At 39.2% G+C, this 288358-nt stretch overlaps 1 protein-coding gene across 1 annotated transcript; it reads left to right on the forward strand.

Annotated features, from left to right (window-relative positions):
- Nucleotides 1–170313: 170313 nt before the first annotated feature.
- Nucleotides 170314–176290, forward strand: LOC145049425 (uncharacterized). The gene is made up of 3 exons (XM_078997839.1): nucleotides 170314–170973; nucleotides 171060–171265; nucleotides 176287–176290. Exons 1-3 carry the CDS (start codon nucleotides 170314–170316, stop codon nucleotides 176288–176290), a joined length of 870 nt encoding a protein of 289 aa, XP_078853965.1.
- The last annotated feature ends 112068 nt before the right edge of the window (nucleotides 176291–288358 follow it).

Below are 288358 nucleotides of genomic sequence, written 5' to 3' on the forward strand. Positions count from 1 at the left end.
GAGTCCATTGGCCGAATATTTAACTATCATACAATTGACAGTTTTAGTACCTTAAGTTTAATTAATGTCTTTTAGCCACAAAATCAATTCTTAGTTAATTATTGACTAATATTAATTAAACAATATGATTTCTCATTTAATATATTATTCTCATAATATATTAATAAATCATAATTAATGCTCTCTCTCCATAATTCATCCTATCAAGTTACTTTGGTGAAGGCAACCCAAAAGGACCATGCACCATCGGGTCAAGCACATACCAAAATAGTTATGGACTTAGACACTAATCCAATAGTCTCCCACTTGGATAAGTCTAATAACTATTATGTGTATGACTTCAGATCCTGATCCGCAATCATAGCTTTCAAAAGTCGTTGTCAACTCTGATCTTATCAGATACGCGTCCGTTAGATAAGGGATCATATATTCTTCCATGCTAGATATCGTATAGATGGAGACATGGATTTAAATCATTCTCTCTGTCTATGTGTTGTTTCTCGATTTCCAATTTACGACGACTGACAACAGACTACAATTGAACACATCAAATTAGTCCCGGCTTGGCCAAGCGCTTAGGGTGTCATCACTAAATCATCTAGGGGCGCACAAATATCGCTTTTATCCCACTTTGGATAAAAACGGATAAACTTTGATTCAATTCTTTCTTGAACTCACTCACCGAATCACACACAACAATATTTTTTATAACACCAACTTACTGGTGTGTTTACATATTATCAATGTGTAACCGACTCGCAAGATACGACTCACACATCTCGGCTTCAAGAATATAAGATATTATCATCTCACCAATCACTCGTGATAAAATCCATGAAGTGATCCAAGTGAGCATGGGTTTAATCCAATACTCTAATCTTATAGCAGCACTCATGAACTGTAACGCCTGTGTTTCCGGGCTTACCATTTTTAGCAATGTAATGGTCTAGGTTAACCTTTGTAACCCGTTTTGAAATAATAAGATTGTATTATTTGAGTATTATGTGTTTTGTGCTTAATTGTTTAATTATGTGGTTTGATCAATTAAGAATAAAAATAAGCGTCAAAATTGAAGTGTAAAATAAACTTAATATCTTTGATTTATGTTGTAGTAATTGAAACGAGGTTTCCGAATATATATAGAACGCCCAAATCTGACTTCGTATGAGGAAGTTATGATTTATCGAAGTTTCGGCTTAGCAGTGTGCAGCCTGTTTTACTCGATTTGAGATCGAGTGGTTTTTAGCCGAAGCAATCTAAATGAGAATCGAAGATCTCATTGTTGGTATCGAAGCGATAAAAAGTTAGGCGAGAACGGACGTCAAACGAAGAAGTTATGAATTTATAACGAAAGTTTCTGTCCCGGCCTATTAAAAATAATTAATAAAAATAAATTCAAAATTAGCCGACGGAGTCTAAACGAAAGTCGTAGAGCGTGGTCTCACCTTTCCGTGGATATAAAGAACGTCGAAAACGGAGTTCGTATGAAGAAGTTATGAATTTCCGAAGTTTATTAATCATTTTGTATTTATATTTAAATCAAAATTCGGAAGCATTATCCGAAGACGAGTCACCGGTCTGATCTGAGGTACGCCCCGTGTACTCGAGTACGCCCCGCGTACTCCGGAAGTGTCGACACTTCGGATGACGCATGCAGTGACGATTCGGAGCCCTGTACGCCCCGCCTACAGGCGTACGCCCCGCGTTCGTGCGAGGGTCCAGCAGTATAAAAGGGGATCCGAAGGCAGCCAAAATTCTTGTTCATTTCTTCTCTTCTCTCTAGTCTTTTGCATCGTTTTGCGTGCCGATTCCATCCCGAAGCCCCTGTATTGTTCCCAAGCCCCGAGGCAAGTCCCGAGATCCCGAAGATCCTGAGAAGTGCGGTTCCCGAGCCGAAGCTCTGCCCGCGAGAAGTTCGATTTTCGAGGAGATCTTCCAGATCTGCTGAGGATTACTACTTCTATAAGCCGTAGTGCTGTCGGATCATCTTCTGATCAAGTGAGTGTGTAGTTATTTTCTTCCAAATACAATAATATGAAGTATTTTAAATAAAATACGTGCTATGTGTATATATTTGGTTGTGTTATGTGTGAATGTGTATTCACTCTCTTCTATCTTATAGATCTGATTATTTCTCTATGAGATATGTGTTATGTGTGTGTGTGCCTCATCTGTTATGTGATATATGTGTTGACTAAAGCATGCTATACAGGTTTTTAAACTATGTATACAAATGTATATATGTTGGGTAGAACATGGGTAGATAGTTGGTGTGTAATAAACAGATGAGAGGCCTCGTTGTTGTTTGATTTAGTCATCTAGCGGAGTTTAGATGATGACCACTGGCTATTATAGACAGTCTTGTGGAAACATTAGCAGGTTCGCCACCTGTAGGTGTTAGTGAACTTGGGTGTTCATTCGCTGTATTCCATCCCCCTCATGGTTGCCTTATTTGACTTATATTGCTGAGGTACCCCTAAAGCATGTGTTGTCGCCCCGATGAAATATTCTTAGACTAGGTCCCTTATGTTAGTTGTTTTAGGGACATTAAAGTGAGAATAACGGGAATGGGTAATTGGGTTATTGTTGGTTGGTGAAAATTAAATATGATATTTATTGTGGGTTAAAAACCCTATATGCTCACCAGGCTCCCAAGCCTGACCCACTCAGTTTTTAAATTGTATTACAGGAAGTGGCGGAAGGGCATGAGATGGATGAACCATCAAGTTGTTTTGTTTACAAGTCTGCATATGTTTATATTTGTTATATGACTTGTAATGTATTCGTTTATGCTTATTGGTCTGTATCGGAACATGACACCCCGAGTTTTGATTATAATGAAAATACATTTCTTTTATGAAATGCTTTGGTAAACATTGTTTTATCATGCTTTGTTTTTGGGAACAAATTCCGCAACTCTTTCAAATCAAAAGGATTTACTCTGAAAATATTTAAAAGCATAAATGAAAATCGGTCTTTTCTGGCCGAGATTTTGGGGATGTCACATGAACCCTGAAGCAAACTTTTGCTATCTCTAAAACACTTTAGACAATCTACACTCAAATTCATGACAGTCTTCTTTCATTCCTACTTCCAAAGAATGAGCGAATGTGGAGAGTTTGAATAATCTTATTATTCGGGAAGTCAAAACATGCAAAGTGAAACACAATAATAATACTAATCCCATATAGCCCCAAACTTTGAGTATAAATAAAACATTTTATTTAATCACCATATTGATTGTTCATTATTTGTTGTTTCGCGTAATCAACTTCTTACTTGAATTATTACAACAATTGTCCCATGCTCTTAGCATGCACGCCATGTTTACCTATGATCCTTACTTTGTGAAATAGATCAAATAAACACATTTCTAATCATACTCATTTCACAACTCCCAATCCTTATCATAAGTATATGAATATCAAATTCTTGTCACTTATAGAATATGCTAGATTCTAACATTTTATGCAATGATCCTTTCGTAAAGTCATAGCTCAAAATCATCAAGACTTGGCCAATCTCTATCAGAAAAAATTCTATATATATGATGTCTCTCACTCAAAGTACATTCCTTTGAACATCCTTCTTGCATAAATGTTTCTAATCTTGACATTGATTCTCGATATCCAACTCCCAATATGGAAACATTTCCATATTTTCCATATGACAACTCATTCTTAATAGAATATTATCTATTCATAATAATGTCGATATGGTCCATCCAATACCATACTTCCAACTACTCACAAGCAACCAATCTTCAACGAACTTTGGATCGTCATTTGATAGTTGTTTAATTATTTTAGTCAAAACCGATTCTAGTCCTTTTTCCCTCTTAATGCGCTAGACATTTGGAAAATTTTAGAATGGTCAAATATTATAGCATTTGCAATCGATCGTATACCCGAAGAGTATGGGACACAATGCATAATGTCTTACATAAAGATGTGATACTTGATCAGTCTTCTGCCATAATATTTTATGTGTCACGTTCTCACAATTCGAACTATGAAGAAGGATGCCATAATCATAATCGAAATTTGAGAACACACTATGTATCTTTGACTAAATTTAATCCACAATCTAAGCCTTTAGATTTGAAATGAAGCATAATATTATTTCCCTTAATTATAGCAAAGCAACTTTTCAACCCTTACGACTTTGCAAAGTATAACTTTTGTTTTCTATAATTAATATTGCCAACTTACAATACTAAATAATAATCATGCTCCCACTAACATGATGATTATATCCATTCCAGCATAAGATTTATGCTCCCACTAGCTTTGACACGTATTTAAGAACCAACTAAACTTCTAGGAATCAATACTTATTGATTTCCAAAGTTCATTGTTTCTAATACGATATGCTTTGATAAGCCTTTATCTAACCTTCTTAAAATCACACACCTTTCCTTATACAGCTCACATGTGTGTTTAGAACTTATTTTACTAAGTCCTAAATGTTCATACTAATTGCCAAATCTTACAATTCGAACTATGAAAATGGTATGTCGTAATCATAATCGAATTTAAGAATACAATTTACATAGTTGCTATCTCCTTAAAATCTCACTTAGTGAAAGCATTTCCTCACAATCATTTTCATGAAGGAGAGAAACCTTAAGACACATTGACTTTATGGTGTATGTGTTCCTATCTATGTGAATTTTCCGTTACCATAATAGAAATATAATGTTTGTGGCAAATTCAAACTCTTATGGACAGAACTTGTTTATTCTTAATTTCTTGCCATCAAGGGTCCCACCATTGCTTCCAAGTTATCTAGCAGCTCACCTATGCCAGTCAATGTACTTTCGTTGAACAAGGTGTTTGCCTTATGCATTCTAATGAGAACTTGTAGAACTCATATGTATAATCACTCAATAGGATTGGCACACAAAATAGAATTTTGTCAACACAGTAGGTTACAAACCTCAAGTCGTGTGCTAGTGTTTAATAGGTTTACTCTTGATTAGTTCTTGAATCTTTTCAAGATCTTCAGACTCCCACTGACCTCTTGACATATTAGATTCTCTTTTCAAGAAACATTTATTGATAAACAAATATCCAAGAGTTAGTGTGGGTCTATATCAAGACAAAACATTACACACATTTGGTCTTACTTGATCCTTGTCTTTTACAAGACATCACAACTTACCAATTTCAAACGTGCAAGATAAAGAAAAACAATTTTCTACTTCAAATTTGATGACTGTGTGTCACTCAATTCAAAATCTTGGAATACGATTGTAAGACTTGATTTTGGAATAAAGTGTGACTCATCCTTTTGATTTAACCATTTCAACAATTTCCGATTCCTCTTCTTAGCTATACTAGTGCACTAAGATGTCTGTAGAGGATCAATTGTTATATGTTTCTTACTGATTAAAACGATCACAAAATCCGATACAAAAGTACTCTCCCTTCTTCTTAGATTTGAGAAACTTTTTATCTTTCTGCCTAATTGGGTCTTCATATTCGTTCTACCATTCATTGAACCTTTTCAATGATTCAGAATTCCACTTAATCTTGTAAGCATAACCATTTTTACTAGACTTTTAGTAAATTATGACAAATAGTCTTATTGTTATTTGTGATGGACTTGACTAGTGCACAACATTGTGAACCCATTCTCCTAGTCCTTCACTTGACTCTTTGTCAAGGAATTATTCTTAAATTCTCCAAGTACCAAGATTTCCATACATCACATGATTCAAATCATATGATTCCATGTTTCTGTCCAATTGAAACTTGGATGATGGGAATCTTTCCTTACTTAGAAAATTTTGACACTACCATAAATAACATAACTAAGAATCCCATCTATTTATAGAAATACACAAACATCAATTTTTCACAACGATTTTATTGCAAGGATATACATAAATAAGATAAATCAAAATTTATTTTATTCATAAAAGCAAAGGAAAACATGTCCATACAATGCAAAATCAACTGAAAAACTATGTAATCAAATATTCCTAACAACTCTATCATAACTTCCTAAGCTCAAAATCTGATCTTCGAATCCATGCGATCGTGATTCATTTCTTCGTGATCAGACTCATCTTGCTCTTCCATCAAGCTTCCTCTCTTTTCTCTGATTCTGCAAAACATTCAAATGTAATCTTATCACATTATGTATTAAGAATAAATGAATATGAACTTAATGGAGTTAGATAGTGGAGTTTACCTGAAGTAGAGCCATACGTCTTGACTCTCCCATCTCTTAGATCTCTTAGGTAGACTAGGCAGCTTCGTCTCCAATGCCCCTTCTCTTGGCAATAAAAGCAAATTGACTCTTTAGGAACAGCACACGGAACTACTTTAGACTTTTCCTTTCTCTTATGATCAAAATTTTCTACCATGGCATGCCTTTCATTGCCATTGCCTATATCCATAGAGGTCTGGAAGGCAGATCTACCGATCACCTTTTCTTTTCCAGTGCGCCAAATCATTGCTGATTCAGCAACAATAAGCATATAGGTGAAACCGATGAGGATCACGTCGTGATTCATCATATAGTACTCTCTTACGAACTCACTATATGAGTCAGGAAGCGACTAAAGAACGGAGTCAACAGCCAGCTCCTCATAGACAACGGATTCCAACATTCTTAACCTATCAATGTGTGACTTCATCTCTAGGACGTGTGCACACACTGACTTTCCTTCTTCATGTTTACTTAGGGAGAACAATAAGAGGAGGTGGAGGAACTGAAGCATGATCTCGTGTTCCTCTATAGAATCGTGGAATATCATCTTCATGTGAAAAGCTTGTTCCACGGGATTTGGGAAGACCATAGTTGTCATACTTTGACATCTACAACAGGGTGTGAATAACCATGCAAACTTACATGCTGCCCCCAATGTCACAGTCACCTATTCGATATGCCGGTTAGCCACACACGCTCCACCGAACTATGACAAACATTGAGTCACCCTTTGCTACCTTTGCTTAGAGCCATTTAGTGTGCCGGTTAAACACATGCGCTCCATTAACGTCTTCGCAAGGGCACAAAGTGTAATTTCATGGAATTGCATCAATTCACTTTTGCCTAAAGTAACTAAGATTGGTAATTTTGTTTAAAACATTTAGTTACTTTATACTTCATTATACTTTTAATGGAAAGGGTTTGCCCTATCCTACTCGTTCGGCTAACGACCCTCCACCAATCAAGGAAGCGGTGGGTGAAAGTGGACACCCATTAAACCTCCATTTATAGGCCATAACCTTATTCCCCTCTTATAGACTGGCTTCGTGAATGAGGCCTACTAACGGTAAGACTAGCAGTTTAAGTTATACATATATAATATTAGACTTTTAATGTTATATATAGTATAAGGGTGTATTTTACACTTTTAAAATACTAGGTGGTCTAACTTAATAAATTAAACTTTTAACTTAATTACATGTAAACCATATCACTATGGATTTATTAACTTTCTTTTAATTATACACTTAATTAATTTAATAAAACCATAGGGTGCAATTTGAACTTTTTCAAAACTTAAGGTTTTAGAATTCAACATTTTAAAATTAAACTTTTAATTTAAATTCAAATTCCGAAACTTGAGGGCAAGTTTTGAAACATTTCAAATCATTAGGTTTTAGAATTTAAATATTTCAAAATTAAACTTTTTAATCAATAATTTAAATTCCAAAACTTGAGGGCAAGTTTTGAAACTTTTCAAAACAAAAAGGATCAAATATCAAATAATTTAAATTAAACAATTAATTTAATGATTATCTAAATTTGACCTAGTCAATATTGCTTGCAAGGCAATTTACCAATTTAATTCAAATAATCAATTATTATCATATAAGGAAATTATCATTCAATCAAATGGTAATTATCTTTTGTTTGGTCAATGATATACTCAAATATATGACAAAATTTGAATATTAATGACCCAAAGCAATTAAGACAAGTATCCTCAAGCAAAACAACAAGAAATCCCGAAATCTGCTTTAAGTGACGCTCGAACTCGCCGAGTTCCACTATGAACTCGCCGAGTCCACTATGGAACTCACCGAGTTCATCAGTCAGGGGCACAAAAAAACGATTTTCAAAGCTTGAACAAATAAACAAGGCATCAATACAACAGAAACCAATCAAGGCTCTGATACCACTGATGGGTTTTAGCAATAAGAACATCCTATGTACTCATGCAAACCCTAATGCTTGGATATAGGTTTCTCTATTGTACATGCATTCATCCAAGACTTTAAGCCCAAGATCTAACATATGATAATCAATATTAACATATGAATTAGGGTTTAGATCATACCTTGATTGTTATGCAACAATAACAATCTCAAATCCTCCTTGTAATGGCTTTAGAAAGCTTAGAGTCACAAGTGTCACTCCTCTAATGGCTCACAAACACCAAGAGCAAGAGGATGAAGAATGAGAAGAGAGGAGACACCTAAAAACGTGTAGAAACCCTAAGGAGACTCTTAGGCACGTTTTTGGTGCCCTAGCGATCCTTAAATAGTGAGGCTATTAGGGTTATCTAACAAGGAAACCCTAATTTGACCGCTTAGGCCCTAAGCAACCCATGGACTCCCTCCTTAGAGGCCTAGGACGATTTCTAATGGGTTTCCCCATAGAATTTGTCCACCCCTCTATTATGGAGTCCATTAGCCCAATATTTAACTATCATACAATTGGCAGTTCTAGTCCCTTAAGTTTAATTAATGTCTTTTAGCCACAAAATCAATTCTTAATTAATTATTGACTAATATTAATTAAACAATATGATTTCTCCTTTAATATATTATTCTCATAATATATTAATAAATCATAATTAATCCTCTCTCTCCATAATTCATCCTATCAAGTTACTTTAGTGAAGGCAACCCAAAAGGACCATGCACCATCGGGTCAATTACATACAAAAATAGTTATGTACATAGACACTAATCCAACAGTTACGAGGACAAAGAGTATATCCTCGATAAGGAGCTGAAGGAGGTGAACATCAACACTGCTACTCCCGAAGAGATCACGGCCTTTGAGGCCCTAGAGCGTGATGCTACGAAAGTCCATTGCATCATGCTGGCGACCATGACTGCTGAACTTCAAAAGTCCTATGAGGACTATTATCCCTACGAGATGCATCAAGACTAGGTGGACCGGTACCACCAAAGTGCGAGGCAAGAAAGGTATGAGATCATCACCTCGAAGATCACTGCAAAAATGGGTAATGTAGAGTCTCTTACCGCTCTTCTGCAAAAGATGCAGAGATATGTCGATCGCCTGCTAAAGTTAAATGTTAACTTCGATGAAGAGCTGACAATTGACATTATCCTTCACTCCTTACGTCCCTGCTACAACCAGTTCTGCAAGACCCATCACATGAATAAGGAAGATGTCACCTTGAGCAAGCTTCAAGGATTTCTTAGGACTGCTGAGAGCAATCTCAAGAACAAGTCTGTTGCATCAACTCCCACTCCAACCGCTGCTCCTGTTTTGGCCATTGAGCAAGGGAGGGGCAAGAAGAGGAAGGCTCCTTCAAAGAGCCACCACAAGGGAAAATTCCCAGATGGTACTTCTTCTAGTGGAACCAAAGTTGGTTCTGCTAAGCCCAACTCTAACCCAAAGGAGGCAGATTGCCACCAATGCCACAAAATAGGGCATTGGAAGAGAAGTTGCTCGGAATATATGCAAGCCATCAAGGATGGGAAGATCAAGCCATCTTTCGTAGGTATTTACACAGTTAAGTCTAATGATTCATCACATGCTATTTCTTGGGTTCTTGATACAGGATGTGGTTTTCACATATGTTCTAATTTGTAGGGACTAAGAAGAGATAGGGATGTGGAGCATGGAAGCATAAATCTAATCATGGGGAACAAAAGATCATCGCCTGTCACCAAGATTGGAGTGTATTCTCTATCGCTTAGTAATATATTAAGTTTGATTTAAATAATTGTTGCTATTCGCCAGATATGGCAAGATAAATCATTTCATTTCATGGTTTGTTTAGACAAGGATTTAGATATTCGTTTGATAATGAGAAAGGTTCTATATATGCTTATGTAAATGGTGTTTTATATTTTGAAGAACTGCCTTGTAATGGAATTTATGAAACTGTTATGGTTGTAGATAACCTAGGAAATGATGTATTGTGTGTGGATTCTTCCAATAGTATCGATAAAGCATGCTTGTGGCATTGTTATCTTGGACATGTTAACAAGAAACGCATAGCCCAACTCCAAAAGGATGGAGTGATGGAGTCATTCGACCTTAGGGACGATGACGTGTGCAAGCTTTGTTTACTTGGAAAGATGACCAAGTCACCCTTCACTGGCACTTGTGAAAGGGGTGAGGGTCTATTGGATCTAATACACACCAATGTGTGTGGGCCCTTTAGCCGCCACAAGGGATGCAAATTGCTTCTATGTGACTTTCACCGATCAAACACTAGTTAGAAACCTTAGAAAAGTTCAAAGAGTTTAAACAAGAAGTGGAGAATCAATTGGGCAGGAAAATCAAGATGCTTCAATCCAATCGAGAAGGAAAGTACCTGAGTCTTGAATTCTACGACTACCTTAAGGAATGCGGAATAGTTTCGCAATTGACGCCACCTAGGACACCGTAATTGATCGGTGTGGCTGAGAGGCGTAATCAAACCTTATTCGACATGGTTTGTTCCATGATGAGTTGTGCTGCACTACCTATCTCATTATGGGGGTATGACTTAGAGACTACCGCCCATATCCTTAACTTAGTCCCTATGAAGAAGGTTGCCAAAACACCTCACGAGATGTGGACAGGGAAAGCTCCCTCGTTGGCACATATCATGGTTTGGGGTTGCGAGGTTTTCATAAGACGAGAGACTCACGACAAGCTCGAACCTCATAGTGAGTGATATATTTTCATCGGCTACCCGTAGAAATCCTTTGGATATCTCTTTTATAGACCGTGTGAAAATGTTGTCTTCGTTGCGAGGAGAGGGGTTTTCCGAGAGCGAGAACTCATAAGCCAAGGAGACAGTGGGAGGCAAATCGATCTTGAAGAGATTCAATAGCCGAACGATGAAGGAACCTCTAACGATGTCGCTCAACCCGAGGAGGAAACTCCGGTTGAACCGATTGACGAGTCCTTACCTCTTAGACATTCAGAAAGAGTTAGGGTTCAACCCCAATTTTATGGTTTTCATATTCCTATGGAAGGGGATACGTTCATTAGCGATAGTACACTAGTGAATTTGCACGAACCTAACAACTATAAGGAAGCCATGGCAGGCCTGGAGTCTGCAAAATAGAAACAGGCAATGGACAACGAGATTCAGTCCATGTATGACAAACAAGTTTGGAATTTGGTTGACCATGTGCCCGGACGTGAGACAGTCGGGTGCAAGTGGATCTTTAAGAAGAAGACCTACGTGGATGGGAATGTGCACACATATAAGGCGCGATTGGTTGCGAAGGGTTTCACTCAAACTCCCGGAGTTGACTATGATGAAACTTTCTCACCAGTTGCTAAGATAAAGTATATTAGGGTGATGTTGGCCATTGCTGCATTTCATGATTATGAAATATGGCAAATGGATGTCAAAACCGCTTTCCTTAATAGGAAGTTAGCTGAGGATGTTTACATGGCTCAGCCAGAGGGTTTTATCAATGCGAAGCATCCCAATAGAGTGTGTAAGCTTGAGAAGTCTATTTATGGACTTAAGCAAGCGTCTCGCAAATGGAATCTTTGCTTTGATATGAAAGTCATAGAGTTTGGTTTTATACGAAGCGAGAATGAATCATGTGTGTATGTCAAATGCAGTGGGAGTATAGTTAGCTTCCTCATATTGTATGTCGATGACATACTACTCATTGGAAACGACATCCCGATAATGCAGAAAGTTAAGTCATGGCTCGGGAAGTGCTTCGCTATGAAGGACCTCGGAGAGGCTTCCTATATTTTGGGAATAAGGATAGTGAGAGACCAAAGTAAGAGACTAATAGGACTTAGTTAGAATACTTACTTGGACAAAGTACTAAAATGTTTTAGTATGGAGAACTCAAAGAAAGGAGAGTTTACAATCCAAAGTATTTCCAAGTTGAGTAAGACTCAATGCCCGAGTACGGAAGTCGAGATGGCAAAAATGATCCGAGTACCATACGCTTCCACAGTTGGCTCGATTATGTATGCTTTGACTTGTACTCGCCCTGATGTGGCCTTCGCTTTAAGCATGGTCAGTAGATATCAAGGGAACCCTGGCAGAGCACATTGTACCACAATCAAGAACATTCTTAAGTACCTTTGGAGGACCAAGAAATGGTTTCCAGTCCTCGGTGGGAGTGATGACGAAAAGGTGAGAGGGTATAGTGACGCCGGCTTTTAGACCGACAGAGACAACTACCGTTCGCAGTCGGGCTGGGTCGTTACCATTAACAGAGGAGCAGTGACTTGGAAAAGGTCCAAGCAAGAAACCGTAGCTGACTCAACATGAGAATCAGAGTACATTGCAGCGAGCAAAGCATCAAAGGAGGCGATATGGTTGAAGAACTTTGTTGGAGAACTTGGAGTTGTGCCTACCATAAAGGAGCCCATGGAAATTTTCTGTGATAATGAAGGAGCAGTTGCCTTGACCAAGGAACCGAGGGATCATGGTATATCTCGACATATCGACACAAAATATCACTTTCTTCGACATCAGGTAGAAGAAGGACTCCTCGTAGTAAAGAGGGTATCGTCAGAGGATAACCCAACAGATCCACTTAAGAAGGGACTGAGTAAGGTTAAGCACTTGCAACACGCTAGGATCATTGGGCTGAAGGACGATACTAATTTAGATTAGATAGTTTAGAAACGTGTAATAGATAAATGTAATTGACATTTGATGATTAAATAAAAGAGTATTATTTATAAGTAAACTTACTGTCTTATGTTAATTGTCTAACTATTCTTTCACTTTGCATGTTTTGACTTCCTGAATAATTGAGTTATTTAGAATAATCGAATTATTCGAACGGCCCAAAGTCGTATGTTGGAAGTAGATATGAATGAAGACTGTCATGAATATGTGTGTAGATTTTCTAAAAGGTATTAGACATAGCAAAGGTTTGCTACAACGTTCATGAGTGCTTATGAACAAGTTTTGAGCATTGGAATAAACCAACACTTACTGGAATCACTTCATGGAATTTATCACGAGTGAGCGCAAGATGATAATATCATATGGTCTTAAAACCTAGATATATGGTTTATTGTTTGCTGATTGATTGTGCATTGATAATGCAGAAACGCATCAGTAACTTGATATCATAAAACACATTATTGTGTATGATTTGATTAGTGAAGAGTAAATGCATATAAGTCAAATTTTATATGTTCCTTTTATTCTAATAGGGTAAAAGCGATATCTGGACCCCTTAATGATTTGATTTGACTTATGTGTCGGGACTGGTGATGACTGAATTGATGTGTTCAATTAAGTTCTATGTCAAATGAATCTGAGATCGAGAAACACAGTGTTGGACAATAAGTATGACTACGTTCCATGTGATTGTCCGCACGATATCTAGAACAGAAGACTATACGATCCCTTATCTACAAGACAAGTTACTGATAATATCAGAGTTCGACAGTGTCTTTGAGAGCTATGATTGCTAATTGGAATATGCTTATATTATAGTTACTAGACTTATCCAAGTGGGAGACTGTTTGACTAGTGTCTAAGCCTGTAACTATATTTGGTAAGTACTTGACCCGGTTGTGCATGGTCCTTTTAGGTTGCCTTCACCATAGCAACTTGACAGGGTAATTAATGGAAAGAGAGAAGTCATTATGGTTTATTAATATATTATAAGAATAATATATTAAAATAGAAATCATGTTCTTCGATTAATATTGGTTATAAATTAATTAGGAATTAATTTGGTGACTAAAAGAGATTAATTAACTAAAGGGGCATAAACTGTCAAATGTGTGATAGTTGAGTTTTGGGCTGGGAAACCTTATGGATCAAAGGGGGAACGAAATTATGATGGGGATCCATCAAAACTTCATCCAAGGCCCCATTCCAAAAGGTTCCATGGGCTGCTTGGCGATTAAGTTGTCCATTAGGGTTTTGACAGAAACCCTAGCAGCCTACAGTATAAATAGGACCCTTGTGCTATGAAAATCGGCTACACTTGATCTCAAGAGAAACCCTAAGGCCAATTTTAGCATTCCCCCTTCTCTCTCATAATTTCCTTCTTGCTAGTTGGTGTTTGTAAGCCATTAGAGGAGTTACACTTATGACTCTAAGCTCCAAGATAAGAAGAATAAAGAAGCAATCAAGCAATAAACAAGGGTAATCATCTAGATCTGATTTGTTATGTTATATTTTGAATTCATGCTATTAGATCTAGGGTTTGCAAGTCTTGCATTCATTGCATGTACAATAGAGAAGCCTAGATCCAAGCATTAGGGTTTGCATGAACATATAGGATGTTTATTTGTGTAAATCCCATCAAAAACATGATATTTTGACTATTTAAAACTTAAAAAAAAAGTAGATTGGTAGATAATTATATGAAATTTAAAAAAAAAATGATTTGATGTTTTTCTAACCTTAATTTCAAAGTTTTGTTTGATGATCGATGTTGAATGATGATAAGAAGTGGATCTGTTGTTAATTATCGATGGTTTCGACCTAATTATGTTGGGAGTATAATTAATCGTAGATGTTGAATATATGTTTGTATTCAAGCAAAATTGAAGGTTGTATTGAAAGAACCAAAAACTAATTTTTGTTGTTTACTGTTGAATAGTGTTGATAAACATGTTATTGACAAAGATCGATGATTAATTAACACTAGATGATGTTGATCGAGGATTTAATTGAAAAAGTTTGGATGATCGTTGAAGGTTGGAGAAGAAATTTGGATGATGAACGATCGACTAGTAATGAATTTGAAATGTTATCTAATTATCCACACTTATTTATCTGTGATTGAAGCTCAATATATCATATATATATATATATATATATATATATATATATATATATATATATATATATATATATATATATATATATATATATGAGTTTTACGTAGAAAGTTCCAGTATTTTGGGAAATTTCTTGATAAAGTCCTAAATCATTTTTTGAATGGAAATATCCCAATTATTTAACATTTTTCGCAAATTAATGAAAAAGTTTTTTTATTTAGACAAATAAAAAAAAGTCTAATGTTTTACATGCGTAGTTGGGAAAGCCCTAACATTTTTTTTGGTTGGCTTTAGCCATAATTTTTATACAGAGTTATCACTCTAGTTCACTAAACCAATTGCATGCTTAACTCTGTTACCTTTCTTGCCAAATTGGTCTTACAATTGGGTTTAAAGTCTAAATTTTGTCCCTGTAGTTTGCAAAAACTTACACTACATGTCTAAAAAAATTTCAACTTTCACCACAAGTCCATGTAGTTTAGGATTGATTTAGAGATCTTTAGCTGATAATAACATTCTCCGGCGAGGCTTTTACGGGGATAGGAGGTTGAAATTGAGGGCATGAGTGTCACACCTGAAAACCGAGAACGGCGGAAACGTTCTGGGGTGGAGGATGTCATGTAAAGTATCACAACAATGCAAAGTAGAAAACAAGCAACAACATTATCCATTGCATTAATAGTATAACTTTAATTACAAGTGTGTTCTTTCATAGTATAAAACAACATAATGAATAATCAAAATAAAAGAGGAGTCTTGACTGCTCCGTCTTCACAAAACCTGGTCGTTGTACCTGTCTATTTGTGACCTGAGAATACAAGTTATTTTGAAAGCGAATATCAGCAATAAAGCTGGTGAATTCATAAGTATTTATGTGTCTTTGATGTGTAAAAATGTAAGGAAAGACTTGTAAAATGTTTGAAGAAGAGTTTTTATAAGTGTGAAAGTGTTTGTAAGTAATTGTAAATGTTTGAAAACCCTAGAAAATCTCCTATTTCCTACTAGTATAAAAAGTATTCTTCTACCAAGACCCGACTGTTTTGAAAGAAGCCTTCTACCAAGACTTGAATATTTTGAAAGCAGTCTTTTACCAAGTCCCGACTGTTTTGAAAGCATGAACCTCTACTTAAGTGAAGGTTTTTCCTTGTACAACTATTATTATTCAAATCTAATCTACCTCTTCGATTATGTAAATGTGACACAGAGTAAAGGTAATAAGGAAAATAATATAATAACTGGAATTGTATCTTTTCGTATTTGCCGTATGTAAAGTGTAAGTACTGTAGTATTTGTAATAAGTGACTACTATTGTACTAATTTCCTTAAAATGAGTATTAACGTATAATGTGATGGCTAGATCCCATACTAAAAGCTCTCCATGTCAAAAGATTCTGGGAACCAAACGCGACCCCTACAATGATTGCAAGTCGTGAACATCCACATTATGATTATATGATCGTGTATAACCAATATAACAATCACCTTTTTTTTAGAACAATGCGTTAGTGATTCATTGGTATAGTTAGATCTTGTACTTGTTCCATTCTATAACACCTTAGTATGTATGTTCTGTTATCGTGTATTGTATCTCTTCATATCTTATGTAATGTACTTGTTCCATGCTATAACACCAGCTCCTGTACTTGTTCCATGCTATAACACCAGATCCTGTACGCGGGGCGTACTCTTGCTTTCCAGAAACAGGGGACGTGACCCAGTACGCGACACGTACTGGGATTACGCCCAGCGTACATCCCAATTTCTTACTTTCTCGTTCTAAGGTCTTAAATGGTTAAGACATAATCCCATATTCCAGATCTGGCCATTTTAATACTTCTTAACCCATAAAGTTGAAACCTTTAAGCCTTTGCATGGCTATAAAGGTTCCCCACACCTTCTAACCCTTTTCTTTCTCCTCCAAAAGTCAAGATCTCATGCATGGCTCATCATTCACATCCAAGATTGCATTTTTATGAACATACTGTCGGATTAATGTCTAAGTCCATAACTATAATTGGTAAGACTTGACCCGACCCGGCACGGTCCATTTGGGTTGCATACCATCATGCACTTGGATAGACTATAATGAGAGAAATAAGACACTTATGGTTATTAATATATTATAAGTTCTAGTATATTAATAATAAGAATCATAAGATTATTTAATTATTATTGATCAAGAATTAATCTAGGATTAATTAAGTGATCAAAAGAAGACTAATTAAATATATGGGTTGATTGTGTAAATCATCCATACTTGTATAGTGGGCTAATGCTCCATGGATAATCAAGTTGGGCTAAAACCCATAGGATGGTCCATGGATGCTCCATGGTGTATTTGTACCCATGGATCATGGAAATGAAAGGCCATGTCAATTAGGGTTTACATGGTGTAACCCTAACTATATAAGCATCTTATTCTTGACCAAAATCGGTCACTAGTGTGAGAGAGTAAGAAAGGGCTAGCCGATTTTCATGAAGTGTAGAATTCTCTCAAGTCATTCCATTTGTATTTGGTGTTGTGTGAACCATTTGAGGTGTCACACTTGGGGCACTAGGCACTCAAGCTTCATGAAGACTTTCTACATCAAAGAGGTATGTATTCTATCTTGTTATAGTCATTGTTTTGTATGCTAGATTAGGGTAATACCTTGGATGTTCTTATTTGAATGTATAATAGAGAAAACATAGATCCAAGGTATTTAGGGTTGCATGTACACTTAGGAGTGTTAGAATGCTCAAAACCCAACAGTGGTATCAAAGACTAGGCTTGTTTTCTTGTTATACTTGCAAAACTGCATAAAAAATCGAATTTCTTGCTGTCTGATCATCAGACTCGGCGAGTCCATCAGGAGACTCGGCGAGTCCATGCCTAAAAAGTGATGAATTCGATCCAACTTGCCGAGTTGGTTCATGCACTTGACGAGTTGGACCCCCAGACAGCATAAACTCGACTTTTTTGGCTGGAATTGGACTAGGAACATTACCTAAAGATGTTTTGGACTTATAAACTTGTTTTTGATGTGGTAATGTTCATGCTAATCCAATTTTAAAGATAATTGTCAATAGATACATGTTTTGTATTAGTTTAAAGTGTTACTCTAATTACATGAAAAAGTTTGATTTGAATTATCTTGTTCTTATGAGTTGCTTAGATTAATACAAAAGTTGAGTGAAATAGTTGTTTTCAATCCAAATTAATCTAAGAGTTGATTCTAAAATGTGTTTTTGTAACTTGTCCTCAAGTTATATGAAAAGTCTCATTTAAGTTTCATAAAACTCATAAAAGTTGGCAAGGGTTACAAAAGATGAAGAGTCTTGTCCTTAAGTTATAGAGGTTCAAGAGTCACTTCATTAATAAATAAATAACTAAAGTGTAACCTTAATTAATTTCATAAGTTATAAAATAAAGAAAAGTTAATTCTTTTCTTAGTTTAAAGTCTTCCATAACTTGTCCTCAAGTTATGGAACTTGAAGAGTTTTTGGATTAAAACTACTTTAAACACATAAGTTATGGAATTAATTAGTTTTGAATAGTTTCAAAACTTGCCCTCAAGTTTTGGAATTTGTAAAGTTTTCTCTTATGAATACTTTAATTCCAAGTTAGCCCTTAGAATTTTAAAAGTTAAAATTCAACCCTTATACTTTATAATATTATAAGTTAATAATATATATATATATATATATATATATATATATATATATAAGAGTAAAGTCAGTCTTACCGCTAGTACGCCTCATTCACGAAGCCGGTCTATAAGGTGGGTATAAGGTTGTTGCCTATAAAATGGCAACTTAATGGGTGTCCACTCTCACCCACCGCTTGCTTGACCGGTGGACGGTCGTTAGCCGAACGGGTTTGACAGGACTATAATTCTCCCTTCATTAAAAGTATTAATGATAAATACTAAGTAACTAAACTCTTAATAATACCCAATCTTAGTTACTTAGGAAAAATGTGAATAAGGTGCTAATCCATGAAATTACACTTTTCACTTTGTTTAAGTCGGTTAGTGGAGCGTGTGTGGTTAACCGGCACACTAACACGTATTTAACAAGGTAGGCAAAGGGTAACTTAATGTTTATCATAGTATCGATGGAGCGTGTGTGCTTAACCGACACATCGATTAAGGGGTAAACACTTAAGGGTACCAAGTAATTTGCATGGTTACTTCACACCTTGTTTTGTGATCCTTGGCATCCCAGTCACAAAACCTGAAGGGCACACTCGAGATTGAAACATGCCTTTGAACAGTTCAATGAATCTCAAAGATCTAGGAGTTTCAAAACAAATTAAAACCTAACAATACATTTCGTTTATCTTGGTGGAAATTGGTGAATCGTCATTCACCTACCTTCAAATATTTTATAGCTTGGATTACGGCATACCTCTTCTAAGTTATAAAATAGTTTGTTGGGTCCTAGCCTTAATATTTCATATTGGGTGTCTTATTAAGGACTTTAAATCAACTATCTTGAATATCTCCCAACAGATGTCTGGTTTAGACACCTATGATCTTCCCAAATCTCTTGAAACAAGCTTTCCTAAATGAAGATGATGTTCCTTGGAAATCATACTTCTTTCACCTCCTCTAATTATTCTCCCTAACCCACAAGTTCTTGAAAAGTTTAAGGTCACTCAAGCCCTATTGGCAAGGCAAGGTCAAGGTGTGATCACATCTTGGAGATGTAGTCACATATTGACAAGCCGGGAGAGTTGGGTATCAAAGTCTTGAGAAAGTTGGTGGTTCAATCACTTTCTAAGTCACATAGTAAGTTCCTTTGGGACACCTATGAAACAGACTATGACAAGAACCTTAATGATATTATCTATTTGTTAAGATCAACTTCCTTAAAACTTGATGGACATTGACAATAGTGACACAGGAAATTCAGAAAAATATTCTCTTCCCAATGGAAAGGGATCGGCCATAGTCAACTCGGTTGACCAAATGGTAAAGAGAAAAAGCTAAGTCTGTGATAGTCTCGTGTACCATTATCAAAGGGTCCATATGTTTATATTGCCAAAGGAAGGGGCATTGGTTGCGAAGCTGCCAAATTTACCTAAGGATGTTAAAGTCAATAAGTTTGACTCTACTTCAGGTAAAATCCACTATCTAACTCTGTTAAGTTTCTATTCTGAGATTCCTGATACATGATGTGACTGGGTCACATGGTGATGTTTTAAGAATCAAAGAAAAGTGGAGAAACTTAAAGAAAGAATATGCTGAATCTGATCGCATGAATGGATTTCTATCGCGTAGTTTGAAGATCGGATTCTTGAGCTACTTCTTAGGAGTTATGAGATATTGCTTAGGAATAGATAACAACAAGTTTTCATATGGATTGTAAGGATAAGTTTTTCCGCAAAGTTTTAAAATAAAAAGAAAACTTTAGATTTTATTTATTTTAAAATATCCTTACAATGGAATTTGGGAAAAATTGTTGCTTATAAGATTCCATTAATAGCAAGAGTGGAAATATGAAATTGATTCTTTCATTTGTGGTAATGTCTAAATTTACCAAATAAGGAAAGACTCTCATCACCCAAGTTTCAACTAGACCGGAACTTGGAATCATGCAAGTTGTATAGCATGATGAATGAGAACTTTCAAGTAATGGAAAAATTAAGACTAATTACTTGGTCACATGGATGTGTGAGTCAAGTAAAGGACTAAGGGATCGAGTACACATTCTTGTGCACTGATTAAGTCCACCACAAAAGATTGATAAGACTATTCGTCATAGTTTACTAAAGCTCAGTAAATATGATTATACTTACAAGCTTAAGTGTAACTCTAAGACATTGGAAAAGGTTCCAATGTATGGCAGAGCGAATAAGAAGAATCAAATAAGGCAGAAGGATAAAAGTTTCTCAAATCTGAAAAGATGGGAGAGTACTTTAGTATCAGTTTTGTGATCATCTTAATGATTAAGAAACCATAGCACAATTAGTTCTCTAAGGAAGTCTTAGTGCATTCTTATGACTAAGAAGAGGGATCTTGAATTGTTGAAATGGTTAAATCAAGAAGATGAGTCATACTTCATTCCAATACAAGTCTTAGAGTCATACTCCAAGATTGTAACTTGAGTGACATGTCTTAAAGAAGGTTTAAAACACTTATCAAATGTAAGAGTAAAAGTTTTCTACTCTTGTACATTTGAAATTGGTAAGTTGTGATGTTTTGGATAAAACAAAGACCAACTAAGGCTAATGTTGTGAAGTGTTTTTCTTGATTAGAATCCGCACTGTCTCTTGGATGTTTGACAAGGGAGTCTTATAGGTCAAGAGGACAGTGGGAGTCTTAAATGTCTTGAAAGTCTCAAGAACTAATCAAGAATAAAACCTGAAGTTCTTCACTAGCACACGACTTGAGGTTTACAATCTATCGTGTCGACATATTCTGTGCCCATTCCAGTAAGTTGGCTATGCATATGAGTTCTTAGAGTTCTCAATTTGTTGCACAACAACTTGGAAGCAATGGTAGGCCCTTGAGCTGCCAGGTGGCAAGAAATTAAGATTGAGTTCAGTCCATATGAGTTTGGGTTTGTCATTATCCTTGTCTTGTGACTATGATTTTGACCATTCACATGGATAAGAACACATACACCAGTAAATCTAAGTGTCATAAGGTTTCTCTCCGATTCATGAAAATGATGGTGAGGAAACACTTTCACTAAGTAGATTTAATCTAGATAGCAATTGTGATATTTGCATTCTCAAAGTCGTTAGTGGAGCATGTGTGGTTTACCGGCACACTAACCTGGACTTGTGAGAAATGGCAAAAAGATCTAACCATTATGATTACGGCATACCTCTTCATAATTGTTTAGACACACAAGTGTGCTATCTAAGGGAAGGTGTATGACTTTGATAAAGTCTTATCAAAACAATCTAGTATCAGAAATCTGAACTTTGGTAAGAAAGTCAATGGAGTATTGATTTCTAGAAGTCCAGCTGATTTCTGGGTACATGTCAAAGCTAGTGGGAGCATAAGTGTTATGCTAATAATCATCATGTTAGTGGGAGCATGATAATTATGATAAGTATTGCAAGTTAGCAATGTTAATTATACAAAACAAAAGTTTCAATTGGGAAAAGGTTGTTTTGTTATAATTAAGGGAGAGGAAATTATTCTTCATCTCAAATCTATAAGCTTAGATCGTGAGGTTTTAATCATTCAGTCAAGGATATATATGAATTTCATGTTGGAATGGCTCAACATAAGGAAATTCTGTATACGGGTCCATTATTTGCGTTCTAAAATTCGATTATGATTACGGCATCCCTTTTCATAATCTGAATTATGAGAACTTGGAAAATAGAAATGGAAATGTTATAGCAAAAGACTGGTTTAGTCTTTATGTGAGACATCATGAATCGTGTCCCATATGCTTCGGATATAGGATCGATTACATGTGCTATATTCATCCTTTCTAAAATTTTCCAAATGCCTGGGGCATTAAGAAGGGAAAAGGTTTAGAACTGGATATGACTAAAAGGATTAAACAATTGTCGAGAACAATCTAAGGTTTACCAAAGATTGGTTGCTCAAGGATAGTTGGAAGTGTAGTGATAATTCTGGAAGGACCATATTGACATAGTCTGTAAGGAGGCAACTCTTGGTCAGAAGTGATAGTCAAAAATGGAAGTTTCAAAGTTAGAATTTTCAATCTGTGTAAGATTAAGCAAACTTAATGCAGAAGGATGTTTCCAAGGAACTGATCTCCTTTGGAATGCTCTGTAATGTTTGTTGTCAAGTCTTTATGACTTTGTGCGTAATCATTACAAGAGGATCAATGCATATAAGTTTAGAATCTAACAGATTTCAGTAAATGGCATGAATTTGGAATTCTTGCATTTGCGGTAAGGATTTGGGAGTGTGAAAAAAGAATCATTGAAGTTATGTTCAATTGATCTAGTTCACAAAGTAAAGATCATAGACAAATATAGTATGCATACTTGGTGTATGGCATGACTAGTGTTCAAGAAAACATAGTGTACATGCTTGGAGCATAGGACAACTATTGTTTTAAATTCAAGAATAAAGTTGATAGCTGAAACAATATACAATGAATAATGTGTAATCATATGGTGATAAATAAAAGGTGTTTTATTTATGTTCAAAGAGTTGATACCATATTGGATTCAATTATTATTGTGTTTCACTTCGCATGTTTTGACTTCCCGAATAAACTAGGTTATTCTTCCAGAATGACTAAGTTATTCAAATCATCCACAGTCGGTCATATATTGGAAGTAGATATGAATTAAGACTGTCATGGGTTGGCTTGTAGAGGTCTAAGGTGTTGGACAAAGGGCTACAACACTCATGAATGCTCATAAGTTCTGAGTATTGGATTCAACCCGCGCTCATTGGAATCACTTCATGGATTTTATCAAGAGTGATCATGAGACGATAATATCTTATATTCTTCAAACCTAGAGATATGAGTTGTTACTATGAGTTGATAGTACATTGATTGCACGAAAACGCATTTGGTAACTCGGTGCTATAAAACGTGCCTTTGTGTATGATTCAACAAGTAGTAGAACAAGCCATATGAGTCGAAGTTTATCCATTCCTTTTACCTTCAAGATAAAAGCGATATCTGTGGGCCCCTCGATGATTTGATGATGACAAATGGAAGTGCTCGGCCGGGCCAGGACTGTTTTGATTTGTTCAATTAGTCAGTCGTCATAAATCGGAAATCGGGAAACAACAAATGGACAGAGAGAATGATTATAATCCATGTCTCAGTCCATATGATATCTAGAATGGAGGAATATATGATCCTTATCTAATGGACAAGTCATTGACAAAGGTCAGAGTTCATCTACAAGGTCATTGTTTGATAGAAGCTTTTGAGAGCTACGATTGCCAGTTGGTTCCTGAAGTCATACGCAATAATAGTTTTAGACTTATCCAAGTGGGAGACTGTTGGATTAATGTCTAAGTCCATAACTATAATTGGTAAGACTTGACCCGACCCGGCATGGTCCATTTGGGTTGCATACCATCATGCACTTGGATAGACTATAATGAGAGAAATAAGACACTTCTAGTTATTAATATATTATAAGTTCTAGTATATTAATAATAAGAATAATAAGATTATTTAATTAGTATTGATCAAGAATTAATCTAGGATTAATTAAGTGATCAAAAGAAGACTAATTAAATATATGGGTTGATTGTGTAAATCATCCATACTTGTATAGTGGGCTAATGCTCCATGGATAATCAAGTTGGGCTAAAACCCATAGGATGGTCCATGGATGCTCCATGGTGTATTTGTACCCATGGATCATGGAAATGAAAGGCCATATCAATTAGGGTTTACATGGTGTAACCCTAACTATATAAGCATCTTATTCTTGACCAAAATCGGTCACTAGTCTGAGAGAGTAAGAAAGGGCTAGCCGATTTTCATGAAGTGTAGAATTCTCTCAAGTCATTCCATTTGTATTTGGTGTTGTGTGAACCATTTGAGGTGTCACACTTGGGGCACTAGGCACTCAAGCTTCATGAAGACTTTCTACATCAAATAGGTATGTATTCTATCTTGCTATAGTCATTGTTTTGTATGCTAGATTAGGGTAATACCTTGGATGTTCTTATTTGCATGTATAATAGAGAAATCATAGATCCAAGGAATTTAGGGTTGCATGTACACTTAGGAGTGTTAGAATGCTCAAAACCCAACACATACAACTCATATAGTTCTGGAATAGGATAGATCTAGGCTAATGGATACTACTTGCTCATAAAGTCTCCATCTTGGGACCAAAAACCCTAGAAATTGGTCCAAGGAGTACACCATATAAACTACAAGGCAAGATTTGAACTTTTTACGTCAGGAAGAAGCTCCAACCTTTGTAGTCCTTAGATCCACACTTGTCCACCAATTTCTAGCCTCCACAATGGTCTCCTCTTCTCTCTCACCACCTTAAAAAGGCTCTTTGAAGCTTAGAACACTCACACCCAAGCTAAAAACAAAGGAAATGATCTCTTGGGGTTTCTTTCTGAAAGATGGTGGCTGAGGGACAAGACCATCTCATTCCTTTTATAGCTCTCAAGTCATATTAGGGTTTTGAGTCTGGGCCGGTTACACCCGGCGTAACCCTAGGTACGCCCAGCATACCCGGATGGAACCACATACAGAATAAGTGTGCGAGTACGCGCAGCATACTCCTTGTACGCCCAACGTACTCACAAGCTTAACACTTAATCACAAAGGGCCCAAAATGACAAATTGGAAAATATGAAGGGTTAAATAGTTGAACCTAAATTTCGGGCTGTTACAATTCTCCCCCACTAGAACCAGACTTCGTCCCCAAAGTCTTATACCGAAAAAAACTTCGGATTTTGTTCCCGCATCTCCGACTCGGACTCCAACGTCAACTAGGACCCCTTCCGATGCTGCCACTGAACCTGCACCAATGGCACCTCCTTTTTCCTCATAACCTTGATCTTCCGATCCCGAATCGCGATTGGTCTCTCTGCATAATTCAGGCCCGTATCCACCTGAATATCCTCCAGAGGTACTACCGACGACTCGTCGGCTACGCATTTCCTCAAATGAGACACGTGGAACGTATCATGAATTTGGCTCAACTCTGCAGGTAGCTCCAGACGATATGCTACTCTGCCTACTCTCGCAATCACTCTAAACGGCCCAATAAACCGGGGCCCCAGCTTGCCCCTCTTCCTGAATTGGATCACTCCTTTCCAAGGAGATACCTTTAGGAGTACGAAATCACCAACCTGAAACTCGAGCTCAGATCGTCGCCTATCCGCATAACTCTTCTGGAGACTCTGAGCGATCAACAACCTCTGCCGGACCTGCTGTATTTGCTCTATCGTCTGAAGTACAATCTCCATACTACCCATCACGCGTTGCCCTACTTCTCCCCACCATATGGGGGTCCGACACCTCCTGCCATACAACAGCTCGAAAGGTGGCATACCAATGCTCGTGTGATGGCTGCTGTTGTAGGAGAACTCAGCCAAGGGCAAATACATGTCCCAACTCGCTCCGAAATCTAGTACACATGCCCGAAGCATATCCTCGAGCGTCTGAATCGTCCGCTCACTATGCCCGTCCATCTGTGGGTGGTATGCGGTACTGAAGTGCAGCCTCGTACCCAACTCCTCGTGAAACTTCTTCCAAAATCTGGAAGTAAATCACACATCTCGGTCTGAAACTATCGAGATCAGAACTCCATGCCGCGATACCTACTCCCTCACTTACAACTCTGCTAGCCTCTCAGCAGAAGAGCTCTCACTGATAGCAAGGAAGTAGGCGCTCTTCGTCAACCTGTCCACAATCATCCAAATTGCATCGACACCTCTCGCGGTCCTTGGCAATTTAGTGATGAAATCCATGGAAATTTGTTCCCACTTGCACTCGGGAATCTCTAATGGCTGTAGCTTACCATGTGGGCACTGATGTTTGGCCTTAACCCTGCGACAGGTCAAGCATCTCTCTACAAATCATGCGACATCCCTCTTCATATAGGGCCACCAATATTCCTTTATCAGGTCCAAATACATCTTAGTGGCCCCGGGATGGATCGACAATTTCGATCGATGAGCCTCTTCGATCAAAATGGTGCGCGTTCCGCTCACGGACGGTACCCATATCCGACCCTAAAAAGTCATAAGCCCCCGGCTATCGGTAATGAATTTTGATACCAGCCCAACAACTCGCTCCTTCTTCTGGCTTTCTAACCTCACCGCCTCAGTCTGGGCCCCACGGATAGCATCCCACACCGGGGTCATCACTATCAGTCTCAAACATACATCCCGCAATGGGGCGCTCTCCACCCTTTGGCTCAGAGCATCGGCTACAACATTAGCCTTGCCCGGGTGGTACAGGATATCACAATCAAAATCCTTGACCACGTCCAACCACCTCCTCTCGCGCATATTCAGGTTGGGCTGATCCATCAAATACTTCAAGCTCTTGTGGTCCGTGTAAATCGTACACCGAACCCCATACAGATAATGTCACCGGATCTTGAGAGCGAACACTACCGCTCCCAATTCCAAGTCATGAGTAGGATATCTTGACTCATGAGGCTTAAGCTTCCTTGACGCATACGCTATCACATGCCCCCTCTACATAAGCACCGCTCCCAATCCAGATATCGATGCATCATAATATACCACAAAATCCTCCATCCCTTCCGGAAGGGCTAATACTGGGGCCTCTCATAACTTCTGGCGAAGGGTCTCAAATGAGGTCTGCTGCTCCGGTCCCCATGAAAATGCAACACCCTTCCGGGTCATCTTGGTGAGTGGCATCGCGATCTTGGAGAAATCCTTAATAAATCTCCAATAATAGCCGGCCAATCCCAAAAAGCTCCTGAGCTTGGTGGATCATCTCGGCACCTCCCACCTCATGACTGCCTCAATCTTGGCCAGATCGACCAATATCCCATTCTGGTTGACGAGATGTCCCAAGAACTAAACCTCTCGTAACCAGAACTCACAATTGGAGAATTAGGCATACAGCCTCTCCGATCTCAGAACTCCAAGGAGTTCCCTCAAATGCTCTTCATGCTGCTCTCTGAACCTCGAATAAACCAAAATATCGTCAATGAATACGATCACCGACCGGTCCAGCATCGGGCTGCACACCCTGTTCATGAGATCCATGAACGCAGCTGGTGCATTGGTGAGCCCAAAAGGCATCACCACAAACTCGTAATGCCCATAACGAGTTCTGAATGATTTCTTCTAGATATCTTCATCCCGAACCCTCATCTGATAATAACCCGACCTCAAGTCTATCTTGGAGAACCAAGATGCCCCCTATAACTGATCAAACAGATCATCGATCAGCAACGGATACCGGTTCTTGACCGTCAACTTGTTCAACTCCCGGTAATCAATAAACATCCGGTGTGAACCATCCTTCTTCTTGACAAAAAGGATCGGCGCTCCCCAAGGTGTGCTACTTGGTCGAATAAACCCCATCCCCAACAGCTCCTGAAGCTGCGAAGATAACTCCTGCATCTCTAGCGGCGCGAGGTGATAAGGTGCCTTGGCGATAGGTGCTACTCCCAGAACCAAATCGATACAGAATTCCACTTGCCTGTCCGGAGGCACGCCCGGTAGTTCCTCGTGAAAAACATCCGGAAACTCGCACACTATCGGAATGTCCTCAATCGAACTTGGCTTTCCCGCGGCCATGTGCGTGTCCAACACATAGGCCACAAACCCACTGCAGTCCTGCTGTAGACTCTGCCTCGCCCTGGCAGCTGAACAAAACGCTGACCCGCATCGGGTCCCCTCGCCATACACCGTAAGCACTCCCACACTAGGGTCTCGGATCGTCACCAACTGACGCTCGCAGTCTATAACAGCAAAAAAATCGGCTCAACCAATCCATGCCCACTATCACATACACGTCCCCCATCGCAATCGGGATCAGATCTATCGGGAACTCCACCCCAAAGATCTCAAGGATACATCCTCGAATCACTTCCGTAGCATACACTGCTCGCTCATCAGCTGTAGAAACTCGCAGAGGTCGACTCAATGCCTCTCGACGGATACTAATGTGCTGACTAAATGCCAAGGAAACAAAGGACCGACTCGCACCTGAATCAAATAATACTAAAGCAGGTACAAAACTCACAAGAAAAGTACCTACACATATCATCATATAAGCACAATATCATAAACAAAAGATCAAATACAGGATACATACCAGCCACAACATCGGGCGTCGTGCGGACCTCCTCCGCAGTCAACTAAAAAGCTCTCCCACGAGCCTTCGGAGCCCCGATCTTCGCCGGTCGAGCCTCAGTAACCCTAACAGCCGACACAGATTCCTGCGCTGATCCATGGTGTAGCTGAGGGCATTCGGCCTTCCGATGACCGGTCTGGTTGCAATGGAAGCAGACCATAAATCCCTTAGGGCAATCCCTGGCGATATACCCCTCCTTGCCATATTTGTAGCAAGCATCCCATCGACATGCCCCCTCACGACCCTTGCCGCACTTCCCGAAAGTGCGGCCCTTCTGGCCTCTAGTCCTCGAATCAGCGGACTTGGTCCGCTTGGCTGCCGGCTGAGACTGAGCCGGCCGCCGATCCATCCTCTAAGACTCGGCCTCCTCCCTGGCCCGAGTCTCCAACTCAATCTCCCTCTTCTTGGCATTTTCCTGGAGGTCAGCAAATGTCTGGTACGTCGAGTTCGAAACGAACTCCCGAATGTCCCTCCTCAGAATACCCAGATACTGGCTCATCCGAGCCTGCTCAGTAGCCACCTGCTCAGGGCAGAACATCGCCCTCTCATGAAACTTCTAGGTGACCATAGTAACCAAATCATTACCCTGCTTGAGGGTCAAGAATTCCTGAACCAGTCATTCCCTCTCCACCGGGGGAACATACTTGTCTCTGAAAACGGTGGTGAACCTCTCCCAGGTCACCACTGAAATCTCTACAAGAGTGAAGTTCCTTGTCACGAACTTCCACCAATCCTTCGCTCCTAAGCGAAGTTGGTTCAAAGCGAACCGTACCCTCAGATGCTCCGAACATAAACACGTAAAGAAGCATCCCTCAATGTCAGCAATCCATCTCATCGCAACGATTGGATCGTGCATCCCATCAAACTCGGGTGGCTTCGTTTTGCTGAACTCCCTGAACAACAACGAGTCACCTACCTGAGGCCTTGCAGCAGCCACAGCTGCTGTAGCTGCTGCGGCTGCGGCCTCAGTCACCGCGGCGTACCGCTCATCAAAAGTCTCCAACAGTGTGGCCTTGATAGACCCAAACATCTCTGGAATCTCGACCCTGATCGCCGCAGCCACCTCATCGTGGATCATCTGACGAAGCACCTCGTCACTCACCCCGCCCGTCTCAGGCCTATGGCATGTCCCAACCATGATGCCTCTGAAATACAACAAAACTATCAGAGATTCGATCGAGCATACTCATACTCGTTAACGCAACCCTACTCATCCACCGTTGTCCAAAAGATTCTTACTTGGGGTGTCCACTGATCTGGTGTCTTCAGTAGTACGGGCCAAATACTACTGACCACCCCGCATCAAAATTCACTCCAAGTCCTCCTCCTTGGATCCTGGATTACGAGTACTCTACTCTCATGAGCTCCTGACTGCTATCTACTCGCTCTCAAAGCATCTCGGCAGCAGAAATCTCCTAGGCTAAGGCGTCGCAAATCAGGCCACTCTAGTCCTAATATGTATACCTAGCCTACTCTAGCATGCATAGTGTAACATAACACATCCAATAACATATAACGTAAGGTTACTTTTGGGGATTCACCATTCGGGCGCTGGCTGATCGTACACACGACTCTGCGCTGTTTGTCTCGAAACACTTTTTACTTTTTCTTTTTTTTTCAAAAATTTTACTTCCTTATCAAAAATTTTCCTCAAATCCTCAGTTTTAGTTCAGATAGGCCCGAAGACGCATCCGAATCCCTCAAACCAAGGCTTTGATACCAATTTGTAACAACGTAAATTTCAAAACAAAAATTTCATTTTTGTCACAACCGTTTTCACATAAAATGTATTAAAAATTATCCGGTAATAGTAAACAAACACATCGTATCCCAAGATCACAAAAATCAAATCCTTTCTCTAGTGTGTATGAGTCACACCGGCGCCTTTCCACGGTCCTCGCTAGTACCTGAAACACATAACACAACAACTGTAAGCATAAATGCTTAGTGAGTTCCCCAAAATACCACTTACACACATACGCCTTTCCAGGCCATACTCCATACGACCTTCCGGTCCATGTGTCTCAGGGGACTTCCGTCCAAACTCGGTAAACCTTCCGGCCTTACCCGTGTCGACCTTCCGGTCCATATCATAATGCCTTCTGGCCCATATCATAATGCCTTCCGGCCCATATCATACATAGCACACATATCACATACATAACGCATACCGAACATGCAACACATATCATATAAAACATGCATCTCATAACATACAAGACCTTCCGGTCACACATAGGTACCTTACCAGTTACAGTATATTGAGAAGACTCACCTCGTATGATGTCTAGAATCTCACGTGCTCGATATCTCTGAATCTCGAAACAACGACCTAGCCCCGCCTAATCACAACAAATAATTATTCAAATTATTATCGGCTTCCAAGGCTATGCTACATCCTTTTCCACTATCCCACAGAAGGGTAAAAGACCATTTCACCCCTCCCTGGCTCAGAAGTCCACATGTTGACCAAAACCCTAAAAGTCAACAAAAGTCAACAGCAAGCAGTACGCGGGGCATACTCTTGCTTTCTAGAAACGGAGGACGCGACCCAGTATGCGGCGCGTATTGGGATTACGCCCAGCGTACATCCCAGATTCTTACTTTCTCGTTCTAAGGACTTAAACGGTTAAGACATAATCCCATATTTCAAATCTGGCCATTTTAATACTTCTTATCCCATAAAGTCGAAACCTTTAAGCCTTTGCATGGCTATAAAGGTTCCCCACACCTTCTAACCCTTTCCTTTCTCCTCCAAAAGTCTAGATCTCACGCATGGCTCAACATTCACATCCAAGATTGCATTTTTATGAACATACAACTCATATAGTTCTGGAAGACGATAGATCTAGGCTAATGGAGACTACTTGCTCATAAAGTCTCCATCTTGGGACCAAAAACCCTAGAAATTGGTCCAAGGAGTACACCATATAAACTACAAGGCAAGATCTGAACTTTTTACCTCAGGAAGAAGCTATAACCTTTGTAGTCCATAGATCCACACTTGTCCACCAACTTCTAGCCTCCATAATGGTCTCCTCTTCTCTCTCACCACCTTAAAAAGGCTCCTTGAAGCTTAGAACACTCACACCCAAGCTAAAAACGAAGGAAATGATCTCTTAGGGTTTCTTTCTAAAAGATGGTGGCTGAGGGACAAGACCATCTCATTCCTTTTATAGCTCTCAAGTCATATTAGGGTTTTGAGTCTGGGCCGGTTACGCCCGGCATCACCCTAGGTACGCCCAGCGTACCTGGATGGAACCGCGTACAGAATAAGCGCGCGAGTACGCGCAGCGTACTCCTTGTACGCCAACGTACTCACAAGCTTAACACTCAATCACAAAGGGCCCAAAATGACAACTTGGGAAAGATGAAGGGTTAAATAGTTGAACCTGAATTCCTGGCTGTTACAGAACTTTTATGTCCATATATATACATAATATATAACTATATTTAGACGACATTCGAACGAATAATCGATACCATAAGGCCACGTCCCAACGAGGAAAAGGAAATAAAGTGAGCTAGTCGTCCTAAGTCCTTTAAACATTACTTCTATAACTATACATATATAGGCATGCATTTGACAATATAAAAGTATAAAAGATGTTTGGTAAAAACAGTTAAAAAGTTTAATAACTAAGAAATAATGACTTGATGTCAGTTCGTAAAACGATTTGAAAGCAGTTTGTTTGATAAACACAGTTTTAAGTATAAGTAAACCTTTATTTGAAACACAATTGTAATAAAGTTTGAAAGGAAACATAAAGTATGTAAGACAGTTTGATAAGAAGTTTTAAACCTGTAAAAACATTTGGGAAAGCCATTAGAGGTAATATGTTTGGTAAAACAGCTAAAGTGTAGGAAATCCATTTCTATGCTAGTTATTAATCACATGTGATTGATGTACTAACTAGCATGATTCAACTTGTATTCCCCCCCCCCCCCCCCCATAAAAGCATTTATAAACATTTAGAAACATTTAAAGGTTAATTAAGGGGTATGAACTCACCAGCAGTGAGTGGATCAGATGGAAGTATGTGAGTTTATGGTCCATAGACCATACTTATTGGAGTTTACAGCCCAGGGGAGTTTACTCCTGGCCGTAAACTCTCTAATGGTTACGTGTTCCAAGGGTTAAACAAGAGGCTATGTTAGTTTAAGGTGCAAGAATGACCCTAACTTGTGTTTACGGCCTGGGGACCACTTCCCCCCTTGAGTTTACGGCCGTAAACTCATGGTAAGAAGTACCATTTCGTTGCTTGAAGTCCCTAGTTCAATGTTGGTTGGTTCTATGCTAAGTTCTAGTCAATTGGAAGGAGGAAAGGGCACGTATGTGAAGCTGGCTATATCCTAGGGTAAGGATTTTGAGAAATAGGAGTAAAAGACTAATTGGACTTAGTCAAAGCACCTATGTGGACAAAGTGATGAAAAGGTTCAACAAGAACAACTACAAGAAAGGAGAGTTACCCATCCAGAGTTACGCCAGATTGAGTAAGACACAAAGCCCTAGTAATGAGGTTGAGGTAGCAGAAATGAGTTGAATACCTTATGGTTCAGCTGTAGGATCGATCGTGTATGCTATGACGTGTACTCGACCTAATGTAGCCTTTGCTTTGAGCATGGTTAGTAGGTATCAGGGGAACCCTGACAAGGCACACTGGACTGCGCTAAAGAATATCCTCAAGTACCTACGGAGGACTTAGGACAGGTTGCGTACTCTCGGTGGGAGTGATGACTTGAGAGTTGTAGGGTACAGTGATGCTAGCTTCCAAACTGACAGGGATAATTTCCGCTCTTAGTCGGGCTGGGTCTTTACCCTAAACGGAGGGGCAATTACTTGGAAAAGTTCCAAGCGGGAGACAGTGGCTGATTCCACTTGTGAATCAGAGTATATAACAGCAAGCGAGGCAGCAAAGGAGGCTATATGGCTAAAGAACTTCATCAGAGACCTTGGAGTTCTACCAGCTATAAAGGAGCCAATGGAGATTTTCTGTGTCAGCAATAGTGTGGTTGCCTTAGCCAAGGAACAAAGAGATTATGGGAGATCCAGACACATTGACATAAAATATCACTTCATCAGACATCGAATAGAAGAAGGAATCCTCGTGGCAACGAGGGTATCATCGGATGAGAACCCAACAGATCCCCGCATGAAGGGGATGACTCGGGCTAAGCATTTCCAACATGCTCGGAGCATAAGGCTGAAGGATGTTATTAGTTTTAGTAGTTAGATAATCTTGGAATTTTTAAAATGTAATTGACATTTGGTGATAAATAAAAGCTTTTATTTATGAGAAAAGTGTTGTTATCACTTGTCAATCGTTTACTGGTATTTCTTTTTGCATGGTTTGACTTCCAGAATAATTATGTTATGGTTTATATCATCTTATTCAAACTCTCCACAGTCGGTCATATGTTGGAAGTAGATATTAATCAAGGCTGTCATGGGTTGGCTTGTAGAGGTCCAAGATGTTAGACGAAGCGGGGCCATAACACTAATGAGTGCTCATAAGTTATGAGTATTGGATTCAACCCACGCTTACTTGCATCACTTCATGGAATTTATCTCGAGTGATCGTGAGATGGTAATATCAGATATGTCTTCAAACCTAGAGATATGATATGATGCCTATGAGTTGGTTATGCATTGATTGCACGAAAACGCATTGGTAACTCGATGTTATAAAATGTACATTTATGTGTAATTCAACAAGTAGTAGAGCAAACATATGAGTCGAAGTTCATAGGTTCCTTCTAGGATTAGAAGCGATATCCGGGCCCCTCGATGATTTTGTTTTGACCTATGTATCGGACCCGGTCATAACTAAATTGATGTGTTCAGTTAACTTCTATGTCAAACAAATCAGAAATCGAGAAAACAAATGTTGGACAATAAGCAAGACCATGTTCCATGTAAGTCATAACTAGGAAATTCGATGCCTTGTAAACATGGAACAATGATAACAAATGTGAACCAGCAATGTGAAAGCATTTAAGATGCTTATTCAATAACAACAAACTTCAATCAAAAACTTCATACAAGCACTGCAAATAGTCAACAAAGAATTTGAAACCCTAGAAATCCCGGTTTAAGTCTATTCTGGACTAGGATTTCCTTATTGGACCCAATGGGCCAATAAGCTTCCAATTTGACTATCTTGGGCATAGAACTCTTAAATGGGCTCTAATCGGACACACTTCTATTTATTTTAATATTTTGGGCCATATTGGGCCTAGAATGAAATAAAATACTTTAATGGACCTCATTGGGCCATAACTAACTTAATTAGCGCTAATGAGCCATAAAAAAAATCATTTCTTGAATTTTTTGGGCCAAGAATCATCTAATTAAGCCATAATATGGATTAAACACCAAAGTCCCAAAAATTTCCTTCTCTTTCTCTAATTCTCAGCCCAACCTCAAAGCATGAAGAAAGGAGAGTTGACTTTTGTTGGGTCTCCATGCATGCAACTCATACTTCCAAGAAAACATATCATCAAGGTCTCTCTCTTCCCCTCCCTTCTTCTCTCTGCCGAACACAACACACACACACTCACAAAATTTATCTTTATTCTCTCAAACTCTCACTACAACATCCTTACACTCTCCCTCAAAAATTTCGAGAATCACAAGGGCTACAAGGAAATCTCTTCTTAATATCACAAATCTAAGGTAAGTTGATGTTTGATCCATGTATTAATTCACTTCTTTTCATCAAAAATCATCTCTTAATCCATTCAAATTCATGATCTTGCATCTTAGAACCCACTAAGTTCGAGATCCATCCAAGAAACTTGCTAGTGTCGAAAATAGCACCAAACTTCTCCCAATCTTCTTCAAAACCGAAACCACAACTCAAGGTGATCTTCATACCCCTTTCTTTTCGGTTTTCATGAGTTTTATGGGGGAGAATACAAGAAAATGTGTAGATCTATGTGTATGTGTATGCTATGTGTGATTTTAAGCATGTATGTGTGTGATTTCATGTGTTTTTGTGATGAATATGTTAACAAAAAGGGTGTAAACCCGAGATCTATGACATGAGAAAGGAAACTAACATTATCTAAGCTATTTTACACCAAACAAGTCAAGAATGATAGCTTATAAGGTTATGATGAACATATTCTAACATAAAACACATTTTAGGGCTTAAATTGTCAAAAATACAAAACTTGGGTTACAAATCGACAACTCACGGTTTCTTGAGGGTCAAAAGTGTCAGAACAGTTTCTACAATCATTTTTTTGAAAAAATAGAATTTTCAAGGGACTTAAAATGTAAATTTTTAGCTTAATGGGCTAATTTTGGGCTTTTCGGCCCAATAAGCCTCAAAATGCAAAAAATGATAAATTTAAGGGGCTGAAATGAAACTTTCTGTAAAACAGGGGGTAATTAGCATAACAAAATATTTTAAGGGTGTAATTAGCATAACAAAATATTTTAAGGGTAAAAAATGCTTTCCACTGTCAAAAAGGACCAAAAATGCAAAGTTTTTAGATTTTGAGCCAAAACTGTAAAATTTGAGAAAAATGGGGTTCTAACCGAGAAACACCATTCTGGAAGGGCTGAAGCAGCCAACAAAATAAATTTTGGTTAGAACTGTCTTTTCAACAAGTTTATGATACAAAAGTGCCAAGAAAATGTTTTAAGGAACTAAAAATGAAATTCTTTTATATAAAAGGACCAAACGTGTTATTTTTATAAAAGAATGGTAGTGAAAAGGTCAAATTCCACTTTTAAACAAATTAATTCATTAATACAAAATACAAGATCCATGACTACCAACGAAACGGAAAACAAATATACTTTCAACAACAAATATTGTTACAAACGAAGTGATTCGGTCTTGAATCAATACAAAACAGCAAACGCTAAACCAAACCACCTAAATAAATACGTGATAACTACGATGAGCCAATTTACAAACTCTGGACTTGGAAGTTTCAAATCATGCTTGTTGGGCCTTTCTAGCCCATTAACATGATCTTTGGGGCCAAAGGGATTATGCTTATGTGCTATTGGGCCTCCTATGACCCGATTTCATGTAAAAGGACTTCAATAGCTCTAATGAGCTATTGGGCCCTAGTGGCCCTTTAGTGTTGCTAGTGAGGTCAAGAAATCAAATGCGCATTGGGCCAACGTGCCTTTCGCATCCCCGACAACCTAAAATAACTCACGGAAATAACGGGACTTCGTACTCCCCCTTTTCCTCGTTTGATAGGCTTACGAGTAATCAAGATAAACCGATTCAGGATGTTAATCAAGAGTTATCATGGTTGTGGACTAAGTGAGTAGTAACGGGTGACGCCTTTATGGATCGTTCGAAATCTATACTTATAAAGTAGTCATTTTCTAATCCCTGGTTATAACAACTCACAAACCCAAATTAATCCAACACCACCCGAGTAATCAAAATCATTCGTCGTGACGGTATAACAATTGAGAAATCACTGTATTTTATGTATTGGGAAAACATTAGGGTTTCCTAGGAAGTTCAACATCTTCACTTGCGCGATTAATACTAAAGTTCAACATTTATACATGTTTTGAAAATCAACAAGCGCATATTTACGGATCTTCACACTTTTATTTTATAAACAATGATCTTTTCAGAAAATATCGGATTTTCTGGGTTTTACAAACTACGCCAAATCATTTTATCACAACATTGCTTATGAACTCACCAACATTTCATATGTTGACGTTTTTCAAATTAACTTGTATTCTCAGGTAATAGGTAAACCGAAGAATAAGTACCAAGTAATGTCTGGGTGTTTTGCTTATGATGCCTATCAGATAATCTATGTTATGAATTTGAAATGTTCAAAACAATGTACTGGGTGTAAACAATATTAGTTGTATTATTTTAATGCATGGTGACGATTTATGTTAAGATTCATGTATATTCATTGTGATGGTATTCAGTTTAAGTCACAAGAGCCCTCGGCCGTTCCGCCGTCTAGTTCGGGGGTGTGACAGGTTGGTATCAGAGCTCTGTTTTTAGTGAACTAGTGTATCTGACCACACATTGATATGAAACTATAAACCAAATAGAGGAACTAACACAACTCTAAACAAAACAAGTAAAATACAACGATAAAACATCTTTGCTTGTGTGAATTAGGAAAAAGAACATAATACTGAACCAAACAAGATAATGCTAGCATCTCGGTTAAGCTAGGACTGTTCATAGTCGTATCAAGGAGTGGATGTAGCCTGATCAACTACAATTCTTCCAAGGCACAACTATCACATGTCCCGAGGAAATCGTGATGGCTAGGGAGCCTAAAAACATACCCCCTTTATCACCAAGAAGAGAACATTAGCTCAATCTATACAATAATTGTAGCGTCTTAGGAATAATGTTAGCATATTTACTCACTCTCGTAGACAGCATGGCTGGTTTCCACCACCCCGGAGATCCTTATTTCCCAAACCAGGGGAATAACGGATGGTTAGACGAAGAACCTAAAGAAGAGCCCGAGGAAGATCCCGAGGAGGAATCCGACGGGGAACCTAAAGCAGATGTTGAGGGCGGACCTACTAAGCCAGTAGAGGAACAGGAAGAGGAGGAAACCCAACGATAACGAAGAGGGTGCTTCGGACGCGGAGTCTGAAGTCATGAACCCCCCTTATCCGATTAGAGTGCCTACTTACCGGGTGGGCCCCACTGGTCCTACACCCCCCCTGGGGTATCGATCTTTGGAGGTGGAGCAAACAGCAGGGACAGCGACCCCCGTTCGGCATGTCACGCGAGTTCTTTGACCTGAGGGATGGAGCACCGGCCGATTGTGCCCTTCCAGTCATGGTGAGACGATTACGGAACACAGGCGACCTAACTCAGAGTACCACCGATCAGGTACGCCAGATGTGGACTAGGGTTGAGCGTGCAAAGTAGGACACATGAGACGTCCTCTGAGAGTTCCACAAGAGGCAGGTAAGGTGGGAGTCCCGACTCCAGGATGCAGAACGACAGGTGGCTCGTCTTCAGGGAGCATCCACTTCCTCAGCACCACCCCTGGCACATCCCACCGCGACTAGGGTTAGCCGTATCATTCCTTAGTACTACGATCCATGCTATGTACCATCGACTCTATGTTTAATTGATTACACTACTCATAGAACCGTTATGCTACCGAACTTGTACCGCTTATGTATGCTCTATCGAGCAAATTTTCATGTATCAAAGTTCGGATAATATTAATGAAAGAAGATCGAGAGATTCATCTGGGGACTAACCTCCCCGATCCAAGGAAACATGATAGCTGCAAATCCCGAAACTCAACAGTGCCAAGAGATTGGCCAAGAAGCTGTATGACCACAACAACAAGAAGGGTGAGAAGCCAGTGGAGGCTGAAGGTAAGAAGTAAAATGACAACAAAAAGGGAAAGAACAACAAAAGGAAGGGACGTCAAGGCTCCGAATCATCCAAGAAGCAGCAAACAGTGGCAGTTAATGTTGCAACCACTCAATTTCCACCCACATCACATGCTCCAGCCTTAGCTGCTCCAAGTGCTCCTAGGCCTTATTCCGGTAATCTTCCTAAGTACAACAAGTGCGGTCTCCATCACAATGGAGAATGCAGAGAGATGCAGTGCACCAGTTGCAATCGGAAGGGGCACACGGAGAAGTATTGCAGGACCTACCCTCCTCAGAACCAACAACAAGGAAACAACAACAATACTAACCACAACAACAACAACACCGACAATGGCGGCAACAATGCAGGACCAAGCCACACCTGCTATGGACGTGGAAGGACTAGGCATTTCCGTCGAAACTACCCCAACAACAACAATTCTGGGAATGGAGGGACAGGAAGGGTGCTGACCATGGGCCAGGGAGAAGCGGTTCAGGATCCCGCTGTCCTCATCGGTATGTTCCTCCTAAAACACACTTATGCATGCATCCTATTTGATACCGGAGCAGTACGAAGTTTTATGAGCAATAAGTTTAAGCATTTGTTAAAACAACAACCCTAGAAGGTCAATGAAACCTTTACGGTTGTAACAGCCCGGAATTCCAGGTATTGCTATATTTATGATTTTGGATGTTTTAAGAGGGGACTCGGCGAGTTGGAGCTCAGACTCGCCGAGTAGGATCGCGGATCTGGTCGCGGGTTCACGATTGGACTCGGCGAGTCCGGATATGGACTCGGCGAGTCCGCGCTGTTTAGCGAAACCCTAACCGTCCAGGTTTGGGACATATATAAGGGGCCTTATGGCCGTCATTGTTCACCCTAGTCCTTTGAGAGAAACCCTAATTCGATTGTAAGCATCTGGAGCAAGGTAGAAGACCATTATTGATCTTGGAAGTGTTATTTTGCAAGGAGGAGGAGGCTTGGTTAAGGGAACAACAGGAGAAGCCATATTCTGAGGGTTGGGGACACAGAGCAACGTTATTCAGGTAATATTTTCGAGTTGTTCCCTTCTATGTTGATGTGTATATGGATTTAGGGTTTATTGAACCCTTTTGTGGCTAGATTGAGTGTTTCCTTAGTCCCCCAAGCGATTGGAACCCTATATTGGGATCTTTGGAAGTCCAGAATGTCCCATGCCTGAGCTTTTCGGGAATCAATGGAGGTTTTGGATTGGAATCCTTATGCCTTAGGTCAAAACGTAAATCATGAGTCATGGGGTGTATTATGAGCACCGAAATGAGGACCTTACGTGATGAACCAGTCTAGGAAGGCCAGACCTATGAATTGCCGGAGTAGATCTGACCTTAGAAAGCAGTTTGAGCGGTTGCATGGCATCGACACGCCGAGTCCGATGAACAGACTCGACAAGTAGCTTGAAGATTGCCTTAGAGTGGTCATGTCCGGGTTATGGGTTGGATCGGTGAGTCAGGGCGAGTTAGAAAGGGTTAACAGGTGGTCTGAGTCGAACTGGGACTCGCCGAGTTGTTCTTCAGACTCGGCGAGTTGAGTCGGGGTGGTCCCGTGATTCTTCCAGGAGGAACTCGTCGAGTCAGGGGGGATACTCGACGTGTAGAAAGGGAATCTTAGAGAATTGGTGAGAACGTTTAGACTTGCCGAGTCGCCCTAGCGCTCGCCGAGTCCGGTCAAAGTTGACCGTTGACCGTTGACCATTGACCAGAGTGGACCTGTGTTGACTTCTTAGGGATAGTCAACATTAGAGATATAAAGTGTTAACTAGGGACATATGATGTTATAGGAGGATTAGAGCTCGGAGAATTGGGCACGAGGGATTCCCAGGATTGTGAGATATCGAGACACGCGAGGTGAGTCTTCTCACTATACTTTACCTTGAGTAGGTAACCAGAGTTATATGATAGAGTATTTGTATGCTATGTATGTTATGTGTTGCACTGCATTCTTCTATGTGATTTATGCTATGCTTGTTTACAGAGTTAGAACCTGAGGGTTCACAGAGTATGGGTGCATGGACCCACAGAGTTATAGCCTCGAGTGGCTAATATGTGTTATATGGTATTTTGGGGAACTCACTAAGCTTTATGCTTACAGTGTTGGTGTTATTTGTTTCAGGTACTAGTGAGGATCGCGGGAAGGCGCCGGCCTGATCAGTGCACACACGCGGGATTTTTATATTATGTGATCTTGGGGTTTTCTATGTTATGAAATGAATTACAAACAATGATGTTTTTATGAATATTAAATGAATTTTGCCTTTATAAAATGCGAAAAATTGTTTTTAAATTCTTGGTGTTACAATTTGGTATCAGAGCCTTGGTTTGAGGGATTCGAGTACACCTTCGGGCGTATTTGAACTCAAACTGAGGATTTGAGATGTAATTTTCAAAAGATTAAAAGATTTTTGAAAAGACGCAGAGCAAGAGATGTGTGTACGATCAGCCCGCGCCGGAATGGTGATTTCCCAAAATACCCTTACATTATGTGATGTTAATATTGATATGATGTATCTGCATGCTAGAGTAGGCTAGGCATTGCTAGTAGAACTAGATTGGCCTGATTTGTGATGCCTTAGCCTAGGGAGAGGTGAGCTGCTATGAGATGCTTGAGAGTGAGTAGGTAGCAGCGAGGGACTTATGAGAAATCTATTAGAGAGTGGTCTACGCATGATAGAGTACTTGAGACCTGGAATCCGAAGAGGAGGACTTGGAGTGTATTATGGTGCGGTGCGGACAGTAGTATTGGGCCCGTACTACTGGAAGCACCGGAGCGGGGTGCAGCCCAAGTAAGAATCTTAGGAATGCCAAGAATCAAGGAGGAAAGAGTTGACGAGTGTGAGCGTGTTCGTGGGGATTCTAAATTTATTGTATGTCGTATTTCAGCGGTAGATCATGGTGAGGACACGTTTCACGTCCGAGAGCAGTGGTACCAGTGAGGAGGATATACGCCGGATCATCCAGGAGGAGGTAGCTGCAGCCATCAGGGCAGAGATTCCGGAGATGTTTGGGTCCATAAAGACCACACTAATTGAGACGTTCAACGAGCGTTATGCCGCTCTTACTGAGGTTGCTGCTGCAGCGGCTACCACAGTGGTGACTGCTGCAAGGCCGCAGGGTGGGGATGCGTTACTATTCCGGGAATTCAGCAACACAAAACCACCAGAGTTCGATGGGATCCAGGATCCGGTGGCAGCGATGAGGTGGATATCTGATATTGAGGGGTGCTTCTTCACTTGCTCGTCTCCTGAGCATTTGAAAGTCCGATTCGCGCTGAACCAGCTTCGCTTGGGAGAGGTTCACCACCATGTTTCGAGATGAGTATGTTCCCCAGGTGGAGAGGGAGCGTTTAGCACAGGAGTTTCTGACCCTCAAGCAGGGTACTGAGTCTGTTACAGCAATCACGAGGATGTTCCATGAGAGGGCGATGTTCTGCCCTGAGCACGTGCCCACTGAGCAGGCACGTATGAGCCGCTACTTGAGCATCTTGAGGCGGGATATTCGGGAGTTCGCTGCGAACTCCTCGTACCGGACATTTGCCGAGCTTCAGGCAAATGCCCGGAAGCGGGAGATCGAGCTTGAGACTCAGGCCAGGGAGGAGGCGGAGTCTCAGGGGAGGGATCGGCGACCGACACAGTCGCAGCCGGCCGCCAAGCGGGCCAAGCCTGTTGATCCCAGACCAGGGAGCCAGAAGGGCCACACTTGCGGAAAGTGCGGCAAGGGGCATGACGGAGTTTGCCGAGCGGGGTCTTGCTACAAATGTGGCAAGGAGGGGCACATGGCCAAGGACTGCCCCAAGGGGTTTGCAGTGTGCTTTCACTGCAACCAGACTGGACACCGGAAAGCTGAGTGTCCGCAGCTGCGCGGAGCACCTCAGGGATCTGCTCCTGCCGTCGTCAGAGCTACAGAGAGTCGGCCTATGAAGACCGAGGCACCGAGAGCTCGAGGGAGAGCCTTCCAGCTGACTGCGGAGGAAGTCCGCGCTGCGCCCGATGTGGTGGCTGGTACGTTTCCTTTCATGTATTTATATTAATGTTGAAATATTATGCTTATATTAGGTTATGCGTAGGTACCTTCCTTGTGAATTCTGTGCCTGCTTTAGTGTTATTTGACTCGGGTGCGAGTCGGTCTTTTTTATCTTTGGCCTTTAGTCAGCATATTAGTGTTAGTCGTGAGGCATTGAGTCGGCCTCTGAGAGTTTCCATAGCTGATGATAGAGTGATTTGTGCCACAGGGGTCTTCCGGGGATGTGTGTTAGAGATTTTCGGGGTTGAGTTTCCGATTGACCTGATTCCTATCGCGATGGGTGATGTCTGTGTCATTGTGGGCATGGACTGGTTGAGCCGATTCAGCGCAGTCATCGACTGCGAGCGTCAGCTGGTGACTATATGAGACCCTAGTGGGGGAGTTCTTTCGGTGTACGGCGAGGGTACGCGTTCGGGATCAGCCTTTTGTTCGGCTGCCAGAGCGAGGCAGTGTCTACAGCAGGGCTGTAAGGGTTTTGTGGCGTATGTGATGGATACGCGAGCGACTTCCGAGAGACCGAGTTCAGTTGAGGAGGTACCGGTGGTGCGTGAGTTTCCAGATGTCTTTCCCGAGGAGCTGCCGGGAGTACCTCCTGTGAGGCAAGTGGAGTTTGGTATTGATTTGATTCCAGGAGCCGCGCCTATCGCTAAGGTGCCTTATCGTCTTGCACCTCCAGAGATGCAAGAGTTATGTTCGCAACTTCAGGAGTTGCTGGGGAAGGGATTCATTCGGCCGAGCAACTCGCCGTGGGGAGCGCCTATTCTGTTCGTCAAGAAGAAAGATGGTTCACACCGGATGTGCATTGATTACCGGGAGTTGAACAAGTTGACGGTCAAGAACCGTTACCCATTACCGAGGATCGACGATTTATTTGATCAGTTGCAGGGAGCATCTTGGTTTTCCAAGATCGACTTGAGGTCGGGATATCATCAAGTGAAAGTGCGGGATGAGGACGTACAGAAGACAGCATTCAGGACGCGATATGGGCATTATGAGTTTGTGGTGATGCCTTTTGGGCTCACCAACGCCCCGACTGTATTCATGGATCTCATGAACAGGCTATGTAGGCCGATGTTGGATCGGTCAGTGATTGTATTTATCGATGATATTTTGGTGTATTCGAGATCTAGAGAGCAGCATGAGGAACATTTGAGGGAGGTCCTTGGGGTTTTGAGATCGGAGAAGCTTTATGCAAAGTTCTCCAAGTGTGACTTCTGGTTGCGGGAGGTCCAATTCCTAGGACATGTTGTTAATCAGGAAGGGATATTGGTCGATCCGGCCAAGGTTGAGGCGGTGATGAGTTGGGAGGTGCCGAAGTCACCCTCTGAGATCAGGAGTTTCCTTGGATTGGCAGGGTATTATCGGAGATTTATTAAGGACTTCTCCAGAATTGCAGTGCCACTCACTAGATTGACCCGAAAGGGGGTTGCATTCTCATGGGGACCCGAGCAGCAGACCTCTTTTGAGACACTTCGCCAGAGATTGTGCGAAGCCCCGGTGTTAGCTCTCCCGGAAGGGATGGAGGATTTTGTAGTTTTTTGTGATGCATCCATTTCGGGGTTGGGTGCAGTTCTGATGCAAAGAGGGCATGTAATAGCATATGCATCGAGGCAGCTGAAGCCTCACGAGACGAGATATCCCACGCATGATCTAGAGCTGGGGGCGGTAGTGTTCGCCCTCAAGATTTGGCATCATTACTTGTATGGGGTTCGTTGCACGATATACACGGACCATAAGAGTTTGAAGTACTTGATGGACCAGCCCAACCTAAACATGCGTCAGAGGAGGTGGTTGGATGTGGTCAAGGATTATGATTGCGAGATCCTGTACCACCCGGGCAAAGCTAATGTGGTAGCAGATGCGTTCAGCCGTAAGGGGGAGAGCACGCCACTACGAAATGTATGTTTGAGGTTGACCGTGATAGCTCCAGTACTGGATGCCATTCGCGAGGCACAGTCTGAGGCTATGCAACCGGAGATGCAGAAGAGGGAGCGGGTCGTTGGTTTGGTTTCAGAGTTCGTTACTGATGTTCGAGGGTTGATGACCTTTCAGGGTCGGATTTGGGTACCGTTTGTGGGCGGTACGCGTACTACTTTGATGGAGGAGGCACATCGATCGAAATTCTCGATCCATCCCGGGGCTACACAGATGTATTTGGATTTGAGGAGAGAATATTGGTGGCCCTGCATGAAGAGGGACGTTGCGTGGTTTGTCGAGAGGTGCTTGACCTGCCGTAGGGTTAAGGCCGAGCACCAGAGACCGCATGGAAAGTTGTAGCCGTTGGAGGTTCCCGAGTGGAAGTGGGAACAGATCACTATGGATTTCATCACCAAATTGACGAGGACTGCCAGAGGAGTTGATGCAATTTGGGTGATTGTAGACAGATTGACGAAGAGCGCTCACTTCCTTGCCATTAGTGAGAGTTCTTCAGCAGAGAAATTGGCGGAGGTGTATGTGAGAGAAGTAGTATCTCGGCATGGGGTGCCGATCTCGATTGTTTCAGATCATGATGTGCGTTTCACTTCCAGGTTCTGGAAGAAATTTCATGAGGAGTTGGGTAGTAGATTGCATTTTAGTACCGCATATCATCCCCAGACAGACGGTCAGAGTGAGCGGACGATTCAGACGCTCGAGGACATGCTTCGGGCATGTGTGTTGGATTTTGGGGGTAGCTGGGATGCGTATTTTCCCTTGGCGGAGTTTTCCTACAACAACAGCCATCATTCGAGCATCGGTATGCCGCCCTTTGAGCTGTTGTATGGTAGGAGGTGTCGGACCCCCATTTGTTGGGGAGAGGTGGGACAGAGAGTGATGGGTAGTACAGAGATCGTGCTTCAGACGATAGAGCAGATTCAGCAGGTTAGACAGAGGTTATTGACCGCCCAGAGCCGACAGAAAAGTTATGCAGACAGACGCCGGTCCGAGCTTGAGTTTCAGGTCGGCGACTTCGTACTCCTGAAGGTCTCTCCTTGGAAAGGAGTGATTCGATTCAGGAAGAGGGGAAAGTTGGGACCCCGGTATATTGGGCCTTTCCATGTGATTGCGAGGGTAGGCCGGGTGGCATACCGTTTGGAGTTGCCAACGGAATTGAGACAGATCCACGACACTTTTCATGTGTCGCAATTGAGAAAGTGTATAGCCGATGAGTCGGCAGTGGTTCCATTAGAGGACATTCAGGTGGATGCGAGCCTGAATTATGCCGAGAGACCAGTGGCCATCAGAGATCGGAAGATCAAGGTTCTGAGGAATAAGGAGATACCTCTGGTGTTAGTTCAGTGGCAGCACCGGAAGGGATCGGAAATGACCTGGGAGCCGGAGCGTGAGATGCGGGAGCAGCATCCGGAGCTATTTTCAGAGTGAGACTTCGAGGGCGAAGTCTATTCCTAGTGGGGGAGAGTTGTAACAGCCCGGAATTCCAGGTATTGCTATATTTATGATTTTGGGTGTTTTAAGAGGGGACTCGGCGAGTTGGAGCTCAGACTCGCCGAGTAGGATCGCGGGTTCGCGACTGGACTCGGCGAGTCCGGATATGGACTCGGCGAGTCCGCGCTGTTTAGCGAAACCCTAACCGTCCACGTTTGGGACATATATAAGGGGCCTTATGGACGTCATTGTTCACCCTAGTCCTTTGAGAGAAACCCTAATTCGATTGTAAGCATCTGGAGCAAGGTAGAAGACCATTATTGATCTTGGAAGTGTTATTTTGCAAGGAGGAGGAGGCTTGGTTAAGGGAACAACAGGAGAAGCCATATTCTGAGGGTTGGGATCAGGTAATATTTTCGAGTTGTTCCCTTCTATGTTGATGTGTATATGGATTTAGGGTTTATTGAACCCTTTGTGGCTAGATTGAGTGTTTCCTTAGTCCCCCAAGCGATTGGAACCCTATATTGGGATCCTTGGAAGTCCAGAATGTCCCATGCCTGAGCTTTTCGGGAATCAATGGAGGTTTTGGATTGGAATCCTTATGCCTTAGGTCAAAACGTAAATCATGAGTCATGGGGTGTATTATAAGCACCGAAATGAGGACCTTACGTGATGAACCAGTCTAGGAAGGCCAGACCTATGAATTGCCGGAGCAGATCTGACCTTAGAAAGCAGTTTGAGCGGTTGCATGGCATGGACTCGCCGAGTCCGATGAACAGACTCATCGAGTAGCTTGAAGATTGCCTTAGAGTGGTCCTGTCCGGGTTATGGGTTCGATCGGTGAGTCAGGGCGAGTTAGAAAGGGTTAACAGTTGGTCTGAGTCGAACTGGGACTCGCCGAGTTGTTCTTCAGACTCGGCGAGTTGAGTCGGGGTGGCCCCGCGATTCTTCCAGGAGGAACTCGTCGAGTCAGGGGGGATACTCGACGTGTAGAAAGGGAATCTTAGAGAATTGGTGAGAACGTTTAGACTCGTCGAGTCGCCCTAGCGCTCGCCGAGTCCGGTCAAAGTTGACCCTTGACCGTTGACCGTTGACCAGAGTGGACCTGTGTTGACTTCTTAGGGATAGTCAACATTAGAGATATAAAGTGTTAACTAGGGACATATGATGTTATAGGAGGATTAGAGCTCGGAGAATCGGGCACGAGGGATTCCCAGTATTGTGAGATATCGAGACACGCGAGGTGAGTCTTCTCACTATACTTTACCTTGAGTAGGTAACCAGAGTTATATGATAGAGTATTTGTATGCTATGTATGTTATGTGTTGCACTGCATTCTTCTATGTGATTTATGCTATGCTTGTTTACAGAGTTAGAACCTGAGGGTTCACAGAGTATGGGTGCACGGACCCACAGAGTTATAGCCTCGAGTGGCTAATATGTGTTATATGGTATTTTGGGGAACTCACTAAGCTTTATGCTTACAGTGTTGGTGTTATTTGTTTCAGGTACTAGTGAGGATCGGTGGAAGGCGCCGGCCTGATCAGTGCACACATGCGGGATTTTTATATTATGTGATCTTGGGGTTTTCTATGTTATGAAATGAATTACAAACAATGATGTTTTTATGAATATTAAATGAATTTTTCCTTTATAAAATGCGAAAAATTGTTTTTAAATTCTTGGTGTTACAACGGTGGAAATGGCCAATGGGAAAACAGTATCCACTAGGGAAATCTATATCGGATGTACCTTAGCCCTAAATCAACACGTCTTTCGAATAAACTTAATGTCTGTTTCCATTAGGAGTTTTGATGTGATTATTGGCATGGATTGGTTAAGCCCCCACCATGATGAAATTATGTGTCATGAGAAGGTCGTTCGCCTTCACCTTCAAAATCATGAAACCCTAATTATTTACGAAGACAAACCCAGCACGGATCTTCGTCTCATCTCGTGCGTCCAGGCACAGAAGTATCTGCGAAAGAAAGATTTGACATTCCTTGCGCACATAGTGGATAAATCCAAGGAAGAGGTTAACGTTCAAGACATTCCTGTAGCATGTGAATTACCAGACATCTTTCCTGAAGATCTTCCTGGGATACCCCCAGAAAGACAAATTGAATTTCGTATTGATCTTGTGCCAGGAGCTACTCCCATCGCTAAATCGCCTTACTGATTGGCTCCTGCTGAGATGCAGGAATTGTCCAGCCAACTCAGTGAACTCCTAGACAAGGGATTCATTCGACCCAACTTCTTGCCATTTGGAGCTCCAGTTCTCTTTGTCAAGAAGAAGGACAGATCTTTTAGGATGTGCATCGGTTACAGAGAACTAAATAAGCTTACTGTCAAAAATCGCTATCCACTCCCACGAATCGACGATCTATTTGACCAACTCCAAGGAGCTAGTTACTTCTTTAAGATAGATCTGCGGTCTGGGTACCATCAACTCAAGATCCGGGAAGAGGATATTCCCAAAACCGCTTTCCGAACTCGTTAGGACATTATGAATTTGTCGTAATGCCCTTCGGTCTAACGAATGCCCCTGCCACATTCATGGACCTAATGAATCGAATCTGCCGACCATTCCTCGACAACTTTGTTATTGTTTTCATTGACGACATTCTAGTTTATTCTCGAAGAAAAGAAGAGGATGGCCAACATCGCCGACAAATCCTGGAAACCCTGCAAACTGAGAAGCTATACGCAAAACTCTCCAAGGGTGAGTTTTGGCTCCGTAGCATGAACTTTTTGGGTCATGTTGTTAGTCAGGAAGGAATACATGTGGATCCTTCTAAGGTCAAAGCCATCGAACGATGGGCAGTCCCAACAACGCCCACAGAAATTCGCCAATTCTTAGGTCTGGCAGGTTACTACAGGAGGTTCATTCAAAACTTCTCTAAGACCACCAAGCCACTTACCTCGCTTACACAAAAGGGTGTATCATTCGAATGGACGGACAAGCAAGAAGCCGCATTCCGAACTCTGAAGCAAGCACCCTGCAGTGCCCCGGTACTATCAATACCAGAGGGAACGGATGATTTCATAGTCTACTGTGACGCGTCAAATCAGGGTTTAGGTTGCGTTCTCATGCAGCGTGGAAAGGTGATAGCTTACGCGTCCCGACAACTAAAGACACACAAAGTGAACTATACAACCCATGATCTGCAATTGGGAACAGTGGTCTTCGCCCTGAATATTTGGAGGCACTACCTTTATGGTACGAAGTGCACCATCTTCACGAACCACAAGAGTCTCAAGCACATCTTGAATCAAAAAGAGTTTAATATGAGGAAACGAAAATGGGTTGAACTATTAAACAATTATGAGTGTGAAATCAAGTACCACCCCGGCAAGGCTAACGTAGTAGCTGATGCCTTAAGTCAGAAAGAGTACTCTAATCGTCGTGTGAAAACTCTCACAATAACCATCCAATCTCACCTAACCAATCAGATCAGGGCAGCACAATCAGATGCTATGAAGGCAGAAAACAAAACAAGCGAAGCGTTATGCGGAATGGAGAAGAATCTCGAGGTGAAAGAGGGCGGAGTATATTATTTCATGAACCGTATTTGGGTCCCTAAACTTGGAGGATTTAAGGAGGTAGTCATGAATGAAGCTCACAAGACGCAATACTCCATCCATCCGGGTTCGGACAAAATGTACTTGGATATTAAACAACATAATTGGTGGCCTAACATGAAGGCAGAGATTGCCACCTATGTTAGAAAATGCCTTACTTGTGCCAAAGTAAAGGTAGAATACTTGAAGCCCTCGGGGTTATTACAGCAATCAGTAATTCCTGAGTGGAAAAGGGAAGGGATTACCATGGATTTTGTGACCAAGTTACCCAAGTCGTCAGATGGATTTGACACTATATGGGTAATAGTCGACAGACTGACGAAATCCGCTCATTTCCTGCCAATAAAAGAATCCTACAAGATGGAGAGATTGGCAAGAATATACATTCAAGAAATCGTGACACTTCACGGAGTGTCAGTGTCTATCGTCTCAGATAGAGATAATAGATTCACTTCACCTTTTTGGCAGTCACTTCAGAAAGTACTGGTAACCCATCTCGACATGAGCACTGGTTATCAGCCACAAACGGATGGTCAAAGCGAACGAACCATTCAGACGCTTGAAGACATGCTTCACGCATGTGTGATAGACTCTGGGAAGTCTTGGGATACCCACTTACCCTTAGTTGAATTCTCATACAATAACAGTTACCATTCGAGCATCAAAGTTACTCCTTTCGAGGCACTTTATGGACGTAAGTGTAGATCACCGTTGTGTTGGGCTGAGGTAGGCGACACCCAGCTAGCGAGAGAACTGACATCAGACTAGATGTTAATGGGACCAAAGATAATACGTGAAACCACGGAAAAGATAGCTCAAATCAGAGCTCGACTACAAGCATCACGCGACCGACAGAAGTGCTACGGTGATAAACGGCGAAAGCCCTTGGAGTTTCAGATCGGGGATCGAGTGTTGTTAAAAGTATCTCCATGGAAAGGAGTTATTCGTTTTGGAAAGCGGGTAAAATTGAATCCACAATACATTGGACCTTTCAAGATTCTTGCTCGAATTGGTCTAGTAGTGCACAGACTGCAGCTACCCGCTGAGCTCAGCAGCGTACACCTCGTGTTCCATGTTTCCAACCTAAAGAAGTGCTTATCCGATTAAACTCTCGTCATTCCCCTTGATGAAATTGAAATCAACGAGAATCTCCTGTTCATGGAGGAACCATTCGAAATCATGGACAAGGAGGTGAAGTATACCAAGCAAAGTCGCATTCTGATTGTGAAGGTGCCACACCCCGCTAAAACGGAAACGCAAGATATGACAGCGATAAAGGTTTCATTGCAAAAGATAAAGATACATCACCATAGCAATATTTAAAAGTTTACAACCCATGGCTTAAGCAAAACAAAGTACAAGTTTTCCCAAAATGACATTGTTCAAAATATAACTTCATAAAATAACTTCCACACGATGCAGCATGCTCTATGATGATGAATCTTTATATCGACTTACTAATTATTTCCTGAAAAAGCATATAAAACGATCCTCAACTATGAAAATAGTTGGTGGGTTCACAAGTTTATAAAATCAAGATTTGGTATAAGACTTTTCATAAATACAAGTACATTGATTTAATGAGAAACAAAGTTTATTACTATAATGAGAAATAAAGTTCATTACTATAATGAGAAACAATGTTGATTGCTATAATTGATAAATGAGTTTATTGCCATAATAAATAACAAGTTTGTATGTGTATGATCAAACATTGAGTTCTCAACCAAACCTATGACTGAAGCCCTATCAAGATCTATGCTTATCGTTCCATAGATGAATATGGTATCATGCACTCTAACAATAGGGCGAGTGAGGAGTTGTCAATTCATAATAGCGCTATCCATAATGACCATTGGCTCAAAGAGTTAATGGTTAGAGATAAGGGAAGGGCCTTAATACGATAAGTTCTCAAGTTCTGTGTTGCATAGACATATATAGAGAGATATAGCAATAAAATAGCAATCATGTTTGACACAAATCAATTTAAATACAACGAACAAATAATAGTTTTTCGAGACATGCTTTTCCACCCCAAAACATAAAAACTGAAAATAGGTGAGTGCGTGAATACTCACAATGTTTCGAGTAGGTACAAGTGGTGCCTCGGAATACACCAACGTCTTACTACTGGGATCCTACGACATCAAACACACACACTAGTGAGTTTCCATGTCGAAATCCAATGCTAGTATACTAAACTCTACATATTGTGAAATAACAAATTGATGTTCTATAAGTTATTTGATTAAGACAATTTTGGATATTAATTTTCCAGATTTAGTAATATAAATTGAGGGTATTTCAACACATTTAAAGGTGTTTTAAATTCCTAAAAATGTAAAATATTATCAAACAGTCTCCAAAAATTTTCAAACCTTGTATTTTCATTCTAAATACAGTAGAGGTCTTCTAGAAAATTTCCCTTGAATTTTTTATATGGTTAACTATTTTTCCAAATATTTAAGCCTTCATAACAACATAAATTCATGAAAAACAGCATCCAAAGGATAAAAATTCTCAAACTTTTTATATTACTGTTATTAAATATTATTAAGCTAGGAAAAATGTAAAAATGTATTTCCAAACTGTTTAACCCAATTTCATGATTTTTGAGCATTTATTCTAATGAAAATTGAAATAAATAGAAAAAAGTTTTCAAAATTACCCAAACCTTTTATTTAACTGTTTTTGTGCATATAGAAGCTGGGAAAAATATAAAAGATATTTTTCAGTGGGTATTTCTATTTTTCTTTGTTTTATCCCCTTAAATAATCATTAATTGAAGAATAAATAATTAACAGTTAAAGTAAATTACCAAAAAAATTTGTAACATCATTTACAGTGTAAATAACCTGGTAAAAATACTAAAGGTGGTTTTCATATTGTATAATGCGGTTTTGGGTATGTAAGTTTATTTAAGTGTATTTAACCTTAGAAAATAGGAGAAAAATAGTATACAGAAAATAAAAATCATCAAAATTTTGATGTAGTCTCCTACTGTACAATAAGATGTTCTGGTAAATTTTCATGAATATTTGATGATCAGAACTATTTTTTTATATTTTTAGGCCATTATAATTACAAAAATTGGGGAAAAATATAAAGGCATGATGAAAAATTTTGAGACTATTTTTCTGAGTCTCCCACCTCAAGTAAGAGCTAAGAAAAAGAAAATCAAAAGTCATATTAAACAGCAACATAAATCGATGAAACTTAATGAGAGGTCATTATTCACCATAGGGGTCATCCACAAATTTATTCAGGATTTATACACATCTGAAAGTGTTTTATGTGATTTATGCCCTTGTTTTCTTGTAACAATTTTAATAAATCAAGGATGTGATAAAAACTCTTGGGGTTTTCCAGATATTCATATTATCTTAATGTGAATCTGGAAAAATTTTATTTCGAACAGAAATTGAATTTTAGATTTTTTTATAAATAAAATCATTCACATGCACTATTAACAATGTACTTTGATCAACAAGCTCTTTAGCTTGGTGTTCATCACGTGCATCACGGTTTGAAGACCATGCATGGACATATGTTGTTCATAGTGATGTTTTTAAAGGAAATACTTGAATGCATAAGGTGTATGAACCTTTAAAACTTGTAAAAACCTGAACTTTAGTGTTTGACATAGGTTTTGGTCCTTGGATTTCACCATTAAACAACATGAATGTTGTTCTTGGGTGAAACCTTACCACCATCATCATCAAACTCGAAATTCATGAACATGTTCATGAATGTTCATAAAGAATGGTGTAGAAGGATGAGAAGTACAAGAAAACTCTTTAGAACAAGAAAGAAAAGTAAGGGAAGATGAAGGATTTTCGTGAATACCTTGAAAAATAATCTTAGAAGATGAAGATTTGAGTGTGGAGAGGTGTTCTTGGCTGATGATTTTCGTGGGTTTGCAGAGAGGAAGAGAGAGTTTGAGAGTTGTAAGGGTGGAGTGTGAGAGAGAGTATGTAGAGAGAAGTTGAAGTGTAGGAAATGAGTTTAATGATTGAAGTTTTGGGAAGAGAGAGCATGGGGGAAAGTGGGTGCCGGATTTTTGAGTGTACTAAAGGCCCTCTCTCTCCTAATTAAAACTAAATACATTTCCCTCTTTAATTTTTATAAAACCCTAATTTTTATAAAAGTGCTTCTTTAAGTAATTCTTGATTTATTTAAAAATCTTTGTTTTTAACTAATAAATTATGATTAATGTTTGATAATTTAAATTTTTATTTCTTTGATTATATCTCGTAATTTGATTATTAAAATTTGAAATTAGGAAGTTTATAGCAAATTTTATAGAGTTTTTAAGTTTTAAAGTTTATAAACTTGGATTTTTGGGCTCTTTAGAGTTTTTGGAACATTGTTTGATATTCACCATAATATTGGAAAGAAATTAGAATATTTTAATTTATTTTTAGGGCTTTATACCCTTTTTAAACTGTAACAAAGTTTGAAGTTTTATTCTAATTATGGTATTGGCATTTCCTATTTTAGTTAAACAACTTACTAGAATCGTAAGAGTCAAGTATATTAGTCCTAGATTTTAGTTGGATCCTAGTTCATGCAAGATTTTGACCTAATTTATACTAATAGGCCATGGGTTGTTGTGCATGTATGGTTTTTATAAAAACATGCATGTGTCTGAGAATGACCTGAATTGACAATTGTCACAGACGATACGGTGGAGCGCGAAGCGTGGGCCAGAATTCACATGGGAATGCGAAGACTAGATGAAGCAGAAGTACCCTCACCTATTCTCGCATTCTGAAATCTAGCTTTAAAAAGAATTTCGGGACAAAATTCCCTCTAACGGGGGGATGATGTCACAACTAGGAAATTCGATGCCTTGTAAACATGGAACAATGATAACAAATGTGAACCAACAATGTGAAAGCATGTAAGATGCTTATTCAATAACAACAAACTTCAATCAAAAACTTCATACTAGCACTACAAATAGTCAACGAAGAATTGGAAACCCTAGAAATCCCGGTTTAAGTCCATTCTGGACTAGGATTTCCTTATTAAACCCAATGGGCCAATAAGCTTCCAATTTAACTATCTTGGGCATAGAACTCTTAAATGGGCTCTAATTGGACCCACTTCTAATTATTTTAATATTTTGGGCCATATTAGGCCTAGAATGAAATAAAATAGTTTAATGGACCTCATTGGGCCATAACTAACTTAATTAGCCCTATGGAGCCATAAAAAAATCATTTCTTGAATTTTTTTTGGGCCAAGAATCATCTAATTAAGCCATAATATGGATTAAACACCAAAGGCCCAAAAATTTCCGTCTCTTTCTATAATTCTCAACCCAACCTCAAAGCATGAAGAAAGGAGAGTTGACTTTTGTGCCACCTCATTTTTATTTGTTGGGTCTCCATGCATGCAACTCATACTTCCAAGAAAACATATCATCAAGGTCTCTATCTTCCCCTCCCTTCTTCTCTCGTCCGAACACAACACACACACACTCACAACATTTATCTTTATTCTCTCAAACTCTCACTACAACATCCTTACACTCTCCCTCAAAACTTTCGAGAATCACAAGGGCTACAAGGAAATCTCTTCTTAATATCACAAATGTAAGGTAAGTTGATGTTTGATCCATGTATTAATTCACTTCTTTTCATCAAAAATCATCTCTTAATCCATTCAAATTCATGATCTTGCATCTTAGAACCCACTAAGTTCGAGATCCATCCAAGAAACTTGCTAGGGCCAAAAGTAGCACCAAACTTCTCCCAATCTTCTTCAAAACCGAAACCACAACTCAAGGTGAGCTTCATACCCCTTTCTTTTCGGTTTTCATGAGTTTTATGGGGGAGAATACCAGAAAATGTGTAGATCTATGTGTATGTGTATGCTATGTGTGATTTTATGCATGTATGTGTGTGATTTCATGTGTTTTTGTAATGAATATGTTAACAAAAGGGGTGTACACCCGAGATCTATGACATGAGAAAGGAAACAAACATAATCTAATCTATTTTACACCAAATAAGTCAAGAATGATAGCTTATAAGGTTATGATGAACATATTCTAACATAAAACCCATTTTAGGGCTTAAATTCTCAAAAATACAAAACTTGGGTTACAAATCGACAAGTCACAGTTTCTTTAGGGTCAAAAGGGTCAAAACAGTTTCTATAATCATTTTTCTGAAAAATAGAATTTTCAAGGGACTTAAAATGTAAATTTTTAGCTTAATGGGCTAATTTTGGGCTTTTCGGCCCAATAAGCCTCAAAATGCGAAAAATGATAAATTTAAGGGGCTGAAATGGAACTTTCTATAAAACAGGGGTAATTAGCATAACAAAATATTTTAAGGGTAAAAAATGCTTTTCACTGCCAAAAAGGACCAAAAATGCAAAGTTTTTTGATTTTGGGCCAAAACTGTAAAAGTTGAGAAAAATGGGGTTCTAACCGAGAAACACCATTCTGGAAGGGCTGAAGCTGCCCAAAAATAAATTTTGGGTTATAACTGTCTTTTCAACAAGTTTATGATACAAAAATGTCAAGAAAATGTTTTAAGGAACTGAAAATGAAATTCTTTTATATAAAAGGACCAAAAGTGTTATTTTTATAAAGGAAGGGTAGTGAAAAGGTCAAATTCCACTTTTAAACAAATTAATTCTTTGATACAAAATACAAGATCCACGACTACCAACGAAACGGAAAACAAATACACTTTCAACAATAAATATCGTTACAAACGAAGTGATTCGGTCTCGAATCAATATAAAACAACAAGCGCTAAACCAAACCACCTAAATAAATACGCGATAACTACGATGAGCCAATTTACAAACTTTGGGCACAGAAGTTTCAAATCATGCTTGTTGGGCCTTGCTAGCCCCTTAACATGATATTTGCGCCCAAAGGGAATATGCTTATGTGCTATTTGGACTTCAATGGCTCTAATGTGCTATTGGGCCCTAGTGGCCCGTTAGTGTTGCTAGTGAGGTCAAGAAATCAAATTAAAGTTGGGCCAACGTGCCTTTCGCATCCCCGACAGCCTAAAATAACTCACGGAAATAATAGGACTTCGTACTCCCCCTTTTCCTCGTTTGTTAGGCGTACGAGTAATCAAGATAAACAGATTCAAGACGTTAATCAAGAGTAATCATGGTTGTGGATTAAGTGAGTAGTAACGGGCATCGCCTTTAAGGATCGTTCAAAATCTTTACTCATAAACTAGTCATTTTCTAATGCGTGGTTATAACAACTCACAAACCCAAATTAATCCAACGCCACCCGAGTAATCAAAATCATTCGTCGTGACGGTATAACAATTGAGAAATCACTATATTTTATGTATTGGGAAAACATCGGGTTTTCCTAGGAAGTTCAACATCTTCACTTGCGCGATTAATACTAAAGTTCAACATTTATACATGTTTTGAAAATCAACAAGCATATATTTACAGATCTTCACGCTTTTATTTTATAAACAATGATCTTTTCAGAAAATAGCGGATTTTCTGGGTTTTACAAACTACACCAAATCATTTTATCACAACATTCCTTATGAACTCACCAACATTTCATATGTTGACGTTTTTCAGATTAACTTGTATTCTCAGGTTACAGGTAAACCGAAGAATAAGTACCATGTAATGTCTAGGTGTTTTGCTTATGATATCTATCAGATAATCTATGTTATGAATTTGAAATGTTCAAAACAATGTACTTGATGTAAACAATATTAGTTGTATTATTTTAATTCATGGTGACGATTTATGTTAATATTCATGTATACTCATTGTGATGGTATTCAATTTAAGTCACAAGAGCCCTCAGACGTTCCGCCGTCTGGTTCGGGGGTGTGACAATGTATTTGTCCGACTGATATCTAGAATAGAGAATTATATGATCACTTATCTAAAATGGCACTTCATAGTTCAATAGAGTTTAAAGAGCTATGATTGTTGATCGGTTCCTGAGGTCATACGTGCAACTATAGTTATTAGACTTATCCAAGTGGGAAACTGTTGGATATAGTGTCTAAGTCCATAACTATATTTGGTATTTACTTGACCCGACCCGACATGGTCCATTTGGGTTGCACTTCACCCGAACAATTTATGGATAATCTTTTGAGAATAGTATGAGTTATGATTTATTAACATATTATAAGTTCTAATATATTAATATAAAATCATATTATTTAATTAGTATTGATCTATAATTAATCTAGAATTAATTTAGAGATCAAAAGTATTACTAATTAAATATGGGCTCTTGTATTTATATAGTGTGGGCTAATGCTTATTTGGAATGGGCTAGGATTGCATGGAAAGTCCATGGATACTCCATGGAGCTTTAACCCAAGGTTCTCATGGAAATGAAAAGAAATGGGTATCAGGGTTTACATGGATGTAACCCTAATCCACCACACTATATAAAGGAGGCTTTGGTTCCTGAAATCACACTAGTTGTTGTGAGTAAAGTAACAGGGTCAATTTTAAGGAAGGTGATTACTATTCTCTTAAAGTTCCAAGTTTGTGGTGATTTGTGATTTCCATTTGAGGCATCCACACTATTGGTGCTAGGCTCTAAAACTCCAAGAAATTAACTACAACTACAAGGTAAGTAATTCTACTAGCTTTATTTGATTCAAGTTCCCCATGCCATGCTAGATAGGATAAGAACCTTGGAAAATTAATTATTTGCATGTATCTTAGTCAAACATAGATCCAAGGTTTCTTGGGTTGCATGTCCACCATATGAGTGTTAGAATGCTCAAAACCCATCACCGACTGTTTTGAAAGCATAAACCTCTACGTAAGTGAAGGTTTTTCCACGTACAACTATTATTATTCAAATCTAATCTACCTCATCGATTATGTGAATGTGACACAGAGTAAAGGTAATAAGGAAAATAATATAATAACTGGAATTGTATCTTTTTGTATTTGTCGTATGTAAAGTGTAAGTACTGTAGTATTTGTAATAAGTGACTACTATTGTACTAATTGCCTTAAAATGAGTATTAAGGTATAATGTGATGGCTTGATCCCATACTAAATGCTCTCCCTATCAAAAGATTCTAGGAACCAAACGCGACCCCTGCAATGATTGCAAGTCGTGATCATCCACATTATGATTATATGATCATGTATACCCAGCATAACTATCACCTTTTGTTTAGAACAATGCGTTAGTGATTCATTGGTATAGTTAGACCCTGTACTTGTTCCATGCTATTACACCTTATTATGTATGTTCTGTTATCGTGTATTGTATCTCTTCATATCGTATGTAATGTATTAGTATTCTTGTAATTGTACTTCTGTAATTGTATCTCATCATACAGTAAGTATTCTATTAGTATAGACTCATGAATGAACTGACTCTAGTGTGATTCCTTGTACTTGGAATAGTAAGTAGTATCTCCTAACTATGCCTATTATAGCTACTAGTAATGTACATGTATAACCGAAGTATGGCTTTGCTACCCAAAGGTACTGAACTAACTGATGGAACTTTTATGTCTATCTATGTATACATAATATATAACTAATATTTAGACGACATTCGGACGAATAACTGATACCCTAAGGACACATCCCATCGAGGAAAAGGAAATAAAGTGAGCTAGCCGTCCTAAGTCCTTTAAACATTACTTCTATAACTATACATATATAGGCATGCATTTGACAATATAAAAGTATAAAAGATGTTTCGTAAATACCTTTAAAAAGTTTAATAACTAAGAAATGATGACTTGATGTCAGTTTGTAAAATGATTTGAAAGCAATTTGTTTGATAAGCATAGTTTTAAGTATAAGGAAGCCTTTATTTGAAACACTATTGTAATAAAGTTTGAGAGGAAACATACAGTATGTAAGACAGTTTGATAAGAAGTTTTAAACATATAAAAACATTTGAGAAAGCCATTTGAAGTAATCTGTTTGGTAAAATAGCTAAAGTGTAGTAAATCCATTTGTATGCTAGTTATTAATCACATGTGATTGATGTACTAAATAGCATGATTCAACTTGTATTCCCCCCTATAAAAGCATTTATAAACATTTAGAAACATTTAAAGGTTAATTAAGGGGTATGAAATCACCTGCAGTGAGTGGATCGGATGGAAGTGTCGGACAAGTGTTCGGTGTCAAGTGAAGACTTAACCACTCACAATGATCCTAATAACATATAAAGAAATATGTATATATATATATATATATATATATATATATATATATATATATATACAATTAGTGATTATAACACTAATTAGACAAGTATAAACATTCTAAGGCATGGAAAACACTTTGGTCAAAGTGTTAGGAGGCTATTGGGTTGCACAAAAGAGTATAAGGCTTCGTATGTGAGTTTATGGTCCATAGACCATAGTTATTGGAGTTTATGGCCCAGGGGAATTTAATTCTAGTCATAAAGTCTCTAATGGGTCTCCATTTGAGGCTTAAAGGCAAGTTGTCTTAAGTGGTTAAGTGTTCCAATGCTTAAACGAGAGGCTAGGTGAGTTTAAGGTCCAAGAATTACCCTAACTTGTGTTTACGGCATGGGGACCACTTCCCCATGAGTTTACGGCTATAAAATAATGGTATGAAGTACCATTTCGTTGCTTGAAGTCCCTAGTTCAATGGTGGTTGGTTCTATGCTAATTTCTAGTCAAAATGAAGGAGGAAAGGGCATCATTGCACCCTTGTATGGAGTTTACGTCCTTGGGAGATCCTTGGCCATAAACTCTCATTCAACCCTCTATTCTTGATGAATCTAAGCTCTAAACATGTTAAACCTAGTATACAACGAGTTAGAACAAGAGTACTTACGATCTAGGAGATTGAATGGTTGGTTTTGGCCAAGAACACCAGCGTGTGTTCTTGGTGAAACTTGAAGATCTACACAAATGGAATGATTTCACGGATGAAATCATGTAAGATCACTAGTTTATGTAAGATATCAACTAGTTAGGACAAGGAACTTACGAGATTTGAAGAGCTGGGACGAAGGTCGGGATGATACTTGAGAGGATTTCAGCCAAGGGAAGTAAAGGAATGAACTAATGACCACCTTTTCATCATATAAGATGGAGTTTGCAGCACACATGGAGTTTACGGCCGTAAACTCCCATGTGGTGGCCGTGAACTCCTTGTAAAGGTGTTTAAGGTCGTTCCCTTGAGCTATAACTTCAGCAAATAAACCCCGACACTTATACCTTAAGTGTACAAGGCTCAGAATGCTCAAGTAAACTCCTAATTGTGCTAAAATATAACATCAATGAGTTTGACTTTTAATGAAGTGTTAGAATGAATAGGATGGAAAATTTCAGGTTGTCACAATGAGTACGTTCGTGATCGGGTGAGGAGTAGAAAGGTGATAGCGCTTTGGGGAATGGAGGGATAGTGGACGTTGTAACAACCGTTTTGTGATGAGGGTGGGTTCATAGCAGTGAGACTCTCAAAAGGATCTAGATATGGTGAGGTTGGTTGGGTTCTGGTCGCAAGGGTGGGTCAAACACAATGAAGAACTCAGTTTGTGTCTTACTAGTGGTTTAGAGGGTCAATTTTGAAGTTGAAGGTGGTTCTGGCGACGTGAGATGAAAAAGTTAATCATATTGACCAATTTTGGAGGCTAATTCTTCATCCTTTGGTGTGATCTTGCAAGAAGGAGTCAGGAAATCCAAGCTAGATCGATTGTGGAGCTTGGATTTGTGTTTTTCACGCTGAGATTAACGTTTTGAGGTACAAGTTCCTTCCCATTTCGTGTATTTGATACATTCCTTGACCAATTTTGCAAGAAAGATAACAGAGTTGTAACATCCGGATTCCCAGGTATCTTATTTTAACAATATATATATCTTGAGTTTCAGGGAGGGACTCGGCGAGTAGGCGCTCAGACTCGCCGAGCAGGATCGCGAATTCTGTCCGGATTAATGACCAGACTCGACGAGTCGATGAGTGGACTCAGCAAGTCCCTGCTGTTATGTGAAACCCTAAACCTCCGGGCCTGAGCCCTATTTAAAGGCCCTTATGGCCATCATTAGCGGCCATTACTCCCCTTTGAAAACCCTAGAGAGAAAAGAGAGCTTAGAGAGCATTATGGAGGCTAATTCTTCATCCTTTGGTGTGATCTTGCAAGAAGGAGTCAGGAAATCCAAGCTAGATCGACTATGGAGCTTGGATTTGTGTTGTTCACGCTGAGATTAACATTTTGAGGTACAAGTTCCTTCCCATTTCGTGTATTTGATACATTCCTTGAATCTAGGGTTTCCTTTGTGCCATTTTGAGTGGTATTGTGAAGCATTTGACGTCCCTTTCGGGTATAGATGATAGATCTGGACCTTGAGAGGTCCAAAAGGTCCCAAGCTTCCAACTTTATGAGGTTCCATGTGAGCCTTGAGAGTTGAACCCCATTTTAAAGGTTATTTCTCCATTTTTTGGACTTATAAGCATTGCATCAACATACAGTTTGAACCTTTACGTGACTTTCAAGTGTTAGGAGGTTAGATCTACTGGTTGGTGAAGCAGATCTGACCCCAAAGGATCATTTGAGTTTTTCATGGGAAGAACTCGCCGAGACCATAAGGGACTCGACGAGTTGAGTCGGGTTTCCCTGTGATTCGCGACCTGTGATGAGCTATTGAGTGTAGGGCTGACTCAACGATTCGAGTGAGGACCTGTCACACCCCCGAACCAGACGGCGGAAACGTCCGAGGGCTATTGTGACTTAATTGAATACCATCACAACGATTATACATGAATCATGACATCATTCATCACCATGCATTGAAATATTATAACCGATAGTGTTTACATTCAGTACATTGTTTTAAAACATTACAATTCCAAAACATAAACTGTTCGATATTAATTAAACAAAACATCATGATATCACTGGATACATTTTCTTCGATTTACCTGTTACCTGAGAATACAAGTATTTTGGAAAAACGTCAACATATGAAATGTTGGTGAGTTCATAAGTAATGTTTGAAAAGTAATGATTTGTATTATTTTAAAAACCACCAGAAAATCCGATATTTTCTGAAAAGAGTATTGTATATAAGAAAAAGTGTGAAGATCCATAAGTATGCTTGTTGATTTCTGTAATTGTGAATAATTGTAAGACTGTGTATGCATCACATAGGTGAAAGTGTTGAATTCCCTAGGAAAACCCAATGTTTTCCTAATACATCAAATTACGTATCTTATTTATTGTTATACCGATACGGCGTTTGTTTTCGATAATTCCAGGTGACATTGGATTAATTATGGGTTGTGAGTCGTTATAATCACGCATTAATGAAAAGGACTACTTTATAACTACCAATTACAAACGATCATTTTGGCGTCGTCCGTAAGACTCACTTAATCCAACTACCCTGACTTCTCATAGCCCCACAACTGAGGAGAAAAGAGGGTACGAAGCCCTCGTTATTTCCATAAGTTGTTCAAGGCTATCGTGAATGCGAAAGGCACTAAGCCCGACTCGCATTTGACTTCTCGACTTTGCTAGCAGTACCAATGGACCCTTGGGGCCCAACAGCCCACTATACAAGTATGGATGATTTACATAATCAACCCATATATTTAATTAGTCTTCTTTTGATCACTTAATTAATCCTATATTAATTCTTGATCAATACTAATTAAATAATCTTATTATTCTTATTATTAATATACTAGAACTTATAATATATTAATAACAATAAGTGTTTTATTTCTCTCATTATAGTTTATCCAAGTGCATGATGCCATGCAACCCAAATGGACCATGCCGGGTCGGGTCAAGTCTTACCAATTATAGTTATGGACTTAGACATTAATCCAACAATTACCGTCTCACGATCACTCGAGATAAATTCCATGAAGTGATGCAAGTGAGCGTGGGTTGAATCCAATACTCAGCCCTTATGAGTACTCATGAATGTTGTAGCAACCATTGCATTGTCTAAAGCACCTTAGACGAATCATACAAGCCAAATTCATGACAGTCTTGATTCATATCTACTTCCAACATATGACTTACTGTGGATGGTTTGAATAATATGATATATACCATAACATAATTATTCTGGAAGTCAAAACATGCAAAGTGAAACATAAGAATAATACTAATCTTATATGGGCCCAACACTTTGAGTGTAAATAAAACACCTTTTATTTAAGCACCATATTGATTACTCATTATTTATGTTTCGATTAATCAACTTTATGCTTGAATTAAAACATTAGTTGTCCCATGCTCCAAGCATGTACACTATGGTTTTCCAAACAACAATTATGCCATACTCCAAGTATGCATACCATGTTTACATATGGTCCTCTCTTTGTGAAATAGTTCAATTGACAATATTCCAATGATGCTCATTTCACAATTCCAATCCCTGTTGTAAATGCAAGAATACCAAACTCTTGCCATTTACTTTAATCTGTTAGATTCTAAACTTATATGCAATGATCCCCTTGTAATGACTATGCACAGAAGTCACAAAGACTTGGCAACAAACATTACAAAGCATTCCAATGGAAAACAATTCCATGGAAATGAATTCTCAAATTCAAAGTACATCCCTTTGAACATCATTCTTAGCATTAAGTTCTTTAATCTTACATAGATTCAAAGAATAACTTCCACTTATGGAGAGAATTCCATATTACCATTTTGACCATCACTTCTGAACAAGAGTTGCCTCTTTTCAAAATATGTCAATATGATCCTTACTCTATACTTCTAATTGTCCATGAGTAACCAATCTTTGGTAAAGCTCAAATTGTCCTCGACAATTGCTTAATCATTTTAGTCATATCCAGTTTTAATCCCATTTCCCTTCTTAATGCCCTAAGCATTAGGACAATTTAGAATGGATGAATATTATATTACATGCAATCGATCCTATATCTGAAGCATATGGGACACGATTCATGCTATAAAATTCTTATTTGCCATGTTCTCACAATTTGAACTATGAAGTGGTATGCCGTAATCATAATTGAATTTTGAGAATGCAACATATATAGAAATTCCTTATGCTGAACAATTCCAACATAACATTCATATATATCCTTGACTAAAGTTGATACAACTCAATCTAAGCTGGTAGAATTAGAACGAAGTATAAAATCCTCTCCCTTAATTATAGCAAACAACTTTTCAAAGCAAAATGAAACTTTTTTTTTCTATAATTAACATTGCTAACTTGCAATATTTAACATAATCATCATGCTCCCACTAGCATAATGATTACCAGCATAACACTTTATGCTCCCACTGGCTTTGACATGTACTTATAAATCAGTTGGACTTCTAGAAATTAATACTTTATTGAATTTCTTACCAAAGTTCATATTTCTGATACTAGATTGCTTTGATAAGACTTTATCAAAAACATACACCTTTCCTTAGATAGCTCATATGTTTGTCTAGACCTTTTGCAATTCTCACTAGTTAGTGTGCCGGTTAACCACACACGCTCCACTAACTATATAAGAATGCAAATATCACAACCGCTATCTACTTAAAATCTTCTTAGTGGAAGCGTTTCCTCACCATCATTTTCATGAATCGAAGAGAAACCTTATGACATTTAGATTTTATGGTGTATGTGTTCTTTTCCATGTGAATTTTGTCAAAACCATAATCACAGGACTAGGTTAGTGACACTTCCAAATTCATATGGACTGAACGTGTGCAATCTTAATTTCTTGCCACCTGGCAACACAAGGGCCTACCATTTCTTCCTGGTTGTTTTGCAAACAATCGAGAACTCTCAGAACTCCAATGCAAAGCCAACCTTAACTGGGATGAGCACAGAATATGTCAACACGATAGGTTACAAACCTCAAGTCATGGGCTAGTGATCAACAAAACTCTTGATTAGTTCTTGAACCCATCTTAAGATCTTTTTAAGACTCCCACTGACCTCTTGACATATATGATTCTCTTTGTCAAGAACCATTCCTTGACAAACACAAATATTCAATAGTTAGTGCATATTCTTATCAAGTTAAACACTTCACATAATTAGACTTAGTTGGTCTTTGTTATATCCAAAACATCACAACTAACCAACCTCAAATGTACAAGAGTAGGACACATCTTACTCCACATTTGATAAGTGTTATAAACTTTCTAAAGATTATGTCACTCAATGGCTCAATCTTGGAGTATGACTCTAAGATTTGATTTTGATGTATGATTTATCTTTTGATTTAACCATTTCAACAACACATGATTCCTCTCCTTAGCCAAACAAATAAACTAAGGTGTCCTTAGAGGATCAATTGTGATATGGTTTCATAATCACTAAGATAATCATAAAACAAAATACACAAGTACTCTCCCATCTCTTCAGATTGGAGAAACTTTTATCTTTTTGCCTTATTTGATTCTTCTTATTCATTCTGCCATACATTGAAACTTTTCCAATGTTTCAGAATTACACTTAAACTCGTAAGCATAACCATATTTACTAAACTTTAGTAAATCATAATGAATAATCTTATCAACCTTTGTGGTGGACCTGACCAACACACAACCAAGTGTACCCAATCTCTCAGTCCTTCGCTTGACTCACATGCGAATGTGAACAAGGAATTAGTCTTAATTTACCAAAGATGAAAATTCTCATTCATCAAACAATACAACTTTCATGATTCCAAGTTTCTATCCAACTGAAACTTGGGTGATGAGAATCTTTCCTTATTTGGTATATTATGACACTACCACTAATGAAAGAATCAAATCCATTTACCCATATTGCTTATCAATGGAAACATATAAGCAACAACCTTTTTCACAAATGCCATTGTAAGGATACTTCAAATAAATAAAATCAAAACCATTTTTCTTTTATTTTAAAACTTTGCGGAAAACATATCCTTACAACCCATATGAAAAACTTGTTGTTATCTATTCTTAAACAATATGTTTCAACTCTAAAGTAACAGCTCAAAATTTTGATCACCGAACCATGCGATCAAAATCCCTCTTCGCGATCAGAATCAGCATACACTTCCTTTAAGTTTCTTCACTTTTCTTTTGATTCTTAAAACATCAACATGTGACCCAGTCACATCATGCAATAAGAATCTCAGAATAGACACTTAATAGAGTTAGATGATGGATTTTACCTGAAGTAGAGTCAAACATTTGACTTTACTATCCTTATGGACTATTAGGTAAATTAGGCAGCTTGACAACTAATGCCCTTCCTTTGGCAACATAAACATATGGACTCTTTGGAAACGGTACACAGGACTATACTTAGCCTTTCTCTTTACCATTTGGTCAACCGAGTTGACTATGGCCAATCCCTTTCAATTGGGAAGAGAAAGGTTTTTTGGACTTCCAATGTTACCATTGTCAATGTCCATGGAAGTTTGGGAAGTTGATCTTCCAATAAAATTTTGCTTTACCAATGCTCCTAATCATTGCTGATTCAGCATCATCAAGCAAATAGGTAAGATCATTAAGTTTCATGTCGTGATCTGTCATCAGGGAGTGACCAAGCCAACAGCCAGCTACCTTGAGACTTCGACACCTGACTCTCCCGGCTTGTCAATATGTGACATAATCTCCAAGACCTAAGCACATATAGAATTTGTTTGCCAATAGGGATTGAGTGACTTAGAACTTATCAGGTCTTGAAACTTGTGGGATAGGGAGATTTATTGGAGTAGGTGAAGGAAGTGAAGCATGATTTCCAGTCCCACTAATGCACAACAAAGGGATTGATCTTTCTCCTTGGTTGCCATTTGGGATATCATCTTCATTAGGAAGCTTCTTCCTAAAGATCTGGGAAGACCATAACTATCTAAACTAGACATCTATAATGGGAGAAATTCAAGTTAGTTGATTTAAAGTACTTAATATAACACCCAATATGAAATATTAAGGCTTTGACCCAATAACCTATTTATAACTGGAAGAGGGATGCCGTAATCCAAATTATAAAATAGTTAAAGGTAGGTAAATGACTATTTACCAATTTCCACCATGAAAAACGAAATATAATTAAGTTTTGTTGAGTTGAAGACTCGTTTGATTGCGTCATTGGGCTCGGTTGTTAGTCCATTACTTATGTACTCCGGTTTTGGGCCTGTCCATCCGTGAGTTTGCTAGGTTTATTATATAAAGATATGCTTGCATGCATATTAGGTTAATAATGAAGAAGCAACGATTACGATAGCATTGCAGATTTATTTTATTGTTCTTGCAAACCTCCAACCCTCTATAGTTGATGTTCTTGATCGAGCTCTTCTGAGGGTTTTGTTTATAATCATTCGACTCGTTTGATTCATCGTTGAGTTGTTCTTTATTTTGCATTCGTTCTTACTGTTTAAATATTTACTCACCTGTTTAAGATCTAATCGATCTTCAAGATTGAGTTTTAATCTCATCAATTGGTATCAGAGCAGGAGGCTGTGTAATCGATACACTTCTTTTCTGTGAAAAGGTTTCAATTAGGGTTTTTCCGCAATTACTGATATTTATTGAGCCGTCATCTCATTATTGACGTATCTTGATATTTATTATTTTGCCCTAATCTGAGTTATTACAAGTCTGATCTTTGAACAGGTTTTTCGATCGTAATGGACGAGTCGCAATCGAATCCCATCAATATTTCCAACATCATCGGTTCAACCACGAAGATTCCCATCCTATATACCCATGATTATGAAGTCTGGGCGCATCACTTCGAAGACTACGTTATAGGATCTGAGGATAATGGATACCTCATATGGGAAGCAATCATTAATGGACCTTTTTCTCACTCTGCAACGTCGAGGATTATTAAAACTCAAAAGGAGTATAATGATCTGCTGAAGGATGTTAAAGATATTGCGCAAGATGAAAAGGACAAATTCCAGTGCAATATCAAGGCGTTACGATTGATCAGATTCGCCCTTCAGTCCGACACCTTCAGGTTGGTAAGCTCATGCACGACGGCAAATGAAGTTTGGGATAGACTTCGTGAACTGTACTCTACAGACGAGGATCTTGAACACTCTATCCAAACCTTGCTCTTATCTGAGTTTGGAGAATTCAGGCAAGGAGCCGAAGAAACTGTGACCCAGACGTTCGATCGCTTCAATCTTCTTCTCAGCAAGATGATCAAACATGACATCGAAAGGAAGCTTATCGAGCAGAAGGTTACGTTTCTAAATGGTCTAAGGTTAGAGTGGAGAGCAGTGGTGTCCACGGTTAAAGCCCATGAAAACTTTAAATCTTATTCTTTGGGGAAACTGGTGGGTATTCTCAAATCCCAGGAGAAGATTGTGCTGCAGGAGAAGAACGTTGTTTGAAGCCTAGGTTCGCTGGCCTTCCTTTCAAAACGTAAAGCTGTGATGGAAGAAGAAGATTTCAACTTGGAGGAGTATGACCTCACGTCTGAGGATTATGCTATGATGGTATCTAACCCCAAGAGGTTCTTTAAGAAAAGATTCCCCAGCAACAAAAATCGAAACTGGCAGGGGAGTTATAGTTCAGAAAAGGTTAATAATGAACCGAAGGTTGAAGAGCCCAAGAAGGAACCGAAGGCAGATGGTGATTCTGGAGTGAACTGTTACTACTGTGGTGGGAAAACCACTATGCCAAGGATTGTGTCCTCAAAAAGATGGCTGAAAAAGATGAGGAAAAGGATGAGGAAGCATTGCTACAGAAAAAGCTTGATGAGATGAGGAAGAAGAAATCTACCGCTAACCCTTCCATGAATGCTCTAATTGTGCAGGGTTCGGTTGCTGATGACGAGTTCGGTGGAGTGGAAGTTTGGTCAACCGACTTCGAAGACGATGAAGTGAGGAAGCCTTCGCATGGAAAGGCTTGTGTGGCTAAAGAGGAGAGCAGTGGAGGCAGGTGATTGATGGTGTCCGAAGTATCTCAGATGAGGGGATACAACACTAATGGTGGAAGCAATGAACCGAAGGAGCAGCAGGATATGTGCTTTACGGCCAAACCGCTCAACGTGCAGTTCAACGAACTCGATGAATTGATCAAGAAGGTACAATCGGTTTTTGTTTCATTTAAAGTACCACAAAGCTCCTATGAAAAAGAACTAAAAAGTGTTAATTCACGAATCTCACATCTAGATAGTAGTTTAACTCAAACTCGAGTCACCAATTCTAACTTAACTGATCAATTAAGCAGGGTGTCTTCGAAGAGTGAGGAGCGGCGCATGTGGATCGAGTTGAAGGAGTCTGAATTAGTTAAAATAAAAGAGGAAAACATTTATTTACAGAGAGACAATTTAAAGTTGTTAAAACAGCATAATGTTTTTTGTTTGAGTGCAAAATGTCTTTACACTAATATTACTCAGCTTCACTTGGATTGTGAGATAGGACAAAAGATCCATCGCATGATTTTGCCCTTCCTTGAGTTTAAGGAGGATGAAATCGATGCTGAAGCTTATAATTGTGAGAGTATGATATCATCTGATGTCGTCAATCCGACCTATATGTATGGACTAGAAAAAATTGAATCTTTCACTAAATCCAAGGACCACAAGGACATGCTCAAAAACCTTTTGGATGAAAATGATAGACTTAAACTGAGAACCGAAACCATACAAAAATTTGACTCTTTAAATGCCAACTTGAGCTCAGAAAATAAAATTGATGTTGAAAATGCATCTGAGCTTAATGAGGATGACAACATGAGTGAAATTTCTATAGAGGACACGGTTGACTGCTCATAATTTGTAAAAAGCGAACCTGAAAACCACAAGAATCTAATTTCTGAAAATTCAGTGGAGTTCGCTCGATTGTCCCAGCAAAAGTCCCCGATCTTAGCAGAAAAAGCAGTTGTATATCAAAAGGTCAGGACCACTCCAAATCAAGTATACAAGGTCACAGGAGTAACCGAACATCAGACTACTGAACTCACAGCTATCATAAACGAAGATAATGCTGATGGCTGCGATGAGTTCTTTTGGTCAGCTCCAATCGATAATGCAGATGAAACTAAAGGCTTGTCAGAAAGGACTTCATGGATCAGTAAAGGTAGATACATACCAGAACCCTTGAACAAGCCAGACAATTTCGATGTGCCAAGTACCAGTGGTACGAAAGACATTCCTCAAGAGAATGGAAGCTCAGCCAAAGAAGAAGTTCCCTCTAGTTCGTCAGTTCAAAGTGAAACTCCCACAGTCCAAAGTGAACCGGCCAAGGAGAAACCGAAAATGAAAGCCAATATCCATCATCAACCGAAGCAGATGAGGAATAAGAAACGTGAAAGGAACCAGAGATACAGGAAGAATCTCTCTGAAAGGAAACAATTCTGGCAATCCCAGAATGCATACTTCTCACATCAAGACAAGAATCTGAAGGTTGAGAATGATCCTGTCAAAAAGCATGAGAGCCACAACAACCAAAAGCCAAGGTTCGGTTCGGAAAAGAATACCAACCGAAAGCAAAGGTTCGGTTCTGAGGATGACTCCAACCTAAAGCCAAGGTTCGGCTCACAGAACGACTTCAACCGAAAGCAAAGATTCGGTTCTGTTATCAATGGAAATCAAAACTCTAAGGTAAGTCCCACCAGTGATCAAAAGCAAAAGAGTCACCTAGAGTCTCCAGCCAAGAAGTCATCTCAATCTAAGCCCACTCCTTCTCATTCATCTAACTCTTCTAATTCTTTCAATTCATCTCTATCTTGCTCTAAAGCTCATTCTGTTAGTTCTCAAAAATCTCATTCGTCAGCTGAACAAAAGAGCAAACAGAAGGTTTCTGCATCCAAACCAGAGTCTAAACCGAACGCACCTAATCCTAATAAAATAAAAGTCTTTACCATTAAAAAGAAAGATGAAACAACACTCATAAAACGAACATATCTTGTTGACATCTCTCTTACTATTCCTGTTCCTGTGAAAGGCTCACGTGGACCCAAAAAACTTTGGGTTCCTAAATCTGCTTAATTTATGCAGGTTATAAGTGACGAGCAGTTTGATGAAGAATGGTACATCGATAGTGGCTGCTCACGTCACATGACAGGGAGGAAAGAGGAGCTCAGGGAATACAGGTCTCTTGCAAATGGTGGCAACGTTAAGTTTGGAAACAACTCTTTCGGCACCATAAAGGGATACGGAATGATAACTAATGGTGATTTTACTATAAGGAAGGTGGCATATGTGGAAGGACTGCAACACAACCTCATCAGTGTATCTCAGCTTGTTGGAGGTACAGGTCTCAAAGTCTCATTCGACGATGAAGGTTCTGAGATTATTGAGAAGAAGACGAAGAAAGTAATTCTCAAATCTGAACGTAAGGGTGAAATTTTTCCTCTAAACCTCAAACCCATCAAAGGAAACCCAGCTATATGCTTGTTATCAAAAGCGCAATCTGACGAAAGCTGGTTGTGGCACCGAAGACTCTCTCATCTCAACTTTAAAGATATCAACAAACTTGTCACTGGAGGTCATGTTCGAGGCCTTCCATTGCTCCAGTTCGACAGAGATCATTTGTGTGCTGCATGCGAAATGGGGAAACAAAGTCGTCAGAGTCATCCATCCATAATTAACACTAAAGTTGTTGAACCACTCGAATTACTTCATATTGATTTATGTGGTACATCATCTATCGAAAGCATCGGTGGTAGCAAGTATATTCTTGTTATTGTTGATGACTTTTCACGATTTACATGGGTGTTCTTTCTAAAGCTCAAATCTGAAGCGACTCAAAAGCTGAAAGTGTTCATCAAACAGATTGAAGTACAGCTCAAGAAGGTCGTTCGCAACATCAGGAGCGACAATGGTCTGGAATTCAAGAACAGGGAATTTGAAGAATTTCTAGCAGAAAAGGGAATAAGTCACAACTTCTCAGCTGCCCACAAAAACTTCGAAGTTTTTCAAATGGACGTCAAGTGTGAATTTCTCAATGGAGAACTAGAAGAAACAGTGTACGTGGAGCAACCTCCTGGGTTCGTGAACGAAAAGTATCCAAATCATTGATACATTTTGGATAAAGCTATGTATGGACTCAAACAAGCTCCGAGAGCCTGGTATGAAATGCTAACTAAATTCTTAAAGATGTCTAAATTCAAACAAGGTTCGGTTGACCCAACCTTCTTTCGCAAAAAGGAAGGTAACCACCTTATGATAGTTCAAATTTATGTCGATGACATCATCTTTGGCTCAACGAATCCCAGCCTAACAGCTGAATTCAGAAAGCTGATGGAGACTAAATTTGAAATGAGCTCAATGGGTCCTATTAACATTTTCCTTGGTTTAAATATTAGACAGGGACCCGAAGGCATCTTTATCAATCAGGAAGCTTACACGAAGACTCTCCTAGCAAAGTTTGGTATGATGGGAGACTCCAAAGTCAAAGTCCCAATGGCATTCGACACCAAGCTAACTCCATCTCTAGACAAACTAGCTGTTGATATCACGCTCTATCGTCAAATGATAGGCTCACGAATGTATCTTACTGCTAGCACGCCTGACATCATGTTTTCTGTGTGTTACTGTGCTAGATTTCAGGCAAACCCACGCGAACCTCACGTGCTTGCAGTCAAGAACATTCTACGCTATCTCAAGCGAACTGCCTCCTTAGGTCTATGGTATCCATCCAACTCAGGCTTCTTCGTTCAAGCCTACTCAGATGCAGACCTTGGAGGATGTGGACTCGACAGAAAAAGCACTACTGGCGGCTGTCAATTCCTTGACGGGAAGTTGGTTAGCTGGCAATCCAAGAAACAAACGTGCGTGTCGTTGTCTACTGCCGAAGCGGAATACATAGCCGCTGCATCCTGCACCTCTCAAGTGATTTGGATCCAGAGTCAACTTCGAGACTATGGACTCAATATGAAGAAGATCCCACTATATTGTGACTCTGAAAGTACAATTAGGATCTGTCATAACCTAGTGCAACACTCTAAAACCAAACACATAGCACTGAGGTATCACTTCATCAAAGATCATGTGGAAGATGGAAACGTCGAAGTACACTTTGTAAGAACCACTGATCAACTGGCTGACGTCTTTACCAAAGCTCTTCCTGAAGCATCATTCAACAAAATATTGCAAGGGCTAGGTATGATGGAATCGGAGTCAGTACCTAAAACTACCTCTCAACCTCAAACGTAAGAAGCGAAATTGACCGAACGTTCAGCTTTGGTTGAATAATCTGACTCGCTCATCCCCACAAAGGTAGTTTTGTTGGTTGTATATTTCATGTACAAAGTTGTTTATCATATTGTTAAAAGTATTTTCTGATTGCTTGTCTAAATTCCTTGGTTTTCTAAAATTTTCCAAAACCGAAACCTACCGAAGGTTCGGGTTCGGTTTTTCAAAATTTTCTTGAACCGAAACCAACCGAACGCTCAGGTTCGGTTTTCCAAAATTTTCTTGAACCGAAACCAACCAAACGCTCGGGTTCGGTTTTCCAAAATTTTCTTGAACCGAAACCAACCGAACGCTCGGGTTCTGTTTTCCAAAATTTTCTTGAACCGAAACCAACCGAACGCTCGGGTTCGGTTTTTCAAAATTTTCTTCAACCGAAACCAGCCGAACGTTCGAGTTCGGTTTTTCAAATTTTTCCAAAGTTTTTTTTTACTCTTTCCAAGTCTTATTTTTTTCTCTTATTTATTTTTTTAATTTTTTTATTTTTATATATATCAAAAACACCAACAATTTTTTTTCGTCTCTTTTAATTTTGTTTGTGTGCTCGTTCGTTTATGGAGATATAATTGTTGGATTACTTAAGTGTCCCTAGAAGCATGCTGCTGTATGTGTCCTAAGCTTCATAAGATTTTGAATAATAGCCTTAATGACTTGGTATAAACAAACCTTGTCTTCCCAATTAGGCTATCCTATTTATTCTGATCGTGAGCTACCTCACTATCTTCTTACATGAGATAAGAGTAGTTCTGCTTGGTCCTTATTTTCGCAGCAGAGGTTCTTTAATTTCTTACACCATCTCCATTACATTTCTTCATTACATTCGTTTCATCACCGTAACCCTTGAGACTCTCTGAAATTACCACTGAGGTTTATGGTTATACAACAACTGTGTTTATGATCTCAGTTTCGTGCCACTACGAGCTGAGTGAAACCCAATATTCAACACCAAATCTGAATTGACGGTGAACAATAAATTTTCTCAAGTTTTCACCAATGAATTGACGGATGTATCCTACTGAAATCTCAAATTTTTATTTTTGTGGGATTCCTATGAAATTGTTAAACACCATAACATTTCTTCCCTTGGGATCCAGTTTTTATTTTTTTTTGTTGAGATTTTAAATTTTTTTCCCCAAGCTATTTAAAATTAATTCCAACCTACTTGTTCAACAGACTACACCGGTCTCACAAGTACTTTGTTCACTTTCTTTCTTATTTCAAGATTAGAATTGTTGACTCAAAGCGCAAGCCACCCTTAAGTAGCCTTATTAAAAGAAACCTTTCAACATTTATTAACAAATGTTTGATCGTCATTCAACGGGAAACCACATTAACACTTTGAGGTCTCTCTTGATCTCGAAGGAAGACATTCGTGCCCGAGATCATTTGTTTCGTGTCATTATTGACATCACAATCATTCCTAAAAAGAGTTGCTTTATTTCTTTTCTTTTTACACTCTTTGCACGAAAATCTTTGATTTTCCAATATCCCGTTACTAATAATTACAGGCTGTATTATTGCTTTGGTGGTTAATTTTCAAGCTGTGGTCAAAAATCATCCACATGGGTGTTTAATTAAAAAATGCCATTTACAAGATAAGACAAAAAGTTGCTGACTCAGGCGGGAGTTAAAAGGATTGAATTTCAAACGACGGTAAAAAGGGAACGCGTGTGAATTTGGAACGTCCACCCTTTTACTGACATAATGGACGTGTGTGCGAATTTCAAGCGACATCTTTATGGCACTTAAAGGTGCATGAGGATTTGAACCAGTTTATTCGGAAACGGCGCTTGTTGGGCGGCGTGATCCTCGGAATCTGACACTCTCTCTCCTACGTGATCATCGCATGCCTTAACTGTCACGCATAGCAGATTTGAAACAATTTTTCTCTCTCCTTTCCCCCACTATTAAAGGCAGTCTCTACTCTCATTTACCTCTTTACTGCATCCGGAATTTCCAAGAGAGCAAAAACTCCCAACAGCTTCACTGTTCATCTTCTCTTCTACCCTCAACAATGGCAGAATCATCCTCCGTCCATGCAACCTCCCACATCCTTCCCATCCGTCCCCAACAATGCTTGGTGATCGACCTCACTCCTTCGTTGTATGATTCTTATATGACGCCGATCATCGAGTGCTTGAAGTACTCTCAGATCGCTCCTGCACTCACTAGGGTTGAGTCTGTGCCCATGGAGATTCTTTCGCAGGTATATGCGACTGCTCATTACGACAAAGCAGTCGAGCGTGTATTCTTCGAGGTTGCTGATCACAAGACCTCCATTTTTCGCCAACGATTTGGTACACTGCTAGGGTTGGCTGCTGATCCCTCACGAGTACATCCGGAGTTGATTCCGATTGGGCATCTCTACAACATGTTTTACAACATGGGGTACAGGGAGGCGCTCCCCTCCGTCGCAAAGTTTAAAAAGTACTACTTGCCGCCACAATGGAACGGTCTGTTTACAGTCCTCTTCAAGGGCTTATCTGAACGGAGCTCAGGATCTGATGGTTCAAGTCGACTGTCCCTGTCGATTATGTATGCAGTTTACAACGGGGTCAATCTATACTTTGGGTTCGTCATCTGGCAACAGCTCATCCAGAGCCTTTCTTCCTCTTCACGACACTCTGAGGTGTCGTACGCCCGGTTCTGGACAATTATCACAAAGTGGGCGATGGACAAATTCGACATTCCCACTGCTGCAGGTGCATCGATGTCTTCGATCGGTACTTTTCATACCACGAAGATCATCGTCTCTGATGCATCCAAGTTCTCATTCATTGGCTCTATTCCGGAGACAATGTACGGCGATGTTCCGTCCGACAGCAAGATCATCCGGACAATAAAGGAATTCAAGGCGTCTGGTCCTAGGGTTCTAACACAGGAAATGCTCAAGTCAATCCATGACGCTGACAAACCTGTCAACAGGGGCAAAAAGGCGGAAAAAGGGAAGCAAGTGACCAAGGCTCCTAAAGGTCCTTCTCCCAGGAAGAGGAAACAAACCAAACCGGCACAGTCCCCGCAACCGAAGAGAAGGAAGACTCAACCGAAGCGAAAGCTTATCATCGCTTCCTCTTCGAGTGATTCATAAAATGAGAGTTCGGGTTCGGATGGCTCTCAAAGAGATGACACCCCTCCCAGAGGCAACACCCCACCCCGATCACCTACCCCAGACATGGAAATTCATGTCTCACCAGTTCCTTCACCTCCTCCAACCATCCCTACTTCCATTCCCACCATAAACCCCTCCACCACCCTACCAAAAACCTCTTTCCCTATACCACCACCCATTTTCACAGATACCACTACCACAACTGCAAAGGTTACAACCAACGTATCTGATACGGGGGTTCATACCAGTGCAACCGAAACACCACCCGTAACCGAACCACCTCAAACCGAAACCCAACATACAACCGAACCTACCCATACTCAACCACCACCCGAAACACCACCCACAAACACTCAACCTGAACCTACTCACACCACAACACCCCCAGCTTCACCACCCCCACCATCTCCAGATCATGCCTCTGATGGAGATAACCCATTTCTTGGCGGTGACAACATGACCTTCGATTCGGTCTACTTTAGTCCGTTTCAGGTTCTAAGTGACGATGAGGACGATGCTCCAGTGACAAAGAAGCATCTAAAGGAGCTAAACGAGAAGGTTGACTTACTTCTTGCGTCATCCACCAACTCTCAGTCCTCTCTCTCTGAAGCCGCTCTTCAGAAGATTGTTGACGCCTCCTCCAGGGCTCAGCATGATTCTGTTGCTTCAGCCACAACCGCTATAGACGCCTCCACAAAAGCCTGTGAGGCTGCGACCGCAAAAGTCGATAAACTATTCTCAGACGCCTCTTCCCTGTTGAAGTCCTTACAGGAGAGCCCTGATGCCACCAAGACAACTTTGGAACCAATCGTTCAGCAATTGGCCAACTTCGTCTCAATGGAGTTACAGTCATTCGCTACATTACGCCAATCTATCAGCGATGACAACTCGGCCCTTCGTGCCTCCATTGACGAGAGCCTCGCTAAGCTTCAAGAGGATCTCGCAGCTGAAAATTCGTTAATGGACGTTTTAGCGAGCAAAACCACCGCCCTTAAGGTCAAGAGCACTCAGATTTCAAACTATCAGCAACAACTTGAAGCTCTTGGATCCGAACGGGAGGTTATAAAAACTTGTGTTTCGGATGTACACGCTGCCCTATCTAACATCCTGGAAGCACACGATCCCATTCTCAATCACTCGGTGCGGCGAACCCTTGCTGAGAAACTTACTCCCGCCATGGACCTTCTTAGCAAAATCGAAGGCTTACCTAGTTTCGTGTCCACTCCGAAACAAGGGGGAGAAGGGAAGTCCGGATCGAAACCACCTCCTTCCTCAACAGCTGCTCACACAACCGAACCCCCTCCGACTGGTCAAGCTTCGGGTTCGGGTGTGAAGAATAAAGGGAAGAAAATAGCTGAGGAAGAAGATGAAGATGAAGACGACAAGGAAACCATTGCTGACTTGCTTAAACGCAAAAACAGTCGCAAAGTGGAAGACGACAATATTCGTATGGTGCAAGAGGCTCAAGAAGCCGAACACAATCAGAAGGAAGCCCATGATCTCCTCGAGAGCAGGAAGACTCTTTTCCCTGCCTGGACTCGGGAGAGAATGATCAAGGAGGCCATAGACACTCCTAGCATCCTATGGCTTGAACCGGTGATACCGTTCGACTGCAATAACTCTGTTGATTCGCAGTTCGATATGCCGTTGACTCGAAAGGCATTTATCTTCCACGCCTTCTCCAATATTTATGAAGTCCCTCATCCGAACGCTGAGGTCGATAGGGAGCTTATCGAGTTCTATCTGAAAGCTGCTCAACCACAATATCAGACATGGAGCGCTCAGAAGATCGTGAACGTTCGGGTCTTAAAGCCTTATACCGAAGGGAGATTCATCAACGTTCGGTTCAGGGTGATAAGAGGGTCTGCTATAACCGAACATCTTATATCTTTGGCAGACTTACCGAACTTAAACCCTCATGATTGGATTGTTTTGCACAACATCCTTTTGACGAACGAAGCAGAATATGGTCCTATTATAGACCATCTCAAGAGGATGATTGTTTGTTACATCATGGAGGTTGCCCTTATGGATCAGGAGATTGCCACAGTCTTCAAGAAGAAACCGAAGATAGCTCCTGTGGGATCGGCCAGTGATCTCAATCAAATGAAGATGGGCAAGATCGATCCGAGACGTAATTCAGTCATGTTCACTAGAGTAGAAGGACAGAAATGTCTCTTTGCTTTAGCGGATAAACATCTTTACACCAATACTTTCCTTGAGCATGTTTTGTCTATCATCCGAAGGTGTAAGGAGAATGCAGCAGACGATGTCAAGTACTTCAACGACATGATCCAATGGTACATCAGATTCAGGCAAACGATACTTGCTCTAATATCTCGTCTGTTTGAGACCGTGAAGAAGAAGGTACCTGGTGCTGCTGCTGGCCCTAGTAAAAAGTGAAGATCTCGCTCCAATTGACGCAAAGGGGGAGATTGTTGAGTTGAAAACTCGTTTGATTGCATCATTGGGCTCGGCTGTTAGTCCATTAGTTATGTACTCCGGTTTTGGGCCTGTCCATCCGTGAGTTTGCTAGGTTTATTATATAAAGATATGCTTGCATGCATATTAGGTTAATAATCAAGAAGCAACGATTACAATAGCATTGCAGATTTATTTTATTGTTCTTGCAAACCTCCAACCCTCTACAGTTGATGTTCTTGATCGAGCTCTTCTAAGGGTTTTGTTTATAATCATTCGACTCATTTGATTCATCGTTGAGTTGTTCTTTATTTTGCATTCTTTCTTACTGTTTAAATATTTATTCACCTGTTTAAGATCTAATCGATCTTCAAGATTGAATTTTAATCTCATCAAGTTTTAATTGGATTTGAAACTCCTAGATCTTTTGAGATACATTGAACTTTCAATGGCATGTTTGAATCTCGATTGTGCCCTCTCAAGTTTGTGACTGGGATGCCGAGGATCACAAACAAGGTGTGAATAACCATACAAATTGACTTGGTACCCTCAACAATATTACCTAATCGATGTGCCGGTTAACCACACATTCTCCATCGATCTATAATAAAGTCGAGCTACCCTTTGCCACTCTTACTAATCCATGTTAGTGTGTCGGTTAACCATACACGCTCCACTAACAACTTGGTAAGGTACAAAGTGTAATTTTATGGGCTAACACTAATTTCACATTTTCCTAAAGTAACTAAGATTGGGAATTTATAATGTATAGCTACTTTATAATTCATTATACTTTTAATGAGTATTTAAAGTCGTATCCTACCCGTTCGGCTAACGACCCTCCACCGATCAAGGAAGCGGTGGGTGAGAGTGGACACCCATTAAGTCACCATTTTATAGGCAACAACCTTATACCCCCTTATAGATCGGCTTCGTGAGTGAGGCCTACTAACGGTAAGAACGACATATTCTTATACATATCTATATAATAAAATTATAATAATAGTATAAGGGTTGATTTTTAAAATTTTTAAAAATCTAAGGTTTAATTTGGAATTAAAGTATTAGAGTGTAAGACTTTTCAAATTCCAAAACTTGAGGGCAAGAATTGAAACTATTCCAACTCTCTTCAATTTTGTAACTTATGAGTTTTAATGGTTCATAAAAATGAAGACTCTTCATTTTATGAAACCTCTTTAGTTCTTTAAACACAAATTAAAGAAGTGACCTTTGGTTATCCATAACTTGAGGACAAGTTATGGACACCATCAATGCAACACACATGGTGGTTACACATAATTCCTATGATCTTCTAAAAACTCATAAGAACACAAATTCATGACAAGCAATTTAAAGAAATCATATAAACATATATAATACTTTGAAATTGTTAAAAGTCATGTAAAATGGATTAACATAATCCTTATCATTTTGAAAAACAGATTTTACAAGTCCAAAACAGATTGGGATAATGATTCTAATCCATTTCCAGCAACAAAAGCTCGAAAAGACTGCCCAACACGCACCTACTCGTCGAGTGCATGATCCTACTCAACGAGTAGGATGAATTTGCTCATGGACTCGGCGACTCCTCCCCATCGAATCGGTGAGTACAGTCGTCAGAATGCAGAATTTTCGATTTTCAAGCAGTTTTGCATCAAGTATACAGAAAACAATCCTAGGCTTTGATACCACTGATGGGTTTTGAGCATTCTAACACTTCCTAAGTGTACATGCAACCCTAATAACCTTGAATCTATGTTTTCTCTATATACATGGAAATTTCTTTTTCAAGGTTATTTCCTAACTAGCATGGCAAGGGGAATATATGAAACATAAAAACTAGTAGAAATACATACCTTGTTGTTGCTTGGATTCCTTCAAGACTTTGTGAGCCTAGCACCCCAAATGTTGTGCCTCAAATGCTTCACACAACACCACAAAACTTGGAATAACTAGAGAGAATACTTCTAAACTTCAAAATCGGCTATGCCCTGACAAGAATACTCTAGTGCCCGATTTTCCTAGCCATGGGGTCCCTTTTATAGTGGTGTCACAATTAGGGTTTCATCATGAAGACTCATAATTGTCATAACTCTTCCATTCTCATGACCCAGGGTTTGTAACTCCAATGCACTATCCATGGAGCTCCAAATAGTTATATCCATAACCCAAAAACCATGGATCATTTAATCCACTTTAAAAGTTTAGATGATTGTCATAATCAACCCCATATATTTAATTAGTTTCAACTTGATCACCAAATTAATACTAGATTAATACTTGATCAATACTAATTAAATAACACTATTATTAATATATTAGAACTTATAATATATTAATAATCATCAGTGTCATATTCTCTCATTTAGTCTATCCAAGTATTGCAATGCCATGCAACCCAAATGGACCATGCCAGGTCGCGTCAAGTACATACCAAATAAAGTTATGGACTTAGACACTATATCCAACAGTTGAGTGTATGTGGTTTCTGTGAGGTTGTGATCCTACCGACTAGGTGCATGGTACGAACTTAGGTACTTCTACAAACTAGCACACAATCATGGATACATAACACATAGTAGATTATAACGTCATAGATAAAACACATAAAAGTTTAATAATATTATCCGCATTTGATACATGAAAATTTTGCTTGTAAGAGCATACATGAGTGGTAGTAGTTCGACAGCATAACGACTCTATGAGTAGTGTATTCACTTAAACATAGAGTCGAGGTACATAGCATAGATCCTAACGACCTAGTAAGATAAGTCTATCCCTAACCGCGATGAGTTGTGCTCGGCGGTGGTGCTGAGGAAGTGGATGCTCCCTAAAGACGAGCCACCTGTCGTTCTACGTCCTGGAGTCGAGACTCCCACCTCACCTGCCTCAGATAGAACTCTCGAAGAAAGTCATGTGTCTCCTGCTCTGCACGCTCGAACCTAGTCCATAACTGGCGTACCTGGTCGACGGTGCTCTGGGCGAGGTCGCCGGTGTTCCGTAGCCGTCTCACCATGACTGGAAGGGCTCGATCAGCCGGCCCTCCGTCCCTCAGGTCAAAGAACTCGCGTGACATGCCGAACGGGGGTCGCTGTCTCTGCTGTCTGTTCCATCTCCAAAGATCAATACCCCAGGGAGGTGTAGGACCAGTGGGGCCTACCCTGTAAGCGGGCACCCTAATCGGGTAAGGGGGGTTGATGACTTCAGACTCCGCATCTGAATCACCCCCTTCGTCGTCGTCGAGTTCCTCTTCAAAGCTTCCTTCATCTTCCTCCTCCTCCTATTCTTCTTCTGGTTCGGCAGGCTCGCCCTCGACTCCTGCCTCCGGTTCCCCGTCAAATTCCTCTTCGGGGTCTTCCTCAGGCTCTTCCTCAGGCTCCTCGTCTAGCGATCCGTTATTTCCCTGGTTAGGGAAGTAAGGATCTCCGGGGTGATGGAAACCAGCCATACTGTCTGCGAGAGTGTATAAATATGCTACATTATTCCTAGGACACTACAACTATTGTTCAGACTAAACGGATGTTCTCTTTTTGGTGCTAAAGGGGTATATTTTTAGGTTCCCTAGCTATCACGATCTCATCAGAACGTGTGATAGTTATACCTTGGAGGGAATGTAGTTGATCAGGCTACATCCACTCCTTGATACGACTAAGAACAGTCCTGGATTAAACGGGATACTAGCATTATCTTGTTTGGTTCGGCGTTATGTTCTTGTTCCTAATGCAAGCAAGGGTATTTTATTGTTATGTTTTACTTGTTTTGTTTAGAGTTTTGTTAGTCCCTCTTTTGGTTTATAGTTTCATATCAATGTGTGGTTAGATATGCTAGTTCACTATAAATAGAGCTTTGATACCAACATGTCACACCCCCGAACCAGACGGCGGAAACGTCTGAGGGCTATTGTGACTTAATTGAATACCATCACAGTGATTATGCATGAATCATAACATCATTCATCACCATGCATTGAAATTAGGTTAATTATGGCCCAAAATGGTTCATATAATTAATTTATTTCATTCAAGGCCCAATATGGCCCAAAATATTGAAATAAATGAAAGTGGGTCCAATTAGAGCCCATTTAAGAGTTCTAAGCCCAAGATAGTCAAATTGGAAGCTTATTGGTCCATTGGGCCCAATAAGGAAGTCCTCGTCCAAAATGGACCTAAACAAAAACTTCTAGGGTTTCCAATTGCTTGTTGACTATTTGTGGTGCTTGTATGAAGTGTTTGATTGAAATTTTGTTGTCATAGAGTAAGTATCATGCATGCTTTCATGTCTTTGATTCATAATTTTACTTAAGTGTTGTAGTTACAAGGCACAAAAATTTCTAGTTGTGACAGAACCGGGGGCGAAGAGGACATGTATGGACTCGCCAGGTCGCACGAGTGCACTCGACGAGTCTGGCCAAAGTTTGACCGTTGACTTTTGTTGACTTTTAGGGTTTGGTCAACAATTGGACTTGTGTAACATTTGAAGGGTAAAATGGTTTTCTAGCCTTCTGAGGGGTCATGGAAGAGACTATTATAGCCTGGAGAGCCGTTATTGATTTGAGATAATTGTTTATGTGTTTAGGACGAGGCTAGATCAGTTTCTACGTGTGCGAGATTATCCCAGATAGCCGAGGTGAGTCTTCTCACTATACTCTACCTGGAAGGGTACCTATGTGTGACCCGAAGGTCATATATGTGCTATATGTGCTGATATGTGATATGTATGTGTTATGTATGCTATGTATGATAAGGAACGGAAGGTCAAGATGATATGGACCGGAAGGTCAAGAGGACTTGGACCAGAAGGTCAGGAGGTTACGGACCGGAAGGTCGATACGGGTAGGACTGGAAGGTCTACCAGGATTTGGGACGGAAGTCCCCTGAGACACTTGGACTGAAAGATCCCACAGAGTCATGGTCTGGAAAGGAATATGTGTTGTATGTGGTATTTTGGGGAACTCACTAAGCATTTATGCTTACAGTTATTGTGTTGGGTGTTTTAGGTACTAGCGATGACTGTGGGAAGACACCGACATGATCCGTACACATTGAGAGGATTTATGTATTTGATATCTTTTGAGATTCTGGGATTCGTTTGTTATGATGACATCGGATATAGTTGTTGGATATTGTTTTGGTGATTGAAATTACGATTTAAAAATGAAAAATTGTTTTGAAAATTTACGTCGTTACAAGTTGGTATCAGAGCCTTGTTTTGAGGGATTCGGGTGCATCTTTGGTTGTATCTGAACTCAAGATGAGGATTTCAGAAAGTTTTTCATAAAATAAACAATTTTTCCAAAAGCATAAAAGATTTTGAGAAAAACAGAAAGGAGCACTATGTACGATCAGCCAACGCCCGAACGGTGATGTACCAAAATAGCCTTACATTATGTGTTATGAGATATGTTATGATATGATATGAATGCTAGAGTAGGCTAGGTATTCATATTAGAACTAGAGTGGCCTAATTTGTGATGCCTTAGCTTAGGAAGATTTCTGTTGCTATTAGATGCTTGAGAGTGAGTAGGTTGCAGTAAGGAGCTTATGACAGGTCTACAGAAGGGTAGCCTATACTAGCGAGATGTAGAGTAATTGTGATTTGGGATCCAAGGAGGAGGACTTGGGGTGAATGCTGATGCGGTGTGGACTGTAGTATAAGGGACAGTACTACTGAAGAAACCGTATCAGTACGAAGTCCAAGTAAGAATCCTTAGGGACTAGGGAACAAGTAGGGTTGTGTTATCGAGTGCGAGTATGCTCGAGCGGATCTCTGATGTTTTTATGTTGTATTTCAGAGAGACATCATGGTTGGGACACGCCACACACCTGAGAGTAGTGGAGTTAAGGATGAGGAGATCCGTAGGTTGATTCAAGAGGAGGTGGTTGCGGTCATCCGAGCTGATATACCAGAGATGTTCGGGTCAATCAAGACCATGTTGATCGAGTGTTTTGATGAACGGTAAGCGGCAATGACTGAGGCTGCGGCTGCTATAGCTATTGCAGCGCTGGCTGCTGCCACGCCTCAGGGAGGTGACTCGTTGTTGTTTCGGGAGTTCAGCAACACGAAGCCACCATAGTTTGATGGGACGCAGGACCCGATCGTTGCGATGAGATGGATTTCTGAGATCGAGCGATGCTTCTACATGTGTTCATGTCCGGAGCATCTGAGGGTATGGTTCGCACTGAACTAGCTTCGCTTGGGAGCGAAGGACTGGTGGAAGTTTGTGACGGCGAGCTTCACTCTTGCAGAGATTTCAGAGGTGACCTGGGAGAAGTTCGCTACCATGTTCAGAGACGAGTATGTTCACCCAGTGGACAGGGAATGGTTGGCTTAGGAGTTCTTGACCCTCAAGAAGGGTACGGATTCTATTACTGTGGTTACCAGGAAGTTTCATGAGAGGGCGATGTTCTGCCCTGAGCAGGTGTCTACTGAGAAGGCACGCATGAGCCGGTATTTGGGCATTCTAAGGAGGGATATTTGGGATTTCATATCGAACTTGACTTACCAGACATTTATAGAGCTCCAGGCAAATGCCCGGAAGAGGGAGATTGAGTAGGAGACTCAGGCTAGGGAGGAGGCCGAGTCTCGGGGGATGGATCGGCGCCCGGCACAGTCTCAGCCGACAGCCAAGCGGACAAAGCACGCCAATTCGAGATCCGGAGGCCAAAAGGGCTGCACTTGCGGAAAGTGATGGGTTTTGAGCATTCTAACACTTCCTAAGTGTACATGCAACCCTAATAACCTTGGATCTATGTTTGTCTAATTATAGTGTTGACACATCTAGGGTTACACGATGTAAACCCTAATGTGTCATGACTCTTGATTTCCATGACCCATGGGTTTATAACTCCCATGGAGCATCCTATGGGTTTAACCCAACTTGATAATCCATGGATCCTCTAGCCCACTATACAAGTTATGGATGATTTACATAATCAACCCATATATTTAATTAGTTATCTTTTGATCACTTATTTAATTCTAAATTAATTCTTCATCAAACTAATTAAATAATATTATTAATATATTAGAACTTATATTAATAATTCCCAAGTGTTATTTCTCTCATTTAGTCTATCCAATTGCATGGTGCCATGCAACCCAAATGGACCATGCCGGGTCGGGTCAAGTACATACCATAAATAGTTATGGACTTAGATACCTTATCTAACAGAAAGTAGTCACACCCCAAAACATGAAACGGCAGAGACATTCTGGGGCGGAGGACGTCATGTACAGTATCACAACAATGAATAGTAGTAAACAAGCAACAACATCATCCATTTCATTAATAATATAATTTTAATACAAGTGTTCTGATATGACTAATAGGCACTAAAGTATATATCAAAATGAAAGGTGAGTCTTGAACGAGCTCGATCTTCTCTAAACCTTGCATCGGTACCAGTCTACCGTTGACCTGAGGATACAACTTATTTTGAAAGAGAGTATCAGCTTTAAAGCTGGTGAGATCATAAGTATTTTAGTGTCTTAATTTGTAAGAATGTATTTGTACACATGAAATGTAAGTAATTGTACGTATATGAAATGTAAGTATTTGTACGTATGTAAAATGTATGTATTTGTACATATGTGAAATGTAAGTATTTGTACGTACGTGAAATGTAGGTAGGAAAACGTTTTGAACATCCTTGAAAGCCCTATGCTTCCTACTGAGAGTAGCCTTCTACCAAGGCATCTATTATCTGTGTGTGTCTCCTGTAAGAGCGTGTATTTTCCCAAATCCGACTATCATTAACCAAAAATACAGCTTCAACATTATCGTGCATCGTGTGAATGTTCACGAAGTGAATGTAATGGGAAAATGAAATAGCACTATGGTGCAGTATCAAATAACTACGACCGTACTAACTACTTTAAATCTATTGTAATTTAAAGTAACATGTGATCGACCTGTATCCTGCTACCGACTCTAGTAAAACGACGATGTAAGACGCCGTAAGAAATGACATTTGGCACCTGTAGACTTGCAAGTCCCACTGTAGCGAGCAGCAAGGTGTAGGATAGTCAATCCAGTATAGATCTATACGCAAACTCATACGCTCCCCGATTAAGGAGATTCGGGATACAAAAACGGTCATGGCAGGAAGTGCCATGACCCGCTTAATGGTTCGCATAACTGCATGAAAGTACATGTAACGAATGTGCTAATTGTGAAGTGTACTCTTTCTCTGTCTAGCCTGTATGTACCGTAATGTTCCGCGTGTGCTAGCTGTAATGTGTGTTCTCTCCCTATCTAGCATGTATAGTAGTGTACTGTAATGTTCTACGTGTGCTAGCTGTAATGTGTTCTCTCTCCCTATCTAGCATGTATAGACTCATGAATGAACTGACTCGTGGTATGATTACGCATTCTAGTAATAGTATTAGTATCCTCCTAACTACCCATACGGTAGCTTACTAGTAATGTAACTGGTACGTATGAACATGCAAGTATACCCTTGCTACCCAAGGGTATTGCACTGACTGGAAGAACTTTTATGACTATATATGTACACATGATATATAACTAATATTTAAACGACCTTCAGACGGATACACGATACCTTAGTAGACCACATCCCAACGGGGAAAAGGAAATAAAGCGGGCTAACCTTCCTAAGTCCTTTAAACATTACTTATACAACTATACATTTATAGGCATGAAATTGACAATTTAAAAGCATAAAAGAAGTTTTGTAAAACCATTGAAAAGTTTAGTATCTAAGAAAGTATGACTTGATGTCAAATTGTAAAACGATTTGAAAGCAATTTGTTTGATAAGAACAGTGTAAAGTGTAAGGAAAACATTTGTTTTGAATCATAAATGTAACAGGGTTTGAAAGGATACATTCAGTATGAAAGACAGTTTAACAAAGAGTTTTAAATGAGTAAAATGTTATGGAAAACCATTTGAAGTAAATTGTTTGGTAAAACAACTAAATGAGTAGTAAATCCTTTTGTATGCTACTTATTGATCACATGTGATTAATATAATAACTAGCATGATTCAACTTGTATCCCCCCACATAAAAGCATTTAAAAACATTTAAATCATTGATTAAGGAGTATGAACTCACCTGCAGTGAGCGGATCGGAAGGAAGTGTTGGACAAGTGCTTGGTGTCAAGTGAGCACTTAGACACACATAATGATCCTAATTACATATGAAGGCATATTTATATAAACAATTAGTGATTATAACACTAATTAAACATGTATGAACATCCTATTGCAAGGAAAACACTTTGGTCAAGTGCTAGGAGTCTATCGGGTTGCAACAAAGGAGTGCAAAAGCCTCATACGGGAGTTTATGGTCCAATGACCATCTTTATTGCAGTTTACGGCCCAGGGGAGTTTACTCCTGTCCGTAAACTCTCCATTGGTCACCAAAAGGGGCTTAAAACTCTAAGGGCTTAATTGGTTAAGTGCTCCAAAGCTTTTAACTAGAGTTTGGGTGGGTTTAAGGTCCTAAAATGACCTTGTCTGATGTTCACGGCCGTGGGACCACTCCCCCATGAGTTTACGGCCGTAAACTCATGGTAAGGAGTACCATTTCGTGAAATGAAGTCCTTAACTCAAAGGTGTAAGGTTCTATGCTAATATCCAAGGCTCACTAAAGTGTTAGGGTGTCATTTTCACCCTTAAAAGGGGTTTACGGCCCAAGAACATGTCTTGGCCGTAAACTCATTGAATCCCATGATTTCTTATCTTTTCTAAGATCTAAACATGATATACTTAGTGTACAATGAGTTGGATCAAAGTTACTTACAATCTATGAGCTTGAATGGTCGTTTCTGGCCAAGAACACTAGTGTATGTTCTTGGTGGATCTTCAAAATCTACAAAATGGAATGATTTCACGGATGAAATCATGTAAGATTACTAGATCATCTAAGATATCAACTAGTTAGGGCAAGAAACTTATGAGTTTTGAAGATCGGGGACGAAGATCGGGATGGTACTTGAGAGGATTTGGGCCAAGGAAATGAAAGAAATGGACAAATGCCTTTCATCTTCACCATATAAGTTGAGTTTACGGCTCACATGTAGTTTACGGCCGTAAACTCCCATGTGGTGGCCGTGAACTCATGGTTAATGTGCTTAAGGCTCGGTCTTTGTGCTATAAATTCAACAGATAAACCCCGACACTTCTTCCTTAAGTGTACAAGGCTCAGGACTCTCAAATGGACTCTAAATTGTGCTGAATGATAGCAGGAATGAGTTTGACTTTCTCTTGACTTGGTATGTTGTACAAAATGGAAATCTCGGGTTGTCACATCAGCCCAATGTTAGAGGGAATTTCATCCCGAAATTAAAATTTTAAGTAAGGAAGTAGGCATGAATAATAGAGCAAGTAGATGGGGAAACTTCCTAGTCGATTGGTTCTCGTGTTCATAAGTGAAATTGGGTCCTCGGTTGGTATCCCAACGAACATTCACTAATGGGCGACGGCGTTGCTTCGTCGGCTTGACCACTCGGTCGAGGGTCCTGTCGGAAAGGTACGTTTTCAAGTTCGAGACGTGAGGGGTAAAATGTACGTTACTAAGTTCATTGTGTAGGTTGGGTTTGTGAGTTATAGGACCGATTCTGGCAATAATCTCAGAGGTCCTAGCTATTATGGATTTGGCTTACCACGTTTTCCGAAGCGTATCAAGCCTTCCTAGAGTGAGATTTCCAAAGGGATTTGGCCTCTCAGTTGAAATTCCAAGGTTTTCTTCATCTTGCTTGTCTTCCCAGTCAAGGGCCACTCCCTTTTGAGTCAAAGTCATAAGAGGTTCGTAATCCGTGAGGAGTTGTGAATGAACTCCTAACAGTAGGTCAGCGAGACCTGAAATTCTCGGTGTTGACAAATTCTCAGCTGTTTTTATTTTTGGCAGGGTCCTCAAGAATTCCCACATTACTTGTAATGTGTCTTAGGAATTCAACTCTTCAAATTTAAAAACTCGCATTTTAGAGAACTTCGCGTAAAGCTTCTCTGATCGTAATGTTTCTCGGGGTTTGTTGTAGATGCTCTTTATGATTTCATTCTTACTATGAGAGTAGATAACAAGTCATTTAAAAAGACAATGACAAACTGATCCAAGTAAGAATGGCGTACCCTATTCATTAAGTTCATGAATACTACGGGTGTATTGGTCCTATCCGAGAGGTATCACTACGGACTCGTAGTGTCCACATCGAGTTCGGAAGGTACTCTTCGAGACATCCTTCCCTAACACTCGAAACTGTTGATATTCGGATCTCAGTCCATTTCTGAAAGGTAAATCGTTCCTTGCATTTGCTTAGCCCATACATTCATGCGAGCCAGAGATAATCATTTCTAATTGAAATATTGACGAGACCCCGATAGCCGAGGTACATATGATGCAATCCGTCTACTTCTGGAAGAATAACACCGGAGATCTCTAGGGTGAGAAGTCTGGTCTTCCAATTCTATTACTGAGTAATTCGCTAAGTTGTCTGGAATGTTCTTGTATCTCCGTAGGTGTTTAGACTGTAGGCGATCTGTTTACAGAAGTCGTACTGGGTTCTAAGTTTGTTCACATGACGATGTGATTACTCGTAGACTTGGGCAGTCTTCGTCCTGAAATTCATATTAGGATTCATACATGGCTCAGCGATCACAATCTCGTGTATACGAGTCGTATATAATTAAGATTGAAAAGGTAGTCGAATAATTGATTCTACTTTTAGCTCACATCCCATCGAGGAAAAAGAAGTTAAAGTGGAATCATCAATTCTAAACATGTAGAACCTTGATTATATATCACCCCTTTGTATACATTTTTCATCGACAGATCAACCATATGGATCTTTGGATTGAACTTGACGTACTGTACGAGTGGTACTTCAGGATTTCTTCGGAAGAAAAAGAACTATGAAGTACTCCATGCATGAGTACTTCAGTGTTCTGATATGACGGCTTCGCTGGAAAGGCGATTTCAAAGAAAGAGATGTACGTATGAAGCTGGTATTGTGCGGATCAAATTGAATCTAGTTTTATGGTAATGTCCAAATCATATGGGAACTAAAGACATAAGATTTTGAACATAAGGCGTTACAGACAAAACACAACCGTGCAACCATCAACAGAGTTACAGTACTTTAGACTTACTACAAGACTATTGCTGCGAATAAGGTATATTACAAAAGACAAGTATACGCAGCACGAGCATCCCTTTACTGATAGGATCTCGCAAAAGATAAGACTCTAGTTGCACTAGTTTTGGATGGTTTTATAAGTCTATTACAATGAACGCCTTAGATATCTAACGAGGGTTCGACATAGTTTCTCCTGCAGCTGTGATCCTGAGAATCTTCCCATTGGTGACATATCTGGACAACACCAACATTGGTGGTGGAAGTGATTTGTCGAACTAGAGTAACGTGGACACGAGTGTTCTACTTGTTCATCCCCTTTGAAACTTTCCTTTCATAGGGTCTTGTTTTAACACCACCATCGTAAGCCTGGCTGACTCAGATGTCAGGGACTTGAGTGATGGGTCGTGCCAGTGCTCCACAGCTACAAGCATGGTTCCCTATTTTTAGGCAATTGCAACATTGAATCTCATGGCAAGCCCCATGATGATGGAAACTACACTTATCACACTTCGGAAGTTTTCCCTCGTATGGTCTGCTTCGTACGGGGATGGCAGGGGTTTCCATTTGTTGTTGTTGCATGGCCAGCTTTTGGGATTTCTTGCGTTCTTTCTGGTCTTGGCGCTTTCGTTTCTTGTTCCCTGCTTTTCGGCTTTGCGATCCTGTGAGTGTTACCGTTTGATGACTTCCTGGATTGATACTATGATCGGGATTTTCAACCCCTTTGTTAGCATTGATTGCGCTGATAGTGGTTTGATGTGCAAGGATAGCTGTCATGGCAGCCATCACGACAATTGTAACTGCGGTTTGAAAAGTAGTGGCATTCATAGGAAAAGCAGGGGTTTCATTGTTCGGATCGTTGTTTCCGGATAATGACATGATTTTGTATTACGAAATATTAGGATTCTGTGAGCGATCCTGGTTGACCCTAGCTATACCTGTAACAACCCAAAATTTCGTATCATTACTTGTAAACTCTTTTCGTAATTCAATTCGATCAACCAATCGTCATTTCCAAATTTGTTTTCGATTTAATCATTTAATTAAGTCATTAATTCGTATTCATCTAAAATGACTTAATGGGTGCCCTAATGCATTTAGAAATCATTCTAACACCCCATTCTAGTGATCAGAACGTTTCTAGAATCAACCATATCGGGTTACGGCAACATGGCCGGGTGCGACACGAAGCCTCGTCTAATGCCGGTATCGGGTAGAATTTCACCGTGTCCAATTCCCGAACACTATTTAAAGTGTTCTAAGCTTTCCTTTGAAGCTTTTGCTTCATCTCACTATTCTCTCTCTAACCTCTCTCCTCATCCTAGATTAAGGTCCAAAATCAAAGATTTAAGGCTCCAAATCATAAAGGTAACCTTCCTAGCTTGTTATTCAACCTATTTAGCCTTGAAATCTGTGTTTAAATTATGATTTAGGACCTGGAACATGTGTTTACGGCTAAAGAAGCATGCTTGGGCCGTAAACACATAAAAATGGGGTTTTTGAGCAATTTAACCCTTCCAAATCATTGTTGGGACTTAAATACGATCTTGAGGCTTGCAAACCTGGACTTGAAACACCTTAATCATGGATTTTGAGGGGTAAACATGAGTTTACGGCCAAGGCATGTGTTTGGGCCGTAAACCCCTCAAACATGGGGACTAAACTCACTTTTACATATTAGAATGCCTTGTAACTTAACCAATAGCCTTGTGGTAAATCCTAGAACCATTTAAAAATAGTTTGGGGGTCTTAAACATAGAAAAACACAACATATAAGTGTTTACAGCCATAGCATATACTCATGGGCTGTAAACTCCTAATTAGGTGTTAATTGATGCCATAAAGTGATACCAAGCCTTGGAAAATTAACTACAATCACATGTGATTGTTCTAAGTACCACAAAATGAATATATTTGAGCATAGGTGAGTTTACGGCCGTAAACTCCACATTTACAGCCGTGAACTCCCTTAAATATGGTATAAGTCCATTTAATTCATTCCAAGGCATTTGAAAAATCCATTCTATCATTCCCCATGTCCATTCAAGCCATTTAGCACTCAAAATCACCCAAACATGAGTTCACGGCCGTGAACTCATGTATATAGAGGTATATGGCCGCAAACTCCATTAGGGAGTTTACTCTTGCGGAGTAAAGTCAAATCCCAAGTCCCTCGTACCATTACACGTCCGTAGATGTCACCCGGGTCACTCCAAACACTCATTTTGAGGGGTTTTACCTCATTGGAGTGTAATGTTCCATCTAATTAGTGATTGTAAATCTAATTAGATATATTTGGACATTATTCCATTTTACATAGGAACCTCGCGTGTAATCAAGCCCCGAACCAACGTTTAGTGTCCGAAACTGTCGCATTTCCTCGTCTGGTGAGTTCATACCCCTACCCTTTTTCACTATTTTTCACTGTTTTCAGGGGGGGGGGGGGACACAAGCAAAGTACAAGGGATTACTTGTACTCAAAACTTGTTTTCATGTGTGTGTTTCACATTTTATATGCTTTTAACATGGATTGATAAAACTGATAACCGTTTGAACATGCAGATCACGTAAACATATATTTGTGAAATGGGTTTATAAATTGTTATGTTTTATATATTTTACAAATGGTTTCCACATTTTTTCAGTTAAAAGCATGACATTAAAACTTTTGAAACATAAAAATTGTACACTGTATATCCTCGGTAACACTCCACAGAGATACACGAGTGGAGGATTATCCTATTATTACTAGTAAATTTGTTAGTCCTGTATGATTGGAGACACGTCCTCGGTGAACACTCCACAGAGATACGCGAGTGGAGGACTGCACCTGTAACCAGAATCTCTGGGATTAGAGAGCGTGACTTGAGTGTATAGATCTATACGAGGCTGACTACCCTACACCTGGCTGCTAGCTACAGCCGAACCGAAATGGTTCAAGGGTGACGAAAGTCATAAGGTGATGTGGACTACTTATTGCCACATCTAGTATATTGTATGGTTATGGAACTCGCAATTAGGATAACAGAGATTTACTTAGCAGTAATAATGAATAACTTAAAAACATTTCACAAGATAACCAGGTTTCAGTACACATTTTTCACATTGGTAACCAATAGTCAGGAAAGTATGGGATTTTCCTGGGTAACATTATACATAATTAGAAAAGAGTAACAAACCGGGTAACTTTACAACTCAGAAGGGTAAACATGTTTTTTCAGAATACATCTTTTACATTTGATAACCAAAAATTCAAGAAAGTATGGGACTTTCCTGGGAATACATTTGTACTTACCCAAAACAGATAACCTAACTATACATTTCCACAAGAATGTACATGTTTTCAGTGTACAACTTTACTTTTCATGTTGAGAAACAATAACCAACCTTTTTAAGAAAATATGGGATTTTCTTGGTGTATGTAGCATTTTCAGAAGAACAGAAAGGAACCTCGAAAATTTTCACAAAACAAAACCGCTTATGAACTCACCAGCGTTATGCTGATTTTCAACCGCTTGTGTTCTCAGGTCAGCGTTAGAACTGGTACCCGAAGATCATTTTGTTCCAGGTTAGAGTGCGTAGAAGACCAGTTCGTTTTGTTATTATATACTATGTATCACAACTGTATAACTTTACTTTTGAAACAAATGTAAAACTTTTCTATATGTAATGTAATGGTTGTTCTACTTTACTTACTATGTGCATTGGATTTGATACTCAACGTGGAGTCAACCCCGAAAATGTTTCCGCCTTCGGTTTTCGGGGTGTGACAGATTGGTATCAGAGCACTTGTTTATAGTGAATAAAGTATACCAAACCTTACATGGTATAAAACTATAAACATAAAAGGGCCTAAGTGCGCTGAATTAAAAGTATCTTCAAACTATAAGTATTTTCAAAAGTATATAAGTATACCGCACCGTCGAGATCCGTAACTACAAATAGAACAAAACATAAGCAAATGAGTGTTGTGTACTGCGGTTAAACCTGGGCAGTTATGTAGTCGTGTCTAGGATCAATATAGTCTGGCCAACTATATTCATTCGAGACACGGCTAACATGTGCTTGGGAGTGACTGTGATATGCGGCATGCCTAAAACTTACCCTAATACCACAAACATCAAGCCAGTGTCGTAGCGAATCATGAAATACTATGGGAGTTTTTCTCGAACCAATCCTTTGTAGAAATCCTCGTTCACGTATAGATCCTCGATCATTCTGTTAGCAATAGTTTAGCTGCTTCGATAACTCTTTCCTGCTTTATCGCTTATTGGAGTATATATTTGTCGTATCTCTCGATTTGATTTAGATGACTTATCATCCTCTCTTTCTTGATCTTATTAGATCAAGATGCCTCCTAGAAAGAGACCCAGCTCAAAGACCAACAACCCTCCGCCACCACCTCCTCCTGAATTTGACCCCGTGATATTTCAGGCAGCTGTTACCGCCGCGGTGGCAGCTGCTATGTCTCAATTGAACACCGGTGTATCCGGTGGTTCGGGAGGTGGTACTCAAACTCAAGATCAAGAGAGGAATCAGGGACACCGAAAGGAGGGTTCCTATAAGGATTTCATGAATGCAAAACCAACGTCCTTCGATGGCACTGGAGGTGTCATTACCTTATCCCGATGGTTCAAGAAAATCAAATCCATCTTTGAAATCTGTGCTTGTGCGGAATCTGATAAGGTCAAGTTCGCAGCTTGTACCTTCATTGATAAAGCTTTGACTTGGTGGAATGGCCGAGTCAAATCTCTGACCCTACCAGTAGCTAACGCCATAGGCTGGGAAGCCATGAAAGAACTCTTGATAGCCGAATACTGTCCCCGTGGTGAAATGCAGAAACTAGAACACGAGCTCTGGAACCTGAAGATGAAGGGTTCCGATATTGCAGCATACACGTCTCGATTCGATGATCTCGCACTTCTTTGCCCAGGATTGGTCACTCCTGAATGTAAAAAGATAGAAAAGTTCATATGGGGGCTGACCCAGCTATCAAAGGGAAATGTTTTAGCTGCACGTCCTGATACCTATGATAGTGCCAAGAGTTTAGCCCAAACCCTAATTGATCATAGTGATGATGTCGAGGAAACCACCAACGCTTCTGAGTCGACTAAAAGGAGTGGTGAGAAGAGAAAGTTCTGGAAGAAGAAGAAGGGTCAATCTTCCCAAGGATCCTCCAAGAGACAGCAAACTGTAGCAGTCCATGCTGCTTCTGTTGTGGTCCACAACCCCAACTCCTACCAGCAAGTATGCTGGTAATCTTCCTCTATGTGACAAGTGCAAGTACCACCACAACCCTGGCCCTTGTCGAGAACTATCCTACACCAATTGTGGTAAGAAGGGGCACACGGTTCGATTCTACAAATCTCCGGCCCAATCAGCCTATCAATCATCAGGAGCGGGAGTTGGTCAAGCATGCTATAACTGTGGAGAGGTTGGGCACTTTAAAAGAAACTGCCCCAAGAAGTCAACAGCCGATAACACCGGAAGAGTCCTAGCCATAGGACAGGAGGAAGCGGTTGTAACGCCGCAAATCCGGGCTAGTCATTTAGAGGCAATAGGGGTCGAAAACGACTTCTTGAAAAAAGACTACTTAGAATAAATAATCTTAACCAAGTTGTAGAATATGTCTCAAGGTTTCAGTACATATAAAGAACGCCGAAATCCGAGTTATAACGAAGAAGTTATGACCCATCGAAGTTTTGCGACGGAACAGGCACGGCACCGGAAAGCGTAAATAGTGAATTTACGATAGAGAGAGATTTAGCCTTAGCAATCTAAACGAAAGTCGTAGAATTGGATAAACTAAGAACATCAATAAAAAGAATGCCCAAATCTGACTTCGTATGAAGAAGTTATGATTTTTCGAAGTTTCGGACTAGTAGTGTACAACCCGAAATTCGAATATTAGATACAGTGGTTTTTAGCCGACATGACCTGAACGAGAATCGAAGATCTCGTTAAGAGTAGCGTAACGAGAAAAAGATTGGCTAAAACGGACGTCGGATGAAGAAGTTATGAGGATTTAACGGACCAATCCTGTCCCTGCCTGTTAATAATATAAAATTTAATATCAAGCCAAAATTAGCCGACGGAGTCTAAATGAAAGTTGTAGAGTACGTTCCCATCTTCGCGTGGATATAAAGAACATCGAAAACGGAGCTCATATGCGAAAGTTATGATTTTTAGAAGTCGAGAAGGAAATTTGCGAAACTAAGATGACGTGGCAACATCCGGTCCCTCGATCGCAGATCAGACCTCGCTTCGGATCATGCCACGAAGCCTTCGCATTACGCCCCGCGTACGAGGTTCGTTATGCCCCGCGTACCTTCGGTCATATCCGGGTCCTGTCCGAGTGCGAGCCAGCTGGATCATGCGTGTCTGCCTTATCCGAAGTTACGCCCCGCGTAGCCAAGGATTACGCCCAGCGTAGTCCGAGGCCTCGCAGGGTATAAAAAGGGGCGAGGGCCTTCGCATTTTTCACACAATTTTCCTTCTCTCTCTAGATTTCTTTCTCTCTCTAGGGTTTCTAACCCCAACCTAAGCCTTAGCTAAACCCCCTAGCTCCCTAGGGAAGCCCCGAGGCTCCCGGAGTCCTGAGAAAAAGAGCCTTTCGGTTTCGAAACGCTGCTCCAATTAAGTTCCGGTTTTCGATAAAATTCGCTGTAAGTGTGCTACGCTTACGTAATTTTTAATATAGTTTTCAAATAATTATAGGAATGTTATTAGGTCCTTAAAATAATTATTTGGGGTATTATTATGAGTTATATTGAGTGTTATTAAGACTTAATAATAGTCAGACTAATTAATTTGTCACGGTTATCGTTAGACTAAACCCTAGTGGTATTGGTACTAGGTTTTATCGAAGGAAAAATCGTTTTGAGAGTATCGAAGCGCTGTGCGAGTGCTGAGTCATCACCTTTCAGGTGAGTGCATAGTCCCTTTCATCTTACAGATAGATATGAAGTATTTTATATAAACTACGTGCTATGTGTGCATATTATCTAAATACTTGCTGTCTATGCTAGATGAACGTTTTATACATGTTTTAAAGGATTTAAATTGTATACGTATTTTATATATACGAATATGTTGGGTATGATGATGGGTAGATGAATGATGAGAGATAGAAGATGATGTGAGGATACATTGGCAGCTATAGACTTAGTGCCTATGGGACGAACACCGGTAGCTATGGACTTAGTACCTGTTAGGAATTGGTAGCTATGGACTTAGTACCTATTAGTTAGGCGCTGGTAGCTATGGATTTAGTACCTGTTAGGAATTGGTAGCTATGGACTTAGTACCTAATAGATGAACGCTCGTAGCTATGGATTTAGTACCCGATGGATAGACTATAGCAGCTATGGAATTAGTGCTTTACGAACGAACATCGGCAGCTATGGATTTAGTGCCAGTCCTATAACCCTGGAAGTAACAGCCTTAGGAATAAACAAATGCATGATAGATGACTCTTAGGTTAAATCCTTAAGAGTAAAGAAGATAATGGGAATGGGTAATTGGGTGGATTGTTTGATTGTTTAACATAATATTTATATTATTGTGGGTTGAAAACCCTATGTACTCACCAGGTTTCCCAACCTAACCCACTCAGTTTATTTATATCACAGGTGTTGATACGATGTGACATTACACTGAGAGATTTAAAGAGATGTAGATCATTAGTGTAAATAATTGTAAGTTCTGTTTATGCTTATGTTTCGGTATTAACGATGACATCCCAGACGTTATAAAATGAAATAAATACGTTTCTTCGAAAATGTTTTAATAAATTAATTACGATGTTTTTCTGGGAACAAATTCCGCGGCATTTTTATAAAATGAAGTACTTTGATTTTTATAAAGCATAAACAAAAATCGGTCTTTTCTGGCCGTGATTTTGGGGATGTCACAGTTGGTATCAGAGCATTAGAATGCTAAGCGATGATTGTGAGGTGTGAGCACTAGCCTATTTTAGGAATGATGCATAAATTGCTTTTATGTGCTAAATGCTTTGTGCATGATATGTTGTTAATTGTTCGGATCTATGGTCTGTTGCCGACCGGATCTGGAAACCTTATGTGTTTAGGATTCTAAACGTACGACTACGATATTAGAACTAGCATGTAAACGTTTCAGAGTGATAAGGACAATTTAAACGTCTATCCTAAATAAAGATCTAAATTCACCTTATACGGTGTATAGATCAAGATGGTAAGGACCCGTAGCGAAAACGTAAACGCAAATGGAGATAGGAACCAGCCCCTAGTGGTTCAGCAAATACCTGTTGTTAAAGAAGTTGCACCTGAGCCAGTCACCATGGCTGGAGTTCAAGCCATGATTCAGGCTATGCTAGCTGAACAAAGGGAAGAAATGAGACAGATGCCCCACGAAAATAGAGACAAACCTACCATACGTGTCGAACTGACGGAGCCAGTTCCCGAGAAATCTGAGGAAGGGAACTACAATCGCCAAGAGAGTCAAGTAGGGACTCAAGGTGAGCAAAAGGGATGGCCCAAAAGGAGAAACAGCAAGGATGGGCGGATGTACAAGAATTTCTTGGGTGCGAAACCACCAAGTCTCTCAGGAAGCCCGAAGACGGTTGAGATCATGGATTGGATCTCTGAGATGGAGATGGTGTTTGAGAGTTGCAGCTGTAATGAGAAACAGAAGACTGTCTTCGCAGTAAGACAGCTGAAAACTGGAGTCTTGAGCTGGTGGAAGCTATTGGCAGATTCGATGCCACGAAGAGAAGCCTTAAGGATGTCGTGGGAAGAGTTTTTGGAACAGTTGAAAATCTAGTACTGCTCGGAGATAGATCTGATAGACCTAAACAACGACTTTCAGATGCTGAAGAAAGGGAAGATGAGTGTTGATGAGTATGCCACCGCATTCACCGAGAGGATGAAGCTATTCCCCTACTTGGTGCCTACTGAACTCTCCAAGATTGATAGGATTGATAACAGACTGCCCACTGACTTTGGCCCAATGGTCAAAATGGCAACTACCTTGAAAGCAGCTGTTATGGCAGCTAAGAACGTAGAGTCCCAGATAAGAGAAAAGGGTCTAGAAAAAGATAAGGCAGGAGAGAAGTGGAAGTTTGAATGATCTTCGAGGTCAAACAAGGAAAGCAAATTCTCAAAGCTTGGAGGAGGAGATGGAGATGAAGCGAGATGGTGTGATAAATGCAAGAAGAAGCATGGTGGGAAGTGCAACGAGGAAGTGACTTGTTACAAGTGTGGGAGGACTGGTCACTATTCCAAGGACTGCACACATGATGATAAAGTATGCTACGGATGTGGAGACAAGGGGCACATGTCTAGAGACTGCCCAAGGAAAAATAAAGCAGCAAGACCAGAAACGCCACCAAGGCCAAGGGCATTTCACATGATCCTTGACGAAGCAGAGAACCATGCAAGGAATCAAGAATGAGGACTTCTTACCCGAAGATCAGATTATGATGTAGCCATAGTTTCGTATGATGTAGCCTAGTAGAGGCATAGTCTAGGGTGAACTTGAACACCTATGTAATCGTTTCAAGAATTAATATAAAACCTTCGTTTTGTTATCTGATGTGTTGAATGATTGTGTGATTTGCTGCATGGTGACTTGGGAAACTGCGAGACAATACTTGGGACGAGTATGAGTAGGTGTGAATGGTAGTAGAAGCCTATACTACCGGAAGCACAGGACTCACACTTGGATCAGGGAAAGTCACAAGGGTACCAAGAAGCTAGTAATTGATTTCGTTTTATTCAAGTATGTCGTTACCATTTTTTCGGTAATGACTAAGAAGATTGTTGATATTCTGACCCTAGTGGTCATATCACATTGAGTCCGACTACGATGAGTAGGTTACGCAGTTCAGAGAACCAAGTTTGATGTAGCGTCCAACTTAAACCAAACGATTGAAATCAAAGCGATTAATAGAAATATCGCGCTAGTTGTTAAAGAAGTTAGTATATAGAAATGCCTAATGTTAAAGTGTGATTATATCACATTAGAACATGAAGGAAGGCATAGTCTGTTTTAGAATTGAACTCTAAGAGACCTAAGTCTAAGTGTTGCAACATACGATGATAGGTTATTAGAATATGCCACGTCGATCCATCGTAGTAATAGAAGAACTCATCTCAAGTTCGTATCCAGTAAGGATCGAGATTGTGACTTGAAGGTCATAATTGGGAGTCTAGCCTGAGGTAGAGAGCAGGTGCACGATCGAGTACTCTTACAGTCAATGAGTTTAAGAGATAGACTTGAAGGAATGTAGAAGTTATAATTATTACCTAGGATGAAGAGATGACGTATGGAGACATTATACAACCCTATTTCGTTGATGATTCCGGGACGTAATCATCCTAAGGGGGAGATAATTGTAACGCCCGCAAATCCGGGCTAGTCAATTAGAGGCAATAGGGGTCGAAAATGACTTCTTGAAAAAAGACTATTTAGAATAAACAATCTTAAACAAGTTGTAGAATATGTCTCAAGGTTTCCGTACATATAAAGAACGCCAAAATCCGAGTTATAACGAAGAAGTTATGACCCGTCGAAGTTTCGCGACGGAACCGGTACGGCACCGGAAAGCGTAATAGTGAATTTACGATAGAGCGAGATTTAGCCTTAGCAATCTAAACGAAAGTCGTAGAATAGGCTAAACTAAGAACATCGATAAAAAGAACGCCCAAATCTGACTTTGTATGAAGAAGTTATGATTTTTCGAAGTTTTGGACTAGTAGTGTACAGCCCGAAATTCGAATATTAGATCGAGCGATTTTTAGCCGACATGACCTGAACGAGAATCGATGATCTCATTAAGAGTAGCGTAACGAGAAAAAGATGGGCTAAAATGGACGTCGAATGAAGAAGTTATGAGGATTTAACGGACAATTCCTATCCCGGCCTGTTAATAATATAAAATTTAAAATTGAGCCAAAACTAGCCGATGGAGTCTAAACGAAAGTTGGGGAGTACGTTCCCATCTTCGCGTGGATATAAAGAACGTCGAAAACAGAGCTCGTATGCGAATGTTATGCTTTTTAGAAGCCAAGAAGGAAATTTACGAAACTGAGATGATGTGGCAACATCCGAACCCTCCATCGCTGATCAGACCTCGCTTCGGATCATGCCACGAAGCCTTCGCATTACGCCCCGCTGTAACACTCGTGTTTCTAGCCTAGGCATTTATATTGAGTTGAAAGTCTAGGTTAACCTTTGTAACTCGATTTGAAGAAATGAAAAGGAATTTTGTGAATATTATGTGAATTATGTGTCTTATGCTTAATTATTAGGGCTTAATTAATTAAGAATAAAAATAAGCATCAAAATTAAAGTGTGAGATAATCCCAATATCTTTACATAATGTTTTAGTGGTCGAAACAAGGATTTCGGGGGTATAAAGAATACCAAAATCCGAGTTATAACGAAGAAGTTATGACATGTCGAAGTTTCGCGACAAAACCGGCACGGTGCTGAATGTCGTAAAAAGTGAGTTTTTGATAAACTAGTTTTTAGCCTTAGTAATCTAAAGGAAAGTAGTAGTATTCGTTAAACCGAGAAGTTCGATAAAAAGAACGCCCAAATCCGACTTCGTATGAGGAAGTTATGATTTTTCGAAGTTTCATCGTAGCAGTAGACAACTAAAAACTCGAATTTTAGATCGAGCGATTTTTAGCCGACAAAACCTAAACGAGAATTGAAGGTCTCGTCATTAGGAGCACAACGGTAAAAAGTCTGACGAAAACGGACGTCGGATGAAGAAGTTATGAATTTTTAACAGATTTCTTGTCCCGGTCTGTTAAAAATAATAATATAAAATTTAAATTCAAAATTAGCCGACGAAGTCTAAACGGAAGTTGTAGATCGTAATTTTAGCTACACGTGCATATAAAGAACGTCAAAAACGGAGCTCGTATGCGAAAGTTATGAATTTTAGAAGTTTTGGCACGAAAACCGAGAAATTTCGCATAGTCACAATTGCCACGTCACCCTCGCTTAGAATGTGACACGTGTCCTGCTGAGTCACCAGGCTGCTGAGTCATCAGGCTGCTGAGTCACCGAAGCTGCTGAGTCATGCAAAGCCACGTGTCCTCTTCTGATTCGACCGAGGAGGAGGCCCAATCCGGAGCAGCCAGCTCCCCAGCCGAAGCTTCGCCCTGCTGCCGCGTGTGTCCGAGCCTCGCAGGTGCACCAGTAAGCCGCGGTCCATTTAGAAGCCACCAGCGAGCCCTCGCAGGTGCGAGCCATGTGCGAGCCTTCTCATCCGTTGGATCAGAAGCTTCTCAGCCGTCCGATCAGAAGCTTCCCCCTATAAATAGAAGGCTACGATCCTTCTCGGATATTTTTAAGAAATTGTCATTTTTAGCCCCTTTCTCCATATTTCTTTCATCTTAACATCCCACAAAGCCCCGGTATCAATTGTAAAGCCCGGAATACCCCATGAAGTGCCCGAGAAGCCCGGAAAATTTATCTTTTCGGTTTCGAAGCCCGACTTTTGTAGAGCCCGGTTTCTCAATAAAACTCTCGGTTTTATTAGAAACGATTGTTTTATGAAATGAATTGCTGCCCGATTTTCACAAAAATACATGAGTGTGTAGTTACTTTCAATTTACACATAGATATGAAGTATTTACCTTGAAATACGTGTTATGTGTAAATATGCTAATTGTTTATTCGAGGTGACTGTTGAATTGATGTTTTATACAAGTTTAAATTGTATATGCTTTTTATCTACAAAATATGTTGGGTAGAACATGGGTAGATGAAATAGTTGATGTGTGTTAAAATGGTGAGAGGCCTCGATGTTGTTGTTGTTGTTGTTGTAGTCATCTAGCGAAGTATAGATGACGACCGCGGACTTTCTAAATAGTCCAAGTGGAACACTAGCAGGTTCGCAACTTGTAGGTGTTGATGAATTAAATGTTCATTGGTGTACTTCATCCCCCTCATGGTTGCCTTAAGGACATGTATGGATGAGGAAACCCCTTAGCAGTAGTGTCCATCCCGATGATAATCCTTAGGCTAGGTCCTTTGTGATAGGTGTTTAGGGACGTAAAGTGAGGACAACGGGAATGGGTAAGCAGGGTTATTGTAGATTGGTGAACTTAATAAGTATATTATTATTGTGGGTTGAAAACCCTATATGCTCACCAGGCTCCCAAGCCTGACCCACTCAGTTTTATGATTACAGGTAGTGGACCCCGAGCATAGTCGGAGGATGACGAGAGATTTTTGGATTATAGGTCAGTAGTTGTAAATAACTGTTGAAAGGCTTATAATGTCTTGTTTATGCTTTTGATTTGTATCGGAACATGACATCCCGAGGTTTTGATATATATATATATATATATATATATATATATATATATATATATATATATATATATATGGAAAATATATACCTTCTTAATGAAGGATTTTGATAAACTTTTATCATATGTTGTTTGGGGACCAATTCCGCAATATCTTATACAAAGATTTCTCTAATTTTATTTTAAAAAGCATAAATTAAATCTATCTTTTCTGGCCGAGAAATATGGAGATGTCACACCCGCGTATGAGGTTCGGTACACCCCGCGTACCTTCGGTCTTATCCGGGTCCTGTCCGAGTGCGAGCCAGCTGGATCATGCGTGCCTTCCTTATCCGAAGTTACGCCCCACATAGCCAAGGATTACGCCCAGCGTAGTCCGAGGCCTCGCAGGGTATAAAAAGGGGCGAGGGCCTTCGCATTTTTCACACAATTTTCCTTCTCTCTCTAGATTTCTTTCTCTCTCTAGGGTTTCTAACCCCCTAAGCCCTAGTTAAACCCCTTAGCTCCTGAGGGAAGCCCCGAGGCTCTCGGAGTCCCGAGAAAAAGAGCCTTTCAGTTTCGAAACGCTACTCCAATTAAGTTCCAGTTTTCGAGAAAATTCGCTGTAAGTGTGCTACGCTTACGCGATTTTTAATATAGCTTTCAAATAATTATAGGAATGTTATTAGGTCCTTCAAATAATTGTTTGGGCTATTATTATGAGTTATATTGAGTGTTATTAACACTTAATAATAGTCAGACTAGTTAATTTGTCGTGGTTATCGTTAGACTAAACCTTAGTGGTATTGGTACTAGGTTTTATCGAAGGAAAAATCGTTTTGAGAGTATCGAAGCGTTGTCCGAGTGCTGAGTCATCACCTTTCAGGTGAGTGCATAGTCCCTTTCATCTGACACATAGATATTAAGTATTTTATATAAACTACGTGCTATGTGTGCATATTATCTGAATACTTGTTGTCTATGCTGGATGAACATTTTATACATGTTTTAAAGGATTTAAACTGTATACGTATTTTATATATATGAATATGTTGGGTATGATGATGGGTAGATGAATGATGAGAGATAGAAGATGATGTGAGTATAAATTGGCAGCTATAGACTTAGTGCCTATAGGACGAACACTGGTAGCTATGGACTTAGTACCTGTTAGATGCTGGTAGCTATGGATTTAGTACCTGTTAAGAATTGGTAGCTATGGACTTAGTACCTATTAGTTAGACGCTGGTAGCTATGGATTTAGTACCTGTTAGGAATTGGTAGCTATGGACTTAGTACCTATTAGATGAATGCTGGTAGCTATGGATTTAGTACCCGATGGATAGACTATAGCAGCTATGGAATTAGTGCTTTACGAACGAACATTGGCAGCTATGGATTTAGTGCCAGACCTATAACCCTGGAAGTAAGGGACTTAGGAATAAACAAATGCAGGATAGATGACTCTTAGGGTAAATCCTTAAGAGTAAAGAAGATAATGGGGATGGGTAATTGGGTGGATTGTTTGATTGTTTAACATAGTATTTATATTATTGTGGGTTGAAAACCTTATGTACTCACCAGGTTTCCCAACCTGACCCACTCAGTTTATTTATATCATAGGTGTTGATACGAAGTGACATTACACTGAGAGATTTAAAGAGATGTAGATCACTAGTGTAAATAATTGTAAGTTCTGTTTATGCTTATGTTTCGGTATTATCGATGACATCCCAAACGTTTTAAAATGAAATAAATATGTTTCTTCGAAAATGTTTTAATAACGTAATTACCATGTTTTTCTGGGAACAAATTCTGCAACATTTTTATAAAATGAATTATTCTGATTTTTATAAAGCATAAACAAAAATCGGTCTTTTCTGGCCGTGATTTTGGGGATGTCACAGCGGTCGCCGGTCCCACTGTAGTCTTGGGTACGTTCCTTCTCGACAACTCATATGCTATTATTCTTTTCGATTCGGGTGCTGAAAGAAGCTTTGTTAGTCATTCATTCAAACATAACCTAAAACACAATCCCCAACCTTTAACTAAAATGTTTATCGTCGAGATGGCTAACGGTGAGAAAGAAAGCGCTTACGAGATATTCGTAGGTTGTATCCTTACCGTGAATGACCATTCATTTCCTATCGATCTCATACCGGTTTCCATAAAGAGCTTTGATGTCATCATTGGCATGGATTGGTTGAGTCCCAATCATGATGATATCCTCTGTTTCGAAAAAGCCATCCGTCTCAACCTTCCTTCGGATCAAACTCTCGTAATCTATGGCGATAAACTCAGTTCCAAAGAGAAAAGGTGATAGCATATGCGTCTCGACAGCTGAAAGAGCATGAAAAGAATTACCCGACTCATGATTTGGAGTTGGCAGCGGTAGTTTTCGCTCTGAAAATATGGAGGCATTACCTCTATGGCACGAAGTGCAAACTTTTCACTGATCATAAGAGTCTCCAATATCTCTTTAATCAGAAAGAATTGAATATGAGGCAACGACGCTGGCTAGAATTACTTAAAGACTACGACTGCGAGATACTTTACCACCCCGGTAAAGCTAATGTTGTTGCTGATGCTCTCAGTCGGAAGGTCAATCTTGAGAGGAAAAGGCTAAGAGCGTTGAGAATTGAAGTTGTCTCGACTATTGTGGAAAGTATAAAGAAAGCTCAAGAGGAAGCTTCTAAGAAAAATGACCGAAAGGAGGAACGTTTGGGTAAAACGTTGGTGTTTGGTACTAACGGTCATGGACTGAAGGTATTCCAAGATCGTATTTGGGTACCAAAGTCAGGAGGAATTAGGGATCTTCTGATGGAAGAAGCTCACAAAACCATGTACTCAATTCATCCAGGTAGCACTAAAATGTGTAGGGACCTGAAACCCTACTACTGCTGGCCGACGATGAAGCTTGATGTTGCAAAGTATGTGGCCGAGTGTGTGACTTGTGCGAGAGTCAAGACACAACATCAGAAACCTTACGGGAGTTTAGAACCTTTGCCTGTGCCTATGGGTAAGTGGGAAGACATGGCTATGGATTTTGTCACTAAACTGCCCAGAACAAAGAATGGTCACGACATGATTTGGGTGGTCGTTGATCGACTCACTAAGAGTGCGCATTTCATAGCGGCCAAGGAGAAATGGTCTATGGAAAAGCTTGCGAATTCTTACGTGAAGGAAATTGTGAGGCTTCACGGTGTTCCGTTAACGATTGTGTCGGATCGTGATAGTCGTTTCACATCAAGGTTTTGGAAAAGTCTACAAGAGGAAATGGGTACCAAATTATGTTTAAGCACAGCTTACCATCCGCAGACTGATGGTCAGAGTCAAAGAACAATACAAACAATTGAAGATATGCTGAGAGCATGTACCTTGGAATTCCTAGGTAATTGGGATGAACATTTACTGTTGGTAGAATTTTCCTATAATAATAGTTTTCACTCGAGCATTAAGATGGCACCTTTTCAAGCTTTGTATGGACAGAAGTGTCGTACGCCGTCTTGTTAGCTTGAGGCTGGGGAAAAGCAGTTTATGGGACCGGAGATGGTTCATCAAACTGCTGAAAAGTTGAAAATAATTAGGGAAAGAATGTTAGCAGCTCAAGATCGTCAAAAGAGCTATGCTGACAAGAAGCGAAGACCGATGACTTTTGAGGTTGGAGATTCGGTTTTGCTTAAAGTCTCGCCGTGGAAGGGACTTATAAGATTTGGAAAAAGGGGAAAGTTGAGTCCAAGGTTTATTGGACCGTTTAAAGTTCTTCAGAGGATTGGGAACCAAGCTTACAAGCTCGAATTACCCGAAGAGCTTAATGGAATTCACAACACTTTTCATGTGTGTTATTTGAGGAAGTTCACGGGAGAAGTTCCTGATATAATTCCAATTTCTGAATTGAGAATTGATGAGAACTAAAGGTTGATTGAAGAACCAGAGGCAATTGTTGACCGAAAGACTAAGAAGTTGCGACGCAAAATGGTTGGGTAAGTGCTTGTCCGATGGAAACACACGAATGGGCCGAATCTCACCTGGGAGACGGAGAGTGACATGTTGAGTCGCTATCTGCATTTGTTTGTTGATGTGTGATTCCGGGGACGGAATCATTCTAAGGTGGGGAGAATTGTAACGCCTGTGTTTCCGGGCTTGCCATTTCTAGCAATGTAATAGTCTAGGTTAACCTTTGTAACCCGTTTGAAATAATAAAAGTGTATTATTTGAATATTATGTGTTTTGTGCTTAATTGCTTAATTATGTGGTTTGATTAATTAAGAATAAAAATAAGCGTCAAAAATTTAAGTTTAAAATAAACTTGATATCATTGGTTAATGTTGTAGTAAGTGAAACGAGGTTTCCGAATATATATAGAACGCCCAAATCTGACTTCGTATGAGGAAGTTATGATTTATCGAAGTTCCGGCTTAGTGGTATACAACCTGTTTTACTCGATTTGAGATCGAGCGGTTGTTAGCCAAAGCAATCTAAATGAGAACCGAAGATCTCATTGTTGGTATTGAAGCGATAAAAAGTTAGGCAAGAACGGACGTCAAACGAAGAAGTTATGAATTTATAACGAAAGTTTCTGTCCCGGCCTATTAAAAATAATTAATAAAAATAAATTCAAAATTAGCCGACGGAGTCTAAACGAAAGTCGTAGAGCGTGGTGTCACCTTTCCGTGGATATAAAGAACGTCGAAAACGGAGTTCATATGAAGAAGTTATGAATTTCCGAAGTTTATTAATCATTTTGTATTTAAATTTAAATCAAAATCGGAAGCCTTATCCGAAGACGAGTCACCGGTGTGATCCGGAGTACGCCCCGCGTACGAGAGTACGCTACCGCGTACTCAGCATAGTGTCGACACTTCGGATGATGCATGCAGTGAAGATTTCGGAAGCAGTACGCCCCGCGTACTCTGAGGCTCCAGCCTCTATAAAAGGGATCCGAAGGCAGCCGGGAGTTTTGTTCAATTCTTCTCTTCTCTCTCCCGTTTTGCATCGTTTTGCGTGCCAGAAATACCCCGAAGCCCCAGTATCATACTCTAGCCCCGAGGCAAGTCCCGAGATCCCGAAGATCCCGAGAAGTGCGGTTTCCGAGTCGAAGCTCTGCCCGCGAGAAGTTCGATTTTTGTGAAGATCTTCCAGATCTGCTGTGGATTACTACTTCTATAAGCCGTAGTGTTGTCCGATCATCTTCTGATCAAGTGAGTGTGTAGTTATTTTCTTTCTAATACAATAATACGAAGTATTTTATATAAAATACGTGCTATGTGTATATATTTGGTTGTGTTATGTGTGAATGTGTATTCACTCTCTTCTATCTTATAGATCTGATCATTTCTCTATGAGATATGTGTTATGTGTGTGTGTGTGCCTCATCTGTTATGTGATATATGTGTTGATTAAAGCATGCTATACAGTTTTTCTTTAAACTATGTATACAAATGTATATTTTTATCTACTAATATGTTGGGTAGAACATGGGTAGACAGTTGGTGTGTAATAAACAGATGAGAGGCCTCGTTGTTGTTTGATTGAGTCATCTAGCGGAGTTTAGATGACGACCACTAGCTATTCTAGACAGTCTTGTGGAAACATTAGCAGGTTCGCCACCTGTAGGTGTTAATGAACTTGGGTGTTCATTCGCTGTACTCCATCCCCCTCATGGTTGCCTTATTTGACTTATATTGCTGAGGTACCCCCGAAGCATGTGTTGTCGCCCCGATGAAATATTCTTTGACTAGGTCCCTTATGTTAGTTGTTTTAGGGACATTAAAGTGAGAATAACGGGATTGGGTAATTGGGTTATTGTTGGTTGGTGAAAATTAAATATGATATTTATTGTGGGTTGAAAACCCTATATGCTCACCAGGCTCCCAAGCCTGACCCACTCAGTTTTAAATTGTATTACAGGTAGTGGCGGAAGGGCATGAGATGGATGAACCATCAAGTTGTTTTGTTTACAAGTCTGCATATGTTTATATTTGTTACATTACTTGTAATGTATTCGTTTATGCTTATTGGTCTGTATCGGAACATGACACCCCGAGTTTTGATTATAATGAAAATACATTTCTTTTATGAAATGCTTCGGTAAACAATGTTTTATCATGTTTTGTTTTTGGGAACAAATTCCGCAGCTCTTTCAAATCAAAAGGATTTACTCTGAAAATATTTAAAAGCATAAATGAAAATCGGTCTTTTCTGGCCGAGATTTTGGGGATGTCACATAAAGCGATAGAGAATTGGTCGGCACCGAAGACACCCACAGAAATCCCGCAACTCTTGGGTCTCGCCGGCTATTATCAGAGATTCATCTAGAACTTTTCCAGAATCGCCAAACCCTTAACCACTCTAACACAGAAAGGTGTACCCTTTTTTTGGAGTGATAAGCAAGAAACCACATTCCAAACGTTGAAGAAAGCCTTGTGCAGCACTCCTGTTCTATCCTTACCTGAAGGGACAGAGGACTTTGTTGTCTTCTGCGATGCGTCCAATCAAGGCTTAGGCTGTGTGCTTATGCAAAGAGGAAAAGTAATTGCTTATGCTTCTAGACAGCTGAAAGCACACGAGGTCAACTATACCATGCATGACTTGGAATTAGGAGTCGTAGTCTTTGCGCTAAAAATTTGGAGACATTACCTCTACGGAACCAAGTGTACGATCTTCATTGACCATAAGAGCCTACAACACATCTTTGACCAGAAAGACTTGAACATGAGGCAATGGCGAAGGGTAGAACTACTCAGTGATTATGAGTGTGAAATCCGTTACCATCCCGACAAGGCCAATGTGGTAGCAGATGCCCTGAGTCGAAAGGAGAGTGCATGCCACAAAGTGAAGAACCAGACGATAACCATCCATTCCAACTTACCCATACAAATCCGAGAAGCCCAGTTGGAAGCCCTCAAACCTGAGAACGTGTCGATCGAATCCCTAAGAGGAATGGAAAAGAAACTTGAGACCAGAGGTGACAGAGTCTACTGTTTCCTGGATCGGATCTGGATTCCAAAGTCCGGAGGATTCAGGGAGATTGTCATGGAGGAAGCGCACAAAACCGAATACTTTGTTCACCTGGGTTCTGACAAGATGTACCTAGATCTCAAGAAACAATATTGGTGGCCAAACATGAAAGCTGAGATAGCTATGTTCGTGGGCAAGTGTCTTACTTGCGCCAAGGTTAAAGTTGAGCACCAGAAACCCTCGGGTCTGCTCCATCAGCCCGAGATACCCGAATGGAAATGGGAGATGATTACCATGGACTTCATCACCAAACTACCCAAGTGTCCGAGTGGGTATGACACTATTTGAGTAATTGTCGATCGTCTGACAAAGTCCGCTCACTTCATCCCGATTAAAGAATCATTTAAGAAGGAAAGACTTGCGCGAATTTACATCCAAGAGGTAGTTCGACTGCACGGTGTACCTGCGTCCATTATCTCTGATCGAGATAGCAGGTTTACCTCCAGATTCTGGCAGTCTCTCAAGAAAGCTCTTGGAACCAAACTAGACATGAGCATGGCATATCATCCTCAGACCGATGGACAAAGTGAGAGAACAATCCAAATCCTAGAGGACATGCTTAGGGCATGTGTTATTGATTTTGGAAAGTCGTGGGACACACATCTACCTTTGATCGAGTTCTCGTACAACAACATCTACCACACCAACATCAGGGCTGCCCCGTTTGAAGCCCTTTACGGTCGCAAGTGCAGATCCCCTCTGTGTTGGGCCGAGGTGGGGGATACACAGTTAGCCAAGAGTCGAGTCCCCGATAGTGCTCTCATAGGTCCTAAAATTATCCGCGAAACCACCGAGAAGATCATCCAAAGCCGGGAACGATTGAGAGCTTCACGAGATCGCCAAAAGAGTTATGCTGATAACCGTCAGAAACCTCTGAAATTCCAGGTCGGAGACCATGTCCTGTTGAAAGTCTCGCCCTAGAAAGGCACGGTACGCTTTGGAAAGCATGCGAAACTTAACCCGAGGTACATTGGACCCTTCGAGATCCTTGCCAGGATCGGTCCGGTAGCCTATAAACTTCATTTACCTCATGAGCTCAGTAACATCCATCCCGTCTTCCATGTTTCAAATCTCAAGAAGTGCCTATCCGATGAAACCCTAGTGATTCCTTTAGACGAGATCGAAATCAATGAAAACCTCAACTTCGTGGAGGAACCGATCGTAATCATGGATCGAGAAGTCAAACGTACTAAGCAAAGCCGCATCCCGTTAGTGAAGGTGCGCTGGAATGCCAAGCGAGGACCGGAGTTCACTTGGGAGCGTGAAGACTCGATGAAACGACAGTATCCACATCTCTTTCCAGATCCATGATTTATATCTTGTCTTGTATTTTAATTTTGAATTTCGGGATGAAATTCCCTCTAACGGGGTGATAATGTAACAACCAGAAATTTCATATCATTACTTGTAAACTCTTTTCGTAATTCAATTCGATCAACCAATCGTCGTTTCCAAATTCGTTTCCGATTTAATCATTTAATTAAGTCATTAATTCGTATTCATCTAAAATGACTTAATGGGTGTCCTAATGCATTTAGAAATCATTCTAACACCTCATTCTAGTGATCGGAACGTTTCTAGAATCAACCATATCGGGTTATGGCAACTTGGCCGGGTGCGACCAAAAGCCCCGTCTAACGCAGGTATCGGGTAGAATTCCGATGTGTCCAATTCCCGAACACTATTTAAAGTGTTCTAAGCTTTCATTTCAAGCGTTTGCTTCATCTCACTACTCTCTCTCTAACCTCTCTCCTCATCCTAGATTAAGGTCCAAAATCAAAGATTTAAGGCTCCAAATCATAGAGGTAACCTTCCTAGCTTGTTATTCAACTTCTTTAGCCTTCAAATCCGTGTTTAAATTATGATTTAGGACCTGGAACATGTGTTTACGGCCAAGGAGCATGCTTGGGCCGTAAACATATAAAAATGGGGCTTTTGAGCAATTTAACCCTTCCAAATCATTGTTGGGACTTAGATACGACCTTGAGGCTTGCAAACCTGGACTTGAAACACCTTAATCATGGATTTTGAGGGGTAAACATGAGTTTATGGCCAAGGCATGTGCTTGGGCCGTAAACCCCTCAAACATGGGGAGTAAACTCACTTTTACATGTTAGAATGCCTTGTAACTTAACCAAGAGCCTTGTGGTAAATCCTAGAACCATCTAAAAATAGTTTGGGGGTCTTAAACATAGCAAAACACAACATATAAGAGTTTACGGCCATAGCATATACTCATGGGCCGTAAACTCCTAATTAGGTGTTAATTGATGCCATAAAGTGATACCAAGCCTTGGAAAATTAACTAGAATCACATGTGATTGTTCTAAGTACCACAAAATGAATACATTTGAGCATGGGAGAGTTTACGGCCGTAAACTCCAAGTTTACAGCTGTGAACTCCCTTAAATATGGTATAAGTCCATTTAATTCATTCCAAGGCATTTGAAAAATCCATTCTATCATTCCCCATGTCCATTCAAGCCATTTAGCACTCAAAATCACCCAAACATGAGTTCACGACCGTGAACTCATGTATATAGGGGTATATGGCCACAAACTCCATTAGGGATTTTACTCTTGGGGAGTAAACTCAAATCCCAAGTCCCTCGTACCATTACACGTCCGTAGATGTCACCCGGGTCACTCCAAACACTCATTTTGAGGTGTTTTACCTCATTGGAGTGTAATGTTCCATCTAATTAGTGATTGTAAATCTAATTAGATATATTTGGACATTATTCCATTTTACATAGGAACCTCGCGTGTCATCAAGCCCCGAACCAACGTTTAGTGTCCGAAACCGTCGCATTTCCTTGTCTGGTGAGTTCATACCCCTACCCTTTTTCACTGTTTTTCACTGTTTTTAGGGGGGACACAAGCAAAGTACAAGGGATTACTTGTACTCAAAAATTGTTTTTATGTGTGTGTTTCACATTTTATATGCTTTTAACATGGATTGATACAACTGATAACCGTTTGAACATGCAGATCACGTAAACATATATTTGTGAAATGGGTTTATAAATTGTTATGTTTTATATATTTCACAAATGGTTTCCACATTTTATCAATTAAAAGCATGACATTAAAACTTTTGAAACATAAAAATTGTACACCGTATATCCTCGGTAACACTCCACAGAGATACACGAGTGCAGGATTATCCTATTATTACTAGTAAACTTGTTAGTCCTGTATGATTGGAGACACGTCCTCGGTGAACACTCAACAGAGATACGCGAGTGGAGGATTGCACCCGTAACTAGAATCTCTGGGATTAGAGAGTGTGACTTGAGTGTATAGATCTATATGGGGTTGACTACCCCACTCCTGGATGCTTGCTACAGCTGAACCGAAATGGTTCAAGGGTGACGAAAGTCATAAGGTGATGTGGACTACTTATTGCCACATCTAGTCTATTGTATGGTTATGGAACTCACAATTAGGATAACAGAGATTTACTTAGCAGTAATAATGAATAACTTAAAAACATTTCAGTACACATTTTTCACATTGGTAACCAATAGTCAGGAAAGTATGGGATTTTCCTGGGGAACATTATACATAATTTTAAAAGAGTAACAAACCGGGTAACTTTACAACTCAGAAGGGTAAACATGTTTTTCAGAATACATCTTTTACATTTGATAACCAAGAATTCAGGAAAGTATGGGACTTTCCTGGGAATAGATTTGTACTTAACAAAAATAGATAACCTAACTATACATTTCGACAAGAATATACATGTTTTCAGTGTACAACTTTACTTTTCATGTTGAGAAACAATAACCAACCTTTTTAAGAAAATATGGGATTTTCTTGGTGTATCTAACATTTTCAGAAAAATAGAAAGGAACCTCGAACACTTTCACAAAACAAAACCGCTTATGAAGTCACCAGCGTTATGCTGATTTTCAACCGCTTGTGTTCTCAGGTCAGCGTTAGAACAGGTACCCGAAGATCATTTTGTTCCAGGTTGGAGTGCGCAGAAGACCAGTTCGTTTTGTTGTTATATACTATGTATCACAATTGTATAACTTTACTTTTGAAACAAATGTAAAACTTTTCTATATGTAATGTAATGGTTGTTCTACATTACTTACTATGTGCATTGGATTTGATACTCAGGATTCAACCCCGAAAATGTTTCCGCCTTCAGTTTTTGGGGTGTGACAGTACCTCGATTGTTCAAGTAAAGAGTAAGAGTATTTTTTCGAAAATTCGACCTACATCCCTATGATGCAGTCCTAGTACAGATAGGAAGTAGGTTAGCAAAGGTTCGACCTACATCCCTATGATGCAGTCCTAGCAAAGAATTGAAGTATGTTCGTAGTATGGCCTTATGATGCTTGACGTCTAAAACAGGGTACCATCAGTTGGTAAATAACATGATCCAACGTTTGAAGAAGAATTGGGAATTATCCCAGAGCTAGAATACCCTAGTTCAATAACTCAACTAGAGTGATGTATGTGTTGATTAAAGCATGCTATACAGTTTTTCTTTAAACTATGTATACAAATGTATATTTTTATCTACTAATATGTTGGGTAGAACATGGGTAGAAAGTTGGTGTGTAATAAACAGATGAGAGGCCTCGTTGTTGTTTGATTGAGTCATCTAGCGGAGTTTAGATGACGACCACTAGCTATTCTAGACAGTCTTGTGGAAACATTAGCAGGTTCGCCACCTGTAGGTGTTAATGAACTTGGGTGTTCATTCGCTGTACTCCATCCCCCTCATGGTTGCCTTATTTGACTTATATTGCTGAGGTACCCCCGAAGCATGTGTTGTCGCCCCGATGAAATATTCTTTGACTAGGTCCCTTATGTTAGTTGTTTTAGGGACATTAAAGTGAGAATAACGGGAATGGGTAATTGGGTTATTGTTGGTTGGTGAAAATTAAATATAATATTTATTGTGGGTTGAAAACCCTATATGCTCACCAGGCTCCCAAGCCTGACCCACTCAGTTTTAAATTGTATTACAGGTAGTGGCGGAAGGGCATGAGATGGATGAACCATCAATTTGTTTTGTTTACAAGTCTGCATATGTTTATATTTGTTACATGACTTGTAATGTATTCGTTTATGCTTATTGGTCTGTATCGGAACATGACACCCCGAGTTTTGATTATAATGAAAATACATTTCTTTTATGAAATGCTTCGGTAAACAATGTTTTATCATGTTTTGTTTTTGGGAACAAATTCCGCAGCTCTTTCAAATCAAAAGGATTTACTCTGAAAATATTTAAAAGCATAAATGAAAATCGGTCTTTTCTGGCCGAGATTTTGGGGATGTCACATAAAGCGATAGAGAATTGGTCGGCACCGAAGACACCCACAGAAATCCCGCAACTCTTGGGTCTCGCCGGCTATTATCAGAGATTCATCTAGAACTTTTCCAGAATCGCCAAACCCTTAACCACTCTAACACAGAAAGGTGTACCCTTTTTTTGGAGTGATAAGCAAGAAACCACATTCCAAACGTTGAAGAAAGCCTTGTGCAGCACTCCTGTTCTATCCTTACCTGAAGGGACAGAGGACTTTGTTGTCTTCTGCGATGCGTCCAATCAAGGCTTAGGCTGTGTGCTTATGCAAAGAGGAAAAGTAATTGCTTATGCTTCTAGACAGCTGAAAGCACACGAGGTCAACTATACCATGCATGACTTGGAATTAGGAGTCGTAGTCTTTGCGCTAAAAATTTGGAGACATTACCTCTACGGAACCAAGTGTACGATCTTCATTGACCATAAGAGCCTACAACACATCTTTGACCAGAAAGACTTGAACATGAGGCAATGGCGAAGGGTAGAACTACTCAGTGATTATGAGTGTGAAATCCGTTACCATCCCGACAAGGCCAATGTGGTAGCAGATGCCCTGAGTCGAAAGGAGAGTGCATGCCACAAAGTGAAGAACCAGACGATAACCATCCATTCCAACTTACCCATACAAATCCGAGAAGCCCAGTTGGAAGCCCTCAAACCTGAGAACGTGTCGATCGAATCCCTAAGAGGAATGGAAAAGAAACTTGAGACCAGAGGTGACAGAGTCTACTGTTTCCTGGATCGGATCTGGATTCCAAAGTCCGGAGGATTCAGGGAGATTGTCATGGAGGAAGCGCACAAAACCGAATACTTTGTTCACCTGGGTTCTGACAAGATGTACCTAGATCTCAAGAAACAATATTGGTGGCCAAACATGAAAGCTGAGATAGCTATGTTCGTGGGCAAGTGTCTTACTTGCGCCAAGGTTAAAGTTGAGCACCAGAAACCCTCGGGTCTGCTCCATCAGCCCGAGATACCCGAATGGAAATGGGAGATGATTACCATGGACTTCATCACCAAACTACCCAAGTGTCCGAGTGGGTATGACACTATTGGAGTAATTGTCGATCGTCTGACAAAGTCCGCTCACTTCATCCCGATTAAAGAATCATTTAAGAAGGAAAGACTTGCGCGAATTTACATCCAAGAGGTAGTTCGACTGCACGGTGTACCTGCGTCCATTATCTCTGATCGAGATAGCAGGTTTACCTCCAGATTCTGGCAGTCTCTCAAGAAAGCTCTTGGAACCAAACTAGACATGAGCATGGCATATCATCCTCAGACCGATGGACAAAGTGAGAGAACAATCCAAATCCTAGAGGACATGCTTAGGGCATGTGTTATTGATTTTGGAAAGTCGTGGGACACACATCTACCTTTGATCGAGTTCTCGTACAACAACATCTACCACACCAACATCAGGGCTGCCCCGTTTGAAGCCCTTTACGGTCGCAAGTGCAGATCCCCTCTGTGTTGGGCCGAGGTGGGGGATACATAGTTAGCCAAGAGTCGAGTCCCCGACAGTGCTCTCACAGGTCCTAAAATTATCCGCGAAACCACCGAGAAGATCATCCAAATCCGGGAACGATTGAGAGCTTCACGAGATCGCCAAAAGAGTTACGCTGATAACCGTCGGAAACCTCTGAAATTCCAGGTCGGAGACCATGTCCTGTTGAAAGTCTCGCCCTACAAAAGCACGGTACGCTTTGGAAAGCATGCGAAACTTAACCCAAGGTACATTGGACCCTTCGAGATCCTTGCCAGGATCGGTCCGGTAGCCTATAAACTTCATTTACCTCATTAGCTCAGTAACATCCATCCCGTCTTCCATGTTTCAAATCTCAAGAAGTGCCTATCCGATGAAACCCTAGTGATTCCTTTAGACGAGATCGAAATCAATGAAAACCTCAACTTCGTGGAGGAACCGATCGAAATCATGGATCGAGAAGTCAAACGTTCTAAGCAAAGCCGCATCCCGTTAGTGAAGGTGCGCTGGAATGCCAAGCGAGGACCGGAGTTCACTTGGGAGCGTGAAGACTCGATGAAACGACAGTATCCACATCTCTTTCCAGATCCATGATTTATATCTTGTCTTGTATTTTAATTTTGAATTTCGGGACGAAATTCCCTCTAACGGGGTGATAATGTAACAACCAGAAATTTCATATTACTTGTAAACTCTTTTCGTAATTCAATTCGATCAACCAATCGTCGTTTCCAAATTCGTTTCCGATTTAATCATTTAATTAAGTCATTAATTCGTATTCATCTAAAATTACTTAATGGGTGTCCTAATGCATTTAGAAATCATTCTAACACCTCATTCTAGTGATCGGAACATTTCTAGAATCAACCATATCGGGTTATGGCAACTTGGCCGGGTGCGACCAAAAGCCCCGTCTAACGCAGGTATCGGGTAGAATTCCGATGTGTCCAATTCCCGAACACTATTTAAAGTGTTCTAAGCTTTCATTTCAAGCTTTTGCTTCATCTCACTACTCTCTCTCTAACCTCTCTCCTCATCCTAGATTAAGGTCCAAAATCAAAGATTTAAGGCTCCAAATCATAGAGGTAACCTTCCTAGCTTGTTATTCAACTTCTTTAGCCTTCAAATCCGTGTTTAAATTATGATTTAGGACCTGGAACATGTGTTTACGGCCAAGGAGCATGCTTGGGCCGTAAACATATAAAAATGGGGCTTTTGAGCAATTTAACCCTTCCAAATCATTGTTGGGACTTAGATACGACCTTGAGGCTTGCAAACCTGGACTTGAAACACCTTAATCATGGATTTTGAGGGGTAAACATGAGTTTATGGCCAAGGCATGTGCTTGGGCCGTAAACCCCTCAAAAATGGGGAGTAAACTCACTTTTACATGTTAGAATGCCTTGTAACTTAACCAATAGCCTTGTGGTAAATCCTAGAACCATCTAAAAATAGTTTGGGGGTCTTAAACATAGCAAAACACAACATATAAGAGTTTACGGCCATAGCATATACTCATGGGCCGTAAACTCCTAATTAGGTGTTAATTGATGCCATAAAGTGATACCAAGCCTTGGAAAATTAACTAGAATCACATGTGATTGTTCTAAGTACCACAAAATGAATACATTTGAGCATGGGAGAGTTTACGGCCGTAAACTCCAAGTTTACAGCCGTGAACTCCCTTAAATATGGTATAAGTCCATTTAATTCATTCCAAGGCATTTGAAAAATCCATTCTATCATTCCCCATGTCCATTCAAGCCATTTAGCACTCAAAATCACCCAAACATGAGTTCACGACCGTGAACTCATGTATATAGGGGTATATGGCCACAAACTCCATTAGGGATTTTACTCTTGGGGAGTAAACTCAAATCCCAAGTCCCTCGTACCATTACACGTCCGTAGATGTCACCCGGGTCATTCCAAACACTCATTTTGAGGTGTTTTACCTCATTGGAGTGTAATGTTCCATCTAATTAGTGATTGTAAATCTAATTAGATATATTTGGACATTATTCCATTTTACATAGGAACCTCGCGTGTCATCAAGCCCCGAACCAACGTTTAGTGTCCGAAACCGTCGCATTTCCTCGTCTGGTGAGTTCATACCCCTACCCTTTTTCACTGTTTTTCACTGTTTTTAGGGGGGACACAAGCGAAGTACAAGGGATTACTTGTACTCAAAACTTGTTTTCATGTGTGTGTTTCACGTTTTATATGCTTTTAACATGGATTGATACAACTGATAACCGTTTGAACATGCAGATCACGTAAACATATATTTGTGAAATGGGTTTATAAATTGTTATGTTTTATATATTTCACAAATGGTTTCCACATTTTATCAATTAAAAGCATGACATTAAAACTTTTGAAACATAAAAATTGTACACCGTATATCCTCGGTAACACTCCACAGAGATACACGAGTGGAGGATTATCCTATTATTACTAGTAAATTTGTTAGTCCTGTATGATTGGAGACACGTCCTCAGTGAACACTCCACAGAGATACGCGAGTGGAGGACTGCACCCGTAACCAGAATCTCTGGGATTAGAGAGCTTGACTTGAGTGTATAGATCTATATGGGGTTGACTACCCCACACCTGGATGCTTGCTACAGCTGAACCGAAATGGTTCAAGGGTGACGAAAGTCATAAGGTGATGTGGACTACTTATTGCCACATCTAGTCTATTGTATGGTTATGGAACTCACAATTAGGATAATAGAGATTTACTTAGCAGTAATAATGAATAACTTAAAAACATTTCAGTACACATTTTTCACATTGGTAACCAATAGTCAGGAAAGTATGGGATTTTCGTGGGGAACATTATACATAATTTTAAAAGAGTAACAAACCGGGTAACTTTACAACTCAGAAGGGTAAACATGTTTTTCAGAATACATCTTTTACATTTGATAACCAACAATTCAGGAAAGTATGGGACTTTCCTGGGAATAGATTTGTACTTAACAAAAATAGATAACCTAACTATACATTTCGACAAGAATATACATGTTTTCAGTGTACAACTTTACTTTTCATGTTGAGAAACAATAACCAACCTTTTTAAGAAAATATGGGATTTTATTGGTGTATCTAACATTTTCAGAAAAATAGAAGGGAACCTCGAACATTTTCACAAAACAAAACCGCTTATGAAGTCACCAGCGTTATGCTGATTTTCAACCGCTTGTGTTCTCAGGTCAGCGTTAGAACAGGTACCCGAAGATCATTTTGTTCCAGGTTGGAGTGCGCAGAAGACCAGTTCGTTTTGTTGTTATATACTATGTATCACAATTGTATAACTTTACTTTTGAAACAAATGTAAAACTTTTCTATATGTAATGTAATGGTTGTTCTACATTACTTACTATGTGCATTGGATTTGATACTCAGGATTCAACCCCGAAAATGTTACCGCCTTCAGTTTTTGGGGTGTGACAGTACCTCGATTGTTCAAGTAAAGAGTAAGAGTATTTTTTCTAAAATTCGACCTACATCCCTATGATGCAGTCCTAGTACAGATAGGAAGTATGTTAGCAAAGGTTCGACCTACATCCTTATGATGCAGTCCTAGCAAAGAATTGAAGTATGTTCGTAGTATGGCCTTATGATGCTTGACGTCTAAAACAGGGTACCATCAGTTGGTAAATAACATGATCCAACGTTTGAAGAAGAATTGGGAATTATCCCAGAGCTAGAATACCCTAGTTCAATAACTCAACTAGAGTGGGTTTCAAATAGGCTCCCAAGGTAGCATGATGAAAGTAATTGAATAAAGAATGACACAGAAGTTAGTCGACAGTCAATATATTTGATATTCGTGATGTAAATGTTCGGGAAAAAATGACCTTGTAAAAGGTCTTACATCATAACCAGAGTAGAAAGTCCTTGACAACATCAAGACCTATCTAAAGTACTTACAGTACAAGATAGTTTCATAGAAAATGCCACATCGGGCATAGACAGAAAAACGATTCCTTTTAACAAGGAAAAATAAAGTGAGGATCTACTATTGGCAACGGTCATTGTGACATCCCCAATTTCACGGCCAGAAAAGACCGATTTGTTTATGCTTTCTTTTTAAAATCAGAGTAATCTTTTAAAGAAAACGGTTGTGGAATTTGTCCCAAAACAAGATATGATAATAACTTATCAAAACATTTCTCAAAGAGAATGTATTTTCATTTAATAATAAAACCTCGGGATGTCATGTTCCGAGACAAACATATAAGCATAAACAGAACTTACATTTATTTACACTAATGATTTATATCTCCTTTAAATCTCCATGTGAAATATATCTTCGTATCGATACCTATGATACAAAGGAAACTGAGTGGGTCAGGCTTGGGAGCCTGGTGAGCGTATAGGGTTTTCATCCTACAATGTTATATTATATAAATATAAAAAGAACATCCAAAATTATATAATTTCACCATATAAAAGCAACTCTTATCCCACCCCATCGATCCTCACAACGCCACGATCTAAACTCACGTATCTAAACTTTTCCTGTTTATCTGATCCCTACTCACGAATCTAAACTAATCTCTCCACCTGATCCATACTCTCGGACCTAAAACTAACCTCTTGGTCTAATCCATACTCCCAGATCTAAACTAATCTCTTGGTTTGATCCATACTCCCGGATCTAAAACTGTGCCCAATCCATACTCCGGGACTAGGGACAATTAACTATGTTGTAATCCATACTACCGGATTAATAACAAGTTTACCTATTGGTCTGATCCATACTCCCGGATCTAAAACTGTGCCCAATCCACACTCACATACTAGGGACAATTAAATATGTCTTAATCCATACTACTGAATTAATAACAAGTTTACTTGTTGGTCTGATCCATACTCCCGGATCTAAAACTGTGCCCAATCCATACTCCCGGATTAGGGACAATTTACTATACCTAAATCCTGTTATGATCCATACTCCCGGACTAGGGACAATTTACTTTGTCTCAATCCATGCTCCCGGATTAATAACAAGTTTATCTCTTTTCCTATTCCATATTCTCGGATCTAAATCCAATCTCTTGATCTAATCCATACTCACGGATCTAAAACTAACCTCTTGATCTAATCCATACTCACGGATCTCATCTACCCATGTCCTACACAACATATTGTAGATACAATATATATATATATATATATATATATATATATATATATATACATATATACAGTTTAACTCATTAAAACCTCTATAGTTCATCCATTCCATCAACATCTCAAATAAACAACAATATATAAACACATAGCACGTATTTCATAGCAAATACTTAATATTTATGTGTTAGAAGAAAGTGACCACACACTCACTTGATTAGAAGATGATCGTACAACACGACGGCTCATCAAGTAGATATTGTTCGGTGAAACCGGGATCACTTCACACACCGGGTTTCTCACGGGCAGACCTTCGGTTCGGAAACTCTTTTCTTTTCGGGATCCTCGGGCTTCGAGACTTGCTTCTGGTCTTGGGGTGATACCGGGGCTTCGGGGGGTTAAAATTGCACATAAAACGATGTAATATTGGAGAGAGATGAGAGAATGAGCAACTAAACTTGGCTGGCCCTACAAATCTATTTATAGGGCAAAATCCGCCCTTGCCACATCGTGGAACCTTTTTCCACGTCGTGGGCTTGGTCGTCACTACATGCGTCAACTCATGTTGCATTTAGGGGACTCCCGAAGGTGTCAGAAGACTTGCCACGTCATGGCACTGCTTGCCACGTCGTGGTATCTGACAGTTTTGGGGTTTCGCGCCCCGAAGTTCAGAAATTCATAACTTTCGTATACGAACTCCGTTTTTTACGTTCTTTATATCGACGCGTAGGTGAGATTATGCTCTAGAACTCTAGTTTAGACTCCATTGGCTAACTTTGACTTTATTTTTAATATATTATAAATATATTACTTATATATTATCTTTAGTAGGTCGGGACAGGAAAACTCCGTTTGAAATTCATAACTCCTTCATCTGAACTCCGTTTTCGTCTGTCTTTTTATTGTTGGACTACTATCGATGAAATCTTCGACTCTCGTTTAGATCACTAAGGATAGATATCTATCTACCTTAAATTCACTATTTACGTCGCGCTGGGTCGTGCCAGTTTTGTCTTGAAACTACGACAGGTCATAACTTCTTCGTTATAACTCGGATTTTGGCGTTCTTTATATGCACGGAAACCTTGTGACATATACTACAACATGGTTAAGATTAATACTTCTAAATAATCTTCCATCAAAAAGTCATTTTTGATGCTTATTGTCTCTAAATTGACTAGCCCGGATCTACGGGCGTTACAGTCATCCCTCTGGTGAACTCTCAGCTCCGCCAGTTCATGTTCCACATCAAGTATGTGTCTTTCGTACACCCTTTGGCGTACTCGGAGTTCTATGACTTCGGCCCGTGATTCGGCCAGTGCTTGATGCAGGGCTTCATGGTCTCTCTCGGATCTCTCACGAGCATCTTCCAGGCAAATGGTGCAGAGGGTATGCATTCTCTCATTGGTGACAACTTCTGTGATCTGATGTAGGGCTGTCCTGCCTTGAATCTCATTTCGGGCCACTCTACGGACCAGGATTGGCAAGATTTTGTCTGCTGCGCCCCCATTGCTTAGGTCATAAAAGCTTCAGTCACCATTAATTGACATGGGTTGATCTTGTCCTTGGCTCCATGTTTCCAAGCATTCCACCCATGGAGGCATCGGGCCATGAAAAGTCGGACGAGGGTTAGGATTTAGAAAGGGAGCTGCCTGGGGTAGGTGCTCAAACTCGGGTTCAGATTTCACACCATCCGAAAGGTCTTCATCATGGTGATCATTCAAAGGGATAGGATGATCATTCTCTGGTTCTTCTCCAAACCATCCAGCAATGACTTCGTTCGGAAGGTACTCGTTGCCGTGGGGATGGAGTCCAGCCATGTTATCTACGCCAGAATTGGGGTAAGAAATAATTATTAGACGAACTATCTAGATAATTATTTAGAAAATCTTCATTAGTTACATCGCTATTTGTGAAGTGCATACCAGTTATATGTAATCGAAACAAGATAGGCCTTCAAATAAGTGACCTTAACTCCAAATTCATAACGAATAGGGGTAAAGCAAAACTTTCACACATTCTAAGTCTATAGCATCCTAGTTACATATAGCCTTAGTGTATCCACTTAGCAAGTATCAACTTAGTAATGAAGATCTCGTTTAGTTCTCCAGTATGAAGTACTTATAATAACACCAAATACCCCTATAGTATTTTAGGTTTATGTTCTATTGTTCTCATTGTGGTATTGTTGGTAAGATTTTAGACTTGTCGCAACCTCACAACTACACTTAGGCACATGCTAGTCAACCCTTGGATAATATAGTTCATCAGGCTATATCTTCCCAGTTTTGACTATATGTCTCTAAGTCTACTTGTGTTGCCCAACAATCGTAATTCGTATGTATTGTTCTAGTGACACTGATTTTAGTATGAATGTAGGCACGCATACTTAATTAAGTATTTTATTATTTAAAGTATAACTCTTGGTCAGAGTATTTTAATCCCATTGTATTTATAGTCTGTATATCTTTTATTGGTTGATATACTTAATTCACTATAAACAATGCTTTGATACTAATCTGTCACACCCCAAAACCATGAACGGCGGAAACGTTCTGGGGCACAGGACGTCATGTACAGTATCACAACAACGAATAGTCGTAAACAAGCAACAACATCATCCATTGCATTAATAATATAATTTTAATACAAGTGTTCTGATTTGTCTAATAATCACTAAATTATAAATCAAAATGAAAGATGAGTCTTGAACGAGCTCCATCTTCTCTAAACCTTGCATCGGTACTTGTCTACCGTTCACCTGAGGATACAAGTTATTTTGAAAGAGAGTATCAGCTTTAAAGCTGGTGAGATCATAAGTATTTTAGTGTCTTAATTTGTAAGAATGTATTTGTACGCATGAAATGTAAGTATTTGTACGTATATGAAATGTAAGTATTTGTACGTATGTGAAATGTAAGTATTTGTACGTATGTGAAATGTAAGTATGAAAACCATTTGAACATCCTAGAAAGCCCTATGCTTCCTACTGAGAGTAGCCTTCTACCAAGGCATCTAGTATCTGTGTGTGTCTCCTGTAAGAGCGTGTATTTTCCCAAATCCGATTATCACTAACCAAATATATAGCTTCTACATTACCGTGCATCGTGTGAATGTTCACGAAGTGAATGTAATGGGAAAACAAAATAGTACTATGGTGCAATATCAAATAACTAAGACCGTACTAACTACTTTAGATCTATTGTAATTTAAAGTAACATATGATCGACCTGTATCCTGCTACCGACTCTAGTAAAACGACGATGTAAGACGCCGTAAGAAATGATATTTGGCACCCGTAGACTTGCAAGTCCCACTTTAGCGAGCAACAAGGTGTAGGATTGTCAATCCAGTATAGATCTATACGCAAACTCATTCGCTCCCTAATTAAGGAGATTCGGGATACAAAAACGGTCATGGCAGGAAGTGCCCTGACCCGCTTAATGGTTCACATAACTGAATGAAAGTACATGTAACGAATGTGCTAATTGTGAAGTGTACTCTTTCTCTGTCTAGCCCGTATGTACTGTAATGTTCCACGTGTGCTAGCTGTGATGTGTGTTCTCTCCTATCTAGCATGTATAGTAATGTACTGTAATGTTCTGTGTGTGCTAGCTATAATGTGCTCTCTCTCCTTATCTAGCATGTATAGATTCATGAATGAACTGACTCGTGGTATGATTACGTATTCAAGTAACAGTATTAGTATCCTCCTAAACTACCCATACGGTAGCTTACTAGTAATGTAACTGGTACGTATGAACATGGAAGTATACCCTTGTTACCCAAGGGAATTGTACTAACTGGAAGAACCTTTATGACTATATATGTACACATGATATATAACTAATATTTAAACGACCTTCGGACGGATACCCGATACCTTACCAGACCACATCCCAACGGGGAAAAGGAAATAAAGCGGGCTAACCTTCCTAAGTCCTTTAAACATTACTTATACAACTATACATTTATAGGCATGAAATTGACAATTTAAAAGCATAAAAGAAGTTTTGTAAAACCATTGAAAAGTTTAGTATCTAAGAAAGTATGACTTGATGTCAAATTGTAAAACGATTTGAAAGCATTTTGTTTGATAAGAACAGCGTAAAGTGTAAGGAATACATCTGTTTTGAATCATAACTGTAACAGGGTTTGAAAAGATAGATTTAGTATGAAAGACAATTTAACAAAGAGTTTTAAATGAGTAAAATGTTTTGGAAAACCATTTAAAGTAAATTGTTTGGTAAAACAGCTAAAAGAGTAGTAAATCCTTTTGTATGCTACTTATTAATCACATGTGATTAATATAATAACTAGCATGATTCAACTTGTATCCCATCCACATAAAAGCATTTAAAAACATTTAAATCATTGATTAAGGGGTATGAACTCACCGGCAGTGAGCGGATCGGAAGGAAGTGTCGGACAAGTGCTTGGTGTCAAGTGAGGACTTAGACACACACAATGATCCTAATTACATATGAAGACATATGTATATAAACAATTAGAGATTATAACACTCATTAAACATGTATGAACATCCTATTGCAAGGAAAACACTTTGGTCAAGTGCTAGGAGTCTATCGGGTTGCAACAAAGGAGTGCAAAAGCCTCATCCGGGAGTTTATGGTCCAATGACCATCTTTATTGGAGTTTACGGCCCAGGGGAGCTTACTCCTGGCCGTAAACTCTCCATTGGTCACCAAAAGGGGCTTAAAACTCTAAGGGCTTAATTGGTTAAGTGCTCCAAAGCTTTAAACTAGTGTTTAGGTGGGTTTAAGGTCCTAAAATGACCTTGTTTGATGTTCACGGCCCTGGGACCAATCCCCCATGAGTTTACAGCCGTAAACTCATGGTAAGGAGTACCATGTCGTGAAATGAGGTCCTTAACTCAAAGGGTTAAGGTTCTATGCTAATATCAAAGGCTCACTAAAGTGTTAGGGTGTCATTTGCACCCTTAAACGGGGTTTACGGCCCAAGAACATGTCTTGGGCGTAAACTCCTTGAATCCCATGATTTCTTATGTTTTCTATGCTCTAAAAATGATATACCTAGTGTACAATGAGTTGGATCAAGGGTACTTACAATCTAAGAGCTTGAATGGTCGTTTCTGGCCAAGAACACTAGTGTGTGTTCTTGGTGGATCTTGAAAATCTACAAAATGGAATGATTTCATGGATGAAATCATGTAAGATTACTAGATCATCTAAGATATCAACTAGTTAGGGAAAGAAACTTACAAGTTTTGAAGATCGGGGACGAAGATCGGGATGGTACTTGAGAGGATTTGGGCCAAGGAAATGAAAGAAATAGACATATGGCCTTCATCTTCACCATATAAGGTGAGTTTACGACTCACATGGAGTTTATGGCTGTAAACTCCCATGTGGTGGCCATGAACTCATGGTTAATGTGCTTAAGGCTCGGTCTTTCTGCTATAAATTCAATAGATAAACCCTGACACTTCTTCCTTAAGTGTACAAGGCTCAGACCTCTCAAACGGACTCTAAATTGTGTTGAATGATAGCAGGAATGAGTTTGACTTTCTCTTGACCTGGTATGTTGTACAGAATGGAAGTTTCGGGTTGTCACAAAAGTGCGAAAAGGGTTATGAGGGGGTATGTCAATCAGGTACCTGCTAAAAATGTGGCAAGGAGGGGCATATAGCCAAGGATTGCCTCAAGGGATTCATGGGTTGTTTTCATTGCGACCAGGCGGGCCACCGGAAGGTCGAGTGTCCACAGCTGCGAGGGACATCACAAGGAGCACAGCAGGGATCTGCCCCAGCCGCCGTGAGAGCTGATGAGGTTCGACGGTGAAGGCCGAGGCACCAAAGGCTCACGGGAGAGCCTTCCAGTTGATAGCGGAGGAGGTCTATGCAGCGCCCAATGTCATGGCTGGTATGTATTCTTTCATTTATTTATGTTAAGTTAAGGTGTTGTGCTTATATCTGTTGGATTAATGTCTATGTCGATAACTATAATTGGTAAGATTTGACCTGACCCGACATGGTCCATTTGGGTTGCATGGCATCATGCATTTGTTAATATATTATAACTTCTAACATATTAATAAGGTTATTTAACTAGCTTGTGATCCAAGATTCCTTATGTTGGACTAAGTCCATGGGGTGACCCATGGATACTCCTGTTGGATAAGGTGTCTAAGTCCATAACTATTTCGGGCTTCTACTTGACCCGACCCGGCATGGTCCATTTGGGTTGCATGGCACCATGCAATTGAATAGACTAAATGAGAGAAATAACACTTGGAGATTATTAATATATTATAAGTTCTAATATATTAATAATATTATTTAATTAGTTGATCAAAGAATTAATTTGGAATTAATTAAGTGATCAAAGGATAACTAATTAAATATATGGGTTGATTATGTAAATCATCCATATCTTGTATAGTGGGCTAAGAGGCTCCATGGATTATCAAGTTGGGTTCTACCCATAGGATGCTCCATGGATGCTCCATGGGAGTTACAAACCCATGGGTCATGGAAATGAAGAGTCATGACACATTAGGGTTTACATGGTGTAACCCTAGATGTGTCAACACTATATAAGAAGCATATTCTCCACCAAAATCGGCTACACACATAGAGACATAAGAAACTAGAGGGCTTGGCCGATTTTTGAGAAGTGTGTGTTATCTCAAGAGTCTTTCCAAAAGCATTTGGTGTTGTGTGAAGAATTTGAGGCATCACACTTGGGGTGCTAGGCTCACAAGGTTTCAAGGAACACAAGCAACAACAAGGTAAGTTATTCTATCTATGATTCAAGTTAAATTTGTTCCCCATGTATGCTAGATAGGAATATAACCTTGGAATTCAACTTTGCATGATAATTAGACAAACATAGATCCAAGGTTATTAGGGTTGCATGTACACTTAGGAAGTGTTAGAATGCTCAAAACCCATCAGTGGTATCAGAGCCCAGGTTTGTTTGTTTGTTATTTGTGCTTAAAAGTTGAAGAAAGTCGAAAATCTTGCTGTCTGACTGATGGACTCGGCGAGTCCATGGGGAGGACTCGACGAGTTCATGTGTATCTTCAACCTACTCGGCGAGTAGGTTTATGCACTCGGCGAGTAGGGTCGACAGAGTGCAGAATTTCGACTTGAGTTGCTGGAAATGGATTAGAATCATTACCCTAAAATGTTTTGGTACTTGAAAACTTATTTTAGAAGGTGTAATGTCTTTTCTAACTCATTTACAACAACTAGTTATCAAAATTACAAAGATTAAATGTGATTTTGATTCTTGAAAGTGTTCATATTCATATTCTTGTTCTTATGATGTTTAGATGATCATAGGAATTATTTGTAACCTATGTGGTAGATTAATTCATGATCATAATGTGTTTTAATGGAGTCCATAACTTGTCCTCAAGTTATGGAAAACCAAAAGTCTCTTGGATTAAAAACCATTAAAAGAACACAAGAGTTAGGAAAAATGAAAAGTCCTCATTTTATTACTCTATTAAACTCATAAGTTACGAGAAATGAAAAGTTTTGAAAGTTTACAAAAACTTGCCCTCAAGTTTTGGAACAAGTAAAGTTAAGTTAAAACTTTAGTTCCAACCCCTAGAATTTTAAAAGTTAAAATTCAACCCTTATACTTATATTATTATGATTTAATAATTATATATATATGTATAAGAACAAAGTCGTCTTACCGCTAGTACGCCTCATTCACGAAGCCGGTCTATAAGGTGGGTATAAGGTTGTTGCCTATAAAATGGTGACTTAATGGGTGTCCACTCTCACCCACCGCTTGCTTGATCGGTGGAGGGTCGTTAGCCGAACGGGTAAGACAAGGACTTATTAATTCTCATTCAAAGTATGATGAATATTATAAAGTAACTAAATGTTTTATTAAATTCCCAATCTTAGTTACTTTAGGAAAAATGTGAATAAGGTGCTATTCCATGAAATTACACTTTACACTTTGATTAAGTCGTTGGTGGAGCGTGTGTGGTTAACCGGCACACTAACTTGGACTTAACAAGGTAGGTAAAGGGTGACTTAGAGTTTATTATAGTATCGATGGAGCGTGTGTGGTTAACCGGCACATCGATTGAGTGATAAACTTTAAGGGTACCAAGTGATTTGCATGGTTACTTCACACCTCGTTTTGTGATCCTCGGTATCCCAGTCACAAAACTTGGAGGGCACACTCGAGATTGAAACATGCCTTTGAAAAGTTCATTGAATCTCAAAGAATCTAGGAATTTCTAAGAACCATTCAAAAACCTAATACTAAAATATTGCGGTTTTCGTGGTGGAAATTGGTGAATCGTCATTCACCTACCTTTCAAATATGATATAGCTTAGATTACGGCATACCTCTTCTAAGTTATATTATATTGTGATTGGATCCTAGCCTTAATACTACATTTGGGTGTTTTATTAAGGACTCTCTTATATCTAAACTAATCTTGTCCTCTTTCCTTCAGATGTCTTTCAACAATGCTTCTGGCTCTAATCCTAATGGCTCCTTTACCCTTATGAACTTGTGTGGGAAAGTCACCTTTGATGGATCCAACTTCAATGAGTGGATCAGAAACATCAGGATGATTACCCGCTACGAGGACAAAGAATATGTCCTTGACAAGGAGCTTAAGGAGATTGATGATTCCACTGCAACTCCTCAGGAGATCGCTGAATTTCGGGCACAAGAAAGGGATGCTACGAAAGTGGCTTGCATCATGACGGCCATGATGACAGCGGAACTCCAAAAGTCTTATGAAGATTTCTACCCTTATGACATGCACCAAGATTTGATGGAAAGATACCATCAAAGTGCAAGACAAGAGAGGTATGAGATCATCTGCTCCATGATAACAACCATGATGAAGGACGGGGAATCCGTCACGAGCCACATGCAGAAAATGCAAAGGTATGTGGATCGTTTGCTGAAGCTTAATGTGAACTTCCCGGAGGATCTTGCAATAGATATTATTTTGCATTCCTTACCATCGTGCTATGATCAATTCCGCATGACATATCACATGAACAAGGAAGAAGTCACCCTCAGCAAACTTCAGGGACTTCTCAAGACCGCAGAATCAGGTCTTAAGGGGAAGTCGGTTGCTATCACTCCTACTCAAAACTCTACTCCGGTTTTGGCAATCGGGAAGAATCGATGGAGGAAGAGAAAGAGATCTTCTAAGGGTACCAAGGCTCGGACCCTTGATGGCTCTTCTTCAAGTGGAACCAAGAAAGGTTTCATTACTCCTTCTTCTGACCCAAAAGAGGCTGAATGCTTCTATTGCCATGAAAAAGCTCATTGGAAGCGGAACTGCCCAAAATACCAGCAAGATGTGAAGGATGGGAAAGTTAAACCCAACCATGCAGGTATTTACACTATCATTTCTAATAACTCACCCCATTCTAATTCTTGGGTCCTTGATACCGGGTGTGGTATTCACATTTGTTGTGACTTGCAGGGACTAAGAAGAAGTGAGGATGTGGAGCAAGGAAGGATAAACTTGATCATGGGGAATAGGAAAGCTATACATGTTACCAAGATTGGAGTTTATACTTTATCGCTAAGTAGTGGGTTTAGTTTAGATCTGAATAAGTGTTGTTATTCGCCAGGAATGGCAAGAAATATTATTTCCTTCCATGCTTTGTACAAACAAGGGTTTACCTTTTCATTTAATAATGAAGTTGGTTCTATTGATGCTTTCTTTAATAATATTCTTTATTTTAAAGCATTACCTTGTGATGGTGTGTATGAAGCTGTATCTGTTGTTGATAACTTAGGAAATAATGTTTTGTGTATTGATTCTACTAATAATAACTTGGATAAAGCATCATTATGGCATTGTCGTCTTGGACATATAAGCAAGAAGCGCATAGGCCAACTCCAAAAGGATGGAGTCTTGGAGTCGTTTGACCTAAAGTCAGATGATAGTTGCGAATCATGCTTACTTGGAAGAATGACAAAGTCACCCTTCACAGGTTCGTGTGAGAGGGGTGAAGGTTTGTTGGACCTTATACACACGGATGTGTGTGGACCATTCAAACATGCCACAAGGGATGCTAATTATTTGACTTTTACTGATGATTATAGTAGATATGGATATGTCTACTTGATCAAGCATAAGTCAGAGACTTTCGAGAGGTTTAAGGAATTTAAACAGGAAGTCGAGAATCAATTGGGCAGGAACATTAAGATGCTTCGATCCGATCGTGGTGGTGAGTATCTTAGTTCAGAGTTCCTCGACTATCTAAGGGAATGTGGGATAGTCTCACAATTGACACCTCCCAGGACACCACAGTTGAATGGTGTGGCTGAGAGGCGTAATCGAACCTTGTTGGATATGGTTCGTTCCATGATGAGTCGAGCTACGCTACCAATCTCATTCTGGGGGTATGCCTTAGAGACTGCCGCCCATATTCTTAATCTAGTCCCTACAAAGAAAGTTGCCAAAACTCCTCACGAGATGTGGACTGGTAAAGTACCTAAACTAGACCACATCAAGATTTGGGGTTGCGAGGCTTTCGTGAGACGCGAGACTCATGATAAGCTCGAACCTCGAAGCGAGAGGTGTATTTTCATCGGTTACCCACAGCGATCCTTTGGTTACCTCTTCTACAGACCTAGTGACAATGTGGTTTTTGTAGCAAGAAGAGGAGTCTTTCGAGAAAGAGAGTTTATAAGCCAAGGAGACAGTGGGAGGCAAATTGATCTTGAAGAAATTCAAGAATCAAGCGGTGAAGGAACTTCAAACTCTAGCCCTCAACTTGAGGAGGAAACTCCTGTTGAGCCAATTGACAAATCTGTACCTCTGAGACGTTCCACGAGAGTTAGGAGTGCACCTGAGCATTACTATGGATTCCATATTACTGCAGAAGGTGAGACACTTATTAGTGATGAAACACTAGTAAGTCAAGATGAACCTAACAGCTACGAGGAAGCCATGGCAGGCCCCGAGTCTGCTAAATGGAAGGAGGCTATGGATAGCGAGATACAATCCATGTATGACAATCAAGTTTGGAACTTGGTTGAAAATGTACCAGGTCGTAAGACAGTAGGGTGCAAATGGGTCTTCAAGAAGAAGACCGACATGGATGGTAAAGTACACACTTATAAGGCTAGACTGGTTGCAAAGGGCTTCTCTCAAATTCCTGGAGTGGATTATGATGAGACCTTTTCTCCGGTAGCCAAGATTAAGTCTATTCGGGTTCTGTTAGCCATAGCTGCATTTCATGACTATGAAATATGGCAGATGGATGTCAAAACCACTTTCCTTAATGGAAAGTTGGCTGAAGATGTTTACATGAGTCAGCCAGAGGGTTTTGTCAGCAACGAGTACCCTAATAGAGTGTGTAAGCTTGAGAAATCCATTTATGGATTGAAGCAAGCACCTCGCAGATGGAATCTTTGCTTTGATGAAAAGGTCAAGGAATTTGGCTTTTCTAGGAGTGAAGATGAATCTTGTGTGTATGTCAAGGCTAGTGGGAGTATAGTTAGCTTTTTGGTATTGTATGTGGATGACATACTACTCATAGGAAACGACATTCCAACCCTGCAGGAAGTAAAATCCTGGCTTGGGAAGTGTTTCGCTATGAAGGACCTTGGTGAAGCTGCCTATATTCTAGGGATAAGAATCTTGAGAGATCGGAGTAAAAGACTAATTGGACTTAGTCAGAGTACCTACTTGGATAAGGTGCTGAAGAGATTCAGCATGCAGGATTCCAAGAAAGGAGAGTTACCCATCCAGAGTAACACCAGATTGAGTAAGACACAAAGCCCTAGCACTGAGGCTGAGATAGCAGAAATGAGTCGAACACCTTATGCTTCGGCTGTAGGATCGATCATGTATGCTATGACGTGTACTCGACCCGATGTAGCTTTTGCCTTGAGCATGGTTAGCAGGTATCAGGCGAACCCTGGCAAGGCACACTGGACTGCGGTAAAGAATATCCTCAAGTACCTACGGAGGACTAAGGACTGGGTTCTTACCCTCGGTGGGAGTGATGACTTGAGAGTTGTAGGGTATAGTGATGCTAGCTTCCAGACTGATAGGGATAATTTCCGCTCTCAGTCGGGCTGGGTCTTTACCCTAAACGGAGGAGCAATTTCTTGGAAGAGTCCCAAGCAAGAGACAGTGGCAGACTCTACTTGTGAATCAGAGTATATTGCAGCTAGCGAAGCAGCAAAGGAAGCGATATGGCTGAAGAACTTCATTGGAGACCTTGGAGTTGTACCAGCTATTAAAGAGCCAATGGAAATTTTCTGTGATAGTGAAAGTGCTGTTGCCTTAGCTAAGGAACCAAGGGATCACGGGAGATCCAGACACATCGACAGAAAATACCATTTCATTAGACATCGGATCGAAGAAGGACTCCTCGTGGCAAAGAGGGTATCATCGGATGAGAACCCAGCAGATCCCCTCACGAAGGGACTGACTCGGGTTAAGCATCTTCAGCATGCTCGGAGCATAGGGCTGAAGGATGATATAAGTTTTAGTAGTTAGATAACCCAGAAATTTGTAAAGTGTAATTGACATTTGATGATGAATAAAAGGTGTTTTATTTATGAGTAAAGTGTTGCTATCTCTTGTCAATCGTTTACTATATTTCTTTTGCATGTTTTGACTTCCAGAATAATTTTGTTTGGTATAACATATTATTCAAACCTCCACAGTCGGTCATATGTCGGAAGTAGGTATGAATCAAGACTGTCATGATGGGTTGTAGAGGTCTAAGGTGTTGGACAAGGCTACAACAATCATGAGTGCTCATAAGTTCTGAGTATTGGACTCAACCCACGCTCACTGGAATCACTTCATGGAATTCTATCTCGAGTGATCGTAAGACGGTAATATCATATAAGTCTTCAAACCTAGAGATATGATTTGTTACTTACGAGTTGGTTATGCATTAATTGTACGAAAAACGCATTGGTAACTCGATGTTATAAAATGTACTTTTGTGTGTAATTCAATGAGTGGTAGAACAAACATATGAGTCGAAGTTTATCTGTTCCTTCTTGGATTAGAAGCTGATATCTGGGCCCCTCGATGATTTTGTTTTGACCCATGTACCGGGCCCGGTCAGAACTAAGTTGATGTGTTCAATTAAGTTCTATGTCAAACAAATCGGAAATCGAGAAACAAATGCTGGACAAGAAGTAAGACAATGTTCCATGTATTTGTCCGGCTGATATCTAGAACGGAGGATTATATGATCACTTATCTTAAATGGCGTACTATCATCTTCTCAGTTCCGAGAAACCTTGAAAGAGCTACGATTGCCGGTCGGTTCCTGAAGTACTAGAGATATAGTTATTAGACTTATCCAAGTGGGAGACTGTTGGATAAGGTGTCTAAGTCCATAACTATTTCGGGCTTGTACTTGACCCGACCCGGCATGGTCCATTTGGGTTGCATGGCACCATGCAATTGAATAGACTAAATGAGAGAAATAACACTTGGAGATTATTAATATATTATAAGTTCTAATATATTAATAATATTATTTAATTAGTTGATCAAAGAATTAATTTGGAATTAATTAAGTGATCAAAGGATAACTAATTAAATATATGGATTGATTATGTAAATTATCCATATCTTGTATAGTGGGCTAAGAGGCTCCATGGATTATCAAGTTGGGTTCTACCCATAGGATGCTCCATGGATGCTCCATGGGAGTTACAAACCCATGGGTCATGGAAATGAAGAGTCATGACACATTAGGGTTTACATGGTGTAACCCTAGATGTGTCAACACTATATAAGAAGCATATTCTCCACCAAAATCGGCTACACACATAGAGACATAAGAAACTAGAGGGCTTGGCCGATTTTTGAGAAGTGTGTGTTATCTCAAGAGTCTTTCCAAAAGCATTTGGTGTTGTGTGAAGAATTTGAGGCATCACACTTGGGGTGCTAGGCTCACAAGGTTTCAAGGAACACAAGCAACAACAAGGTAAGTTATTCTATCTATGATTCAAGTTAAATTTGTTCCCCATGTATGCTAGATAGGAATATAACCTTGGAATTCAACTTTGCATGATAATTAGACAAACATAGATCCAAGGTTATTAGGGTTGCATGTACACTTAGGAAGTGTTAGAATGCTCAAAACCCATCAACTCCATGGAGGTTAAAATCCATGGAGAATTAGGAATGGAAAAAGTTATGAGTTACATGGTGTAACCCTAATAGCCACCATACAAAAGAATCTCATGCCTTAAGAAATCGGCCAATATGTGTGATAGAAAGGGCTAGCCGATTTTCATGAACTGTGGAATTCTCTCAAGTCTTTGCAAGTGAATATGATGTTGTGTGAACCATTTGAGGTCTCACACTTGGGGCACTAGGCACTCAAGCTTCATGAAGACATTCTACTTCAAAGAGGTATGTAATTCTAACTTGAGATATTCATATTAATCAATGTTATTATGCTAGTTAGGATGAATACCTTGGAAAGTTCATATTTGCATGTATAATAGAGAAAACATAGATCCAAGGTATTTAGGGTTGCATGTACACTTAGGAGTGTTAGAATGCTCAAAACCCAATGTTGGTATCAGAGCCTAGGCTTATTTTCTTATTATACTTGCAAAATTGGCTTAAAAATCGAATTTTGATGCTGTCTCCTCAGCAGACTCGCCGAGTCCAAGACAAAATGCATCCGAGTCGCCGAGTTGGTTCCTGCACTCGACGAGTTGGACCCCTAGACACCATATATTCGATTGTTTTGGCTAGAATTGGACTAGGAACATTACCCTAATATATTTTTGGACTTATAAACTTGTTTTTGATGTGGTAATGTTCATGCTAATCCAATTTCAAAGATAATTGTCAATAGATTCATGTTTTGTATTAGTTTAAGGTTTAGACTAAGTACACGAAAATTTTTGACTTGAATTATCTTGTTCTTATGAGTTGCTTAGATTAATAGAAAAGTTAATTGATTATGTGTTTTCAATCCATTTTAATCTAAGTGTTGATTCTAAAATGTGTTTTTGTAACTTGTCCTCAAGTTATATGAAAAGTCACATTTAAGTTTCATAAAACTCATAAAAGTTGGCAATTGTTATAAAAAATGAAGAGTCTTGTCCTCAAAGTTATGGAGGTTCAAGAGTAACTTCATTAACTAATAAAATGTGTAACCTTAATTAATTCCATAAGTTACAAAAAATAAAATAAAGAAAAGTTACATTCTTTTATTAGTTTAAAGTCTTCCATAACTTGTCCTCAAGTTATGGAACTTGAAGAGTTTTTGGATTAAAACTACTTTAAACACATAAGTTATGGAATTAATTAGTTTTGAATAGTTTCAAAAGTTGCCCTCATGTTTTGTAATTTGAAAAGTTTTCACTTAAGAATAATGTAATTCCAAGTTAGCCCTTACAATTTTAAAAGTTAAAATTCAATCCTTATTCTTTATAATATTATAAGTTAATAATATTTATATATATATATATGTATAAGAGTAAAGTCAGTCTTACTGTTAGTAGGCCTCATTCACGAAGTCGGTCTATAAGGGGGGTATAAGGTTACTACCTATAAAATGGCAGTTTAATGGGTGTCCACTCTCACCCATCGCTTTCTTGACTAGTGGAGGGTCGTTAGCCGAACGGGTAGGACAAGGACTAGAATTCTCCATTCATTAAAAGTATTAATGATCAATACTAAGTAACTAAACAATTTATAAATACCCAATCTTAGTTACTTAGGAAAATGTGAATAAGATGCTAATCTATGAAATTACACTGCACTTTGTTTAAGTCAGTTGGTGGAGCGTGTGTGGTTAACCGGCACACTAACTTGTATTTAATAAGGTAGGCAAAGGGTAACTTAATGTTTATCATAGTATCGATGGAGCGTGTATGGTTAACTGACACATCGATTAAGGGGTAAATATTAAGGGTACCAACTATATTTGCATGGTTACTTCACACGTTGTTTTGTGATCCTCGGCATCCCAGTCACAAAACCTGAAGGGCACACTCGAGATTGAAACATGCCATTGAACAGTTCAATGAATCTTAAAAGATCTAGGAGTTTCAAAAACCAATTAAAACCTAATAATACATTTTGTTTATCTTGGTGGAAATTGGTGAATCGTCATTCACCTACCTTCAAATATTTTATAGCTTGGATTATGACATCCCTTTTCCAAGTTATAAAAGTATTGTGTTCGGTCCTAGTCTTAATATTTTATATCGGGTGTTATATTAAGGACTTTAAATCAACTATCTGGAATATCTCCCAAAAGATGATCTTCCCAAATCTCTTGAAACAAGTTTTCCTAAAATGAAGATGATGTCCCATGGAAATCATACTTCTTTCACCTCCTCCAATTATTCTCACTAACCCACAAGTTCTTGAAAAGTTTAAGGTCACTAATGCCCTATTGGCAAGCAAAGGTCTATGTGTGATCACATCTTGGAGATGTAGTCACACATTGACAAGCCGGGAGAGTTGGGTGTCAAAGTCTTGAGAAAGTTGGTAACTCAATCACTTTCTAAGTCACATAGTGAGTTCCTTTGGGACTCCTATGAAACAGAGTATGACAAGACCCTTAATGATCTTATCTATTTGCTAAGATCAACTTCCTAATACTTTATGGATATTGACAATGATGACACTGAAAATCCAGAAAAAGCATTCTCTTCCCATTGGAAAGGGATCATCCATAGTCAACTCTGTTAACCAAATGGTAAAGAGATAAGCTAAGTATGTGATAGTCATGCATACCATTACCAAAGGTATATATGTTTATATTGCCATAGAAGGGGCATTGGTTGCGAAGCTGCCAGATTTACCTAAGGATGTTAAAGTCAATAAGTTTGACTCTACTTCAGGTAAAGTCTACTATCTAACTCTGCTAAGTTTCTATTTTGAGATTCATGATACATGATGTGACTGGGTCACATGTTGATGTTTTAAGAATCAAAGAAAAGATGAAGAAACTTAAAGAAAGAATATGTTGAATCTGATCGCGTAGATGGATTTCTATCGCATAGTTTGAAGATTGGATTCTTGAGCTACTTCTTAGGAGTTATGATATATTGCTTAGGAATAGATAACAACAAAGTTTCCATGTGCTTATGCACTGTAAGGATTGTTCTTCCACAAAGTTTTTAAAATAAAAGGAAAAATTTTGATTTTTTATATATTTTAAAATATCCTTACAATGGCATTTGTGAAAATTTTGTTGCTTATATGATTCCATTAATAGCAAGAGTGGAAATATGAATTTGATTCTTTCATTTGTGGTAGTGTCTAAATTTACCAAATAAGGAAAGATTCTCATCACCCAAGTTTCAGTTGGATAGAAACTTGGAATCATCCAAGTTGTATGATGAATGAGAACTTTCATCTTTGGATAATTAAGACTAATTCCTTGTTCACATGTTTAAGTGAGTCAAGTAAAGGACTAAGGGATTGGGTACACATTTTTGTACACTGGTCAAAGTCCACCACAAAAGATCGGTAAGACTATTCGTCATAATTTACTAAGGTTTAGTAAATATGGTTATACTTATAGGCTTACGTGTAATTCTGATACATTGAAATTTTTTTTATGTATTGCAGAACGAGTGAGAAGAATCAAATTATGGCAGAAAGATAAAAGTTTCTCAAAATCTGAAAAGATGGGAGAGTACATTAGTAACATGTTATATAATCATATTAATGATTAAGAGACCTTATCACAATTCATCCTCTAAGTGCATTCTGGTAGCTAAGAAGAGGAGTTATGAATTGTTGAAGTGGTTAAATCAAGATGATGAGTCATATTTCATTCCAAAACAATTCTTACAGTCATACTCCAAGATTGTAGCTTGAGTGACATCTCATGAAGAAGGTTTAAAACACTTGTCAAATGTATCAGTAAAAGTTTTCTACTCTTGTACATTTGAAATTGGAAAGTTGTGATGTTTTGGACAAAACAAAGACCAACTAAGGTCAATTGTGTGAAGTGTTTGTCTTGATTAGAATCCACACTATCTCTTGAGTATCTGAAAAGAGAGTCTTGTATGTCAAGAGGACAGTGGGAGTCTTAAAGGTATTGAAAGTCTCAAGAACTAATCAAGAATAAAACCTGAAGTTCTTCACTAGCACATGACTTGAGGTTTATAACCTATCGTGTTGACATAATTTGTGCCCATTCCAATTAAAGTTGGCTTTGCATATGAATTCTTAGATTTATCATTTGGTTGCACAACAACTTGGAAGCAATGGCAGGCCCTTGAGCTGCCAGGTGGCAAGAAGTTAAGATTGCACAAGTTCAATCCATATGAGTTAGGATTTGTCACTAACCTAGTCTTGTGATTATGGTTTGAAAAATTCACATGGATAAGAACACATACACCATTAAATCTAAGTGGCATAAGGTTTCTCTTCAATTCATGAAAATGATGGTGAGGAAACACTTTCACTAAGTACATTTTAGCTAGATAGCAATTGTCATATTTGCATTCTCGAAGTCGTTAGTGGAGCGTGTGTGGTTAACCAGCACACTAACATGGACTTGTGAGAAGTGGCAAAGGTCTAAACAATCAAGACTATGATTACGGCATCCCTTTTCATAGTTCTTAAAATTGGTAAGACACACCAGTGAGCTATCTAAGATAAGGTGTATGATATTGATAACATTTTATCAAAGCAATCTAGTATCAGAAATCTGAATTTTGGTAAGAAAGTCAATAAAGAATTGTTTTTCTAGAAGTTCAGCTGATTTCTGAGTACATGTCAAAGCTAGTGGGAGCATAACTGTTATGCTAATAATCATCATGTTAGTGGGAGCATGATAATTATGATAAAGGTTGCAAGTTAGCAATGTTAATTATAGAAAACAAAAGGTTCTAATTGGGAAAAAGTCGTTTTGCTATAATTAAGGAAGAGGAAATTATAGTTTATCTCACACCTAAAAGCTTAGATTGAGGTTTTAATCAAATTTAGTCGAGAATATATATATGAATTTCATGTTGGAATGGCTCAAGATAAGGAAATTCTATATATGTGTTCATTATTTGCGTTCTAAAATTCGATTATGATTACAACATCCCTTTTCATAATCTGAATTATGAGAACTTGGCAAATAGAAATGGAAATGTTATAGCAAAAGACTGGTTTATTCTTAATGTGAGACATCATGAATCGTGTCCCATATGCTTTGGATATAGGATCGATTACATGTGTTATATTCAACCTTTCTAAAATTTTCCAAATGCCTGGGCATTTAGAAGGGAAAAGGTCTAGAATTGGATATGAGTAAAGTGATTAAGCAATTGTCGAGGACAATCTAAGGTTTACCAAAGATTGGTTTCTCAGGGACAGTTTGAAGTATTGTGTTAATTCTGGAAGGACCATATTGACATAATCTGTAAGGAGGGAACTCTTGTTCATAAGTGATAGTCAAAATGGAATATGGAAATGTTTCAAAGTTAGAAATTATTCAATCTGTGTATGATTAGGAAACTTAATGCAAGAAGGATGTTTCCAAGGAGTTGATCTCCGTTGGAATGCTCTGTAATGTTTGTTATCAAGTCTTTCTGACTTTGTGCATAATCATTACAAGAGGATCAATACATATAAGTTTAGAATCTAATAGATTTTAGTAAATGACCTGAATTTAGAATTCTTGCATTTGCAGTAAGGATTTGGGACTGTGAAAAAAGGATCATTGGAGTTATGTTAAATTGATCTATTTCACAAAGTAAAGATCATAGAAAAACATAGTATGCATACTTGGTGTGTGGCATGACTAGTGTTTAGAAAAGATAGTGTACATGCTTGGAGCATGGGAATACTATCGTTTTAAATTCAAGAATAAAGTTGATAGTTGAAATAGTATGCAATGAATAATGTGTAATCATATGGTTATAAATAAAAGGTGTTTTATTTATATTCATAAGTTCTAAGACCATATTGGATTGTTGCATGTTCTGACTTCCAGAATAACTAGGTCAGTGTTCTGAATGACTCAGTTATTCAAACCATCCACAGTCGGTCATATGTTGGAAGTAGATATGAATCAAGACTGTCATGGGTTGGGCTTGTAGAGGTCTAAGATGTTGGACAAGGTGGTGCTACAACACTCATGAGTGCTCATAAGTTCTGAGTATTGGATTCAACCCGCGATCATTGGAATAACTTCATCGATTTTATCACGAGTGATCATCAGACGATAATATATTATATTCTTCAAACTTAGAGATATGAGTTGTTACAATGAGTTGGTTATACATTGATTGCACGAAAACGCATTGGTAACTCGATGTTATAAAATGTGCCTTTGTGTATGATTAAACAATTAGTAGAACAAGCCATATGAGTCATAGTTTATCCATTCATTTTATCTTTAGGATAAAAGCCCTGTGGGCCCCTAATGATTTGGTGATGAAAAATGTAAGTGATCGGCCGGTCCTGGACTGATTTTATTTGTTCAATTAGTCAGTCGTCATAAATCAAAAATTAGGAAACAACAAATGGACAGAGAGAACGATTATAATCCATGTCTCAGTCCATATGATATCTAGAATGGAGGAATATATGATCCCTTATCTAATGGACAAGTCATTGACAAAGTTGAGAGTTCATCGACAAGGTCAGAGTTTGACATAAGCTTTTGAGAGCTACGATTGTTGATCGGTTCCTAAAGTCATACGCAATAATAGTTTTAGACTTATCTAAGTGGGAGACTGTTGGATTAATGTCTAACTCCATAACTATAATTGGTAAGACTTGACCTGACTCGGCATGGTCCATTAGGGTTGCATGGCATCATGCTTTTGGATAGACTATAATGAGAGAATGTCACACCCCCAAACCAGACGGTCGAAATGTCTGGGGGAGGAGGACTTCATTTGTAGTATCACAAAACATGCATCATAGTAATCAAAGTACAAACAACAAATGTATTTAAAAGTATAATTATTTACATGTGTTCAATCATTATATATAGAAACCAAAATAGTTATACAAAAGAAGAAGATATGAGTCATAATCGCTCCATCTTCTCAAAAATCTCGGGGAGTATCTGCTATTATTTCCCTGAGAATACAAGTAATTTGAAAAGAGAGTATCAACAATAAGTTAACTGAGTACATAAGTCTTTATGTTTGAATGGGTGTCTTTGTATTTTGAATATGAAAACTATTTTAGAAAATCCCATATTTTTGTGGTATGTGAAAAGTAGTTTTATTCCCATAAAATCGTCCTATTTGTAAACCAATGTATTTGTAAAACTTGTAACTGAGAATGTGCCTGGCTTCACCAGCTGTTATTGAAAATTGTAGTATACCATTGTACTTTGTATTTTGTAAACTGGTACTTTGAAGATATACTTACGTCTGGTTGTTTATACACTAACGTGTTGTTAATATCTTTTTAATGAGTTATTATATCCATACTAAGACATAAACGCCTGAAACAAACGCCTTGTGAGCGTTTAAACTGTTGATAACAATTTCCACTCATTGGCGTGTATGCCTGACTGTAGCTAGCAGCCTGAGTGCGAGGTTGTCAATCCCGATATAGATCTACACACAACTTGTTTCGATCCCCGGACTGGAGATTCTGGTTATAATGTTAGGGCTTTACCTTGGTTGTCTAAAATGAATTAAACAACCTGAGTTGAATGTCTCATAAAAAGCATATAAATGTTACATGTATATCAGTTATGAAAACCCAATCATTCTGTAATAACTGATTGACAGTATGTTCTTGAATAAGTATTCCGAACATGTATTTGAAAAGTGTAAACCCTTAATTTATTTTGAATTAAAACCCTTGTTTCATGTAAAACAATGTATTCTTGTATACTTAAATCATGAATTATTGTTCTATGTATCATAGATTATACATATTATAATTTATATGTACTTTATGAATTGGTAAATAACTAATTTTACATGTAATCCATTGCTCAACACGTTACAAAGGGTAATTAAACTTAATGAAATAACTTTTATATTTATATACATATACAATTTTATATATAAGTAAAAGTTAAACGACCTTCGGACAAATAACCGGTACTATAAGTCCACATCCAAACAAGGAAAAGGACCTAGATTGAGTTATTAGTCCTAAGCCTTTTAAATATTGTTATATATATATATATATATATATATATATATATATATATATATATATATATATATATGCAAATATGAATATTTGGGAAAAATATAAGTTTATAAAAGAGTTCAATATATGGAGTATTTTTGATGCTTTAAAATCGTTTTATCGTGATTTGAAATCATTTATTTATAACACAATGTTATTGTGTTATACTTGTATTTCCCCCCTTAAAACAGTAGAAATTATGAAAATACGGGGGTATGAACTCACTTGCTAGGTGGTAATTCGGGCAGCATTTCGTTTCCCGGAAAATAGTTTGTTTGACGAAAAACCGGCTTAAATCGGGTAGAGTTTCGACAGGAGAGAGGATGAATTCTCGAGAATTCTGGTGCTCCGGGGCTTGCTTTGGGCTTTAGACATGATAATAGGGCCTTAGGGGTCATGAGAAAGTCTAGGGGGTGAAAAGGTGAAAGATGGTGAAATTTCGGGTGAAAAACCTCTCAAATCCGAGAAGTCTCGCACCCTTTATATAGGGGTGCGAGGGTGCGGTCCGATGAGGACAGCTGGCGAGGCGAGGCTGAGTCAGCAACCATGCGTCGGTCAGCAGCGAAGCCACGTGTGAGGGTTCGGATCTTGCAGCTTCTGATTGGGCCCTGCTTTGGTCCAATAGGAGGAGTACACGAGGCGAGGAGGGTGTCCGAGGAGCATCCGCGGGGTGTCTCCTGCGAGCCTGTCCGAAGCTTAGTGGACCGCGGAGTTGGTCCAATCAGAAGGCGACACGCGAAGCTCAGTCCAACCAGAGGATGACACGTGTAGGCCTCGCATGTGAGGTGACGTGTCCGAGGAGTGACTCAGCGAAATTTCCCGGTTTTCAATATTTTCTTGATTTTTGTGCCAAAAACTTGCGAAAATCATAACTTTCGTATACGAGCTCCGTTTTTGGCGTTCTCTATATGCACGTGTAGCTACAATCATACTCTACGACTTTCTTTTAGACTTCGTCAGCTAATTTTGATTGTATTTTTCATATTATTATTTTAAACAGACCGGGACGGGAAAATCAGTTAAAAATTCATAACTTCTTCATCCGACGTTCGTTTTTGTCTATCTTTTTACTGTTGTACTACTAATGACGAGACCTTCAATTCTCGTTTAGGTTGTGTCGGCTAAAAACCAGTCGATCTTTATTTCGAGTTTTTAGCTGTACACTGTTATACTAAAACTTAGAAAAATCATAACCTCCTCATACGAAGTCAGATTTTGGCATTCTTTTTATGAAAGTTCTCGGTTTCACAAAAACTACAACTTTCGTTTAGATTTTTAAGGCTAAAAAGCCTTTTATTAAAAATTCATTTTTTACACTAAACAGTGTTTTGCCGGTTTTATCGTGGATTGTCGATTGGTCATAACTTCTTCGCTATAACTCGGATTTTAGTGTTCTTTATATTTTTGGAAACCTTGTTACAATCTCTATCACTTGGTTCATCCAAATTGAGATTATTTAATAATTTATATTTGAGGGTCAATTATGTAAATATACACAATATGCCAAAATTTATCTTTATTAATTTAAAAAGAAGTACAAATTGACCTACACTATTACATAGGTTTGAAATAACGGTTTGTTACATTATCCCCCGGTTAAAGAGAATTTTGTCCTTAAATTTACTTTACGGATAGACTAGGGAAAAAGATGTGGGTATTTCTGTTGCATTTGATCCTCCCACTCCCAAGTGAATTCAGGTCTCCGCTTTGCATTCCAACGAACCTTCACTATTGGGATGCGGCTTTGTTTAGTTTTCTTAACTTCCCTGCCTAGTATCTCTACGGGTTCTTCCACAAAATTGAGGCTCTCGTTTAACTCGATTTCCTCGAGTGGCATCACAAGATTCTCGTCGGATAAACACTTTTTCCAGTTTGACACGTGGACGGTAGGATGAATGTTACTTAGATCTTGGGGTAGTCGAAGTTTGTAAGCTACAGGGCCGATTCGGGCAAGAATCTCTAATGGTCCTATGAACCTTGGATTCAGTTTGTCACGCTTTCCAAAGCGTATCATGCCTTTCCAGGGTGAGACCTTTAACAAAACGTGGTCACCGACCTCGAATTCCAAGGGTTTTCTCCACTTTCAGCGTAGCTTTTCTGTCTATCTCTGGAAGCTTTAAGTCGCTCCCAAATTTGTATGATCTTCTCGGTAGTTTCTCGAATAATTTCTGGACCCGTGAGAGCACTGACAGCAGTTTCACCTCTAGCTAGCTGCGTGTCACCCACTTCATCCCAGTATAGAGGGGATCTGCACTTGCGGCCATAGAGGGCTTCGAATGGAGCAACTTTTATGCTAGTGTGATAACTATTGTTATAAGAGAAATCAAAAAGGTGTAAATGAATATCCCATGCCTTTCCAAAGTCTATCACACAGGCTCGTAACATATCTTCTAACGTTTAAATAATCCTCTCACTTTGTCCAGCGGTTTGCGGATGGTATACTATACTAATGCCTAGCCTAGTTCCCAGAGAGTTTTGTAAAGACTGCCAAAAACGAGAGGTGAATCTACTATCTCGGTCCGAAATAATAGATATTGGCACACCATACAGTCTAACAATCTCCTTGAGGTATGTTCTTGTTAGCTTCTCCATCTTGTCTGTCTCCTTGATTGGTAAGAAGTGTGCGGATTTGGTTAATCTATCGACGATTACACAAATAGTATCATAACCACTTGATGTCTTGGGTAAATTGGTTATGAAATCCATTGTAATCTGCTCCTACTTCCATTCAGGGATTTCAGGTTATTGTAATAAACCTGAAGGTTTCTGGTACTCTACCTTAATTTTGGCGCTAGTAAGGCATTTTCCCACAAAGGTAGCGATTTCGGCCTTCATGTTAGGCCACCAATATAATTTCTTAAGGTCCAGATACATCTTGTATGAACCTGGGTGGATGGAGTATAGGGTTTTGTGTGCTTCATTCATAACCACATCTCTGTAACCACCGAACTTTGGTGTCCAGATCCGGTTCATGAAATAATCACTACTAGAAAACAATCCTTTAATGACACGCAAACAATGACACTCGCTGATTGAGGACGCGCATTTGTGAGAGCCCTAAAAATAATGTCATCTCTCTTAAAATTTAAAGGATTTTTGACACGCATTTTCACGTGCCCTGAAATTGGTGTCTAAAAAAAAAATGGAGGGCACCTATAATAAAATGTGCGTCGTCTAAGACTGTCGCTTTATAAATTTTAATAGCACGCGCACGTTCTATCCCGAGGGAAAAGTGAAATCCCAAAAACTTAAAAGCCCCGCCTTCCTCTTTGTAATAGCTAGGTCATTTTGTCAAAAAACTGCCCCGGCCCCCTTCCTCTACTGCATGTTCTCTCTTCAATTTCCCTTTCTCTCTTTCTCACTTCGACAAAACCCTTTCTCTTCTTCTCAGTTCTCGACGTCGACAACTTCTCCAACCTCCGACGTTTCTCTCGGTGCCGACGCCTCCCACCTTTGACCTCCGTCCAACCCCGCGTCGCCGTCCAGCGCTTTCCAGCGACAACCAACCGGTGGATCCCCTCCTTTCCGATGCTTTCCAGCGACACCCAGCCGGTGGAGTCCCTCTTCTCCTACAGAGAGCGACACCTCCGGTGTCTAGTTTCATGAGGAGACTGCTACTATCACCAAGAGACTTCATTGTTCCCTTATCCAACACTTTCACCATATCTTTTGGAGATGTAAAACTTAAAAACGAGATGTCCCAGATTGATGATTCACTTGGATATGAAGCTGTTGGTGCCAGAAAGATTCCAATAATTTCTTGAAATCTGATTCAGACACAAGATCATGTTTTGGCAGAGAGAAAGAGAAGAGAAAAGTTGAATCGACCATTAGCTTGGAATTGGGGCTTTTTATGCTGATAATTTTTTCTCAATGATCCCGATGCTCTAGTGTGCTTGCAAATCTCGAACCCATGAGCTTATAAACGAACGCCTCCTGATTATGTATTGCATGTGTGTAAGGTTATCTTGGTTACGTATGCAGATAATTTTTTCTCAATAATCTCGATGCTTTAGCTGTGAACACTTTTGAGGAATATTTTATTGCATTTTAAACCAAAAATCAAGGAAGCCATTTTGCTAGCTCTATGCTTACGGTATAGACCATTAGCTTGGAATTGGGGCTTTTTATGGTTTCCTAAGAGGCATATCATAGCATGCGTTGCTGAGTTTATCAAAACTAATTAGGCTTTCATTTTTAATGCCATGTATCATAAGTGACAGAATTTTTAGGGTTTTATATATTAATGACGAACCACCGTTTCTATGTAGTTTTACAGTGGTTTCATAAGCCTTGATAGAATGTTAAATCAGCAGCAACAAGGTTGTTGGGTTTGTTCTCATTCATTCAAATGCATGGGTTATATTGTATGTTTTTTACCAGATATTTGAAATTGCTTTGCTGAATTGGCTGCTGCTGCAACTAAAACTTCTGTTGGTCCACGCTATCACCAGAGGATCCTACTCTCCCCAAACCATGGAAAGGGCTAGTTGATGGTAACGCTAGGAATCTTTACTTTTGGTGGAACTGGGTACATTATATTTTCATCTTCACTATTAAAATTGTCATAAATTTCTTTTGTTCATAACTGAGTTTGCTTTTGAAACCTTATTGCAAGTTGCAGAGGGGAAATTACCTATTGTGGCATCACATGGGTAAGTTGTGCTACATTTATGATCAATTGTATATGTCATTTATTTTCATTTTAGTTTAACTAATTACCATATCTTGTCCTTTCAGGGTTGAGATAGAAACATGCATGGTTTATTAACTGCTATGAACTGTTACATCAAGAAGATATAAGATGCTATATAGATGACTCTATAAAACATGGTGTTCCATTCTTTGTTTCTAGAATCCAGCGCCATGGTCGAGCTATCTTCTCGATTACTTTTCGTTGTATTAACCGTCTGTGTTAGTCACGAAGCACAAATTCACGTCGAAAAGAAGCATTCCTATTCCGGTCCGGAACCGGAACCGGAATCGGAATCATCGACTCGGAAAAGAACAAACAAATAAGGACCTATCACTGCGTTCGATTCCTACGTTCTCCCTGCGATTTGTGCACTCGTATGCGAGCTTCATCTCTTTCCGTTGATTTCACGAGCAAGTAACCGTTCGAATCTTAAACATGGTGAAAAACCGAGTCACAAAGTTAAATCCATGAACGGGAATGGAATCGGAATCGGAATCGGAAATGGATTCCAGAGTAGTATTGATTCTGCAGTGAGTCATACGCGACGTATACTTGCGATTCTGGAGGCACTTTTTCTTTAAAACCGTCTTCTGTTGGGAAACAGTAGTGATAGTAGATGTTGCTATGGTGGCTTGAGTGTCTCCAGCTGCCATTTCAGGTAAGACATATATATACATATGTCTTGAGGGAAATCAAACTTTCATGACTTTCTTGAATCTTGAATTATATCCGGGGAAATCTAAATTTAATGATCATTTTGGCGGTGGGTGCTTTTATTATATGCATAACTTATTACTTATATGTCCATGTAACATGTTATGTTTACTTCTTACAAAGTTACAATCCATAGAAAAAGCATGATTTTTTTTCCAAATCATATTCTTGAAAGTTTTGGTACAGGTACAAGAAGATGGGAAGTTAGGTTTGAAACATAGATTATCCAGTCATCAAAACCTGGTTTCTTTTGTAATCTGGAACCCCGATGACACAATGGTGTTGACATGTTGGAACTCAGAAGTCCTTAGGCTTTCGGATGTGGAAACAGGTACATGTAAGCACACATTTGGTGATAACAGCTTCCTTGTTAGCTCGTGTGCTTGGTTTCCAGACTCAAAGAGACTCGTGTGTCGGAGTTCAGACCCTAAAAAAGGCATTTTCATGTGGGATTATGAAGGTAATGAGATTAAAGCATGGAGAAGAACATAGATGCCAAAGGTGTTAGATATATTGCTGTTACTCCAAATGGTGAATATTTGATTATTATTTTTTAAGATAAAGATATTCAGATACTAAACGTGGCTACAAATGCTGAAAGAGTTATCTCTGAAGAACATCCGATTACAGCTCTTTCGGTCTCTGGTGACAGCAACTATTTGATTTTTAATCTTAATAGCCAAGAGATTCATGTGTGGGATGTTGAAGGGTTATGGGAAAAGCCTTTGAGATATAAGGGCCACAGGCAACATGAATATGTCATTCGTTCTTGCTTTGGTGGGGTCAATAGCACCTTTATTGCCAGTGACAACGAAAATTCACAGGTATATATAAATACTTGTGAATTTAACTAACTATCCCTAACTTTCATCAAGTGATGATCAAACCATTCGCATATGGGGACCAAATCCCTCACAAAAGATGCATCTGAAGGGACTCATATGAGATATGTAATCATAACATGTAATTATTATCAAGTCAGAACATCTTTTTCCTCTCTGAATGTGTTGTTGACTTATTTTGGTTCTTGTTCTCTTCTCACGTACTTAATTGATTTAGATGCAATAGTTCGTGGATGACCAGAAGGGTTGCTCCTATATTGAATCCACACCTTTTCATTATATTAGATGGATATGACAAACTCGAATCCAAAACATTCAACCTAAATTAAAATGTTCAGAATCAAATTATTAGTTAAGAATGTTGAATTAGATTATGCTTCAGTAAATTTTAATGTCATCTTTTCAGGTTCCAGCTGCAAGTAGCAAAGGAGTTGGACCTTCTATGTTAGAAGGGCAAAGTGGCTATGGTTCAACGATGCAAGACTCACCAAAATTCACATCTGGAGACTACCCTGCAGCTACCCAAGAGTATGGCCAGAAAGGGGAAAATATGCTCATTTTTGGTTTTTTATAATCATTAGATGGCGATAATGGAAGGTGTACTTTTCACTTTTTCTTAAAAAAAATCCAAGACATACTTTATTTAAATATTTACTTATTTACCATGCCTTTTTTTTATACAGGATCCTGCAACTAGTAGTTATAGACATGCAAGATTACATATTTGCACAACCTTTATACGGTTGGCCAAATCCCAAAACTACTGACACCCGCCTTTTACCCCACATGAAGGTAATTCATTAATTCAACTCCCCTGTCTGATAATATTTGTGATTATAATATTTTATATTTTTTATTTTGAATTATATGATAACAGGACATAGCAGACATGGTATCATATCTGCAAAAAGATGGTCAATTACTTCATGGTGAACACAATCTTTTTGGTGAATCATTAATTCTCCTTATCGCATATGCAGCTGGGTAAGTTACTTTTAACCTTTTACTTCATAGAAATTCTACTGTTGAATCGATGTTGAGATCAACAACAAATGTTGGATCATGTGAACATCCACTTAGTACTCTATGATATGCTGACAGGAAATAACATCAACAACAATCGGTTTGTTTGTTTATCTGATCCAACCGAATACAAGTTTTTTATGCGATTGGATTTGGGTGTTGTTGTGCATGCAACATGTTCTGGAAAACAAAGGATGATGGAGGAATGGGCAACTTGGGTGGTGATGCTAACACTCATCTTTATGTCTCCTTCACCATTAATCTTATATGAGCCTTGTGTTGTCACCGGTCTTCTCAGTTTCAACTCAATAATCTCTTCTATATTTTAAGTTATATTAATTCACTCATGAATTTTGCTTCATCTCGACCTTATTTTTTTTTCTGCTCATTACACTTATTACTTGTTTTAGGAAGATACGAAACGAGCACTAGATTCAACTTTAACTTCAACTCCAACTCATTCAGAATCAGAACCTATGCCTGTCAATGATCATTACTCTTTCTCTTTCTTAAGGTATGTTACTACATGTGTATTACATTTTAATATTTTATAACATAGATTGATGATGCTTGAAGCCTTTCTGAATACTAATGTGTTGATCATGAAAATAGGTATCGTGTACGTGTTCTTGTGTGTCTATTGTGGATTCGGGAACATCTTTGCTTACTGGTCCAACTGTATGTATCTCACGTGAAGCTTCTGTTAGAACTATTAATCTTAGGGATTTCAAGTTTTTCATATTTCTTCTATCTAACTAGTTTGTAAATTTGCATTACAACTTTTTTTGATTTGTTTTATCTTTCCATGGAACGGTTATTTGTATGACATTAAATTTTATGCAATGGATTGTATTTTTGTATATGATATTTTATTTATTATGAGACATTAAATACAAATTTAATTTGAAAATTAGAAAATCTATAAATAATATTTTTTTTAAACATATAAAATTACGATATGCAAAAATGTGTATCATCTTCATTTATGACATGGCCTTTCTTGACAGGGGCTTTCTTGATACGCATTGCATGTCATTAACACGCGCGTCGTAAGGTTACGACACGCGAATGTGTGTCCTCTTCCTTTATGACAGGGACTTCTTTGATACGCATTGCGTGTCGTAAACGTGCGTCGTAATTGTGTGTCGTAAATGAGCGTCGTAAATGCGCGTCGTCTATACACGACACGCAAAAGCACGTCGTCTCTCTTTATGACAGGGCGTTCCTTGACGCGCATTTGTGCGTCGTCTGAGCCTTTTACGACGCGTAATGAGCGTCGTAAAAGGCTGTTTTTCTAGTAGTGAATAGACTACATCATCCTTGACTTCAAAGTTCTTATCCATTCCTATCAGGGTTTCACCTGCCATGTTTTCGGGTTTCAAGGCTTCAAGTTGAGCTTCCTTGATCTGCGTGGACAGATGGGAATGGATTGTCATGGTCAACGACTTTACCCGGCGTCCCAAGTATTCTTTTCTAATAAGGGCGTCAGCTACTACGTTTGCTTTACCAGGGTGATAAAGAATTTCACACTCGTAATCGTTCAATAGCTCCACCCATCGTCGTTGTCTCATATTCAGCTCTTTCTGATCGAAGATGTGCTGGAGACTTTTATGGTCCGTGAATATTGTGCATTTCGTGCCATATAAGTAATGTGTGCAGATCTTTAGAGCAAACACCACTGCTCCTAGTTCAAGGTCATGTGTTGTATAGTTGACTTCATGTGTCTTTAGCTGTCTTGAGGCATAGGATATAACCTTTCCTCTTTGAATAAGAAAACATCCAAGGCCTTGATTAGAAGCATCACAGTACACTAAAAAATCCTCTGTCCCTTCAGGGAGAGACAAGATCAGTGCACTACACACGGCTCGCTTCAGCATTTGGATCGTTGTTTCTTGCTTTTCTCCCCAGCTAAAGGTTACACCCTTTTGGGTCAGAGTAGTAAGAGGCTTAGTTATTCAAGAGAAATTTTGAATAAATTTGTGATAATAGCCAGCAAGACCTTAGAATTGACGGATTTATGTAGGTGTTTTGGGTGCTGACCAGTTTTCAATTGCCTTTATTTTGGAAGGGTCGACGTGTATTCCTTCTGAACTGACCACGTGACCTAGGAAATCTACCTTCCTGATCCAAAATTCACACTTTGAAAACTTCACATAGAGCTTCTCTGATCTAAGAGTTTGTAATATTTGTCGAAGATGTTGGCCATGTTCCTCTTTGCTTTTTGAGTAGATAAGGATATCGTTAATGAAGACTATAACGAATTTTTCCAAGAATGAACGACACACTCTATTCATTAGGTCCATGAACACTACAGGTGCATTCGTCAATCTGAATGGCATCACTATAAACTCGTAATGATCATAACGAGTTTTGAATGCGGTTTTGGGAATGTCTTGCTCCAAAATTTGTAACTAGTGATACCCGAATCTTAAGTCTATCATCGAGAAGTAGTTCGCCGCTTGAAGTTGGTCGAATAGATCGTCAATGCGAGAGAGAGGGTATCGATTGTTTATGGTAAGTTTATTCAGCTCGTGGTAGTCTATACGCATGCGGAATGATCCATCCTTCTTCATTATGAACAAAACCGGTGCTCCCCAAGGTGAGAAGCTTGGTCTTATGAAACCTTTGCTTAGGAGTTCGTTAAGCTGGCTGGATAATTTCTGCATTTCAGAAGGTGCAAGACGATAGGGGGATTTGGCTACAGGGGTAGTTCCAGGGATTAAGTCTATTCGGAATTCGACTTGTCGTTTGGGAGGCACCCCTGGAAGATCATCGGTAAATACATCGGGAGAGTTTCAGACCTCGGGAATGCTCACGATGTCTTTTACTTCTTGCTTTTTGGTCTACCACGTGAGCTAAGAATGCACAATACTCCTTGCGAAGGTATTTATGTGCCTTGATGCAAGAAATGATCTGAAGGTTCGCTCCGGGTTTGTCGCCGTAAATAACAAGAGTTTTGTTAGTTGGGAAGTTCAAACGAATAGCTCTTTCATAGCATAGGATGTCGGCATGGTTGGGGCACAACCAATCCATGCCTATTATGACATCAAAACTTTTTATAAAGACCCACATAAGGTCTATTGAGAAAGACAAGTCATTTAAGGTTAGGGCACATCCTATGTACATATCATTGGTGGATTCGGATTTCCCGTTAGCCATTTTTATTGTGAAAGTTTCATTTAGTGGTTGGGAGTTTTGATTTAGTAGATGTTTAAAGTTATGGCTCACGAAGCTCATCTTCACACCACAATCAAAAAGAATGCATGCATAAGTATTGTTGAGAAGGAACGTACCTGTGACCACTGCAGGATCTGCCACCGCTTCTTCGTGACCCAGTGTTAGAATTCTCCCAACCCCACTGGCATTTCCAGCTTTTGGACAATCTCTCTTGAAATGCCCCACATCACCGCATTGGTAGCATGATCGACCTACTCCAATTGCAGGTACTTGGTTAAGGGGTTGAGGTGGTGTTCTACAGAATCGGGCAGTATGCCCTTTCCTGTTACAGTTACGGCACTGCATCTCTAGGCAATTTCCAGTGTGGTGAAAATTACACTTGTTGCATTTAGGGAGGCTTCCAGCATAGGATTTAGTTGGTGTTGGGTTGTTGGGGTAACAGCAGGCACAGTAATAGGTATGGTAGCAGGTACAATAGTAGCATGAACTGCCACTATTTGTTGCTTCTTTGAAGGTTCCAGAGGAGATTTGCCCTTCCTTTTGTTCCAACCCTTCTTCTTGCTGTTGTTGTTGTTCTCCCTAGGTTGTTCTGGGGAAGTAACCACAGAGTTTTGACGATTTTCATGGTAAATAAGTGACTGTGCCAGTTCCTTGGCACTATCAAAGGTAACAGACCTAGATGCAATGACACTTGCCTATATCTGGGGCGACAGTCCCCAAATATACCTTTCAATCTTTTTGTTCTCTAGAGCAACCATTTCCGGACACTGAATCGCCAAGTCACAAAACCGATTCGTGTAAGTTGTTATGTCTACACCGGCCTTGGTAAGACCCCAAAGCTCTTGTTCCAGTTTCTGAATTTCCCCCCGTGGGTAGTATTCCCGCATCAACATGGTTTTTAGGTTCTCCCAGCTTATAGTATTAGCCACTATCAAAGTTAATGACTTAACATGGCCATTCCACCATGTTAGGGCCCTATCTAAGAAAGTACTGGCAACAAATTTAACTTTGCTACCCTCTGAACAGGAGCAAATTTCAAAGATTCCTTATGTCTTCTCAATCTACTATCTTAAAACCATCACTCCTCTAGTTCCATTAAAGGTCATGGGTTTGGCATTCGAGAAGTCTTTATAAGTGCACTCTCGCGAGTGCTCATGACCCTCGACATGGTTAGATGGATGTGCACCAGCTTCTGACCCACTAGCACCGGGAGTATTGATATGAGATAAGGCAGCCGATATACCTTTCGTGACTGCTGCTTGGAACATAGCAACATCAAATTGAGGGGGTGGTGGTGGAGGTCGCGTCGGTGCATCATTTTCATTGTTACGTCATGGATTTCTACGAGGAGGCATCTTTTTCTATAAAAGTCAATAAATAAAAAGATAGTGAGATATCAAGAATGAATATGAATTTGATATCTCTGAACTTAAACACTTAATTCAACCGGAATCTTGTAAAGAATTGAAAATGGATGTCCATTGCAAGTACAACTTGCAACTGGATAGTATAAAATGAAGTGGTTATTTTTCAAAGAGTATGAAAATACATGTCGATTGTATTGGTATATTAATTATATGTAATCTGGATACATGATCCTAAAGCAGGTCTTTAATAAACCACAATACTGCGAAAGTATCGACATCAAACCGGCCTACCGAAAATAAAAAATTTTGCGGTCGTATTTGAAATGTATGAAAAATAACACTGGAACATATCCATAATCCCAAAACTTTGGAATGTAATGTTTATGGAAATTGTAATAACTCTTGTTGGAGTAAAGTGCTTGTTATTTTATTGATACATGATTTTGTACATATCCTAAAAGAAGTCTATACATTCAGTATATTAAACTAGAAAGTAGTGTAAACACTACTTGCGGCGGTTGCTACGACGGTTACTGGATTCCACTTCGTCTTATGATTTCTAGCGCCTTTCTTGGGCAGCTTGATGCTCCCTCAGTTCTCTGGCTTCAGTATGGTGTTGGGTATCATCTTGCATCTCTTCAAGATGAAGGATATCTGCAGTGTTAGCCTGCGCAGTCGCACTCACTTCTAGGATTCGATTGATTGACATCCTTGATTGATCGAATTGTCGGGCTATTCGGTTCACTATAACTGGATGAGCTCTGTCGGCTGTTCCTCCTTCTGAGACATTATAGAAACCCCATGCCATTCTGTATGGAGGGCGTTGGCCGTCTTGTCGACTCCAATGGTTTATGTATTGGCCCCACTCGAGTATGGTGTCACACCCCAAAACCATGAACGACGGAAATGATCTGGGGCGGAGGACGTCATGTACAGTATCACAATAATGAAAGTAGTAAACAAGCAACAACATCATCCATTGCATTAATAATACAATTTTAACACAAGTGTGTTCTGTCAAATTATGATAAACACTAAAGTATAAATCAAAATGAAAGATGAGTCTTGAACGAGCACCATCTTCTCTAAACCTTGCATCAGTACCTGTCTATTGTTGACCTGAGGATACAAGTTATTTTGAAAGAGAGTATCAACTTTAAACTGGTGATATCATAAGTAATTTAGTGTCTTAATTTGTATGTATGTGAAATGTAAGTATTTGTAGTTATATGAAATGTAAGTATTTGTATGACTGTAATTGTAAGTATGAGTATGTAAAAGTTTTTAATAACCTAGAAAACCCTACGCTTCCTACTGAAAGTAGCCTTCTACCAAGGCATCTAGTATTTATCTGTGTCTATTGTAAGAGTATGTATTTTCCCAAATATAACTATCATTAACCAAAAATATAGTATTTACATTACCGTGCATCGTGTGAATGTTCACGAAGTGAATGTAATGGGGAAGTAATAATGTACTGTAGTTTTATAATAAGTGACTACTATTGTACTAACTACCTTAAACCAATTGAAATTTAAAGTAACATGTGATCGGCCTATATCCTGCTACCAACTCAATAGTAAAACAACGATGTAATACGCCGTAAGAAATGACATTTGGCACCCATAGACTTGCAAGTCCCACTGTAGCGAGCAGCAAGGTGTAGGATAGTCAATCAAGTATATATCTATACGCAAACTCATACGCTCCCCAATTAAGGAGATTCTGGACACAAAAATGGTCATGGCAGGTAGTGCCATGACCCGTTTAATGGCTCACATAACTGAATGTAATGTATATGTAATGTATGTGCTAGCTGTATTGTGTGTTCTTCCTCTGTCTAGCCTGTATGTTTGTTTCTCATCACTATGTGTTATGTTAGTTTCTCATCACTATGTATTATGTTTGTTTCTCTTCACTATGTAGTATGTTTATTTCTCATCACTATGTATTATGTTTGTTTCTCATCACTATGTGTTGAGAATTATGGTGTTGCGTCTTGGGCCCTTTTGTATTGTAATCGGATTGGGCTTGTCAATCCGTGTTTATCTAGATTAGTTTCCTTATATTTAGATAAACTGTTAGGGTTTCATTATAAATATATGCATGCATGTATGCGTATTACAGAGAGGATTTTCGTAACCTTAATATACCTCTACAGTTGAAGTTCTTTATCGAGCTCTTCTGGGGTATTTTGCATTAATCATTCCACATATTCAGTGCAATACTTGTGTTCTTTATTACGTTCTTAATTATATTTTGCTTAGAATCATACGATCCTGATAGCACATTGTTCTAACAATTTGTCACACCCCAAAACCAAGAACGGCGGAAACGTTCTGGGGCGGAGGACGTCATGTATAGTATCACAACACAGTAAATGTAAATAAGTAAACAACATCATCCATTGCATTAAATATATAATTTTAATACAAGTGTGTTCTGTACAGTTATAGACACCAAAAATAATGTAACACAAAATAATATGAGATGAGTCTTGAATGCACTCCAGCTTCTCAAAACCTGGCCTCGGTACCTGTCTACTGATGACCTGAGAATACAAGTTATTTTGAAAGAGTTTATCAGCATTAAGCTGGTGAGTTCATAAGTATTTTAGTGTCAATGTTTCTTGTAAAAAAAACGTTTGAACCTGTCTCAATGTATAAGTTTGTAAAAATGTAAGTAAATGTTTGAAAGTGTTTGTAAAAGTTTGAATCTCTCAGAAAAACCTATATTTTCTATTAAAGTAACCTTCTACCAAGGCTTAGATGTTTTGTATACTCGTTCGTTGTAAAAGTATGTGATTTCCCAAGTGTAACTATCATTTAATAAAATATAGTATGTACATTAATGCATAAGTGAGGTTATCACTAAAATATGTAATGGGTAAATCATTGTAGTACTGTAGTTTTGTATAATGAGAACTACTGCTGTACTAATTACTACTACCTTAAACCGGATTTATATTAAGGTATAATGTGATAAATTGCACCATGCTATCGACTGGTAACAACGACATAACGAATGGTCGTAATAAAACGAATGACGTTTGGCACCCGCAGACCTGCAGGTCCGGCTGTAGCTAGAAGCAAGGTGTAGGATAGTCAATCCAGTATAGATCTATACGCAAACTCACGCTCCCCCTCCAAGAGAATTCTGGCTACAACTCGGGCCATGACATTTAAGGCATGCTCCGACACAGTGGATCACAATTATTACGTATTTATGTATATGTAATGTTTCTCGTTCTAGTATGGTTGTATATGTACTTGTTTCTAGTATATCTGTATATGTACTTGTTTCTAGTATATCTGTATATGTACTTGTTTCTAGTATATCTGTATATGTATGATCCTGTGTTACCCCGATGGTAACTAACTAATGATGTACTGATAAGTATGAATATGGAAGTACTTTTATGTCTATACATGTATATTTGATATATAAGTAATATGGAAACGACCTTCGGATGGTCACCCGAAATCCCACCAGACCACATCCAAATCGAGAAAAAGGAAATAGGGCGGATGGCCTTCCTAAGCCCTTTAAACATTATTTATCTATCTATATATATATGGGCATGCAATTGAATATATAAAAGCATAAATAAGTTTTCATAAAACATTTGAAGCATAAATATAATTTCAAGAGGAGATCCACTTAATGTCGATCTATAAAACAATTTGAAGGCATAAGTTAAATAAACAGTTTAAGTATAAGAAGCATTTGTTTGAATCACAGTCTATAAATAAGTTTAGATAGTAAAACAGTTTGTAAAACATTTCAAAGTAAAGCAGTTTGATAAACAGTTTGAACAGTGGTAAAAATCGTTGTTTTCCTAGTTATTAATCACATGTGATTAACTGCAATCACATGTGATTGAAACAATAACTATAAGTATTTGACTTGTATTCTCCCCCATAAAGTGTTTAAAACATTTAAAATCATTTCAAAGGTTGATTCAAGGGGGTATGAACTCACTTGTGGTGAGTCGTTTGAATTGCAGTGCCGGATACCGTGCTAGTTGGCAAACGGAGACTGGTTTACACGCACGAGCCTAGTTATCATATAATAAGCATATATATAACTAATTAGACAATTAATAACTTAAATAAATAAGTTAAGACACTTAGGAAACATGTAAACACTTTTATGAGTGTTTAAGGTCCAAATGGTTGCATCTAAGTTGCTACGGGACAAGGCAAAAGGGTTTGAAACATCAAATGGCCTTGCATAAGAGTTCACCACCCAACAAACCCCACACCTTGGAGTTTACGGCCGTAAACTCATGGGTTTATGGCCGTGAACTCCTCTCATGGTGGTTTTGGGTGTTTTAAAGTGTTATCTTGATCCTAGAACACTCCTAGCTTTGTTGGAATAACACATGAAGTAGTTTAAGGCTCTAGAATACTCCATAGGGGAGTTTACGGCCTAAAGTTCATTCACCCTAGAGTTTACGGCCGTAAACTTGTGACATCCCCAAAATCTCGGCCATAAAAGACCGATTTTCATTTATGCTTTTAAATATTTTCAGAGTAAATCCTTTTGATTTGAAAGAGTTGCGGAATTTGTTCCCAAAAACAAAACATGATAAAACATTGTTTACCGAAGCATTTCATAAAAGAAATGTATTTTCATTATAATCAAAACTCGGGGTGTCATGTTCCGATACAGACCAATAAGCATAAATGAATACATTACAAGTCATATAACAAATATAAACATATGCAGACTTGTAAACAAAACAACTTGATGGTTCATCCATCGCATGCCCTTCCGCCACTACCTGTAATACAATTTAAAACTGAGTGGGTCAGGCTTGGGAGCCTGGTGAGCATATAGGTTTTTCAACCCACAATAAATATCATATTTAATTTTCACCAACCAACAATAACCCAATTACCCATTCCCGTTATTCTCACTTTAATGTCCCTAAAACAACTAACATAAGGGACCTAGTCTAAGAATATTTCATCGGGGCGACAACACATGCTTCGGGGGTACCTCAGCAATATAAGTCAAATAAGGCAACCATGAGGGGGATGGAGTACAGCGAATGAACACCCAAGTTCATTAACACCTACAGGTGGCGAACCTGCTAATGTTTCCACAAGACTGTCTAGAATAGCCAGTGGTCATCATCTAAACTCCGCTAGATGACTCAATCAAACAACAACGAGGCCTCTCATCTGTTTATTACACACCAACTGTCTACCCATGTTCTACCCAACATATTAGTAGATAAAAATATACATTTGTATACATAGTTTAAAAAAACCTGTATAGCATGCTTTAATCAACACATATATCACATAACAGATGAGGCACAAACACACATAACACATATCTCATAAAGAAATAAGCAGATCTATAAGATAGAAGAGAGTGAATACTCATTCACACATAACACAACCTAATATATACACTTAGCACATATTTTTATATAAAATACTTCGTATTATTGTATTAGAAGAAATAACTACACACTCACTTGATCAGAAGATGATCGGACAGCACTACGGCTTATAGGAGCAGTATTCCTCAGCAGATCTGGAAGATCTTCACAAAAATCAACTTTTCGCGGGCAGAGCTTCGACTCGGAAACCGCACTTCTCGGGATCTTCGGGATCTCGGGACTTGCCTCGGGGCTAGAGTATGATACCGGGGCTTCGGGGGTAAAAAAAGTGCAGAGCTTCGGCGCAAAGACGAGAAGAAATGAGCAAATAAACCCTGAACCCTCGCATCCTATTTATAGTGAAAATATCTGATGTACTCGCCGAGTAGGGGACACCTACTCGCCGAGTTGGCCCATACTCGCCGAGTAGGGGACACCTACTCGCCGAGTTGGTCCATGTGGCGGCTTTCTGGTGGTGCCACGTGTCAATTTCTGGGTGGTTCCACGTCACCCCTATCGCGTGTTAGCCTTCGAACTTAGAAAAATCATAACTTTCGCATACGAGCTCCGTTTTTGACGTTCTTTATATCCACGCGTAGGTAAAATCAAGATCTACAACTTTTGTTTAGACTCCGTCGGCTAAATCTTGACTGATCTCAAATTTAACAGTAGTAGGTGTTTAGACTATTAAACGACCGCGAAGAATTCGTAACTCCTTCATACGAACTCCGTTTTCGTCCATATTTTTACCGTTGAGTTCCTATTAATGAGACCTTCAACTCTCATTTAGGTCGCGTAAGCCAAAAACCGCTCGAACTAAAATTCAAGTTTCGGGCCGTGCACTGCTAAGCCGAATCTTAGAAAAATCATAACTTCCTCATACGAAGTCAGATTTGGGCGTTCTTTTTATTGACGCTCTTATCTTAACATATTCTACAACTTTTGTTTAGATTGATAAGGCTAAATCTCGCTCTATCGTAAATTCACTATTAACGCTTCCCGGTGCCGTGCCGGTTTTGCTGTAAAACTTCGACAGGTCATAACTTCTTCGTTATAACTCGGATTTCGGCATTTCTTATATCTCCGGAATCCTTGTCTCGAACACTACAACTTTATCCAATGATATCAAGTTTATTTTAAACTTAAATTTCGACGCTTATTTTTATTCTTAATTAATCAAACCACATAATTAAGCAATTAAGCACAAAACACATAATACTCAAATAATACATTATTATTATTTCAAAACGGGTTACAAAGGTTAACCTAGACTATTACATTGCTAAAAATGGCAAGCCCGGAAACACAGGCGTTACAAAACTCCTATGGGGTGATGGTTTTTAATTGTTTTGAGGCACTTACACATCAAGGATGGCTTCCATGATTTTATCTAAGGCTAATGGGGACAAGAGGCACACTTTTGTGCCTTCACTTGGAGTTTACGGCCCAAGATATGTTCCTTGGCCGTAAACTCCTTTCAAGGAGTGATTATGATGTGTTTTACTCTCCATTCAAGTCCCATGTGTTCAAGGTAAATTGTCTTAAGGCCTTAGGTGTGTTTGGAATGCTTTTTACCCTAGAAAAAGGGGTTTACGGCCCAAGAGGGGTTCTTGGCCGTAAAATCCTACAAAATTATGATTTTGAAGGGTTTTGATGTCCTAAATAAGCACAAGTAATTGAGGGTAAAGTTCCTTAAGCATTAGGGGAAGTTTAGGGCACTAATTGCCCTTGAAAAGGGGTTTACGGCCCAAGGAAGTTCCTTGGCCGTAAACTCCAATGACTTGTGTTTCTTGGTTGCTTTTTAGTCCCTAATGATTATACTCTAACCCCTAAACAAGTTGTCTAACAAGGAATCGGGACTAGGAAGCCATAATGTTCCATTTTGGAGTTTACTCCCCAAGAACGTTCTTGGGCGGTAAACTCTCGGATCTTGTAATCTAAGCATGTTATTGATGTTAATAAGCACCTAACAAGTATTGAAACACATATAGAAAAGTAGACTCACAATCTGGGATGAAAACCCAAAGATCCGTCAGAGAGAATATGGCTTTTCTCTATTTGGAATTATGAATAATGAATTAATTTAATTCAGAAAACTATTTATAGTCCTGGAATATTTTGGCAGAAAATATTTTTATTCCTGATATCGGACTGTAACATTATGAAACTTGAAATGCCCAAATTTCACAAAACCAGGAGCATCCACTCTCCTGATATCTCCTAAAACATAAACCCTAATGTACACAAACTTGTTCGGAAAAGTATGAAAATCACTGAAAATGAACTAGCTTCTATTGAATAGATGATGTTCGTACAAATGGAAATTTCGGGTTGTCACACAATTGGTATCAGAGCAGGAGATTGTGTGATCAATACACTCTTCTTCTGTATTCTCAAATATTTACGGTTTCCGCTTTTATCGAAGCTGTTGTCTTCTTAACGACGACTACTAGGTTTTTGATAAAACCCTAATCTCAAGTTTACAGGTAAGATTCTAGCAGCTCACCATGTCTCACGACGATACCCATACAAACCCAATTAACATCTCAAACAGCATCGGATCAACAACTAGAGTTCCCATACTCTATACTCATGACTACGAAGTATGGGCTCATCACTTTGAAGATTACGTGGTCGGATATGAGGATAATGGCTCTCTCATCTGGGAAGATATCATTCTTGGACCGTTTGTGCATTCAGAGACAAACACAATCGTCAAGACACAGAAGGACTACAACAAGTTGGTGACAGATGTTCAGAAGATGCCACAGGATGAGAAGGATAAGCTCCTGTGTAATGTCAAAGCCATGCGAATTATAAGATTCGCCCTACAATCTGACACTTTTAGGCTTGTAGGCTCATGCACAACTGCTAAGGAGATATGGGAAAGGTTGAAGGAACTCTACTCCATTGATGAAGATCTGGAACACTCCATTCAAATTCTGTTGCTGTCAGAATTTGGAGTTTTTGAACAGAAACCTGAAGAGAAACTCATTCAGACCTTTGATCGGTTCAACCATCTTCTAAGTAAGATGATCAAGCACAGAATTGAGAGGAAGCCGATCGAACAGAATGTTACATTCATGAACGGTCTTAGACCAAAATGGATGGTTGTAGTTTCCACTGTGAAGGCACATGAACAATTTAAATCCTACTCACTGGCGAAACTAGTTGGTATACTAAAGTCACATGAAAGTATTGTAACCAAGGAGGCAAAAGGGGTCACTGGTGTGGGATCTCTGGCTCTTGTCACTAAAGGAAAAAACATTGTTGAGGAAGAAGAAGAGTCAGACATGTCAGAATGTTATCTTACGAGTGAGGAGTACGCTCTAATGATAACAAATCCAAAGAAATTCGCAAGATGAAAATTTCCCACCAATAAGAACCGAAATTGGCAGGGAAGTTATAGCTCTAAGAAAGCAAAAGAGGAACCGAAAGTCTCTTCTCAAAAGGTGGAAGAGAAAAAGGAAAACAAGCTTGCAGGAGACTCTGGATTCGACTGCAACTATTGTCACGGTAAGAACCACTTTGCCAAAGATTGCATGTTGAGAAAATGCAGGTGAAGATGAGTTCGGTGGTGTGGAAGTTTGGTTAACAGACTCTGAAGATGAAGAGGTTAGAAGACCCACTCATGGAATGGTGTTTCTGGCAAAGAATGCAGGTTCTGGTGGAAAATGCTTTGTCATCACAACTGGTCCATCAACCGAAAGTGCAGACACAGAACCAAGCATGACTGAAAACAAGTGCTTTGCAGCCAAACTGGTGAGTGAGAAGATCAACAACTGCGAGCGATTGATCAAAAAGGTACATTCTATCCTTGAATCTCTTAAAATTTCCAAAACTGAATATCTAGAAGAATTAAATGAGCTAAACTTTAAATTTTCCAACCTAAGTAGTAGCCTCATGCAAACCCACTTGGCAAACTCTAATCTAACTGACCAACTCGGTAGGGTGTCATCAAAAAGTGAGGAGAGAAGTATCTGGATTGAGCATAAGGAAGCAGAATTAGTTAGGGCTAAGGACGAAAGTATTTATTTGCAAAGAGACAATTTAAGATTGTTAAAACAAAGAAATGTTTTCTGTTTAATAGCTAAGCGTCTTTATACTAATATTGCTCAATTACATCTTAACTGCGAAATTGGAAAGAAAATACATAAAATGATATTACCTTTTCTTGAATTTAAAGAAGATGATGTTATAGCAGAATGTGAATCAGAAGTATCCTCTGATGAAACATCAATGTCATATAGGCTAGGTTTAGATAAGATAGAAGCTTTCATCGACTCTAAGGAACATAAAAGCATGTTAAAAGATATCTTAGATGAAAATGACAGGCTAAAAATCAAAACCGAAACTATACAAACATTCGATGAATCAAATGCCAAAATTGTCAAGGATAATAAAACTGTTCTAAGTTTGTGAACAATGAAAACAAGAGTGAAAAACCTCTTATTTCAAAAAATTCAGTTGAGTTTGCACGTTTGTCAAAGTAACAGAAACCGAAACTCAAAGAAAAGGCCTTGGTCTATCAGAAGGTACAGACCGTGCCAAACCAAGTTTATGCTGTGACTGGAGTCACTCAAAGACAGACAACAGAATTAAAGACAATAGTTGACGAGGATAACGCTGAAGGTTGCGAAGACTACTTCTGGTCTGCTCCCATTGACAATGCAGATGAAACTGTGGGTCTGTCTAAGAAAACCACTGGAGAGTCAAAGGACGATACATACCAGAACCCATCAATAAACCATCCAGTTTTGATATTCCCAGCACAAGTGGAACTAAAGATGTTCCAGAAGAACCATTGATGCAACCTGATGTTCCAATCGAGAGGAAAGAATCGAAAAGTCCACTCAAGAAACAGGAAGCACGGGAAGCTCAAACTATGGAAAGCACTGAACCTAGAATGGAAGATAAGACAACTGCAACTCAGACAGAGAAACCAAAGGCCAGCTTCAATGTTCACAAGTCTTAGAAGGAGCTAGCTGAAAAGAAAAGACTTAGAAATCAAAGATATGCCTCGAATCTGAATGAACGTAAAAGGAATTGGAATTCTCAAAATCCTAACTATAATCCTCATAGGAAAGAACCCATGGATAAAGGAAAGGAAATGCCAAAGGAAAATTTCAGTCCTAATTCCTATTATTCCAAATCCCAAAACCGAAAGTCAAGTCTCGGTTCTGAACCCAAGTTCGGTCCTCAACCCAAGTTCGGTCCTCAACCCACGTTCGGTACTCAATCCAGATTCGGTTCTAACACCAGTTTCGGTTCCAATTCCAGAAATGGATCCTCCAGGTCCCAAAATGAAACAAAATCCTCTAAGGACATCAAAGGAAAAGGAAAACTGGTATCTGAGAATAAAAAGAAGAGATCCCCCCCCCCACAACCTAAGAATCAAATGAAAAACACGAAACCATCTAATGACAATAAATTAAAATTCAAAGAAGATAAAACTAAAATCAAAGTGTTTACCATCAAAAGAAAAGATCAAACAACTCTTGTTAAACGAACTTATTTAGTTGATGCTTCTATTGTTATTCCCTTCTCTATGAAAAACTTACCAGGACCCAAGAAACTTCGGGTTCCTAAATTTGCTTGAATTTGCAGGTAATAAGTGACGAGCAGTTTGACGACGAATGGTATATAGACAGTGGCTACTCGCGTCACATGACAGGAAGAAAGGAGGAATTAAGGGAATTTCGGTCTCTAAAGGATGGTGGATCAGTAAAGTTTGGAAACAACTCTTACGGCACAATCAAAGGATATGGGATGATAACTAATGGAGACTTCTCTATCAGAAAGGTGGCTTATGTAGAGGGATTGCAGCACAACCTCATCAGTGTCTCACAATTAGTTGTGGGAACAGGTTTAAAAGTATCATTTGATGATGCAGGCTCAGAGATAATAGAAAAACAAACCAAGAAAGTTCTGCTGAAATCTGCACGAAAAGGAGAAATGTATCCTCTGAATCTTAATACTATTCGAGGGACACCAGCTATCTGCCTGCTATCAAAGGCAAACTCTGATGAAAGTTGGCTATGGCATTGACGTTTATCTCACCTGAACTTCAAAGATATCAACAAATTGGTAATTGGTGATCACGTTCGAGGTCTTCCTCTTCTCAAGTTCGACAAGGAGCATTTATGTGCAGCATGTGAAACGGGTAACTAGAGCAGAAAGAGCCACCCTACATGCATAAACACAAAGATAGTGGAAGCTCTTGAACTGTTGCATACCGATCTGTGTGGACCTTCTGCTATAGAGAGTATCGGTGGAAGTAAGTACATTCTGGTTATTGTCGATGATTTTTCACGCTTCACGTGGGTTTTCTTTCTTAAACAGAAATCAGATGCAACTCCCAAGCTGAAGATGTTCATCAAACAAGTAGAAGTTCAATTAAAGAAGATAGTGAGAAACATCAGAAGTGACAATGGGCTGAAATTCAAAAACAAGGAGTTTGAAGACTTTCTGGCTGATAAGGGGATCACACACAATTTTTCGGCCCCTTATACACCACAGCAAAACGGGATTGTTGAAAGAAGAAACCGATCGTTGTGTGAAGCAGCTAGAACCATGCTCAGTTATGCCTCTCTGCCTCTATACTTTTGGGCTGACGCCATTGATGTTGCCTGTTATACTCAGAATCGGCCCTTGCTCAACAAAAGATTCTCGAAAACTCCATATGAGATCTTAAATAATCGGAAACCGAAAGTCAAGTTTTTCCACATTTTCGGTTCCAAATGCTTTATCTTTAATTCTAAAGATAACCGAAATAAGTTTGATGTTAAAGCCGATGAAGGGATATTTCTGGGCTACTCTCTGTCATCAAAAGCATATTGGGTGCTGAACAAGCGTTCCAAACGAATTGAAGAAACTTATTATGTCACCTTTGATGACAATTACATGAAGAAGATTCAAAGAACAGAAGATACTTCAGGAAACATATTTCCAGAATCTGGGCAGGTCTCGGTTCCAATATCCAATCTGTTTGATGAATACATTCGGTTATTTGATGAACCAGAAAAGGCAATACATTCGGAGGCAACAGCAGCAGATAACAAGGTAGATAATTTGAAGAAAGTAATAGATGAAGCTGCCAAATCAATGGAAACTGAAACACCTACTCCTAAACCATCATCTAGTCCTTCAAACACCGATTCAACATTCCAGGGGGAGAACTCTACAACTTGTAAAACATCTGAACTTCCTGTTAAGGGGGAGAATCACAATTCTGACCCAATTTCTACTAGTTCAACTCCCACTCAAACACTTGAACCGAAATCAACAGGTGATAGTCCAATCGAGGGGGAGATACCCACTGTCGATTCTGCTGAAGACACAGGCTTCACTTCGCCAGTCGAGGGGGAGAAAACAAGTGATAGTTCAACTGATGAAAATGAAGGAAATCAGTCAGATATTGAAATTGAAGTTGAAGCAGAACTAAATCCAGAATATGATCCAAGCTATCCTCCACTAACAAAATGGACAAAAGACCATCCCAAAGAGCAGATTATTGGTGAATCGTCCAAAAGTGTTCTTACCAGATCTCTAAATTGGAATTTTGTATGTTTAACTCGTTTATCTCCAAAATAGAGCCAAAAACCATAAATGCTGCACTTGATCATTCTGATTGGGTTCAAGCAATGCAGGATGAGCTCAATGAATTTGAACGGAACAGAGTATGGAGATTGATTCCTACACCGAAAGATGCCTCAGTTGTCGGCTTGAAATGGGTGTTTAGGAATAAGCTGGACAAAGAAGGAAATGTCATTCGTAACAAGGCTCGGTTGGCTGTTAAAGGCTATTGTCAAGAAGAAGGGATTGATTATGAAGAAACCGTTGCTCCTATGGCAAGGTTAGAATCTGTTCGAATATTTCTAGCATATGCCGCTCACAAGAACTCCAAAGTTTTCCAAATGGATGTCAAATGTGCTTTCCTAAATGGAGAATTAGAAGAAACTATATATGTTGAGCAGCCACCTGGTTTTGTGAATGAAAAATACCCTGATCATTGCTATGTACTGGATAAAGTTGTCTATGGGCTGAAGCAAGCACTGAGAGCCTGGTATGAAACGCTTACTCGATTTCTAAAAATGTCAAAATTTAAACAAGGTTCGGTTGACCCCACCTTCTTTTGAAAGAAGGAAGGCGAACACTTAATGATTGTTCAGATTTATGTCGATGATATCATCTTCGGCTCCACGAATCCACGCTTAACTGCTGAATTCAGAAAGTTGATGGAGACTAAATTTGAAATGAGCGCAATGGGTCCAATTAACTTTTTTCTTGGCTTAAATATTAGATAGGGACCAGAAGGCATCTTCATAAACCAGGAAGTGTATACCAAGAACTTGCTGACTAAATTTGGAATGAAGGGTGATTCAAAAGTAAAGGTTCCTATGGCATTCGGCACCAAGCTAACTCCATCACTAGAGAAACCGGCTGTGGACATAACTCTTTATCGATAAATGATAGGATCTCTTATGTATCTAACAGCTAGTAGACCAGATATCATGTTCTCTTTTTGTTATTGTGCCAGGTTTCAAGCTAATCCAAGAGAACCTCACATGCTTGCCGTGAAGAATATTTTTCGATATCTGAAGAAGACTTCATCTCTCGGTCTCTAGTATCCTGCAAGATCTGGATTCTTCATACAAGCCTTTTCAGATGCTGATCTTGGAGGATGTGGACTGGACAGGAAAAGCACTACCGGAGGATGTCAATTCCTTGATGGAAAACTTGTCAGTTGGCAATCAAAGAAACAAACATGTGTTTCCTTATCCACAGCACAAGCTAAATATATTGTTGCCGCATCATGTACCTCTCAAGTCGTTTGGATTCAAAGTCAGTTAAGAGATTATGGGCTGAGTATGAAAAAGATCCCTCTTTACTGTGATTCTGAAAGTGCAATCAGGATTTTTCATAATCCAGTACAACATTCGAAAACCAAGCATATTGCACTTAGCTATCATTTCATCAAGGATCATGTAGAAGACGGGAACGTAGAAGTGCATTTTGTTTGTTCTGCTGATCAATTGGCTGATATCTTTACTAAAGCCTTACCAGAAACAACTTTCAATAAAATATTACAAGGTTTGGGTTTGATGGAAGGAGATTCGATACCGAATCCTCAAATCTCTCTTTAAAATTTAGACAACCGAAATAGACAGACCGCTCGGTCTATCTCTGCTCTAGATTTTTAAGGAACAGAAATGCACAGACCGTTCTATCTATCTCTGCTCCATAATTCTCCGGAACAAAGGAAAATTGAATGATCAATTTATTCCGCTGCTCTCATCAATAAGATAAGGTTTCGGTTGTGACAACCCGAAATTTCCAATTGTACGAACATCATCTATTCAATAGAAGCTAGTTCAGTTTCAGTGATTTTCATACTTTTCCGAACAAGTCTATGTACATTAGGGTTTATGTTTTAGGAGATATCAGGAGAGTGGATGCTCCTGGTGTTGTGAAATTTGGGCATTCCAAGTTTCATAATGTTACAGTCCAATATCAGGAATAAAAATATTTTCTGCCAAAATATTCCAGGACTATAAATAGTTTTCTGAATTAAATTAATTCATTATTCATAATTCCAAATAGAGAAAAGCCATATTCTCTCTGACGGATCTTCGGGTTTTCATCCCAGATTGTGAGTCTACTTTTCTATATGTGTTTCAATACTTGTTAGGTGCTTATTAACATCAATAACATGCTTAGATTACAAGATCCGGGAGTTTACCGCCCAAGAACGTTCTTGGGGAGTAAACTCCAAAATGGAACTTTAATGCTTTCTAGACCCATCCCCATGTTAGGCAACTTATCAAGGACTTAGTGTATGATATTTGTAGGCTAGAAATCATCCAAGAAACACAAGTCATTGGAGTTTACGGCCAAGGAACTTCCTTGGGCCGTAAACCCCTTTTTAAGGGACATAAGTGCCCTAAACTTCCCCAAATGCTTAAGGACTTTAATCCTCAAATGCTTGTGCTTATTTAGGACATCAAAACCCTTCAAAATCATAATTTTGTAGGAGTTTACGGCCAAGAACCTCTCTTGGGCCGTAAACCCCTTTTTCTAGGGTAAAAAGCATTCCAAACTCACCTAAGGCCTTAAGACAATTTACCTTGAACACATGAGACTTGAATGGAGAGTTAAGCACATAATAATCACTCCTTGAAAGGATTTTACGGCCAAGGAACATATCTTGGGCCGTAAACTCCAAGTGAAGGCACAAAAGTGTGCCTCTTGTCCCCTTTAGCCTTAGATAAATTCATGGAAGCCATCCTTGATGTTTAAGTGCCTCAAAACAATTAAAAGCCATCACCTCATAGGAGTTTACGGCCGTAAACTCTAGGGTGAATGGAATTTAGGCCGTAAACTCCTCTATGGAGCATTCTAGGGCCTTAAACTACTTCATGTGTTATTCCAACAAAGCTAGGAGTGTTCTAGGATCAAGATAGCACTTTAAAACACCCAAAACCACCATGTGAGGAGTTCACGGCCATAAACCCATGAGTTTACGGCCGTAAACTCCACAGTGTGGGGTTTGTTGGGTGGTGAACTCTTATGCAAGGCCATTTGATGTTTCAAACCCTTTTGCCTTGTCCCGTAGCAACTTAGATGCAACCATTTGGACCTTAAACACTCATAAAAGTGTTACATGTTCCCTAAGTGTCTTAACTTATTTATTAAGTTATTATTTTTCTAATTAGTTATATATATGCTTATTATATGATAACTAGGCTCGTGCGTGTAAACAAGTCTCCGTTTGCCACCTAGCACGGTATCCGACACTGCAATTCAAACAGCTCACCACAAGTGAGTTCATACCCCTTGAATCAACCTTTGAAATGATTTTAAATGTTTAAACACTTTATGGGGGGGAATACAAGTCAAATACTTATAGTTATTGTTTCAATCACATGTGATTGCATTTAATCACATGTGATTAATAACTAGGAAAACAACGATTTTTACCACTGTTCAAACTGTTTATCAAACTGCTTTACTTTGAAATGTTTTACAAACTGATTTACTATCCAAACTTATTTATAGACTGTGATTCAAACAAATGCTTCTTATACTTAAACTGTTTTATCAACTTATGCCTTCAAATTGTTTTATAGATCGACATCAAGTCGATCTCCTCTTGAAAGTATATTTATGCTTCAAATGTTTTATGAAAACTTTTTTATGCTTTTATATATTCAATTGCATGCCCATATATGTATAGATATATAAATAATGTTTAAAGGGCTTAGGAAGGCCATCCGCCCTATTTCCTTTTTCTCGATTTGGATGTGGTCTGGTGGGATTTCGGGTGACCATCCGAAGGTCGTTTCCATATTACTTATATATCAAATATACATGTATAGACATAAAAGTACTTCCATATTCATACTTATCAGTACATCTTTAGTTAGTTACCATCTGGGTAACACAGGATCATACATATACAGCTATACTAGAACCAAGTACATATACAGTATACTAGAAACAAGTACATATACAGATATACTAGAAACAAGTACATATACAGATATACTAGAAACAAGTACATATACAGTTATACTAGAAACAAGTACATATATAGTTATGCTAGAAACAAGTACATATACAGATATACTAGAAACAAGTACATATACAGATATACTAGAAACAAGTACATATACAGTTATACTAGAAACAAGTACATATACAGCTATACTAGAAACGACAAACATTACATATACAAGAATACGTTAACAATTGTGATCCACTGTATCGGTGCATGCCTTAAATGTCATGTCTCGAGTTGTTGCCAGAATTCTCTTGGAGGGAGGGCGTGAGTTTGCGTATAGATCTATACTGGATTGACTATCCTACACCTTGCTGCTAGCTACAGCCGGACCTGCAGGTCTGCGGGTGCCAAACGTCATTACTTTATTACGACCATTCATTATGTCGTTGTTACCAGTCGATAGCATGGTGCAATTTATCACATTATACCTTAATATAAATCCGGTTTAAGGTATTAGTAATTAGTACAACAGTAGTTCTTATTATACAAAACTACAGTACTACAATGATTTACCCATTACATATTTTAGTGATAACCTCACTTAAGCATTAATGTACATACTATATTTTATTAAATGATAGTTACACTTGGGAAATCACATACTTTTACAACGAACGAGTATACAAAACATCTAAGCCTTGGTAGAAGGTTACTTTAATAGAAAATATAGGTTTTTCTGAGAGATTCAAACTTTTACAAACACTTTTAACCACTTACTTACATTTTTACAAACTTATACATTGAGACAGGTTCAAACGTTTTTTACAAGAAACATTGACACTAAAATACTTATGAACTCACCAGCTTAATGCTGATAAACTCTTTCAAAATAACTTGTATTCTCAGGTCATCAGTAGACAGGTACCGAGGCCAGCTTTTGAGAAGATGGAGTGCATTCAAGACTCATCTCATATTATTTTGTGTTACATTATTTTTGGTGTCTATAACTGTACAGAACACACTTGTATTAAAATTATATATATTTAATGCAATGGATGATGTTGTTTGCTTATTTACATTTACTGTGTTGTGATACGATACATGACGTCCTCCGCCCCAGAACGTTTCCGCCGTTCTTGGTTTTGGGGTGTGACATCGGTTGTATTTTAAAGTCTTTCTGTTATTTTTTTTTTTCAGAAAATCCAAAAATCCAAAAATATTTTATATTTCTGTTTTTATTTTATTCAAAAAATCCAAAAATCCAAAAATATTTTATATTTCTGTTTTATTTCTTTTTCAGAAACTTACTTAAAAAAATTATTTTCTTTCTTTCAAATTGCTTTTTTGTTTTTTTTAGTGCCTGTTATTAACAGGTAAATACAAGTATAACCGACAATAGATTTAAAGTAGGTATGTTTCAACTTTCACACAACCTAGTTAAGGGTCCCTAGAAGCATGCTGTTGTATGTTGTCATAAGCCTCTAAGATCTTGAGTAAGCCTTAATGATTCAATTGATACCCATCGTTTCTTCCAAATCAGGCTATTTTACATCACTCGGTCTAGAGCTACCTTACTCTTCTCATTTGAGTTAAGAGTTTCTCTGCTCTGTCACGCTTATTTAGCAGAAGGTACATTCGGTTTCTTAACCACCTCTTTATATTCTCCATCTACCATCAGTTCACTAACATAACCCTTGATACTTTCGGTCTTTACCACTGAGGTTTATGGTTGCACAACATTTGTGTTTATGATCTTGGATACGATTACCACGTTCTAAGTGAAACCCAAAATCCGACAACTAAAATGAATTGACGGTGAGTGATATACTCAAGCAGTAACTGGTTACCTATGGAAATCTCTTTTTATTTTGCATGATCTTTTATGAAATCGTCTAAAGCCAAGACATTTCTTCCCAAAGAGGTCCAGTTTATTTTTTTTTTTCAGATTTCTGCTTCTTACAAGTCATTAACAAAATAAATCCTACCTCCCTGTTCCATAGATCACATCGGTCTCACAGGTACCTCTACCAACAATCGGTTTTATGTCGAAACTTGATGTTCGGTTAGAGGACAGCCACCCAAAGCCTATGATCAAAAAGAAGCCTTTCATTGTTTATTAACAAACAGTTGATCGTATTTCTCGGGAAACCACACAAGCACTTCAAGTCTCTCTTGACTTTGAAGGAAGTGATTCTTGCCCGGAATCCTCTGCTTTCTGTCTTCTAAAAAGACATCACTCACATCCAATACACATTTGCTTTATTTCTTTATCTTTCACACCCTTATGCATGAAAACTAATTTTTCCAACATTCTTATTGCTATTTGGTATATGGTTGTAGTTTTCAGTTGTGACCAAACAAGGGTAAAGGGAATTTCAAACGGTACGAAGATAAGATTTAGGCGCGTGAATTTGATTCGTTTCAAACCCACGTGTGCTGATGTTTTCCTGGGATAAACCATACAATCAAAAAATCGCAATTTTTCAGGCGACGTTTTAGTTACCTCATCATAACGATTTTCCAGGCAACGGTATAAATAGGGGTGATCGTGTTATTCGTCACTTACCAATCACGAATCATCTCTCTCTTAAAAAGTTAACACTGTTCATCTCCTTCTTCGTTCAACAATTGCGACTTCATCCTCTGCACACGATCAAACTGCAACATCATCCCTACTTACAATCAAACCCAATCAAAATATGATCATAGAAATGACACCATTCCTGTATGATTCATACATGCTACACGTTGTGGAGTGTCTGAAGTATTCACCTCTGTTGTTGGCCCTAACAAAGGTAGAAGCAGTTCCAATGTCATTGTTGTCACAAGTTTATTCATCTGCAACCTATGACAAGAACAAAGATCATATCTACTTTACGATACATGACAAGAAAGCCTCTGTTTCAAAGGTGAAGTTTTGTTCGCTTTTAGGGCTTGCAGTTGATTCTTCAATTATCTCGCCTGATTTCATCTCTACAGCGCAACTTTTCACAATGATGTATGAGATGGGCAACACCGATGTTCTTATGACGATTGTGAAGGTCAAGAAGTCGTGCCTACCATCACAATGGAATGGGTTGCTAACCTTGATGATCAAGGGTTTGGCGGAACGATGTGGTGGTTCCGATACTACGAGCAAAGGATTTCTCAAAATTCTCTATGCTCTATAAAACGGAATCAACTTAGATTATGGCTCAATTATCTGGTCTCAAGTTTTTTAGAGTCTAAACACGACGACCCATCACTCGGAAATTTCTTGTGGTCGTTTCTGGACGATAATTACAAAGAAGGCTATGGATTCTCTGGAGATACCTGTGATGAAGAATGTTCTGCTTGCCTCAATCGCCTCATTCCACACCAAGAAGATCATCATCTTTGATCCAAGTAAGTTTCATCATTATGGATTGATTCCAGAATCCATGTACAGGTGTGTTACGGCACAAAGCAGAGTAATGGCCGATTACAACAAAAGATCTCCTCTTGGTCCAAGGGTTCTGTCTGAAGAACAACAAGTTGCCTTGGATGCTTTGGATCAACCTACTAATAGAGGAAAAAGGGTTGTGAAGAAAGAAAAAGAAGAAAAGAAGGAGAGTAAGCCAACATCTTCTAAAATAAAGTCTGTGAAGAAGAAACTTCTCGTTCAAAACCTAAGAAGTTTAAGAAGATGGCTAACAGGCCCAAGGGAGACTCTTCTCCTGGACCAGATAACGTTAAAGAACAGGAAGAAGAAACAGAAGATCCTCATGTTTCCACCAGAGAGCCAACCCCTCCAAAGTCTCCAACTCCACCACCATCTCCTAAAATTACTCACATTCCAACACCACCAGCATCTCCCAAAATTACAAAACTTCCCACTCCTCCATCGTCTCCTAAAATTCCAACCCCACCTCCATCACCAAAACAGAAAGTTCCACTTTCTGTTCCTACCGATATACCACCTATTACAACTAAACCAACTTTTCTACCCACTTCAACCATCATTTCTTCTGTTCCTATATCAACTACCTCAATATCAACTCCACTTATAACCGAATCCATCGCTACCACCATTTTCCAAATCCCGGTAAAAGTCAGTGTATCTGATACAGGGGATACTACTGTGATTGATACACCAGTTATAAATATACCTCCATCACCAACCCCATCCACTACCTCTGGCGCTACTCTTGGTGGAGATGATGAAGACTCTGATTCCCTGTATTACAGTCCATACAGGATTCCAACATACAATGATGCTGATGCTCCTGTCACCAGTCAACAGATCCAGGACATCAATGAGAAATTGGATAGCCTGCTTGCAGATTACAAAGCTTATAGCGGTGTTGTGTTGAAAGCTTTCATAGAAACCGCCATCAAGCAATACACAGATGCTCTAGATCAATCCACAGCAGCCATTGAGAAATCAGCTGCTTCGTGTTCACAGGCCACAAAAGAGGTTTTATAGGTTGTTCACACAACTCAGATAGTTCTTGATTCTCTTAAGGCACATGCTGATGTCAATGCGGCCAAATATCAAGCATTAGTGGACTCCTTTTCTCACACTCTTCAGAGTGAAACTACTAAGTTTGAAGCTCTCCGTGCTGATCTCAAAACAGAATCCACTTCTTTTCTTCAATCCTTGGATTCTCGTTTTGCTTCTCTTGCAGCAGAGAGTACCCTGAAGGAGGATCTAATCAAACACCAGGCGACTATTGATCTTCAGAAGGTTCAACTGGCCCAGGTAGAACAAGAGATATCTTTGTTGAAGACTCAACGGGCAGTTCTTCAGAGTTGTGCTGGTGATGTGAAAAACATCCTGACTACTCTTATCGAAACTCATGATCCCTTCCTCACATTGACTATCCGGAAGCATCTCCAGGCCAAACTCCTTCCTGCAATTACCATTCTAAGTGAAAGGAAGGGTGTCTCGGAGAAGGTCATTCTTCCAAGAAAAGGGGGAGAAGAGAGTGTGCTCAAAACAGAACCGAAGATTAATTTAGCTTCGGGTTCTGGTAAGAAAATTCAAGTTGACAGTGATACTGATACTGATGAAACCATCGCTGAAGCCCTTCAGAGAAAGAAGAGGGAAAAAGAGCTTGATGAAACCACGAAGATAGCTCAAGAGGCAGAGGCAAAAGAAGGAAAGAATAAGGAGGAAGAGGATGCACTTAAATGCAAAAAGACTCTGTTTCCAGAATTGGACAGAGACACACTCATCAATCAAGCGATTGAGTTTCCTTCCATGTACTGGCTGGAACCGATTGCATCATTCGACTGTGAAAATTCCAAGGACTCACAGTTTGACATGCCAATCATGAGAAAGGCTTTTACGTTTCATTGTTTTGATGTCACTACTGAGGTTCCTCATCCTAACTTGAAGGTTGACAGAGAGTTAATTGATTTTTATTTGAAGTATGGTTAACCACAGTACTTGATGTGGAGCGCACAGAAAATCGTGAAAGTCAAAGTATTGAAACCGACGCTAGCTCGGAAGTTTGTCAATGTAAACTTCAAGATCAACAGAGGAACAACGAACACAGAATACTTCATTTCTCTGGCAGATCTTCCCAATCTGAATCCTCATGATTGGATTCTGCTATACAACATTCTTCTCTCAAATCAAAGGGAGTATGAACCAATTTTGAAGCATCTCAAAAGAATGTTGGCCTCCTATATCCATGAGCTTGCTAATATGGATCAGGAGATAGAAAAAGTAATGAACAATAAATTGACCGTCAAGCCTACTTCCAAGCCTGGTGATGTGCATAAAATGATGTTAGGGCAAATCGATTCTACAAATTTGACGGTTATGTTCACTAAAGGTGAAAGGAACAAGTTTCTGTTTGCTTTAGTAGACAAGCATTTGTTTTCAACAGATTGTCTGGAGCATATTATAAACATCATTCACCGATGCAAGCTGAACTCAGCAGCAGACAAGAAGAACTTCACAGATATGATTCGGTGGTACATTACATTCAGACATCACATTCTGGCCATCATACCGAGGATATTTGAAACAGTGAAGAGATCATATGTTGTGAAAAGGGATTGAAGTCTCTGCTCCAAAGACGCAAAGGGGGAGGTTGTTGAGAATTATGGTGTTGCGTCTTGGGCCCTTTTGTATTGTAATCGGATTGGGCTTGTCAATCTGTGTTTATCTAGATTAGTTTCCTTATATTTAGATAAACTGTTAGGGTTTCATTATAAATATATGCATGCACATATGCGTATTAAAGAGAGGAAATAGTGGATTACGTTGATTCTTGTAACCCTAATATACCTCTACAGTTGAAGTTCTTTATCGAGCTCTTCTGGGGTATTTTGCATTAATCATTCGACATATTCAGTGCAATACTTGTGTTCTTTATTACGTTCTTACTTATATTTTGCTTAGAATCATATGATCCTGATAGAACATTGTTCTAACACTATGTATTATGACTCATGTATGAACTGACTCTTTGTGTGATTCATTGTTCTAGTAAACTTATTAGTATCTTCCTAAACTACCCATATGCTAGCTTACTAGTAATATAACTGGTATGTATGAACATGGAAGTATACCCTTGCTACCCAAGGGTATTGAACTGACTGGAAGAACCTTTCTGACTATATATGTACTCATGATACATAACTAATATTTAAACGACCTTCGGACGGATACCTGATACCCACCAGACCACATCCCAACAGTGAAAAGGAAATAGAGCGGATAGCCTTCCTAAGTCCGTTAAACATTACTTATATAACTATACATATATAGGCATGCAATTGACAATATAAAAGCATAAAATAAGTTTTGTAAAACCTTTGAACATGATTATTATCTAAGAAAAGGTCGACTTGATGTCAGCCTATAAAACGGGTTGGAAGTATTTGTTTGATAAAACAGTTTAAGTATAAAGAAACATTTATTTGAAAAACAATTGTAAATGAGTTTGAAATGAAACATACAGTGTAAAATGAACAGTTTAATAAGGAGTTTTAAACATATAAAACGTTTATGAAAATCATGTGAAGAAAACTATTTGGTAAAACAACTAATGAGTATTAAATCATTTGAACGCTGCTTATTAATCACATCTGATTGATATAATAACTAGCATGATTCTACTTGTATCCCCCCATAAAACATTTAAAAACATTTAAAACATTGATTAAGGGGTATGAACTCACCTGTAGTGAGTGGTACGGATGAACTGAAGATGTAGGATTGCTAAGTATCAAGTGAAGTCTTGAACACACTCAATGATCCTAGTTAACATATAATATCACATATATGTATCAAATTAGTATATAAACAACTATTAAACAAAGTCAAGACACCCTAGGACATGCTAAACACCTTTAACAAGTGTTATTAGCCTCTAGGATTGCATCTAAGTGTTGTAGGGAAAATCTAATGTGTGTAGGGTTCAAGGAAAACTCCTTAATGGAGTTCACGGCACTAATGTCACCAACAAATGAGTTTACGGTCATAAACTCATGAGTTTACAGCCGTAAGCTCATACTTACTTGGTCATTTGATGTTTTGAGGCTTTACAAGACCCTAAGAAGCATTTCTACTTAATGGCAAGGTCTTTGGAAGAGATTAGGGCACTCTTTAACTCCTTTGAGGAGTCCACAGCGCTAGAACCAAACCCCTTAGAGATTACGGCCGTAATCTCTCATGGAAAGGGTGTTTTTGGTGTTTTCAAGTCCCTAATTTAACTAGGAATGAATCTAGGCTAGTGTCCAAGGCTTATGGAGAGTTTAAAGCACACTTTGGCCCTTTTGTTTGGAGTTCACGGTCCAAGAACTTCTTGGGCCATGAACACCTTACTCTTGGTGTTCTTGGGGTGTTTTCTAGTCCTACATGCATTAGGATACGAGTCTAGGCTAGTTTCATTGCAAGAGGAAGGGACTAGGGCACTCTTTGTCCCTTAAAAAAGGGTTTACGGTCCAAGATGTTCTTGGGCCGTAAACTCTTTAATCTAGTTGTTTTCTTATGATTTCTAGTGTATTAGACACATATCAAGCCTTATAACACACTTAGATAGAAGTACTCACGTTTTGGGACTAAAGTCCGAAGATCTGTGAGAGAGAATTTTGCTTTTCTCTAGTTGGAAATGTAACAAATGAATTAATATGGCTAAGAACCATATATATATATATATATATATATATATATATATATATATACCCCTAGGGTTTTTGGCAGAAAATATTTTATTCAGGCATTGAATTCTAATATCAATGAGTTTTGGAATAACAGAGTTGCACAATGCCCTAGTGCATCCTCTCTCCTGATATCTCTTTAAGTGTAAATCCTGAAATACTCAAACTTATACCAAAAGTCTGAAAATTTACTGCAACTGTTCTAACTTCTATTGACTTGATGTTGTTTGCACATAATGGAAATTTCGGGTTGTCACATCATCCCCCTGTTAAAGGGAATTTCGTCCCGAAATTAGAATTTAGTCCCAAAATTAGAATTTAGGTAAGGAAGTAGGTATGAATGATCGAGTCATGAGGTGGAAACTTCCTAATCGATTGGTTCTCACGCTCATAAGTGAATTCGGGTCCTCGGTTGGTATCCCAACGAACCTTCACTAAAAGGAGGCGGCGCTGCTTCGTCCGCTTGACCTCTCGGTCGAGGGTCATTATGGTTCTTCTACGAAGGCGAGGATCTCGTTAATCTCGATCTCGTCGAGTGGACTTACGAGAGTCCTAACGGAAAGGTATGGTTTCAAGATCGAGACGCGAAGGGTTAAATGTATGTTACTCCGCTCGCGGAGTAGGTCTACTTTGTGAGATACAGGACCGATTCTGGTAAGAATCTCGAAGGTCCTAACTATCCTAGATTTAGCTGTCCACGCGTTACGAAGCGTAATAAGCCATTTCCAGAGTGAGACTTCCTAAAGAATTTGGTCTCTCACCTGGAATTCCAAGGTTTCTTTCTCTTGCTTAAACTTCCCAGTCAAGGGCCACCCCCTTCTGGGTCAAAGTCGTAAGGGTTTCTGTAATTTCAAGGAGTTATGAATGGACTACGATAGTAGGTCTGCAAGACCTAGAATTTGGCGAATTTCTGTCGGCGTCTTCGGTGTTCACAAATTCTCAACGGTTTTGATAAATTGAAAGAGTACTCAAGAATTCCCACATCACTAATAGTGTGTCTTAGGAATCTGACTCTTCAATTTCAAAACTCGTGTTTAGACAACTTCGCGAAAGTTCCTCTGAAGGTAATGTTTCCATGGATTCCTTCTTACTACGAGGGTAGATAAGTAAGTCATTACAAGGAGAATGACGAACTGATCCATGTAAGAATGGTGTACCCTACTCATTAAGCTCATGAATATTATAGGTGTATTGGTCCTATCCGAGGGGTATCACTACGGACTCGAAGTGTCCGCATCGAGTTCGGAGGGTAGTCTTCAGGACATCCTTCCCTAACACTCAAAACTGCTGATATTCGGATCTCGGTCCATTTCTGAAAGGTAACTCGTTCCTTGCATTTGCTCAACCAATTCATCTATGCGAGGCAGAGGTAACGATTTCTAATGGAAATCTTGACGGAGTCCTGAATACCCAAGGTACATATGATGCAATCCGTCAACTTTTGGAAGAATAAGACCGGATCTCTCCAGGGTGAGAAGTCTGGTCTTCCAATTCTATTACTGAGTAATTCGCTAAGTTGTCTGGAATGTTCTTGTATCTCCGTAGGTGTTTAGACTGTAGGCGATCTGTTTACAGAAGTCGTACTGGGTTCTAAGTTTGTTCACATGACGATGTGATTACTCGTAGACTTGGGCAGTCTTCGTCCTGAAATTCATATTAGGATTCATACATGGCTCAGCGATCACAATCTCGTGTATACGAGTCGTATATAATTAAGATTGAAAAGGTAGTCGAATAATTGATTCTACTTTTAGCTCACATCCCATCGAGGAAAAAGAAGTTAAAGTGGGTTCTAAGTTTGTTCACATGATGATGTGATTAATCATAGTCGTGTATCTCCATAGGTGTTTAGAATGTAGGCGATCTGTTTACATAAGTCGTATTGGGTTCTAAGTTTGTTCACATGATGATGTGATTAATCATAGTCGTGGGTAGTCTCCGTCCTGAAATTCATATTAGGATTCATAGATGGCTCAATGATCACAATCTTGTGTATACGAGTCGTATATAATTAAGATTGAAAAGGTAGTCGAATAACTGATTCTACTTTAAGCTCACATCCCATCGAGGAAAAAGAAGTTAAAGTGGAATCATCAATTCTAAACATGTAGAACCTTGATTATATATCACCCCTATGTATACATTCTTCAGCGACAGATCAACCGTATGAATCTTTGGATTGAACTTGACGTACTGTACGAGTGGTACTTCAGGGATTTCTCTGGAAAGGTAAACAACTATGAGGTACTCCATGCATGAGTACTTCAGTGTTCTGATATGACGGCTTTGCTGGAATGGCGATTTCGAAGAAAGAGGTGTACGTATGAAGCTAGTTTTGTGCGAAAAAACACAATCGTGCAACCATCAAGCGAGTTACAATACCTTAGACTTACAATAAGACTATTTCTGCGAACAAGGTATACTACAAAAGACAAGTATACGCACCACAGGGGTCCCTTAACTGACGGGCTCCCTCAAAAGGTAACACTCGAGTTGCACTAAATTAAAACGGTTTATAAGTCTGTTACAATGGGTACTGCTTCCTCTTGCCTCGGGGGATGTACCATCGGGTTGCAGACTTGTGGCTCTGTATCCGTATCACTTGATTCGCTGTCCTCAAATGGTTCTTCATCTGAGTCTTGTTCTAGATCCTCCTCCGGATCCTCCACTATCCATCCTTCATTGCCATTATTTGTAAAATAAGTGTCCCCTGGTAGATGATGTCCTGCCATTGTGTCTGTATGAGAATAAGGTTATGAGAATGCCTGAAAATCTAAAGCATATCGATGTTTAAAATACTCTTATAGTATTTTATGTTCCGTTCTAGAGTTTCTTCTGTAGTTGGTAAGTTTTAGACATGTCTCAACACTACTATCACTCCCAAACACATGTTGGTCATATCTGAAATCAATATAGTTGATCAGGCTATATTAATTCTAGATATGATTACATAATTGCCCGGGTTTAACTGTAATGTTCAGCATCCAAATACTTTTAAGTTCTTATGACTATGTACTTGTAGGTATGAGGGTTAGTATACTAATTGTAAAAATACTTAGAATTCTTAAAAAGTATACTTGTAGTCAGAGCCCTTAGCCCCAATGTATTTATAGTTTGTATATCTTTTATGGATTGATATACTGAGTTCACTATAAACAATGCTCTGATACCAATCTGTCACACCCCCAAACCAGACAGCTGAAACGTCTAGAGGTGGAGGACTACATTTGTAGTATCACAACACATGCATCATAGTAATCAAAGTACAAACAACCATTGTATTTAAAAGTATAAGTATTTACATGTGTTCAATCATTGTATATTGAAACCAAAATAGTTATACAAAAGAAGAAGATATGACTCATAATGGCTCCATCTTCTCAGAAAGCTCGGGGAGTACCTATTATTATTTCCCTGAGAATACAAATAATTCGAAAAGAGAGTATCAACAATAAGTTGAGTGACTACATAAGTCTTTATGTTTGAATAGGTGTCTTTGTATTTTGAATATGAAAATTGTTCTAAAAAATCCCATATTTTCTTTGGTATGTGAAAAGTAGTTTTATTCCCATAACACCGTCCTATTTTGTAAACCAATGTATTTGTAAATCTTGTAACTGAGAGTGTGCCTGGCTTCACCAGCTGTTATTGAAAACTGTAGTATACCATTGTACTTTGTATTTTGTAAACTGGTACTTTGAAGATGTACTTACGTTTAGTTGTTTATACACTAACATACGTGTTGTTAATATTTTTTAATGAGTTATTATAACCATACTATGACATGAACGCCTGAAAGAAATACCTTGTGAGCGTTTAAACTGTTGATAACAATTGCCACTCATTGGCGTGTATGCCTGACTGTAGCTAGCAACCTGAGTGCAAGGTTGTCAATCCCGATATAGATCTACACACAACTTTTTCGATCCACGGACTGGAGATTATGGTTATAATGTTAGGGCTTTACCTTGGTTGTCTAAAATGAATTAAACAACGTGAATTTAATGTCTCATAAAAAGCATATAAACGTTACATGCATATTAGTTATGAAAACTCAATCATTCTGAAATAAATGATTGACAATATGTTCTTGAATTAGTATTCTGAACATGTATTTGACAAGTGTAAACCCTTGATTTGTTTTGAATTAAAAATCTTGTTTCACGTAAAACAGTGTATTCTTGTATACTTAAATCATGAATTATTGTTCTATGTATCATAAATTATACCTATTATAATTTATATATACTTTATGAATTGGTAAATAACTATTATTGCATGTAATCCTTTGCTCAACAAAGGGTAATTAAACTTAATGAAATAACTTTTATATTTATATAAATATACAATTTTATATATAAGTAAAAGTTAAACGACCTTCAGACAAATAACCGGTACTATAAGTCCACATCGAAACAACGAAAAGGACCTAGAATGAGTTATTAGTCCTAAGCCTTTTAAATCTTATTTATATTAATATATATATATATATATATATATATATATACATATATATATATATATATATATATATATATATATATATATATATATATATATATATGCAAATATGAATATTTGGGAAAAATATAAGTTTATAAAAGAGTTCGATATTTGGAGTATTTTTGATGCTTTAAAATCATTTTATCGTGATTTGAAATCATTTATTTATAACACAAAGTTATTGTGTTATACTTGTATTTCCCCCCTTAAAACAGTAGAAATTATGAAAATACGGGGGTATGAACTCACTTGATAGGTGGTAATTCGGGCAGCGTTTCGTTTCCCGGAAAATAGTTTGTTTGACGAAAAACCGGCTTAAATCGAGCGGAGGTTCGACAGGAGAAAGGATGAATTTTCAAGAATTTCGGGGCTCCGGGGCTTGCTTCGGGCTTTAGACGTGATACAGGGGCCTTGGGGGTCGTGAGAAAGTCTAGGGGTGAAAAGGTAAAAGATGGTGAAATTTGGGGTGAAAAACCTCTCAAATATGAGAAGTCTCGCACCCTTTATATAGAGGTGCGAGTGTGCGGTCCGAAGAGGACAGTTGGCTAGGCGAGGGTGAGTCAGGAGCCACGCGTCGGTCAGCAGCAACCCACTTGCGAGGGTTCGGATCTGGCAGCTTCTGATTGGGCCATGCTTTAGTCCAATAGGAGGAGTACACGAGGCGAGGAGGGTGTCCGAGGAGCATCCGCGAGGTGTCTCCTGTGAGCCTGTCCGAAGCTTAGTGGACCGCGGAGTTGGTCCAATTAGAAGGCGACATGCGAAGCTCGGTCCAACCAGAGGATGACAGGTGGAGGCCTCGCATGCGAGGTGACGTGTCCAAGGAGTGACTCAGCGAAATTTCCCGGTTTTCAATATTTTCTTGATTTTTGTTCCAAAAACTTGCGAAAATCATAACTTTCGCATGTGAGCTCAGTTTTTGGCGTTCTTTATATGCACGCGTAGGTAAAAACATACGCTGCAACTTTCGTTCAGACTTCGTCGGCTACTTTTTACTTTATTTTTAATATTGTTATTTTAAACAGACCGGGACAGGAAAATTCGTTAAAAATTCATAACTTCTTCATCCGATGTTCTTTTTTGTCTATCTTTTTACCGTTGTACTACTAATGACAAGATCTTCAATTCTCGTTTAGTTTGTGTCAGCTAAAAAAACACTCGATCTTTATTTTGAGTTTTTAGTTGTACACTGCTATACTGAAACTTAGAAAAATCATAACATCCTCATACGAAGTCAGATTTTGGCGTACTTTTTATGAAAGTTCTCGGTTTAACATAAACTACAATTTTCATTTAGATCTTTAAGGCTAAAAAGCCTTTTATTAAAATTCAGTTTTTACACTGAACAGTGTTTTGCCGGTTTTGTCGCGGATTTTTGATTGGTCATAACTTCTTCGTTATAACTTGGATTTTAGTGTTCTTTATATTTTTGGAAACCTTGTTACAGTCTCTATCACATGGTTCATCCTAATTGAGATTATTTAATAATTTATTTTTGAGGGACAATTATGTAAATATACACAGTATGCCAAAATTTCTCTTTATTAATTTAAAAAGAAGTACAAATTGACTTACACTATTACATCGGTTTGAAATAACGGTTTGTTACAGAGAAATAACACTTAAGGTTTGTTAATATATTATAAGTTCTAATATATTAATAAGGTTATTTAATTAGTTTTGATCAAGAATTAATTTGGAATTAATTAAGTGATCAAAAGGAGGCTAATTAAATATATCGGTTGATAGTGTAAATCATTCATTCTTATATATGTGGGCTTGTGATCCAAGATTCCTTATGTTGGACTAAGTCCATGGGGTGACCCATGGATACTCCTTGGAGGTTAAAATCCATGGAGCATAACGAATGGAAAAAGTTATGAGTTACATGGTGTAACCCTAATATCCACCATATAAAAGAATCCCATGGCTCAAGAAATCGGCCACTATGTGTGATAGAAAGGGCTAGCCGATTTTTATGAAGTGTGGAATTCTCTCAAGTCTTTCCAAGTGCATATGATGTTGTGTGAACCATTTGAGGTGTCACACTTGGGGAACTAGGCACTCAAGCTTCATGAAGAGACTATATCAAAGAGGTATGTAATTCTAACTTGAGATATTCATATAATCAATGTTATTATGCTAGTTAGGATGAATACCTTGGAAAGTTCATATTTGCATGTATAATAGAGAAAACATAGATCCAAGGTCTTTAGGGTTGCATGTACACTTAGGAGTGTTAGAATGCGCAAAACCCAACAATATGATGATATGCATAGGTACTTTTTGATGGGTTTTGAGCATTCTAACACTCCTTGGTGTACATGCAACCCTAGAAACCTTGGATCTATTATTAACTAAGATACACGAAAATATTTATTTTTTCAAGGTTCTTGTCCTATCTAGCATGGCATGGGGAACTTAAATCAAATAAAGCTAGTAGAATTACTTACCTTGTAGTTGTAGTTGATTGCTTGGAGTTTTAGAGCCTAGCACCAATAGTGTGGATGTCTCAAATGGAAATCACAAATCACCACAAACTTGGAACTTTGAGAGAATATTAATCAGCTTTCTTGAAATTGGCCCTCTTACTTTACTCACCACAACTAGTGTGATTTCAAGAACCAAAGCCTCCTTTATATAGTGTGGTGGATTAGGGTTACATCCATGTAAACCCTAATACCCATGTATTTTCATTTCCATGAGATCCATGGTTTAAAGCTCCATGGAGTATCCATGGACTTTCCATGCAAGCCTAGCACATTCCAAATAAGCATTAGCCCACACTATATAATACAAGAGTCCATATTTAATTAGTAATACTTTTGATCTCTAAATTAATTCTACATTAATTATAGATCAATACTAATTAAATAATATGATTTTACATTAATATATTAGAACTTATAATATATTAATAAATCATAACTCATACTATTCTCAAAAGATTATCCATAAATTTTTCCGGTGACGTGCAACCTAAATGGACCATGCCGGGTCAGGTCAAGTACATACCAAATATAGTTATGGACTTAGACAATATATCCAACAGTCTCCCACTTGGATAAGTCTATTAACTATAGTTGCATGTATGACTTCAGGAACCGATCACGAATCTTAGCTCTTTAAACTCCGTTGAACTATGAAGTGCCATTTTAGATAAGTGATCATACAATCCTCTGTTCTAGATATCATCCAGACAAATACATGGAACATGGTCTTGCTTATTGTCCAACATTTGTTTTCCCGATTTACGATTTGTTTGACATAGAACTTAACTGAACACATCAATTTAGTTCCCACCGGGCCCGGTACATAGGTCAAAACAAAATCATTGAGGGTCCCAGATATCACTTCTAATCCTAGAAGGAACAGATAAACTTCGACTCATATGTTTGCTCTACTACTTGTTGAATTACACACAAAGGTATATTTTATAACGTCCAGTTACCAATGCATTTTCGTAAAATCAATGCATAACCAACTCATAGGCAACAAATCATATTTCTAGGTTTGAGGACTTATATCATATTACCGTCACACGATCACTCAAGATAAATTCCATGAAGTGATACAATGAGCGTGGGTTAAATCCAATACACAAAACTTATGAGCACTCATGAGTGTTGTAGCCGCGCTTTCTCTAACATCTTAGACCTCTACAAGCCAACCCATGATAGTCTTGATTCATATCTACTTCCAACATATGAACGACTGTGGAGAGTTTGAATAATATGATATAAACCATAACATAATTATTCTAGAAGTCAAAACAAGCAAAAAGAAATAACAGTAAACGATTGACAAGTGATAGCAACACTTTACTCATAAATAACAGCGTTTATTTATCATCAAATGTCAATTACATTTTACAAATTTCAAGATTATCTAACTACTAAAACTAATATCATCCTTCAACGCTATGCTCTGAGTATGCTGGAGATGCTTAGCCCGAGTCAGTCCCTTCGTGAGGGGATCTGTTGGGTTCTCATCTGATGATACCATCTTTGCCACGAGGATTCCTTCTTCTATTCGATGTCTCATGAAGTGATATTTTCTGTCAATGTGTCTGGATCTCCCATGATATCCTGGTTCCTTGGCTAAGGTAACCGCACTATTGTTGTCACAGAAAATCTCTATTGGCTCCTTTATAGCTAGTACAACTCCAAGATCTCTGATGAAGCTCTTTAGCCATATAGCCTCCTTTGCTGCCTCGCTTGCTGCTATATACTTTGATTCACAAGTGGAATCAACCACTGTCTCCTGCTTGGAACTTTTCCAAGTAATTTCCCCTCCGCTTAGGGTAAAGACCCAACCAGTGTTCTAAAAGACGCGCCATGGCGCGCGCCAAGGCGTGCCATGGCGTGAGGCGTGGCTTCGCAGTTACGAAAAACCTTATAACGTTGGTGTTAGGCGTGGCGTGTGGTAAGGCGCGATATGGCGCGCCATGGCGCGTTATGGCGTGTTATGGCGCGTGTTTTTTCGTTTGAGACACAGCTTTTTGCTATTTGTTATGTCTTTTCTAATCGGAGATACAAGTATTTTGGTTTTTGTTAACTTTTTGTTATTAGTTATTGAACTAATATTGCTAAAAGTAGTTATATTTAATATTTATTTATATTTATGTGGTAATATAATTTTACATTAATACAAAATTCCCGCCTTACATCACGCCTTGAAAAAACGCCATGGCTCGCCATGGCTCGTTAAGCTTGAGGCTTGGCCTTGCCGTCACGCCACGCCTCACGCCATTTAGAACCTTGGACCCAGCCCCACTGAGAGCGGAAATTATCCCTATTAGTCTGGAAGCTAGCATTTGTAACAACGTAATTTTTTGAAACAATTTTTCATTTCTTTAAAACATAATTTCATTTAAGACAACCATCAAATCCAATGCTACATAGTCATAATAGAAAACATATCAACCCCAAGATCAATCATATCCAAATCCGCCTGCGTGTGTGTACGAGTCATACCGGTGCCTTCCCACGGTCCTCACTAGTACCTGAAACACATTACACATAAACACTGTAAGCAAGAAGCTTAGTGAGTTGCCCAAAATACCACTTACAAACATACGCCCTTCCAGGCCATACTCCACACGACCTTCCGGTCCATGTGTCTTAGGGGACATCCGTCCCAACCCGGTAAACCTTCCGGTCCACATCAAATTGCTTCCGGCCCATAACATAATGCCTTCCGGCCCATATCAAACATAGCATACATCACATACATAGCGCATACGAAACAAACAACTCATAGCATGCAACGCATATATCTCATAGCATACCAGACCTTCAGGTCACACATAGGTACCCTTCCAGGTACAATATAGTGAGAAGACTCACCTGGTATGATGTCTAGAATCTCACGTGCTCGATATCTCTGAATCTTGAAACGACGACCTAGCCTCACCTAATCACAAAAAATAATCATTCCAATCATTAACGGATTTCAAGGCTATGCTACACCCCTTTCCACAATCCTACAGAAGGGTAAAAGACCATTTTACCCCTCCCTGACTCAAAAGTCCACATGTTGACCAAAACCCTAAAAGTCAACAAAAGTCAACAAAAGTCAACAACAAGCAGTACGCAGGGCGTACCAGCTCCTATACGCGGGGCAAACCCTTGCACTCCAGAAATGGGGGACATAACCCACTACGCGGCACGTAATGGGATTACACCCAGCGTACATCCCAGTTTCTTACTTCCTTATTTTAATGTCTTAAACAGTTAAGACATAACCCCACATTTCAGATCTGGCCATTCTAATACCTCTTAATCCATAAAGTCGAAACCTTTAAGCCTTTGCATGGCTATAAAGGTTCCCCACACCTTCTAACACCTTTCCTTTCTCCTCCAAAAGTCTAGATCTCATGCATGGCTCAACATTCACGTCCAAGATTGCATTTTTATGAACATACAACTCATATAGTCCTAGAATATGATAGATCTAGGCCAATGGAGACTATTTGCTCATAAAGTCTCCATCTTGGGACCAAAAACCCTAGAAATTGGTCCAAGAAGCACACCACACAAACAACAAGGCAAGATCTGAACTTTTTACCTCAGGAAGAAGCTCCAACCTCTATAGTCCTCAGATCTACACTTGTCCACCAACTTCTAGCTTCCACAATGGCCTCCTCTTCTCTTTCACCACCTTGAAATGGCACTTTGAAGCTTAGAACACTCACACCCAAGATAAAAACGAAAGAAATACTCTCTTAGGGTTTCTTTCTGATAGATGGTGGCTGAGGGACAAGAACATCTCATTCGTTTTATAGCCCTCAATTCATATTAGGGTTTTGAATCTGGGTCGGTTATGCCCGACATAACCTTAGGTACACCCAGCGTACCCGGATGAAACCGCATACAAAATAAGCGTGCGAGTACGCGCAACGTACTCCTTGTTCGCCCAGCGTACTCATAAGCTTAGCGTTTAACACAAAGGGAGCTAATATGACAACTTGGAAAAGATGAACGTTTAAATGGTCGAACCTGAATTCCGGGATGTTACAATTCTCCCCCACTAGAACCAGACTTCGCCCTCGAAGTCTTATATCGAAAACAACTCTGGATGCTACTCATGCATCCCTGACTCTGACTCCCACGTCAGCTTGGACCCCTTCCGATGCAGCCACTGAACCGGCACCAATGGCACCTCCTTGTTCCTCAGAACCTTGATCTTCTAATCCCGAATCGCGATTGGTCTCTCGGCATAATTCAGACCCGCATCCACCTGAATATCCTCCAATGGCACTACCGCCGACTCTTCGGCTATACAATTCTTCAATTGAGACACGTGGAAGGTATCATGAATCTGGCTCAACTCCACAGGTAGCTCCAATCAATATGCTACTCGGCCTACCCTCACAATCACTATAAACAGACCAATATATCGGGGCCCCAACTTGCCCCTCCTCCTGAATCGAATCACTCCTTTCCAAGGAGACACCTTCAGGAGTACAAAATCCCCAATCTAAAACTCGAGCTCTGATCGTTGCCTATCTGCATAACTTTTTCGGCGACTCTGAGCGGTCATGAACCTCTGTCTGACCTGCTGTATCTGCTCTGTCGTCCGAAACACTATCTTCGTACTACCCATCACACGTTGCCCTACTTCACCAAAACAAATGGGGGTCCGACACCTCCGCCCATACAACAGCTCAAAGGGTGGCATACCAATGCTAGAGTGATGGCTGTTTTTATAGGAAAAGTCATCCAAGGGCAAATACGTGTCCCAACTCCCTCCGAAATCCAATACACATGCCCGAAGCATATCCTCGAGCGTCTGAATCGTCTGCTCACTATGTTCGTACGTGTGTGGGTAGTATGTTGTACTGAAATGCAGCCTCGTACCCAACTCCTCGTGAAACTTCTTCCAAAATCTGGAAGTAAATCGCACATCTCGATCTGAAACAATCAAGATCGGACTGATAGCAAGAAAGTGAGCGCTCGTACCCACCTCCCTCACATACAACTCTGCCAGCCTCTCAGCAGAAGAGCTCTCACTGATAGCAAGAAAGTGAGCGCTCTTCGTCAACCTGTCCACAATCACCCAAATTGCATCGACACCTCTAGCAGTACTTGGCAATTTGGTGATAAAATCCATGGTAATTTGCTCCCACTTCCACTCAGGAATCTCCAATGGCTGCAACTTACCATGTGGACGTTGGTGCTCGGCCTTAACCCTGCGACAGGTCAAGCATCTCTTCACGAACCATGCGACATACCTCTTCATACAGGGCCACCAATAATCCCTTTTTAGGTCCAAAAACAACTTAGTGGCCCCGGGATGGATCGAGAACCTCGACCTATGGGCCTCCTCCATCAAGATGGTATGCGCTCCGCCCACAAATGGTACCCAAATCCGGCCCTAAAAAGTCATAAGTCCTTGACTATCGGTAACGAATTCCGATACCTGCCCGATCACCCGCTCCCTTTTGCGGTTCTCCGGTCTCACGGCCTCCACCTGGGCCCCTCGAATGGTGTCCAACACCGGAGTCATCACTGTCAACCTCATACAAACATCTCGAATCCGGGCGCTCTCCGCCCTACGGATCAAAGCATCGGCTACAACATCAGGCGCCGCGCAGACCTCCTCCGCAGTCAACTGGAAAGCTCTCCTACGAGCCTTCGGAGCCTCGGCCTTCACCGGTCGAACCTCGGTAACCCTAGCAGTAGGTGCAGATCCCTGTGCTGACCCCTGATGCAGCTGTGGACACTCAGCCTTCCGATGGCCAGTCTGGTTGCAATGGAAGCAAACCATAAATCCCTTGGGGCAATCCCTGGCGATATGCCCCTCCTTGCCACATTTGTAGCAAGCACCCGATCGACAGACCCCCTAATGACCCTTGCCGCACTTCCCGCGAGTGCGGCCCTTCTGGCCTCCAGTCCTCGAATCAGCGGACTTGGTCCGCTTGGCTGCTGGATGAGATTGAGCCGGCCGCCGATCCATCCTCTGAGACTCGACCTCCTCCCTAGCCTAAGTCTCCAAGTCAATCTCCCTCTTCTGGGCATTTTCCAGCAGCTCAGTAAATGTCTGGTACGTCGAGTTCGACAACTCCCAAATGTCCCTTCTCAGAATGCCCAAATACTGGCTCATCCGTGCCTTCTCAATAGATACCTGCTCAGGGCAGAACATCGCCCTCTCATGAAATTTCCGGGTGACCACAATAACCGAATCATTACCCTGCTTGAGGGTCAAGAACTCCTGTACCAACCGTTCCCTCTCCACCGGGGGAACATGCTCGTCTCTAAACATGGTGGTGAACCTCTCCCAGGTCTCTGCAAGAGTGAAGCTCGTTGTCACGAACTTCCACCAATTCTTCTCTCCCAAGCAAAGCTGGTTCAAAGTGAACCGTACCCTCAGATGCTCCGGACATGAACACGTATAGAAGCATCCCTCAATGTCAGTAATCCATCTCATCACAACGATCGGATCCTGCATCCCATCAAACTCGGGTAGCTTCGTGTTGCTGAACTCCCGGAACAACAACGAGTCACCTCCCTAAGGCCTAGCAGCAGCCACAGTTGCTGTAGCTACAGCGATTGCAGCCTCAGTCACTGCGGCGTACCGCTCATCAAAAGTCTCCATCAGTGTGGTCTTGATAGACCCAAACATCTCTGGAATCTCGGCCCTGATCGTCGCAGCCACCTCATCGTGGATCATCTAACAAAGCTCCTCGTCACTCACACCACTCGCCTCAGGTCTATGGCGTGTCCCAACCATGTTGTCTCTGAAATATAACATAATAATACAAAGACGCATTCGAGCATGCTCACACTCGATATCTCGAACCTACTTGTTCCTTAGTACCCAAAGGATTCTTACTTAGAGTGCGCACTGCTCCGCTGTCTTCGGTAGTACGGGCCCTTATACTACCGCCTACACCGCATCAATATTCACCCTAAGTCCTCATCCTTGGATCCCATATCACAAGTGCTCTATATCTCACTGGCATAGGCTACCCTTCGGTAGACCTCTCATCAGCCCCTCACTGCTACCTACTCGCTCACAAGCATCACATAGCAGCACATTCCTTCCTAGGCTAAGGCATCACAAAATTAGGCCACTCTAGTCCTAATATGAATACCTAGCCAGCTCTAGCATGCATAATACAACATATCATATCTCATACCACATACGTAAGGGGATTTTTGGGGGTTCACCGTTCGGGCATTGGCTGACCGTACACACTGCTCCGTTCTTGTTGTCTCAAAATCTCTTGCTATTTAGAAAAATTAGTTTTTATCGTTTGAAATTTTCCTCAAATCCTCAGTTTGAGTTCAGTTACGCCCGAAGGTGCATCCGAATCCCTCAAACCAAGGCTCTGATACCAACTTGTAACAACGTAATTTTTCGAAACAATTTTTCATTTCTTTAAAACATAATTTCATTTAAGACAACCATAAAATCAAATGCTACATAGTCATAATACAAAACATATCAACCCCAAGATCAATCATATCCAAATCCGCCTGCATGTCTGTACGAGTCATATCGGCGCCTTCCCACGGTCCTCACTAGTACCTGAAACACATTACACATAAACACTGTAAGCAAGAAGCTTAGTGAGTTCCCTAAAATACCACTTAAAAACTTACGCCTTTCCAAGCCATACTCCACATGACCTTCTGGTCCATGTGTCTCAGGGGACTTCCGTCCCAACCCGGTAAACCTTCCGGTCCTACCCGTGTTCACCTTCCAGTCCATAACTCCCTGACCTTCCGGTCCACATCATAATGCCTTCCGGCCCATATCATAATGCCTTCCGGCCCATATCATAATGCCTTCTGGACCATATCAAATATAGCATACATATCACATACATAGCGCATACGTAACAGACAACTCATAGCATGCAACGCATATACCTTATACCATACCAGACCTTCCGGTAACACATACATACCCTTCCAGGTACAGTATAGTGAGAAGACTCACCTCGTATGATGTCTAGAATCTCACGTGCTCGATATCTCTGAATCTCGAAACGACGACCTAGCCTCGCCTAATCACAACAAATAATCATTCCAATCATTAACAGCTTTCAAGGCTATGCTACACCCCTTTCCACAATCCCACAGAAGGGTAAAAGACCATTTTACCCCTCCCTGATTCAAAAGTCCACATGTTGACCAAAACCCTAAAAGTCAACAGCAAGCAGTACGCGGGGCGTACCAGCTCCTGTACGCGGGGCGTATCCTTGCACTCTAGAAACGGGGGACGCGACCCACTATGCGGGGCATACTGGGATTACGCCCAGCGTACATCCCAGTTCCTTACTTCCTCGTTTTAACGTCTTAAACAGTTAAGACATAACCCCACATTTCAGATCTAGCCATTCTAATACCTCTTAATCCATAAAGTCGAAACCTTTAAGCTCGTGCATGGCTATAAAGGTTCCTTACACCTTCTAACACCTTTCCTTTCTCCTCCAAAAGTCTAGATCTCATGCATGGCTCAGCATTCACGTCCAAGATTGCATTTTTATGAACATACAACTCATATAATCCTTGAATATGATAGGTCTAGGCCAATGGAGACTATTTGCTCATAAAGTCTCCACCTTGGGACCAAAAACCCTAGAAATTGGTCCAAGAAGCACACCACACAAACAACAAGGCAAGATCTGAACTTTTTACCTCAGGAAGAAGCTCCAACCTCTATAGTTCTCAGATCTACACTTGTCCACCAACTTCTAGCTTCCACAATGGCCTCTTCTTCTCTTTCACCACCTTGAAATGACACTTTGAAGTTTTAGAGCCTAGCACCAATAGTGTGGATGCCTAGCATCAAATAAAGCTAGTAGAATTACTTACCTTGTAGTTGTAGTTGATTGCTTGTAGTTTTAGAGCCTAGCACCAATAGTGTGGATGCCTCAAATGAAATCACAAATCACTACAAACTTGGAACTTTGAGAGAATAGTAATCACCTTTCTTGAAATCGGCCCTCTTACTTTACTCACCATAACTAGTGTGATTTCAAGAACCAAAGCCTCCTTTATATAGTGTGGTACATTAGGGTTACATCCATGTAAACCCTAATACCCATGTCTTTTCATTTCCATGACATCCATGTTTAAAGCTCCATGGAGTATCCATGGACTTTCCATGCAAGCCTATCCCACTCCAAATAACCATTAGCCCGCACTATATAAATACAAGAGCCCATATTTAATTAGTAATACTTTTGATCTTTAAATTAAATCTAGATTAATTATAGATCGATACTAATTAAATAATATGATTTTATATTAATATATTAGAACTTATAATATATTAATAAATCATAACTCATACTATTCTCAAAAGATTATCCATAAATTGTTCGGGTGAAGTGCAACCTAATTGGACCATGCCGGGTCGGGTCAACTACATACCAAATATAGTTATGGACTTAGACACTATATCCAACACTTTTCTACTGAATTTTGTACCTGCTTTGGTGTTATTTCACTCGGGTGAGAGTCGATCATTTATTTTCTTAGCGTTTAGTCAGCACATCAGTATCCTGCAAGAGGCGTTGAGTCGACCTCTGCGAGTTTCTATAGCTGACGAGTGAGCGGTGTATGCTACAAATGAGATTCGAGGATGTGTACTTGAGATCTTCGGTGTGGAGTTCCCGATAGATCTGGTACCGATTGCAATGGGGGACGTGTGTATCATAGTGGGCATGGATTGGTTGAGCCGATTTGGGGCTGTTATAGACTGAGAGCGTCGGTTGGTGACGATATGAGACCCTAGTGGGGGAGTACTTACAGTGTACGGCGAGGGTACCCGATGTGGGTAAGCGTTTTGTTCGGCTGCCAGGGCGAGGCAGAGTTTACAGCAGGGCTGCAGAGGGTTTGTAGCCTATGTGATGGACACACAAGTGGCCGCTGGGAGGCCAAGTTCGATTGATGAGGTTCCGATAGTGTGCGAGTTCCCGAGTGTTTTTCCTGAGGAGTTGCCAGGTGTGCCTCCTTAGAGGCAGGTAGAGTTCCGTATCGATTTGGTTCCAGGGGCAGCACCTATCGCCAAGGCGCCTTATCGCCTTGTGCCGCCGGAGATGCAGGAGTTATCCTCGCAGCTTCAAGAGCTGCTGGGGAATAGGTTTATTAGACCAAGTAACTCACCGTGGGGAGCGCCGATCCTTTTTGTCAAGAAAAACTATGGTTCACACCAGTTGTGCATTGATTACCTGGAGTTGAACAAGTTGACGGTCAAGAACCGTTATCCTTTACCGAGGATCGACGATTTTTTCGATCAGTTGTAGGGAGCGTCTTGGTTCTCCAAGATTGATCTGAGGTCGGGTTATCATCAGATGAGATTGCGGATGAGGATATCCAGAAGACAACTTTCAGAAATCGTTATGGGCATTACGAGTTCGTGGTGATGCCTTTTGGGCTCACCAATGCATCGACAGCGTTCATGGATCTCATGAGCAGGGTGTGCAGGCAGATGTTGGATCGGTCTGTGATTGTGTTCATTGATGATATTTTGGTGTATTCGACATCTAAAGAGCAGCACGAGGAGCATCTGAGAGAGATTCTCGGGGTACTGAGGTCGGAGAGGCTTTATACCAAATTCTCCAAGTGTGATTTTATGTTACGAGAGGTCTAGTTCTTGGGACACCTCGTTAACCAGGATGCGATTTTGGTCGATCCGGCTTGGATTGAGGCGGTTATGAGGTGGGAGGTGCCGAGATTACCCACCCAGATCAGGAGTTTTCTAGGATTGCCTGGCTATTATCGGAGATTTATCAGAGATTTCTCATAAATGTCCGTGCCTCTCACCAGGTTGACCCGGAAGGGTGTTGCCTTTTCATGGGGTCCGGAGCAGCAAACCTTGTTTGAGACACTTCGCCAGAGATTGTACGAAGCCTCGGTGCTAGCCCTCCCAGAAGGGATGGAGGATTTTGAGGTGTATTGTAAAGCATCGATATCGGGGTTGGGTGCAGTACTTATGCAAAGGGGACATGTGATAGCGTATGCATTGAAGCAGCTGAAGCCTCATGAGATAAGGTATCCCACCCACGATCTGTAGTTATGGGTAGTGGTGTTCATCCTCAAGATCTGGCGTCACTATTTGTATGGGGTTTAGTGTACCATCTACACGGACCACAAGAGTTTGAAGTATTTGATGGACTAGCCCAATCTGAATATGCGCCAAAGGAGATGGTTGGACATGGTAAAGGATTATGATTGTGAGATCCTATACCACCCGGGTAAGGCTAATGTGGTAGCTGATGCCTTAAGCTGTAGGGCGGAGAGCGCCCTGATTCGAGACATTTGTATGCGGTTGACAGTGATGACTTCGGTGTTGGACAACATTCGGGAGGCCCAGACAAAGGCCATGAGACCGGAGAACTGTAAGAGAGAGCGGTTGATTAGGCAGATACCAGAGTTCATTACCGATAGTCGCGGGCTTATGACCTTTCTGGGTCAGATTTGGGTGCCATATGCAGGTGGGACGCGCAAGAGTTTGATGGAGGAGGCGCATAGATCGAGATTTTCGATCCATCCCGGGGCCACTAAGATGTATTTGGAACTGATGAAAGATTACTGGTGGCCCTATATGAAGAGGGATGTAGCATGGTTTGTGGAGAGGTGCTTAACCTGCCGCAGGGTTAAGGTCGAGCACTAGCGTCCGCATGGCATGTTGCAGCCACTTGAGGTTCCCCAATGGAAGTAGGAACATATTTCTATGGATTTCATCACCAAGTTTCCGAGGACCGTGAGGGGTGTCGTCGCGATTTGGGTGATCGTCGACCGACTGAAGAAAAGCGCTCACTTTCTTGCTATCAACGAGAGCTCTTCTGTTGAGAAGATGGCAGAGTTGTATGTGAGGGAGGTGGTATCGCGACATGGAGTGCTAATCTCGATTGTATCAGATCGGGATGTACGTTTCACTTTCAGGTTCTGGAAGAAGTTCCACGAGTAGTTGAACACGAGGCTGCATTTCAGTACCACTTACCACCCTCAGACGGACGGACAGAGTGAGCAGACGATTCAAACGCTCGAGGACATGCTTCGGGCATGTGTGTTGGACTTCGGAGGGAGTTGGGACACGTCTTTTCCGTTGGCTGAGTTTTCCTATAACAACAGTCACCATTCGAGCATTGGTATGCCTCTCTTCGAGTTGTTGTATGGGAGGACATGTCGGACTCCCGTCTGTTAGGGAGAGGTAGGGCAGCGAGTGATGGGCAGCACTAAGATAGTGCTTCAGTCAACAGAGCAGATACAACAGGTCAGGCAGAGGTTGTTGACAGCTCAAAGTCGCCATACAAGTTACGCGTATAAGCGACGATCCGAGCTCGAGTTTCAGGTCGGAGACTTCGTACTCCTGAAAGTGTCTCCTTGGAAAAGAGTGATTCGATTCAGGAAGAGGAGCAAGTTGGGGCTCCGGTATCTCGGGTCGTTAAGGGTGACCGCGAGGGTGGGCAGGGTAGCGTATCGGTTGGAGCTACTTGCGGAGTTGACTCAGATACATGATACCTTCCACATGTCTCAGCAGAGGAAGTGTATAGCCGACGAATCGGTGGTGGTACCATTGGAGGATATTCAGGTGGATGTGAGTGTGAATTATGTTGAGAGGCCAGTCGCGGTGGTGGATCGGAACATCAAGGTTTGGAGAAACAAGGAAGTGCAATTGGTTTTGGTTCAGTGGCAGCATTGAAAGTGATATGAGCTGACCTGGGAGCCGGAGGCGGAGATGCGGAAGTTTCATTCAGGGTTGTTTGTAGAATGAGACTTCGAGGGCGAAGTCTGTTTTTAGTGGGGGAGAATTGTAACATCCGGATTCCCAGGTAACTTATTATAAGTATATATATATATATATATATATATATATATATATATATATATATATATATCTTGAGTTTTAGGGAGGGACTTGGCGAGTAGAGGCTCAGACTCGCCGAGCAGGATCTCGAATTCTGTCCGGATTAATGACCGGACTCGACGAGTCGATGAGTGGACTCGGCGAGTCCGCACTGTTAAGTGAAACCCTAAACCTCAGGGCCTAAGCCATATTTAAAGGCCCTTATGGCCTTCATTTGGAACCATTACCCCCCTGTGAAAACCCTAGAGAGCAAAGAGAGCTTAAAGAGCATTTTGGAGGCTAATTCTTCATCCTTTGGTGTGATCTTGCAAGAAAGAATGGGGAAATCCAAGCTAGATCGATTATGGAGCTTGGATCTGTGTTGTTCATGCCGAGATTCATGTTTTGAGGTACAAGTTCCTTCCTATTTCGTGTATTTGAGAGATTCCTTGAATCTAGGGTTTCCTTTGTGCCATTTTGAGTGGGATTGTGAAGCATTTGAGGTCCTTTTGGGGTATAGATGATAGATCTTGACCTTGAGAGGTCCAAAAGGTCCCAAGCTTCCAACTTTATGAGTTTCCATGTGAGCCTTGAGAGTTGAACCTCATTTTAAAGGTTATTTCTCCATTTTTGGACTTATAAGCATTGGATAAACATAAAGTTTGAACATTTACGTGACTTTCGAGTGTTAGGAGGTTAGATCTACTGGTTGGTGAAGCAGATCTGACCTCAAAGGATCGTTTGATTGTTTTCATGGGAGGAACTCGTCGAGCCCATAAGGGACTCGACGAGTCGAGTCAGGTCGGGTTGCCTTGTGATTCGCGACCTGTGATGACCCATTGAGTGTAGGGCTGACTTAGCAAGTCGAGTGAGGACCAGGGGCGAAGAGGACATGTATGGATTCACCGAGTCGCACGAGTGCACTCGACGAGTCTGGCCAAAGTTTGACCATTGACTTTTGTTGACTTTTAGGGTTTGGTCAACAATCGGACTTGTGTACCATTTGAAGGGTAAAATGGTCTTCTAGCCTTCTTAGGGGTCATGGAAGAGACTAGTCTAGCCTGGAGAGTTGTTATTGATTAAGATAATTGTTTATGTGTTTAGGACGAGGCTAGATTAGTTTATACCTGTGCGAGATTATCCGAGATAGCCGAGGTGAGTCTTCTCACTATATTGTACCTAGAAGGGTACCTATGTGTGACCGGAAGGTCTTATATGTGCTATGTGTGCTGATATGTGATATGTATGTGTTATGTATGCTATGTATGATAAGGACCGGAAGGTCAAGATGATATGGACCGGATGGTCAAGAGGACATGGACCGGAAGGTCAGGAGGTTACGGACCGGACGGTCGATACGGGTAGGACCGGAAGGTCTACCGGAATTTGGGACGGAAGTCCCCTGAGACACTTGGACCGGAAGGTCCCACAGAGTTATGGCCTGGAAAGGCGTATGTGTTGTATGTGGTATTTTATGGAACTCACTAAGTATTTATGCTTACAGTTGTTGTGTTGGGTGTTTCAGGTACTAGCGAGGACCGTGGGAAGGTGCCGACATGATCCGTACACAATGAGAGGATTTATGTATTTGATATCTTTTGAGATTCTGGGATTTGTTTGTTATGATGACATCAGATACAGTTGTTGGATATTGTTTTTGGTGATTGAAATTACGATTTAAAAATGAAATTTTTTTTTTGAAAATTTACGTCATCACAAGAGTTAACCATGAAATTTGTTAAGTGAGATAGAATGATAACACTATATAAAAGTTGTGGTCAAAGCCAACAAAAAGTTGTTAGGACTTTTTCCAATTACGCATGTAAAACCTGAGACTTTTATGGTATATATATATATATATATATATATATATATATATATATATATATATATATATATATATATATATATATATATATATCGTTAGGTTCAAATAAGATGAGAATTTCATTAAGAAATAGAGACGCATTTCTTGTTAATCATTTCAGGGTTTTTTTATGTGTATTATTCTACTAGAATAGTACATTATAATTTTTTTAATATACTTACAATAATTTTAGAATCTTTTCTTACCAGTACGTTGGAACGCTTGAATAACTGATGATGAAAAATGTGACCCAATCTCTTCCCACACTCATTTGGTTACATGCAAATCAGAGCTAATTAATTTGTAGGAATCATTATTGAGCTTGCAGATTGGAATAAATAACAATTCTTACTAGAATATCAACGTTCGCCACCCTTTAGTCACACAAAAATTCTTTAAAACTAAAAAACAAAGTTAAATATGTTACTTATGTTAAAATCGGGGATGAAAAGAATTGTTTGGATTCTCTGAATGTCTTGAAACAATGTCAAATTAAAGTATTTCGATGATACAAATCGAAAATTCAGTTGGATAAAATTCAGAGTTTTTAGAATAAAAGAATGTTAGTGAAAATGTTTTTCAAAAAGTACTAGAAAATAATCAAAAAGAGATATATAGTTTTTTTGTCTGAAAATTATCATATGACACTTTCAAACTATCACTAAGCCATTAAAACTGTCATTCAAAACAGATTTTAGGATAAGGTCAAGCTGAGTCTAGAGTTCGTCGCTGAAATCTAAACTTTTCAATCATTAAGTAGAAAAATAATTGATTTGTTTTTATTTTATTTAACTTTTAGCCTTTTTGAGAACATATTATATTTATTTAACACTTTAGTTTCAGAATAATTAAAAATGATTTGCATTTTAAATGCATTAGTTAGTGTATGCTTGACTTATACTGTGGATCAAGAATTCTCTAATTATTTTAGTTTACATAAGAGTTTGTGGTCTTCAAAAGGAATTAAGAATAAGATTTACTTAGATTTGATTCTTTAATCCATCGACTTTCTTTCTATCCTTATTTAATTAGGTTGATTAATTTTAACATTAAGATCTTATAGAAATGATTTTGGTCAACTTCAAGAAATTAAGTAATAATATTTCTCGGATACGATTTAGACTTATAAGTTACTATGATATGTGTAAAATACACCTAAAAAAGTTATCTTTTTATTTTTTTTATTTTATGATCTTTAAAGTTGTATGCTTTAAAGTTGATGGATTACATACCGCAAAAGTATTGTAGCGTGATATATAAATATTACATTTCCATAATTTTAAATGTATTACAATATTAGGAAAGATTGAATATATATATATATATATATATATATATATATATATATATATATATATATATATATATATATATATATATATATATATATATATATATATAAAGTTAAATTGAAAAAATAAAAAAGGTTGACATTTGAAGAATCATTCTTAGCCAATCATTTATCTAACATGTATATATAGGTAAGTTCAATTGAGAAAATAAATTGTTGGGAATATGAGAACCATTCTCATCCAATCATTTATCTAAAATGTAAATCTTAAAAAGCATGTGTGTCATTTTTTCATTAAGGGTATCTTTGTAAATTAACCACTTTTTTAGATTGAATTTATTTGTTCTTTGTCTTCAGTTTCCGATTTAATGAGTTCTTTTTCTCGTTTGAATCGGATATAGTGGAATCCATTATCAAGATTCTTTTCTTTAATAATTCGTTAGCAATTACTCATATTTTTTCCTTTTGTCGTGAAGTTTCACATTTGTATTGCAGTTTCCGATTTGATTAGATCTTTATCTTGTTTGAATCGGATATATTGGAGTTCATTATCAAGTTTATTGCTTTATATAATTCGTTAGGAATTATGTGAATTCTTTCCGTTTATCGTGAAGTTTCGCATATGTATTGCAATTGTTTCATAGGATTTTTGTTCTGTAGTTTGAGATCTCTATTTCAGTTTTATTATCTGATCGGTGCTGATTTAATTTTCAAGCAGATCGTTTTTACGCTCTGAAGAGAGAGAGATTGCTTAATTGATCAGATTTTCATATGATCTTTATTGCCGTTGAATCATTTGATCGGAGCTGATTTATTTTTCTTTCATATCGTTTGTTTTAATTTTGTTGTCGTTCTGTTTATATTTTATTTTATCATGATTTTCATCGATATGAAGATTGTTTTTGTTGTTTTGTACATATCAATTGGTTAATTATGTCAAATTCGAGTGTTATTGATGGTGATTTGCATTCTTTGATGTGTGAAGGTGAAGAAGAAGATGTTGAGAACTCGTTCTTTAAAGGTATCACTTATTGAATTATTATGTTCTTTTTAAATTTGTTGATGATCATGTATTTACATATGAATCTGTAAATCTGAATAAATTGTTGTCTTATTCACATATGAATAAACGTGTGATAATTGTAAATTCGAATTTATCATTATTTTCGTTTTATTAATATATGAATAAGTTCTGTTTTAATTTTTTTTTTTGAATCATATGAATTTTATGTATTCGTATATGAATGTTTTTTCAATCCATTAATAAACATTATTTTTTGTTTTATTCATATGGATTTCATGTATTCATATATGATTGTGTTATTCCTGCGTTAGTAGATTAATTTAGATTTATAATTTTTTATTAGGTGAATCTTCGAGTTTAGTAGATGATAAGCAATATTGTAGTAATGTAATTGGAGAACATGTGTATAAGCCATATGTACCTATTCAATTTATTCCATTTAAATGTTTAATCTTCGAATCGTTAGAGTTGGTCATCAAACTGTATTTTGAGTATGCTGAAATTGGTGGTTTTCATGTGAGACTGAGCATACGGTCAACGTTTGATAACACGGTTATAAAGAAGAAACATGTTATATGTAATCGTGGTGGCAAACATAAAAAGATATCATGCGACACATTGGGTACAAGTGGTGTTAGGAGGAAACAAAATTCGAATCCAAGAGTTACTGGTTTTCAAGAAAATATTATATTTGAATCCGTGTCTAGAACTCCAGATTATAAAGTTTTTCAGTTTGATGAACTTCACAACCATCCACTTCAAAAGAGAAATGATTTAAAAAGCGAGACAAATGTCATGAGTTGTGGGCAAGTCTGAGAGGTGGGTATGAGTTTTTATAGCCCAAAGTACTTGACTACAAAAATGTAAGGAGAGATATCAGCAGGATTATAGGTTATAAAGATGTCCAAATGATAGTAAACACAATGAATGACCGTCGAGCTCACTATCCAAATTACTCATTTGAGTTTAATTGTCAAGATGACGTTTTGGAGTCTATGTTTTGGGCTAATGAAATGGAGAAGACATATTATGCTGAATTCGGTAATGTTATCTCGTTTTATGCGACTTTTCGAACAGACAAGTAAGGTATTTTATCTACTTTTTATAGTTTATTCATATATGAATATTTTTACTTTATGTTTAATGTTCAGTTTTTAATATTGAAATTATTTTAATAATATACTGTAACTATATTCATACATGAATATTTTTTATATTCAATTATGAATACATCAAAAATTGACTTTAATGAACATTTTTTTTATGTTATATGTATCGAGTAGTTTTTATTCCATTTACTGCTATTGACCATCATAAAAAACCAGTTACTGTTGGAGCGGGGTTGCTAAGCAATGAAAGCATTGAGTCATACTCTTGGTTGCTTAAAGAGTTTCTTAAAACTCATGGGAAAGAACCAACATTTGTTTTAACCGATCAAGATGCTGCAATAAAACAAGTTATTGAGAATGTGTTTCCGAATTCAAAGCACAAAATTATGTTTATGGCATATAATGAAAAAGTTGAAAAACAAAGTATTATTTTAATATATTTCAAATATGTTACATAGTATTTAGTTATTCATAGATGAATATAGTAATTTTTTTAAATATTAGTATATTCATTTATGAATATTTATTATTATTTTAGTTATTAATATTTATTCACTTATGAATAAATATAGAAGTTTATTTTATTTTTGTTTTAATACAGATATCAGATGATTTATTTACGAACACAGACTTTAAAAAAGTATTCTCGAAGCTTGTTTGGGACATTAATATGAAACTTGATGTCTTTGAGGTGAAGTATGGTTTACTTATGAAGAAATTCAATCTCGAAGACACGAGATGTGTAACATCCCAAAAATAATAACCACAAATTTCATTTAAAATCATTAATAGAACCACAGTTAACAAATCATTCATTCAAAATCGTATCAAATCATCATATTATATCAAATCGCATATCATATCGGAGTAAGACATCCTAGGCTAAAGCAATGGTGTGTGCGATGCAGTCATCCCGAGTTCTTCCCTCTGCTACCGGAAGTACCTGAAACCAAAACTAAAAACTATAAGCGCGAAGCTTAGTGAGTTCCCCAACTTACCACATAGCATACATATAAACACATATTGGGCCCCCGCCCGCTGCATCGGGACTTGCCCGACATCATACTCGCTCTGGCATCGGCCCCGCCTGGCATCGAGCCCCGCTTGGTATACATATATGTTTCTCTTAGGCCGCGCCTGTCTCTAGGCCTCGCCCGTTATACACATAGAATCATATAACATACTAACACATAAAGAAAACATACTTTATTGTACTCTTGTTCTAAGGCCTCACCTAACTTGGGCCCTGCCTCTATCCTGCTACTAAGGAGTCATGGAACCCCGTCCACACTCCTGCAATTAGTGAGATACGGTGTGACAACCCGAAGTTTGTTTCATCGCCGTAACTCGTTTCCGTCCATAAAACTTGTCTTTAGCAAATGTTCCGATTACGTTTCCGGATTAAGTCATTTAATTTAAGACTTTTATTATGACCTCGTAAGTATCTAAACCCGTTAGAAACACATGAAAACGCCCCAAATTATTATTTGGAAAATTTTTAGTTTCGACCACGTCGGGTTACAACGATTAAATCGGGTACGACCAAAAGCCCCGTCTAACGTCAGTATCAGGTAGATTTCCACCGAGCCATAAACTCAAACCATATTTAAGGTTGAAGGGACCTCATTTGAAGCCTTTTTTCCCTCTCTCTCTACTCTCTCTCTAAAAACTCAAACTTGGATCCAAAATCACCTCTTTCAAGCCCCACATTGGTATGTAATCCTTCCTAGCTCATAGTATAACACATTTAGCTTTCAAATTCGTGTTTAGTTAATGAAATAAGACCAAGAACATCTGTTTACGGCCCTGGAACAGCCCTAGGCCACAAACACACATAAATGGGGTTTACGGCCCAAGAATATGCTTGGACCATAACCACCCTTTCATAGGCCGTAAACACCTTTTAAGGTGTTCAGATGCCCCTTAAACACCTCCTAAGCCTTGGAATAAAGTCTAGAATCATTCTCCAATGCGTTAGGGACCTTAAACTTGATAAAAACCAGCCCTTTAGGAGTTCACGGCCGGAAACCCCCAAGGAATGGTTCCTGGGCCATAAACTCCTATAAGTTGATCAAATGGTTCCCTAAATTCCATCCAAGGCTTGTTTATTGAGTTAGAATCACATCTAATTAACTTAGAACCACCAAAACACAATAAGAATTGGTACATGAGAGTTTATGGCCGTAAACTCCTAGTTTACTGCCGTAAACTCCTCAAATGGTCCTTATGTTGTTCAAGTCCCCTTCCAATGCCTTAAAACTAAGCCTAGCATTAACCCACAAGAGTTATAAGACCATTAAGCATCCTAGAACACCCCACCATGATTTTACGGCTGTAAACTCAAGGGGAGATGGTCTTTGCGCTGAAAACTCCCTTAGGAGTTTACTCTTGAAGAGCAAACTCCATGTTTAGGCCATATACCCCCTTAGATGCTACCCGGATCACTCCAAACACTTGAATAGAAGTGTTTTCGCATCTCGAAGTATTATTCATGTTTAATTAGTAGTTCAAAGCCTAATTAGATATAATTGTGTATCTTTTCATATTACATAGGAACCTCGCGCGTTTTCAAGCCCCGAACTGACACTTAGCATCCTAAGCCGACACATTTCTCGTCCGGTGAGTTCATACCCCTACACCTTTTTTCGTGTTTTAAAATGTTTTCAAGGGGGGGAATACAAGCAAAAGTACAAGAATATATTGTACTTAAATTTATTATTTCATTTGAAATGCTTCATAATCCGTATACTTTTAACAATAGAAATCGTATTAACAAACTGTTTGACTTGCAGAGTTAGTTTTCAAACCGATTTCAAATCTTATTATATAGTGTTATATTTTATATTTCATAAATGATTGTTCACACCATTACTGTTAAAATTATAGAACTGTTGATACGTCCTTGGTATGCTCCCCCTAGATACGAGAGTGAAGGACCAATAACATTAATCTTAGAACTTTTGATACGTCCTTGGTATGCTCCCCCTAGTTACGAGCGGGAAGGACTAATAGATTAGAATGTTCCATATTATTATTTTAATTTCATTAATCTTAAGATTGGAGTTACGTCCTTGATAAGACTCCCTCTAGATACGAGAGTGAAGGATTACCCTTGTAACCAGAATCTCCTGGAGGGAGAACGTGACTTGAGTGTATAGATCTATACGGGATTGACTACCCCACACCTGGCTGCTAGCTACAGCCAAACCGAAAGGTTCAAGGGTGACAAAAGTCATAAAAAGATATTGGCCCCGTTCTGAGCCTTATCTAGTCTATAGTATGGTTATGGAACTCGCAATCAAGATTATGAAAACTTTTCTACTTATTTATTAGTTTTATATACGTGTTAAGACTAATGTAGTTTTCAAGGATAACAGAGTTTTAGGAAACTTCACACAAACACATTAAGTATGTTAGATACTTGTACTTTACATTCAGATTCGATAATCAACCACAAACTTTTAAGGAAAATAAAGGTTTTTCCTGGGATAACTGAACTGTTCTTAACTAGACCGTGTAACTAATAGATAATTAAACTTTCTTTTAAGAAAATATGGGATTTTCTTGGATTCATAAATTTTTCAGAAAACCAAAGGAAACTTGTTCATCTTCAGAAACAAACCGCTTATGAACTCACCAGCTTTATGCTGATTTTTAAACTGCTTGTATTCTCAGGTCCACGTTAGACAGGTACCATGCGACCTTTTGGAGAAGATGGAGCATATAGAAGACTTGTCTTAACTTTTGTTCATAACATATATATGTATAACACTTCTAACACTTTGTTTTCAGAAATTGTAAATATTCTATGTAATGTAATGGTTGTGTTTACTACGTTTACTATGTACATTGGTTATGATACTACATGACGTCCTCCGCCCGGAACGTTTCCGCTATCGGTTTCGCGGTGTGACATACGGCTCCCCGCCGACACTCACTTCTCTCATATCTCAGGCCCCGCCCCTGCTCTACTACTAATGAGATATGGAACCCCGTCCATACTCAGCTAGTGTAAGATATGGGACCTCGCCCACACTCACCTCCTTACCAGGCACATACAAGTATCACAGAGACAACAAGTATAAACTAACATACAAACATTCCTCGGGCTTGCCCCGACATCGGAACTTGATCTGGAATAACATACTTATAAACCTTCCTTAGGCCTCGCATGACATCGGACCTTGGTCCGAAAGCATACTGTCATACCATGCTTAGGGCTAACACTGGGGTCTTTCTATCATACATAAACTAAATGGGTTGGAAGTGTGGCCGTAGACCCATGCACACAGTGAGGAGACTCGCCTTGCACTGCTAAAGTCCTGATGATACTCCTCTAACTGCTAACTGGAAATTCCCTGAACTGTTGCTCCTTCGGCTCCCCGAGCTATCAATACCGAAGTAACACTTAGGTGTTATTTGTTTTTTGAAGCCAAAATGTCTACAGCTTGCGGACCATATCTGCAAGCCTCTATGGCAGAAGAGGTGGACCAAATGTCTGCAGTCAGCAATAAGAAGATTGTTTGTTTTTAACGTCTGCAACTGTTGAAATAACTTAATTTTTCCAACTTAATTTCATATCATAAACATTAAAAATGCATTTTTGGCAAAAAAGAAAGAAAAAAACTGCACGGTGGCCTATGTTTTTTTGGTTTAGGTTAAAATGAGGTCTGAAGACCTTTGAAGACAGTGGCCCATGTCTGCGCTAGAAAGACCTCGCGCAGACGTTTTTTGATTTGCGTACTTCCAAAAAACAAACACTCTGCAAGGGCATATGTCTGCACGTTGCCTGCACGGCACAGACAAAAGTGGTTGCATAGTTCATCACATAAAACAAACATCCCCTTAGTCCCAAAATGTCCTCAAAAGTCAAAATAGGTCAATCTTATCAAATTCAAAGTCAACGATCAACATTCAAAGTCAACGCTCCGAGTTGACTCAACTCGCAGAGTTGCTCCATCAACTCGTCGAGTTCTAAAACTCTGAATCCTAAAATCGCAATATAACTTGTCGAGTCAACCCTTGATTTGCTGAGTTCCCAGGCTACTCATGGCCGTGATTTGTCGAATCAACTCAACGAGTCATTCTTCAGACTCATCGAGTTCCACCATAACATAAAACGAGACAACTCACTTCGACTCGTCGAGTCCCTCCCTGGACTCGCTGAGGCCCTCAGTCTGTTTGGGTCATCTTAATAGATTAAGTCCCTACACTTAAGATCTGAACCCCAAACTTCGTATATATGTTGGAAATGACTTCTTAAGGGTAAAGTTTCAAACTTTACCTACTCCTAGTCCTTCTTAATGGGTTTAGTTCAAAACCGTAGCTCCTCAAGGCATAAATCTTTGTCCAACTTCCTTATTACCCCACTCCAAAACAGGAGAACCAAGATCTAGGCCCTAGACACCCAATAAACAAGTAAAGCCTCAAACTTTACTTCCATGCATGGCCCCTTGGGGCTTGAAAGGCCATAACATCATCCTTAGGGTTTGCATGGGACTTCAATGTCATAAAGTTTGCACCTTTATGCCTTCCCAACTCTTAATGACTCTAGATCTAGAAGTATAATCAACTTGGGACATCCATTGCTCATAAACCATAACTCTCGGACAAGGCAAGGTAGGAGCTTGATTACGAGAAAGTGATGAGAATGGGACGAGTTTCCTGGATCTACAATTTCTCCATGAACCTTAGAACTCCTTCCTATTCTTCTAGGCTTCAAGAACACCTCAAATCACAAAAAAGTGAGCCACACACTCAATAAGAACTCTAGGGTTTCGTGGGTTAGTTTCTGGACAATTGGGGCTGTTAATGAGGCCAAGGGAGGGAGAATAAGATGCTTAAATAAGGCACCATGTCCAGGATTTAGGGTTTCCCAAACCCGGACTAACTCGTCGAGTAGGTCACTTGCCACGCGACTCAAAATCCGCTCCTACTCGTTGAGTTCCTCCCTGGACTCGATAAGTAGCCTTCTTGATTTAGGGTTTTCCTTTCCATTCTTGGTCTTTTGGATTCTGGGTGTTATAACTCTCCCCCACTTAACCTAGACTTCTTCCTTGAAGTACTCCACGGCCAACTGCCCAACGAGCTCTCACAACATTCCTATATGATGCATACTTCGTCTGCTCGGTCGAATCCTCGGATGATCGCTTCCATTGGGCTTCTGTCCGGTCTGTGCACAAAAGCAAATCCTCGGAGGTAAAAACCTCGAGAGCACTCTAATCACTAACAATCCTGAGAACATGGCTCTTACCTGACCGACAATCCTTCCGGTACTCCTTCAATACTTACACTTGACACCCAAGGGGGTTCATCCTTAACCCTGTGCATTCCACGACCTTCCCAAGGCAACTGATCAACATAAGCAATAAACTTTCCTATCTCTGTAAATGTCACACCCTCTACTGAAAGTAAATCTTTGGCCACTCTTAGTGCCAGTCACTTCAATGTTACCTACTAAATGCTTCCTCTTACAGCATCCCAATGCTGAACACCCAACCTAGAGAATGGATTAGATAATCCTTTGAGTAAAAGATTCATCCCTGCAACAGTTAGACTCAAATGAGAGTTGTGCCACAGAATCAAATCCTTCAATCTAAGATTATTTAATCCCGATGTGAGTGACTTAGCACCTCTCGGTTAACTAGCTACTCCACGCAAGTCTTCTCTTATCACTGTCCCTTCTTGAAGATCATGTTGTCTCTTATCCGCTTTCCGGATGGACTAGGACCACCCTGGTCCCCAACTGATCTGCCATTTTTTTGGCTTACCGGACTCCCACTGGTTGCCAAACCTAAGATCAATCTCTCAGTTTCTCCCAGCGACTTCCGAAGACAACTTCGACTATCTAAAATTGCTCTATCTACTTCGCCATTCTGGCTCAATAAGTCTTGTGATCCTCGATCCCTTATCTTGACCCTAAGGTCTCTACCAGGTCCCAACCGCGCTGCTATAGTCACACAAGCCTCGCCCATGGGTCTCACCTAAACTATATCTCGGAGTGGCCTCTCCCACAGGTCTCACCTATCTAGGGATATGTAGGACCAACTTCATCTTGAAACTAAACTAACTATCCTTTCTCCATTTCTATCATGCTAACTAGAAGATACAGGCCTCGCCCACCCTCCGCTAACTAGGAGATATGGGCCCTCACCCACACTCCTCTAAGTAGGAGATACGATCCCTCTCCCACTCTCCTCTAACTAGTTGCTAACAAATGCTACGACTATCCCACAGTCTTACTACACTTCCCGCATTGTCTAACTGCTGGGGAATGGTACGTCGATCCTGTAGTCTTACATCCTGACTAAACTCATGCCTTGCTAAGAAAATCTCCAACCTGGTTCCTCAACCAGTTATCAACTATCGTGAATACAAGAAATCAATGTTGGGAAGTTTCCAAAACTCCCAGCTCATGCGCTTCTCTATCCGAACAACCACTCGGGTTGCTTACCTTCCCAACAAAGTTGCGAACTCATACTAGTTTCGCACTTACTTCTGCTCCTAACCATTGGGATAGTTCTCCCCCACTTCGATTCAACTAAATCCTTACAACTCCCAGCCTGGAAAGGGTTCCCAATCCTTTTCTCCATCCAACGGTCGATCTACTAACAACCAATGCTCACCACTGCTAGTGCTCTAAAACTAACCGATACCAAGATGCTTCCGCCCTTGAAAGCTAGTGAAATACTTCCTGAGTTCCAAATCATGTTTGCTACAGTTACTGCATCCTGAGAGCTCGCTCTAAAAGGGTATGTCTACGAACTACTACTCTAAATCCATGGTATACAGATGGCATAAATCATAAGCATACAAAATATTCTGAAATCCATCTATTATCATCGATGTAATATCGTAAAATAAATCAAAAATAAAAGCTGGAAAGAAAGCAAAAGAAACACACCTGCAACATTAGAAGTTGCACGTGCCTCCTCTGTGACCAGCCATGATGGCCGTCAGTAATCCTCAACGTCGTAGGGGAAGGTGATATCACTGACTGCAATGAAAACAGATCAGGTATGATCCATGGGTGGTGGTAGCAGTACAATCCTTGCTAAAATGACCAGTCCAGCCTCACTTGAAGCAACCTTAATCACCACCATTGTCGCTCCTACATGCACCCTCGTATGTCCTGCCATACTTTCCACAATGGCTGCAGCTCTTATAGTCTCTCGATCTAGAATCCGCCCCCTTGGGCCTCTTTCCCGAACTTGCGAATACCTGAATCTCCTCCGACTTCCTCTTCCTCTCTGTCTCCAAATTAATCTATCTCTCTCTGGCATGAGCAATCATATCCTCCAACGTCTTGCAGTTGGACCTGCTCACAAACTGTCTGATGTCACTCCTCAGCATCTCATTGTATTGGGCCTTCTTCATCTCCTCGTCCGCCACATACTAAGTAACAAGAAGCGCCCTCTCTCTTAACTTGGCGATGATCTCCGCCACAGTCTCAGTCATATGCCGTAAGTCTTGGAACTCTCATGTTAGCTGTTGTACCTCGATTACTGGTGCAAGCTCGACATTGAACCTGGCCGAGAAGTCATTCCATATCATCGCTTACACCGAGGCATCATCCCTAATAGCATGTCCAAACTCCTCCCACCAATCCCGTGCTCTTTCCTTAACAAGACAGGAGGGAATTCGAACCTTTTCCCCCTCGGGAAAATGACTCATATGGAAGGTGTTGGCGACATCAGCCAACCACTTGCTGCTAGTGATGGGGTCCCGAGCCTCATGGTAATATGGTGCTATGCACACTCTGAACTCTCGGAAAGTTAGGGTATGCACCCCTATCATGGCCACCATCTCAACACAGAAGGCTCCCAGCCTCACATCAAAAATCTCCAATATGCCCTCGTTAACCGTACTAAAGATCAAAGGAGTCTGGTACAGTATACTACGCATAATCTCAGCTGACACAAACTCTCACATCTGCTCCTCGAACTGACTGGCTCCTGAACCCGAGCATGATCCCTCACCGGCGTCTGAACCGCCAGCTGGCCTACCCCACAGAGCCACCATGCTTTAAACATACCATAGCTACCATCAGAATACACATAACTATCGAGGGATCACACACACACTACCAATTCCCTGGTTTCATCTCGACCCTTCTTGAATCGAATACGGTTCCTCTTCTTTCAGTAGTACAGCCCCATACTACCTTCCACATTTATCCGTACTTTCCTCAACAATTGCTTTGACTCCACCAAGACCCTTCTACTAACACTGCTCCTAGCACTAATCTCAACCTAGGCTTACCGTAGGGTATCCTGCAACTCACTCTCTACCATCAGTTGCATAAGAAGTTCATGTTATCTCCCCCTAACTAGCTCGTGGATACCATTACAAATTGCTAAGACTAGATAATTCTTCGAATGAGAGGTCCTGCCTTACAATGGTTAGACTCAAACAAGAGTTGTGAAATAAGGCTAGACCTAACCTTCTGAAATTATTTAGTCCTTTCAATATGTAACTTATCATATTCGTTTACTAGTTAATTAGAGGTAATTAGAACTCCTAATAGCACAAAGTAAGCAACATTCGGGCATTGGGAAAACTAACCACACAATCCAATCAAACAGTTCTATCCTCTAATCAGGAATCTGTACTAGCATCCAACTCATAAAGCTCATACACATATAACAGGCATATAAGGCATCCTCCTAGATCCTTAGTCCTAATCTAGCATTCAGTTCTCAAAAGCATATCATAACTAACAAACATGTATGGGTAATTTGGCAGAACTTACTTGATCTCGGCTGATTGCATGCACCACACCCTTTTCTATTTTCAAAATTACTTCCTTTTCGAAATACTTTTCTCTTTTCAAAATTCCTTTTTATAAAATGAGTTTCTTTTGAAAATTTTCTTACCAAGTCCTCAATTTGAGTTCAGTCACACCCGAGAGTGTACTCGAATCCCTCAAACAAAGGCTCAGATACCAACTTGTAACATACTAAAATCATGACCAAAATTTTCATTTAAAATCATTAATAGAACCATAGTTAACAAATCATTCATTCAAAATCATATCAAATCAGCGTATCATATCAAATCACATATCATATCAGAGTAAGACATCATAGGCTAAAGTAATGGTGCGTGCGATGCAGTCATCCCGGGCTCTTCCCTCTGTTACCGGATGTACCTAAAACAAAAACTGAAAACTATAAGCACCAAGCCTAGTAAGTTCCCCAACCTACCACATACCATACATATAAACACATATTAGGCCCCCGCCCGCTGCATCGGGATTTTACTGGCATCAGACTTGCTATAACGTCCGCCCCGCCTGGCATCGAGCCCCACTCTCTACACATATCTGTTTCACTTAGACCCTGCCTGTCTATGGGCCTCGCCCGCTATACACATATAATCATATAACACACTAGCACATAAAGAAAACATACTCTATTGTACTCCTTGTAACAACGTAAATTTCAAAAACAATTTTTCATTTTCAAAAAATACTTTTATTCATAAGATAATATCAAAACATAATGTATCTAATGTTATCATGTCAAAACATATCCCAGAATCTCAAGACATAAACTCCATTAGCATGTACGGATCATGTCGGTGCCTTCCCGCGATCCTCACTAGCACCTGAAACACATAACACAACAACTGTAAGCATAAATGCTTCGTGAGTTCCCCCAAAATACCACATACAACACATATGCCACTCAAGGCCATAACTCTGTGGGACCTTCCGATCCAAGTGTCTCAGGGGACTTCCGTCCCGAAATCCTGGTAGACCTTCCGGTCCTACCCGTATTGAACTTCAAGTACGGACCACCTGACCTTCCGGTCCATATCATCTTGACCTTCTGGTCCTTATCATTCATAACATACATAACGCATACATATCATATAACAGCATACAACACATACATCGCATAGCATATAAGACCTTCCGGTCACACATATGTACCACTCTAGATACAATATAGTGAGAAGACTCACCTCGTACGATGTCGGATTATCTCCCGTGCTCGGATACATGATCTAGCTTCCTCCTATCAACATAATAACATCCCTAATCAAGTACTCTCTCATAATATCATCTCTAATGATGGGTAGACGACCATTCTACCCCTCCCAGAACTCTCTTGAATCAGCTTGACCAAAACCCGAAGGTCAACTGAAGTCAACGGTCAAACTTTGACCCGACTTGTTGAGTGCACATGGGTGACTTGGCGATTTAATGTGGGTACTCAGAATCCTTCTAGCCTCACTTGTCACATCGAGTCATCCCTTCACTCAACGGGTTACTCCTATCACAAATCGCGGGGCACCCCCGACTCGAATCGTCGAGCCCACTTATGAACTCGGTGAGTTGCATCCTTGGCAACACTTAAATGACCTTCTGAGGTCAGATCCACTTCTCTAACCTATAGATCTGACTTTCCCATACCCACTAATCATGTAAATGTGTAACCTTTACACTCATGCAACACATATATGGTTCCTTTTGAAAAAATAGCCTCAAAAATGGCAACCTAAGTTCATTCGTTCCATAACACTTCATAAAGCAAGATGGATAATGCTCTTGACCTCTATGGGTCCAGATCTGAAGTCTAACACATAAAGGGACCATAAACTCATCAATTAAAGCCATAAAAAGGGTATAGAAAACCCTAGATTCATAGATATTAACCAAAACAGATGGAGAGTTCGATTTGCTACCTCAACACTACAGATCCAAGCTTGGAAACCACGGATCAGCTACCCTCTTGACCTCCTCTAGCTGGAAACACCTTCTCCTTTTCAAAACAACACCAAAGGATTAAAATGAATTGCTCTCACACACAACTCGCCCAACCTCTCTAGGGTTTCTCTCTCTGGACTGGTAGCCACAAATGAGGGCTATAAGATCCTTTAAATAGGGCTCAGGCCCGCATGTTTAGGGTTTCTGACCTCAGTGCAGACTCGTCGAGTAACCCTGCCGACTCGTCGAGTCCATTCATTAACCTTGTCAGCAAACCGCGATCCTACTCGACGAGTCTAGGCGTCGACTCGTCGAGTCCTTCTTTTTAACTCAAATAAATGAATAACATAGAATACCTGGGAATCCGGATGTTACAATTCTCCCCCACTAGAATCACACTTCGTATTCGAAGTGTCGCTCTGCAAACAACTCTGGATGCCACTCCGGCATGTCCAACTCCGGCTCCCAAGTCAGCTCGGACCCTCTCCGATGTTGCCACTGGACCTAAACCAGGGGCACCTCCTTGTTCCTCAAAACCTTAATCTTACGATCCATAATTGTGACTGGTCTCTCAATGTAATTCAGGCTCGCATCCACCTGAATATCCTCTAGTGCTACCACCACCGACTCGTCGGCTATACACTTCCTCAGCTGAGACACGTGGAAGGTATCATTAATCTGGCTTAACTTCGCAGGTAGCTCCAAACGACACGCTACCCTGCTCACCCTCGCCGTCACCGTGAACGGACCAATGTACCGGGGCCCCATCTTGCCCCTCTTACTGAATCGGTTCACTCCCTTCCAAGGAGGCACCTTCAAGAGTACGAAGTCTCCCACGTAAAACTCAAGCTCGGATCGTCGCCTATCTACATAACTCTTCTAGTGACTCTGAGTTGTCAACAACCTCTGCCTGACCTGCTGTATCTGCTCAGTCATCTGAAGCACTATCTCAGTGCTACCTATCACGCGCTGCCCTACCTCTCCCCAGCAAATGGGAGTCCGATATCTCCTCCCATATAACAACTCGAAGGGAGGCATGCCAATACTCGAATGGTAGCTGTTGTTATAGGAAAACTCAGACAACGGCAAGTATGTGTCCCAACTTCCTCCGAAGTCCGACACACATGCTCGAAGCATGTACTCAAGCGTCTGAATCGTCCACTCACTCTGTTCGTCCGTCTGTGGGTGGTAGGCGGTACTGAAATGCAACCTCGTACCAAACTCCTCATGGAACTTCTTCCAAAACTTGGAAGTGAAACATACATCTTGATCTAACACAATCGAGAGTGGTACTCCATGACGCGATACCACCTCTCTCACATACAACTCGGCCAGCCTCTCTGCAGAAGAGCTCTCACTGACAGCAAGGAAGTGAGAGCTCTTCATTATCCGGTCAACGATCACCCAAATTGCATTGACGCCCCTCGCGGTCCTCGGAAATTTTGTGATAAAATCCATAGAAATACGTTCCCACTTCCATATGGGAACCTCAAGTGGCTGCAGCTCGCCATGCGGACGCTGGTGCTCGGCCTTAACCCGACGAGAGGTCAAGCACCTTTCAACGAACCACGCAACATCCGTCTTCATACAGGGCCACTAATAGTCTCTCTTCAGATCCAAATACATCTTAGTGGCCCCAGGATGGATCGAGAACCTCGATCTGTGTGACTCTCCATCAAAATGGTACGTGCCCCGCCTGCATACGACACCCAAATCTGACATTGAAAGGTCATCAGCCCTCGGCTATCGGTAACGAACTCAAACACCTACCCGGTCACTCGCTCCCTCTTGCGGTTCTCTGGTGTCAAGGCCTCTACCTTGGCCTCACGAATGGTGTCCAACACCAGAGTCATCACCGTCAACCACATACAAGTGTCTCGAATCGGGGCACTCTCTGCCCTACGACTCAAAGCATCAACTACAACATTAGCCTTGCCCGGGTGGTACAGGATCTCACAATCGTAATCCTTTACCACATCCAACCATCTCATATGGCGCATATGTCACACCCCCAAACCAGACGGCGGAAACATCTGAGGGCTTGCGTGACTTAAATTGAATATCATCACAATGAATATACATGAATCATAACATAAACGTCACCATGCATCAATATTTTACAATTGGAATTTTTCACATCAAGTACATTGTTTTAACATTACACATTCATAACATAAATTGTTTGAGTGCTTTGAACAAAATAACATCTAACATTACTTCATATTACTCTTCCGCTTACCTGTTACCTGAGAATACAAGTTATTTTGCAAAAACATCAACATATGAAATGTTGGTGAGTTCATAAGCAATGTTGTGATAAAATGATTTGTGTAGTTTGTAAAACCCAGAAAATCCGATAGTTTCTGAAAAGACTTTTGTTTATCAAAGTGTGAAGATCCATAAGTTGATGCATGAATGATTTCAAAGACATATATATATGAAGGGTATTTTGTATTATAGTTATAAAATTCCGAGCGAGTAGTATTGCATTCCCCAGATAACCCGATGTTTTCCGATGTTGAAATGCATTCGTGATTACTGATTTTTGTATTGCCTTAACGAATGAATATTGATTTATCCACATTGTATATCGTCCTAATTTTGTCTACTTTGATTTCTCACAAGCCTTAGCGAACGAAGAGAAGGGGAGCATTATGTCCCACAAATATCGTAAGTACCTTAGGCTATTGCGGATGCAAAAGACACGATGGTCCAACTCGCATTTGATTATTGTGACCTTACCAGCTTTTTAACGGGTCACTTTGGCCTGCTAGCACATAAAAGCTATTGAAAGTCCTTTTATAAAATATTGGGTCATTGAAGGCCCAATAACATATAAGCATTATCCCTTTGGGCCCAAAGATCATGTTGGTGGGCTTACACGGCCCAACAAGCATGATTTGAAACTCATAATCCCAAAGATTGTAGGTTTATTCATTTTAGTCATCACATATCTATTGGAGAGTTTTGATTTAACGATTGTTGTTTTGTATTGATTCGAGACCGAATCAATTCGTTTATAACGATATTTGGTGTTGAATGTGTATTCGTTTTCTGTTTTGTCGATAGTCGTGGATCTTGTATTTTGTCTTAATGAATTAATTTGTTTAAAAGTAGGAGTTGACCTTTTCACTACCTTTCTTTTATAAAAAATAACACTTTTAGTCCTTTATATAAAAGAATTTCATTTTTAGTCCTTAAAACATTTTCTTGACAGTTTTGTATCATAAACTTGTTGAAAAGACAGTTTTAACCCAAAATTTATTTTGTAAACAACTTTAGCCCTTCCAGATTGGAGCTTCTCGGTTAGAACCCCATATTTCGCAACTTTTACGGTTTTGGCCCAAAATATAAAAAGTTTACCTTTAGATCCTTTTTGGAATTTAAAAGCATTTTTGACCTTTGAAATAGTTTTATTTCACTTCCTATCCCCTGTTTTGCAAAATGTTACATTTCAGCCCCTTTAAACTTCAAATTTCGCAATTATGGCTTATTGGGCCGAAAAGCCCAAATTTAGCCCATTAAGCTAAATTTTTTCATTTCAAGACCTTTGAAAATTCTAATATTCAGAAAAATGATTATAGAAACTGTTTTGATGCTTTTGACCCGCAAGATACCGTGAATTGACAGTTTTTAAACACAAGTTTTGTATTTTTGACAATTTAAGCCCTAAAATGGGTTTTATGTTATAATATGTTCCTCATAACCTTATAAGCTATTTTTCTTGACTTGTTTAGTGTAAAATAACTTATATTATGTTTGTTTCCTTTCTCAAGTCATAGATCTCGAGTTAACACCCCTTTTGGTTACATATTTATCGCAAAAACACATAAAATCACACACATACATGCATAAAATCACACATAGCATACACATACACATAGATCTACACATTTTCTTGTATTCTCCCCTATAAAAAATATGAAAATCGAAAAGAGAGGGGTATGAAGCTCACCTTGAGTTGTATTTTTGGTTTTGAAGAGAGAAAAATGAGGAAGTTTCGATCCTAGTAAGCTTTCTTGGAGGATCTTGAACTTAGATGCTTCTAAGGTGCAAGATCTTAAGTTGGAATAGATTTAGGAGAGATTTTTGATGAAATGAAGTAGCTAGATCATGGATTTAACATCAACTTACCTTAGATGATGTGTTTGTGGGAAATTTCTTCTTGAAAGCTCCCTTAATCTCGAAAATTTGATGAATGAGTGTAAGGATGTTCTAGTGAGAGTTTGAGAGAATGGAAATGAATTTTGTGAGTGTATGTGTGTGTTGTGTTCGGCTGAGAGAAGATGAGAGGAGAGAAGAGAGAAGATTGATGAGATGGTTGCGTGCAAATATGGGAGAATGCATGGAAGACCATTAAGTAAAAATGAGGTGGCACACACAAAGTCAACTCGTCCTTCTTTGTGGGCTTGGGTCAAGAGAGAGGAGAAAAGAGAAGAACTTTTGGGATTTTTTCCCTTAAGCCCACATTATAGATAATTTAGATGATGCTTGGCCCAAATAAATCAAGGTGTAATTTTTATGACCTATTAGGGCTAAATTAAGTTGGTTGTGACCCATTAAGGCCCAAAATATTAAGTTTCATGTATATGAGTCCAATTAGGGCCCATCAGAGAGTTCTAGGTTCAAGATGGATGAATTGGAAGTTTATTATTCCATTAGGCCCAATAAGGAAATCTTAGTCCAAAATGGACTTAAACCGGGATTTCAAATGTTTCCAATTCGTAGTTGACCATTTATAGTGCTAGAATGAATTATTTGATGAAGTTCTGTTGGTATAGAATAAACATCATGCATGCTTTCATGCTATTGATTCATAATTGTTATAAGTGTTGTAGTTACAAGGCACCAAAATTTCTAGTTGTGACATCATCCCCCCGTTAAAGGGAATTTCGTCCCAAAATTCTTTTGAAAGCTAGATTTGAGAATGCGAGAATAGATGAGGGTACTTCTGCTTCATTTGATCTTCGCATTCCCATATGAATTCTGGTCCGTGTCTCGCGTTCCATCGAACTTTCACAAATGGAATGCGGCTCTCTTTGGTACGCTTCACCTCTCGGTCCATGATTTCAGCTGGCTCCTCGATGAATAGAAGGTTCTCATTGATTTCGATTTCCTCTAATGGAATGACGAGAGTCTCGTAGGATAAGCACTTCTTCAAGTTGGAGACGTGGAACACAAGGTGTTCACTACTGAGCTTAGCGGGTAGTTGCAATCTATAAGCCACTGGACCGATTCGTGCGAGAATCTCAAAGGGTCCAATGTATCGAGGGTTCATACCACAGCCTAGCACAACGGTGATCTATATTTACACTCGTATAATTCTTTGAAAGGAGCAACATTGGTACCCGAGTGATAATTGTTGTTATACGAGAACTCGATCAAAGGCAAGTGGGTATCCCATGATCTTCCAAAGTGTATTACACATGCGCGAAGCATATCTTCTAGCGTTTAAATGGTTCGCTCGCTTTGGCCATCCGTTTGTGGGTGGTAGGCAGTGCTCATATCGAGTTGTGTTCCCATAGCTTTCTGAAGCGATTGCCAAAAGCGTGAAGTAAATCTACTATCTATATCTGAGATGATAGATACCGGTACTCCGTGGAGTCTCATGATTTCTTTGATGTAGATTCTTGTCAGGCGCTCCATCTTGTACGATTCTTTTATTGGTAGGAAATGGGTGGATTTCGTTAGTCTATCAACTATTACCCAAATCATGTCCAAACCGTCCGTCGACTTGGGTAGTTTGGTCACAAAATCCATGGTAATCCTTTCCCATTTCCACTCGGGAATTACTGGCTGCTGTAGTAATCCAGAGGGCATCTGATATTCCACCTTTACTTTAGCACAAGTGAGGCACTTGCTCATGTAAGTGGCAATCTATGCCTTCATATTTGGCCACCAATAATGTTGCTTAACATCCAAGTACATTTTGTCTGAACCCGGATGGATGGAGTATCGGGTCTTGTGGGCTTCGTTCATGGCTACTTCTCTGAATCTCCCAAGTTTAGGGATCCATATGCGGTTCATGAAGTAATATGTTCCATCTTCCATCACCTCCAAGTTCTTCTCCATTCCACGCAGCGCTTCAATTGTTTTGTTATCCGCCTTCATGGCATCTGACTGGGCTGTTCTGATTTGCGAGGTCAGGTAGGATTGGATGGTTATCGAGAGAGTTTTCACACGCCAATTCGAGTATTCTTTTCGACTCAAGGCATCGGCTACCACGTTAGCCTTGCTTGGGTGGTACTTGATTTCGCACTCGTAGTCGTCTAGCAATTCGACCCATCTTCGTTGCCTCATGTTTAGCTCTTTTTGATTAAAGATGTGCTGGAGACTTTTGTGGTCGGTGAAGATAGTGCACTTGGTACCGTAAAGGTAGTGTCTCCAAATCTTCAGGGCGAAGACCACTACTCCCAGCTCCAGATCATGGGTCGTGTAATTCACTTTATGCGTCTTTAGTTTTGGGACGCGTAAGCTATCACCTTTCCACGCTGCATGAGTACACAACCTAAACCATGATTTGATGCATCGTAGTAGACTATAAAGTCATCCGTTCGGGTAGCGATAACACCGGCGCACTGCAGAGTGCTAGCTTCAGAGATCGAAACGCGGCTTCTTGTCTGTCCGTCCATACGAAGGGTACGCCCTTTTGTGTAAGCATGGTAAGCGGTTTGGCCGTCTTAGAGAAGTTCTGGATGAATCTTCTGTAATAGCCTGCGAGACACAGAAATTGACGAATTTCTGTGGGTGTTGTTGGATTTTCCCATCCTTTGATAGCTTGGATTTTTGAAGGATCCACATGAATTCCTTCCTGACTAACAACATGTCCCAAAAAGTTCACGCTTCGGAGCCAAAACTCGCACTTAGAGAGTTTTGCGTACAACTTTTCGGTTCACAGGGTTTCCAGGATTTGTCGAAGATGTTGGCCGTGTTCTTCTTCGTTTCGGGAATATACGAGGATATCGTCGATGAAAACGATAACAAAATTATCAGGAAAAGGTCGGCAGATTCGATTCATTAGGTCCATGAATGCGGCAGGAGCATTCGTTAGACCGAAAGGCATTACAACAAATTCATAATGTCCGTAACGAGTTCGGAAGGAGGTTTTTGGAATATCCTCCTCCCGGACCTTGAGTTGGTGGTATGCAGATCACAGATCTATCTTTGAGAAGTGACTAGCTCCTTGGAGCTGGTCAAATAGGTCGTCGATTCGTGGAAGTGGATATCGGTTTTTGACAGTGAGCTTGTTAAGTTCTCTATAGTCGATACACATCCTGAAGGTACCATCTTTCTTCTTCACGAAGAGAACCAGAGCTCCACAAGGTGAGAAACTGGGTCGGATGAATCCTTTATCCAAAAGCTAGCTAAGTTGACTGGACAACTCTTGCATCTCCGCAGGAGCCAATCTGTAGGGTGATTTGGCGATGGGGGTAGCTCCTGGTACAAGGTCAATTCGAAACTCGACTTGTCTTTCTGGGGGTATCCCTGGAAGTTCATCAGGAAAGACATCTGGGAACTCACAAGTTATTGGAATGTCTTTAATGTTGACCTCTTTCTTGGATTTGTCTACTATGTGAGCCAGGAACGTCAAGTCCTTCTTTAGTAGGTACTTCTACACTTTAATGCATGAGATAAGACGAAGGTTCATGTTGGGTTTGTCCCCGTAAACAACTAGGGTTTCGTGATTTGGGAGATGAAGGTGAACGGCCTTCTCATGACACATAATTTCAGCATGGTGGGGGCTTAACCAATCCATGGAAATAATCACATCAAAACTCCTAATGGAAATAGGCATTAAGTTTATTTGAAAGACGTGGTGATTTAGGGCTAGGGTACATCCGATACAGATTTCCCCAGTGGATTCTGTCTTCCCATTAGCCATTTCTACCGTGAAGGTTTCATTAAGCTTCTGGGGTTGTTGATTTAGCAAGTGTTTGAATTTATTGCTCACAAAACTCCATTCTGCTCCGCTATCAAATAGGATGCATGCATAAGTGTGGTTTAGGAGAAACGTACCAGTAACAACAGTGGGATCCTGAATCGCTTCTCCCTGACCCATAGCTAGCACCCTTCCTGTTCCTGCATTCCCAGGGTTGTTGGTGTTGGGGCAATTCCGACGGATGTGCCCTGTCCTTCCATATCTGTATCAAGTGGGGCTTGATCCCGTGTGTATTTCTTCTGTTGTTGGTGTTGTTGTTGTTGTTGCGGTTGTTGTTGTTGTTGTTGTTTCCTTGTGGTTGACTTTGGGGAGGATAGGTCCTGCAATACTTTGTTGTGTGACCTTTCCGATTGCAACTGGTGCAATGCATTTCTCTGCATTCTCCGTTATAGTGGAGACCACATTTGTTGCACTTTGGAAGAGTTCCTGAATACTGCCTAGGAGCACTTGGATTAGCTGAGGCTGCACCATGTGGTTGGAAGGGTACTTGAGTGGTTGCAGCCTTGATCGTCACCGTTTGTTGCTTCTTTGTTGATTCGGAGCCTTGTCTCCCTTTTCTCTTGTTGTTCTTTCCTTTCTTGTTGTATTTCTCTTTCTTGCCTTCTATTTCCGCTGGCTTCTTGCCTTTTTTGTTGTTGTGGTCGTACAGCTTCTTAGCCAATCTCTTGGCACTGTCGAACGTTTCAGGTTTTGCAGCAATTACATTTCCTTGGATTGAGGCGGTCAGTCCCCATATGAATCGTTCGATTTTCTTTCCTTCATACGTAATCATGCCAGGGCACAATAATGACAGCTTGCTAAACTTTGATATGTATGCGTCTATATCAGAGTTTCGGATGGTGAGATCCCACAGCTCTTACTCCATCTTTTGAATTTCGCCACGAGGGCCGTACTCAGCCACCAACATTTCCTTCAGCTCCGTCCATTGCATAGAGTTGGCTACAGGGAGAGTCATGGCCTCTATATGTCCATTCCACCTGGTGAGAGCCTAGTCGACAAAGGTGCACGCGGCAAACTTCACTTTCAATTCCTCGGGGCATTCACATATTTCGAACACTGATTCTACCTTCTCAATCCACCTTTTCAGGGCTATTACACCACCTGTGCCATTAAAGGTTCGCGGCTTAGCATTGGTGAAATCTTTGTAGGAGCATGTTTTGGTTGGTCCTTGATTGATCCCGTTGTTCGAACTTCCTGCCCCTTGTCCATTGATGTGACAACTATCAATTCAGGTCATTCTCGGACTCATGCATATTTATAAAAACCATTCATGCACAACATGCCATGACCTAGTAGTATAAATTAGGTTAAAAATCTTGCATAAACTAGGATCCAACTAAGTTCTAGGACTAATATACTTGATACTTACAATTCTAGTAAGTTGCTTAGCTACAATAGGAAATGCCAATACTATAATTAGAATAAAGCTTCAAGCTTTGTTATAATTGAAATAGGGTATAAAACCCTAAAAATAAATTAAAACATTCTAATTATACTTCAACATGTTGTTGAATATCAAACAATATTCCAAAAACCCTAAAGAGCCAAAAATCCAAAGTTATAAATTATAAAGCTTAAAAACCTTATAAAATTTGGCTATAAACTTCCTAATATCAAATTGTTATTAATTAAATTATGAATTATAGTCAATGAAATAGAAATTAAATTAACAAGTATTAATCATAATTTATTTGTTGAAAACAAGATTTTTAAATAAATCAAATTGCTTAATAAGCATTTTTATAAAAAAAAATGAATGTTTTTATATAAATGATGGAGGTGAAGTTTATAAAGTTTAAAATTAAGGAGAGAGGAGGTTTAATACATGGAAAATCCGGCCATCTCCCCTCCCCATACACTCTCTCTTCCCAAAACTCATGATAAAACTCAAACCCACACTCCACCTCTTCTTTCTTCACTCTCTTACACTCCACTCTTCACACACTTCACTCTCTTCTTCCCTCTCTCTAAACCCACGAAAATCCTCTCATTTCTCTGCAAAATTGCGAGATTGTGAAGCCCTTGAAGTGTTCTTACTTCCCTCAAGATCATAACAAAGGTAAATAACATCATCTTCTTCCATAGTTACATGATTTTACTTCTTTTCTTTCTTAGTTTTCTCTTCTTTTCGGATTCTATGCCATTCCATGGCTAGAAATCTGTATATTTTCCCTTGTGGTTTGTAGATTCTCGCCATAACACAATTCATGTGTTAGAGATGGTGAAAATCCGGGATCAAACCCATGCAAGGAGTGAAAAAGATGCACATATGATCATGTGACATCAAAACCTAATATTTCATGTTCTTCTCCATTTCTTTTGTGTTCATGCATGACCAAAAGCATTTAAACCATTTCTAGTACATCTTGGATGCTCATTCATTCCATGCATGTGTTAGAAATCGGGCCTTACCAAAGACATGCATGATGTTCTTGTTGAAATACCCTAATAATGCACACAAGCAAACATGCAATCTGCCAGATTACTTTGTTCGATTTTGAACGGACATAACTCAGTCATTTCTTAACCAAATCGTGATATTATTTTTGTATTGGTTAGTTCCACGAGTTAACTTTCAAACCCAACTGGTCTTACTGTAAAATATTAAATATCCGATTTTTGGCAATTTTTACAAAATGGTTGCATATACAGCTCTTTTTCTGTGATCACTATTTTTGTCTTGCATAATCAATGGCCTTAAACCCAACCATAAATCTGAGGAAAAATACCTTAGAAACTTAACATATCTTTTGAATGATGGTTGAAATTTAGTGGCTTAAAACCTCACTGAATGGGCTACACAAATTCATGAACTTCAGCCACATCTACACTTCATGCATTATTGCATGCAACTTTTCTTAAATTGTTTGGAATCATTACACTCATTTCTCTTCTGAATACATTTTTTTTACATTTTTCCTTTTGAAAGCCCTTGCATGCAAGAGATAATCTGGAAAATTTCAAGAGCTTTCGTTATTTCTTTGATTTATTAGATTTATTGCTAAAACCAAGGGCATAAATCATATAAAATACTTCCAGAGGTCAATAAATCCTAAATACATTCATGGATGATCCTCATGGGGAATAATGACGCCTCACCAAATTTCAGCAATTTTTGTTACTGTTTAATACGATTTCTAATTTTCTTTTGTTTAGGACATGATAAATTACAAAACCCCTTTAGAAGATATGAAAATTGTATCTAACACTTTTCGCATACCTTACCTGTGATGAATGACTCCAGAAAATAATTTCAATATTTTTCATCATGTGTTACTATTTTTCCCAATTTTTGGTAATTATAATGGTCTAAAAATGAGAAAAATAGTTCTGATTATCCAAAATTCATGACAATTTACCAGGATATTATATTATACAGTAGGAGGTTACATAGAAATTTTGAGGATTTTTCTCTACTGTAAACTATTTTTCTCTTATTTTGTAAAGTTAATTGCTTTAAAATGCACTTAAATATACATAAATACCCAAAAACAGTTTATACATTATGAAAACCCCTTTTAATATTTTTCCCAGGATATTTATACTGTAAATGATGTTACAAAAATTTATGGTGATTTATTTTAACTGTTTAATATTATTTCTTCAATTAATGACTATTTAAAGGAATAAAACAAGGAAAAATAGAAATCACCCACTGAAAAATATCTGTTATATTTTTCCCAGCCTATTTATGTACAAAAACAGTTAATTAAAAAGTTTGGGTAATTTTCGAAACTGTTTTCTCATTATTTCAATTTTTATTGAAATAAATGCTCAAAAATCATAAAATATAATTAAACAGCTTGAAAATCCATTTTTATAATTTCCCAGCTTAGTATTGTGTAATAACAGTTAAATAAAAATTTTGAGAACTTTTATCCTTTGAATGCTATTTTCATCAATTTATGTTGTAACAAAGGACTTAAAATTTTGGAAAATTTACATGCCAATGTTGTAATTAATCGCCCGATATGTAGAACTTCATTACTTCAGAAAAAGTGTAACTAATTGATATAAAATCCAATACTAAAATATAAATTGGCATTTCCCTATATGTAGAGTTTAGTATATTAGCATTAGATATCAACATGGAAACTCACTGGTGCGTGTGTTTGATGTCGTAGGATCTCGGTAGTAAGACGTTGGTGCATCCCGAAGTACCGCTTGTGCCTACACAAAACATCGTGAGTATTCACGCACTCCCCTATTTTCAGTTTTATGTTTTGGGGTGGAAAAGCATGTCCAGAAAAACTATTATTTGTATGTTGTATTTAAATTGATTTGTATCAAACACGATTGCTATTGTATTGCTATGTTTTTTTGATGTATGTCTATGCAACACGGAACATGAGAACTTATCGTACTAAGGCCCTTCCCTTATCTCTAACCTATAACTCTTTGAGCCAATGGTCATTATGGATAGCGCTATTAGGAATTGACAACTCCTCACTCGCCCGAATCGCTGGAGTGCATGATACCATATTCATCTATGGAACGATAAGCATAGATCTCGATAGGGCTTCAGTCATAGGTTTGGTTGAGACTCATTGTTTGCTCATACACATACAAACTCGTTTCTCGTTATAGCAATAGACTTGTATTCATTAATAGCAATCAACTTTGTTTATCATTAAAGCAATGTACTTGTATTTACGAAAAGCGTTATTTCAAGCTCGATTTTATAAACTTGTGAACTCACCAACTATTTTCATAGTTGATGCTCGTTTTACATGCTTTTTCAGGAAATAATTAGTAAGTGGATGTAAAGATTCATCATCATAGAGCATGCTGCATCGTGTTGAAGTTATTATGAAGTTATATTTTGAACAATGTTATTTTGAAAAATTTGTATTTTGTTTCTTTTGAAGCTATGGGTTGTAAACTTTTAAATACTGCTATGGTGATGTATCTTTATCTTTTGGAATGAAACCGTTATCGCTGTCATACCTTGCATTTCCGCTTTAGCGGGGTGTGAGAGAAGTGGTATCAGAGCTAAAGTTATAGAGAACATCCGTTTTTCTTTAAGAAAACACAACCTATAACTAAAACTTACAAAGAAATTCTTTTTACATCAAACATATTACTAGTATAATTAGGTCGGGAGTTGTATTATTGGACCTCGATTAAACATAGCCTGATCACCTATGTTTAATTAAGGAAAGATTTATACAAAGCTTGAGCTAATTATAATGGGAATATGTTCAACAAAATTTTTGAGAAAACTTTGTTTCAAAAAAAAATTCAAAAGGTTAATTTTGGTGTGTGTAAGCATTGCATATTATAGGCATGCATTGTCATTTATTTCATATCTCATTGAAATTATGTCTCAGTCCACTATGTCAACATCGTCATCTTCCCGCGCTATCGCCTCAGCAGACGAGTCCGGCTACGTCACTATTATCCCTCGACGTAATCCCCCCGCCTCGGTAGAAGAAGACCTATCAGAGAATACGGAAGATATTGGGAACTTGGTGGAGATCAGCAATGACAACACCCCGAGTCAACGACGCGAGACATCACCTACATCGGTGTTGCCACAGCCACCGCTTTATGGACTTCGCATTCGGAGGACGGCGAGGAAGAGTGTTCCCATTCCAGGAAGGTTACCCGCCAGCACAGCAGGACATGGCACGGCAGGACCTAGCGGAGCAGGACCCAGTGTTGCAGGGCCGAGAGCACTGCCACCACAGCAAGTCATAGGAATACCTGTCAGGCAGCCAGGTATGACCCCGGAGGAGTCCCGGAGGATGTATTCGATGGCAGCAGATCTGCGTCACAGTCTCGCTGTGATAGCCGGGCAACAGGAGGTATTGAACGAAGTGATGACAATAATGGAAATCCTGTATGAGCATTCGACGGAGACTGCTAACACTACTAGTGCTGCTAGACGAGAGGCAGGTCATGCGATGACAGCATATTATGTGTTTGGAGGGCTGTTTCTGATTGTGGTGTTGATGCTTCTTGTTGGACTAGCGATTGGCTTTTGGTTCTGATTTCAGTATTTTACTTTATTTTGGTCATGAAATGAAAACCCATGTTGGGTGTCTTTTGGGAAAAACATTTTAAAACTTTATTTTGGGATTGATGTATTGGTTTGGTTTTAAAGTTATTTCAAATGGTAATGAAGAATTTTATTTTATGTTTGAAAATTTTTACTATGAGGTCAAACCCAAGAATTTTCTTAGTCAATGGTCGAATAAAAAGATTTTTCTTTTCTTTCCTTTCTAAAACCTATATGCATAGTATTAATGCAAACCATTAGTTTGACAACACTTATGGTTTTCAAAATAGTAGTGAACTAAATATTATACATTATTTTATGTATTTATACGTATTTCTACTCTTGTGTCTTAGAACCATGTCTGGAAGGCCTAATCGCGGGAGCCCACAGAACGTAACACCCGATGTTGCTCAAATTGTAGCACAACAACTCATGGAAGCAATCCCAAACATTGCTACTCAGGTAACTACAGGACTTAATGCTAACCAAGGAAGTAGTGGAGGAAACCGGGGAAACAATGAAAGAGAATGTAACTACAAGTCCTTTATGGCCTGTAAACCTAAGGAGTTCCATGGAAAGGAAGGTACGGTCGGGTAGCTGAAATGGATTAACAACATGGAGTCGGTCCTTCACATTAGCAAATGCCTCGAGCACAACAAAGTTGAGTATGCATCTTGCCTATTCCAAGATAGGGAATTAACCTGGTGGAATACTCTAGTGCAAACCCGAGGCCGTACAACGGCATATCAACTAACTTGGGAAGACGTTAAGAAGCTGCTGATAGAGGAGTATTGTCCCAAGGATGAACTTCAGAAGCTTGAATCTGAATTCTGGAACCATTCTATGGTTGGAACACAAATAGAGAAGTATATAGTCCGATTTCATGAACTAGCAAAGCTGGTACCTCACATGGGTACTCCTGAGGAGAAACGGATAGATTGATACATCTGGGGTCTGGTACCAGAGATTCGGGGAATGGTTACCTCAGCAAACCCAACTACTATTCAAAGTGTTGTAAGCCTAGCAAATCGACTAACTAATGATGTGATAAGGATGGGAGCATCGACAAAGGAAAGCTCTAGTAGCAAGAGGAAGCCAGCATATCAGGGAGAGAAGAAGTATGGAGGCAAGTCAGGGAGGAAGCAGAAAGTCTCAAGAAACTTTATGGTAAGAGCCCAGGAGCAAGAACCAGTGAAAACTCAAGGACAGGAAGTGCAGGAGCGAAAGCAGTACTCAGGGCCGCTTCCGAAGTGCAATAAGTGCAACTTCCATCACAAGGGAGCTTGCCCAGTGTGCCAAAACTGTAAGCAAACAGGCCATTACTCGAAGTATTGTAAGGTGAATAAGGAGGGAAAAAGGACATGTTACGAGTGCGGGAGTACTGATCATCTCCGTAGAGCATGCCCCAAACTGAAAAATGGACCGGGTAACAATGGACAAGGCCAAGCCAGGAAAAACTTTCAAGGAAATCAAGTTGGATGGCCAAGAGGTGTAGCGTTTTTGATTGGTGCAGAAGAAGCTCGTCAGAACCCTGAAGTGATAACAGGTACGTTTCTCCTGAACAACCATTTTGCATCAGAAATATTCGATGCGGGAACAGATACGAGTTTTGTTTCTTTAGCATTTAGACCGTTAATTGGCTTGAAATCGAGAAAGATGAGGGATGCTTATGCTATTGAACTTACTGATGGGTATGAAATTAGGGCTAGTGATATAATTCCTGGTTGTACTCTGAATTTAGCTGATAAACTCTTTAGCATTGACATAATTCCTATAGAGCTAGGTAGTTTTGATGTGATAGTAGGGATGGATTGGTTATCTAAAAATAAAGCAGAAATTGGTTGTTACGAGAAAGTCGTTAGAGTGCCTCTCCCTAATGGAGAAACCCTTATCATACACGGTGAGAAACCAGGAAGAAGTTTAAACATAGTATCAAGCGTGAAGGTTCACAAGTACCTGAAAAAGAATTGTATTGCATTCATGGCCCACGTACTAGAAAGAGAACCTGAAGCAAAGCAACTCAAGGAGATTCCAGTGGTTCAAAACTGTCCCGAAGTATTTCCGGAGGAATTGCCCGGTCTACCCCCTCACAGGCAGGTCGAATTTCGGATAGACTTAATTCACGGAGCAGCACCGGTAGCAAAATTGTTTCTCTGCATGGTGTACCCCTATGTATCATTTCTGATAGAGATAGTCGTTTTACATCTCGATTTTGGGGGATGTTACAGAGGGCACTAAGAACCAAGATAGATTTGAGCACAGCTTACCACCCTCAGACAGATGGGCAGACGGAGAGAACAATACAAACATTGGAAGACATGCTACTAGCATGTGTCATTGAGTTCAAAGGAAATTGGGATACTCATTTTCCTCTAATTGAGTTTTCCTACAATAATAGCTACCACACGAGTATTCAATGTGCTCCATATGAAGCATTGTATGGACGCAAGTGTCGTTCGCCTTTATGCTGGACAGAAATCGGAGACAGACAGTTGTCTAGACTCGAACTTATCCATGAAACATCTGACAAGATTGCTATCATCAAGGATAGGCTTAAAGCTGCTAGAGGTCGTCAGAAAAGTTATGTGGATAATCGTCGTAAACCATTAGAATTCCAAGTAGGAGACAAGGTACTTTTAAAAGTGTCGCCTTGGAAAGGGCTTGTACGATTTGGTAAGAAAGGAAAACTAAGCCCGAGATATGTTGGACCCTTTGAAATCCTTGAAAGGATTGGTCCGGTAGCATATAAACTTCAATTGCCCCAAGAGTTAAGCGGCATTCACGACACATTCCACGTCTCCAACCTTAAGAAATGTCTAGCCAACAAAACATTGATAGTACCCCTGGAGGAAATTAAGATCAATGATAAGCTGAACTTTGTTGAGGAACCGATAGAAATCCTTGGCAGGGAGGTAAAACAACTTCAGCGGAGTAAGATCCCGATTGTGAAAGTTCGATGGAACTCAAAACGCGCGCCGGAGTACACGTGGGAGCACGAGGACTTCATAAAGAAAAAGTATCCGCAACTTTTCCCTTGCGATGACAAGCGATGACATAGAATGAATTTCGGGACGAAATTCTTTTTAAGTGGGGGATACTGTGACAACTGTCAATTCAGGTCATTCTCGGATTCATACATATTTATAAAAACCATTCATGCACAACATGCCATGACCTAGTAGTATAAATTAGGTCAAAAATCTTGCATAAACTAGGATACAACTAAGGTCTAGGACTAATATACTTGATACTTACAATTCTAGTAAGTTGCTTAGCTACAATAGGAAATGCCAATACTATAATTAGAGTAAAGCTTCAAGCTTTGTTATAATTGAAATAGGGTATAAAACCCTAAAAATAAATTAAAACATTCTAATTATACTTCAACATGTTGTTGAATATCAAACAATATTCCAAAAACCCTAAAGAGCCAAAAATCCAAAGTTATAAATTATAAAGCTTAAAAACCTTATAAAATTTGGCTATAAACTTCCTAATATCAAATTGTTATTAATCAAATTATGAATTATAGTCAATGAAATAGAAATTAAATTACCAAGTATTAATCATAATTTATTTGTTGAAAACAAGATTTTTAAATAAATCAAATTACTTAATAAGCATTTTTATAAAAAAAAAATGAATGTTTTTATATAAATGATGGAGGTGAAGTTTATAAAGTTTAAAATTAAGGAGAGAGGAGGTTTAATACATGGAAAATCTGGCCATCTCCCCTCCCCATACACTCTCTCTTCCCAAAACTCATGATTAAACTCAAACCCACACTCCACCTCTTCTTTCTTCACTCTCTTACACTCCATTCTTCACACACTTCACTCTCTTCTTCCCTCTCTCTAAACCCACGAAAATCCTCTCATTTCTCTGCAAAATTGCGAGATTGTGAAGCCCTTGAAGTGTTCTTACTTCCCTCAAGATCATAACAAAGGTAAACAACATCATCTTCTTCCATAGTTACATGATTTTACTTCTTTTCTTTCTTAGTTTTCTCTTCTTTTCGGATTCTATGCCATTCCATGGCTAGAAATCTGTATATTTTCCCTTGTGGTTTGTAGATTCTCACCATAACACAATGCATGTGTTAGAGATGGTGAAAATCCGGGATCAAACCCATGCAAGGAGTGAAAAAGATGCACATATGATCATGTGACATCAAAACCTAATATTTCATGTTCTTCTCCATTTCTTTTGTGTTCATGCATGACCAAAAGCATTTAAACCATTTCTAGTACATCTTGGATGCTCATTCATTCCATGCATGTGTTAGAAATCGGGCCTTACCAAAGAAATGCATGATGTTCTTGTTGAAATACCCTAATAATGCACACAAGCAAACATGCAATCTGCCAGATTAGTTTGTTTGACTTTGAACGGCCATAACTCAGTAATTTCTTAACCAAATCATGATATTCTTTTTGTAGTGGTTAGTTCCACCAGCTAGCTTTCAAACCCAACTGGTCTTACTGTAAAATATTAAATATCCGATTTTTGGCAATTTTTACAAAATGGTTGCGCATACAGCTCTTTTTCGGTGATCACTATTTTTGTCTTGCATAATCAATGGCCTTAAACCCAACCATAAATCTGAGGAAAAATACCTTAGAAACTTAACATATCTAGTGAATGATGGTTGAAATTTAGTGGCTTAAAACCTCACTGAATGGGCTACACAAATTCATGAACTTCAGCCACATCTACACTTCATGCATTATTGCATGCAACTTTTCTTAAATTGTTTGGAATCATTACCCTCATTTCTCTTCTGAATACATTTTTAAAAATTTTTCCTTTTGAAAGCCCTTGCATGCATGAGATAATCTGGAAAATTTCAAGAGCTTTTGGTATTTCTATGATTTATTAGAGTTATTGCTAAAACCAAGGGCATAAATCATATAAAATACTTCCAGAGGTCAATAAATCCTAAATACATTTATGGATGATCCTCATGGGGAATAATAACGCCTCACCAAATTTCAGCAATTTTTGTTACTGTTTAATACGATTTCTAATTTTCTTTTGTTTAGGACATGATAAATTACAAAACCACTTTATAAGATATGAATATTGAATCTAACACTTTTCGCATACCTTACCTGTGATGGGTGACACCAGAAAATAATTTCAGATTTTTCATCATGTCTTACTATTTTTCCCAATTTTTGGTAATTATAATGGTCTAAAAATGAGAAAAATAGTTCTGATTATCCAAAATTCATGACAATTTACCAGGATATCATATTATACAGTAGGAGGTTACATAGAAATTTTGAGGATTTTTCTCTACCGTAAACTATTCTTCTCTTATTTTCTAAAGTTAATTGCATTAAAATGCACTTAAATATACATAAATACCCAAAAACAGCTTATACATTATGAAAACCCCTTTTGATATTTTTCCCAGGATATTTATACTGTCAATGATGTTACAAAAATTTATGGTGATTTATTTTAACTGTTTAATATTATTTCTTCAATTAATGACTATTTAAAGGAATAAAACAAGGAAAAATAGAAATACCCACTGAAAAATATCTGTTATATTTTTCCCAGCCTATCTATGTACAATAACAGTTAATTAAAAAGTTTGGGTAATTTTTGAAACTGTTTTCTATTTATTTCAATTTTTATTGAAATAAATGCTCAAAAATCATAAAATATAATTAAACAGCTTGAAAATCCATTTTTATAATTTTCCCAGCTTAGTATTATGCAATAACAGTTAAATAAAAATTTTGAGAATTTTTATCCTTTGAATGCTATTTTCATCAATTTATGTTGTAAGAAGGACTTCAAAATTTGGAAAATTTACATGCCAATGTTGTAATTAATCTCCCGATATGTAGAATTTCATTACTTCTGAAAACGTGTAACTAATTGATATAAAATCCAATACTAAAACATAAATTGGCATTTCCCTATATGTAGAGTTTAGTATATTAGCATTAGATATCGACATGGAAACTCACTAGTGCGTGTGTTTGATGTCGTAGGATCTCGGTAGTAAGACGTTGGTGCATCCCGAAGTATCGCTTGTGCCTACACAAAACATCGTGAGTATTCACGCACTCCCTATTTTCAGTTTTATGTTTTGGGATGGAAAAGCATGTCCAGAAAAACTATTATTTGTATCTTGTATTTAAATTGATTTGTATCAAACACGATTGCTATTGTATTGCTACGTTTTTTTTATGTATGTCTATGCAACACGGAACATGAGAACTTATCATACTAAGGCCCTTCCCTTATCTCTAACCATTAAATCTTTGAGCCAATGGTCATTATGGATAGTGCTATTACGAACTGACAACTCCTCACTCGCCCGAATCGCTGGAGTGCATGATACCATATTCATCTATGGAACGATAAGCATAGATCTCGATAAGGCTTCAGTCATAGGTTTGGTTGAGACTCATTGTTTGCTCATACACATACAAACTCGTTTCTCGTTATAGCAATAGACTTGTATTCATTAATAGCAATCAACTTTGTTTATCATTAAAGCAATGTACTTGTATTTATGAAAAGCCTTATTTCAAGCTCGATTTTATAAACTTGTGAACTCACCAACTATTTTCATAGTTGACGCTCGTTTTACATGCTTTTTCAGGAAATAATTAGTAAGTGGATGTAAAGATTCATCATCATAGAGCATGCTGCATCGTGTTGAAGTTATTATGAAGTTATATTTTGAACAATGTTATTTTGAAAAATTTGTATTTTGTTTCTTTTGAAGCTATGGGTTGTAAACTTTTAAATACTGCTATGGTGATGTATCTTTATATTTTGCAATGAAACCGTTATCGCTGTCATACCTTGCATTTCCGCTTTAGCGGGGTGTGACAGAAGTGGTATCAGAGCTAAAGTTATAGAGAACATCCGTTTTTCTTTAAGAAAACACAACCTATAACTAAAACTTACAAAGAAATTCTTTTTACATCAAACATATTACTAGTATAATTAGGTCGGGAGTTGTATTATTGGACCTCGATTAAACATAGCCTGATCACCTATGTTTAATTAAGGAAAGATTTATACAAAGCTTGAGCTAATTATAATGGGAATATGTTCAACAAAATGTTTGAGAAAACTTTGTTTTAAAAAAAATTCAAAAGGTTAATTTTGGTGTGTGTAAGCATTGCATATTATAGGCATGCATTGTCATTTATTTCATATCTCATTGAAATTATGTCTCAGTCCACTATGTCAACATCGTCATCTTCCCGCGCTACCGCCTCAGCAGACGAGTCCGGCTACGTCACTATTATCCCTCGACGTAATCCCCCTGCCTCGGTAGAAGAAGACCCATCAGAGAATACGGAAGATACTGGGAAGTCGGTGGAGATCAGCAATGACAACGCCCCGAGTCAACGACACGAGGCATCACCTACATCGGTGTTGCCACAGCCACCGCTTTATGGACTTCGCATTCGGAGGATGGCGAGGAAGAGAGTTCCCATTCCAGGAAGGTTACCCGCCAGCACAGCAGGACATGGCACGGCAGGACCTAGCGGAGCAGGACACAACGTTGCAGGGCCGAGAGCGCCGCCACCAAAGCAAGTCATAGGAATACCTGTCAGGCAGCCAGGTATGACCCCGGAGGAGTCCCGGAGGATGTATTCGATGGCAGCAGATCTGCGTCACAGTCTCGCTGTGATAGCCAGGCAACAGGAGGTATTGAACGAAGTGATGACAAGAATGGAAATCATGTATGAGCATTCGACGGAGACTGCTAACACTGCTAGTGCTGCTAGACGAGAGGCAGGTCATGCGATGACAGCATATTATGTGTTTGGAGGGCTGTTTCTGATTGTGGTGTTGATGCTTCTTGTTGGACTAACGATTGGCTTTTGGCTCTGATTTCAGTATTTTACTTTATTTTGGTCATGAAATGAAAACCCATGTTGGGTGTCTTTTGGGAAAAACATTTTAAAACTTTATTTTGGGATTGATGTATTGGTTTGGTTTTAAAGTTATTTCAAATGGTAATGAAGAATTTTATTTTATGTTTGAAAACTTTTACTATGAGGTCAAACTCAAGAATTTTCTTAGTCAATGGTCGAATAAAAAGATTTTTCTTTTCTTTCCTTTCTAAAACCTATATGCATAGTATTAATGCAAACCATTAGTTTGACAACACTTACGGTTTTCAAAATAGTAGTGAACTAAATATTATACATTATTTTATGTATTTATACGTATTTCTACTCTTGTGTCTTAAAACCATGTCTGGAAGGCCTAATCGCGGGCGCCCACAGAACGTAACACCCGATGTTGCTCAAATTGTAGCACAACAACTCATGGAAGCAATCCCAAACATTGTTACTCAGGTAACTGCAGGACTTAATGCTAACCAAGGAAGTAGTGGAGGAAACCGGGTAAACAATGAAAGAGAATGTAACTACAAGTCCTTTATGGCCTGTAAACCTAAGGAGTTCCATGGAAAGGAAGGTGCGGTCGGGTTGCTGAAATGGATTGACAGCATGGAGTCGGTCCTTCACATTAGCAAATGCCTCGAGCGCAACAAAGTTGAGTATGCATCTTGCCTATTCCAAGATAGGGCATTAACCTGGTGGAATACTCTAGTGCAAACCCGAGGCCGTACAACGGCATATCAACTAACTTGGGAAGACCTTAAGAAGCTACTGATAGAGGAGTATTGTCCCAAGGATGAACTTCAGAAGCTTGAATCTGAATTCTGGAACCATTCTATGGTTGGAACACAAATAGAGAAGTATATAGTCCGATTTCATGAACTAGCAAAGCTGGTACCTCACATGGTTACTCCTAAGGAGAAACGGATAGATTGATACATCTGGGGTCTGGTACCAGAGATTCGGGGAATGGTTACCTCAGCAAACCCAACTACTATTCAAAGTGCTGTAAGCCTAGCAAATCGACTAACTAATGATGTGATAAGGATGGGAGCATCGACAAAGGAAAGCTCTAGTAGCAAGAGGAAGCCAGCATATCAGGGAGAGAAGAAGTATGGAGGCAAGTCAGGGAGGAAGCAGAAAGTCTCAAGAAACTTTATGGTAAGAGCCCAGGAGCAAGAACCAGTGAAAACTCAAGGACAGGAAGTGCAGGAGCGAAAGCAGTACTCAGGGCCGCTTCCGAAGTGCAATAAGTGCAACTTCCATCACAAGGGAGCTTGCCCAGTGTGCCAAAACTATAAGCAAACAGGCCATTACTCGAAGTATTGTAAGGTGAATAAGGAGGGAAAAAGGACATGTTACGAGTGCGGGAGTACTGATCATCTCCGTAGAGCATGCCCCAAACTGAACAATGGACCTGGTAACAATGGACAAGGCCAAGCCAGGCAAAACATTCAAGGAAATCAAGTTGGACGGCCAAGAGGTGTAGCGTTTGTGATTGGTGCAGAAGAAGCTCGTTAGAACCCCGAAGTGATAACAGGTACGTTTCTCCTGAACAACCATTTTGCATCAGAAATATTCGATGCGGGAACAGATAGGAGTTTTGTTTCTTTAGCATTTAGACCGTTAATTGCCTTGAAATCGAGAAAGATGAGGAATGCTTATGCTATTGAACTTGCTGATGGGTATGAAATTAGGGCTAGTGATATAATTCCTGGTTGTACTCTGAATTTAGCTGATAAACTCTTTAGCATTGACCTAATTCCTATAGAGCTAGGTAGTTTTGATGTGATAGTAGGGATGGATTGGTTATCTAAAAATAAAGTAGAAATTGGTTGTTATGAGAAAGTCGTTAGAGTGCCTCTCCCTAATGGAGAAACCCTTATCATACACGGTGAGAAACCAGGAAGAAGTTTAAACATAGTATCAAGCGTGAAGGTTCACAAGTACCTGAAAAAGAATTGTATTGAATTCATGGCCCACGTACTAGAAAGAGAACCTGAAGCAAAGCAACTCAAGGAGATTCCAGTGGTTCAAAACTGTCCTGAAGTATTTCCGGAGGAATTGCCCGGTCTACCCCCTCACAGGCAAGTCGAATTTCGGATAGACTTAATTCCCGGAGCAGCACCGGTAGCAAAATTTTTTCTCTGCATGGTGTACCCCTATGTATCATTTCTGATAGAGATAGTCGTTTTACATCTCGATTTTGGGGGATGTTACAGAGGGCACAAAGAACCAAGATAGATTTGAGCATAGCTTACCACCCTCAGACAGATGGGCAGACGGAGAGAACAATACAAACATTGGAAGACATGCTACGAGCATGTGTCATTGAGTTCAAAGGAAATTGGGATACTCATTTTCCTCTAATTGAGTTTTCCTACAATAATAGCTACCACACGAGTATTCAATGTGCTCCATATGAAGCATTGTATGGACGCAAGTGTCGTTCGCCCTTATGCTGGACAGAAATCGGAGACAGACAGTTGTCTAGACTCGAACTTATCCAGGAAACATCTGACAAGATTGCTATCATCAAGGATAGGCTTAAAGCTGCTAGAGATCGTCAGAAAAGTTATGCGGATAATCGTCGTAAACCATTAGAATTCCAAGTAGGAGACAAGGTACTTTTAAAAGTGTCGCCTTGGAAAGGGCTTGTACGATTTGGTAAGAAAGGAAAACTAAGCCCGAGATATGTTGGACCCTTTGAAATCCTTGAAAGGATTGGTCCGGTAGCGTATAAACTTCAATTGCCCCAAGAGTTAAGCGCCATTCATGACACATTCCACGTCTCCAACCTTAAGAAATGTCTAGCCGACAAAACATTGATAGTACCCCTGGAGGAAATTAAGATCAATGATAAGCTGAACTTTGTTGAGGAACCGATAGAAATCCTTGGCAGGGAGGTAAAACAACTTAAGCGGAGTAAGATCCCGATTGTGAAAGTTCGATGGAACTCAAAATGCGGGTCGGAGTACACTTGGGAGCGCGAGGACTTCATAAAGAAAAAGTATCCGCAACTTTTCCCTTGCGATGACAAGCGATGACATAGAATGAATTTCGGGACGAAATTCTTTTTAAGTGGGGGATACTGTGACAACTGTCAATTCAGGTCATTCTCGGACTCATACAATTTTATAAAAACCATTCATGCACAACATGCCATGACCTAGTAGTATAAATTAGGTCAAAAATCTTGCATAAACTAGGATCCAACTAAGGTCTAGGACTAATATACTTGATACTTACAATTCTAGTAAGTTGCTTAGCTACAATAGGAAATGCCAATACTATAATTAGAATAAAGCTTCAAGCTTTGTTATAATTGAAATAGGGTATAAAACCCTAAAAATAAATTAAAACATTCTAATTATACTTGAACATGTTGTTGAATATCAAACAATATTCCAAAAACCCTAAAGAGCCAAAAATCCAAAGTTATAAATTATAAAGCTTAAAAACCTTATAAAATTTGGCTATAAACTTCCTAATATCAAATTGTTATTAATCAAATTATGAATTATAGTCAATGAAAGAGAAATTAAATTACCAAGTATTAATCATAATTTATTTGTTGAAAACAAGATTTTTAAATAAATCAAATTGCTTAATAAGCATTTTTATAAAAAAATGAATGTTTTTATATAAATGATGGAGGTGAAGTTTATAAAGTTTAAAATTAAGGAGAGAGGAGGTTTAATACATGGAAAATCCGGCCATCTCCCCTCCCCATACACTCTCTCTTCCCAAAACTCATGATTAAACTCAAACCCACACTCCACCTCTTCTTTCTTCACTCTCTTACACTCCACTCATCACACACTTCACTCTCTTCTTCCGTCTCTCTAAACCCACGAAAATCCTCTCATTTCTCTGCAAAATTTCGAGATTGTGAAGCCCTTGAAGTGTTCTTACTTCCCTCAAGATCATAACAAAGGTAAACAACATCATCTTCTTCCATAGTTACATGATTTTACTTCTTTTCTTTCGTTGTTTTCTCTTCTTTTCGGATTCTATGCCATTCCATGGCTAGAAATCTGTATATTTTCCCTTGTGGTTTGTAGATTCTCACCATAACACAATGCATGTGTTAGAGATGGTGAAAATCCGGGATCAAACCCATGCAAGGAGTGAAAAAGATGCACATATGATCATGTGACATCAAAACCTAATATTTCATGTTCTTCTCCATTTCTTTTGTGTTCATGCATGACCAAAAGCATTTAAACCATTTCTAGTACATCTTGGATGCTCATTCATTCCATGCATGTGTTAGAAATCGGGCCTTACCAAAGACATGCATGATGTTCTTGTTGAAATACCCTAATAATGCACACAAGCAAACATGCAATCTGCCAGATTACTTTGTTCGACTTTGAACGGCCATAAATCCGTCATTTCTTAACCAAATCATGATATTATTTTTGTATTGGTTAGTTCCACGAGTTAACTTTCAAACCCAACTGGTCTTACTGTAAAATATTAAATATCCGATTTTTGGCAATTTTTACAAAATGGTTGCATATACAGCTCTTTTTCTGTGATCACTATTTTTGTCTTGCATAATCAATGGCCTTAAACCCAACCATAAATCTGAGGAAAAATACCTTAGAAACTTAACATATCTTTTGAATGATGGTTGAAATTTAGTGGCTTAAAACCTCACTGAATGGGCTACACAAATTCATGAACTTCAGCCACATCTACACTTCATGCATTATTGCATGCAACTTTTCTTAAATTGTTTGGAATCATTACACTCATTTCTCTTCTGAATACATTTTTTTTTACATTTTTCCTTTTGAAAGCCCTTGCATGCATGAGATAATCTGGAAAATTTCAAGAGCTTTCGTTATTTCTTTGATTTATTAGATTTATTGCTAAAACCAAGGGCATAAATCATATAAAATACTTCCAGAGGTCAATAAATCCTAAATACATTCATGGATGATCCTCATGGGGAATAATGACGCCTCACCAAATTTCAGCAATTTTTGTTACTGTTTAATACGATTTCTAATTTTCTTTTGTTTAGGACATGATAAACTACAAAACCACTTTATAAGATATGAATATTGAATCTAACACTTTTCGCATACCTTACCTGTGATGGGTGACTCCAGAAAATAATATCAAGATTTTTCATCATGGATTACTATTTTTCCCAATTTTTGGTAATTATAATGGTCTAAAAATGGGAAAATTAGTTCTGATTATTCAAAATTCATGAAAATTTACCAGGATATCATATTATACAGTGGGAGGTTACATAGAAATTGTGAGGATTTTTCTCTACTGTAAACTATTTTTCTCTTATTTTCTAATGTTAATTGCATTAAAATGCACTTAAATATACATAAATACCCAAAAACAGTTTATACATTATGAAAACCCCTTTTGATATTTTGCCCAGGATATTTATACTGTAAATGATGTTAAAAAAATTTATGGTGATTTATTTTAACTGTTTAATATTATTTCTTCAATTAATGACTATTTAAAGGAATAAAACAAGGAAAAATAGAAATACCCACTGAAAAATATCTTTTTTATTTTTCTCAGCCTATTTATGTACAATAACAGTTAATTAAGAAGTTTGGGTAATTTTGGAAACTGTTTTCTATTTATTTCAATTTTTATTGAAATAAATGCTCGAAAATCATAAAATATAATTAAACAGCTTGAAAATCCATTTTTATAATTTTCCCAGCTTAGTATTGTGTAATAACAGTTAAATATAAAGTTTGATAATTTTTATCCTTTGAATGCTATTTTCATGAATTTATGTTGTAATAAGGACTTAAAAATTTGGAAAATTTACATGCCAATGTTGTACTTAATCGCCCGATATGTAGAATTTCATTACTTCAGAAAAAGTGTAACTAATTGATATAAAATCCAATACTAAAACATAAATTGGCATTTCCCTATATATAGAGTTTAGTATATTAGCATTAGATATCGACATGGAAACTCACTAGTGCGTGTGTTTGATGTTGTAGGATCTCGGTAGTAAGACGTTGGTGCTGATGGGTTTTAGCCATAAGAACTTTCCAATGTGCGCATGCAAATCCCTAATGCTTGGATCTAGGCTTTCTAATAAACATGCTTTGAATCCAAGACTTCTAATGACTAATTAGGTTAAATAACAACATTGAAACAAATCTAGAATCATACCTTTGAGTTCCTTGTTGGTCTTGAGGTCTTGGAGCTTCTAGAGTCACAAATGTCACTCCTCTAATGGCTTATAAACACCAATAGCAAGGAAGATGATTTAGGAGAGAGGAGAGGGGAGGAAATCGGCCAGGGTTCTCTTACTTTAGGAGAGGTGCCGATTTCCTTATGTCATGAGGTCTATTTATACTTGTAGACTCCTTAAGGGTTACAATCTAAACCCTAATTGGATAATCTTCTCTTAAGGCTATCCAAATACTTTCCACAGATAAGCCTTGGACTATTTTGAAGCTATCCTAGCTTCTAGAATCCGTCCCTAGCATATCCATAAGGATTTACAGTCTAAAGCTTAACTATCAAACAATTGACAGTTTATACCCCTTTATTTAATTAATCTCTTTAAGTCACCAAATTAATTCTAATTAATTCTATGACTTATATTAATCAAATAACAAATATATTATTCTCATAATATATTAATAATATTTACTCTCTCATAATAAATCATCCTATCAAGTTGCTATGGTGAAGGCAACCCAAAAGGGCTATGCACAACCGGGTCAAATACTTGCCTAATATAGTTGCAGCCTTAGACACTATTCCAACAGTCTCCCACTTGGATAAGTCTAGTAACTATATTCACAAGTACAATTCGGTTTGCAATCGTAGCTCTCAAAGACGCTGTCAACTCTGATCTAATCAATCTTGTCCTTTAGATAAGGGAACGTACAGTCCTCTGTTAGATATCATGCTGACAATCCTATGGAATGGTTAGTCAAGCATTTAGGTTTCTCGATCTCTGATTTATTTGACATAGAACTTAATCGAACACATCAATTCAGTTCTGACCGGGCCCGGCACATAAGTCAAATCAAATCATCGAGCGGCCGAGATATCGCTTTTACTTTCTTAGATAAAAGTTACAGATAAACTTCGACTTATATGCATTTACTTATTCGTTAACCAACTATACACAACAATACGTTTTATAACACCGAGTTACTGATGCGTTTTCGTATTATCAATGTACAATCAATTAACAAATAACAAATCATATATCTAGGTTTTAAGACCATATGATATTATCGTCTTGCGATCACCTTTTATATCGTATTCCATAAGGTGATTCCAGCAAGCGCGGGTTTATTCCAATGCTCAAAACTAGTTCATAAGCACTCATGAACGTTGCAGCAATCCTTTGCTATGTCTAACACCATTTAGACATTCTACACACCAATTCATGACAATCTTCACTCATATCTACTCCCAACATATGAACGATTGTGGACCATTTGAACAATTTCTATTATTCTTAATAATCTCAATTATTCTGGAAGTCAAAACATGCAAAATGAAACAATAGCTAAACAATTAACATAAGATAGTAACATTACTCATAAATAAAACTCCTTTATTTAATCATCAAATGTTAATTACATTTATCTATTACACGTTTCTAATACTATCTAATCTATGCTAATATCATCCTTCAGCCCAATACTCCTAGCATGCTGCAAGTGCTTAACCCTACTCAGTCCCTTCGTAAGCGGATCTGCTGGGTTATCTTCTGATGATATCCTCTTTACTACGTGTTGTCCTTCTTCTACACGATGTCTAATGAAGTGATACTTTCTGTCGATATGTCTTGATCTACCATGATTCCTCGGTTCCTTGGTCAAGGCAACTGCGCCTTCGTTATCACAGAAAATCTCCATTGGCTCCTTTATGGCAGGTACAACTCCAGGATCACCGATGAAGTTCTTTAGCCATATTGCCTCCTTCGACGCTTCGCTCGCTGCAATGTACTCTGATTCGCACGTTGAATCAGCTACGGTTTCCTGCTTGGAACTCTTCCATGTCACTGCTCCTCCATTTAGGGTAAAGACCCAGCCCGACTGCGAACGGTAGTTGTCCCTGTCGGTCTGAAAACTGGCGTCACTATACCCTCGCACCTTCAATTCATCACTCCCTCTGAGGACTAAGAACCATTCCTTCGTCCTCCGAAGGTACTTAAGGATGTTTTTCACCGCAATCCAATGTGCTTTGCCAGGATTCCCTTGATATCTGCTAACCATGCTCAAAGCGAAGGCTACATCAGGGCGAGTACAAGTCATAGCGTACATGATTGAGCCAACTGCGGAAGCATATGGTACTCGGCTCATTTCTGCTATCTCAGCTTCGGTACTCAGACTTTGAGTCTTACTCAATTTGGCATTACTTTGTATCGGTAGTTCTCCCTTCTTTGAGTTTTCCATACTAAAATGTTTTAGTACCTTCTCTAAGTAAGTATTCTGACTAAGTCCAATTAGTCTCTTACTTCTTTCTCTTACTATCCTTATTCCCAAAATGTAAGAAGCCTCTCCGAGGTCCTTCATAGCGAAGCACTTCCCGAGCCAGGACTTAACCTCCTGCAGAGTCGGGATGTCGTTTCCTATGAGTAATATGTCATTGACATATAGAACGAGGAAGCTTACTATACTCCCACTGGATTTGACATATACACAAGATTCGTCTTCGCTTCGTACAAATCCAAACTCTTTGACTTTCTCATTGAAGCAAAGATTCCATCTGCGAGACGCTTGCTTAAGTCCATAAATGGACTTCTCAAGCTTACACACTCTATTCGGATGCTTCGGATCCACAAACCCCTCTGGCTGATCCATGTAAACATCCTCAGCCAACTTTCCGTTAAGGAAAGCGGTCTTGACATCCATTTGCCAAATCTCATAATCATGAAATGCGGCAATTGCTAGCATCACTCTAATAGATTTAATCTTCGCAACTGGTGAGAAGGTCTCATCATAGTCAACTCCGGGAGTTTGAGTAAAGCCCTTCGTGACCAATCGCGCTTTATATGTGTGTACGTTTCCATCCACGTCGGTCTTCTTCTTGAAGATCCATTTGCACCCAACGGTCTTACGTCCGGGCACGTAATCAACCAAATTCCAAACTTGGTTATCATACATGGATTGGATCTCGCTATCCATTGCCTCTTTCCACTTTGCAGACTCCGGGCCTGCCATTGCAGATTCCGTACCATCACTAATATACGTGTCCCCTTCGGTAGTAATATGAAAGCCATAAAACTGGGGATGAACTCTAACTCTATCGGAACGTCTAAGAGGTAAGGATTCGTCAATCGGTTCAACCGGAGTTTCCTCCTCGGGTTAAATGCCAGCGGTAGAGGTTCCTTCATCTATCGATTCTTGAATCTCTTCAAGTTCGATTTGCCTCCCACTGTCTCCTTGGCTCATGAGTTCTCGCTCTCGGAAAACTCCTCTCCTCGCAACGAAGACAACATTGTCCTTCGGTCTATAGAAGAGATATCCAAAGGATGTCTGCGGGTAGCCGATGAAAATACATCGCTCACTTCGAGGTTCAAGCTTGTCGTGAGTATCTCGTCTTACGAAAGCCTCGCAACCCCAAACCTTGATATGTGCCAACGAGGGAGCTTTCCCTGTCCACATCTCGTGAGGTGTTTTGGCAACCTTCTTAGTAGGGACTCGGTTAAGGATATGGGCGGCAGTCTCTAAGGCATACCCCCAAAAGGAGATAGGTAGTGAAGCATGACTCATCATAGAGCGAACCATATCCAATAAGGTTCGATTACGCCTTTCTGCCACACCATTTAACTGCGGTGTCCTAGGAGGCGTCAATTGTGAAACTATTCCACACTCCTTGAGATAATCGTGGAATTCAAGACTTAGGTACTCTCCTCCTCGATCGGATCGAAGCATCTTGATTTTCCTGCCCAATTGATTCTCCACTTCATTCTTGAACTCTTTGAACTTTTCAAAGGTGTCTGACTTTTGCTTGATTAAGTAGATATACCCATATCTACTATAGTCATCGGTAAAAGTCACATAGAAGCGGTTCCCATCCTTCGTGGTTGATCTAAACGGTCCACATACATCGGTATGTATTAGGTCCAATAGACCCTCGCCCCTTTCACATGTACTTGTGAAGGGTGACTTAGTCATCTTTCCAAGCAAACAAGACTCGCATGTGTCATCTTCCCTAAGGTCGAATGACTCCAACACTCCATCCTTTTGGAGTTGGGCTATGCGTTTCTTGTTGACATGTCCAAGACGACAATGCCACAAGGATGCTTTATCCATACTAGTGGAAGAATCAATATTTAAAACATCATTTCCTAAGTTATCAACAATCATAACGGTTTCATATATTCCATTACATGGTATAGCTTCAAAGTAAAAGACACCATTTAGATAAGCCAAAATAGAACCATTCTCATTATTAAAAGAAAATCTAAATCCTTGTCTATATAAACCATGAAATGAAATGATGTTTCTAGCCATTTCTGGCGAATAGCAACAATTGTTCAAATCTAAAACCAAACTATTCCTAAGCACTAAAGAATACACTCCAATCTTGGTCACAGGCGACGATCTTCTGTTCCCCATGATTAGATTGATCCTTCCTTGCTCCACATCCCTACTTCTTCTTAGTCCCTGCACATTAGAACAAATGTGATAACCACAACCGGTATCAAGAACCCAAGAAATAGCATGATTAGAATCGTTAGATTTGATTGTGTATATACCTGCGAAAGATGGCTTGATCTTTCCCTCTTTGATTGCTTGCAGGTAATCTGGGCAGCTTCTCTTCCAATGCCCTATCTTGTGGTAGTGATGGCATTCTGCCTCCTTTGGGTTAGGACAGGGCTTAGCGGGATCAAATTTGGTCCCACTAGAAGAGGCACCATCTCGGGCTTTCACCTTGCGATAGTTCTTCGATGAAGCTTTCCTCTTCTTTCCCTTTCCTTGACCAATAGCCAAGAAAGGAGCAGCGGGCGGATTGGGAGTAGGTGCAACAGACTTGTCCTTGAAGTTGCTCTCAGTGACCCTCAAGAGACCTTAGAGTTTGCTTAGGGTGACCTCTTCTTTTTTCATGTGGTAGGTCATCCTAAATTGGTTGTACATCGGAGGAAAAGAGTGAAACACCATATCGATCGCCAAGTCTTCACCGAAGTCAACATTTAACTTGCGAAGGCGGTCGACATACCTTTGCATCTTTTGTAGGTGCACGGTAAGAGATTCTCCATGACCCATCTTAGCGGAAATCATGTTGGTGAAAATCTCATAACGCTCTTGTCTCGCGTTTTGGTGGTATCTCTCCAATAAGTCTTGGTGCATCTCGTACGGGTACATGTCCTCGTAGGACTTTTGGAATTCGGAGTTCATGGTGGCGATCATGATGTAATGTACCTTCGTTGCATCTCGCTCATGAGTCTCAAAGGCGGTGATTTCGGAGGGAGTAGCAACTTCGGGGTTGATTTTCTCGAGCTTCTCATCGAGGACATACTCCTTATCCTCATAGCGAGCAATGGTGCGAATGTATCTTATCCATTCGCTAAAGTTCGTTCCATCGAAGGTGACCTTTTGGCAAAGGTCATCAACGTGAAAGAACTAGCAGCAACGTTGTTTGCGTTCGACATCTACAATTAGAAAGGACAAAGATAGATTAGAATCAGAATCCCTAATTATCACCCAATAAGAAAAATTAGGGCTAGGATCCAACAATAACATTTACATACTAGAAAAGGGATGCCGCAATCTAACATGCAAATAAATTGAAGGTAAGTGAATGACGATTCACTAATTCTCCATCACAAAACTTAAACTATTAGTCCTAATTGTATTGAGAATTCCTAGGTTCGGATGAGATTCATTGAAACTATTCAATGGCATGTTTAAATCTCGATATGCCCCTCTTGTTTGTGACTGGGATGCCGAGGATCACAAAGCGGGTGTGAATTACCATGCAAATTCACATGGTGCCTTCATTGTAACGATCACCTATTCGATGTGCCGGTAAACCACACACGCTCCATCGAACTATGATAAACAATGAATCACCCTTTGCCACCTTCGCTTAGAACCAATTAGTGTGCCGGTAAACCACACACGCTCCACTAACTTCTTAACAAGGTGCAAAGTGTAATTTCATGGGATTGCATCAATTCACTTTTCCTAAAGTAACTAAGATTGGGAAAATTTTAAAATATGTGTAGTTACTTTATATTTCTTATTATACTTTTAATGAGAGGATGAGGTTGCCCTATCCTACCCGTTCGGCTAACGACCCTCCACCAATCAAGCAAGCGGTGGGTGTGAGTGTACACCCATTAAGCGCCATTTTATAGGACGCAACCTTATACCCACCTTATAGATTGGCTTCGTGAATGAGGCCTACTAACGGTAAGACTAGCATTTAGTTATACATACATATATATATATATATATATATATATATATATATATATATATATATATATATATATTATTCTAGTAATATCATATTAGTATAGGGATATATTTTAAAACTTTTAAAATCTAGGGTTTGAAATTTAAGTTGTCTAAATTAAAACTTTTAATCACAAATATAAATTTCAAAACTTGTGGGTAAGTTTTAAACATTTAAAACATGGAGGATCAAATAACAAATAATTCCAATTAACAATTAATATCCTAATTATCTATATTTGATTTTATTCAAGATTTCTTTGAAAGATAATTACCAAAAATAATTAAAATAATTAATTAATTATCATATAAGGAAATTAAATATTTTATTAGTTGATAAATACCTTTAACTAAATCAAGATAATAGTCATATATATCAAAAATTCGGATTTAGATTGATCTATTATGATTAAGGTAAGTTTCCATAAGATAATTATGAAAAAATCCCGAATCTGGCCATTCCTGACGCCTGGACTCGCCGAGTGCACAAGGAGACTCGCCGAGTCAGGCCTACTCGCCGAGTCCATGACTTAGAAACCTAAAAATCGAATTTTGCAGGTTTGTTTCAGTTAATCAAGCAACAATTTAAAGAAAACCAAGCTAGGCTCTGATACCACTGATGGGTTTTAGCCATAAGAACTTTCCTATGTGCGCATGCAAAACCCTAATGCTTGGATCTAGGCTTTCTAATAAACATGCTTTGAATCCAAGACTTCTAATGACTAATTAGGTTAAATAACAACATTGAAACAGATCTAGAATCATACCTTTGAGTTCCTTGTTGGTCTTGAGGTCTTGGAGCTTCTAGAGTCACAAATGTCACTCCTCTAATGGCTTACAAACACCAATAGCAAGGAAGATGATTTAGGAGAGAGGAGAGGGGAGGAAATCGGCCAGGGTTCTCTTACTTTAGGAGAGGTGCCGATTTCCTTATGCCATGGGGTCTATTTATACTTGTAGACTCCTTAAGGGTGACAATCTAAACCCTAATTGGATAATCTTCTCTTAAGGCTATCCAAATCCTTTCCACAGATAAGCCTTGGACGATTTTGAAGCTATCCTAGCTTCTAGAATCCGTCCCTAGCATATCCATAAGGATTTACAGTCTAAAGCTTAACTATCAAACAATTGACAGTTTATACCCCTTTATTTAATTAATCTCTTTAAGTCACCAAATTAATTCTAATTAATTCTATGACTTATATTAATCAAATAAGAAATATATTATTCATTATATTATTCTCATAATATATTAATAATATTTACTCTCTCATAATAAATCATCCTATCAAGTTGCTATGGTGAAGGCAACCCAAAAGGACTATGCACAACCGGGTCAAATACTTGCCTAATATAATTGCAGCCTTAGACACTATTCCAACAGGTGCATCCCGAAGTACCGCTTGTGCCTACACAAAACATCGTGAGTATTCACGCACTCCCCTACTTTCAGTTTTATGTTTTGGGGTGGAAAAGCATGTCCAGAAAAACTATTATTTGTATGTTGTATTTAAATTGATTTGTATCAAACACGATTGCTATTGTATTGCTATGTTTTTTTTATGTATGTCTATGCAACACGGAACATGAGAACTTATCGTACTAAGGCTCTTCCCTTATCTCTAACCATTAACTCTTTGAGCCAATGGTCATTATGGATAGCGCTATTAAGAATTGACAACTCCTCACTCGCCCGAATCGCTGGAGTGCATGATACCATATTCATCTATGGAATGATAAGCATAGATCTCGATAGGGCTTCAGTCATAGGTTTGGTTGAGACTCATTGTTTGCTCATACACATACAAACTCGTTTCTCGTTATAGTAATAGACTTGTATTCATTAATAGCAATCAACTTTGTTTATCATTAAAGCAATGTACTTGTATTTACGAAAAGCCTTATTTCAAGCTCGATTTTATAAACTTGTGAACTCACCAACTATTTTCATAGTTGACACTCGTTTTACATGCTTTTTCAGGAAATAATTAGTAAGTGGATGTAAAGATTCATCATCATTGAGCATGTTGCATCGTGTTGAAGCTATTATGAAGTTATATTTTGAACAATGTTATTTTGAAAAACTTGTATTTTGTTTCTTTTGAAGCTATGGGTTGTAAACTTTTAAATACTGCTATGGTGATGTATCTTTATCTTTTGCAATGAAACCGTTATCGCTGTCATACCTTGCGTTTCCGCTTTAGCGGGGTGTGACAATTGACTCCTCCATTGTTCCCTTGGTGAATCTGTGCCATTGTTGCAGTGACCGCAGCAGACACAGTTGCTTGGAATGCAGCTGAGTCAAGTTCTGGAGGGGTTGGTCCAGGGTTACCGCGAGTTGGTCATCGAGGCATCTTTCTGTCATGGAACGGAAAGATGTTGAGTGCCTATGGTTTTGTGGGATTGTGATCCTATAAACTAGGTGTGTAGCACGAACTTAAGCAATTTCACAATTTAGCATAAAATCGTGGATATATAACACATAGCAGATTATAACATCATAGTAGAACACATAAAACCTTTCATTAATATTATCCGCATTTTTGATACATGAAAATTTTGCTCAAAAGAGCATACATAAGTCGTGCAAATTCGGCAGGATAACGACTCTATGAGTAGTGTAATCACTTAAACATAGAGTCGGAGTAAATAGCATATATCATAGTGTCATAATACTAAAGACGGGTACGACTAGTCCTAGTCATGGTGGGATGTGCCAGGGGGTGGTACTGAGGAAGTGGACGCTCCCTGAAGACGAGCCACATGTCATTCCGCATCTCGGAGTCGAGCCTCCCACCTCGCTTGCCTCATGTGGAACTCTCAGATGACCTCTCGTGTTTCCTGCTCTGCACACTCGACCCTTGTCCGCATTTGGTGCATCTGATCGACGGTGTTATGAGCTAAGTCACCAGTGTTCCACAATCGTCTCACCATGACCGGAAGAGCACGATCAGCCGGTCCTCCTTCCCTCATGTCATAGAACTCGCATGACATGCCGAACGGGGGTCGCTGTCCCTGCTGCCTGCTCCACCTCCAAAGGTCGATACCCCAAGGGGGTGTAGGACCAGTGGGGCCTACCCGATAAGCGGGCACCCTAACCGGATAAGGGGGGTTGATGACTTCAGACTCTGCATCCGAATCACCATCTTCGTCTTCCTCGGGTTCCTCTTCAGACTCCTCCTCGGGGTCCTCTTCAGGTTCTTCCTCGGATTCTTGCATCCATCAGTTATTCCCCTGATTAGGGAAATAAGGATCTCCAGGGTGATGGAAACCAGCCATGCTGTCTACGTGGGTGTATAAACATGCTAATATCATTCCTAAGACGTATATATTGAGTTGATGTCCTCTTTTTGGTGATAAAGGGGTATGTTTTTAGGTTTTCCTACCATCGTGAATTCCTCGAGACACGTAATAGTTGTACCTTGGAGGAAATGTAGTTGATCAAGCTACATCCTCTCCTTGATACAACCATGAATAGTCCCGGCTTACCCGAGATGATAGCATTATGTTGTTTGGTTTGGTATTATATTATGTTTCCTAATTCACACAGAGAAAGATGTTTTATAGTTGTGTTTTATTTGTTTTGTTTTGTTCAGAGTTGGGTTAGTCCCTTTTTGGTTTATAGTTGCACATCAATGTGTGGTTAGATATGCTAGTTCACTATAAACAAAGCTCTGATACCAACCTGACACACCCCCGAACCAGACGGCGGAAATGTCTGAGGGCTCGCGTGACTTAAATTGAATATCATCACAATGAATATACATGAATCATAACATAAACGTCACCATGCATCAATATATTACAACTGGAATTCTTCACATCAAGTAGATTGTTTTAACATTACACATTCATAACATAAATTGTTTGAGTGTTTTTAACAACATAACATCTAACATTACTTCATATTACTCTTCGGCTTACATGTTACCTGAGAATACAAGTTATTTTGGAAAAACATCAACATATGAAATGTTGGTGAGTTCATAAGCAATGTTGTGATAAAATGATTTGTGTAGTTTGTAAAACCCAAAAAATCTAATATTTTCTGAATAAACTTTTTTTTATCAAAGTGTGAAGATCCATAAGTTGATGCATGAATGATTTCAAAAACACATATATATATATATATATATATATATATATATATATATATATATATATATATATATATATATATATATATATATATATATGAAGGGTATTTTTTATTAAAGTTATAAAATTTCGAGCGAGTAGTATTGAATTCCGTGGAAAACACGATGTTTTCCGATATTGAAATGTATTCGTGATTACTGATTTTTGTATTGCCTTAACGAATGAATATTGATTTATCCACATTGTATATCGTCCTAATTTTGTCTACTTTGATTTCTCGTAAGCCTTAGCGAACGAAGAGAAGGGGAGCATTATGTCCCACTACTATCGCAAGTACCTTAGGCTGTTGCGGATGCAAAAGACACAATGGTCCAACTCGCATTTGATTATTGTGATCTCACTAGGTTTTCAAACGGGACACTTTGGCCTGCTACCACATAAAAGCTATTGAAAGCCCTTTTATAAAATATTGGGCCATTGAAGGCCCAATAACATATAAGCGTTATCCCTTTGGGCCCAAAGATCATGTTGGTGGGCTTGCAAGGCCCAATAAGCATGATTTGAAACTCATAAGCCCAAAGTTTGTAGGTTTATTCATTTTAGTCATCACATATCTATTGGAGAGTTTTGATTTAACGATTGTTGTTTTGTATTGATTCGAGACCGAATCAATTCGTTTGTAACGATATTTGGTGTTGAATGTGTAATCGTTTTCCGTTATGTCGGTAGTCGTGGATCTTGTATTTTGTCTTAATGAATTAATTTGTTTAAAAGTAGGATTTGACCTTTTCACTACCTTTCTTTTATAAAAAATAACACTTTTAGTCCTTTATATAAAAGAATTTCATTTTTAGTCATTAAAACATTTTCTTGACACTTTTGTGTCATAAACTTGTTGAAAAGATAGTTTTAACCCAAAATTTATTTTGTAAACAGCTTTGCCCTTCCAGATTGAAGCTTCTCGGTTAGAACCCCATATTTTGCCACTTTTACGGTTTTGGCCCAAAGTATAAAAAGTTTACACTTTTGATCCTTTTTGGAATTTAAAAGCATTTTTGACCTTTGAAATACTTTTATTTCACTTCCTATCCCCTGTTTTGCAAAATGTTACATTTCAGCCCCTTTAAACTTCAAATTTCGCAATTATGGCTTGTTGGGCCGAAAAGCTCAAATTTAGCCCATTAAGCTAAATTTTTGCATTTCAAGTCCTTTAAAAATTCTAATATTCAGAAAAATGGTTATAGAAACTGTTTTGATGCTTTTGACCCTCAAGATACCGTGAATTGACAGTTTTTTAACCCAAGTTTTGTATTTTTGACAATTTAAGCCCTAAAATGGGTTTTATGTTAGAATATGTTCCTCATAACCTTATAAGATATTTTTCTTGACTTGTTTAGTGTAAAGTAACTTAGATTATGTTTGTTTCCTTTCTCAAGTCATAGATCTCGAGTTAACACCCCTTTTGGTTACATATTTATCACAAAAACACATAAAATCACACATATACATGCATAAAATCACACATAGCATACACATACACATAGATCTACACATTTTCTTGTATTCTCCCCCCATAAAACATATGAAAACCAAAAAGAGAGGGGTATGAAGCTCACCTTGAGTTTTAGTTTCGGTTTTTAAGAGAGAAAATGAGGAAGTTTCGATCCTTGTAAGTTTTCTTGGAGGATCTCGAACTTAGATGCTTCTAAGGTGCAAGATCACATGTTGGAGTAGATTTAGGAGAGATTTTTGATGAAATGAAGTAGCTAGATCATGGATTTAACATCAACTTACCTTAGATGATGTGTTTGTGGAAAAATTCTCCTTGAAAGCTCCCTTAATATCGAAAATTTGATGAATGAGTGTAAGGATGTTCTAGTGAGAGTTTGAGAGAATAGAAATGAATTTTGTGAGTGTGTGTGTGTTGTGTTCGGCTTAGAGAAGAAGAGAGGAGAGAAGACAAAAGATTGATGAGATGGTTGCATGGAAATATGGGAGAATGCATGGAAGACCATTAAGTAAAAATGAGGTGGCACACACAAAGTCAAATCTTCCTTGTTTGTGGGCTTGGGCCAAGAGAGAGGAGAAAAGAGAAGAAATTTTGGGCTTTTTGCCATTAAGCCCACATTATAGATAATTTAGATGATGCTTGTCCCAAATAAATCATGGTGTAATTTTTATGACCTATTAGGGCTAAATTAAGTTGGTTGTGACCCATTAAGGCCCAAAATATTATGTTTCATGTATATGAGTCCAATTAGGGCCCATTAGAGAGTTCTAGGTTCAAGATGGATGAATTGGAAGTTTATTAGTCCATTAGGCCCAATAAGGAAATCCTAGTCCAAAATGGACTAAAACTGGGATTTCAAAGGTTTCCAATTCTTTGTTGACCATTTGTAGTGTTAGAATGAGTTATTTGATGAAGTTTTGTTGTTATAGAATAAGCATCATGCATTCTTTCATGCTATTGATTCATAATTGTTATAATTGTTGTAGTTACAAGGCACCAAAATTTCTAGTTGTGACAGCATCCCCCCGTTAAAGGGAATTCTGTCCTGAAATTCTTTTGAAAGCTAGATTTGAGAATGCGAGAATAGATGAGGGTACTTCTACTTCATTTGATCTTCGTGTTCCCATGTGATATTTGGTCCGCGTATCGCGTTCCATCGAACTTTCACAATTGGAATGCGACTCTGTTTGGTACGCTTCACCTCTCGGTCCATGATTTCAACTGGCTCCTCGATGAAATCTTCCTAGGCTAAGGTATCACAAATCAGGCCACTCTAGTCCTAATATGAATACCTAGCCTACTCTAGCATGCATTACATATCTCATAACACATAATGTAAGGGTATTTTGGGAAATCACCGTTCGGGCGCTGGCTGATCGTACTCACTGCTTCCTTCTGCTTTTCTCAAATCGTTTTACTTTTTAGAAAAAAAATTTAGTTGGCTAAAAACTTTCTCAAATCCTTAGTTTGAGTTCAAATACACCCGAAGGTGCATCCGAATCCCTCAAACCAAGGCTCTGATACCAACTTGTAACAACGTAAATTTCCAAAACAATTTTTCATTTTCAAAACATACTTTTATTGATAACATAACGTATCCAATGTTATCATATCATAACCTATCCCAGAATATCAAGACATAAACTCCATAAGTGTGTACGGATCATGTCGGCTCCTTCCCGCGATCCTCGCTAGCACCTGAAACACATAACACAAAAACTATAAGCATATATGCTTAGTGAGTTCCCCAAAATACCACATGCAACATATACGCCACTCAAGGACATAACTCTATGGGACCTTCCGGTCCAAGTGTCTCAGGGGACTTCCGTCCCAAAATCTTGGTAGAACTTCCGGTTCTATCCGTATTGACCTTCCGGTCTTTATCATCCATAACATACATAACACATACATATCATATAACAACATACATCACATAAATCTCATAGCATCTAAGACCTTCCGGTCACACATAGGTACCACTCTAAGTACAGTATAGTTAGAAGACTCACCTGGTACGATGTCAGATAATCTCCCTTGCTCGAATACCCGATCTAGCCTCCTCTTATCAACAGAATAACATCCCTAATCAAATAATATCTCATAATCTCATCTTTAATGATGGGTAGAAAACCATTCTACCCCTCCCAGAACTCTCTTGAATCAGCTTGACCAAAACCCTAAGGTCAACTAAAGTCAACGGTCATACTTTGACCCGACTCGTCAAGTTTACATGGGCGACTCGGCGAGTCCATGCGGGTCCTCTGAATCCTTCTAGACTCACTTGGCACATCGAGTCATCCCTACACTCGACGGGTTACTCCTATCATGAATCGCGGGGTAACCTCGACTCGACTCGTCGAGTCCACTTATGAACTCGGCGAGTTCCATCCATAACAACACTCAAATGACCTTCTGAGGTCAAATCCGCTTCTCTAACCTATATATTTGACCTTCCCATACCCACTAATCACGTAAAGGTGAAACCTTTACACTCATGCAACACATATATGGTTCTTTTTGAAGAAATAGCCTAAAAAATGGCAACCTAAGTTCATTCCTTCCATAACACTTCATAAAGAAAGATGGATAATGCTCTCTGGACCTCTATGGGTCCAGATCTGGAGCCTAACACATAAAGGGACCATAAACTCATCAATTCAAGCCATAAAAAGGGTATAGAAAACCCTAGATTCATAGATCTTCACTAAAACAGAAGGAGATTTCGATTTGCTACCTCAACACTGCATATCCAAGCTTGGAAACCACAGATCAACAACCCTCTTGACCTCCTCTAGATGGAAACACCTTCTTCTTTGCAAAACAACACCAAAAAGGATTAAAATGGCTTGCTCTCATACACAACTTGCCGAAGCTCACTAGGGTTTCTCTCGCTGGACTGTTAGCTGCAAATGAGGGCTATAAGGTCCTTTAAATAAGGCTCAGGCCAACAAATTTAGGGTTTCTGACCTCAGCACGGACTCCTCGAGTCACCCTACCGAATCGTCAAATCCATTCATTAATCCAGTCAGCAAATCGTGATCCTACTCGACGAGTCTAGGCGTTGACTCGTCGAGTCCTTCTTTCTAACTCAAAATAAATGAATAACGTAGAATTTCTAGGAATTCGGATGGTACACTCCTGTTGTAAAGCCTTGCCTAACTTGGGCCCCGCTCCTGTCCTGTTACTAAGGAGTCATGGAACCCCGTCCACACTCCTGCTATTAGTGAGATACGGGCCCCCGCCCACACTCACTTGTCTTTTATGTCAGGGAATGACCCTACTCTGCTGCTAAAGAGATACGGAACCCCGTCCATACTCAGCTAGTGATGAGATATGGTACCTCACCCACACTCACCTCCCTACAAGGCACATACAAGTATCACACAGAAAACAAGTATAAACTAACATACAAACATTCCTCGGGCTTGCCTCGGCCTCGGATCTTGATCCATAATAACATAACTATAAACCTTCCTCGGGCCTCGCCCGACATCGGACCTTGGTCCGAAAGCATACTATCATACCATACCTAGGGCTAAACCTCGGGTCTTCATATCATATATAAACTAAATAGCCCGACATTGTGGCCATAGACTGCTGTGTGTGAAACGAACTAAGTTGTATCCTACTCTTTAATTATGAATTAGACACACAAAGGCAGTGGACCTATCAATTTTGGTATAGTTAAATAAGTAGGGTATCGAACTCAGGGAACGTAAATTAAACTAATTACTAATATTATCTAAGAACAAGTAATAGAAAGCAAGGTTTTCTCTAGTTTTACAAGACTAGATACTTAACTAAAACTTAAACTACCAACTAAGCAAGCAAAGATCAACTAAATTCAATAATAAAGAAGACTACTGTTTAGGTGTGAATCATTTGATCTTATGGTTGATTTTATGGTAAATGTGTCAGATTAACTTTTCATTGGCTATCGATTACTATGATTAGGTTCACGTTCGCTATTGCTAATCCTTAGAAAATAGATTAATTGGCCAGTTGTCTAAATTAATAAGTTCCCTAGATAATTAATTCGGCTTATGTAAGACTTTTAATGGTTAATTAAATTAATGATTCACTTAACGTCTTATTGATGGTTTATCACACAAGCTCACACATTAATTTACATATTTTCTAATTAATCCTAGTTTCACATTTGCTATTCCTAGGCAAATAACAATGTTGTCACATAAATAACATGAGGTAAGCAATTAAGAGATGTTCATGCAACTTAATTACTTGTCAATTAACAGAAAATAGTTATGGTTAATGCATTAGGTTCTCTAACATGCTTAAAAAAACAATATCACCAAATTAAGTTAATCCTAACCATAAAATCAATCCATATTCGCAAAATCATCTACCCTAAACAGAAGATAAGGGTTTTAGTTCATAATTGCAGTAAAGACAAACTCAAAAATGAATTCAACTAGTTCAAACATGACTCAATCAAAAGATTAACTAGGAATGAACAAGAATTTTCCTTAATCCTCTTCAAAATCGAATGTAGGGTTGATTCTTCACTTCCCAAGGCTTCCACCGTGTTCTCAATGATAGCTTAACCTACTAGGGTTCTCCAACCGCCTTTGTCTCGGTCTTAAAGTCCCTATTTATAGTTTTTTGGAAACAGAGTTGACTCGTCGAGTCAAGGTACCGACTCGTCGATTCCTTCATTAAAATCCATATGTGGAAAGGACATTACGTGTTGCTTCACGAACCTTCATGTGGACTCTCCGAGTAGAAGTCCCTACTCGCCGAGTGGCTTCAGAATTTGACTCTTTTCTTCTTTTTTTAGTTCCCGAGCTTCTGATCACATCTCCTGCTTCCTTCTTGCTTCCGAGCATATCTTTTGCACTGAAAATGCAATTTAAACACTATTAACTACCTTTTGTCCATAATTTGCAAATAATTAGCTAATAAATAATAAAAATCTATACTAAATATATAGCTAAATATGCACATATCAAAATACCCCACACTTGACTTTTGCTTGCCCCCAAGCAAAACTGAATTTTAGCACATTAATATCATATAAGACAATCCCAATCAAACCCAGCCATTCTGCCAAAACCGCAACACAAGAATTTGTGTCTAAATTTTTTCCTAAGGACCCCCCTCAATTCTAAATACTCACAATCCTCATAAACACTCGCCCACTTCTTTTGAACAATCTCATTTTATGGATCCCTCCAAATCCATCGGCAGAAAACATCCTAACCTCAAGGTATTTTTGGTTGAGCAACCCAAGCATACATAACTAGAAAATTACAACTTTTTGATACCACTATGGAGCTATTGGAATTCTTCACTTCATTGATAATTTGGTATCTTCAACTTTTGAACTTTTGTAGAACTTTGATCTTTTGGTCTTCAATTTAATTGGTCTAAAATTCTTCAAACTTTTCTTGTAATTCTCTTTTTTTTTTTTATTTCCACATGTAACTCACTTTTTTTCACTCAAAACCTACACGCTTAAGCAGGGGCGCTCAACTTCAACCTTTATTGGTTAAAGATAAAAATTTTCCTGGATACATTTCAAGTACACGATGCTAAACATATTGCGTCCCTCAAACTAAGTGAGGTTGTGTTTTGTTCCATGATTTGACTAGAATAAAGGTGGCCACAAATGCACTAGAACGTATATAGGCTCAACTAAACATTTGAGTCTTCAAAGAATCATCAAACACAACAGTAGCATGATTTCCTAATTGCTTTTTCCATGATTATCTAAATTAACCCTACGAATATTATACAAAATTTCAAAAGTTTCAACTAAAATTTCAACTAATGTAACCAACCCCCTACCCCACACTTAGTTTATGCAATGTCCCCATTGCATACTATGCATGATAAAGAAAAATAAAGATGGAATTGGAACAAACTCCCCTAGGATAGTAGTGGCAAGGTTGATGCTCTTCATTTAAAGCTCTAACTTAAATTGACTTTAGACATGGGAACAGCTCATCCATGCCTTGGGTGTCAAATCTTGTGTGGTTCGTAACTCTAAAAAAAATGCACGAAAGATTCTCGAATATCTACAAGAATTATTCTTCAAAAGTGCAGCCAATTGTCGTGTGAAATAATCATCAAATCATAAGCTTGAGAGGTGAAATACGTATCAACACGTCGAGTTAGTAATGTGACTCGCCGAGTTGTAGCGTGAAAAGGTAGAATTTATGAAATTACACTGGGACTCGTCAAGTCAGTAAGTGCACTCGGCGAGTCCATCGTTTGGTGGAAAATTTATATTCTGCTCCAAAGTTGATTTTGATGTGTTTGGAAACTGATCACTTGCGACTCTCCCATTTTTTTCCTTCAGTAATTAGACAATTTCCAACTCTTTTTTTGACCGGACTCTAAACTCGGACTCCATTCTCTCTCTCCTAGACTCGACACTTCTATCACTCTCGAGACCCTTTGCATGCAAACCCTTTATACAAATTTTGAAAAGATTAAAACAAACATGTGACAAAAAGGAAAAACACACAAAAAATAAATCCTAAACTACTTGTCCAAACAAAACCAAACAAAAACAAACAAATAAAAATTATTTTCAACACAACCAAATAAAAATAAAAAGGATCATTCAATATTCTTCTTCCTCCTCGTCCTCTTCATCCTCATCTTCATCATTCCCCGCTCCGCTTCCACTTGCTCCGCTTCTTCTCCCCTCTATCCGCTCTTCCCACGTGCGAATATACGGATAATTTCCTCCATCAATATGCGGAAAGTTGCAAGTGAGTAAACATTTGGATGTGTGATTGGTTGCTGAAATTGATCCCCCTAGCCAAATCATTTTGCAATCAGCACATCTCAACATTGTACCAATTCATTGGTACTTCATCATCAACCGGGATTACTGGTGGTTCATCATGGGCTTCTCTTTGGCGTCTTCTTACTTGTCTACCCGGCTCCTCGGGCACTATCACCAGATCATCATGAGGAATGGAAAAGCTTGCTCCACCAAAATATTCAATTATCCTTGCCCTCCTATAAAGCATAATGATAAAAGGAGGGGTCGGAACCTCTGTCAACATATCCCATGCCCCTGCATTCATCAACCCATACGACCTTGCTAGGCGGGTCACAAATATCCCGCCATTGATTTTGGAAGTCTTCCTATCCTTGACTGCTCCCTCTGATAAATAAGATGCCATGCAATATGGGAGACTGCAAAAAATATTAGGAGTAATAATACTCCACAAATAAAACACATCAAGGTTAGGAACCTCGTCGTCGTCTTTCCGCATGTTGATCGTACTTGAGATAAGGCGACGAATTAGTCGGTGGGTAAGTGATCTGATACTCCCCTCTTGAGCGGACTTGGAGCTATAAACCTTGTTAGCAACAGTGTTCCACCAAATAGGACCCTTGACACCATCCTGAAAAGTTTGGTGACAATTTTCAAGAAAAGTACCAAACGCACTAGTGTTAACCAATTGTTGGCCATAAATTCCGAACATCCAAGCCAGCTCCACCATATTACAATGGCGGTATTCCCCATCGAGACAAAATACAATATTCCCCGGACTATAATAATCATTTCCTCGACGAAAACAAACGGTGGAGAAAAATTCCCAGCACAATTCTTGGTACACCGGTTCTTGAATTTTGAATAACCGGTTCCATCTGTCACAGGTTATTGACACCCCATTATGCGTGAATGTTTTGACCAGATAAGGGGTTAATTCTTCCACATAACTCACCCACCCAAGCCACTCCCAATCAATTCCATTCGGGACATGGATTTTCTTCTTTTTCAACTCTCCCAACCTCTTCCTCCACTTCCTCATTGTAGACTCGGAATTGGTTCGTGGGAAGTTTAACCAAGGATGGAATTTTTGGTTCCCACCGGAGCTTTGACCCCTTCTGTAAGACATGTTCCTGCAAAATAACACAAACAACACCAACAAAGCACAAAATACAAAAAAAACATCAAAACTCATAATCTGGCAAACATGATCAGACTCGTCGAGTCCATGACCATACTTGGCAAGTCAGATGAAGACATCGGGTCTTGCTGTGATTCGAACTGTATTGAGTCATGTAAACTCTAAATTCGTCTTAGGGGTTTGTCCGTGAAGGTATTCTAAACACTAATTCATAACCATTATGAACAAAAACTCACAAAACATGTCAAATTTAAGAACCCTAGAAATCATGTATTTTCAAAAATGGGTTTTTTTAAAAAAAAAAAATTAAGACCATATAACATCTAAAGATTGAACCTTTAAAAAATTTAGGAATGAAAATCGTTACCTTGTGTGATGATTTTGGAGAAATCAAGAGAAGAATGAAGATGACTGCTTGAGAGCACTTTGGCATGGCGTGTGGTGTCGGCTGTTGTGTAGAATGAAAGTGACGTTTAAATTAGGGTTAAAACCCTAATTTTACCGAATTGTAAAATTATTATTTTTTTCAGCAAATAATATGGACTCATTGAGTAGGGTACCGACTCAGCGTGTCAGGTCGCGGGTCAATTTTTCTGGATACGTATGGACTCGTCGAGTAGGCGGCCTAACTCGGCGAGTCTATTAAGCTTTTTAAAAAAAACTGAAAAATTTCTCCCAAATGGTTTATTGAATTTACCACACCCCACACTCAGACCTTGCTTGTCCTCAAGCAATCATTTGTAGACAAATAGGAAGATTTGGACAGAAAAATCCTAAGAAAACCAAATAAAAACAAAAAATAAAATGAGAAAAGAAAAAGCAAACTCTCCTAACGGGTTGCCTCCCATCAAACGCTTCTTTTTGAGGAGTCCTTAGTTGGACTTCTACCCGCTCTACATTTCTGCATTTTCCTTCATTGGGATGCTTTGCTAAATCCTTTGTGTTTTGTATTTCGTTTTGTAAGCATGTATTTGTCTCTTATATTCCCTTCTCAATTCTTCTTTCCTTCTTCTTTTAGCATTTTATTCAGATTCACACCTTGTCCTTTTTCCACACTTCTTTTTCTTTACCCCGTTCCTTGGATCCATTTTTTTTTTACTTCTTCTGTGTCTATCTTGATTTCGCTTTCAGTTGTCACTTCATCATCACCCGATATCAAAGATTCTTCCTCACTTTCGTCACATACTAAAGAATCTAGTGGTCCAAAGGCAAACACTTTATAATTAGTAGCCACCCGGGCTCGAGGTTTGGCCCTTTTTGTTGTGGTTGACAAAGCTTTTCGATCAAACATGTGTGACTCATTAAAAGAGTGATGTGTATCACTATTCGAGGCCTTATTAGTCTTTTCATCTTCCTAGCTTTCCTTCATGTTATGTTGAAATTATCCGTCCTTTTGCACAATTCTGTCAAGATAAGCCAAATAGGCATTTTCAAAGTCACTTACATCATTAACAACTTCAATTTCCTCGAGTAACTCTCAGGCAAAATATGCACATCAAGTCTAGAAAGGGTACTCGTAATTTGCAGTACAAAATCCACCATTGGTCTTGACTTTTCGTTTGAACTCGTCGATTCAGTATATGCTACTCGGCGAGTCGATGCGCTCTGAACACTTACATGGTCTTCCTGGTAATCTGCTTCCTCTAATATCTTCTCTATCTCCCTCAAATCTCTTTCAGCATCAAAATTGTCTTACAAGGCTAATATGAATTGATTTGGATTTCCTTCTTGCAAAAGTGCAATCTTTCTTTCTAATAATTCGTCATCCAAATCCATTGAGGAAGTCTTTTCTTTCCTTATCTCTTCATGTTTGTTCTCTTGCACTGCTTTAAAATTTACCGAATCATCCCCCGCCCTTAGTGTTAATGTAGATTTGTGCATATCGACTATAGCACATGCAGTATTCAAGAATGGTCTCCCAAGATGATTGGGTCTTTAAGGTCTTCCTCCATGTCCAAAACTATGAAATCTATAGGGAAAATGAATATATCAACCTTGATGAGAAGATCTTCGCAAACTCCAATTGGATGTTTTATCGTTATCGACTAGATGGATCTTCATATGGATAGGCTTTGGGTCCGGCAAGTTTAACTTCTTGAAGAAAGAATATGGCATGAGATTTACACTTGCCCCCGAATTCGTCAACGCTCGAGTGGACATTATGTTACCAAATTGACAAGATATAGTAATGCTACCCGGATCGCCCTTCTTCTCTGGCAACTCATTCAGTACTAATTCAACGACTTCAGCCATATCTTTTCTAGCTATAAAGAAACCCTTAAGAAAGCATGCATATTTAGGCGTTTGAATTATCCTTTCAACAAATGGAATGTTCACTTGGAGGGCCTTTACATGCTCCATAAATTTTCTATACCCTTGGATCTGCTCATCAGGCATCGCTCAACTTGGAAATGGAAAGGGATGCCGGTAAGGGTTCAATAAACAGCTGGTTTTATCAACAGGTCATGGAATCGTCGAGTCCTTGTAAGGGACTCAGTGAGTCGAGTCGGGTTCTGCCAACTTCGATTTTTCTGCCTCTTCTGCTTGCACCTTTTTAGCATCCTTCTGGAAAGGAGTCAGAGGAACAAAAATTTTCTCAGAATCAGTTGTTATAGCATTTATATGCGCCATTCTTGGATTCTTTTCGGTATTGCTTGGATGTTCACCGGTTGCTCTTTGGTTGATTTGTTGTGCAAGCTGGCCGAGCTATTTTTCAATGTTATGAATGGATTCTTGTTGATTCCGAAGCATTGTTTGTTGATCCATCATCATAGATTGGTGCTGTCTAAGCATATTTTGTTTCTCCTTTATCTCAGCGACAGTATCATTGTGCCTTTTCTCGGACGCGGCTACAAATCTTGTAAACATATCATCTAAATCAGATTTCTTCTCCAACACCGGTTCCTCTTTTTGATAAAAGCCCCTTTCGTTTTGCTTATATGTCTCCTCCTTTGCCTTTTTGTATTCATCATAAGGTAGCAATTCTTTCATGGGTTTCCGCCAATTGTCATCATACCTATCACCACTTGAATAGCACACTTGCATCTTCTGGTTCCCATTCTCGTCAAGATCACAATATTTAGTGAGATGAGGCCCTCTACAGTTTTCATAACCCACCCTAATGGCATGGATGAATTGGTCCATATTAGTCATTCTTTGATCCAAATTCTCTAATTTAGCCATTATTGTCGCCATACTATCATTAACTGAGTTCACTACCCCTTGACTTAGTTCATTCCTTGGGTTATGATATTCTCTAGCGTGTTTAGAGAATTCTTCAATTAGTTCTTTGATTTATGGGGGTGGCTTCTTTGTGAGAGGTCCTTGCGAATCAAGGAGCTACCTAGTTGTTACATTGACTCCATCATAGAAAATGGAGACTTCCTGTTGACTGTTTAGTTGATGATGTGGGCAATTCCTTAGTAGGCCCTTGTATTTCTCACAAGCCTAATAAAGTGACTCTCTAGCTTGTTATTCAAAGTTGGCTATGGCTTTCTTCAACTTGGCTATCTTTGAAGGAGGACAAAACTGGTCAATAAATTCTTCTTTCATTTTAGCCCAGGTGGTGATGGATCTTGTAGGGAGTGATTTCAGCCATTCTTTCGCAGCTGTCTTGAATGTGACGGGAAGCATACGAAGCAAAACGGTTATGCGAGGTAAAATTGGAAAATTGAAGAAGTCAGCTACATCATTGACCTCGTAAAAATGTTTGTATACATCTTTGTGATCTTTTCCGTAGAAGGGAATCTCCTTAAGTTGAGCAAGTATGTGGTCCTTGAGTTCGAAAGTGGCTGTCACAGGAATGAGGGGTTGCACGAGTCTCGAGCCGGTATCGTCACATATCCTCTTCTTCCCTTCACCCATGGGAACTTCATTAATGTTTGCCATGGTGTTAGCGGGTTCGTCTTCAAATTCGCTTTCCTCTTCGGATTTGGATTCATAATCGTTTACTTCCAGGATTGGATTTCCTTCAAAATGTTCAAAATTGCTTTCCTCGCTCTTTTGACTGCTAGAACCACCTTCCTTATTATTTTTCTTCTTTCCAAAAATTGATTTAAGGTCCCTTAAAGGTGATATCCTTGGCTGATTTGAACCTTCAACACCTTTGATTTTGTTTTTCTTAAGAGTGAATTTCAGATCTTCGTAAAGAGGAACTAGGAGTGTGTCGGATCCTCGGGTCATGTAAAACCTGAAGTCAAAACAAGAAACACGCGTAAAAAGAACTAAAATAAAATAAAAACAAAACTGTATTTTAGCGACGGACTCACCGAGTATCTTTGAGTGCACTCGGTGAGTTCAAGGCTAAAACAAAAAAAATTAAACAAAAATTCTAAAAACAGATAAACTTACAACTAAACCTAATAACTAAACTACTAAAGCAATAACTTTATGAAAGATAGATCTCACACAAAGGATCGATAATACTAGAAAGTAGAATTAATTTTTGAACCCTTCCTCGACAACATTGCCAAAAAATTTATGTGTGTGAAACGAACTAAGTTTTATCCTACTCTTTAATTATGAATTAGACACACAAAGGCAATGGACCTATCAATTGTGATATAGTTAAATAAGTAGGGTATCGAACTCAGGGAACGGAAATTAAACTAATTACTAATACTATCTAAGAACAAGTAATAGAAAGCATGGTTTTCTCTAATTTTACAAGACTAGATACTTAACTAAAACTTAAACTACTAACTAAGCAAGCAAACATCAACTAAATTCAATAATAAAGAAGACTTCTGTTTAGGTTTGAATCATTTGATCCTATGGTTGATTTTATGCTAAATGTGTCGGATTAACTTGTCATTGGCTACCAGTTAGGATGATTAGGTTCACGTTCGCTATTGCTAATCCTTAGAAAACAGATTAATTCAAGCAGTGGCCAGTTTTCTAAATTAAGACTTGTAATGGTTAATTAAATTAATAATTCACTAAGCCTCTTGTTGATGGTATATAACACAAGCTCACACTTTAATTTACCTATTTTCTAATTTATCGTAGTTTATTTTAGGTCCCTTAAAGGTGATTTCCTTAGCTGATTTGAACCTTCAACACCTTTGATTCTGTTTTTCTTAAGAGCGAAATTCAGATCTTCGTAAGGAGGAACTAGGAGTGTGTCGGATCCTCGTGTCATGTAAAACCTGAAATCAAAACAAGAAACACGCGTAAAAAGAACTAAAATAAAATAAAAACAAAACTGTATTTCAGTGACGGACTCGCCGAGTATCTTCGAGTGGACTCGGCGAGTTCAAGGCTAAAACAAAAAAAATTAAACAAAAATTCTAAAAACAGATAAACTTACAACTAAACCTAATAACTAAACTAGTAAAGCAGTAACTTTATGCAAGATAGATCTCTCACAAAGGATCGATAATACTAGAAACTAGAATTAATTTTTGAACCCTTCCCCGACAACGTCGCAAAAAAGTTGATGTGTGTGAAACGAACTAAGTTTTATCCTACTCTTTAATAATGAATTAGAAACGTAAAGGCAGTGGACCTATCAATTGGGTATTGTTAAATAAGTAGGGTATCGAACTCAGGGAACGAAAATTAAACTAATTACTAATATTTTCTAAGAACAAGTAATAGAAAGCAAGGTCTTCTCTAATTTTACAAAACTAGATACTAAACTAAAACATAAACAACCAACTAAGCAAGAAAAGATCAACTAAATTCAATAATAACGAAGACTTCTGTTTAGGTTTGAATCATTTGTGTGGAAGCAAAAAAAAAGTGACCCTCTTAAACAATCAACTACCGCAGCCTCCAAGTCACCGCAGTCAAGCAAGCTTCATCAGCAATCATCAACTGAAGTCTTTAGTACCGCAGTCTCTATTTTGTTTACATTACGTTGTCTATATTGTAAAACACTCTATTGTCCAGTAAGCCTTGCATGGCTACTCTTAAAGTTGTAAATCTGTCATCTTTTTGGGTCTCTATAAATAGAGCTCGTCCTCATGTATTAAAAGATATCAATCACATCCAATTCTAATACACATCTCAAAGTTCTCTTTTTTATCTTACTTATTCAATCTTCTTACTCTCCTAATCAATCACAATCTCTCCTTGGAGCAAGTCCTCTGTGACTTAATCACTAAGTTTGATCTCACTTATTAACTTGGTTTGAATGCACTCCTCGTTGTGAATCAACTTATGCGTATACTTGATATAACAATTGTTGTCATTTACATTTCTTTACTTTTCCTCAACTAACACTCAAACTTCTAACTCTTAGTATTATTGTTGAGCTTTTAGATCCTTCGAGATTAACTATTCCGCTATATACTTGTTCTAACGTTTGTTCAAGTGTGTCTCAAAGTTTTTCTCTCAACAATTGGTATTAGAGCCATAGTGGTTGCTTTTTCAAAATCGGAACTCTGATTTTTGAAAGAGCCTTCTATACCACTGAAGCTCGTTTCTAAAAACAAAAAAAAAACTTCAAAACATGGCACAATCGTTATCCCTGAATGTTTCCAACAGTGTTGGTGGTTCAAATCGATCCCCAATACTGGTTGCAAATGAATATCATCACTGGTCACAAAGAATGGAAAGATACATAAGCAGACTTGGTAGAGATGTGTGGCGATCCATAGAAGAAGGACCACATGTTCCAGTCCTTACACCAGTCGAAACTGACGGAGCTACAACAAGACTTGGAGGAGGTCAACCAGCCATGAGTCATCCCACAAAGGATGATCTAGATAAAATGGAAAATGATGTTGTTGCTTTTTATGAAATCTCATTTGGAGTTGCTCCTGACAACTTTGATATTATCATAAATTGCAAATCGTCGAAAGAGATCTGGGATGTTCTTAAAAATCTGTACGAAGGCTCAGAACAAGCTCAAGACAAGAATATCACAACTGTACTCAATGAGTTCAACAACTTCAAAGCTCACACTGGCGAAAGCTTGGAAGACTCCTTCAAAAGATTCAACCTGATTGTCACCAAGTTATCCAATACGGGCACCATCCGTAGTAACCATGAGAAAGTGGAAGAGGAAAGGTGTGAGAATGAATGGAACCCGACACATCTATTTATAATGTGAAATCCTGATGGACTCACTGAGTAGTAGGACCTACTCACCGATTTGGTGCGACGTGTCATCATCTGATGGCTTTCCTTGGAGAGCAAGTAATGGTTGTGATCGCGCCACGTCACCCAATATGGCGTATCAGCCTCCTGACTTAGAAAAAAATCATAAATGTCGCATACTAGCTCTGTTTTCGACGTTCTTTATATCCACACGTAGGTAAAATGAAGATCTACAACTTTCATTTAGACTCTGTCGGCTAATTCTCGACCGATCTTAAATTTAACAGTACGAGGAAATTAGACTACTAAATGACCGTGAAGAATTCGTAACTCCTTCATACAGACTTCGTTTTGCGTCTATCTTTTTACCGTTGATTTCCTATTAATGAGATCTTTAACTCTCATTTAGGTCACGTAAGGCAAAAACTGCTCGAACTAAAATTCGAGTTTCGGGTCGTGCACTGCTAACCTGAATCTTAGAAAAATCATAACTTCTTCATACGAAGTCAGATTTGGGCGTTCTTTTTATGGATTTTCTCGGTTTAACATATTCTATGACTTTCGCTTAGGACACTAAGGCTAAATCCCGCTCTATCGTCAATTCACTATTTACGCTTCCCGGTGCTGTGTCGGTTTCGTCTTGAAACTTCGACGGGTCATAACTTCTTCGTTATAACTCAGATTTCGGCATTCTTTATACGTACGGAAACCTTGAGAAAGATTCTAAAACTTGGTTAAGACTATTTATTATAAATAATCTTTTTCTGAAAAGTTATTTTCGACACTTATTGCCTCTAAATTGACTAGTCCGGATCTACGGGCGTCACAATTATCTCCCCCTTAGGATGATTACGTCCCGGAATCATCAACGAAACAGGGCTCGTATAACGACTCCATACATCATCACTTCATCCTAGGTAACAATTATAACTTCTATATTCCTTCAAGTCTATCTCATAGACTCATTGACTGTAAGCAGTACTCAATCGTGCACCTGCTCTCTACCTCAGGCTAGACTCCAAATTATGACCTTCAAGTCACAATCTCGATTCTCACTGGATACGAACTTGAGATAAGTTCTTTTATTACTACTATGGATCGATGTGTCATATTCTAATGACCTATCGTCGTATGTTGCAACGCTTAGACTTAGGTCTCTTAGAGTCAAATTCTGGAATGGAATATGCCTTCCTTCATGGTCTAATGTGATATAATCACATTTTAACATGTAACATTTCTTGCTACCAACTTCTATTGATCGCTTTGATTTCAATCGTTTGGTTTAAGTCGGACGTTACATCAAACTTGGTTCTCTGAAACACATAACCAACTCATCGTAGTCGTACTCAATGTGACATGACCACTAGGGTCGGAATAACAATCGTCTTCTTATTCATTTACCGAAACGATGGTAAGGACATTCTTGAATAAAACGGAATCAGTTATTGGCTTCTTGGTAACCTTGTGACTTTCCCTGATCGAAGTGTGAGTCATGTGCTTTCGGTAGTATACGCCTCTACTACCATTCACACCTACTCATACTCGTCCCAAGTATTGTCTTGCAGTCTCCAAGTCACCATACAGGAAAATCACATAACAGTTTAACACATCAGATAACAAAACGAGGGCTTTATTATTTCTCGAAATTATTACATAGATGTTCAAGTTCCCCCTAGACTATTCCTCTAATAGGCTGCATCATACGATACTATGGCTACTGCATAACTTGATCTTCGGATATGATGTCCTCATCCTTGATTCCTCGCATGGTTTTCTGCATCGTCGAGGATCATGTGGAATGCCCTTGGTTTTGGCGGTGCATTTGGTCTTGTTGCTTCGTTTTTCTTTGGACAGTCCTTTGAAATATGCCCATTACTTCCACATTCGTAACACTTCTTGCTGTTGAATGTATAATCTCTAGAATAGTGACCGGTCCTACCACACTTATAGCACGTCACTTCTCCATCGCATCTTCCAAAGTACTTCTTCTTGCACTTCTCACTCCACTTGGCTCCATTCCTTTGGTCGTCCAGTTTAGACTTCGAGAACTTTCCCTTCTTATCAGGTCTTGAGGATCGTTCAAACTTCCTCTTTTCACCAACTTCAGCTTTGTCCAGACCCTTTTCCCTTATTTGGGTCTCAACATTCTTGGCTACCCAGATGGCTGCTTTCAAAGTGGTTACTTGTTTGACCATTGGACCAAAGTCCTCTGGTAATCCATTGGCAAACCTGTTGACCTTTGAATGTTCCGTTGGAACTAGGTAAGGAACAAGCTTCATCTTCTCCATAAAACTTGCAGCGTACTTGGTGACACTCATTTTTCCTTTCTTTAGGTTCTGAAACTTGTTGTTGATCCATAGTAGATCCTTCTCAGAGCAGTACTGCATTTTTAGTTGCTTTAGGAAATCTTCCCAAGACATCTTGCTTGCTTCTCCCTTGGGCATCGTATCTGCCAATAGCTTCCACCAGCTCAAGACTCCGGTCTTTAGTTGTCTGACCGCAAGGACGGTTTTCTGCTTGTTTCTACAGTCGCGACTCTCAAACACCATCTCCATCTCGGAGATCCAGTCCATAATTTCCATAGGTTTCGGGCTCCCTGAGAGACTTGGTGGTCTTGCATTTAATAAATTCTTGTACATTCGCCCATCCTTGTCGTTTCTCCACTCTGGGCCATCCCTTCGTTCACCTTGAGTCCCTACTTGACTCACTTGGCGGCTGTAGTTCCCTTCCTCATATTGCTCGGGAATTGGCTTGGTCGGCGCCACATGTATGGTAGGTTCGCCCCTATTTTCGTGGAACATCTGTCTCATTTCTTCCTTTTGTTCAGCTAGCATAGCCCGAATCATGGCTTGAACTCCATCCATGGTGATTGGATCGGGTACATCTTCTACTACGATAGGTATTTGCTGAATCACCGAGGGTTGATTCCTATTCTCATTTGCATTCACGTTTCTGCTATGGGTCCTTGCCATCTTGATCTATACACCGAAGAAGGTGAATGTAGATCTTTATTTAGGATAGACTTTTAAATCATCCTTATCACTCTGAAACGTTTACATGTTAGTTCTAATATCGTAGTCATACGTTTAGAATCCTAAACACATAAGGTTTCCAGATCCGGTCGGCAACATACCATAGATCCGAATAAATAACAGCATATAAGGTATAAAGCATTTAACACATAAAAGCATTTTAGGCATAATTCCTAAAATAAGCTAGTGCTCACACCTCATAATCATCACTAAGCATTCTAAGTTTAAGTCTAGAAATAAATCCATATTCCTAGTTCGCTTAAACTAATGCTTTGATACCAACTGTGACATCCCCATTTTCACGGCCAGAAAAGACCGATTTTGTTTATGCTTTGTAAAAATCAGAGTACTTATTTTCATAAAAATGTTGCGGAATTTGTTCCCAGAAAAACATGTTAAATACGTTATCAAAACATTTTCGAATAAACATATTTTATTCATTTTAAAACGTTAGCGATGTCATTGTCAATACAATAACATAATCATAAACAGAACATACATTTATTTACACTAGTGATTTACATCTCTTTAATCTCTCAGTGTAATGTGACTTCATAACAACACATGTGATATAAATAAACTGAGTAGCTCAGGTTGGGAAACCTGGTGAATACATAGCGTTTTCAACCCACAATAATATAATTATTATGTTCAATCATCAAACAGTTAACCCAATTACCCATCCCCATGATCTTCTTTATTCCTAAGTACCCTCCCTAAGGATTTATCCTAAGGGTCATCTCCTACATCATATTTTACCTCTCATCTCCTTACATCGCCTCTCCTTTTATGTTTGTTCCTAAGGATCATCGCCTACATCGCCTAGACAGTATTGATTCAGGGATTACTCCCTCAATATGTGCCCACCAAGGGTTAGGTTATCCTCGCATGAATACGTAGTTACAACATCGCCTGAACTCGTAATTCATAGTAAGGGGGTTAGAGTATCATCGCATGAATACGTAGTTACATCGCTTGAACTCTTAATGCATCACTTATAGGTTATGAGCCTGATGGTGTTTCCATGGGGTTGTCTATAATAGTCCGTGGTCGCCATCTATACTCTGGTAGATGACTACATCTCCAAATTGTCGGACAAGGTTGTAGTATCCTACATCACCGATTCATCATCACCTATCTATCCTCACCTAATTATCATCACCTTCCTATCATCACCTATTTCATCACACACCAACTATTTCATCTACCCATGTTTTATCCCAACATATTTGTAGATATAAAATAAATATACAGTTTAAATCATTTAAAATATGTATAAAATCATTCATCCAACATAGACAACAAGTATTCAGATAATATGCACACATAGCATGTAATTTATGTAAAATACTTCATATCTATGTGTAAGATGAAGGTAACTATGCACTCACCTGAGTAGGTGGTGACTCGGCGCTTGGACAGCACTTCGTTACTCTTAACACACTTTTCCTTCGGCAAAACCTAGTGTCATTGCCACTAGGGTTTAGTCTAATATTCACCATGACTAATTATTAGTCTAGCTATTATTATTATTATATAAGCGTTAAACGATACTTATATATCCTACAATAATAGCCCAAGTACTTATTATAAGGCCCTAATAACATCACTATATTAAAACATAAGCTAAACTAAAGATAGGTTAGGAGTAGCTCACTTACAACGGGTTTTTCTCAAAACCGGGCTTCGCTGGAGCAACTTTCCGAGCCAAAAGGCTCTTTTCTTGGGACTTCTGGAGCCTCGTGGCTTCCTTCGGGTACTAGGGTGTTTACCTAGGCTTTAGGGGGCTTAAGGGTGGCTAGAGAGAGAGTTTAGAGAGAGAGAGAGAGTGGAAAAGGAAATGTGTGAGAATGAATGGAACCTGACACATCTATTTATAGTGTGAAATCCTGATGGACTCGCCGAGTAGGAGGACCTACTCACCGAGTTGGTGCCACATGTCATCATCTGATGGCTTTCCTTGGAGAGAAAGCAATGGTTGTGATCGCGCCACGTCACCCAATATTGCGAATCAGCCTCCTGACTTAGAAAAATCATAACTCTCGCATACGAGCTCCGTTTTCTACGTTCTTTATATCCACGCGTAGGTAAAATCAAGTTCTACAACTTTCATTTAGACTCCGTCGGCTATTTCTCGACCAATCTTAAATTTAACAGTACGAGGAGATTAGACTGCTAAATGACCGCGAAGAATTCGTAACTCCTTCATACGGACTCCGTTTTCGTCTATCTTTTTTACCGTTGAGTTCCTATTAATGAGATCTTCAACTCTCATTTAGGTCGCGTAAGCCAAAAACTGCTCGAACTAAAATTCGAGTTTCGGGTCGTGCACTGCTAAGCCGAATCTTAGCAAAATCATAACTTCTTCATACGAAGTCAGATTTGGGCGTTCTTTTTATTGATTTTCTTGGTGTAACATATTCTTCGACTTTCGTTTAGGTCGCTAAGGCTAAATCTCGCTCTATCGTAAATTCATTATTTACGCTTCCTGGTGTCGTGCCGGTTTCATCTCGAAACTTCGACGGGTTATAACTTCTTTGTTATAACTCGGATTTCAGTGTTCTTTATATGTACAGAAACCTTGAGACATATTCTACAACTTGGTTAAGACTATTTATTATAAATAATCTTTTTCCAAAAATTCGTTTTCGACACTTATCGCTTCTAAATTGAACCCGGATCTACGGGCGTTACAGATAAGAACACATACACTATTAAATCTAAGTGTCATAAAGTTTCTCTCTGATTCATGAAAATGATGATGAGGAAACAATTTCACTAAGTAGATTTTAGCTAGATAGCAATTGTGATATTTGCATTCTCAAAGTCTTTAGTGGAGCATGTGTGGTTAACTAGCATACTAACAAGGACTTATGAGAAGTGGCAAAGGTCTAAACAATCGAGACTATGATTATGACATCCCTTTTCAGAGATCTTAAAATTTTTTGACACACTTATGAGCTATCTAAGATAAGGTGTATGATATTGATAAAGTTTTATCAAAGCAATCTAGTATCAGAAATCTGAACTTTGGTAAGAAAGTCAATAAAGTATTGTTTTTCTAGAAGTTTAGCTTATTTCTGAGTACATGTCAAAGCTAGTGGGAGCATAAGTGTTATGCTAATAATCATCATGTTAGTGGGAGCATGATAATTATGATAAAGGATGCAAGTTAGCAATGTTAATTATAGAAAACAAAAGGTTTCAATTAGGAAAAGTTGTTTTGCTATAATTAAGGGAGACGAAATTATACTTCATATCAAATCTATAAGCTTAGATCGTGAGATTTTAATCAAATTTAGTCAAGTATATATATGAATGATATGATGGAATGACTCAATATAAGAAAATTCTATATATGGGCCCATTATTTGCGTTCTAAAATTCAATTATGATTACGTCATCCCTTTTCATAATCTGAATTATGAGAACATGGCAATCTGAAATGGAAAATATTATAGCAAAAGACTGGTTTAGTCTTTATGTGAGACATCATGAATCGTGTCCCATATGCTTCGGATATAGGATCGATTACATGTGCTATATTCATCCTTTCTAAAATTTTCCAAATGCATGGGGCATTAAGAAGGGAAAAGGTCTAGAATTCAATATGACTAAAAGGCTTAAGCAATTGTTGAGGATAATCTAAGGTTTACCAAAGATTGGTTGCTCAGGGACATTTGGAAGTATAGTGTTAATTATGGAAGGACCATATTGACATAATCTGTAAGGAGGCAACTCTTGTTCAGAAGTGATAGTCAAAATGGAATATGGAAATGTTTCAAAGTTAGAAATTATTCAATTTGTGTAAGATTAGGAAAACTTAATGCAAGAAGGATGTTTCCAAGGAGTTGATCTCCTTTGGAATGCTCTGTAATGTTTGTTGTCAACTCCTTGTGACTTTGTGCATAATCATTACAAGAGGATCAATGCATATAAGTTTAGAATCTAACAGATTTCAGTAAATGGGATGAATTTGGAATTCTTGCATTTGCAGTAAGGATTTGGGATTGTGAATTGAGAATCATTGGAGTTATGTTCAATTGGTCTATTTCGCAAAGTAAAGATCATAGACAAACATAGTATGCATACTTGGTGTATGGCATGACTAGTGTTTAGAAATCATAGTGTACATGCTTGGAGCATGGGACAACTATTGTTTTAATTCAAGAATAAAGTTGATAGCTGATAAATAATGTGTAATCATATGGTGATAAATAAAAGGTGTTTTATTTATATTCATAAGTTCTCAGACCGTAGTGGATTCGATTATTATTGTGTTTCACTTTGTATGTTTTGACTTCCAGAATAACTAGGTCATTGTTCTGAATGACTAAGTTATTCAAACCATCCACAGTCAGTTATATGTAGGAAGTAGATATGAATCAAGACTATCATGGGTTGGGCTTGTAGAGGTCTAAGATGTTGGACAAGTTGGTGCTACAACACTCATGAGTGCTCATAAGTTCTGAGTATTGGATTCAACCCGCGCTCATTGGAATCACATCATGGATTTTATCATGAGTGATCATGAGATGATAATATCTTATATTCTTCAAACCTAGATATATGAGTTGTTACTATCAGTTGGTTATACATTCATTGCACGAAAACGCATTGGTAACTCGATGTTATAAAACGTGCCTTTGTGTATGATTCAACAAGTAGTACAAGAAGCCATATGAGTTGAATTTTATCCATTCCTTGTACATTTGGGATAAAAGCGATATCTGTGGGCGCCTCGATGATTTGGTGATGACAAATATAAGTGCTCGGCCGGGCCTGGACTGATTTGATTTGTTCAATTAGTCAGTCATCATAAATCAGAAATCGGGAAACAACAAAGGTACAGAGAGAATGATTATAATCCATGTATCAGTCCATATGATATCTAGAATGGACGAATATATGATCCCTTATCTAATGGACAAGTCATTGACCATGGTCAGAGATCATCGGCAAGGTTAAAGTTCGACGAAAGGTTTTGAGAGCTACGATTGCCAGTCGGTTCTGGAAGTCATACTTGCAATAATAGTTTTAGACTTATCCAAGTAGGAGACTATTGGATTAATGTCTAAGTCCATAACTAGAATTGGTCAGACTTGACCCGAACCGGCATGGTCCATTGGGTTGCATGGCATCATGCATTTGGATAGACTATAATGAGAGAAATAACACTTAATGTTTGTTAATATATTATAAGTTCTAATATTTTAATAAGATTATCTAATTAGTATTGATCAATAATTAATCTAGGATTAATTAAGTGATCAAAAGAAGACTAATTAAATATATGGGTTGATTGTGTAAATCATCCATACTTGTATAGTGGGCTAATGCTCCATGGATTATCAAGTTGGGCTAAAACCTATAGGATGCTTCATGGTGTATTTGAACCCATGTATCCAAGGAAATGGAAAGCCATGACAATTAGGGTTCACCGTAATTGTGACTAACTAGATAAGCATCTTATTGTTGACAAAATCGGCACTAGAATATGTGTGAAAGGGCTAGCCGATTTTATGAAGTGTGAATTTCTCTCTAATATATTCCAAGTGTATTTGGTGTTGTGTGAACCATTTGAGGTGTCACACATGGGGCACGAGGGACTCAAGCTTCATGAAGACAAGCTACATCAACAAAGGTATGTACTCTATCCATTTGATTACCCAAGTATCAATTATTGTATGCTAGATAGGGTAACACCTTAGAAAGTTCATAATTGCATGTATAATAGAGAAAACATAGATCCAAGGTATTTAGGGTTGCATGTACACTTAGGAGTGTTAGAATGCTCCAAGCCCAACATATTTTGTGTTACAATAATTCTTACCTGAGAACTAAAAAGGTCTTTATTAGTATGTCAATAGTTGCTAAGTGGATACGCTAAGGTTATATGTAGCTAAGATGTCATAGAATGAGAATCTGTGATCTTTGCTTTACTCCCTGTTCCTTGTTTGGTTGTGGGTTTAGAGTTAGGGTCACTTATTCGAAGTTCTATCCTGTTTTGATTTCATATAACTGGTATGCACCAAACAAGTCTTGAAGTAACTGATAAATATCCTCTTATAATTCGCTAGTTAATACGTTTATTATTTATTTCTTTATCCCTTTTCTTGCGTAGATAACATGGCTGGATTCCATCCCCACGGCGACCTATACTTCCCAAATGAAGGAAATGTTGGATGGCTTGAAGAAGATCTAGAATATGATCATCCAATCCCTTTGGACGATCACCAAACTAAAGGCTTTTCGGATAATTCTGAATCTGAGCCAGAAGTCAACAACCTACCTCAAGGGGTTCAAGTCCCAAATCTCAACCCCCGACCAGCATTTCGAGGTCCTACACCCTTGTGGGCGACAAACTTGAACAGTAGCAGTGATGAGCAGTGTCAGCCCTTACCTTTCAATGGAGACTGAAGCTTTTAAAATTTAACCGAGGGAGGTCTAGCTGAACGAGTCTTGCCCATCATGGTCCGTAGGATTGCTCGGAATGTCGAGCAAGGTCGGGAGGCCATCGACCAAGTCATGGAAATTGATGCCAACTCTAGTGTTAACACGGTTCGTATTCGCCATCTCGAAGAGGCAATGGAAAGTACTAGGAGATTCAATGAGACTCTATAACAATAGTTTTCTGCATCCCGAGCCGAAGTCATAGAAGTTCGAGTGCGTCAGAGTGCTCATGAACGACATCTTCCAGACATAGTTCACCAACTCTCTGATATGAGGGTCCAATCGAGGAGTACCCGTCGCCAGTAGAAGATGTCTAACTAATCTTTCCTTTTGGTTTAAGGAATAGCCTTTTTTAGCTATGCACTAAGTAGCACCCGTTTGTAATTATTCCTGTCTTTCAAGTACTTTATCTAGACTTCTAAACTGTCAACATTTTCCCTTATGATATGATGTAAGACCTACTACTAGGTCATTTTTCCCGAACTCATTTACATCATTAATACCAGTAATATCGGCAGTCATCTAATCTATTGAAAAGTCTCTACTCTTTTGATTCCCTATTCCAATATGGTGTTGCTATTTCAAAACATACACTCATTCGACTGTTGGGCTGTAACAACGTAAATTTTCAAAACAATTTTTTCATTTTTAAATCATACTTTTAATCATCAAAAACAATCCCAAAACATAATGTATCCAATGTTATCATAACAAAACAATTCCCAGAATCTTAACATAATCTCTATGAGTCGGTACGGATCATGCTAGCGCCTTCCCACGATCCTCACTAGTACCTGAAACACATAACACAACAACTGTAACTTTGTGGGACCTTCAGGTCCAAGTGTCTTAGGGGACTTCCGTCCTGAATCCCAGTAGACCTTCCGGTCCTACCCGTATCGACCTCCTGGCCCGTTACCTCTTGACCTTCCGGTCCATATCATCTTGACCTTCCGGTCCTTATCATACATAACATACATAAAACATACATATCACATAACAGAATATAGCACATACATCTCATAGCATATAAGACCTTCCGGTCACACATATGTACCCTTCCAGGTAGAGTATAGTGAGTAGACTTACCTCAATGAAGTCGGATAAACTCTCATGTGCAACGTCCCGACCTAGCCTCCTCCTATCATTCAAATAACATTCCCGATTAATATTCTCTCATAGTCTCGTCTCTAAAGATTGGGTAGATGGCCATTCTACCCCTCCCTGAACGCTCTTGAATCAGTCTTGTCCAAAACCTAAAGGTCAACAAAAGTCAATGGTCAAACTTTGACCCGACACCTTGAGTCCACATGAGTGACTCAACGAGTTCATAAGGGTCTTCTGAGTCCTTCTAGCCTCCCTTGGCACGTCGAGTCATCCCCTTCACTCAATGAGTTCCTCCTGTCACGAATCGCGGGGCAACCCCGACTCGACTCGTCGAGTCCATTTATGAACTCGACAAGTTGCTTCCATGATCATACTCAAATGACCTTCTGAGGTCAGATCTGGTTCTCTAACCTATAGATCTGAACTTCCCATGCATGATAATCATGTAATGGTCGAAGCTCGGTACACATGCAACACAACCAAAGCGTCCTTTGGTGAGATAACCTCTAAAATGGCCTCCTAGGCTCATAACTCAAAAGGTATGGAATAAAGCAGAGTGGTAAGGAATCACTGCACCTCTTAAGGTCCAGATCTATGAACAATTTCGCCTTGTGACCTCACATACTCCAGATTCAAACTAAAAGAGGCATAAAGAAATTCCTAGATTCCATTAGAATCATTATAAACACGAGAATGGAACAAATTGTTACCTCCAACAACTTCCTCTAATCAAATAGAAGTGGATCCAAGCTCCTCAACCCTCTTAGCTTGTTGTACCTCCTTCCTTCTTGCTAAAACATACAAGAAATGGTGAACAATGGCTCTTCTCTCACTCTCAAGGCTCACAGATTCGTTGGTGCTCTCTAGAACGAAGGTAGCCGCAACTAAGGGCCATAAGGTGTAGCAACTGGTTCTTGGAGCATATTCTTGTATTTAATTCTATTAATGATTTATAATTTTGGCCTTGGACTCGGCGAGTCGAAGGACTGACTCGCCGAGTAGAAGCGGGATGAGACGCGGAGATTAAGTTGCAAACTCGGCGAGTAGCCACTGTCTAGACAAAAATCCTAATCCAGGGGTTTGCACCCTATTTAAACGACCTTATGCAACCTCCATCACTCCATTATTCTCCCAAACACCCCTCACTGAAACCCTAGCCGTTTTTGAAGCAATCTAAGCCTTGTTGGTGGATATTGGTGTTGTGATCTTAAGGAAGGAAGGAGAGAAGCTTGAGGAAGCAAGTTGAAATCAAGGGAACCTGAGTTTGTGCACCTTCATCGGCTCATTGAAGGTAAAAGGCTGTGATCTTGCTCATTCATTTGTTAGATCCCTCTTTGGGAGGTTTAGGGCTTTTATGAGCCATTTTTGGTGGCCAACCATGTTTGCAAACATGGTTGGGGGTTTAAGCTTCTTAATCACGTCATGAAAGGAGTCTCTAGGCAGATTTGGGTTGCTTTTGCACCCATGAAAGGTCCAATGTGCCATATGATCTTGTTTTATGTCCTTTTGAGCTCAAAGTCCCATGCAAGCACGTAAAGTTTGTAACTTGACGTGCTAGATCAATTGTAGAAGCTTGGATCTATCTTTTGATCAAAGGATGTTCATCAGAAAGCAAAGATTTAGGGAATGGACGTGACCAACTCGGCAAGTCCATTCTTGGACTCGGCGAGTCTAGGGGTTCTGTCCCATTCTATTGGGGGTCGAAAGGACCTAGTTGAGTGTGGAATGTTTTAAGGGGGTCTCAGGGGAGTGACCTAATGTTCTGGACTAAGCCATTGATCTGGAAGTTCATGGGACTCGGCGAGTGCATGAAGGTGCTCAGCGAGTCCAAGGCAATCTTCATAGAACTCGACGAGTTGTTCATACAACTTGGCGAGCCGAGGACAGAACGTATTCATCGGATGAAGATTAACTCGATGAGTTGTTCATACAACTCGGAAAGTCGGATGAAGGACCATAGGGTATCAGTTAGGAAGTGAACTCGTCGAGTAAATACCTAACTCGACGAGTAGAGACAGGAGTAAGGACAATAGACTGGATATAGACTCGATGAGTTGGCAAGCCAACTCGACGATTCAGGTCAATTGGAAGTTGACTTTGACCTTGAATTGATTTTGATTTGGAATCAGTCAGGGGTAAAATAGTCATTTTACCCTGGGAATGGTATCAATGTCTGATTAAGTGTTTTATGGAAATATAGCTAGAGGATCACCAGAGCAGTTGTCAGACATTTGCTGATCAACTTTTCAGCAACCAGCCTTTTGAGGTGAGTTACCTTCCAATATAAGTACAACACCTCAAAATTAGCATAAATAAATGAAAGAATACATACCAGCCACGATATCGGACGCTGCATGGACCTCCTCCGCTGTCAACCGGAAGGCTCTCCTGCAAGCCTTCGGTGCCTCGGCCTTCACCAGTCGAACCTTAATAGCTCGCACGGCTGCAGGGGCAGATCCCTGCGGCGCTCCATGTGTTGTCCCATGCAGATGCGGACACTCGGCCTTCCGATAACCCATCTGGTTGCAATGAAAGCAAACCATGATCCCCTTGGGGCAATCCTTGGCTATATTCCCCTCCTTGACACATTTGTAGCAAGCACCCGATCGACAAACCCCGATATGCCCATTGCCGCACTTCCCACAAGTGCGGCCCTTCTGGCCTCCAGATCTCGATTCGGCGGGCTTTGCCCACTTGGCTGCCGGCTGAGACTGTGCTGGCTGCCGATCCATCCCCTGAGACTCGGCCTCCTCCCTGACCTGAGTCTCCAACTCAATCTCCCTCTTCCGAGCATTTGCTTCGATCTTAGCAAATGTCTAGTAAGTCGAGTTCAATTCGAACTCCTGAATATCCCTCCTCAAAACTCTCAAATACTGGCTCATGCGTACCTGCTCGGTAGACACCTACTCAGGGCAGAACATCACCCTCTCATGAAACTTCCTGGTGATCACAGTAACAGAATCAGTGCCCTGGTTGAGGGACAAGAATTCCTGAGCCAGCCGCTCCCTCTCCACCGGAGGAACATACTTGTCTCTAAACATGGTGGTGAACTTCTCCCAGGTAACCTCTGAAATCTCTGCAAGAG

The sequence above is a fragment of the Lactuca serriola genome, chromosome 5 (genome assembly GCF_051521515.1).
Source record: "Lactuca serriola cultivar US96UC23 chromosome 5, Lser_US96UC23_V15, whole genome shotgun sequence".
Classification (NCBI taxonomy): domain Eukaryota; kingdom Viridiplantae; phylum Streptophyta; class Magnoliopsida; order Asterales; family Asteraceae; genus Lactuca; species Lactuca serriola.

Coding starts and splice junctions, on each gene's coding strand:
- LOC145049425 (XM_078997839.1), top strand. CDS start 170,314: ATGAAGAAGATTCAAAGAACAGAAGATACTTCAGGAAACATATTTCCA. Junction 170,974..171,059: donor GATCTCTAAATTGGAATTTT/GTATGTTTAACT, acceptor CAAGCAATGCAG/GATGAGCTCAATGAATTTGA.